General features: G+C 39.0%; 3 protein-coding genes and 1 long non-coding RNA gene across 9 annotated transcripts in view; 2 read left to right on the plus strand and 2 right to left on the minus strand.

Moving 5' to 3' along the window:
• Positions 1-38,262: 38,262 nt before the first annotated feature.
• LOC137179901 (uncharacterized) lies at positions 38,263-56,982 on the minus strand. Of its 2 annotated transcripts, XR_010927883.1 has the most exons (6): positions 56,889-56,982; positions 56,502-56,653; positions 54,921-55,051; positions 51,663-51,716; positions 49,429-49,523; positions 38,263-48,993 (listed from the first exon to the last, which is right to left on the minus strand). It is a non-coding gene; the product is annotated as an uncharacterized lncRNA (long non-coding RNA). The 2 variants fall into 2 exon arrangements; XR_010927882.1 differs by lacking the exon at positions 38,263-48,993 and having other exon boundaries at positions 49,002-49,523.
• A 6,253-nt stretch (positions 56,983-63,235) lies between these two features.
• Positions 63,236-194,413, minus strand: LOC137179903 (uncharacterized). Of its 4 annotated transcripts, none has more exons than XM_067584964.1 (6): positions 194,082-194,412; positions 192,396-192,602; positions 106,354-106,442; positions 75,814-75,909; positions 65,894-66,238; positions 63,236-63,515 (listed from the first exon to the last, which is right to left on the minus strand). In XM_067584964.1, exons 2-5 carry the CDS (start codon positions 192,516-192,518, stop codon positions 65,932-65,934), a joined length of 615 nt encoding a protein of 204 aa, XP_067441065.1. In that variant the 5' UTR covers positions 192,519-192,602; positions 194,082-194,412; the 3' UTR covers positions 63,236-63,515; positions 65,894-65,931. The 4 variants fall into 4 exon arrangements, 3 of the variants coding, with proteins under 3 accessions (XP_067441065.1, XP_067441063.1, XP_067441064.1); XM_067584962.1 differs by having other exon boundaries at positions 192,396-192,581; positions 194,082-194,411; XR_010927884.1 differs by lacking the exon at positions 106,354-106,442 and having other exon boundaries at positions 192,396-192,581; positions 194,082-194,413.
• On the plus strand, positions 121,974-126,099 carry pou4f2 (POU class 4 homeobox 2). 2 transcript variants are annotated; one of them, XM_067584961.1, is made up of 3 exons: positions 121,974-123,137; positions 123,234-123,292; positions 123,571-126,099. In XM_067584961.1, exons 1-3 carry the CDS (start codon positions 123,064-123,066, stop codon positions 124,530-124,532), a joined length of 1,095 nt encoding a protein of 364 aa, XP_067441062.1. In that variant the 5' UTR covers positions 121,974-123,063; the 3' UTR covers positions 124,533-126,099. The 2 variants fall into 2 exon arrangements, with proteins under 2 accessions (XP_067441062.1, XP_067441060.1); XM_067584959.1 differs by having other exon boundaries at positions 121,975-123,288; positions 123,600-126,099.
• Positions 194,414-226,191: 31,778 nt separating the features above from the next.
• Positions 226,192-232,029, plus strand: part of ednraa (endothelin receptor type Aa) — an 11,577-nt gene continuing 5,739 nt past the window's right edge. Inside the window, exons 1-4 of the mRNA XM_067584965.1 lie at positions 226,192-226,492; positions 227,527-228,066; positions 229,916-230,043; positions 231,821-232,019. Of these exons, the coding sequence (XP_067441066.1) occupies positions 227,572-228,066; positions 229,916-230,043; positions 231,821-232,019 (822 nt within the window). The 5' untranslated portion in view covers positions 226,192-226,492; positions 227,527-227,571. The remainder of the gene's footprint in view (positions 226,493-227,526; positions 228,067-229,915; positions 230,044-231,820; positions 232,020-232,029) is intronic.

The raw sequence follows: 232,029 nt of genomic DNA on the forward strand, positions 1-232,029 counted from the left end.
GGATCTGTCAGATCAACTCCCACTGCCCTCTGCTGCAGTCTTCCATGTTTTAGTGCTTTTGAATGTCTGAGAGCGCACAGCTTACCTTTTGTCATCTCTGACTGTACATAGATGCTCTTTGTTCATAAGTCGGGTTTGGATTGGCTCTGTCGTCCCCGTCCATGTTGCCCTTTGAAAATGAATGCAGGAGCATATGCAAGGAATTGGAAGTTTATTCCATTTCAGTGTGGCCTGTGGTAATTTAGCAAATGAGTTCAAAAGTGGCATCACCTCATTACGCTAAGATAAGAATGCTATAAATATATGATTCATTAGGCTCTTAATGAGAATGCTGTGGTGTGGAGGCAGTGAGGGGAATTCTTTTCCTTCCAAGGGTGGATTTTTGAGAGCCTTGTTTTCCAACCTGTACATGCGCACTCTGGCCCCTGGAAGGAGACAAAAGGCTGCCAAGGTCAGGCCCGACTTGAGAATGAAGGACGCGTTATTGATCAAACTCTGCCGAGCTGCAGCTGTAGAGAGGGAATGTTGAGGTGGGGGGTTGGAGGGAGGTGGGGGGGGGGGGGGGGGGATTGAGCTGCAACACAGACACACACACACAGGCAGACATAGGCACCGAGTGATGTGTACACAGAAACGCATTGTACACAGTGCAACACACAAAGAATCATTATGGCACCTAGTGAGGGTTAGTACAGGCAAATATTTACCCACTGGAATCATAACTGAGCCGCTGGCTGTGTGGCCTCACAGGGAACCCAATTAATACCATTCATACAAATGACCTGGTGGTAGACATCATGCTATTGAACCATGCTCTTTAAAAAAAAAAAAAACACCAAACGGATGCAGTGACTTTTTCATTTTGCATGTCCATGTGCGTGTCAACATCTGAGTAGTGGTTTTAGCCTCACAGTCCCTTTCCAAACCCACATTTTTTTCTTTTGAGTCACGGAAATGAGGTGCGTGATGAATGTGAAAAATAACCAACCCTTTTTTATTTCACATAGTTTTATTCTAAGATGCCTTTTTTCCCCTCTGACTGGTATAGTTGGTGTATGGCACTGGTCCCCCATTCACCCCCAGCAAAGCAGAATGGCTCGGGGGGCTTGGTGGAGGATGCTGCAGAGGCTCAGCGTTGACGTATGGAGGTGAGTGATGGAGGGGAAGAGGACAAAGGAGGATAGAATAGGTGACAGCCTTGTTATGTAGGAGAAAAGCGAGGGGAGACTCAAGTCTTACAGCACCACCAGCTGCCAGAGCTACAAAACTACAGTGGAGACACAGGAGGGAGGAGGGAGGGAAAGTGGAGTATGACTTTGACCCTGACTGATCACTGCAGCATGACTGTCTAGCCTTTTCACAAGGGATCAAAGGATGACAAGGACAACCTGAAATCAGTGTTTTTTTTTTTTCACGTTTGGCTGTACCATATTCTCATTTGGACAAGGACCCATTTCTGTTTTTCTCTATGCAAATGTATTCAGTCTTTTCATATGAATGGGTTTTGCCAGGGTTGACGGAGAGTCTGCTACACATCGGGAACATTCAAGATACCTTTTCTCCCTCTTTTTTTTCTTGTTGCACATATTCATTGGTATCAAGGTGAATAACTACATTGTAAATGAATGAATTATGTGCCCATACATTCAATGATGTGGTGAATGTAAAGAGGTGGACAAAATAAAAGAAATACCATACTATAAAATGTAACACAAAACCACCACAAATTACAGCCTTGAAAATGGTTTGATCAACACCTCTGACACGAGTTAAAAATAAAGATAAACGCACAGTAAGTTAAACAAAGGTCATGCTTATTGCATTGTATTATATAATTGTTTTTTCATATGTAAAGAGTCCTCTCTCCTCACAGTGTATTAGGATCTGTGCTGTCCTGTGTGAACTTGACCAGCTTTAACCTCTGCCTGACAGCCTGTCATGTGTTTAGGATGTAAATGATGGCGGTGACCTCCCACACCGTGTCTCTCCTCTCACATTCCACCATCTGGGTCAGAGGTCCTGTTAGGTTAGCACAGAATAAACAAACACCTTAGAAACCGCATAACAATGGCAGACTAATGTTGAAAACAGCTGCTGCTGATTAATAAACCGAAACCCTTCATGTTTGTCTATTAATCAGTTATGGCCATTCCTCTCCAAATATATCAAGGTTGAGTGTGTGTTACTGTGAATTACTGATGTTTTCATCCAAAAGGTTTCCTGCTCCACTTAGTTGTCTTTCAGTAACTGAAATCCAAGTTCAAGTTTGATGGTTGTTTTGATCTTAATTGAGTGTGAGAGCCTGTGCTGGCCTGCGCTGCTCTGCAACCCCTAGGCTCTTTATTTAGCCCCGAGGACAGTCAACCTTGGCCAGAAATGTGACCCTTGACCTTCTTATCTGGAAGAAGCTATTCCCAGCGTGGACAGGGGCTTCTGTGATTTATCTTGGCTCCAAAATGGCAGCGTGATGCAGATGGTAAGGTTAGTGGAGCATAACTAGGTACCCTTCAGGAGGCCAGAGAGCAGTACTGTTGCGCTCACAGAGAATTCACAAGTTATGTGTTGCACAGATACCAATGCCATCATAACAGAAAGTTTAAGGCAGGAAAAGTCTTGTACGATACAGTCAATCGCTCCACATGAGACCTTAAACCTTGTTCCCAAAGGCTCTCCAGCGGTCCCATAGCAGTAGGGTCGATTTTGAAAACATGCTTGCTCCAAACCTTATACTTAATACATGTTAACCATTTTTGACCATGACCTGACCTGCTTACACCACAATAAGCTGTAAGGACATGAACACAAAGCACATCATGGCTGTTCTTCTCAACAGGGCAAAAGTTTTGTTGGTTGCATCATCCTGTCTTAAACAGCATATCATACCTGTGACAACAAGAAGAGGTGAGGTTAGGGGTTGGGGTGAAACGAGACATACTTGATCAACTTGTATACTAAAATATAAAAAACTGAGCTTTTGCTGAATGATTATTGAGGATTATACATTTGATTTTAACTAGAGTCAGACTTAAGTCACAAAAGTGACTGCACTGGGCTGAGATTTTACCTGCTTGAGACTTGAATGCAGAATCATTTAGTTTTATAATCACAAATAAATAATCATATTTCGACCTTGTACAAAACAAGAACAATCAAAAATAGACTAATGTTAACAGCTAGAGACATGCCTTGTATATAGGCATACAATGCCAATATTTAGATTAGATTAGATTGTTAACTAATCTAACTGTCAACTTTGTAAAAAAACATTCAACATTCAGAGATTTGAAAGTTAACTTGCAGTTTGCTCAGGAGGACTTTTGAATTTACAAAACTGATCTGAAAGACAAAATAATCCCATTTAAAAAAAATGTCTGTTAACATGTACTGCTTTACTTTTCTACTTTGATACATAGTTTATGTATTTTTTTTATTTTTTATTTTTTTTACTTATTCCATATTAATTTCAAAACCAAATGATCTACCATTGGGGCAAAAAAAAGGTAAAAAAGTAAAAATACTCCTTGGAAGCATGAAAATTAATAGGAAGTCACTGAATCGCACATTGCACAAAATAGCAAATTTAAAAATGAGGTCATCAGCGCTCGTGAGCAACAATTAGTGACTATGAGGTAAACAGTCTGTGTCAAAGAGCCATTTTCAATTGCCTTTTTGCTTCAGAATGGCTATTGCCTGTCCTGTTTGTCAGCCAAGTCTCACTACTATACACATGAGATTTGCATGAAATACAAACTAACCCTGCACTCAGGCAATTAGCCTCCATTACACTGGCGTTCCGATTGCCAATTTGTCTGCCATGCAAGGTAATCCGGAGTGTTGCTGGCAAGCGCCCAAAATGGTAATAACGGTACTGCAAGAGTCTTTTGTTGTTGTTTCCTCTCAGACTGACGGCCACAGGCGGCTGTTGTGTCACTGGATGAAATGTTGAGGAAGTGGAAATGTCTGCACGGCAGTCAGGAGTCAAGACATGAACCTTTGCCCTTAAATACTACAGTGCAATGGCTTTAAGGCTGCTGTTGTTCTGGTTTTGGTCTCATGACTCCGTCTTAATTTGTTATTCAGGTTTTGGTGTTATTCTGGCTACAGCACAATTAAGCAGTGGAGGTCTGCATTATTATTCAGAAACCACAGAAATTGTATTCCCTTTCATTGGTTTTGAATAAACTAAAAAAAAATATTGGTTTATTACAACTTGGATCCTTTTTTCATAGTTGGAAGCTTCGTTTCTCTTGGTTATGATAACATAATAATCACCAACTTAATTGCGAAAATATGACAACGAGGGCGGTTTGAAAATGCAAGAAACAAGCAGTCAGATTCAGTCACAAATTTGGAAGAGAAAAAAAAAAAGATGAACAGTAAAATTATAACCCAAACTGTCCATAAACATCTATCACACTTTACAGACTGGCTTTCTGGTCCAACTTTGATCAACCATAATTAGTGTAGTGTTTTCATGTGTTTTTTTCTGTGCAACGAGGTATTATTACTGACATTTTCGGTGAACTTGCTTTTTGTTTTACCTCCATATAAAATACTTAAGACAATTTAACTGTTGGGTTGTTTGCAACCTGTTTGATTGTCAGATGCTGCTGTGTTGTCAGATCTCAGCAATCACATTATCATAACCGATGAAAACAATGGCCAAAACTCTGGAAATAACACCCACGTTGTAATAAACTGGAATGATCCTTTAATGATAGTTTGACAGCTTCACATTGAGCTTAACTAATTTGACATCATACAGTCTTTCCATGTAGTAGCATTTGCTCTCAGTTGGACTGAAGATTGTTGGGATGTTCAACTGTGCATGCCACACTTGAATGGCTGTGTGTGTGTGTGTATTTGTTTCAGTTTGTGTGTCCACAGTTATGGAGAGAGAAGCTCAGCGGTTTGACTCGCTGCACTCAGAGTGCCTGTGATATTGCTCAAGGGTAAAGCCAGACAGGAGAGTTATGACTTCAGCCCATCTCTGGCCATCAGGGAGGTCATAAGGAGGCTACAGTCACACAGGCTCAACCGCATACATACACACACACGCGCACACACACACACACACACACACACAAACACTCATTTACCTAACACACAGGAACACACAGTAAGCCACCTTATCCATCACAAACACACGCATGCATACTGGACGAGGGCCAGTATTAGAGTCAGGGCACTGTCATAAACACAATTACAGCCTTTCAGTCTTGAGCCATAGCTAGGTCTTTCTCTGTCCTGTCTGTGTGTGTGTGTGTGTGTGTGTGTGTGTGTGTGTGTGTGTGTGTGTGTGTGAGAGAGACAGATAGAGAGAGAGAGAGAGAGAGGATGTATGTGAACATTTGCGTCACAACATATTATGAGGTAGACGAAGGAGAGCACCTTTCACATCAAGATATGATTTCCCGTACAGCAAACTGCAGGAACAAGAGGCCATTAAATTCAATGTGACACTCCCCAGGTTAGCCGCTGATGCTTTATACGTGGGCGTGTCACTTTGAGAGTTTTTAACGACCATCACAGAAAGTGGAGAGGGGATGCTCCCCAGCAGACACACACACACACACACACACACACACACACACACACCTCTGGCAGAAGGTGCTAGGCAGGATTGGAGGAGCAGCTTTTATAGAGACAGATATAAAGGTAAGACCTGGGAGAGGAGACATCTGACAGAGTTTTACGAAGTGCCGCAAGTGAAGGGCCAGTGCTTTTAACAGTGCATACAAATTGAAACATATTCTTACATCATATTTTTTTTGTTTATTGTGACAAAAGATGTAATATCCCACTTAAGAGAAGCTTGTATATCCTTCAGTTAAATGTGTGAGGTGATGTTATGGTTATCTGGGCCGTCACCAGTCCCTGTGCTGCTGCACTGTATTTTCTACATTTCGTTTTCTACATTTCTAAAACATATCTTAGCTCCTTATGCCCTCTTGTGGCAGATATCGGAGGTAATTTCACTCGCAGCCAGCCACTCACTCAGCCCCCTTGTTCCTTATTTTAATTGACCTGGATTTGTTCCTTTGCTTTGCTGTAATGAAAAAGCGAGAGGTGCCTCGAGACTGAAAATCCTGTCAGCTTCGCCCTGCAGCAATTCCCACACCCCAAAACTGGGTCCCCTTTACAAGATCTACTGTTTGAAGCTGAGCAGAAATAAAAAATTTAAAAGACCTGGGTGCTTCAATGCCTTGCAATGAATAATTAAGAAATATGCATTTCCAGATAATGGAGAAGGGAATTTTAATACATTTGGATGTAAATTCATTGAAGAAACACTTTGGCATATATTTGTGTGGGGCTTGTACATGAGTTTGTCTTGTATCCTTATTTCTCTGTGTCAAGAGACAGTAAAATATTCATCCAGCGTTTCACACCGAGTTTGCTGCTATATTAAACATAGAGGATGACTTTTTAAAAAACAGAAACCTGTACAAATGGGACACGTGCTCATTTGGGCCCCGCACTAAAAGAATATGAACGGAGATACTATCAAGTCTGATGCATATACATATTACAGTAATGCTGTCTGTGTCTGCTTGTCAATGTGCTGCTGAGAGACTCATATTATCAATACAAGGCGATCAATATTCTACATCATGAACAAGGTCATTCAATCAAAACTTGTTGGATTAAAGATTCAAAAGAGATTAAATTTGTTTTAGAATGGGATAGAAAATCAAACATTGTAACTAATAGATTATACAGTGATTTTTAGATACACAGCGCTTCTATGAATATAAAAATGCTACATAAATATACAAAATACTGCATATGTGTGATGAAACACAATCTCATCTTCGCTGTCAAAATATCTCCTCTTTGCTGACTAAAATCCAATTAAAGTAAAGTCACAGTTTCTCTCCAGTCACCATGTAAAAACTATTTAAAATGCATAAATCATAATAGTTAGTCGTACCTGTCAGCACCTCCATCCAACAGTGTTATACCTGGCCACATAAAAAGACACACATTTGAGGATGAATTCTCCCTTGCTGCTCATTGGTGAGTTTTTTTCTCTTGTCATTACAGAGCATAGCTTACAACTCCCTGTATAGTTATAAATCATAGACCATGGGCCTGTTTGATTTTACACTTGATGACTCATCAGAGATTTAACTCTTCATATTAAAGCCCGGTGACAATTTTATGGCCTCCATACTGGAAGAAGACTGAATATGTTGTGTGCCGTGTTACAACAGAAAGCCCTCTGTCTTCATAACTCATCTCCTGCGAAGGCAGAGCTGGGTTTTTTGCTCGGGGGCCGCGAGCGGAAAGCCTGGCAAGGCTGGGACTGAGGTGTGCGTATGTGCGCGTGTGCATGCATGGCGTTTGTTGTGTGTTTGCGTGTGCGCTCGAATGACTGTTCTTCCTAATTAAGCATCAGCAGCTTCTTGGACCAGGGGAAGGCAAGACTTCACAGCCATTAAATCAGGACAATGCTTTTTGTGTCACTGGTGCTGGCGTAAGTTGCCCTGCTTCCCCTCCTTCTCCTTGCATCTCTTCTCTCTCCTTACCCTCCCACCTCCTCACCCTCCGTCAGTCTCACAGCTGCCATGCAGCCTAGGGCTCCAAAAATAAATGATGGCTTCCCAAGTGCATGGTCAAGGCCAGGCAAGTTGGCAGGGCTGGATCTCCTTAGAGAGCTGCAGCAGTGACTTCACTAGTGTGCCCTCCGTTGGTGGATTGTGTTAACTGCAACTACATTTCGGTGGGCACATTAATGTACAGGAGGTGGATAAAATAACAGAAATACTGTTTAATATAATGAAGTCCATTACAGCAGCACAAACTACTACTTCTAAAATTACCATAAAGATGAATTAAAGCTTCTCTGACACAGTTTCAACATTTAAATCTTCAATACAGTATTTATTTCAGGGCAGTTGTATTGGATTCAGTTGTACAGGTGTCCATGTTAATCCTCTACTGCTTTGTAAATAGATCCTCAGCCTTTCTCTAACATGCCGTTTGGACATAGATAATTGATCAGTGAACAATATACGGCTTTGATCTCCCGTTTACACATCGTATGCCAGGATCCCACCAAATAACAAACACTAAGTTCAGATTCTTACTGTTAGGCTTGAAGGCTGGTGTTTGCCACCCATATGACACTAATTCATAAATTAATGAAAGTACATTTTGTTGGACGAGTTGTAAAGAAGGCTCCCGTCTCCTCTCCTTGCGCTGGGTGACAGGGGAAGTGGAAGTAAGGGCACGGAAAAGTCAAAGTGGATCAGTGTAGACTATTCCTAGAATACAGGTGTGACCAGCTGCCTTAGGCTCTCTCAGAAAGAAATTAAGGTCAGCACAGGACCAGTCTGTGTGTATGTATCTGAGAGAGAGTATTTAAATAATATGCGCAACCAGAAACATCTTTAAAATAAGTAACTTCAACTAAAAGCTGAAATAATTTCTGATTAATGGATTACTCATTTCACCGAAAACTATTTTGATAACTAATTACTTGTTTTAGTAATTTTTCAAACAGAAATGCCCCCAAAAATGGCTGATTCCAGCTTCTATAATGTGGGTATTTGCTTTTGTTGTTGCTGTCTGTTATTGCTGTAGCACAAAACAAGACATTTGAAGACGTCAACTTGGGCTCTGGGAAATTTTGATGGGCATTTCCACTATTTTCTGACATTTAATAGATGAAATGATTAATAATTCGGAAAGCAATCATGAGAATAATCAACAGTAATCATAAAAATTGCTTGCAGTCTGACGGCAAACAGTCACAGAGTTGAATAAACTACTGTTTGTCACAGTTAGAGCAAAACAAATTTCAAGCTTTAAGGTCATTTTTATTGCATGGGTATTGTCTGGTATACATCATATAGTACAGGTGTTCACATTATTCTGCCCACACACTGCATGGTTATTCGCGTTCGTAGGCAGTATACCCATCAGATACACAGCTGACATTGTGCTTCGGCTTATGCAAGACGACACGCAGATGAATGCATGAGAATAAAATATACAAAAGAGAAATGTCATTCTTGTGTCAGAGCAAGAATCCACCTACAGGAACACATTATGCATGTGAGCAGGTACATGAACACACATAGAAACTCAGCCTCATCTGCCCTCCATCAAAACTCTGTGCACTGTAGCGGCTCAGTGCTGCAGAGTGGATGAAGTGGCTTAGAGGCAGGTCCTTTGGTCTGGTATTAATTTTACATACTCTAAGGAGGCCATATATATCTTTTATCCATTTAATTAGTTCTGCTGTCTCTAAGTTGGTCAGGTCCATTTTACCCTCGACGATATGAGCTAGTCCAGTCAGTCATGGAATTCATCAAATATATGCATTGCATCTCTGAAGACTATTCAGGCTTTAATACATATTCAATGGCTGAGTTATTGTTGTCAAAGGCAGACGCACTGAACTGCAGTTCAGAGAATTGAGAGCAATTTAACTCACATTTCTGTACAGGCCGTTATTGACTTTGGCATCAAACATTATGAATAATGGCTTAGTCTACTCAAATACAAATAAATGTTCATAGACACAGACCAGTGCTGAGGGCCTTAGGCGTTTTAGCTTGAATACTTTCTGCAAAACAACAATTTAGGACATGTGTTGCTTGTGAAATGCAATCAAAACATCTCAATAGATGATTTATTCATTTTAACAAAATTTATAGATGTTTTCCTTTTACTGTTTTTGTGTGATACAGTACTTACACAAATGGGAGAGTTATGCACCAGTGGGTGGACCGGGCGTCCACTAGGGGTCAGGCTGACACAAAACATTGAGTACCTGCTGTATGTGGTGAAATAACTGCACACATGTTTGAAATAATGCAAAGCAGGATCATCACAGAAAAATAAAATACATATAAAATACATTGATGATCAGAAAATGGCTGATTTTGATAAAAAACACTGAAATACAAAGCAACTCATAAGCATGATATAAGTTAATTTTTATGTAAAAACTATTAAAAACTATATAAATAAATATTTTGTAGCAGTAAATGCGACATAAAAATAAACTCTATAAGTCAAAACACAAGTGAAGATATGTTTATATTAAAATAGACATTTAATTCCTGCTGGCTATTGTATAGATTAATTTTTACACTATATTGATCTTTACCTATGAACAGATCAGATTTTAAATGAAGTGCATTCACATTCAAACACTTTGCCATCAGCACTCACTAAAAACTACCTTTCATACGTTACATATACTTTCCTTATAACACTGCTAACGGCTTTGAGAACATTAATTAATGCAGCAAGATAACGATATTTAACAGTACAAATCTAAATCAAAATGTGTCAGCCAGGCTTTCTGTCACAAGATTAAGTTTTTCATTCTTGTTTTTTTTTCCCCTCCACTTTTCAATCAAACTTTTTTTTCCCTAAAATTAAATTCATTAATAAAATTGAAACGGGAGAACTGGCCCCGACAACATCATCGCTCATATATCTTTTTCATATTATATATCTAAAATATTTTCTATGAAGATACTTCTTCCCTCAAATCTGAAAAGTGTATGTTGAACAGACAATACACTGTTACTGCAACGTTCCTGCATCACATCTCAATGAAAACTTCACCTCCTGGCTCACGCTACTTTTCCTCATTGTGCCCTTTTTTTAAGTTAACCACTGCAGACAATTTAAAGTCACTGAAAAGTCCAACATGTCTTAGTCAAAGTTTATGTTTGCAGTTATTTTTTAATGTTTGTGCATTTCCACAACAGACAGTCTGATATTCCCCTCAACAAAACCAATTACTTAAGCTTTCTGTTACTGGGCAGAAACGTACTAAATGTACTGGAGAAATTTTAAATAAAAGTGACACAATTCCAGTTTCTCATGGAGGTGCAGTATGTTTGCTGCTGCCGTGAGGTTAAATTACTGTCTGCAGCAGTGGGTACAGTGTTTATAAAGCTATCCTGGCCATTATTTTTATTTATCTTCTTTCTTTAGTAGAAAAGAAATGTGTTCATCTTTTTAGTAATGACCCTTCATTAAGAGCCAGAATCATCCATACATCTCACAACAGGATATTAAACAAGTATACTAAATATCAAACATCAGTTTTGATAAGACAGAAAAAATATACAGTATTAGGATGTATAAAGGGGGGGAAAAAAGCAGAATTTCATTAAAGGCTTTGTTTAAGGATTTATCTGGTGAGTGACAGTATCACATTTTTTATCATGAGGATGAGAAAGTTCACACAGTCCAAAAAAAAGTGCATGAATTTCTGCTGTGTTCCACTTACTACTTTACACTCTCACATGTTAACAAACAAGAATTGAGTGTTTTCTGTGAGTTTGAAGTGTTTACTGTATGTGTATGTGTGTGTGTGTGTTGAAATATGTGTAGTGTATTGCAGGGTGTTAATACACAACACAGTGGGAGCAGCGCCAACATAGTGGACTCTTTAACAAGCTGTCAGGGGCCATAACATTGTTCTCCTGCAACAGTTAACACAGCACACTGGGCAGCTCCAGGTAGTGACACCCTCAATGCACTACAGAGCACCTTTGTGGTCCACACAAACACACATATACACACAAAAACACACACAAAACTGGTGTCTGTACAGACTGCTGCTCGCATTCTCACTTCTGGCCCCATACACACCAAAGCAGCTAATAGGCGGCAGTGTTCTTGCTTAATGGAAGTGCAGAGAGAGTTCTGCTGTTGAGGTAGATAGGGCCCTCTGGGCAAAAACACATTAACCTATTTGGAGGGCGTGAATTCTAGATGGTGTTATTAGCAGAGAGTCTGAGCACCTTGAGCTGAGCTGCTCTAATACTCAGGGTGAGTTTGTGTTTGTGTGCCAGAGAGAGGAAATAGGTGAGAGGAAGAGGGAAAATTCTTGTTTTAGTTGACTGTCTCAGTGAAGGTCTTTGCACAATCTATCTCCTCGGTGTGAATCAGCAGGTCCAAGGTAAAGCCAGACTTCTTTCACTGAGGGTTTTATTAGCCTTTTGGCAGCAGCACAACAAGTTAATGCAGTTCTAGAGTTGTGTGCTGAAAATATGGTGTGAAACAAAACTGACCAAACGAACTGATCATTGAGTTTTACAGAAAAATGCACAAGTTCAGGGTCAGGTTATGTTGTCATGCACTTTAAAAAGGCAATAAAATGACTTCACTGTCATAGCCACAGCTACATACTCAATTTTGCACTAAATGCTTTGAAAAAAAAAGGGGGCAATTACGCTTATGCCATCCACCAATTCTATCCAATTAGCCAATTAAGGCTAATTACAGTTTTAGCTTTGGCACAAGGGTTTTCATAATTAACCATTTATCAAGTCTCCACCCTTTTTCTCTCCAGAAGACACCCAGGCAGCAGAGCAGAGGAGGCGTGCACTCCCGCCTCCTGCTCCGCCAAACTCCCATGTCCACCTTTCCCCATGGGAGTGAAGCTGGAACTGAGCTCCAGCTTGCATCATATTCCCCTTATTACGTCTTTAGGGATGTAAATACATTTTTATTCAGCCTTTTTTACTCTACGTTAATTAAAAAGAATCATTTAATCCTTATTTTATGCACACTGGCAGTCTGCTGTAGAACATACAGTCTAAATCTGACCATACATAGCCACCCGCACAGTATGAATTAATTGAGGTGACCACAAGGTCGCCAAGGCATCTAACCTGTCCTGTTCCTCTGTGCCACACACACACACACACACACACACAACACTCTAACCCCTATTGTACTACTGCATTATCTACTTTGAGTTAGATTCTCCAGTTTCACAGTGTAAGTGAATTTCGTTGAGTTGTGCATTATTAAAGGGCAGAAATTATTTATCTAATATTCATTATTTATATTTATACAAGGAGCTTGTCCGCAGGGAGCAGGTCTCATTTTCAGCCTCATATTTTGTAAACAGGCAGTCACAGAAGCGACAGTTCCTCTGATTTAAAGAGACAGGCCTGCTTATGGGGAGTGATGCCTACCTTGAATTCAAATGGAAAGGTGATCAATTTTTTATATTTTTTCATGCAGCATTTGCATTGACTCACTCTCGGATTCTGCCGCTGCTTCCTCTTTCAAATGGACAATGGGGGCAGACAGGTGAGTCTGAAGTGGAAAAAGGAAAAAAGAAAACCGCCACCTGAAAACTGGACAACACCGACTCAGGCTAGAAATAAGATATATTCAGCCTTTTAATTTGGAAAATAAACGGAGATGCATCCATCACTCCAAGCTGACCTCTATGCAACTTGATTAGAATTATTGATAAGTGATTACATTAATCCCTCCTGATGATAAACAGAATCAATTATTCAATTTGATTGTTTCTTTTCCTTGTTTTAAAAAATGAATAAAGTTTGTGGAGAGCCGCAGACCACTTCCACAGCCTCAAAAACTGTCTACACATACCCAAAAACCAACACAGCTCCAACCACAAACTCAAACTGTGGTAAGAGGAAAGTTCTCCACACTGTGAACTCTACTGAGCACTGGAGGTCCGTGCACACACATACACACACACAAAAAAAACAGTGTTCAGTTGGTGGGGATTGTAACATTCACTATGCATCTTTCCATGTTAACACCACAGAATAGATAGACAGAAGGAACGGCAAGGCCAGACAACCGAGTATGTGTTTGTTAGCCCCGAAAATGTGCCCGCACCTCCACACCCGCTGCGCCTGAGTACCTTTAAGTACGAACAAAATCACTTTTCAAAGGGAATAATGTAGAACAACATCATGTCAACTTTAGGACATATTTATATATTTCTTTGGGCTGGCATTAATTTTAAAGCAGCATTTTGAAGTTGAGGAAAAGGGAATGCTGTGCTCAAACCAAGACGAAACAAGAGACACGGGGTGCAGTTATGCAAATGAATGAAATAAATGTCAAAATGGCAGTGAAGAATTGATGAGGACAGAGAGCGCTTGTCTTGGTTGCGAGGGAAGTGGATGACTGAGAGGACAAGTGACGTTCATTTTCAAAGGAAAGTTTCACGCCGCTATCATGGCAGCCATTGTGACTCGCGGATAAATTTTAATGCCCCACTCTGACGATTCTGTGTCACTCTCTCTTCCTTTTTCTTTCCTTCTTTTTTTCTCTTTTTTTTTTTTTTTTTTTTATGCAAGTACCCATCGCAAACTCCTCTCCCTATCTTGCTGCGATGACATCCGAACAGACACATGTGCATGTGGCGCGCCAGGACCCAGAAAGCCTGTGCACATGGAAAAGAAAGATGGGGGAAAAGTCTTTATAAAAGATTCATCACAAATGTCTCTAATCCACTACTGCATTGTCAAGGAGATGTTATAAAGCACACATTGTAAATGGATTCTTCCCTCACTGACTAAAGTCATTTCTGCAGAGGGATGGGGGAGTGGAGCCGGGGCGACAGGGGGCATCCTTGTGTGGCACCAGACAAGTACATAGTGTGAGCAGATGAGCAGCACTCTCTGGGACTGCATTACTACCTGTCCCCAGTGCTCTGCTGCCTGTGAGCCCGACTCTAATGTAGCCTACAAGTCGGCCACATTCCCCTTGTCAAGGCTTTGACGTGCACGTCAAAAATTACCCAACCTAAAGTGACAGCCCCCTTTCTTCCCGTCTCTCCCCTCTCTGCAGCCCGGCCTGCTCTCCAACCTAGCTAGAAGAGTGCTTTGAAAGCCAAGACTGCCAATGCCACTCTTCAGCGGCAGGCACTTTATTTATTCCTCACCGCAGGCAACGGGAGGTAAAACAATATGGATGGCACTGTGGAAGCTCATAATATTAGCTTTGGCTGTGGGCACTGGGCCATAAATATCGCACTGCCTCGTAGAGAATATGATTGGAGCCACTTGAAGTATCAAGATTTTGAGCAAAGGTCTGAAAAAAAAAATGGGAGAGGGGGCGGGGTGTCACTACCTTTCTTTCATCTCTTATCAAATCACCCTTCAGCTCCTCCATCCTCCCAGCGCAAAGTGACATAAGTCTCTCATGCTTTTAGTGGCACTTTGAAAAATAAGACCTCAGTGAAGCAAAAATAATCACTCTTTTCAACACTTCACTTCATCTGGTGATGCTCTTCACTCCTCCATTCCAGAGCCCCTTCAATCACATACGATGATATTAAGTATTATTTATTTATTTTCTGTTTCAGAGGAGCAGAGGTTGTAAAAAGGAGGAAGCGACAGGAAGGTGGGAAAGGGAGCCTCGTCCCGCCACAAACACACACACACACAAACATGCACGCACACACACACACACACAAAATCAAACACATTTTGTACGGCTTTGATCTCTTCTACTGTTTGACTTTTACATTAGTACAAACGTGACATTTTATGATCCGACGCTCTTTTTAACCTCATCGTGGTAATTTGTGTGTGTGTGTGTGTGTGTGTGTGTGTGTGTGTGTCAGGATGAGAAAAAGAGTGGGTGAGAGAGAGAAATATTTCAGTATGTCTCGTGTCTTTCATTACATGTTTCTCTTGAGGAAAGATGACTTTTTGATTTATAATATAGTTAAAAAAGCAGATGCTGAGAAGTGTATTGTCGTATTTTTACACACAAACACACACACACACACACACACACACACACACACACACACACACACACACACAATACACTCAGAGTGCATCTCGCTAAACTTCCCTACCCTAAAGACATGTTCTTTAAGATTAGAAAACAGACTGGATCAAGGACAGGGGATATGGACACTTCAGACTGATCTGGAGTGAAGAGGATGTTTTACTGATCAATAATCTTTTGTTGCTTTGATCTCGCCTCTGTTCTGCTCTACATGCTGCCCCAGACTGACACTTTTCTTTATATTTACGTATATTAAAAGAGAGGACTGTTGTTTTAAACTGTTTTTTGCATTTTCCAACATTTTGATACAGAACAAAAACTTGACTACTACACAAACAGGCAATGTGTCTACTGATGAATATTACAAAAAATGATCATTACGTATGTATTTAATTGGACAGAGTTCGAAACCTAGAGCTTGGATAATTTACAAATGCTGTCTTATTTACTTTAATTCTTTTCCCAGGGAATTACGAAGCATATACCTGAACTTATCTAAAATTTAAGATGCTCCATCATCTCCCTCAACCTGGGATTTTCCAATTCAGTCAAATGATTCTGTGTGCTAGTAGGTTGTAATCATGTATTTAGCCGCTGTCAGTTATTTTCTCCTAAGATGCAGAATATTGCAATTAGTGGATCCAACTGCATTGGCTGTCCAAAAAAGACAAAAGAAAACACCAAAATCTAGATAATTTTGTACAGTGCAGAGATAGAATATTTTAAATGGGTACTCCAGAGATTTAGTTCTGTACTTTGGAAACTCACAGGAGACAGATTTTTTTTTTTTTTTGAAATGGTCAAAATTGAAGCAGTAGAGGCCAAGATATCCCAACTTTTGGCCCCTAGTCTGGGTTAAGCTCCAAAAAAGGCTGGATCCTACATTTCCCAGAATGCAAATCAATAGCAACCTTCAATAGAATCCTAAATGATCAATTCTTTTAAACCCCTTACCTCCAGTTTGTAATGGAGTCTTTGAAGGCACACGCTCAAGCCTAAGATACCCTGCAAGAATGCAATTCACCAAAAAAGGAGAATGAATTTTACAATAAGAATAAGTAAAACAAATGATTATTTACATTAGTTTCAATGGAAAGTAGTTAGTTTCAACTTCTTACAAGCTTAACTCTACTAACTAAACCTAAATAACTGTCAGAACCTTCTCTCTATAATCACTAACACATTACAGAGTTATTTTCAAGAAACTTTCAGGACCTTCAAAATAAAGCATTATCTTGCATCAGTGAATTTACACAACTGTATGTCTTTGTTGTATAAAATTAGTGAAGGAAAAATGACATCTCCTCTAGCACTGTACAAACAGTTATTTTGATAAAAAAAAATATCTGCATAATCATGACTTTCTTTCACACAAGTTTATTTTGTGAGAACTTCCAAAAAGTACATGCACCATATTCATAAGCGGTGGTAGTTCGAGTTGAATTTCACGTGCTGTAGAAGCGAGCCAGAGAACGAGTATCAAGCCTCTCTGTCTTCCTGTTCTCTTGTATCTACATCAGTGCACAGACAACACTCACATCTGAGCCGGGTCACTTAGGACCTCTGCCTCATCACTTTAACTAAGTTACACAATCCTTTGCTCTGCTGTCGTTTCATCCCCACTTACCCTCCTCTCATCTCACCCTCCTGCACATGCATCTGTGTGCATCTGCGTCCCCAACTGCTGCGCAATTAAAGAGAGATGAGCAGTGCTGTTAGTTTATAAAAAAAGGAGTGAAAAAACATAATGTAGTTTGTGTGTCACCATCAATTTACTGCATGTTGAAACTTTAAAAGAGCCGATGAATAATTCCAGAGGAGAGCAGAGGGGAAGAAGGGTGGGGTGGTAAGAGAAATAGATGGAACATAGAAAAGAAGACAACAGGAGGAGGGGGGGTGGAGTGGGGGGGTAGTAGAGAAAATGACATTGTTATTCATCCGACTCTTTGTCACAAGTTGAGAGTGAAAGATGCAAAACTTCAAGCACACAATCTCCCGTGGGTGAAATACTGCAGTTCAAACAAAGTAAACAACTGTTTTACTGTGATGCACACTTTAGTCTTGCTGGAGGCTAAGTTGCCTTCCTGCTGCAGCTGGTATTGTGGCACACTTCGCCGGCAGGGGAGAGCACGAAAATTGTTGCAAAGATCTCACAGTATTCTCACCAAGAGTGGCACGCAGGAGACTCGGAGCCTTGTTGTTATTTACATAAAACGAGCAGGTTGCCTTTCATGAATGGAGGCTGCTTGAATAGAAAAGGAACATGAGCACTGTATGACATAGTACACATAATCTGTTCTCATATAAAGAGAGATTAAAAATGTACATTTGGGAAGTATAATTTTAAGGCAATTACATAAGTGACCACAGAGCTAAATGTCAGGCTTTTTTGATACTGGTGTGGATTTCTATAAACCATTTTTTAATTTAAAAAAAGAAGCTGATGTTCTCAAGCAGCTTTAGGGAAGAACAACTTAAGGGAAATGTCATGTTGCAATTTTGCTGTCTGAAAGGCTGCAACCGTTGACATTTTTTCTTAAAAAAAATGACTCAAAATGATTAATCTATTATCAAAATAGTTGCCGATCCATTTTCCCATTCTCATTTCTCATTTTTGAGTAATTAATTAATCGTAGCAGCTCTAGTTGTCTGCATTGTATTAAACTTAAATGGACAATATTTCAATGATTAATTGTTCAGCCTTAAACTTTGACAAAGTCTCAAATTGGCAAACTTTTGATTTAAATCAGGAACTATCTGATCAAAGATTAAGAAAACTTCTTTTGATATTTTGCACTATAGACACATTTCAGTTGGTGCCAAAAGTGTATTGAGATCTCATACCGAGCCCCCCCCCCACTAAAAATTTTTCAAAGCTGATTACCAAGCTTCCAGCCAGGGTATGTGTCTCACCATTTTAGAGAAAACAAAACAAAACAATATTGTCAAAAACAAACAAAAATGGAAAATATTGGATAAAACGGGTGCAGGAAAAAAAAAAAAAAGGAAAAAGGCCCTTGGTGAGCTTCAGCTGTTTAGTTAAAAGATAAGACTTTAATGTTTTACCTGGTCCAGGAGAGAGAATCCCCCACAAGAACACGAATCAAAGCTCCTATTACAACAAGAAGATTACACAGAAAACATGTGAGAGTTTGTGCAGCATGCAGGTTGTTTGTCTGAATCATATCATAAATTCTAAAGTCTGGAGGCGTAGCCACCATTTATCCCTCTCTCAAATGTGGGATTTCAGCTTCACCTAAAAAAAAAAAAAAAAAAAAAAAAAAGAAAGAAAGAAAAGAAAAAGAAAGCATGCCCTCGGCCTTTTTACTGTAGCAATTTAACTTCTAACAAAAAGACTCATAGGTTGTGTGTGTGATCCATGTAGAACAACAAGATTAAAACAACAAGGATTAAAGCTAGTTTATTTTAAAGATGTACAGTACTGTAGCTACTATAGTGGATATATAGTGTCTTGCTATAATAGATAAGAGTTGAGGTGGATGTTACAGAATAGAAAGAGAGAGAAATGATAAAAATTACAACATGCAAATAGCTGCATGTTATTGTAGCTTCAAGCCTTTTACAGCTGTGGTACAACAATGAACTCCTCTAAGATAGACTGAATGATGACAACCAATCAGTTCATCTCACATATCTCACTTGGGAAAGGTGTCACACATGAAGCAGATGAAAATGTATTATAGATCTCTTATACGAAGGTTACTGAAAGTACATTATGGCCACATAAACTGTATAACATAACTAAAACGACAACAATTGACATTAGAGCTGCAGCTATTAGTCAATTAATTGATCGTTACCAACTATTAAATTAATTGTTTTGATAATCGGTTTAATTGTTCTTTAGTCGTTTTTTAAGAAAAAAATCCAAATTCTCTGATTCCAGCAATGTGAATATTTTCTGGCTTCTTTAGTCTTCTATGAAAATAAACTGAATATCTTTGTGTCGTGGACTGTTGGTTGAGTCAAAAGAAGACATTGGAGGATGTCACCTTTGGAAATAGTGGTCGATATTTTTCACCATTTTCTGACATTTTATGGAACAAACAACTAACCAATAGATTGTGAAAATCAACAGACCTAATTGATAATGAAAATAATTGTTAGTTACGGCCCTAATCGACATACAATAATTTGGTAAAGGGTGATGGAAAACAAAAACCAGTGTAACCTGTTTTTCCTTTTTACCTGTGAGTATAACAAGATATTACAATTGATTTGACAATGTGAAATTTCTGTTTGAAAAGCTCCATGTAGCATCAAAGCATGACGTTCATTTTTGAAAGAACAGTTTATACAACAATATAATCTATACTCAGTGGTACACTTTTTAGCTTTAGGAGCTTTCCACTGCATCTTCATAAGCATGGAGCTGTCTCAGGTGTCATCACATGACTTTCGGGTGATGTAGCATTCATGTAGCATGTTCAGCATGAAATCTAACCAGCATCATGTGTAATACTGAATTATATAAAAGTGTTATTGTGACTCAATATGTATGTTTTCATTGAAATAGCAGATCAGTAATGTTAACCATACATATAGTCAGAGGGACAGTCATGTAAAAAAAGAGCTTATGGATGCAATTTTATTAATAATTTTTAGATTCATTCAAGTGAATTGATGGATGCAATATGCTTAAAATATTTGTGCTCAAACGACATGCACAGCACAGATGCGTTTACACATTACACACACACACACACACACACATATAGAGCACATGCATCAGCTGAATTTCTTCAGACATGTAATAACAGCATGTGTACAATACCCAATTAAAATAAAACTCCTCACAAACAGACAAATGTTACCACACACAACAAACCCGCGCATTGCTTTCTGTTGAAATGTACATACTAAATAAGATATGGGTGAAAATGAACCCATTTCCCCTCTTGTTACTTTTAAATGCAAATTGGGTTCTTCATTAAAATGTGTGGCTAAACTTCATTAGCAGCAGATATTGATTTTCAGGCTGCGACGATCTGATAGGCCCTATAGGCAAGTGAAGGTACAAAGGTTTGTCTAAATGCTAACTGGTAGTATGTGGCTCCGGGCTAGTTGGAGTTCTGGCTCTGAGAGCTATAGAACATCTGGAGAGGTAACATTTACATAAGCTTCTCTTTGTACATGGGAACCTTCATTAACATCACACTGCTTTGAACTCAGGATGAGATGGTAATACAGATGAAACTGAAGTAAAGGAGACCGGCGCTGTGTTGGATTGTTGCAGCAATGTGCTGTTTTCTCTGATGGTGTTTCCTGTTTTTGCACAATATTTCAGGAAAGTGGTGGAGCTTCTGGGTAGTCCCACAGGAACAAGCACGCAAGAACATTTCTAGAAATTTGGTTTCAATTCCAGGATTTTATACATCAAACTTATGAGGCTTTCCTAAATCTCAATGTTTAACTTTGCTGACCGCAGTCTTTGAGGACATACAGACATTTTATTATGACCCACTGACTCGTGGCTACAAGTGGCTGCTCGTCCAGTCATTTTGCTGAATGATGGTGTGTGAGAGAGTTTTGAAAGGACTAAAAGTAATGTTGCAGAGGACTACAGTGCATGTCAGTTTCTACACTGTAAAATAACTGGTCATAATCGGCTTAAAGAAATAAACTAATCTTTTGTTATTAACTCAATAAATAAATAAGTTTGTCAGTTTATGTCAAGTCAACTTCAAATTTGAGGTTCCTACACTGCAAAACATTTCAGGACTTTAATCACAAGTTCAAATTATGTGACTGAAAATGATGTGTTTAATGAATATCCTACTGAGCATTCACTGAACTCATCAAATTAAATCCTTTAGAAACATCATTAGCTTATTAGCTTACTTCCTCCCATGCACTGCAATGTATTACACTCTCCAGAATCCTGGTATTCTTCAGGTGTGTAGAAAATTACATTATGAATGCATAAGTTCTAGGTGCTAATCATTAAGACAGATTATTAACAATATTCTCCCTCTTGATTGCTGTTTTGGTCTCTACCAACTTCTGAGGGAAAAACTGGCTCTTTAGCTAAATGCTCCACTATATTCACTGGTGAGTCACTAGCTTTCTCTGTCTGCTGTTTAGTGGTGGGCGGATAGTATACAGTAGTTGTATCAGAGCTGTTTTGATAAAAAACAGCTGGTTGCTGTGTCAGGAAATGAGATTGATGAGACATGTGAGACTGAACCAAAACAGTAAAGTTGTAGGCTGTAAAACCAAAACAATGAACTGAAAGACACTAAAACTTCCCATTGAGCTGAGGGGAACTGCACAGTTGGGTGATAATTCTCTGTGGGTTCATCACTTTGAGTATTATTGTTCACATAACATGTAGTAATTCAATCCATGCTTATTATATTGAATAGAGAAGCTTTAAGTTCTGTAAAGTTAACTCAGCGCCCTAATAACTTAGGTCCATCCACCTCAAGACAGTGGTGGATGGACATATTCATAATACCTGAAGTCTTCTAAAGAGTGATTGTGAAGTAGCATCTTCATTTAATTCTTTAAGTTGAAATAAGAATGTTTTTACAATTTATCATACCACTGATTTGAATTGTCAACTTTAGCTGTAATAAATAATATATTTCAGTGAGAATGATTCACATGATCACAAATTCACCTTTCCTGCTCTCACACAGCTGCTCGGACCAATCTTCCCACTCTCCTCCTTCTGCCGCCTACGCTCTCTTTCTACTTTTACCACCACCCCTCCTCTCTCTGATACCTGGGTATCTACCATAGACTCTCTGTTAATTCAATCTCATTATTTTTCCAAACATGGTCATACTGTGCGGTTACCCCTCAATCACTGGCCGGCCTAACCCCCTGATCTCTGGCAAATGGGGGCCCAGTCGTCTGCCACTCCTCTCACCGTACGGAGCACACAAAAGGCCATGACCCAAATTGCGGGGGATTTAGGCCCTAATCTGTCTTTACTCTGCAGAAAAATGGGTGGCTTGGATAGAGACCAGAGGAAAAGAAGAAAGAGGAGGAGGAGGAAGAGGAGAGAAAGGGGGGAGGGTTTTATAGAATGGTAGGTATAGAAGCATTAGGAGCATACCCCCAATTGGAAAAACATCTGCTCTTTATCATCAGGGCGCTCGTCTGGTCCAAAGCCATGTTATGTTTGTGTGTGTGTGTGTGTGTGTGTGTGTGTGTATGTGTGTGCGCTTGGAGGTTGTGGTCGGTGGGCAGGGACTAACATGGCCTGCTTTACATTTTTAAAAAGCAACACACATGAGGCGTCTCCTACAATCACATAGAGTGTAAATTATTGAAATTATCCTGTGTGTCAGTGGTCTAAGACAGCGCAACACGATACACAGAGACATGATGTGGCTCTACCTGCCAGGCCCCCCAACACACTTGTAAACAACTGTAATTCTCTGCGAAGCAAGCACAAGCACAGTATGTCTGTGTGTAATTTATTTATCATTTATTTATCCGCCTCCCAACAGGCGGTTAGAGGTGAGAGATACTGTCTGTTTACCCCTCTGCAAACATACACACTCAGGCAACATGCGCGCATAGACACAAGATACACTCTCTCAAACACAACTGTTATAACTGCTTTCTGTCACAGAGCACTCCAAATCTTTCTTAATTCAGACCCTGTTTCTAAAAAGTTAAATATGAATGGAGGTAATAGTCATGTAAAGGTTAGAGGGGCAGGGTGATTTAGGAGGTGTTTATAAACCGGTTTCTTACAGGATAATTCTGGTTTATTGGCTTTATTAGCTTAGCTTTGGCCATCACTTATATGGGCTATGATGACATTGTTTTCACCATAGTCATTGCTGAGATCTGGGAACACACAGACATCACTACAACAGAGTCCATTGGAGAAAGACTAATGAGCAACCAGACAATTTAGAGGTAAAATTGAAAGTGAGCACACCCAAAATGTCAGTTAAAATCCCTCATTGTACAAGAAAACTGTGTGTGTTTGTGTGTGTGAGTGTGCACAGCTATGGCAAGTAGGTCAGTCAATCCAGAGACTCAGTCTGGAAACTGTGATGGATGTTTAAAATGGACAGTTTGGCCCATTATTTTACCATTTCTCTTCCAAATAAGTTTGCCTAAAGGCTCAGTCACACTGGCATTTAAAACAGCAAAATTTCACAGCAAATTCAACTAATTTCAATAGAACTGCTGTGATCAGTAGATTTACTCAGTGGGGCAAAGTAAGTCCATACAAATCTTAGGCATTAAGTTTAACCTTGGAGGACATTAACATGCAAATTCACACCTTTGACCAATAGGAAACCATCTTGGCAAAGCTGAACTTTGAGGTTAAAGAGAACTGGAGGGTCAAAAATGAAGAAATCTATTGTAGCTTATGTTTTGTAGCTTTTGTGAATGAAATCATGCACAATCATGAGGAAAAAAATACAAGGAGTAGGAGAATGGCCCAGTACAGCAAAAACAGACAAAAGCTGGGAGAGCTATTGGGACTGGGTTCACCAAATAGCCCTGTGAGTAGTCCCTACATCACCACCACCTATTATGCGAGGATACATGGATGACCTCCGTTGTACCATTTTCTGGTGTGACTGAGCCTTAATCTGGGGTTTGTTTTACACCTGTACAGTCTTCTGATATCTTGTGTTTCTTTCCACCATTGAATTTACTTTCAGTGATGTCACTGTGCTCCCAGATTTTAGCAATTCAGTTTTGATTACAAAGTTATTATTACCGGAGTGATAGCCAAAACTATGAAAATAAGTCAGAAGTTGTAAAAAAATGTATTGTCTTTTAATAGAAGATGTTCTCTTCATCCTGATCAACAATTACAGAGATATTCTCCAGTCCACTTGACCTCAATCTGTTCATATGAGCGTGCTCTTTTTCTGTAAAGACGATACAATGGATGCTACACCGTCCTGCCTGAGCAGGAGCGCCTCGCTTAACCAGCCCCGGGGAGCGGGATTATGAAGAACAACCATCTGATTTCTTCCTCCTCCTCCGACCCCCTGCCTTTCCCCAAAACCTCCCATCTCATCACCGCCCCTCGCTCACCCCAGCCTCCTCTCCGCTCGTGATTAAGGGTCAAGCGTGCCACCTCGTCTCCAGGCCATCATTAAAAGGGCGTCAGAAAAGAGAAAGAGAGAGAGAGAGGGAGAAAGACACCCTGGCACACGGGGCTAATGAAAGCCATGAATCACAGTGTGGTCTTTAAAGAACATATTAGTGGCATCATTAACTCTGCACAAAGGCCAGAGCCGGGGTGAACAGACAGGTCGCTCCACCAGCAAGCCTGCTGCCCCACCCCCTGCCACCCGCCTCATACCGCTCTGCCTTTCATATCCCCTAGAGCCGCCTCTCATTAGGGAGGCACCCATACCGCCACATACGGTACGGCTCTAAGTCCTTGACTATTTCCCCAGACGGATTTGAGGGAGATCTAAGGTGTAACAGGAATTAACTGGTATAACTAAGCAGCAACGCCAGACTCAATATGTTTAATTATTGCAAAACTTAACCTTCACAAAAGATTGATACTTAAATCAAAGACAAACTGTGCTTTCCGAGTATCCTAGAACAAACTCCAAAAAACTAAAGCTTCTATTTCTGTACTAGCAAACAGCAGACATATTTTTGATCGACACGCTCCTCTTAACCTGCCACTTCCTGTTTGAACAAAAACAACTCTCCCTCCAGACGCCCTACAGCGGGGGCCTGTGGGTACTCCTCACGGGCAGTGACCTTTTCACACAGCCTCGGGACAAAGTGGGTCTCCTAGCTCACCCTGGAGCAACACCCACCACCACCACCACCACCACCACCAGCACTTTCCTTCCACATGCCCGCGCCCCCCTCCTCGCCCCTTCAGATACCCAGGACCTGGTATTGCTGGTGGAGGCTGTAGCCCCTCAGTTCCCTCCATCAGAGGTGTGTCTGGAGCCCCTGTGCTCAGGGAGTTGGCCCAGGCCTCATTAGGAGCTCCATGATGAAATGAGCTGAAAGGCCCCAGCCTCAGCCAGCACCAGCCAGCAATCACAGCAGCCTGAACTGGCAAGGCTCATCTCACGGCCCCATAGGCGTTAAATCATGGATAACCTTCTCGTTTCTCTCGCTATCTAACTATCCCGCACCCCCTAACTTGCTCTCTGTCTCACTCAGACTATGTATAGCTCACTTCTTCTTCTTTCTCTTACTTCTACAACGCCCCCTATCCCCCACCACCACCACCACCACCACCCCAACCCCCCCATCTCTTTCCCTCTGTCTGCCTGGATAGGTCATCAGTCTATTACTGCTACTCACGGATCACACTGTACTTCACCACTTCACTCACTGGGGGCATCAAAGTTTAACACCTACAACTTACAGTTCTCAGTCACATCTCATCTCTCACTTTCTAGATTTCCATGTTTTTCCTCTCAGATTGTTTCTCCAACATTTTCATCATGCGTTGTAATCGTAAATCTATTCTTTTTTTACTCATTACTCCACTACTGTCCTTCTTTGACCTCTGTCTTTGACTCACCCGAAATCTCTTGCCTTTCTTTCAACTATTTTTTCTTTCTTTCTTTGCAGTGGAAGGGTTAGTAGAACGAAAAAGAAATAAAAACTACCAACTTATCAACAAATTAAGTATAAAAAGTAAAGGTACTCATCATGCCGGCAGACTGTTTCCCATCATTATTATCTTCTAAATTATTTTACTGGCCCGTTACTACAGATGCATTAACATGTAAGCAGCATTTTTAATGTTATAGGTGGTCGATGTGTGGCTAATTTATACACTGCTGAGTAGTTCAATCAATGCATCATAATTTATATAACTTTATAAGTTATGCACATAAAAATCTTAATCCTCAAGGTAACTTGTAACTTGAAATGTAGTGAAGTAAAAGTGTAAAGTAACAGACTATCTATCTATCTATCTATCTATCTATCTGCCCTCAACACGGATGATTAGATTCGGTTCCTGCTTTGAAATTAGAGTCATAATTCCCTGAGCTGAGCCGCACTGGTGACATGCAGGTGTAAGTGCCTGCAGGTACGCAGGTATGAAGCACAGTCTGCTCTGCATGCACTGCCAAAAGAATCAAAGCACGGGCTCTCTGGGAACCACAGCGTTTGAGTTCCTATCAGAGCGAAAGGGGAATGATTTTAGAGGACTAGAGAGGACACCGAAGACACCAGTGACAGAGATATTAGTGCCTCATTCTCCACAGTGCTGTTAGTAAAAATCTAAACATTTCAGTGTGCTTTGACTCAGTTGTGAGCAGTGAGGCATCACTTGCAATCTAAAACAGCGTATCTCCAGAGAAGTGGAGTGCCAGAAGCAGGTGATAGCGAGCATTATACAGCCTTTTCTTGAATATATGTTTGAATAATTGAAAGCCACTTAGTCCCATTTGAATGGTTGAGTGTTGTGGATCAACTACACCTATGGAGGGATGGGGTCAGTATGGCTAGCAGGGACAGGCATTGACGATACAGCTTCTAATATATTCATGAAATGCGAGCGTATGATTTTTTCTAAAGTCCTCACGTATGTCACAACACACAGAGCTATGGATAATTAAGGATTGTCGCAATGCTTTATTTCTGCAGGCAAAACATCTCTCCCCTGCCTTCCATTGCACACCTTGTATTAAAAGCATAATTCTATGATAAAGCTAGTTTAGGGAAACCTAATGTTATATTAAAGCGGAGTTAATCAATGCAAGGGGAGCCTTCTTACCATACATTATTATGCACTACAGAATGCTTTAATGTGCAAAAAAAGACCTTTTTTGTTGGCCAAGAGTAGACATTATATTACTACAGGTTAATAAAACTTTGGGTTTCTTAATTTTTCATAGTGGTTAGTGCATATGTAAATATTTAATGAGGTCTTTATGCTCCAGATATTCCAACAAAAAGGTTAATAAGCTCTAAGATGGAGGATAGGGTATATAATCGCTGGCCTGTCCTACAAAGAGGGGAAGAAAAGAATGGTAGAGCAGTAATAAAGGACCCAAAAGAGGGAGCCAAGAAGAAAGTAGAAAGACACTTAAAATGTATTATGAAGAAAGAAATATAAATAAATATATATAAATAATTGTTAGCCTTATTCTTACTATCTTTTATAAAGGTGTTTGTTGATATTTCAACAATTGTTTGTTCATTTGAATCAATTTTTACCAAATTGAATCAAAAAAAATGAATGAAAATAATGATTATTTTAATTATTAATTTACCTGTTTATTTTTTAATTAATTTTATTCAATTTATAATGATATGAAACAGAGCAGATCAGCAGATCCTTAGATTTGAGATAAATGGAACCAGCAAATGTTTGTCATCTGTTTTTCATAAATAACTTAAGCAATTAATCGATTATCATAATTGTTGGTGATTTATTTTCTATTGATAAACTTATCAAATCATCTCAGCCCTTCAAAGAGACACCTGTGTATCGAACATCAGTGGTAGCTTCTTTCTGTAGTACTCCGTTAACAGTCAAATCAGTTGTAAACCAAATAACAAACTATGATGCTACTAAATAGATTATAATAAAATAATAATAAACAGCAGCATAATAAAATAAAGTCATCAGTTGGTGCTCTCCTTATAAGTGTGACATTTAGTTTCTACTTCACTTTACTAACATCCAAGCACCTTATAAAATAAAATCTACATATTGACATCAGCCTGCAGCCGGGAAACTCAAATGTCACTTTCATTTAACTCATCTTCCGCCATTATGGCACGTTGAAAGCCCTGTCCCATCTAAAGCATATAGCTCTTTCTTTAATTAACACACACGCTGTGGTGTGTTGCAATATGAAATTAATATTTCAGTGCCTACTTCGTTTTATGGCCGCTACCATTTGAATAGGCCTTAATAGAGTGACAAGACATTCCCACCGACCACTGTCCCATGAAAAATGCACAAGCCACTTAAAACCAATGGCCAGTCACAAGAAGACACTTGGCCCCTCAAGACAAACCATGACTTCTTTCCTGATGAGGGGAAAGCAGGCATATTTTCAGCGCCTGCTGTGGAAACTAATGCCCTCCCCTGCACACACATCTGTTATGAAGATTGGATGAAATGGTTTGATAGTGAAACATTAGCTTCTTTTAAATCTCACGCCTGGTGAGCATTCTTCAAATGTAACGCAGAGTTAATAATTAAAGTGCCCCATTCGCCATAATATTAATCGTCGGGGCCATCTGATAGTCCTCCTGCCAAAAGATTCAGAGGTTGCTTTAACATATTTGAACTGAATCTTTGGCTGAAGATGAGCTCATTATGAATGGAAATAGGCTGACAATGTCTGTAGTGAGAGTACTGAGAGATGCTGAAGGAATCAATAGATCGGAAAGAATGCAGGGCTGAGGGGTCAAAAGACTTCATCTTAGTTTGCTGAAGGTTAGTTTATTCACTTACTAATGTATGCTGAGTGTTACTGATCCCCACAACATTCACAGTATGCATCCAGCATTTAGAAAACATTTTTTTTACTTTACCTCTCTTTGACCTTTTCTCTCTCAGTCAGTATGAGTATCTACATTAAACAAAGCATCACTTTTTACTGACCCTTTTCATCTCTGTTTGATTAACCAGCATCATCCCAGTGTGATAATGAGATGTTAATAAATACAATGGTGTTTACAGGGATGTAATATTATTAAGGCATGCAGCGAATCCTGCCCTTCTAACTGTGCAAACTGCTGAAATATTAAAGCCAATAAGAGTCAAAAAACATCTGTGGAGAGAGAAAGACAGAGACAGAGAGAGGTTATTCACTGTACTGGTCAAACCATCTGTCTGTATTCAAATGTGCATGTGTTTGTGTGAAAATAATACATTAGAAAAAATTCTTGGTACCATAGTTTTTACACAATTTTCATCAACACCATGGTAAAGAATCGACAAAGTGACACGGCAAGCTAATTATATGCATCGCACATGAGTTTTGACACAAACTATCCACATACTTATACATACAGCATGTCTAAAAGATAATATAGTACCAAGTGAAATGCAGACTAGTTACAGACTGGCCTTTTCCTTGACAATCTTTTATTAACTTTCATATAAAATTGTTAAATCACAACCAACAATATGCTTTGCATTACAGATGACATTTCTTTGTGGCTTCCCACTTCTTAAAGACACATCCAACAGGTTTGCCTGTTGTGTTTCACGTAAAGAAACAACAGACACATTTAGTGGCGATTGGTATAACAATATGTGTGAAATAGGAAATTATTGACATGTGCTTGAGCAAGAAAGGGTGCTTAAAGGAGGATTGCAGTTCACACATATGAACATAGAATACACAGTACTACCTAGATGACTTTGTGAATCTAAACAACTTTTGTAAATGTATATTAGTAATTAATTAATCCATACAATTAATGCCTGATACACAGATATGTCTCAAACTATTTGAATTAAACTCACTTGTATTTATTTGGAGTTGTTTAACATGTAACATATTGCATATTACAGAAAAAACAAAACAAAGAAACAGCACTTGAAAGCAACATTTGTCATATAAGTCCTCTAAGATTTCACTTTTTGTCCAAACTAGTGCATCAGTAAAGATTTAACTCTAAAATATGCCAGCGTGCTAAATTTTATAGTCTTTTATAACCATTCACTGTAGAATTGTGCAGCAGATCCTTGATAAAAGGACATTTAGTGAGAAATATTTCCCCGAGAATAAATGATGATGATTGAGGGATTGCAGGAGGAACAGAGGAAGAGATGAAAGGAATCTGGAATGACAGGACGAGACAGGAGAGGAACAGGACCCCACACGGTAGGGGGCCTGAGAGGCCGTCTGCAGCTCTGCCTGATTGACACACAATCGCAGCGCTACTGCCAGCGCCCCTCCCAGAGTTAGGAGAAACAGAGTACATTATGCACCCACTGCGAGCAGACAAATACACCTGTTCAGATGCACAAAATGACAGGTAGAAAGACGCAGAAAGACATAAACACACACACAGGTATAAGGGAGAAAAAATCGTACAGTATTCTATGGCATGGTATTGAACTATATCTGAGTCAAAGACAGGTGAAGGATCTGTCTGTCTGTCTGTCTATGAGCTGCAGCAGGAACAAGGAGCTAAAGCTAACAGATAGCTTTAATGCATAAAAGAATAAATAACCGTCTAGAGAAGATTAAAGTAAATGCTGGTTTATAATTAGCTGGCTGGCCCACAGCTAGGAATCACTAGTACATCTTTGCCACTGGTGATAGAGTGTGTGTGTCACAGGGTTGACCGCGGGAAGGATTGAACAACCTGTCACCCATAATTCACACATAAACTGGACAGCGCTGCCGTGCATACGCTGCACACGTGTGCACGGTCTCTACAGTGTGTTGTAGAAATACACATTTAAGTATCTCCCTCTCTCTTGCACATAGAGACAAGAAGAGAGAGTGTTGTGACATTTTTTGACTTATACATGGCATGCACACACACACTAAAGTACAGAGAGCCAAAGTCGTGATGTCACTTTCAGACTGGCTGCTATTCTAGCTTCTGTAACTCAATGCAATGTCTCCCAGGGTTTAGAATACATATTCTAAGGTAAGTGAGTATCTCTCACATCAGTTGCTATTAGAAGTTGAACTCTTTAATGATTTAAAAAATAAAATAATGAGTGATATTCGATATTTTTTGTTATTGACAACAAATCCCATGAAAAGACTGAAACCAAAGCCTGAATCGCTCTGTGCTGTAGACCTCCACTGCTGTCCAAAATCTATTAAATGCACATATGAGCCACACACTGTTACACTGGATCGCATGTCATTTCGTCGTAATGAACACTGACACCATAATTTATTTTGAGTAAATACTCACAAGAGCACCAAATGAGTATTAATGCATGGCTGAAAATAATCCCAAATAAATACACTATTCATACCGTGCCCAGATATTTTAGAAAATTATTTAGCCCATTTATTTATAAAATAAACATTCAGTATATGAATAAATCTCTATATTTTTTAATGTTTTTAAAGATTCATGGGACTTGTTGAATATCATCCGCCATAACCTTTAAACAACAAATAATTTGTTATGAAAAAATGACGTGTCTTTGCATCCATTTTTTTCTCTCAGTCATGATATTAACCCTTGTTTTTTTTTTTTTGATGTCATCTTTCTTAACTGTTGTTTTCTGAAAATGTGCATCCCATCCTGCTATTGCTACAGGCATGTCTGTGCAGGGAGATCGACTTATCCATTAAACCTTGAACTAAGACACTTGACTGGGCTCAATCTGTCAAGATGGTGACATTTAACCTGTGATGGTCTCGGGCTTGTGGGAGATGGCATTCACAAAGTATATGTGCACTATATGTAATTCACTATGTCACTTTGCTTAGGAACATGAATTAACAATGCACTATTGTTTAAATTTTTTTTTTTCACACATACTACTTGAGTGCACATACTGTACCTGGAGCACATTTATGCACACTGGTCTAAGGTTTTGCATTGTATATATCTTCTAATTTAAGTTGATTATATAGTGGATTTCTCTACTCTGATCTACACAAGACTTTCCCCCTCAGAAAAACCAGAGCATTAGTTGTTTCAGTAAAAAAAGACAACATGAGACCGGATCCACATTGTTTCCCCAACCTTAACCAAGTAGTTATTTTAACTGAAACAATGATCTTTCAGGAACTGTGATGCCGTCCTGCTGATAGTGGTGTCAGATGAAGAAAACACGTTTATGTCTTGTTGTAAGGGGCATGGACCAATGGCATATTTTGTTGTTAAAAATCGGAGGACTTGTTTGCTTCTATGAGGACTTGTTTGCTTTTATGATGTAGTTCTAGTTAGTTTTTCATTTGCTCAATCCTTTTAGTGCCTCTCAGGAGATCAACTAAGTATTATCTTAAATCGTCTTATTTAATCTGATAAAAACAGAATTAATAAATAAACAAAAAAAACTGGCATATCTGTCTTGACAAGACAGGAGTGAACCATATTGTGCAAGGTTATGTTGTGGAGATGAATTTTTAGTCATTTGTATTCATCATATCAGAACACGGATGTTCCAGAGTCACTGTGGCTGTCTATGTAAACACTGATGAATTCATACAAACATGAACTAAACACAAACACACAAAGCACCACAAGTCAACAGGTTGCATCCTTTGCATTCGGAGGACAAAAGAAGCAGGACGATAGGCCTCGATATGGCGAGAGGATGCCCCCCCCCTCCCATCCTTTGTTTTACTACTGTCAGGAGAGAAGCCTAATGTAATCATCTTTCAATCCAGACCTCATAATGAGGATTGCCTCTCTCTTTTAATTCATATCAGGTCAGCCCTGTGTTCACAAACTCACGCATTAAGGTTCCCAAAGGTCCATGACGACTCCTTTGTCTCTAATGGAAGAGTCGACAAACAATCTCTGAGCGCGGGAGTTCAGAAAAACACTGATGGAAATGCAAGAAAGTGGCGAGAGTGAGAAGAGACAGAGAGAGAGGGAGAGAGAGAGAGAGAGAGAAAGAGAGAGAGAGAGAGAGAGAGACAACAACTGACATCTCAGGGAATTTCACAAGGATGGCTAATCCAATGTGATCAGCGGAAGATTTTAATATTTAAATAGCCAGCAACGCACCAGAAGTTTCTAATTAAATTATAACTCATGCTTGAAAAGCAAAAGTGCATGTGTTGTGGGAGCTTAAATAATTCAGCCCGCCCTATATCTCGTCTTTCTGTTAACCCGGAGACAAATGGCACTTGCTAGGGCTTTTAGACAGGGGGCTGGCACTGTCAGAAACATGAACAACATCAGCTTGTAAAGGGCCTCACCCATCAGGGCCCAAATCCAAACTGACTGGCCTCACTACTGAACAACGTTCCTAACCTAGGAATTAATTTGGTTAATTAATTCATTATTAATTACCTTAAAGGCCACACAACACTGGCACATTGTAAAAAGATGACAGGAAAAAAGCCTCTTCCTAATGAACTGAGGATGTTAATGAGGCACCAGACAACTCTGTTCTGGCTCCTCTCACTATATCATCCTACCTGCTTGCTCTTATTACAAGTTTCCAGCAAAAAAAAAGTATCAGAAAAGAGTTTATTAATTAATACACTCTTGAAGGATATATGAGACGCTCACAATATCCATGAGAAGCGTAAAATATTTAGGGTAGTAACATTCATATTAATGGCAAAATTACACATACATCTCAGAAATTAAATTAGAATTCGACCCAACATTGATGGCAGAGTCATGTCAAGCATATAAATGTACTTATGGCTCGAGGTTAGAATATCTTTTTTCATTCATTATTTTTTTTTCCACCAGGTATCTTCGCTTTTGGCTACTCGGCCCTTGCGGCGTAATTCCAGAAAAGAATTACATTTTTGATGGGAACTAATTAGGCGGGCCTTTACCTGAAATTCTTCCAGACTGTTGCGTGTTCCTGAGTTGGGATGATGGCGGTATAACTTATTGAGGGGCACCAACTGTTCTAACTTATGCTCAGGACCAGAGGGAGAGATGTGAGCGCAGAGGTCTGTTTCACAGTGCTTGTACTTTGTGTGCCGCGAAACAGAACAGAAGACATTCTTAAGAATAAACTCAACAAAGAGACTGAAAGTCAATCCCTCCTCAAAGGCCTTTCACTCTTTTGACAAAACTAAACCCTGGTGTCATAGTCTCTTGCTCTGCCCTGCGAGGGAGAGTCAGCGTTCACATACTATGCATATGAGACTGCCTGAGAATTACAATACATATACTGGAGCAAACTTCTAAGAGAATAACAGTTCCTGCTGTGATTACTGCATTTGATGGCGAGTACACCTCAGACATTTCGCTGAGTACCCTCTATTTTTCCCTCTACCTGTTTCCCTTTATTCCTTTATTCCCATGTCAGTGCACAAACAGACACAACTGGCAGAGGGTGGTAAAGTGGTAAGAGAGTGTGGGTGAGGTAGGCAGTATCATGATCTGAGATGATGAAATAAAACAGTCTGGCTGCTCGCTTCTCTTGCTGGCAGTCGTAGAAAAGCCGCAGAGGATTTCAGGTAGGAGGCAGACGCAGACATGAGAGATGTGTCAGCTCCGATACAGTTCAACACAAAGGAGACCAAACACCACAAACTACCAACACAAATTTGTGTCTTGTCCTCAACAACAAGAACAGAAATGAAGGGCTGATTCCAGACTTGGCTGTAGGAGGAGGAAAGGGTGGGGGGTGGGGGAGGGAAGGAGGGAGGGGGGGGGGGTGAGCTAAACTTGGGGATGTTTATTTTACAACTTGGCGAGCACTTTGAGAACATGGAACAAAGACATGTGGTTCTGTTCTTTTGTGCTTGGAGTTCACACAGCCTTTGGCCTCAGTCTTCTAAAGTCCCCAGTCACGACTGATGTGAGCCAGTCAAGACATATAATTCAGATACAAACTACAAGAAAGCAGCAGGGTCCACCCCAAGGGGTCTGTGACACACACACACACAGACACACACACACAAACACACGCGTATGCACGGCTTTGTGCGCAGCCCTTTATGATTGCTGCTAAGTTTCTAATTGTTCTGATCATAAAGAAATACCTTTCAAGAAGCTTCTGTTTCAGACCCGCAGCCTGATTAAAGAATGCATGATACTTCAGTGACAAGACTGTATTATTAATTCATTGCAAACAGTGGAATTTGGGTGTGTTACTTTGAAAAATGTTCAAAACTGGCGGCCTGTAATAAAAGCACTGAGAGAAATTCCAACTCATTAACATTTAATCACAAAATTCTCTTTCATATGAAATACCCAATATAGGCTGTCAGAATCAATCAGGTGTCCAGAAAAAGGGAGATGGCATGCCAAAAGGATGGGGAATATGTCAATTGTGGCACTCACTGTTTCTTCTGGCTGTCATATTGCCAGTGCTGCCTTTAAACCGACACTGTTAGGAAATGTGGCTCCGTAGTGCTGCTTTAACACACTCGGGGAGATATGGATGAAGAAGAAGAAGAAAAAGAAGAAGAAGAAGAAGAAGAAGAAGAAGAAGAAAGGCTTCTGTTGCAGAACCTTTGCCTGACAGGAGCCAGCACCGGAGGTTGTGTCATCTTTTGGTGTGGGGGACGTGTTCAAAGCCAAGGTTTCTGGGTAATGGGGTTCGATAGGGGATCTAGAGGAACTCTTTACTCATAATTTTATAATTGGCTTGCTGTCCCGGGGATCCATGCCAGTACTCTTGCCTAAACCTTCAACTCAACTCCCCCTGAAAGCCGGAGGTTGGCCCTCATGTAAAGACTGGTTGTAGGGACGCACAACTAGGATCAGGATGATGCAGATTTCCCAGCTTGAGGGCCAGTGTAGAGGCAGGGTGCTACTAAGGCAGGAGGAAGCAGAGCTCAGAGAACGGAGTTTAAAGTTTAGGACATAGTGTTTTTAATTGATCACAGTCTTGAAATCTGAATGAAAAGAACGTCACCTGAAGGATGGACATGCTGCTGTACTTAAAGGCCAAAAAAAAGTTTATTAAATGTATTTTTAGCTGTTCAGTAGTAAAATTTTACAGTATGTCCATGTCACACCAAATATTTGGCCTGTCCAACATGGGATTTATAATCACATTGTTGTATGTCAAACATTAAAAATACAGCAAAATGTCTTCCAGTAATACTTAGACGATGCCAAAAGAAAGATCCACACTATTGCAAAGAAAAATAGGTTCAAGTCCACAAAATGATTGATATATTAGGAATCCTCATGTTCTCTGTGTTGAAATCTCATTAATTACAAATGACTAAAAAGGGCTACTGTACCACAAGAGTGACATTTGTTTGACAGACTGGAAAAGGAATATTATGGGACATACAGTAAAATGGCTGATAACAGACTAAAATGTGTTTTTGTTTTGCAGAAAACACAAAGCATTATTTAATATTATATATTTTTTTTCATTTTCAAATTTTGTTCCATTCATTGCAAAAATAAAGCTGAAATGTTTGTTTTTTTTTCCGCGGCAGACCCCTGGAATACAAGTTACAGTAATTAAACCGGACTCACTAGCTTCAACATTACAAGTACAGTGTGTAGGCTCAGCAGCATTTGTGCTTGTGTCATTACTTTCTCACTTTTTCAAAGCATCTTGGAAATGTTGTGGCATGTTGGCCCAGATAATATCCTGTGCGACAGTTTAGGTTTTATTTTTATGTTCGTCTATACGGAGAAGCGAAAAACAACACAGTATTTGGCTGTGAATTACACCTGTGTACACAGAATGTTAAAGGAGAAATACAGTAAATCAGATTCTTACTGCCCTACTGAACAAAAATGACAAAATCATACTGATATCTTGATAGGTTTATAGATCAATAACACCTACTTAATTCAGGCTTTCAAAACTCCCTTTACTGTCATTTCAGATGGTTTCTGAGACTGACCTATATGAGCAAGCGACCAGCGAGACGTTTTATTCTCAAGCAAAAAAAGCAGTTCAGCTCTTATTACTGTAGCAGCCCTGATTGTGTCTGTTATGAAACGGAGATTTTACTTTTTTTGTCAGGTAGCCTACAAGGCGACATACTTCAGAGGAACGAGTGAGGAGGGAACCAGAGACTTTTTGATGTTGCAATTTTATCTGGTTACCGATAGAGGTTGACAGAGGTCAAACATGATTTAATGATTTGCATCAGAGTGAGGTTTTATATAAAATAAGCTGGGAAGAATCTGTAGCCTCATTTTGGCGATTCAAACTTACACGAAATATGAAATACAGTATGTGTTGCCTTCTCTATCCGTCTCAAAGAATGACACCACGTTATCTGAGTTTACAAATGTTTTCACTTCATTGCCTTTGTGTCATTTGTGACAGACGTGCCACTGCCTCTGGAGGACAGGGTAAGCATTGTGTTTGTGATGCTATCAAAATGGAAAAGTGACACTCAAACTGGAGGGTCTACAGGGACAGTTGAGGAAAATGTCCCTCCTGCCTTATGTGGCGGCACTTCTATCTCTTCCCGTCCTATTGCAGATGTGTTTTACTTGACAATTTCATCCTGTCTCATTCCTGTCATTTTAAATCCCAATTTTGTGTCAATACAGAGCAAAGAGCTGAAAGAATCAGCACAGGTCATACAAAGGGAAACAATAAAGTATTAAAGTGACATTGGACTTCCCTCACCCCCTCTACAGATTTGAGTTTTTAAAACATTTTCCGAATTTATGTTGCAAAAATATCATATATCCCTGTGCTGAAATTACCGAGTTATACGCTGAATCAGATGATAATATACAGCTAAAACCTTTAAAGCTCCACAGAGTAAGTTTCACCATGAGAGACTCCAAAACAAACTCACAGCAAAGAGCCTACAGGCTTAATGAATACCAAACCTATGAACCTCATGGTAAAAAAAAAACAAAAAAACAACATCACTGACTATTGGCTTGAGACAAGATGCGTACAGCACTCTCCCATGTTTGTACACCCAATCACATACTGCTATTTCCTCTGTAACAGGTGCTATAGCAAAATTATCACTGATTTGCTCATGGCATGGCCACAAGACGTCCTTGGCAGAAAAACATACACAGAGGTCAAGTGTTTGAATAAACTACTAATGCTGTAGTTTTTCTGATGTGGACATTTTCCACTATAAAAAAATATATTATGTGCATAGTTTGGCTCTGCGGAGTCACTGCAGTACAGCTTGCAATCAACCTGTGTGAACTTGTGACCCGGAAGCCAATAGTGAGTTGATGAGAACCAGAAAGACTCAATCGTATGAACCGCTGAACCAAAACTGTGAGCCGAGAAACAGCTGAAAACTGTGTAAAACTGCAGTCTGGTTTGTTGATTCTCAGTGGGATCATCAGTACTAGCAACCACTCGACTCACTGTTAATATCACTTAATGTCGCTAGAAAATTCCACCGACTCCTGTCATCTTTTGAGACATGTTTTTTTTTCCATCACAAAGACACAATGTCATCAAGTAATTAAAAAGTAAAAAATAAATCCTAAACGGCCATCTCTTGAGAAATTCCATGTTGCATTGAAATGATTTTGATCAGAACAAATGTTTTTACTGCAAATCCAGCAGTGAAAAGGATGAACTAAAATACAAAGATGTCAACAGGCACCCGACCCGCTGAAGCGCCACTGAGCAGGAAATAACTGCAGCATTGGATACATTCCTGTTTAGCTGACTGTGCACTGTGAACTCCCTTTGGAAGAATAAATGATTTCCCCATGAGGATCGATAAAGCATCACATTATCATTATTATTTAACTAGAGCTTGGACAGATTGTGAACATGGATGTAACACAGGCTGTACTCCTGTAGCCCAACCTCAATACTAACCTACTTGACCTTAGTGAGAATTTCAGCAGCAGGATCATACAGCACAGAGAGAGGCTATAGGTTAGTAGACCCTAGAGCTATGTGAGGGTGCTATTACAACTGTATAGGCTGTTGATCTCTAATGGCTGTGTGCTGGGCTGTAATAGTGCTTGGACAGAGTGGAAAAGAGAAAATAAGAAGAGGTAATCTTGGAAAATGCTGACCTCTGAGCCACAAAAAGTAGGTGAGAAGTGTTAACGGCTTCTTGGCGCTACTCCAAGGTTTTCTTTATAACCTTTGGCCTTTTTTCTCTATAGACTCTAGAGAGCAGACCTGCTCTATCCAGCCCCTGTTCTTACTATAGCCTTTTCACTGCCCTTATTTCAGGGTCAAATAAAACCAAACACGATTTTTACTGTAGGCAGGTTCTCTGTTGTGTTGTGTTTGCATGTGTCTGTGTACCACTAAGAGCTGAGGAAAGTCATGAGATGTTAGTAGAAGATACTTTAACTTGAGTTAATTTCAAATGCTCTCAAGTTAGTTGGCTCAGCGTGACCGTCTGCTCTGCCTTTGATAGAACCCTGATGTTACTGTCGTATGCAAAGATTTGATTGGCTGTATGGAAACAAGGTCCCCATCTCCATAGATGGATAATTAATGGCGTTCTGTCAAATTAATTTAAAATTAAGGGGCACCATCATGAATCAAAAAATATAAAATATAAATTTCTCCCTTTTGGTTTCTGATTTTTTTTCTCAAACGAGAACACAGGACAAGTGATTGAAAGAGCAAATATGTATTCTGTAGCAGACAAAAAAGAGAGAAAAAAATAGAAAAAGAAATTTAAATTCAATTGGACTTTAAACACAATAAATCTTCACATGTAAGAAAACAATTCAAATCCTTTACATGAACAAAAATAGCAATATAATAAAGTAAAACATATTCAATTTAAAGCCTGTAATACTTTAAGTATTAAAAAGAGAACCTATTCAAGGATAGGTGAATTGGAGTTCAAGTACAGTGTTGTAGTCCAGGTAGTCTTGCACGGCCAGGTAATTTAAACTGTTAATACTTTTCATGATTTATTTTTAAATGGTTTTACCTGCAAAATCTTAATCTTCAATAGAAAGTGACTAAAGCTGCCAAATAAAGTGGATTAAAAAGCACAATATTTAGTAATGTACTTAAGTAAGAGTCCCACAACCTCAAACCAAACCTCTGGTCTGGAAATGAAATCTAAGTAAAAGGGATAGATGTAAAATGTTATGAATAGAAATAAATCATTATGTGGCTCACTAAGAATAGGAAAAAGTACATATACAGTGATGCACAAATGGTTGTCTTGGCAGAAAAGACAAAATATTATCAGTAGGCTGGTTGGCTGAAGAAGACAAATGACAGATGTCAGCTTCAAAGTTGTTACCTTGTCACTAATATGTCGTGACCTACTCCCTCCCCTCTATGCCTCCATCACACCCCTCCAGCCATTAACGCAGTTAGGGCCCGGCCAGGGGAATAAGCCTGCATTAGTACAAACAAGTCTGCTGGTGTGATATTGATGGTTGTCACTGCCATCGGTTGTTTGGACCATGAACATTTTCAGAGCAGTGTTTTCTAAGACTCCAACGAGTGTGTATTAACCCTATCTAATTGATCATACGCGATTTGATTAACTATTGGCTTTCTTTAACAACATTAAACCAAAGACAAAATGAAGATATCCACATGCAGTGTATAAAATCAATCAAGACCACACACACACACATAAGCACACACACACACACACATGCTCTCACAGATCTCCTGATTAAGACTGACTCAGTGCTTGCACACCTCATCAACCCTGCGCGACAACTCCCCGGAGAAAACAGGCCTCATTATGCCAGAACAAAAACAATGACACCCAGTGCTAGCTGTGACTCTTTTGCTAATGGACGAGCCGAGCAGGGAAGGAGGCAGATGTGGATCTATGGGTTAAGGCCCGTACCGGGAGCGCGCAAGCACGAAACCTGATGTGATAGCGTGCCTCGTGGGCAAGTATTATTCCAACTGTATATCATTAGCAGGGTGCGTTTTCTAATTAGCAATAGGGCAGAATAATGAATACAGCTCCATTAATCAAAAGGTAATATATGTAAAAGTACTGTTTTATGGCCTTAGGGAAGAGCGTGAAAGGTAAGAGAGAAAACACAAAAATGAGATGGAATGTGAAAACAGCTATCATTGCCTTGCTGAAAAGAACATTGCTTTTCATATTCATTTACACACATTCTTTTATGCAATTTATGGTGCTTGCTCTTTGGAGCCCAAATAGAGCGGATTTGAAGTGGGGAGAGTGAAACAAGAAGGGAAAATTTGAGTCAGCACAAGCCCTCCTCCTCTGTTCAAATTATAGCACAAATTGTTGTCTTACATGATAATTAAGGAGGTATAGCGAGTGTCATATTCAGCGGTAGTCTTCTCCTGTATAGTCAACTACAAGTAAAAATGATTTCACCTGGCCTGGAAAGTCATTAGCTCAGTGTGGTCAGCCTACATACGAAATATATAAAGGATTTAAGGTCCCTTTAAACAATAAACAAGTGAAATGAGGTCAGAGGTTCGACCTTAAACCTGTCTGTATGCATTAAGTTGGAGGATTTTTATATCATATTTTAAAATTTCTCCTTTAACTTCAGTCAAATAACAAAAATTCTTATCCAAATCAATGAGTGTGACACAGAACAGTAGCAAAACCTCACATTTGAGAAACTGAAACGTTTGGCGTTTTTGCTTGAAAAATGAACCAAAACGATTAACTGATCGGCAAAATAGTTGCAGATTAATTGTCGATTAATCTTAATTTTGAAGGTCAAAGTTACATTGTACTGATAAATATCACCCTTGATTGATCATGTGAGAGAAAAAGAAATATAAAGAAATAAAAGCTAAGGAGAGAGGGAGAACAATGGTCTAATTAATCTGGTCACAGTGGTATTATCTATCATCTGATCTCTCAGGCGAGTGCCGGGGGAAATGTGCTCAACTTTACAGATGCACTGCAGGTGAGATGCCGTAATGTTAGGGATGGGGGAGACAAGAGAGAGAAAGAGAGAGAGAGAGAGAGAGAGAGAAGAAATTGGGAGACAGAGAAAAAAGAGGTGAAAGGATGGAGAGAAAAATAGAGGGATAATAGATGATCTTGGTGCCTCTTCAAGAAATGTTTGAGAAAGCATTTAAGTGATCTGATATTTCTGCTGCCACAACACTCCTGGCTACTTTACGCTGAATCTCCAGCTCGAGCCTTTTTTCATACATTTGCACCTCGCATCCAAAGTGAGCAAAGCCATCTCCTTGTGACAGCAGCCCGGGCTTTTAAATGCATCCTAAGATATAAATAAAGTTTGCTGAGCGGAAGCTGCAAATGCATTTATCCACCCCTAGAAAAACATAAAGATGAATCCTGAAGTCTTTGTGAGAGGGAAAAAATAGAAATGTCATTAAATTCCTCTGAAATATAGATCACTTTTCACAGGAAAAGACATTTGGCACGCTGGAAGTCAAGTTTATTCATCTCAACTTGGTGCTGAAATAATTTGGTGAAGGTCTATGTACAGTATCATTTTGGATTTAAATGCAGAATAATTTATTTCTGAGATTTAAGTATATTTAAAAGTTTGAGTCATTTGAATATAAAAACGCATTTGCTTAATTTTTTGACACCTTTCCATCAGTCGAAATAAAACACAAGCAATCACTTGTGCAAATATTCAATTTTACATTCAATATTTACGTTAAAATTGCTGTCTTCTAGCTGATTTTACTGGCAAAAACAGGCCTAAAAAATGAAAACAAATCATAAATACAAAGTCAAAGAGCAATAAGTGGTGCAAAAGATTGTAAAATAATCAAACTTTGTCCATGTTTGTTGGCTTCAATGAACAGAGAAGGAGCTCAAATTTTAGAGAAGAAAAAAAAAAAAAACGGGAGATCGTCTCTGACGTGCATATGATTCTCTGTGATTTGACATGTTGTCTCAACCATGATTTGTTGCCACTCCCCAGAGAGCAGAGTTAAAAGACTTGGAGTGACTTGAGGAAGACATACACTTTAATCACGTTAGCGAAGTTTCATGAAAATTTCAGATCAAGATGCCAACATCTGCTTTCCATTATTAATCACTGTTGTCACCACAAAGAAGATCCTGGCAACATGATACACTTGACTTCTGAAGTTACTTACTTTCGACTGTAACACAGGTATTACTGTCGCGCACGCAAGCGCACACACAAATTGTACATGCGCACGTCTTCCTGCACGCACACACAAAACATATAGAAACATTGTTGGTAAAGAACAGATTACATGTAATTTATGGAAATGTACATGCACACACACACAATTAAAGATATATGAAAAAAAATGGTTCAAATAATAAAAACTGAAAGAAAAATCAAAACAAACTACATTAAATGAGTAAATGGGACTGAGAGCTTGACAAGTTAGTGAGGAAGACAGAATAAAAGAGAATCAGAATCAGCTGGCTTTTTTTTTTTTGCATTCTTCTTTTCACTTAAACATCATGCTCCTCCCTGTACTTAAAAGCAGGCCTTCGATGTCTATTTTCCCATTCTATCTTATCAGTGGCATTTATCTCCTAACGAGGGTAATGATATCAGCAATATCAAAGTAGCACTTTTGTCATGTTGCATTAGGGTCCCTCCCCCTCTACCTGCTTACACACCTCTGATCAGCGATTGTTTGCCGAGATAGCGAGTGAAAGACAACTATTTATGTATAAAAGAGAGCAGAGCCTGTCGTCTGCTTGGCAGTTGATCATCCTTAAGCAGCTCACCACCTCCTAACAACCTACATCTCTTTTCATTCTGCCTTCTTTTTTTTCTTCTTTTTTTTTTTTTTACTTTGCTCAGGCTGTCTTTCACTCCTCTCTTCATGTGGACTGGGTTATCCGATCAGACTGTGAAACAAGCCAGCGAAGGGACGCCTGACAGCGCCAATTAGAGAGGACAGAACAGCGAGCCCTTTCTACATGCATTACGCTAAATAAGGCTTTTGTGTACAAAGAATTGCGGTGAAGAAGTGTGGACAAGCTTCACTGGCTAGTTTGCAAACAAATGAGCTTCAGTGCTTGTTGTGATGCCAAAACATGACAGATTTGCTTCACAGTTTGCACAAGAAATTCACTCTAATGATAATTCAAATTTAAACAGAAGTACAGACTCATATGTGTACGGTGTTGGTACAAAGATATGAATTAGTGTTAGACAGATATGAATATACAGAAAAGTGGCCTGACGTCTTTTGTCAGTATCATGCAGCTAAACTTATAGTGTTTTTTTTCTTTTTCAGACTCAGCTGTAAGTGATTCCAAATTGTACTTAATCTAAAGTAGGAGTAGTAGTAGCCACTGCACTAAAACAGTATGAAATGTGTATGAAAATGTTAGTAATAAAATAATAATGCAAAAATAATGTCCGTCTTTGACCTAAAATCACCCTTAAGGAGAGTTTTCTCAGGGTCAAACGTGACTTCAGCTTCCCTTTAAGGAGCAATTAACTGAACAAATGTGTGTGTAAAAAAACCTTCAGTATGTAACTTTAAGTTTCAGGAGTTTTCAGAGTGATTTTCAGAGTTTCAGGGTGAAGTTTTACACCAGCACTTACACTGCAGTTATATTTTATCTGGTGATGAAGGATCATCAGTGTGCAGATGTATCAGTGTAAAGAACCACATGACATCACCACCAGATGGCGCTTTAGCCCTTTAGATCTGTCTTCTCTTCCCATGCAAAGAAACACGCGCACACACACACACACATACACACATACACACACACAGCCTGTATGAATGAACTGATTGGGCCCCATGTAAACAGGCTGCATCTAGTATAGCATTAGATTCATATGAGAAGCTCTGGCATGATGCTACTGGACCTCGCATTCATTTATTTATAAGGATATCTGTAGTTGCTAATGAATGCATATTGCAATTATTAGTATTCTGTCAAATATTTAACATTATAGTTTATTTATTGCATTTGGCCTAGCCTTCACTGCATAGTTGTGTTTTGTGTAAAATTATGTATGCTTCTGTTTTAATGCAGTCTTTGCAATGACATTAACAAATTCCCTTCTTAGTCAAAATCAAAATTTAAACAAGTTCCATTTTAATACAGCTTATTTTTTTAAATAATATGATACTGATAAAATGAATAAATGGTTTAAACCTGTTTATGGAAAATTGAAAGAGTATTCATCTTTGTGTTGCTTTGTACAGATACATTTGAAACAAGCCACAAGTATAAATGTGAGAACACACGTGCACAGCAACACCTCACTTGCCGTTTTTCATGACAGCACATTAGACTACAACGAGCTGAGATGCAATGCAGCCGGAGCACAAAGCACGCTGAGGCAGTGGGGTTCAAGGAAACAATATGAGATCGATATGCACGCGCCTTTCTGCTTCTCCGAGGTGTGCGGGGCCTGAATGCCCGGCGGTGCTGCTCTTCTAACACAAGCTTCATTACCACACTGCAACATGGGGTCTCTTATAAAATACAATAAGAGAGGGAATGAAGTGAGACAACAAGGAGAAACACTGGGGAAAGGCCACTGAAGGCGAGGCTGATGCTTCTCAGCGTCCACACAAACACAAACACATACACACACACACACACACAGCACAATGTTTTATCTTAATCGAAATGATGTCAGAGCTGTTGTGCTCATATAGAGAGAGACTGACAAAAAACAAAAACCTCACCAGACCCACTACACATGCACGTAAAGAAAAATAAACAATATTAATTTCAAAAGATGAATGAAAAAAAGATGAAAAAAAAAAATCAAAAAGGGTGGTATTCATGTATGAGAAGCTGTCTGATTATGGTTTGTGCTTCAGCGCTGCAACACTGACTGACTAAAGGACTGATGGTCTGTGGGAAAGACCTGCCTCAGCCCTTCACGCTCCCATGCTCATCGCTCAGCCACCCAGGGAACTGTGTCCTTCATGGGACCTCCACCTCACACTGCCCTGATAGCGCCTTGCTACCTTTCTGCCTCTCCACGCTTCTACTTCTGCATCCGCGCAAAGAAAGGGACGGGGCTTTGCTAATTGGTGATCAGGGATGGGTGTCGCACCAGGGGGCGGCCCCTTGATGATGGGGGCCAAAGTGTTGGAGTAAATGTGAGGGGCGCAGGCAGTTGTTGAAAGGTTGAAGCTGAATATGAATGATAAGCCAGAAACACTCACAGTACAACAAATGCTTTCACCTGAGTGCACACACCTTTAGATGGCTGCAGACTTGAAATAATAATAGGTAATTCAAATGTTTACTTGATGTTTTTACTGGCTTGAACACTGGCTAATTGCTGTAGTCTGATCAAAAAAATATACACTATATCTGACCCCCGCACTTCCTTGGGCATTTAATTTGCCTTTGCATATACTGCAGGTAGAAAAAACATTTGCATAGCATAGGACAGCGGAGAAATGAAAAGCCTCCTGTGTCCACGCTTCAAATGAACAAACAGCTGTGTTGCTGCTGGAGCTGAACAGAGGCATCGAGCCGTGTGGCCAGCCCCCTGCCCTCTCCCTGTTGCCTTGGCTGGCTGTAAACAGACTGAGAGGCAGGGAGGTCGAGGCACGCTGCCTGGGAGCCCAGGCACCACCAAGGCACGCTAATTACAACAATAATGGAGCCTGATCGCAGGTCCTTGCAGGCCATGTCTCCCAGTAAACTACCTCTATGTATACTAGCTATCAATGTTGCTTTTTCCTGGTGTTTGAGATTAGCACGTAGCTGTTCTCTGTACCCCACCAGGGGGATGCCTAGGCTGGTTAGAGCATGTTAAAAAGGCCCCCAGCTCCAGCTCAGGCAGCAGGCCCTGGCCTAGCATAGTTAGGCCTAATGAGCAGGCGTTAGCGTAAACATGCGTTAATGCTGTGGGGAAACAGGCAGGGTCGGGTCAGGGAAGTGATGTTACCGGTAGGGTGGCTAGCACACCAGAGCTGGGGTCCTGATTAGTGCTCATAAATAATGCAACAGGCGAGGCTGGTTGGAGAACGGGATTGGCTGTAGCGAGGTGAGGCTGCATAACGATGACAGGGGACCTGTGTGAGGTCGCAGTGAGTCAGGCTCTGCTGGTAAAGCTTATGATTCAACTAAAACTATGACATCCATGTAAGGAATGCTCATTTACTTTGTGTCATCATCGAGATTGTGCTCCTGTTTTTATAGCTGTGATGGTATTAACCTCACGTGTGAGCCTGCTCACTTTTAGATGACATATGCTACCGCAGAGCTGATCATTAACCCTTGTGTGGCAGAGATGTGGAGTGTAATGTGGCGGACACGGCTGCAGGCTACAGCCAGTAGGGCTTCACACTTGGCTATGTGTCAGTTTGAGATGCAGTGAGGGACAGAGTTCAAAGGTCAAATCCATTACGGAGGATTGAGAGGGAGTTTCTGTTTGAGGGCAACATGTCATATGTTGCTATGGGAACGTGGGGTATGAACTCTGCCCTCTGTGAACTTCAGCTGAGACCAGAGGAGAGAGTGAGACTCAGGGGCTACCACACAAGTCCATTAAACCACTGAATCAATTGGCACAAAAGGAGAAGGACAGTCTGATGCAGATGGAGGGAGTGCCTCATTACTCAACTACTGGACAAATATTAAGTGATTCCATTAATCAAAAATGTATTATAAAATACTCCTTAAATCTCCCTGATCCAGAAATCTTCAGTCAGCACACAGTTCAAGGTTGAGAATAAAAACATCAACAACAAATTTTTCACACTATCACAAAATCACCTTTTCTGTGGCAGGATTATGTGACATTTCTAGTGTGACTTTGCTGCATCTCAACAGACACTAAATGGTAATAAATAAAGTTGAAAATGCCAATTCACACAGAAAAATAAGAACAAAAGAACTAATTAAACTGTTAAAATTACAGTATGTTTCATTAATGCTGTTATGCACATGACTGTAATGCACTTTTCTGAAATCACAAATGCACTGCCCTGCTGTGATGTGTTGTACAATGTGTCACCTGAGTATAAATTTAGATCTGAACATTATAGATTTTATGGTAATATGAATTTCAATCCTTCAATATACCATTGTTTCAGTGCTTATAAACTAATCTTATAAGTATCTATTGGTAAAAAAGTTTTGAGTTTTAGGATTGTCATATACATAAAAAGCTTAAAGATATGGACATATAGTAGTTTCTGTGAAGGAAGTCAAAGGTTTTTGAGGAGACGCATACTGGTGAGAAGACTTGTAGCTCTCTATTCCTGTAATGTAGCACAATGACTTAACAGCCGTCGATGCTACTGAGTGGTAACACAGGGTCGTCCGGCAAAAAAGTTGAACGAGGCTCAACTTTTGCTGCAACGCAATGTGACATCATCCGGCCATGTGCTGTGTTGATCGATCACATACATGCAAGTGCACGTTCCTGGTGGATTACTTTTAAATGTGAACACTGTATTTCTACCATTTACCTCACGATCATCGCAATAAAAAAAATAGTTGCCATCGTGATAACTTTCCAGAGCTGTAAAATCCTGTCTGTGACTATTACAAACCACTTTGTGGACCATCCCCATAAACTGTGCATAAATATTTTACTCCAACTGGCCTTCCTAGATTACATTTCATTGTCTCACCGGTACTTTTAACAACATGCCTCCACCAATGCAGTTTTAACGCAGGGCTGTTTAGAGTCTACAGCCATGCTAGTGGACCTATGAGGCTGTACTTAGGCACAGCAGTGCATTGAGCTAAATACTAACATTAGCATACTAACATTTGCTAATAAGCACAACACACAAAGTACAGCTGAGGCTGCTGGAGGTCCTAGAGAAAAAGTCAAGGGATCACCAAAGTCAGTGGGATCCATCCTCTGGGGATAATAAATGTCTGTACAAAATTTCATGGAAATCCATCAAATAGTTGTCCAGATATTTAAGTCTGGACCAAAGTGGTGGACTGACCAACTGTCAGACTGACATTGTCATTCCCAGGGCTGCTAGCATGCCTAAAAATGAACAGACTACACAAAGGTGCAACAACGTTACACTGTATTAACATTAATCCTCTTCTGTGTTTTACCCACCTGTGAAGCAAAACCCACAAGAAACATTAATGTGCAGGTAAATCAAGGGTTTTTCAAACCAAATTACACATTAGTCTTTTTTTCCCAGACTTTAGCTGATATTTTAATGATTTTGATATCAAATCCAGCTTCTTCCATTCATTCACAATTTGACCCTGTCTGTCATCATAGTTCAACAACTGAGATCATTTGATCTACAGTATAACAGTAAAACTCTCCTATCCAAACATTTATCCTCAACTCCCTTATGGATTTAGCACCATGGAAGTACAACATACAGTAAGACACAGATTAGTACTCATGCTGGTAGTTTATACTGCAAGGCCAAACAAATCACCAGGGATTTGAAAAAACAAGATGTTCTCAAATTAACCCTAACAGAAATCAGGGAAAGCAGTAAGGTGAGACCAAACAAGAGCCCCAGGACTTGGATACCTGATCAATTAGTCCCCAGGAATCCACAAAGGCAGCAGCTAACCCAGTGTGCTTCTGTTTATTGCGAAGGTCTTTAGGTGCACGGGAACCAAAAACTGTAGTACAAAAAAACAACTGGTGAGAAATCGAACTATAACATTTTAAAAAGCATAAAATTGGAGAACCAAATCAGGAATTAGCAGTCAAAACATAAGCCAAACTGGAGCTGGAAAACACAAGGTCGCTCCATTACATTTTTGGCTGCAACAACCATATCACACACACAGACACATGCTCTCACTTGCACATACAGACACACACACACACTCGCGTACACATACACCATTCCCTCTCCGTTCCCTCTCCACACACAATGATGGCTCAGAGTCAAGTCCAGACGAGGGCATGCATCTGAAACCAAGAGTGAATCCATATTACATGTGTAGTGCGCTGTCTGTCTGGGTCCGGGTCATCAATTATGAATAGAAATATACAGCCTCCACAGCCTAGGCCCTGGTGTCTCACCACTTGTAAAGGATTTCTTAAAAGGGGGACAGACACACAGGTTTGTCATTTAGATGCATGCCCAGGACTTAAGAGACAGACAACGAGGAGGTTTCCTGTTCTCTTACACTTCCTGCCTGGGGAACTTTCTTCTGCTTTCATTTAGACCAATCCCTGTTGTGCTTAACTTAAGTGAGGCATCAGAAACTTATACTTAAAATACTAACAGCTACAATTATTGAGAGTTAAGTCAGATACACATAACGATGTGATGATACATACCTGCATGGCGTATAGGCCTAAATCCTTTCTATTATGAAAAGCATCACAATGGCCGCAAAGTTGTGACCATCTCCTACGTAGAGTATCTAATATCAGTCCAAAGTCAAATATAAAAACCCAACACGTGTGTTCTTGTTGCTCTGTAGCTGTTCAGAGGAAAAAACAATAACAGCAACAACAAAACAACACAACGGTACATCACAGCTACTGTCTGCATAATGTTTCTCCTGTGGAGAAGTCATTAATCATAACTAAACATCCCAAATCTTCTAAGAATTAAACAAAACATCCCACCTTTGTGTGTGTTTATGTATAAATCTAACACACTCGGCTACAATGCAGCAGGCATGGAATTACAGAGCACATGTAGCTGGCAAAACAAATTTGCAATTCTCCTTGTCTATTCCCAAACCCCCAGTGTACTGCACATGCCCTCTAGAGACAGAACAAACAGCGGTTAAGATGTTTAAAAGGCTTTGCTTTCTTAGATACCTGTGCAGCTGAATACCAATAGACTGCTCTTACATTAAGGGGGGGTGGTGACAAGGTACTACATTTAGAGCTAGCAGGGAAATGCTAACTCCTCTGGTTTCCTCAAGGGCAAAAATGTGCTTAATGCCTTTGCGTGATGTTATGTGAAGGTGTGTCTTGTGATTGTGTGGCTTATTCTGTCTTCCTATTCAGTCTATGAGCTGAGGTAAACACTGTGGCCCCACAAGTGTGCTGTAGTCCTTTCGACTAGTGGGACATATCCCACTGGTTTCTAAAAGGTCATTGTCATTATTGTTGCTTAGCAACCTTGTATGGGGTGCCATAGGTGTTCAGTAATTGTAGATGTGTATGCTTAGATGCAGAAGATCATGGGAAAACTAAATGTATGATGAACCTAACAGATAACACTGATCTATTTTGTTATTTTGTGTTTAAGTATGTTTCCATCTGCCTGTTTTTGTAAGCATCCTGACTTTCTGTTTAAAAAAAATTGTCAAGGAAACTTCCATCAAAATAACAAAATATATATACTACATCTAAAACACTTTACTTGATTGAAGTGGAAAACACAAAAAGAAAAAAAAAAGAGGAGATTTTTTCAAATAAACAATGATGTTGCAGAACCACATATTTCTGCTTCCTCTGCTTGTGATTTCTGGCACTAGTGTGTAGATGCAGCATCCTTTATACTTTATGTCTCTGTTCCACCAAAAAGCCCAGAAAAAAATTGAATGGGAGCAGAGAAAACACCACATGGTTTGTGTGGACAGGGGAAACAAATTAGGAAAGGAAATAGCCATATTCCTGCATGTGGGCAGCAGCAACGAAACTCCAGAAGTTACATAATTACAGAAAAAAATGCTTTTGAAAGTTATATTGTCTATGATTGTCATTATCTAAAACCACATTTTTGATACTATTCATGGCCAGACTTTTTTCAGCAATATCAAGTCAATGTATTGGCATTCTGTAATTACCTTTCTAAATCGTAGTTTGTCTGGGTCCGCCTGTCCCACCATGAATTCAAATTCCTGTAATGTGGAAGACAACATTTGATTAAGTTCAGTATTACTGTGTAAAACAACATGGCTGACTGTCTTCTTTAGTCTTTTTCAGCCCACACTTTTTGGATTAAGCTATAAACAGGTACAAAATTGTCTTTTCTTCTTTCTGCTCAGTTGTGACAGAGTCACAGCTTAAGGCATGTTTGCTGCCCTAAGTGGTCGATAGTCATTTCAAGTGGAACTCTGGGATCTCTATTATTAAAACACACTTGCTGTCACCACCTGTAACCACAGGTGTCAAAAAATTAGATGAAAGCTTGAAGGAGATCTATTCTGCATGTTACCGGGTCTATATTTTTATTCTGGGGCTCTACTGGAATATCTTTTCAGTTCAAACAACTCCTTATCTATCTTAAACTGACTCTTTATGCAACCCCTCAGTTCAGCCTCTGTCTGAAACAGGCCGTTTTAGCTCTCTCTGTTCTGATTGATTAGGTGCATCTTGGCAGTAGTAGTAGGACCTCACTTCTTTTTCTTTTTCTTTACTTGAAATGGAAACCTCTCAAGTACATCTGTATATGTTTGAGTCTGAATCCTTTCTGAAATATGCGGGTGGACAATGTGAACAAACCATGGAACAACCTAAGTAACAGAGACTACCAATGGATGGCCGTTTGTGGGCGTGCGCAAACAATCTGACGTCATCACAACTTTGCAAACAGAGCATTCAGAGCAGGCTGAAGCCCTGGCTTGACTTTCAGGGAGCATCTTTACATACATTCACCTCAAATTTCAGACCTTTGACAATGTTTAAGATTTGACATCATAACAGTATAAAAATAACAGAAAATCACAAATAGCATTATATGTCCCCTTTAAGGATAATAACTTTTGATATTTTTTCCCATTGCACCCTTTTGAGAATATTCATATAAACATACTTGATGGATACACACATGGATTCACATTTTCATTAGCAGACTTTCTGGAGATAAATTTTCAAAATGTGGGAGGAAACATCCAACAAGCACGCTAGAATGTACGATGTAAATTCAAGGTTTTATCCTACGTGCTGCACTCTCAGACTTGACTATACTTTATTGAGGAAGATGTGGAATTTTCACTGGATGTTTTTTGCATCTTATGTGATGATGTCAACCCACGGCTGGATGGAAGTTGGTCTCAGTTATATAGTAATACAATGTTAAAGCCAGTGAAAGGTATGTACAGAGCCCAGTATAGAGGCGGAGTGATCTCTGAGTCATGTCCCATTTGTGGAGGTTGATGGATTTCCCTCTTGCTCTGCTCCCTCAGCTCAGTGGGGAGAAGGCAGGGCTGATAAGGTGATTTATCTGCACCTTTCCACCTCCTGTAATGGATGGCACATCCACCTTTCCCCGAAACTTCATCATCTCACAGCTGCACCCCCTCTCTCACGAAGAGGTGTGTGAGAGAAATGAAACAGACAAGCTACACCGAAAAAAAAGAAGAAAAAAGAAAAAAAATGAAAACAGACTAACCAGATAGTGACTTCTTTTCCACACTTTCTCATTAAGGCTAGGAGAGTGTGGGGACATGACACTTAGCACTCTGAAGCCACTAAATCTCTCTCCCACAACAAGCAGAACCAAAATATTGGATAGATCTTGACTTCAGCACATTGCTTCAGCTTTGATTGATTCCTCAATTCCTTCATCTGGCCTCAGTCCTTTGGGGTCTTGCTCTGTGTTTCCATTGCATAGCTACAAGGGCTGGACAAAACGATGGGAACGCCCAACATACAAACAAGGAGTAGGGTGCTGCTATGAATTCTGTATTATTCTTTTATGCCTGAAGTTTTACAGTGCTTTGTAACTATTCTATTGTCCATGTTGACCCAGCAGTGAGTTTTGAATTGTAACACCTGAACAACAAAAAAGGTTGTTTGTTGGTGCCTTCCAAAATGATCTTAAGATCTAAAATTGTCCAGTGATTCATGAGCTAGATTGAAAAAAAACATCAAAACTAAGCCAGATTTTGTGTTAATTATTTTGCAGCCCTGATTTATCTGGGTACCACTGTTGGAGAGAAACTGCAGTTGTATGGAACACACTGAACGTACGGATCAATGGTGGAGGAGGAGGTAATGCTACAGAAGTGGTTTGAGAAGTTTCAGTGGATGTTTTCATATGTTTTGACCCCTTTTTTACACACTTCTGGGTTGCCATTGTAACTACTGTGAACCCAAGCTGACCACAGCTGGAGCTCTACATGAAGGAGCAAACTACAAGCCCTTCAGAGCAACCTGACAAGCCTGGAGTTGGTGAGTATTTGACACTGAAGATATATTGGGCAAAGTTGGCTGAGTATGCCTTTAAGGCAGCTAAAACTATTTGGTTATTATAAGTTTAATGAAACTAGACCATGGTTAGGGAAAGGTCTTGAAGGTCATGTGCTTTGAATATCCATCCATGTATGTTGTATGTTGTTTTAACAAAAGACCACTGCTGCCAATTTTCTTGAGAGCAGTGATTACTCTGAAGATTGGAAGAGTTTGCTTGTTGGGGAAATGTGTCATTTTAAGTGTTTAACCAAACAACTGATGCTGTCATTTTTCAGATGAGTCTCCCCCTTCTCTTGCCTGCATGCTTTATCTCCAGTAGGTTTAGTGTATGTTCTCACATTTGCAAATAACAAAAATGCTAACAGTACATAGGATTCTTTCTAAATTATTAAAATATTATGAAACAATTTATTATACTATTATTATTGTTTTGACTTTGCCTGTTGAATAATTCTGCACCTACACTCTATTTACTTTGAAAACAGATATAAAAGTGGTGATAACAACATTTCTTCTAAAAGCTCACACATTCTGCTAATTGGCTCTTGACTAACATGACTCACCAGCTTTGATGCCCAAGTTTTCATACAGTGTTTCATGTTTAATAAATACAATCCAATGGCACTAATTTTACAGGTCTTCTGTATCTGAATCCATATCTGTATTCTCCTCTGTAAACAGCTCCTCAGCTTTCCTTAAACATATTTATGATTTTTGCACCACAGAGAGGATATCAATTAACCTCAGTGGTCAGCATTAGAAACACAGCAGCATGCTGCTGGTTTCTGCTTCAGTGCCTCAGGCCGCTGGCTGACTCACCTATGTTTTAACAGCAGCGAGGAAAGAGGGCGGAGGGATGAGGAGGAGGAGGGAGACAATCAATAGCAGATCAAAGTGTTTTAGCTTACCTTGGGATGCAGAGAGAGAGAGGCGTTGTAATCAGCAAAGACACTGTTTACTCGCCAAGCCTTCCCAAGGCGGAGGGGAGGACTCCAGGCGCTGGGTAGGCTAGCTGCGGTACTTTCAACAACCTCTCAATCTGAAATTAGAGAGGGAAACAGAAGAGAATGATGTGAAACAATAAGCTAGTTTATGTCATTTCACTTTACTGTGCAGAGTTTTCCATATTTAAAAGATTTGGTAACATGTTTACTTATGATTATAATGTAATTTATAACATGTAGAGTTAATTTGAAAATGCTATATTCTGCTGATACCTGAAATTGAACTGTTAATATATATATTTTTGGCTGGCAGGGGCAGGCATTTTAAACGCGAAAGTCTGTGACTGACTGAGTCACTGACTGATTGAGTGATGAAGTTACACCATTGGTCAACTGAATGATAAAGTTAACTTCATTAGTCGCCTTGGCCGAATGTCGCCTCTTCCTGTATCTGTTGTTTTAAATTAAAAGCCCTCTAGTGTTTCATACACAGTCCAGCTGTATACTAGGTTTTGACCTAGTCTTGTTTAAACTAGAGGATTCTGTTTTTGGAAATATAAAAACTGACTTGAGGCATAAAAATATGCTTTATGTCGCAGCTGCGCATGTAAAATGCACCTAAAAAAGGCAATCATCCAATGTAGATAGCTGCACTGATTAAAACTGAAGCATATCTGTTCATCAGATGCCTGTGAGGTGACAGAAAAACATGGCTGAAATGCATAAAGTGTAGACAGTCAGTTAACATTTGAGTTCTCCCGTCTAAATTAAGAGGTCAGGGTGGATGGATGGGTCAACAAAACAACCTTCAGTCAAAATAGGTTTTGTTAAAAAATCCTCTAACATTAACTACATGGTTGTAACCATGACAACGCAGGTTCCCTAACCTTAACAAAGCAGTAATTATAACCCAAATCATGATCTTTTCCTAAACCTAACCAGGTTGTTTTTGTGCCTAAACCATAGTGTTGTCACATCATAAAATGTATTTATTTTTCTAAAGTGATTTGTAAAGGTCCTACTCATAACTGCAGATCAGAAAACGCTTCTACGTGTAGCTCTGGAGTGCATGGAACAATGACGTATTTTGTCGTTGTTATTGCTCTTATTGTTTTGCAAGTTGACAAAGACCTCATTCCTCAGCGAGAAAGATGTGACTCACAGAGGTGTGTCCTTCGGAGGAACTAGCCCAGTACCCTAGGCCTTAAGCACCGAATAAACCTTTACAGAATTTAATTAACATCACCTGTATGTTAAGTTAAAATGTGTGAGTGCTTCCTGTGTTTTATGAGGGATGGGACTGTAGTTTGTAAAATCAAATGTACCTGGGGCAGAATTTTCTCTGGACAGTAAAACTGAGTGTTTGCAGATTAACTCTCAAACCAGTGACAATAATGTACCAGTTCTCATACGAAGTATGTAAAATGTTTCCTGTGTTTATTAAGTCACCTGCCTAACACACACAATTCAACTTTGTGTCAGTTTATCATCATTAGCATGTTAGTTTAGTCGTTTTTTTATCTTTGAAAATAGTAAAGGAGTGACCGGAAGGAAAAGTGGAAGGAAACACAAGTCAGCCACTGGGAGGTTTCATCTCAGCGATCCACATCCGTTGAGTAGACGGCTGGTTGAGTGACATTGACCCATGACACCAACCTCCCTCCACTGCCACATCCTCCAAGCTGTAAAAAGCATGTCTGAAACAAGGGGGGGTGGGGGCAGAGAGGGAGTGAAATGGGAGAGAGGAAGAGGAGGAGAAGGAGGAGGAGGAGGGGTGTTATGCTGAGTGTCCATGGAGGAAAAACCAAAGTGCTAAGATTTGTGAATGAATTAGGGATTGATTCCTCTTTTGGGGAGTCTCATGATAAGGGAAGTGAAGCCTGTTTTCTCCCTCCTTTATTTTTTCTCTGTTTTATTGTCATTTTGACTCACGTCCTCTTTTGGTCACCAGGGTGGCACCTGACCTGCTGCTTTCTGTCTCTTTCTCTCTCTCTGAGCTGAAGTGACCACACACCACACGTGTCACAGGCCTACCAGACAGGGGAAACCAGCAGTGATTTAGCAAACAAGCGCTCAATCAATGGTGCAGTGAAGCATGTAACACATGCCAGTCAAAACCTATTACGTTCAAACAGCCCTCTTCAACTTCCACTCCACTTGTCCGACCCTTGGGCTGGTAGCCAAAGAGACTGGCCAGAGGACAGCCACAGCGGTATAAGTCATACACTTAAAAGAAAATGTACTTGTTTGCAGCTGAATAGGCTCACTAATCTCACTAATTGTTTAATTTAAAAAGAAAATCATGTATAGTAATTTATTGGGAATATTCTGGTTATCAAAAATCTTGGTGAAAATGGGATTATAAAAACACCAGGACAAATACTGTTTAATCATTTTCCCACTTAGATGCTCCCCCTCTTGTCTTCACTCACTATTATCAGAACATTTTCTGAGCCAAGCTCATCACAAGGGTTTACTGTAAACTATGGTGATCAAAATCTTGAAACAGAAAACATGACAACGTTTGAAATGTGAAGGTTTATGAAATCTCAATGAAAATCCAACCATGTCTACTAATATTTGCAACATTAAATACGTTTTGAAAGAAATGTGATAACTCTTGGATTTTTATCAACATAATGAGGAAACACTATGCAAAGTTCAATCTGCAAAGTCGTAAATTGAACATTTCACTTCAGTATGAACGTTATATGGTTCACTTACAACACATTTCATCTGTTTTTCCCTACAATTTGTAGTTATGTTTCGGAAACTCAAGCACTAGGTTGAGATTTAGGGAAGATCATGATTTTGGGCAAAAAATTGAAAAAGTCAATACCTGACGTAAAGCACTAACTGGGACGTGTTTACTCTTTCAATATTCAAACCAAACCACAGTCTTTCCCTAACCTAACCTTAACTTTAAGAGTTCCAAACCTGACCACATGCAGGGTCTCTGGAGTCAAAGTCCTGGGTTTTGTTAACCCATCATCCACCTCAACCACCTCTGAGTTAGCAAAATTAGTTAAAACTGATCTGCTTCTTGCAGGTATTTTTCAGTGAAAATCAGTAAACCACAAATCACAACCCCCGTCAAGTTTCGCAATACCAGACAATTAGAGGTCTGGGGATTTCTAAATGCACAGTAGTTGCTTGAACGGCGGCGAGAACGGTTGCTAACAAACCTAAGCCCCTTACATTTTGTCAAGGACATGCCTTACCAGGAATTATGCTCTCAACCCATTCTTCTCCATGGTGAAGTGCATGCCAGCGCCCGAATATGAAGGGCTACCCAAAAAACAATTTCTTTTTAAACTCTCTAATTGTTTCCACCCAGTTTTAACAATGAAACCTGGGAGATCGTTCTCAGTCTCTATGAGCGAAGCATTTAGAGACCTGTGAGTCACCCAGTCACAGCTTGCATATGTCTATGAGTTGTGAGCAGTTCAACCAAAGAGTGGTATTCTTTTCTAAGATTGTTTAATCAGAATAGTTTTTAGAGGAATAAACTCTCCAGTAAAAAAAGAAAGATTTAAAAAGTGCTAAAAAACAAAAATAATTTAGTTAGCAGGTGGGAACCTCTGCTCTACACAGGTGAGTGGACACATTATCAAGATACAAATTTCAATTCACTTTCCTTACTGCGATATTATTATGACTCTATTCAGCGATTACCAGCTGACTGTGTTTCTTCAGTTAAAAGGCCTGAACAAACCCAATACCAATAGCACTAGAAAATGTGTGATGATGGACTCAGTCCTCTGGTCTCTTTCCCTGCTACTGTCACTGTTGCTTTTTGGCCATCAGTGCAATAGTGAGGATCCTGGCATCACCTTGTGATTTACACACATGCATGTACACGTGCACTTGTGAAAACCATACACACACACCACCCACACACATGCACACAAACACAAGATGAATTTAAAACACGCACACATACAAACATACATACACACACACACACACAGACACAAGAATTTCCACACACACAGACACACACACACACACACACACACACACACACATACACACACACACACACACACACACACACACAAGAGGCAGGCTGCGAGCAAGCCGGGTTTTTGTGTAGCACCACATGCGAATGAGGCTAAAAGAAGTGAAATGAACCCTTTGAGTCAAAGAGGAGCTCGGGGCGTGCTGCAGGCAGAGAGCTCAGTCAGAGAGGGAGCTTGGCAGGCAAATGCGCCTTCTGTTGACAGCTTCCACTGAACATCTAATGGCAAGAGATGGGGGCCCACAACCGCTTTCTTCCATGCCATTGGTTTCCCATTTCATCGCATTTAGTAGGGCGCCTCTCAGCGCATTTGTAAATATGTCAAGTCACCATTCATATTTTACAGTTATTAGCATTGTCTCTCAATTTTTTTTTATTCTTGAGCGATGTTGTTTTTCTTCTTTTTCTTTCTAAGGAAAGTTCTTTGTTTCAGCTCTTTTTCTGTTCAGAGTTAGAGAACAGGGCTAGGCACTGATGCCTTGGAGACTGGGTAGTTTTCTTTTTTTTTGGAGAAGGGGTTTATGTATTCTTTATGATGTGATATACAGCCCGGGAGAGGGAACATTGGGTAAGAACATACCAGTGCCAGGCTACTTTCTCAGCATGATATGAGGATGAAAATGATATGAGAATATGTGAGCTCTTGCTCTCTTTCTGTCAATACCTGAGGCTGCTATTGTAACACGTAGGGCTATCAAGATGTTCAAGGTAGTCTCGCACAATTTCTGATTTGCTTATTTAGAAAAAAAAAACAAAAAACAAACAGCTACAACAGAATATAGAGCAGCATAGTATAAGATCCTCTGTGTCAAAAATATGGAAAAAGACAAATATAGATTGTATAATGTATGTCCACTATAAAAATTACAAATGGAAAAAAAAGAAAAACAAATGCACAAATCAATATTTCCCCTAGGCTCTACAGAATGTTTTAGCATCTTTCAGCTTATTGTTTTGGTTTTAAGGCCCATAACTTGCAGGAAAGCTCTGATAAACCCATCGTATGCTACTTGCCCCACAACACATGACAAAGTTAGCGATTAGCTGGTGAACAGAGTGGAACATTTACCAGCTGAAGAGCCAGATATTTCCCTGGGAATTTGGTGGAGACCAAAGGGGAGAGAAAAGGAGAGTGCATATTGGACTTACATTCACCAGATTGCCAGAAGCATAACTTCAAATGAATGCTAATTTTGCTCTGTATCTGCTGGGTATGTAAAGAGGCAACTGTTTGCGAACACGTTGGCCAAAACAACTTTATAAGGTGATAATATATCACTATTATGTTTACAGCTTGTTCTACTGCATATTTTCTGTGGTTGGATTTTATGTCTGTGCTGCTAATTACTCTTACTGCTCTGGAGCTACCTTTCTTGCTGACAATACTAATAAAACATGTTCAAACCAAAGCCATCACACAGCAATGATGCTTTTTTTTGTATTTTCAATCATTTAAATTCATAGCAAATGCAAACTGTGGATCAACTTTTGCAATGGCTGATTCAAATAAAAGGCAGGCTGTGAGACAATCTTCTCCAGCAAACGTTAAAAAATGAAGTAGCCACCTTTTTGAGACATCAAAGAAGCCAAAAGAGAGTCATGAATCACTTGATTACAACGAATATTGGTTCTGAAGCCTTAGCACAGTGAAACAATTAGCCAAAGAAGATAATGGACTTGGTTTTAGTCAGGTCTGATGGGCACTTGTCATGTGAGATCATTTAACAGAACTTGCACTAAGACTTTTACCAGCAAATCTATTTTTCACATGGTAACATTGCTGCACAGTTGTTATGGCCATGTGAATACAGCAATAATACAAGTTTTCTAAACTGTAGCCAACAGGACAACACCACAAACACGACTCTGGATATTCAGACATTTTTGTTGTGGTTTAAACGTCATTTAAATTGTCTCTCGCTTTTGAAGAGGGGGGCAATGTTGAGAAAATAACACATTTCTGCTTTAAAGGACTTTTTTTTATGAAAACCTTGATCTTAGAGTTAAACTGGGCCTTTTGCATTTAAAGTCAGTTTCACTATGTGTGTACAATAAAGAATGACATCATTACTTGGAGGTACCTTACCCTCAGCACTCGTCCTCTGTCTCACAACCTTTAGAAGAAAGGCCACATCTCTGGCTATATTCCAATTAATATTTTCCTCTCCATGCTGTATGTACATACATCACCTTGATGTGCCCACTGCTCTGAATGCACTGAAGGAAATGAAGCGAGAAAGTACTTTTCTTAATGCTTGAAAATGATAAACATGTTGTTCCTTGGGTATCTAATTTGCTGTGATGGCATTAATCAGTGTTGCACGGCGGGCGATGGCAAAGCGGAAAGGACAAAATGAACCAGGACATTAGTCAATGAGAAGAATGATGCATTACCTGCTCACTCATAAAGTCATTGAGTGGGGAAATTAGAGAAAGGACTTATTGTTCTTATGACTTAGATTCCCTGTGTAAGTATTGAACTATAGGGGGAAAAGAGGCGGGAAGACAGTTTTTGGATTTGTTTGACACAAATGTTCTTGTATACCAGTAGTGAAATTTGCATGAAATAAGACCACAAGCACTGTTCTTCCTTACTATTGCAGTTAAACTGTGTAGGAGATTTTGTCTCATTTTCCATGGTGTTATGGAAATGTTATGGAGTTATGGTTATTTCTTCATGTTGGACAAAGCACTGAATTACTAACATCAAATATCAGCTATCAATATTAATTAGTGGATTTAAATTTGTTACAAAATCAAAGATATTGCCTAAAATGTCACCACCATTTTCCAGATTTTCAAAATTAACATGGATTAAAGAAAGTGTTACTGAACATATTCTTACCAAGCATAAAACACAGAATTCCTGATGGTTTTACCATCCTTTGCACACAGAAGCCCTCCACAGAGTTAACAGTCCCGTCACCTAGTGGGTTGGACTTTATATGGCCACCTGGCACCTGATATCCCGATTGATTTGCGCCACTAAGGTAAGTAGGATCCCTCATCCCAGGCCATGGTCTACTCCCTCTGTCAATATATAGACATTATAACTGTCAGGACAGTGAGTCTGTGTTTTCTTGGCTTAAGAAAACATAAGTAACAGGCCACGCTATAACCCTACATTTTGGATTACTTCAAATAGATGTAGGATTAATGTAAGTTTAAAAAACTGCAATAAAAGCAAATAAAAGGAGGAAAAATGTGATGGAAAACTGAATAAAATTAAAAAACTACAGAAGAATAACATGCAAAAAAGCAAATATTTTATGACAACAGAACCGTAGTTAAACTTTTTAGATGGTTATTTATCTACATAATTGATGAGGAAATATTAAAAATTCCTTTCAACAACATTTCACACATATTATTAAATATTAGATAGTTTGTGTCTCAAAAGCAAAAATTCTCAGAAAGTTGCCATAAAACTGTTACTTTTCAGCCAAAGGTGAAATTCTAGTGTAATTTGACTCTTAATTCTAGTATAAACTCTACTTTTAACATAAAACTGTCACAAAAGTGATCATTAGGCGCTGTGGCAACATAATGTGCTTTTGAGCAACTGCATTTTAAACTGCTCTTTTATACCCATCTGTGAGATTTGATCTGTGACTGATGCACATGATTCTCCTGACACTTCAAATAAATCTGCAGTTTTTGTGATAAATTGGAAATTTGACCTCTTTCTAACTCTGTGCTTCATATTCCTTTTAAAACCCGGAAACAATAGTGTTGACTGTCACACATATTTTAAAAGCTGACACATTCAATTTAATACAGCTCACCAGTAGTCTTTGATTCAGCTCATCACTCCTTCATTTAAGTTCAATTATGTCTTTCCCCATACAGATAATGCTTTCTTTCAGTAATATAACACAAATATCTTCAACCATTACTGTTTCAAATTAGATTACCAAGCCTTAATTTTTCCTATTAAATATAAACTCATATTCCCAAACTGTATTGAGAGACAGAGGAGAGAGTTACTGTACAGTTGATGAGGGAGAAAGTTGCAGACAGAGGGAGAAGTGGGATTTAAAGACAGAGGAGGAAGAGCGGCAGACACAGAGGAGGAAGTCATGGGGTAAACAGAGAGAGAGAGAGATACTGTACAGATTTGGTGGATGGACAGAACAGTCAGAGGAGGAGTAAGGAGGTTCCTGAGAGAAGAGGAGAGAGATAGAGAGAGAGAGAGAGAGGGGGGGGGACGGAGCCAGACCTCTAACAAGTGATTATACTGAAACCCCCCCCTCCTCTCCCTCTTTCTCTACCCCTCAGGGCATGGGGACAAGAGAGCAGCAGGCTGGCAGTGTCTGCATGTGTGTGTGTGTGTGTGTATGTGTGTGTGTGTTTATGTGTATATATGTGTGTGTGTGTGTGTGAGTGCACCCTGCCTGTTTCAGCATATTGTGCCCTCAAACACAAAAAGATGATTAGTGGGATTTTCTGTGGGCTGAACAGCATGCCTTTAAGACTGAGACAGCTGGTAAAGGATGTTCAAGATGAAATGGTCCTGGGGTCTCCTCACAGCCATCCCACTTGAAGAAAAGACAGAAAATAAAAACTGGTTTCTGGTCAGTGTAGAGTAGCTCTATTCATGCACAGCGCTACATATTCCAATGAAGTCAGCTCACCCAGGTAGCTGAGTGAATCCTTGTGATGGACAGGTTGGGATAAATATAAACATCTCTCAATTTCCTTCACTCTCTCCATCACAAAACGTACACACCATTACATACTCACACACACACACACACTAAGGTGTCCCTTTGGCCCGGAGGTTAAACAAACATATTGACTTTAATCAAACTAAACACTTAAAGTCAGACTTATATTAAAACAAGGGGCGAATCTCTGCATTCCCTCAAAGCTCATATAAATCCAACCAACAATATCTATTTATTCCTTTATGCAATATGCCTTTAATAAACATAGTGTCAGAGGGAAACCAAATCATCCGCGGCTGAGAGCATGTAAGAAAATCAATTAAAATGAAGTCACGGGGCTGGCTGCCCAATTGTCTGTGGCAGTTATTTGATATAATATGGTTAATACTACTGGCTGGGTAAATTAACACAATTTTCGTATCGTACACTGTGTGTGTGTTACTGTGTGTGTGTGTGTGTGAGAGAGAGAGAGGGTGGGGGAGGTTTGAGGGAGGGCACTGGGCTCCCGGGAGACCTCTGGGAGTCAGATTAATACAACACTTGAAGTAAACAATAGCAGTGGCTGACCAGAAAGGACCTCAGACGCACACTGAATCCACCAGGATATAATTAAAGCTTGGACAAATTTGCAGTTGTTCTACACCTTTGCTAGGGCCGATTGATTAATCATTTTTAAAACAGGATTCGCAAGAGAACAATTTTCAAATCACAAGAGCCATGATTTTAAGTATAACTTACATAATCAACAGTGTTTTAACAAGCTATAAGAGTTGAACGGTTTAGTCGACAACTACTGATTTTGCTAGCTATATTGACAACTGTTGCTGCCAAATGTCCGGTAATGTGTCTGGTAATGTCTGGTTAATAATAAGTTGCTTTCCGTATGTCGTTGCCTATTGTCCAAAAATTGTATACTCACTATTTTGATGAACGAATAGACATTGGGCTACAGCCATGCTAGCAGCTCTGTCAGACTGTACTCAGGCAAAGTGGTGCTTTGAGCTAAATGCTAAGGTCAGCATGCTAACAAATGACGATGCTAACCTGCTGACGTTAAGCGGAAATAATGTTTAATGTTCACCATCTTAGTTTAACATGTCAGCATGCTAGCACTAAACACAAAGTACAGCTAAGGCTAATGGGGATGTCATTAGTTTTGTGTTTTTTATAAGGATGATTCTTTTGGCATTTTTGCCTTCATTTGACAGGTCTGTTGCCGAAAGCGAAGTGTGGACAATATGGGGACGTGTCTTAGGTTGTAACCAGTAGGCTACCAGGACATCCTGTTTTACAGATTTTTGATGATAAATAAAAGTATTGGACAAAAAGAACATTTGACCTGATGATGGTGCCAGATGAAAAGTCAGGGGATCACAAAAAACATTAAAATTCATCATAAGGGGAACATGAATGTATGTCCTAAATTTCACAGCAGTTAAACCAATAGTTGTTGGGACATTTCACACAAAGCAAAAAATGTTAATGTCATGGTGACTGTAGAGGAAAATTCAGGGGATCACCAAAGTCAGTAGGAGTCATCCTCTGGGAACCATGAATGTCATGGCAATCTGGACCACTCTGGTCCGACAGACCAGCATTACCCTCCCTGGAGCTTAGCTGCTAGCATGGCTAAGAGCACCAACAGAGTTGTTCATGCTCTAGATAAATGATCTAGGTGATTGCCACATATCAATTACAGACAAGTAGCGAGCAGGTAGCTTAGTAGTTGTCCAGTGTAAATGACAGCTGGTGGACAGAGTTATCGAAATCTCCTGCTTATGATTCAACTACATGATATTGTTGTTTATCATCTTAAAAGCTAAATAATCTGGACTTTCAGAATCCAGGGCTGTGAAACAGTCTGTGAAGCTAACGTTGACGTTAGCTTAAGCAGCTACAGTGCAGAGCTGTCAACAATATCATTCATAAGTCAGATATTGTCAGACATGTTAAGTTTTATAAATAACACACCTGTCCAAAATCAGCAGTTTATACCCATATTATATGATATTCTACAATGCAAAATATCTTTTAAATTTAATTATTTTGAAGATTTTGTAGATAATAATTTACAGAAAATCCTTTTAAATTGCAATATTGGTCAAAAAATTCGCAATTACATATTTTCCACATATCAGTCAGGCCTAACATGCACACCATGTTTGTATTTCTGCTTTCATTCTTCTGCTTTTTCTGCTTCCCTGTCTCTCTATTTTCACTTTCCTCTTGTGTTTCAATTTTATATTTACCCATAATAACTCTCCATCTTATTCTCGCTCCCTCTCTCTCAGTCCTGAACCACATGGCTGGTCATTGTTGGTGGTGCACTGTACTGTGATGCATGGACTTCAGTGGATCGTTTGTATGGTGTCGCAGAGCGATTGATTCTGGTGGTGGTGGTGGTGTGAGGCGGGGAGGGGGGAGGCGGGAGGCGGGCAGAGGGGCGGCGGCCAGGCCCCCCACGGCCTGCTGGGAGAAGGAGTTGGAGCCAGGCGCTGAGCTGGAGGGCGGTACTGAGGGTCACAACACATTGTTCTCCCCTCTCAACCCGTCTGGAACCTGTCACACACTTGTAATGGATGGTGAAAGGAAGACTGTGAAGAAAAGAAAGGGGGAGGAAGTGAAAAAAAAAGAACAGTTAGAGGTACTTTTGGATTTTTCTCTCTGTGACTGTGACAAATGAAGGATCAATCAGGCCTTGAGATATTAGAGGCAAGATGATAGCAGCGCATCTGTTTTCAAAAGCCACATTAAATCAGGTGTATACTAGAAATATTATTTTTACTTTGCCTAACTAGTTTTTATTTGCTTTGTTTGATGGAATTGGACTTTATTATTGATACTCATACATTACATTACATTTGTACTGTACTTTCATGTGTACTCCACTACTGTTTAAATACATCATTTTACACAGTTTACATTTAAATTTGATACAAAAATCCTCATATATTTTCCTCCATATTATATTATTGCCACATTTAATATAAGTCACCAAATTTATATTCACACAAATATTATCTGCAACTCTACTTTTCTTTGATAGTGACAGTAAATACACTTAAAATTAGATATTTGCCTTGACACAAGTATTTCAGTATTCCAGAGTGACTTCAACATGATCTGTTCATCTTTTATCCCATAAACAACACATCCTGTTGATCATTTTCCAAAACTACTAAGTTTTTTCACAAGCTGTTGGTTTCCATCTGCCATCAATATTTGCTTATTATTTGTCTTCTTGGTTTGATTTTGAAATAGTTTGGGCAGCCAACTCTCAAACGTTATATGTCTGCGCTTTCTAGGATACACAAACCAGTTTTCAAACCAGTTCCTGCTTGCAATCTGTAAAAATTACAATTACAACCCTTTTGCCAGATAAGAATGTTGATATTGAAAAGCTTTAATGGCATTCAAGATATCATTTTTTTAAACATCTATTGCCAACATTTAAAAAATATCTGCTATTTACAATATTAAAGATCACGGTAATGGTATATAAACTACGGTTATGGTTTTAAGGGTTAGGCAACTAAAACATTTGGTGAAGGTTAGGGAAACAACATCATCGTTGCTGTTACAGTAATAACAAGGCATAACTCTCAACATATTATAAAATTAATTACACATCTGTGACAGGATGCAAATTCCGGTCTGTGGGAAAGTCAGACACCCTTCACGCCAATCCACCACCCTGACCTCTAGACCCTGATTTTCCGACTCACTACATACAGGGCACACTTCTTCCTGCATTGGCAGTGAAGTTTGGCACTGGATGTAAATTGTGTGGTGTGGAATCATCTAATATGGATGTTATTCTTTGGCCTACTGGGCTGAAAAATCATGATCATTATCCCAAAATACACTAGACATAACTACTATGAATAAATAAATAGAATAATGTGACTTAACATTCAAAAGCAGATTGCATATTTGCTTAAGAATGTTAGTAATGTGAGTTGATTTTTATATGTGACATAAACTGAAACCAATGGCAGTCTGAAATGAAATCATCAATCATCAATCAATTGCAATTAAATCACTTTTAAAAAGCAGGTTTTTGCATTTGTGTATAGCTGAGTTTGCTAAGAACAAGCGTTGTAGTAAAGCAACAGCAGCTCAGTCTTTTTCCTGCAGATCAAAAGGTGAAGCAGGCTGAACAACTTGCTGACAGATCGAAAGTCCTGAGAGTATCCCTAAAACAACTCGTCTCATCGGCAGCCCCAAAATGAAGACATGGAACAGGACACTGGATGACAGAGGATCCCTTGGTATGCATACATGCATGTACGTGTGTGTGTGAATATGTCTGTGTGTGTCTGTGTGTGTGGGGTAACTTTGGCACTCTGGACCTTGCAGCTGTGGCACATTGCAGAGCCAGTGTTCCACGTCAACATCAAGGAGTCATGGGTGTGTTCAACATGCAAATGATAGCAGATCAGTGGGGCTAGTCGCTGCCTGCACTCTCCTGTGAGGCACAAAAACAAAATCCCTACAGCACAGCCATTTCATGGAATGACAATATCTGTCAGACAGTGTGACATGACTCATTGAGATATATCACATGGCTCAGTGTGTAAATATTAAGTCCAGCTCTCACCTCCTTGCCTCTATTTCCCTCACACGATGTTTCTATTATTCTCTGTGTGTTTTCTGGGGTCCATTTGAAAGAGGGGCGTATAACACAAAGGCAATGAGGCTTAATTAAGACACTTTAGCGAGCGATCACAGTGGGCAGATGGCTTTCTGTAGTGGATCCAAGCTCAACCACAGGACACTGTGAAGTTGAAAAGAACTGCCAAAGGGGGCACTGCAAGTGGGCTTCCCTCCTAATCAGCCAAACTGGTGGAGGGTCAGGGTAAGTCTGGAAATAGAAGATGTGCGGGTGAAAGGGTGAAGAATGAAAGGGAGACCACCCTGCTTACTTTTATTAGAAAAATTATCCTTAAGGAGAGATGTGTAAGGACTGATGATAGTTATTTAAGGGACTGTTAAAAAAACAAAAAACAAAAATCCCGGACATGGAGAAGGACAAGTTTGACGCTGTTATCTCTAAATCTCTGACCAGGGAGCTCATGATGCTGTGGGATTTCTGTTCAGAATAGGCATCCATGTAGACAGTGTTACCACTCACAATGGCTGTCGTCACTGCTCTCTCTCAGCCCTGTAAGACAGCATGGCGTGTCTCATTTCTTGCTCAGTGTGTTTGTCAATCCTCAGCTGGCCCTGCTCCAGCAGCAGACAGATCAGAGGATTATGTAAGCTGGAGGGGCCTTGAGCTAAGACTTACTCAGAGGTGTGATTTGACAATCTACGTGCCAAACCATCGCCCAGCCCTCAATACATGCAATAGATGTTAGTGATCACATATCCAGAGGGGTAGAGAGAGCAGAAAGAAAGCAAACCAATATTTTTGTTCTGTTTACTCTCAGCGCTCCTCTTCTTCTTCTTCTTCTTACTCTGCTGTGTTGCTTTTTCATTTATGCGAGTTGAAGGGAGGTGGGATGAATGGAGGATGGATAGAAACAGGTAAAAAGCTGTGATTCATCTTCAAGAAAACAGAGCTGGGATTGTAGACATGTTTTTTCTTTTAGTGGTATTGTGGCACAGATGAAATTGTGAAGATTGCCAGTGGCTATTCTTTATTCACTTTACTGTTCACACAAGACTAAATTGTCATTGAAACAATCAGGTGAATGACACAATCAAAAACTGTTAAGACTGAAAATTAAGTGTAATTAAAAGTACTTTACATATATTATTATTTGAACCATATTCTTACAGCATTGATTTAGTTTGCATTGTGACTTTTACAATATTGGTAGCCCAAACCATCATTTCAGTCAGGACCCTTTAAACAATTAATTGCTAGTAGAATATACATTTTAGTGTGGTGGTGTGGCTCTGCTCATGTGATGCTCTGGAACAATTCGACACCCAACTGAACCTGAGATACACAACATCTGATAAACATGAGCATATATTTAAAGAAACATTAAAATCCACTTAACTAAATGCTATAGATGAGGAAGCTGGGGAGGAGGAGGGAGTTAAATTGCTCAAAGCAAGCAGTGGTGTAGCAGCGTGGTTGCAGAGTTCAGCACCGCCTACTTTTAGAAACAGGACCAGGGCAGCAAGAATTTTAGAAATACTGAGGTCCTGAGTCCAAATTGCCCCAACACACCCCCACTTAAAAGAATTTAAACCAGCCAGCAAAAGTCTCTGGAAGATTTTCTACTTTAAAAAAATCCAACATTTTATTTATGAATTCAACTTTTGTATAACCTCTACAGTACAGGTCTAAATATCTTGGAATCAGAATCAGATTTATTGCCATTGGTGTTGTGGTGCATAACAATCAAAAAATAGAAGGTAAGAGAAAAAACAAGTGTCTATACAAAGTGAGAAAAACACAACTACCACAAAAGACAGGTGGTATAAATATTTAATAAAATTTTACAATAAAAAATAAGTAGAAATATGTTCTATGTGAAGAGACTCGTTGAGTTTAAAAAATAATGTACAGGATATTGACTGGGAATGTGTAAATATTCACAGTATAAACACTATATGTATTGTGCAAGTGTAATAATACAAAGAATACAAATAGTTGCGTTAATGTAACTCACCATGTTAGATGTGATGAGTTCACAGATGTACAATATAAGATTATAGATTTCACATTAATATAATGTGTAGTGTCTATGAGTGGGGTAGAGTATGTGTCAGTGGGGGTCCTGGGCCTTGTTGATGAGGCCAGCTGCAGTCAGGAAGAAACTGTTCTTGTGGCATGAGGTTTTGGTCAACATAGACTGCAGCCTCTTGCCGGAGGGGAATGGTCGAAAAAGTTTATGTCCGGGGTGGGAGGGGTTGAACATGATCTTTCCTGCTTGCCTCAGTGTCCTGGAGGCCTGCAGGTGGGACAGCAAGTTGCAACCAATCACCCTCTCAGCAGAATGAATGATACGCTGCAGTCTGCCCTTGTCCTTGGCAGTGGCAGCAGTGTAGCAGATGGTGATGGAGGAGGTGAGGATGGACTCAATGATGGCAGTGTAGAGGTGAACCATCATTGGCTCTCCCACCTGTAGGTGGTCTCATTCCCACCAGAGATGAGCCCAATGAGGGTGGTGTCATCTGCAAACTTCAGGAGCTTGACTGACTAATGACTGGATGTGCAGCTGTTCGTATATAAGGAGAACAGTAGAAGGAAAACGACGCTGCCTTGAGGGGAACTGGTGCTGATAGTCCAGGAAGCAGAGACGTGTTTTCCCAGCTTCACGTGCTGCTTCCTGTTAGACAGGAAGTCGGTGATTCACCTGCAGGTGGAGTCAGGCATGTGCAACTGGGAGAGCTTGTCCTGCAGCAGAGCCAGGATAATGGTGCTAAAGGAGGAGCTGAAATCCACAAACAGGATCCTGGCGTAGGTTCCTGCAGAGTCCAGGTGCTGGAGGATGAAGTGGAGGGCTAAGTTTACTGCATTGTCCACAGACTTGTTGGCTCTTTAGGCAAACTGCAGGGGGACCAGGAATGGGTCAGTGATGGTTTTGAGGTGGGACAGTACAAGGCACTCAATGGGTTGGGTCTGCAATCACTGAGTCCTGTGGTCCTTGTTTTTTGGGATGGGGATGATGGTGGAGGTCTTGAAGCAGGCTGGTATGTGGTATGTCTCCAGTGAGGTGTTGACAATGTCTGTGAACACCAGAGACAGCTGATTGACACAGTGCTTCAGGGTGGAGGGAGAGACAGAGTCTGGTCCAGCTGCTTTGTGGGAGTTCTGTCTCTTGAACAGCTTGTTAACGTCCTTCTCCAGGATGGAGAGAGACATCATTGTGGTAGGGGAGGAGAGAGCCTCTGTGGTGGGCAGTAAGAGCTGGTGGTCTGGAACTGGTGGATGGTGTCACTGGTCCACTTCTTAGATGTCCTCACAACAGCTTTAGAGTGTTTTAATTTCTGCCTGTATGCAGGAATCAGGTGGACTATGACCTGCGTGGTAGGCACTGTTGATTGTAGTGTAACAGTGATCTAAAGTGTTCTCCTCTTTGGTCAGCCATTTAATCAGCTGACCATATTTAAAGAATTCGTGACTGAGTTTCCTTTGTGAAAGTTGCTGAGGACAATAACGAAAGAGTCCAAACACAGTATCTGGTCGGTGAGCATGCACTGTGCATCCTGCACGTGGGCCTGTGGTGGAATGTAAACACCGACCAGAGTGAATGAAGTGAACTCAAGGGGGGAACAGAGGGGTTTACAGTTGAGGAAAAAAGTGTCCAGAACAGGAGAACAGTGCTGCAATCACTGTCACATCTTTACACCAGCCACTGTTAGTATAAAAACAAATACCTCCACCTTTTGTTTTGCCGGAGAGTTCTGTGTCGCGATCTGCTCTGAACAGCTGGAAGCCTGCAGCTCAGAGTCCAGTATCGATCCATGCAGCCAAGGTTCCATGAAGCACAAGATGGAAGATGAAGAAAAGTCTCTGTTCTTCCCTGCCAGTAGCTGAACTTCATCTAGTTTGTTGCACAGTGGTCGCATGTTAGAGAGAAATAATGGAGTGCGTGATCCACGTCTGCAGAGATGCACGATCGCACCAACATGTTTCCCTTTCCTCCAGTGTTTCACTGCGTGAACAATGGTCAGCGCACCTTTGACCAAAATGTCCAGTAATTCCATAGACAGGAAGAGAAAGCTGGGAAATAAATCTGCAGAAGTTGTTCCCTGATGTTCATGAACTCTTCTCTGGTGAAAGAGCTCCAGGTAGCAAAACACTGAGTTCAAATGTTGTTCAAATGATGAATCTAACTGTTGATTCCCCTGCCCTGCCTGTTAACCTTGTAACCTGTCTTAAAACAATCCAATTTTAAGACATTTAGACTAACAAATATCAGAATTAACCAAAACAACATGTGTAATATGCATGAAGTAATAGTAGAATATAAACTACTTTTGATGTCATATCACTGCTCTGATTCCCAGAAATATTATTGAGGACATGACCTTGATGTCCTCAGTGGTAGCTATGGCCCTGGGTAGGTCTTGGAGATATGACTGGATGATATATGGAACATGTGACAATGAAACAACTTCAGTGCCAGCCTGAACTACCACGAGGCTCCATTTTTAACCATATAACTTACAGGTATATTCACATATACAGTATATTACATATATGAATAAAGAGTTTGACTCATACTGTAGGTGGAAAAACTTGCATGTAGCAGAGTTTCTCTACTGATAATAATTTAAATATAGAGGTAAATCAATTATTCGATAAACTGATTATTCAACAGGCAAAAGATTATCAGAAATGACTGATTATTAAACATTTAAGATATTTTCCAAGCAAAAATGGTCAACTTTGATGGTTCCATCTTCTCAAATGTGAGAATTTGGTGGTTTTTCTTGTCTACATTATAGTTAATTGAGTATATTAGAGTTTTTAACTGTTAGTCTGCTAAAACAAAACTATTTGAGGACATCATCTTAGGATCTTGGAAACGGTGAAATCAACATTTTTCACTTTTCTAAGGTTTTATTGACATTTTTTGATAATCAAGAAAATAATGGGCAATAATCAATAATAAAAATAATCTTTAGTTTCAACCCTAGAAAATATAGACATGTGTTTACAAGCACTACAGATGTAAACAAACCTTTTATCAGAAAACATGAATAATTTAATACCATGATGAATAACCAGTGTTAACCCCTGTAGTAAATATATGTTGTTGATTAATTTGGTGGTAAAATCACTGGTCTGGTATTTTGATGGTATAATAATCTTTTGTTTACATTTAGATTTAATGCCAGAGTTTATCTGTGTAACATTATGCACAACCATTATGTTCTCTACTTGTGAATGTTGTTTCATTTTGTCACTTGTGCATCACTTTTTCTTTTGAGCTTCCAAATGATCAATACCTGCCCACTGTCCAAAATAAAACCATACATACTGTATATATACATAAATGTATGTTGCTACATTGTTTGTTGATGCAGAATGACTGTTGTGACTCAAAACTCTCCTTTGAAGTTTCTGCGGTGACAAGCCCCTGAGCTGTGGATGAATGGATGAACATGGGCATCGGCAGCCCTGCCAGCGTGGTGCCCATTCCTTTGAAACAGCCAAGGTAAACGTATGCAGCATGCTATTTTCATCCCTCCGTAGCTGTCAACCTAAATCTGCCTCTCCAACTGGTCATTTTTATCACTTGCCAAAACTGCCAACTGGTGATAAACTTTTAAGTTAGTTTTTAAATTTCATTTCCCTAGAGTCAACCGAGCAGGAGTCAGCCAGAATTTGCAATGAATTGCCCAGGGGCAAACATGTTTTGTTTTTTCCCCCGCACCCACTCGCACAGAAAAGAAACAAATAAACTGAAAAAAATAATAGGGGGAAGAATTGTACACAGACAGCAAGCCTACAGATATCCACACACATATGCATAATATACACAAAGACATACACTGTGCATGCTACAGTAATTTTAGACAAAATACAGACTGACTATCTATCTATCTATCTATCTGTCTATCTATCTATCTATCTATCTGTGCAGGAGGAGCCAGGCAGTCGTAATAGCAGGGCAGCACTTGTTAGAGAGGTAATATCAGGGTATAAATAAATCCTCTGTATCACAGATGGGGGAAAGAAAGAGAGTGAGCATAAAGAGAGCCATCCATCAGTCTCCCGGGGGAGCGGGACAAATTAAAGCCCATAAAAGGGCCTCATTACTGGGGGCAGCTCTCCTGTCTCAGCCTCCCTCATCCTTCCACATCACCTCTCTCACTCTCTCATTCTCTCCCTCTTTCTCCTTCTATTTCTCTCTTTCACAGACAGACAGACAGGCAGACAGACACACACATGCACACGCACACACACACACGCATACACATACACACACACACACACACAAAACAGTATAACCACGACCACCATCAGGGGGAAATTATACACATAAAACACTAAGGAATCCAGTGCTGCTGCTAATATGTCCGTACGACAATGTCCACAGGCACTCGCTGATTCATTCCACATCATCCTGGTGAGCACACACACACACGTTCTTTGCATATTGTATTTTAATTGATTGTTATAGCAGGTGATGAAACCACTTTATGACTGTTTTCGTGCTTGGTTAGAGCACCTTTTGATCATTTGGACTTATGAGTGCTTATACATTTGCATTTTAATTATTCTTACATAGTGTTGTGTAAAGGTGAAAAACACAGAATACTTGAACCTACAAGAAGACTTAATAAGAGGGTAATTTTTACATATACTGCACTTGTGTGCTATCTCATTCAGGACTGAGCACAGTTGATGAGGATAAAATGGTGCTGTTGGCATATGAAAACCTCCAAACTCCGTGGTTTTCAGGAGATTACATTGTCCTCAATCGAATTTTGAAAATTTCTCCCAAATAGAAATCTGTTTTCATTCTTCCTTAAAGGCTGTGATGTTAGACGCAACGTGTCATCTGAGTACAATTAGATGATTCAAGCAGGACAGCTAATTAGTTACTACATTCACCAAAAAATCTTATGTATGTTGAATGTTTGCACAAAAAGAAACCTGAAAAAACTGCATTCATATACAACAAATTTGCAGTAGGAACAGTAATGCTGCCTGGATTATGCTTTTTATCGACATAGTGAGGAAACATAAAATTGTTAACTGCAAACGCTTTATTTTCTTGATGATATCTGCTCCTGGCAACTAATGCATGATTAATGTTTTTATGGTTATATTTAGGCAACTAAAAGTGGTTGGTTACAAGATTTAAAAAATATCTTTTATTGAATATCACAAAATTCAGAAGCACAACAAAGCCAAAATCTCTCCTTAATTCGAAAGTGGATTTTTTTTTGTTAGTGAAGTTATAATTACTGTAAGTTCAGTGTTTTCACCAAAATGAACTCTGTGAATTGCTGAGGCCAAACAAACACATTGATTGCCTTTCCTTCCTCACAAAACAATTGCAAATGCGTATAATTGCAGATATTTTGAAGCCTCCATTGTTGATATTAACTAGCAGTCTTCTTCCCCACTTTTGCTTTCACATTGCAAGTGCTTAGAAACAAAAAATACAAACAAAATGGGTACCGGCTAATGAAAACATTGCTCTATAGCACTGCTAGGTACATTTGTGTTTTAGTAGCCTAAACCTACCAACACATGCGATGCAGGGCGCATGCTTTGTGCGCCAAATCATCAACTCCGACCTCCTCCGTACGATTTCTCAGCAATATAAGAACGCCACACTTCCTGAAATGTAAAAAAAACGCAATGTAAATGAACATAATCCAAACAGAAATAACATCTCACAGAGAAAATTATTACTATATATGCAAATTTTTAGGAGACAATTTTGCTAAAATATATCTGGATGTAGAAAGAGCAAAAGTAGATACGTTTTTTTTCCTCAGCATGGATAACAACAATACTGCAGAATTACAAGTGCCTGCCAATAGTGAAGAACAGGACAAGGGTGAAGAAGAAAAGAGCGACCTGTAATGAGAGCGATAAGCAGAGCGGCTGTGGAAAGCAGCTCTGGGACCCTTAGTACAACCAAAGCCCCACCGGCTCTCCTCCCCTCCACAACACCACCACCAAGCCCTTGTTTTCTCTCAGAAATTAGCCTACAGACTAAGTACAGAGTTATGTGAGGCTTCTTATTTCATTACAAGCCCCGTGTAAATAAAAGAAATTCGCCATCAATACGGGCGAAAGTATCTGCTTGAATCCCATGAAATCCCTGACATGAATTATTGACAGTCTAATGGGACTGAGGGAATGGTGCTGGAGTTGAAGCCTGAGAGCAACCATGCTGAGGAGAAGCTTTAATATAATATCTATTTCTGTGTCTGTGTGACGTGTAACAACCCCCTCCCAAACCCCCCCCTACCCATCTACCCCTAACCAACCTCAACACACCCTCTAACAAACTAGCATCACAACTGTCACCTCTCCATATACAATCATGAGCACGTACACACCAGCAACAGCAAATCCAGTTGGCAACCTTGCCGTAAATATAAATCACCTAAGGTTGAGTTAACAGCTGGCCGGGGGACTTTGAGGGCACAATTAAAACGTTGAGTGAAACTCAGTGCCTGTTTACTCTGAGAAACCTTGTCAAATTACACTTTGACACCTCGTATTACAGTAGTGTGAAATGAGAAGGGTTGATAGGATCTAAATCAGAGAAAGCTAGATGAGATGGTACAGCTCTTGAGGGGATTCATTCCAGCATTCGCCCGCGGAGACGCTAGAAAGAAGCCTGTGTAACATCTCACTTTATTTTCCTCAACGCAATGTGAGGCCCCACTTTCTACTTTTGTCTTTCAGCTCAAATTCACACACAAACTGCATACTCAATGATTATTTGCATTAAATTATTAATATGCCAATGGTAACTGTGCTGGGCTTTGGAGTCGGTGCAACCAGCGCACATTCTTTCAAGATGAACATGGCAAGAAGGAACTTCAGAGCTGGTAGCCCTCATTTAAATCAAGTAAGAAAAAGAAGACACTATTGATTCCATGCTCTCTCTCGCACATTGGTTTGGCTTGCCTTCCACAACATTATTTTTTTGCAAGGGGTGTCCCCATAGAGCTCAAAACAAAGAGGACAGACTTGTTTTGAGGGTAATACTCTTGTGCACAGCGTGAGGCATGCACTAACAAGAAGGAGCAGACTGGAAAAAAAAAAAAAAAGATGTTGCAAACTTCATCCATAGTTGTGAAGCTTCTACCTATGTGGCCGCACAATCAGGGACAAAAATATAAACAAATCAAACAATGACTTATCTTAAAATATACCATACAGAGATGTCTCACCAAGAACTGCAACAATATGGGTACAAACTTCAGGTAATAATGAAAAAAAACAAAACAAAAAAAAATCTGGCACAAATTCCACCCATCAGCATGGCAGCATTTGTGATTTAACCCCTTCCGAATTCAACGCTTTTCAAAAACAACCTGGAATCATTTGTCCATCATCTTCAGAATAATGTAAACAACTGAGTTTGAAGGTATGGTACAAGACAAAGCTGAGTCTGACTCGCTCAGCTCACGATCAATAGAAAAGAAAAAGACACAAACTCTGGAGTCTAATTGATGGTGCTGTTGTGACTGCTGCCCTTCAGAGAACAAGAGCTTATTATTCGCCCGTTGATGATTTGACACAGTTTGATCTGCACATACCCAATTGCAGGGCTTCTGCATCAGGGTTTGTTTATGGATTGATTGATCAAAGGGCCCCCGCATGTCTCTTTGTTTGTTTCATGTATGCGTACAGAGGGACAGTTTGGCTTTTATTACCGTAGTGTGAAAATTGTAATTTTGAGTCCATTTGATAAACACTGAATAGATTTATAAAACATCTAGCTTTGTGAGAGGATTTACCTTGACTTATCTGCACTGTACAATTTTTCAAGTGAGAAAAACAAGGTTACACTATGGATGGGTGAATTTTAGAAGGTTTACCCTATGTGTGCGTTTGTGTTATGGATCAAGAAAATTCATGTTAAGAGTGATTTTTTTGGGAGAAAAAGACAAAGAAATCAAACTCCAGTACTGCTGGAGCTAATGAGATCATAAATGTGATGATAATAGCATGAACAACACTACTTATGAGGATTAAAGAAACACACACACACACAAACTCCCTTTAATGTATAATTCTGATTAAATAACTTATTTTTGTAGGTTTGGCCATAATTTTGATCAGTTATAATAACACTGAATTCACAGAGTTAATTGCTGAGATCTGGGAAAGCGGTCACATCACTAGAAAGAAGAAGAAAAAACAGTTAGACAAACTTGGAAGAGAAAACAAATGCAAAAAGTATATTATTATTTTAATGGATTTTAAACTAGTTATTTAACACTATTAATAACATTAACATAAAAGTGGATATTTTTGGATATATTTATAGTAATTTTTTATAGTAATTTTATAGTAATTTTTTATACATAAAAGTGATTCTAACATTATTGACGATTCGGTTTAATCTCTTTTTCTCTTGAGTTTACTTATATACTACCACCACTTGAAGTAGCACAAACTCCGACACATCCTCATAATTAAACGACGGCATAGGTCTAAAATTCAGCCGGCAAAAAAACAACCTATAGTTACGTTTACGCCATCTAGTGGCCATAGTAATTATGACCCGTGGAAGTGACGCGGTTCAGATGACGTCTATATAAGGTGACTTGGTAAGATGATTTTGGCTTGAATTTTAGACCTATACTGTTGGTTTTCTTGTGAGGACGGGCTGGATTTTACGTTTAGTTATTGTTTTTGATTCACTTGCTAACTAGTTTTGTTACACATTCTCAGTCACAGCAGGCGATGCTCGGGTGTTTCAGCTCACTCAGGTTGGTGGGAGATGTGTGCAGTCGGTTGTAGCTGGTAGTTTATTGGTTATTGTGACAACAATTATACTGAAGATCAGCATCGTGCCAATTTGTAATCATAACTGTGTGTTTATTTTCCTTCTAAACCCAAATATGTGGATATATTTTTATCAAATAACAATTTCTATTCTGTCAAATTACCTGATCTACTGAGTACCTCCTGGGCTACAAGAATCCATGGTTGGGAATCACTGGTTTAGATAATCTGGTTGATCTGTTGTTTGTCTGATTGTCTGACCACTCATGTTTCTGGCCTTGTTGGACCCACAACTCATCAGTTACTTTTGAGTGACAAAAACTACAAAAATAAGACCCAATGTTGGAGAAAACCAAAGCTCACAAGGTCAAAAAGGGGAAATAATCTTTAGTGTAAGAGCGTTATCACATTCATACGCTAAAATAAACAAGCATGCTTGAACACAGAGGCAGACAAACTCAATGTCTGTCAGTGTCTGACACACACACACACACACACATACTATACATACTGTACACAGTCTTTAAGCAGACAGTGGCACTGGTATGCCATTAATACTGCATGTACAGTATGCTTAAAACCCATACGGTTTACAGAGGATCACAACCTACAGATGCTTCCTGCTGGCAGAGCTTTGAGAAACTACAGTGGCATTCACTGGCACTTCATAAAGCATTTACCAGTCAACATTTGGTTGAACCGTATATTTACAGAGAGAGTACTTGAGGGAGAGGGGTTAGACGATGATGAAGGAGCGGAGGGCAAAAGATCCTGGATCAGCCGCTGACAGCTGGCACAACTGTTCATAGGTAGTTTATGTGTTTGCATTTATTCGGACATATATATTTTGTAGACTGCAGTTGTGTATGTGTATGTGTGTGTGTGTGTGTGTGTCCCCTGGTCCAGGTCATTAGAGGCAGCTTGCTGTGCCCTGATTTGTGCATTCACAGTATGTGAACACAGCAAGGGATCGATTAGTACTTTGTGTGGCATTTCACACAGGTCTCATCTCTCTACCTTCATTTCCTACTGCCACTGGATCAAATCTACAATATACTGTATATTGTATTGTGTGTGTGTGTGTGTGTGTTGCACAGAGAGAGAGAGAGGCAGTGACCTTTTTGTGTTAGAGCAGTGTTACAAACCAGTTGAGAAGCAACCAGCCAGTGCGAGTTGCTAAATGGATCTTGTGTATTTTCTGTCAAACATGTTTGTTTTGTAAACGGTGTTGTAACAATGGCGTCCTGTGTTGTTGGAGAGGCAAAAAGAAGAGACCAGTCAGATGATGATAGGGACGGGCAAGTTTTCATATGAATTATTCATTGAAACATTTAATATGTCTAACTGATAGAAGTGAATGGAGGAGTCTAATCGTTTCACCAATAAAACAGAACTGTAACATTTAATATCAGCCAGTATCTGTCATTCAATCCTGCTACATACAGTTCTAAACCAAAGCTGCACTTTTGCTTACACAATACATGATTTTTAAATAAATATAAGTATGCAGTGATATAAAAAACACCAGTATCGCAATTAACCTGCCCAAAGTTATGTTGATATATGATGTTAACTTGAACATTACAAAAACAAGATGAGAATCTTTCTTTGAACATTAAATCTTTCTACAAATGTATTCGCTATCGCAAAGCACTAAAATATACTTTAACAACAAAACAAAACAAAAAAAAAGAAAAGAAAAAGAAAGCTTCTCAGGAAAGTGCAATGATGAAGATAAAGATGAGCCATTAAGTCAGTTGTTTTGCTGCCTTTGGCTGCCACACTTTTAGACCAATTTACAAAACATTCAAAGTATTTTCTGCTGGCTACTTTTCCAAAACAGATTTAACCAAAGAATCTCTATACCTCACACTAAATCCTCCTTGATGGGAGAAGTCAATAGAAATAAATGCTCTTGTTTTTGCCACAATGTGGCATCTGGAAATGACAAATGATAAAAACATAAAGTCCCAGTAAGTTGTTTTTTTTGGCTTTGATAACATTAAATTGTAAACCAAGTAGCCTATTACTATGTTTCTGCAGAATAGACTGGTGACCAGTGAGGAGGTTACCAACGAGGGGCTGAAATTAAGCAAAGACAAACTGATACTCAGATCTACACAACCATTCATCACCACAAACACCAACAAGTTCTCATACCTACACAACACAATATTTTCTGTGTGTGTTTCAAAATAGCTCATATAAGTGATTTTTGATCTGTCACATCTGTAGTTAAGGTCTGATTTAGTTTACAGAAGTTGGTAAAGGTAAGGAACACATCATCGTCGAGGTTAAATGATACCAATGTTGACCAGTTAAGGAGACGGCACATGCACACCAGTCGCTGGTGTCAGGTTAGGTCAAAGGCTTTGCCACATGCCAACCCTACCACATCTAAAAGAGTAATCTGCATAATGTCCAATGATGTGTAACAAATGACAATAGCTTGTAGACACAAATGATTTCGAGTACTGCACAGTAAAGTGGATACACTTCAGGAGGTACGAGTGGAGAGGAAATCAAGTGCGTCTGCTCAATTATCATTCACTGGTCTATTTACATACACAAATCCAAAGTGAGTGGCCCTTAACACAGCAAGGTGCTCAGGAGGCTGCTGGAAGCATCGAGGGTGGAAAGCTGAAATCAGCACCACATGCACAAAAAGAAAATCTGGCTGAAACTACACAAGAAACAGAACATGTCTTTTAATGAAGCAACCGTGGTCCTCGGTCATAATTTTCAAAGAAGCAGCCAAGATTAAAGTCAAAGGAGTCTCCCAATGGCTTCAAGTCTGCACTGCTTTGAAAAATACCCCCAGTGTACAAAGCACACCCCCACCACCACCAGCGCCGCCTCCTCCCCCTTTCTTCGCCCACCCCATCTTTCTCTCTTTCACACTCTTCTTGCTCTCTGTTTCTCTTTCTTTTCTCCTTTTTTTTTTCAAATAACTGGAGCTGCACTTTAGCCACCAATTCCCGCCCCTGATCCCATCATTAAAAGGCTCAGGCAGAACAAGGGCTTTTTACGTGTGTGTGTCTCTGTGTGTGCATGAGTATGTGTGTGTGTGTGTGTGTGTGTGTGTGTGTGTGTGCAAGACAGAGGCAGAGAGAGACAGACAGAGACAGGCTGACAGACCTGGGCCTGCCAAGCGACGTGGCGCTCACTCTTTAACTGCAACAGACACCTCCTCTCCGACTACAGAACTAACACTATGCCACGCGCACGCACAATAGGATGAATAATTGATCGGCCTGGGGCTTCACGTGTTAAGAACAGAGGAGGCGTGCCAGTAGCGTTTTCACTTCAAATTTGTATTGTCTTTAGTCTCCGCCAGCCATCTACATTTCTAACACCTGCCTCAGTCAGATGTGCGCTGGTGCACTAGCCCCGGAACTATCTTTCATCTCACACACACTGTTACTGGAAGAAGAGGAAAAAACACACACTTTCAAGAGATCATTATCTAGTAGGGAAACCAGGACACAAGTTCGATAGCTTCCCTCTTTCCTCCCGCCTCCACCGGCAGTAACCTTTGTTAGATCATTTCAACACCTGCACCATTTTTCAAAACAAAAAAAAAGAGACTATTCACTTGTAAAGGTTTTGCTTCTTAACTGTAAAACAATGCATAAAGGCAGACTATATTTTAAGTCTCGGCATCAGGTGTTACATATACTATTGCTGATAAAAATAAACCCTTACACAAAATAAACACACAACAGTGAGATCCACAAAGCCAAGGAGTTATTGCATGTGCAGAAAACTGTAAGTTATGCATACTGCTAGTTAAAAACAAAAAGTTTGCATCATACTTCTGATGCCGTTATTGAATTGGAGTTTCTTACTAAGTTTATCTTATTAAGTATTGTCTGTGTAGCCAAGACCTGATATAGCTTATGCCTCTGTGCCAGAGACAACCATTGAAAGTAATAAAACACATCAGTGAGCCATACCGTTGCCCTAAACACTCACTAGAGCACCAAATGTACAGTAATCCGCAGCTGAAAATAGTCCCAAACAAATGCAGTATTTCCTCCTGGTTTTTTAGCGAAAACAGTGCCCAGCTGTTTTAGTAAATTATTCCTCCTTTTTCTAAAAGTGAAACAATATAGCAAAAGAATGGGCTTGGGATTGAGCGCCTCAGACAGAGTAAGAAGGTCTGAAATTATTGAGTAGCGGACTAACACAGTTTTTGGTCTTTTTATTGGATTTGTCGAGAAAAATATAGACTAATGCCACTCTTGTCATTTAAAACAAAACAGGGTAATCACATAATGTAGAGGAGGGTGTATCACAATAGAGTTCACGAGAAGGGAGGTAATTTGATTTTACTTACATTGGTGGGACCAATTTGTGGGCTGAAATTAGTTAAATTACATTGTCACTGTTTGTTGAAAGCTGTACAGGCCTCCTGTGCTCAGTAGCTAGAAAAGTGTGGGGCATTTCAGTGTATTTGATTGTGTCAGTAAAGGGAGTCATCAGCATATTTGTGTGCATTTACTCTTATTTACACATATACTGACATACAGCAGTATTTGTTTTTCCTATTATCAGAAAAGTCCAATGCTTTACAGCAGAATTTGCCTGATGAAAGTTTCTAGCTTGACTTTAAATCATGATACACTAAGACTGTAGCTTGTCTATGTTCTCTAGAGGTTAAATAATAATAGATGAATAATATTTGGTTTTGTGAAGCAAGGAAATAAAAGAATCTATAAACATATCCTGAATAAACACATGTACATAGTTAAAAAGAGCTACAGCAAATGAGCATCCTCATGTCTTTAACATTTGTACACATTGACATGTTTACTGCCTTTGTTCAGAACCGAGGGAGATGTATCAGATTTCAAAAAGTTGTGTGAAAAAGAGAACTGACAACACCAGCTAATGCTTTTGACTTTAACGCTTCCCCTCCATGTTTTTACCCTTGCCGAAAAGAATAAATCCCCGGATAAGCAATAAGTCATCTTCAGTCAATGAGTATTATACATTAAGCAATTAAAATCTCTAAATCTTAACTGTTACACACCAACCAGACTATGTGCGTTTCACAGGTGACCTTTTTGATCCCTTTAGATGTCTCTTTTTTTCTTTCAACTTCTTAATTTTGGTTTTTGCTGTCTCTTGGCACACTCAAGGTAACAATTCAGGCTTTTTTATAAGTTGTGAACTTCTGAAATTCTAACATTCAATCTGAGATCTTCAACAGTGAAGATTTGATGTTTATCTGACAAAACTGTACTGTATATACCAATAAAATAACACTCTACACCATGAGTAACATTCATGGATCATAAATATACAAAGGTCAGACAAAGTTATAGTCAAAAACTGTTAAAAGCATCTTGTGTTATTACGTTATCTAATGTTTAAGCAGTATTTCGTCAATTATGGAAATAAAGTTTGGTTTCTTGCAAAGGTAACATGAGAAGATCTCACATCTGTAGGCGTAGAAACTTCCTGTTGTCTTGTTAGCACCATTAGGTTGCCAGACAACCAGTTGAGACTTCCAGCCAATAAAGAGTCCAGCACATTACCCCCCATAAAACCACAACTTGTAAATTTTACATTTTGGTTTTTATACGGATTAAACAAATGTGACATAACCTGTTAATTAGAGGTACTGGTAGGCCCATTTTGTAGATGTTTCCCTCTACAAACACTCTTCTACTGCAGGCTGTGGCTTCATATTTAGCGTACAGATACGAGAAAGGTATGGATCTAAATCGTTGAACTGCTCCTTAAAACTTAAGGTACGTTGCGGGGAACGAAGTTCTTTCTGAAAGTGCCTAACAAGTTCCATCACTGTCTTGACTTGCCTGCCAAGCTGTTCATAACTATGTAATGTCCTCATGCATTATAAAGACCTGGCCACGATTGAAAACGGCACAGTCAAAAACAACAAGTGATCAAAGATCCTGAAGTTGACTGAAGAGGAACTGAGATGGCTTGACCTTAAACATACTTGAGCTCCCTGGTGGACAAGAGAACCAACTCCCTGCTCTGTAAACAGTCCTGTAATATTAAACACAGAGGACGTCAAAGGGCTCTAATGTTTGCTCCACTCTGCTGTGTATTGGGATGTTTTGCCCAGGGTCGGCGTCCCACCATTATGACATCACCCAGGAGTCGAGCAGGAGACTATCAAAGGCGCAGCGGCAGCGTATCGTATTCATCAATGGAAAATATTCATGCATATACACCCTTGCCACCCTAGAAGGGAAGCATCTCCTTTCTAAAGGCAGCAATCCACTGGCAACACATGAAAAGTTACAAAACATCAAATAAGGCGCTGGGAAAAGAAAATTAAAAATACAAAACACTGGGGTTAAAAGTAAGATGTGTTACGAGTAGAGGAAATTCTTTAAAAGAGTAATGATTGAGCAGTGCCTGATTAATCAGCGATGGCTTTCTCGGGTAACTGTCCGACATTACTTTTGATTTAACGTGCTGGGCGATCAATAGAAAGAGCTCCGGGTGGTGTTTCTAATTAAGGTAATTCATGGTCTGGCTGATATGGGTAAATTACAAATTGCTTTGCACATGTAGATACACATCATGTGCAACTCTCATCAATTAAGTTGAGTTAGCAGATTTTTATATTTCCTTTATTAGGAAACTTCAGTTGCAGGCCAGAATTTTGATATAATTATTGTCTAGTTGGTGAATTTACTCAGTATGTCTAAATTGTTTAAAAGCTATAAACCACAAGTGAATGACTATGAGTCTCTTAACAGATTACACCAAGAATAGAAAAGACTGTGTGAAAACTGTCATTTATGTACATATCAAAGTCTATTTATTCTACGCTTCAATTTCTGCAATTTCTTTCCTTCTTTCTTTCTTCTATCAACTCTACACCTGCTCATCAGTCTTTTCCCAAACCCTAGAAGTGTAAAGCTTACCCTCTAAGTCAATGGTTCACATTTTTCTGTTGATCTTAATACAATACTCACTTTACTAAACTTTTCATTTAAGGAGTTATTGGACACTGTAATTATTCCTTTTGTCCATACTGGTCGTAAAGAGATTCCTTTCTAATGTGATTCCAATGTAAGTGATGGGGGACAAAATCCACAGTCTTTGTTCTGTGAAAAATACAGTCTTAAGTTCAGCTAAAGTTTATGAAGCTTCAGCAGTTAGTCAAATCAAGTGGGTTGCCTCCAAAATTACAGTCACTTTAGTGCAAAATTCTTTCCTCAGACAGTGTTTCTTTGCTGAGCTGAGCAGAGGGATAGTAACAAAAAGAGTGAATTTCGCACTTAAAAGACTATAACTTCAGAAGATACCTCCTTGATTTGACTAACTGTGACTGTTGAAGACTCATATTAGCTTCAGTGAATTACTTTCACAATCTCTTGCATTGGGAGGAGCATTAGGAGGAGATCTCTGGACAGCAAAACTGATTACAGCTACTATTACTATGGGAGTTTTGTTTTAAGACAGACTTAAAAATGTGAATCTGTCCTTTAAATTGTAACACACCAATGCAAATCTTATTCTAAGGACAAAGACACATTGTGTGTGTGTGTGTGTGTGTGTGTATGTGTGTGTGTGTGTGTGTGTCAGGGTGTTAAGGTCCCAGTCCTGCAGGTCTGGGACATCACCCCTCAAAAGCCCGTCTTTTTATTGGCAGCTCTTCCAAAGACAAGATTTGATGGAAACGGCCAACGTTGAACCGACTGAGGATCAAAGAGGCTTGACAGCAGGTGGATAATTCTTCACCAAAGAAACAAAATCTCATGACTCTATTGGTGAAGAGGGGGGGAAAAAGACGGAGGGGGTTTTCTGTTGTTTGTCTCTTATATGGCAAAACACATGGAGTTTTGATTATTTCACTTTGGAAAATGTCCCCTCTAATAGCCTCTTTAAGAAAATGTTTCAAGTTTATGGAAAAAAGTGCCTGACTTCGTGGCAATCCAGCAAACAGATTTACTCTTTGAATCAAATAAGAAAGTTACATATATACATAAATACATGTTACAGTAACTAATCCATAGGCAGATACTATATTAGGCTATATAAGTAGCTAATTCATAGCAAATGCTTTTCACCAAACTAAAGAAATTTTGCACCATGTCCTGATTTTCTGTTTTTTAGTGAAGGAGAAGAATTTCAACAATTTCATGATGCAAGCATTTGAATTAATGTGGTGTTGGCTAAAATAAAGGTGCAGGAGAAAATGGAGACGTGATGAAATATAAATGTATGAGTTCAGGGTGAGCGGGCTGGTTTGTGTGTGAAGCATGCTCTTTATTGTTCGAGAGTGATGCATTCAATATCTGTAGGATAAGGCAGTAAACAGCAGCTCACCAGTGCAGCAGCGCACTAATTCAAAGCAGTTCTATTTGTCCACTGCCACTCCACAACTAACTGATGTCAATTGAATAACTGCAAATCTTGCTGTTTAGTGTATAATCGGGAAGCGTCTTGTGTTAACACAGGCCTCCGAGCCACTATTAAACCTGAAGACTTTACCGAGGGGCCGTGATGCAGTGCAAGGCATCAAAAAAACAAGGTGCCACGTTCTCAAACAAAAAGGTAGGTTAAGTGGCAAAGAATGGCAGAAAACGGCAGTCATTTCAGAACGCCGCTGCTGCGCTGCATGCTTATGCCAGCAGAAATGGCTTAAATACACCCCCATGAATATGCAATTTCTGTATGAAGAGTCTGACAACAAAGGACCCACCACATTGTTTTTGATGAGGCTAGATTGTGTGTGTGTGTGTGTGTGTGTGTGTGTGTGTGTGTGTGTACAGATCGGCAGGTTTCTACTATTCTGTCCTACTTACATCTCTGATTATGTCCAATTAGGGAAGTGGAGTAAAATGAGTGGTGTTTAGAACAGCTGATTTGTTTTTTTTATGTGACACTGTGGTCTTGAATTACCAAAGTCAAACATTTTGTCACTGTATGATTGAATAAGAAATAAATGAGCGCCTGTCAAAGAGTCATGTCTTTTCTATTTGTTAGAAACAATGGCTCTTCAAACCTGAAAACAGTAACCTATATACAGTGAGTTGCTCTTTTTTCTGCTTTGTCATTGTCCTGCAACTGAAGAATAATCTGATAAAACTCCAAAAGAATCCAATCTCACAACTCCAAAACATTGGAGCTGAAGGACTCTGTGTATACAATTCAGTCCTTGGTTTTCAGTGGGGTAAGTTACACAGAAATTGTATCAATGAGGACAGAGAAGCGCAGTGCTGACATTTTTATTTTTGAATGTCAAGTTGTATCCACTCTGGATTCACACAGCTGACTTCTGATGGAAGTTTTGAGTTGGTTTTTTGATAAAGAAAACAAGCTTTGTTATGAAGGAAGACTTAAGTATGCTCACATTTTATCCATCTATATAAAATCACCAAACAAACACTTTTTATTGTATTATAAACATACTGTACATGCAATTAATATAAAGCACATATAAAGCTAGCATTGTACAACTTCAAAATTTACAGATTAGACTACAAACTGTAACTTCAGGCTACATTTGAGTGCAGAATTAAGAATTCTAGCCTACAGGGATTCATATATGGTTTTGAACTTATTGAACACAGATACACTTAAAGGATAAGTCTGGTGATATTCTAAATTTTTCATATTGTCAACAAAATAAATTAAAAAGACCAAAACCAACAATTAATTGATCCTACTAACAAGTAATGTCTGTGTAACTAAAGCCTGATACAGCTTATTCCTCTGGGCCATAGGCCTCCATTGTTGTCCATTAACTATTAGAAATTCCTCATGTCCTCCTGTATGAGTTACATTTGCTAAAATCTACGTGCTCACAGGCAAAAATATATAAATATTTATATGAAAGTATATATTTATGACCCTTTCTTAAAGATTTAAATTTTCAGTAGGAACAAAGGAGCTTGAGGCTGTCATGTGAGTGAAAATATATAGAATAATATAGAATATTGCTAGCATTACTTTTTAAATTGTGGCTTCAACTTTACTCTTGCTACCTTCTGAGTTTCGCAAACGTTCTGACCTACCACTTGAGCCTTTGATTACATTTTTAATTTAACAAATGGCGTGCCATTTAAGTTAGCAAAATTGCTTTTGTGCTGGCCATTTGTGTGAAACAATTGAAACCACCAGTGAATGATGATGTGTTGGGTCACCGTGACTGATGTGGTTAATGTGACTACAGCTGTGACATGATGAGGGATGAGGGTGACCCATGAGAATTAGAGAGAAACCGATGTCATGATTCTCCTGCTTCAACCCAAGGTAGACCTACAGGAATCTGACTGAAACCTGCTTGATATTGTAAAAGTGAAATGTTTTAAGATTATTGCATTTCAGACCATTATGTAGACAATGGGTATGTACTGAAAAAAATCATAACATTCATCTGAACGCTGACGATTTTAAAGAGCCAGGTCGTGCCACAGTTCATAAAGTTGATTGATAATATCTTTCTTTTTGCAATTTTATTTCCAAAAAACCAAAATTCTTTTTTTTTTTCACATTATCTAAAATAAATGATTCCACAAAGTCTCCCTGTGAACTTTATTTCCACATTTATACCCTTCTTTTACTTTTTTTTTAACTTTAATTTTACAGTTCACTTCCTCTGCAAAGCACTGGTAAAATAGCTCTCCTTATGACTTAAGCAGAATTGACAATTAGCCTGCTAGCTGGAGCAGAGGTCTCTGCTGTGGGTCCCTGATGGTACTGTACAGCAGATGAAGAGATTGAACCACCACCATCAATGGTTGCCTGTTTGAGATTGGCTGCTGTAATTGGTACCCACTCTGTAACACTCACATTCCATCACACTTTATTAACGCCCGTCATCCAGTCAAAAGCTAATCTTTTATTCTGTTTTCCAATTATTGTAAAGTGGCGGGCTTTAAATGAGGAGGAGGAGATAATGAAATTAACTTCCTAACTTAGAGCAATTCTCCATGGCACAATGATCAGATATTCTCTTGGTCTGGGAAATGTATGCTAATTTTATGCATCTATCATTAGTTATTACCATTGCAGCAACATAAAACACAGTTTTCTTGAACAATTAGACTTAAAATGGTGCATTTTAATCAGTCAAGGGAGGCTTGCATGCATATTAAAACTGCTGTAATTGAAAACTCTGAACTTTTGACACTTCTTGAAGCGAGTGTTTGACAGCAGTGACAGTTTGTTTACATCCTGCTGCGTCTGTATTCAGTTTCAAAGATTGTTTCATAATACCTGAGAGCAACCGTAGGGAATACTCCTGGGCTTTTTCCTCCGCTTGTCTATTGTTAGTATTTCAACATTATTTTTTCTTGTCATGAGTAAAATATCACACATTTTAAGTGTTTTGTTTGTTGTTTTTTTTCCTTGGTTTTGGGCATACAGGAAAAAGATTGTCTGGCCTTCATTTATGTAACAATATGTTGAATATTAAGCATACTGAATCAGTAACACTGTTACAAAATACAAGACAAAGCTCAGAGAAAGGCATTCAAGTACCAGGATCAGGCCAGATTAATGAATGGGGCTGTTAAATGATGCAATGTGGGACTCATGCAAAAGCAAATCTGTATACATTTCTGGTATTTTTTGCTGCCAAATTACTTGTTAATGGACAATAAACTCAGTACTTGTGTACCTCCCCTTGTACCAGAAATTTTAAATCGCCCCAGTTGCACTGAAGCAGGAATTAAACAGAGGAGGACCAATTGTTCAGTCATTCTCTGATTTTTCTGACAGAAGATTATTATGTTTAAAGTATTAAATCATTTTGGGCAAACAAAATTTTTATTTTGGGTAGCAACAGCTCTGTTGCGCAGCAAATTAATTTGGATTTGCTTAGCTAATGAATCTAACACTCAATAAGCACACCCTCCCCTCTCTTCTTTGCTACAGGCCCAGAGCTTCCGAGGCCCCCAGATGAGCTACCATCCCCATCCGGCTCATCAGTCACCCAGGGCAGTCTCTCCCCAAACGGGACCCCCTGATGCCCAGTAATGGCTGTTTGATGACCCTCATAAAAGGAGTCAATGTATTGATGGATCCCTTTGAGGACAGACCTAATTTGTATGAGGATCAATTCAGCCAATTCATAAGAAAAGAAACAGCGGACGGAGAGGGGGGCGTGTGTGGGAGGGATCAAGACTTCAAAACATAACATTACACCTGTGACCTCGCAGCTCCGGCTGTGTGCTCACGTTGACACACACAATTAGTTTTAATGATAGTCTGTCGTGTTGTTATTAAATAATTGAATCCCTCTCAGATCAGATTACCATGTAAAGGACTCCACATTATACTGTATTATGTGTGTCACTGCTGACTGTCATGCGCAGTGCTTTGTGTCATCAATTTTTATGAGTGGGCTACATGCATATGGGTGATCCATTTGGGGTATTATGAAGTTCCAAAATCACAGTGAAGTCATTCTTTCCGCTGTAAACTGAATTCAAATATATGTGGCGCTGACAGATAATTACGGTATCTATCAAACTGGCAGAACAATCATTTAGAGCATTCGTCTACAGATAAATGAAACAGGAAGGCCTCACCAGAAAACAGCAGCTGTGATACAAGAAGAGGAGTGACTATGAAAAGAAAGAAGAAGAAAGTTAAATGCTCTCATGCTTTAGAAAAAGAATGTAGACCTTACTTAAATGAGCCAAAATTCTTTAAATGTAATACATTTCAGACCTCACACACAGTCCACACAACAGACAAGATTAATTCATTTCCATGAGTCAAAGAGGGCTCTGAACTATAAGAGAAAGAAGCTCTAATCAGGTGTATAGCTGAAGTGATCCTCCAGATATTGCTCTCAGAATAATCAGTGTCTGGGTGAAGCCCTGCTGCCCTGGCCTCTGCTTACCTAATGAGACCCCATGCCCGTGATTTCTCAGCGTGCTTCGGCTCGCCAGCCCACTCCTGCTCCACCCAGGGAAAAGAAGAAGAAGAAGACGAGGAGCAGGAGGAGGAGGGGGCAATGAATCCAAACGCAGTGGCCCCCCCTTCACATATCATTTGCATGTGCAGAATCAGGAATCAGGAATGATATCCTCAGAGAGCCAGTCAGGAGGGAGAGGTGGAGAACAAAAAAAAGAAAAGAAAAGGAAAAGAGTAGGCAGGGAAAGAGGTGTGCTCTCTGACCACGAAGGTTTCCAAGATCGAGTCGGGTTTTTCTGTCTTCATCTTCAACAAAAGTAAAAGAAATGATAAATGATATTAGCCACCAAAGAGTTCCCCTTCTTCTGAAAGCGATGAGGGTGGGGGAGGCAGGTGAAGTAATGGGAAAGACAAAAAAAAAAAAAAAAAAAAAAAACTCAAAAGAGAAAAGCAGAGAGGTAGGGGCGGTGGGAATGAGGGAAGATGGGAGTTTTTTTTTGAATGGAATCCAATGGCAGGTCCTGATAGTGAGGAGAGGAGAGAGTGGAGAGCCCCAGTGTCTGCAGCTCCAAAAGAGGATGTGATGAGACTGCATGGCTAATGAAGCAGCGCTCCTCTCTGGCTCCAAAGAGAGCCCAGCCTTTTCTTATTCCCATTCATCATTAATTCAACAACGTTGATAATTTCATTAGTTTTTTTTTTCCTGCGCATTTTCCAAGGGCCTTTATCAATAAATGATGGGCAATGGACCAGGGGCTGCCCCTGCTTAGCTAAACACACACTTTTCTCTCTCCATTTCTTTTTTCTTCTCTTTCATACTAGCAAATGTGAATTTGTATAGTAAAAAAAAAAAAAAAAATCTCAAAAATTGGAGGACCTTGCCCTCAATTCAGAACAAGCTCCAAGCTCCTGACATGAGTACAGAATCTCAGCGTTTAAGTCCAGAGTTAAAGATTAGGCCTTATCAGCAAACATGGAAGTTGTGGGTGACAGTTTTTCTATAGGCCTTTTTTATCAGAGGACATATGACATGTCACAGTAAGATACTTACAGGTGTAAATAACAAAATGAATGATGGCTAAATCCCCTTTAGCTGCTTATGTTTTAGGGTCTTGGTATTGTGCTTCCCTGTCACATTGTCATGGGACACTTGAATAGAACAGCACCATCATTAATGTTATTGGTTTAGTTAGTTAGTTAGTTAGTTTTTCTAATGCCTCCTATTGTTGGGCTCTTCTTAAACGAGCATCATATTAAAAAATGTATTTGAATTTACATTTCAGTGCATAAAACTTGTGCATAATCCTGTTTTTGACATTGCCAACTTTGAACAGAGAAAACCCACCAAGTCAGAAGCTAAATTTTAAGGTGTATGTACCTTTGCTATAGATGAAAATTACATAAAATGTATAGTTTTTTTGAGTAGTAGATGTAGTTACTGTAGCATTTGACTTTACCTTCCAAAAAGCAAATTCATTCAAGGTTTTCTGTGTATTTTATTAATTATTTTGACCCTCCTCACCATCCTGAACAGGTCAGGATCAAATTGTCCAAGTCTAGTCTTTGCTCAAGACCACTTGCCTGCAGTAATTCACTAATTTCTATTGCAGACCCCCCCCACCCCCCTCCATTCTGTCTGCTTTTCTCAGTAGTCTTAGTCCTAATTTTTATCAATATTTGTGCCTTTTGTCTCCTTTTGTTTTAGCACCGTTATAAAACTAACTTTTAAAACCTAACCTTTATATTAAATATAGACCCTTGAATTAATCATTTACCTAATAAACACACAGTGTTTGACTAAATTTGAAAAAAAAAAGAAAAAAAAAGGAGAAGGTGCATTCTGGGACCAATCATCCTGGGATCTAACATATGGCACTTGCAGTGACACAGGGGGCACCTCAGGTAAATAAACCAGTATCTGGCACACTACAGTAGGTTCTGCCTTGGCACAGTTGTAGTGACATAGGGAGCTTGGCCATGTATACACACATACACACACACACACAGCTACATTGGGAGCTCTGAGGGGCTGGATCCAGGGATTACTCTAACCACATTTATTTATTAACTCTCAATTAAGTATGGGTGTCCCAGGGCTTAGAGTGGCTTAGTGAGCAAGTGGGACCTCAAGCGCGTTTTGATGACAGTCAAGGCCCCTGATCTCAGTTCACTCCATTTTGCTGATTAAATATAAGCTTTTCATCTGTGGATACAATGCTATTAATTAAATCATTAGATGAGTGATTCACTTATGAGCAAAGGGAGCAGCGAAAGGAGAGACTCACACGAGAAGCTCGCTGCAATAACTACTGAAATATTCATTAATAAAAAAAAAAAAAAAAAGATTGCCTAAATTCATTGACAAGGATTACATGTGTAGAGACCCTCTCCCTTCCTTATTGGGCCAGCCCCCTTCAGCATGGGCACAAAGTCCCTTTTTGATCACTACACAAAGGGATCGAACAAACGCGGGAATCCCACACATTAGTATAATGGGCGTGCACTGCTGCAAACACCTACACACACACACACACACACACACACACACATACACACAAAGTTACAATGAGCCTATTAAGAATGTTGCATTTTAAACAGTTCTTTAATGAAATATGACCATGGAGTTGTAATAGCTTGCTCGGGGGAAGAAGGATCACTGTAAATGAAGAGGGTAAAAACAGAGCTGTAATTTTTGTTTCCCTGCTGAATTACAAACCAAACATGATGCAAAGTGTCCGTATTTGTAGTGCATCCCTCAGCTGATTAAGGGCCTATTCATACTCAAACGCATTGCATAGGAGAAACGCTTCTGAAGTTCATATATTTCAATGGAGGAATGTGACTTGTAGCATTCAGGCTGGGGCATTTTAACTTTTGAGGAGACCCAGGACAAATCATTTGTCAGAACAACACAAGGCAACCAATGAGTAACAAGCTGTACACTTTTTTCACTGTGGTCGATAGCAACTCATGTTCTTTCTTTCTCCCCATCTTGCAATCAACTCAACGTTTCAGGGCAGGATTTTAAAAAAAAGACATTTATATAGCAACTGCAACATTTTGAAGCTTGGATCCTGTTGAACTGCAACATTTTGAAGCTTGGATTCTGTTGAAGGATCACTGCCTTCATTATCAGTAAGTGCATCCAGAAAATCTCAAATTTGACAACATGGTGGAGTCTGGGTACAGCTGAGGCTGGACAAGCATGCGGAAATGACCCGCCAGCCATACTCTAGATTTTTGTTATTGTCAGCAAATCCCATGAAAACACTAAAACCAACAATAAATTGATCCTACAGTACTAAAAAGTACTTTCTGAGTAGCCAAAGCCTCATATTATATCACTCTGCCATAGACCTTCATACACTGTCCTGCTGCCAAAAAATCCTCACTAGAGCACCAAATGTGTATTAATCCACGGCTGAAAATAGTCCCAGACAAACAACACCTGTTTGGGTAATATTTGGTACAAACTACCCAGCAGTTTTTTAACACATGGGATTTGTTGAAAATCAGAATCATTATCAAAACTGCCACCAAGACAGTATAAGTGAAATCATGTATAGAGATCATAACTCTGAAAAGAAATATTGACTGTGTATTTTGAGAGAGATGTTGGGGTTTTATGTTTTTAAATAACAACAATTTGAATTTCTGGGTGAGCCAGCACCTAGTGGCCATAAGAGGAAGTGCAGCTTGAGACACTTAAATATTGGCTTCATCATTCAGCTGGGTTTTTTCCGCTTGGTTTCAACCTTCTAAGCTTATTCACACAATACCCCTGAAAATATTATTCCCTCTTCCTTTATCACTGCTTTTATTTACTTTGGAGAGCCTTGTGCAGATATAGCGTTGATTAATACGAGGCAAAATATTTGCCTTACAATGCTGTTTTTATGAATCCCTTGTCTGACATAATTGTACGCTATACTATTCTAATTTTGTGTGGTTGGAAGCTATATTTCTATTACATTTTGACATCACTGAATGAAATCGGAGTATACCAATGAGAAAAAGAAATGTACTTGTGGTAGAGAAATCTTTTCTGGGAGGCAGCAGTAGAAGCTGATAGCCACAGACAGCTACAGCACTCTGTGGGGTGTAATATGAAACAAAGCAGCAGGTTCTTCTTTACTGTAAGACACCTCTTTCACCTCTCGCTAACATGAGAGCGCAGGAGTTGGGAGAGGAGTTGGCTGTGATAGATGGACAGGCGGAGTGAAAGAGATACAGAAAGGCATAAGAAAAATTGGGAGAAGGGAAGAGATTAAGAATTAAAGAGAGAGAAGGAGAGAGGCTTGTCTTTCAGGAACCGACATTCTGGGAGGCCTGTCGGAGGAGGTGAGTACTGTCGAGTAGATAGAGGCAGACTGAACGAGCAGGTGGAGTAGAGCAAGACAGGGCAGGACAAAGCTTCAACGCTGCCACCTAGGAAGCTAAAGGCCAGACAATCAGCATGGCAGGGACCACAGCTGTGTGATACTATGATGGCTGAGCTACTGAAAAGATACTGACAATACAGTGTGCCTCTCTGAGTTGGCAGCAAATAGTATTGCATTTTATGTTATAGATGGGAAAAAAGCCAGAATGACTTGCAGGTATCGAGAGAAGAAACCTCATCCAAGTCTACATGTGTTTTTGCGATAGATGTTCTCCAAGAAAAACACTGCTGTCATTTGTTAAACAAATTACAAAAGAGAAAAGTACGCTATTAGAGCTGCAATCAATTAGTCAATTGAAAGAAAATTGACCGTCAACTATTTTGATAATTAAAGGTATAATATGTAATTATTCCGCCTTAAAATGTCTAAAAACAACTAGACCTATGTTATATATTTTGTTGAGTTGTGTACTTACATTATCCCAAATGTTTCCAACAATCTTCAAACCCAGAGAAATCTGTAATTTAATCAAAGTAACGGACCGTTTCATTTGGTTGCATGTCAATGGCGTCATACCTCCTCTACCAAAGAGTAAACGCGCACAAGATGCATAAGGCGGCGCTGTGTTTGTCCGCTACAATGGCATCTACCAAAGAGTGCCAATAAGAGTTCCACAGAAACTGTTATAAATTGACTTTTATTCAGTTTTAAGCCACATTTTCGTGATAAATTTTGGTTGTTTATAACTATATCTTTTCGCCGGAAGAATAATTTTAGTCATTGGACGTCTGGATCTTAAGTTATCAGAGAAAAACTGGGCAAACGTTAGCAGCAGCTCGGCTAACAGCCCCTCCAGGAAGTCCGGTGGTCACCAAACATCATCGGAGAAATATTGATTTTTTTTAGGTGAAACAGCTTTAATTAGTATTTTTAACGATTTTAATCTGCATGTACGTTTGTTTTTGGAGTGGATGAGACCTCTGTGGATAATTCGGCTTCCGGGAGAAACCGACCACACGTCTGGATCTAAATTTATAAGAGAAATAAACCAAACAAGTGTTAGCAGCAGTTCGGCTAACAGCCCGTACCGGACATCCGGTCGTCGCCGTATATTGTCGGAGAAACATTGATTTTTTAGGTAAAACAGCTTTAATTAGTATTTTAACGATTTTAATCTGCGTGTACGTTTGTTTTGGAGAGGATGAGACCTCTGCGGATAATTCGGCTCCCGGGAGAAACTGGCCGAACGTCCGGATCTAAATTTATAAGAGAAATAAACTGAACAAGTGTTAGCAGCAGCTCGGCTGACAGCCCATACTGGACGTCCGGTGGTCGCCGTACATCATCTGAGAAACACTGATTTTTTAGGTGAAACAGCTTTATTTAGTGTTTACCTGTAATCTCCGGGTCCATTTGTTCTGGAGAGGAGGATACCTCCACGGGTAATGCGGCTCCTGGTAAAAACATCCCGAATGATTAACACTGGAGTAATCCTATCCCGGTGAAGCTGGTTATTTAACGACGAAGACAACAACTCCCATGATCCCTTGCTACTTCACACTCTGTCTTTTGTTGTTGTTTTGATTGAGAGACCCCTAGCGGCTGAAATTACATATTGTGCGTTTAATTAATCGGTTAAATGCCAAAACACTCTGGTTCCAGCTTCTTAAACGTGAATATTTTCTGGTAAAATTAGGAAATTGAATATCTTTGGGTTGTGGACTATTTATTGGGACAAAACAAGACATTTTAGGTTGCATCTTGGGCTTTGGGAGACAGTGACTGACATTTTTCACCATTTTTGACATTGTATAGACCAAACAACTAATCTGTTAATCCATTAATATCCTGAGATCTCTGCTACTGTAATCAGTGCAATCCATCCAATAGTATGCATTGTATTAGTAATAGAGTAAGTAATTGATATTTTAACTCAAAATTGCAAATACTAACCTCATGGTGGCACTAGAGCAAATGTCAGTTGAATTCATCCTCTGGGGACCATGAATGTCTCTACAAAATTTCATGTCAACTTCCTACCAAAGAAACAGGCTCTACAAAAATGGTTCACAGTGCATCAGAGTAACAGGGACATTGGTGTTTCTATAGAATTGATTTTATTAAATGCTACCTCAGTCGCATATGTTCTAGCGGTTAGGATTCCTAGTTTTCACCAGGGTGGTCTGGGTTCCCTTCCCGGTATGGGAACTACAGTTTGAGGACCCTGTCAAAATGAGATGGTGCATAAAGAGGATATATAAAATTTTAAAATAAATATGGTCTCATAGATTGATATCTCAAAACCAACATTATCAGTATTTCTGGATACCACTATAGGTAAGAGAAAAAAAGTGTCTTCTTTTCATTGAGTAAATCTCTTTTAAAAGGTGAATTTTTCAAACTACAAGCCTAGAGAGAAGACCCCAAGCCTGGAGGATGAGTTGTAAACGCAAGAGTTAGTGGTATCCATCGATTGCTCAACTTTATGTGCTAGAATACAAATCTACAAACGACAATACAGTTAATGTCTGGTTCATGGCTGCAAGGAAAACCAATGGCAGGGGTACAAAAGCAGATGAGAAGGATGCTCCTCCCGCCTAGATAGAGTTGTGTGGTTTGAGCATCTGCCAGTTCACCACCCATAGGGGAGTGTCGGTGGGCTCTTCAAACACCCTGCATGGGTCCTCCTCCTTTTGATGCTCCTGGAGAGGGAGAGGACAGGGGGAACAAGAGACACTCCTCCACACACGCTGCTGAGCTCTTCTGGACCAGATGGGAAAAAAAGTAGGAAATAAAGAGGGAGAGGAAAACTGAAAAATAAAAAAACCCAGCAGATATAGAAATGCACAGAATCAGCTTGTAATGTCTTAGTGTATACTTGAAGCAGAGAGAGGAAATGGGGAGATAACTGTAAACTGATGAAAACAGACTGGGTAAAATTCTTGATCAGCACACAAGTAAGGAATGAAAACTAGTGAATTCACTAGTTTAGTTCCCAGACTGCTATTTCTTCCCATTGCAAAATGCAAAATTAAGCACTGTAAATGACTCGTGAGAATCTGAGCAATATCATGATTAATAGCATTGTCATGTCAATTGACCTTAAGATTGATCGTCATTGTCCTGTGAAAACCATGTATCTCCAAAACGTCAACTTTTCAGGAACAAAGAAAAACAGCCCAGTTTCAGCTTTGTGACAATGCATTTTCAGATAATCCAATGGGTTTATTAATGGTTCTTTTTTTTTCACAAATTGTCTTGTGATTGTGTTAAAAATTTAAATCAAAACCAAATTGGAGATATGTGGTTTACACAGCAAAAAATTGTTTGTTGCTAGTTACAGTTATAATTGGTGATGCACCAATCCGATCTGCCGGATTGGTACTGGCGCTGATACTGACCTTCTTAAGTGGTATTGTCAGACGTCCCTGATCCACATTAAATATAGTTTTAAAGGAGACATATCATGCTTTTTGTGATTTTCTGTTATCTATATACAGTTAAGATGTCTGATGTCTATGTTAAATATGGTCAAAATATGGTCAAATTGTTTGCGCATGCCCACAAATGGTCGTCCATTTTGTAGCCTTTGTTGCTAAGGTTGTTCCACGGGTTGTTTGTGTTGTTCACTCAAATATTTCGGAACGGATTCAGGCTTGAACATGTACGGATGTATTTGAGAAGTTTCCATTTCAAGTAAGGAACAAGAACAAAAGTGAAAACCTACTACTACTGTTTGTTTACAATGGATTTTGGGCCTTACTGTGTCATCCTTGACATCTTTGTAGTTGTATGTGCATTAATGTCAACATAACTACATTTAACTTCAACTATAACTTACTACTGTCATTAAAGTATGGATTCGATTAGTAAGTATCGATTAGTATTCTAATCAACAAATCATTTTAGTTCTCAACTAAAAACTGAAAAATTATTTCAGTATCTGCAACATACAACAGTCTTTCGGTAAAGCTGCCAATACTACCAATATGAGCAAAGGAGTCAAACACATACACACACATGCATACACACACACAAGCAGGATCAGAGGGAAAGCATCACAGGAAGGGAGTAGTAAGGGAGAGTGAATATCTTCTATAACTTTGAGTTTTTCTCTGTGTTTTATTGGCTGCTGTGAACAGACCCGTAGTCAGCATTTTTATATCTTGGAGGTGTCTTCTGGGCAGGTTTAAGGCAAAACTTGCACTCTGAATGTATGTGTGCATGTGTGTGTTTGTGTGGAAGTGAGGGTGGAGGGTGTTAATCTCCGGCTTTATTCAGAATTCAGAGCATCCAATACCAACAGCAAACAATGCAAACAGACACATACAATCCTATTTGGACTTTTGGGAGATCAAAAATGACTCCTCAAAGGATAACTTTTTGGGTAATTGACAGGACGCTTGTAAAAAAACAGAGAGAACCATAAATAAATGAATAGATGAGGCTTTTGTGTGGTTTTGGGTGAGCATCTGGTATCAAACATACTCACACCTCGCGGATAAAAGCTATGACAGAAAAATTACAACAACAATCAGTTAAACCTTGTACAAGAGGAAAAGCAGTTTCTCACCGGTCTCCAATGGCTACTGTTTGACTGACAGGTTGAGGTGAAAGGTAAGCTATGGAGACCAGCAGTCAAATGGACAGTGGAAGTCTCACCTGCGCTGACGTACAGATAAAAACATCTTACACTGTCTGATCTTCAAAGACAGAGGACTGAGGAGCAGTCATGTTGAAAATGTTCAAAAGTGTTTCTGAATAATTGAAGAGCTCCGGGTCTTCTAATGACGTGATAACAAACCAATGAGCTTAATGACCTGGTGAGGAAAATGTTGGTCCTTTTTTAAAAGGCCTGTGTATTCAAAACACTAAAATTAACGGTTTGATGTGAGAAGGTATTGATCAGTTGTTATAAAAAAACAGAGAGCTTCAACTTGATCTATGACAGTTTGTGAGAAAAACAGCTGCCCAGAAGGATCTATCAGAAGAGCTATCTGAACATATAAAATAAAAGACAACACTGATGATCTACAAACTGCTGGCGTAGAAGCAGGCAGCCCAGCTGACTGGAGCTACACCACCATTTGAGCTAAGGGCATTGTGAGGGATGGATACTGGGAGGGAGACATGAATCATATGTCTGGGAATTATGTCCACAACATTTAATATAGTGGGAACGTATTTCTGTTCAGAGCCATGTGGTCCCAGCAAGGCTTAGACGGGGAAAACAAATCTGTAATGGGCGCACAATTGAATCAGGTGTCTGGTCCTCTTAAGGAAATTAAGTTGTCGCTGGAGCGGGGCCACTTAATGAGAGGCAGGCTTGTGGACAGTGACGAATGGAGGGTGACACTGGAAAGAGTGTGAGGCCGCCACAATATCTGCATTTGGACTGGTGATGATTTTTCATCCATGAACCCCCCACCATTCTGTTTCTTTCTCTCTCACCCTCAAACACACACACACACACACACACACACTCATATTCACTTTGTCTCACCTCCCTCCACCCTCCCATTTCCAAGTCTTCATTGGGGACACATTTGATCCCTGTGTGATACTAGCCATTTATTTGCACATATATTCATGGGAATGATGGCAGCTAATAAAGAGGGGGATCTTCTTTCTATCTGTTTTTACATCACGGTGCCTCTTGATGGTGGCCATTATGCGATTTTGATAGATGTCTCTCCACAGTCACAGTCACTCGCAGCAGCAGAATGTACACAGCATGCCCTCCAGTATGAGCAGAGAGATATACAATACTATTAAGTAGCAAGGGTACCCCATTCTAATAGAGAGGTACTGTAATGTTTATTTTTATTAGATGATTTGATTCGAGTGCATAATCCTGTGATTATGCATTCAATAGGATCATATCTACTCAACCTTATTGCATAAAATATGCATGAGCAATTATGACTCAGTAATACTGTAATTTTAAACAGATGTTATATAAAAACTGCCATTATAGGTCCATTTAAAGTTGAAATCAAACAAAATCTATTTTTTGAGTATTTAATATGTCTCTGAAGGGTCTATGGTTAAGGTCAGCTTGAATTCATGTCACATACAAGGGATTCCATTAATGATAAGTTATCAATAGTAGAAAACGTATTCAGGTAATTTAGTAAAAGTAACAATACCACAATGCAAAATACCTCTATTACAAGTAGAAGTCTGGCGTTCAAAATGTTACTTAAGTCAATGTAAAGAAGTATTTTGAGTAGAATGTATCTCAAGTATAACAAGTTGAAGTACTTATTGTGTTGAAAAGCCCCGATCAGAATGTGCATTAGTACATATACTATATTATTGTATTATTATTAATAATGCAATAACATGGAAGCAGCATTTTAAAGTTGTTCCTTATATAATGTTGGATGGTTTAATCTATAATATTACACATATTCATTTAAAAGCTGAACATAAAGTACATTTTAATGTAAAAGTAACTAAAGCCATCATGATTTAGTAAAAAGTACAATATTGGGGAGTAACATAGTATAAAATAAAAATATTAAAGTACAAATACCTCAAAACTACAGTATTTGAGTAAATGTTCTTACTTTCCACCACTGCAGGTAATACAACAAAGTGTCAATAGACTCTCAGATTACTGATGTAGTTTAAACACTTGTCTGTTTGCAGAAATGTGGCTTAATACACAACTCTGTGCCAAGCACCTTACGGCTGCAACAGAAGCAAAAGATTTTATGTGGATCGTCATGCATACACCATCATCATTTGTGTAGATATACCATGTAACAGCTAGATTTCTTCTTCCCATTGTGCTTGTGAACTATTAAAATGCAGACTGATATGCAACTTGTGAAAACCTCAGCAATCTGTCACCTAAATGGATTATCCTGACGTCAGAGATATTGCCACTAAACATGGAGACATGGAAATTTATACCACAGCAAAATGGCCTTGTGAGGAGGAGTCATTCTCATTCCCATGAGTTGCTCCATCAATGTCTCCAGTCCTGTCTTAAATGGATGTGAAGGGGAGCATCTCTATAGGTTTGATCGTTCTCTGCTGCATTGTCAGTGTTCAAGTGCTAATTTGTTCCTTACAAAATCGAGAAAACTGTCATCACGATTCCCTGTGATGCTTTTTGCTCTTGAGAGGGATCTTGAGTATTATGAAGCATTTCCTTTAGTGTTTGACCTCCTCCATTCTCTTCAGTAAAGACTACACCTTGAGAAGCATTTACAATGCTAATTCAGTAATATAATCCATGTGTAGCACAAACAGACAGGAGCAATACTTGACACTGAGGCTCCCCACGTTAAGTAATTCTCTTTGATAACTGACCCGGCATGGTCTACTGTATGCATAATGACAGTACATGGAAACAGCTGTAGTGTGTTGACGATCAATGTCTGTCCTTTCAACACAGTAATTGTGAGGCCAGAGAATGACTGAGTAGCCAAGGCTACTGCTGCAGGATGGCCACTGGAGTGAGTGGCAATTCATATACTATGCCTTTTAAAGTTACACTCCATCCAGACAAGACTTGGGCCTAGATTTAGTTGTGTGGATGGAGTAAGAACAAAAAATCACTGTAGAGTGTGGTAGAATTGTAGGATTCGATGAGGCTTCAACCCCTCCTCTCTCCCCCCCCCCCCCCCCATCTCTCCCAGCTGACTGGGTATGAATAATTGACCCTATAGTCTGGGCCCCTGCTCATTACTGGGGGAAGTGTCGGCCTGGTTTGTGATGCTATGAGGGAGCAGTGTGAGTGCCCACTGTCTGCATGCTTGGCTTGGTTTTCCCCTCCACCTCTGACCACACACCAGTCCTTCATCTTTAATGGCCTGTGCCGTGATCGGACATCCAGCCTCTCCAACCTTCCAGCCTTGCCCACTTCATCAAGCAGGTGAATGGGTGTGCACAGTATCTACTGCCAGACAGGAGTTTTTCAAGAATTCTTAAGAATTCTCTTGTGAATTTAAGGAGTTTTGGGCAGGATTATCAAAGGGTGCAGGGGTGGGCGGGGGAGTGAACACTGACATACAGGAAAGTTCTGTGGGAAAGTTTTCAGGTACACACTCAAACTAGAAGAAACTATTCATGGTCTTAAGGTGAGTACTCTACTTGCATGGAGTCATGACTATTTCGATATAGAAGTTGGGAAAGTCATCTTAAGAAAAGTTGCACGGGGCAAAGTTGTGGATGTGTACTGTATTTATATATCTATGTGTTCATGTGAGGCTCCGTACAGACTGTGGCAACAAATTTCCTTGAAGGACGATAAAGAACCTATCTATCTATCTAGTAGTGCAGCGGCTAAAATATGAATACCCAACAAATTCACAGCGCACCACCATAAAATTTAACTCAAAAAATCATGTCAGCAAAAAGAAAAATGAACTTAAACTACAGTGAATCTGACACATCTGTATCCACATAGGAGGGACAGATATGGCTGGTGAGTGAAGCCACTGAACGCTGGTGAGGAAAACAATGGCTGACGATACACCCCCCCAATACATCAATCAGACAGGTCTGTCAGCTCAGCTCCCTGCAGAGAGATCCATGGGAAGCAAAAGAGGGACCACACAAAACACGGAGCCTGCAAATGAGAAGCCACAGTATGGATTGCTGCATGATGAGCAGCCAAACTAGACAGAGAGAGGGGATGGATGAGGAACATGTGTCGGTCACGTTTACAAGAACGGTAAAATAGGGATTGGGTAAGTATGTGCCTGGTGCTTTTGCGGTGTTTAAGAATGAAAGAGAAAGACATAAACCAAAAACTCAACAATCTGTTTTAATTTAATTACGCTTACTGAATGTACTTTTTGTTTTTAATTGGTTAACTGCACTTAGTAGTACTTATCAGCCAGTCAAATAAGCATCTCACAAGCAGTAGCTGAAGTTATTCCCCAGCAACCAGTACACATTGTCCTCACTAGAGTAACAATATTGGTTGGTTGAACACAACCTATGTTTATATCATTTTTATTGTCCAAGAACGACCTATAGGTAACTCTTTAGGACCCTTCGCAATTGTGAGAGTAATTTTCTACATAGCAAAGGTGGAAGTAATGTGACAAAACTGCAAAACTCTTAAGGGGGAGGTCAGGGTGGATGATTGGGTCAATGGAAGACTACGGTCAACATTGGTTTCTCTCGACCCTTTGCATTTGATTCCCCAATCATAACTATGACCACCATCCTCTCCTGACTTTGACCAAGTAAGTTGCCTAAATGTAACCAAACGCTAAGCATAGAAGTGGCAGATTAGAAAACGCTCAATGGAACAGTCATACAGATTTTTTTTTGAGACACCAACATGTTACTTATTATGACTGCAGCAAGCTACAGGTAGCAAACCATTGGAAAAGCGCAATGACACTGCATTTTTAGAGACAGTGTATTTGTGTGTTACAGGGAGGAGGTCTGCTGTTGCAACAGATCTGTCAATGGCAAACAGTAGATTGCCCTTTTTGGGGTATTCTATTGTTTTCCTTAAGCTTCCAATTAGAGCTTCATAGTCAAAATTCATGTAAACTTATTCAATTACCATTTTTTCATGTGGGTAGAGATTGGCAGATCCTGGAAATGGCCAGTCCCACAGGGATAGATACAGTTTGTTTCCCGGCAGGATGACAGTGATGAAGGACTTTACATTATCACCATTTACTTTTACTTCTGAGGCTTTAAAAGGGAGCTCAACTATGACCACAGAATGACATTAACAACATAAAACAGCTACCAAATGTTAGGTCTGAGGAAATTTAGTAATCACAATTCTTCCAGAAAAAATAGTTTTAAGACATTAGAGACATTTTTAAAGAGGTTTACAGTGACAGTAAGTACTATATAGGCCAACCATATGTTCATATTAACATTTGATTTGTCCTTTAAGTAAACAGTGAGTATCTAATACCATATGTGGAAAAACATACAACCATGCAAACGAACAGCTCAAAAATCACTGAATTCATTTCCAAGTATCACACCCAAATTCAGAGTACGTTCAGGAGAAAGCGTGTGAGCGGCACAAGTTTCAGTCCACAGAAACAAAGAGAAATGAGAGGTGTCTTACCCACAATATGGATGAAGGAGATTATCAGAGCTGTTCCTGGTTGTTTCATTGGTCGCAGGCAGCCAAGGATTCTGGAGAATATCGCAGAGCTGTCATTGTGTTTTCAGGGAGGGGGGGGAGGAGGGAGAGAGATTGTTTGAACTGGGAGTAAACGCTGTGAAAATGGTGGAGCTGGCATATTTACACCCAGGGTCTGCACAGGGGGATTACATGCAACGTTTTTATGTCACCCATTTGACAGCATCATCTCATGGAGGTTTTGAAGGCTCCCCCTCATTAGCTGGGCTGGGGCTGCATTTAACACAGCTTTGAGTTTATAAAGACAATGGCTGCCAAACCTCAAGGCCTTTAACAAACAACAAAGGAGAGGGTAACAATCAAAGTGCCCCTGTTTCGTTTTGCCAAACTTGAGTGAAAAGTCGCCAGCTCGTAAAAAATGACATTTACATGACAAGTGGAGAGCCCCGAGTGGATCTAAATGGATATAAGTGAAAAATGAAGTCAACCTAATTGTGCCTCAGCGGGCTTGTTAAGTATCCAGGGTGAAGGCATGCCATTGATTGAATGTAACTTTAAGACACAGTTTAACTTGTTATTCATTCCTCAGCCCTCTATTATATTTATACGCTTTGGTCAAGAAATTGTATCACTAGCAGACGACGGCAAAAACAATGACAATAATAAAAATGACAAATGCCATTAAAACTTGAGAAAGATGAAATGTTGGGTGGTTTCAGAACAAACTGCACAGCCTCAAGCAAACAACACCCACTTCCAGTGGTGACAGATGCATTCAGGTTCATTCATGACAAACTTGTTAGCAAATAGTTTCTTATACATCCAGCAGTTACAGAGCAACATTATCATTTATCTAGAGTCCTGTTTCTGGCAACCTGCTGAATGTAAGTCCAATATTCACTCTCTTTTAGCTCTGTTTTTGGTCTCTACCAACTCCTGAGGTCCAACTCCTGCTCTTTAGTGGCTAAATTCTCATTTATGTTCACAAGCTAACTGCTAACTGTGTCTGTTTGCCATTTGGTGCTGAGCAGATAGTGTACACACTCTTAACATTATGAGAGCAGTGAGAATCAACCAAAACAGTAGAGGTGTGCATTGCTGCTTTAATAAATAATAAGTAGTAATACCACAATGTAAAAATACTCATTACAAGTAAAAGTCTTGAATTATGCAATATGAGGTATTATATATTTTATATTATTGGATTATTATTAACAACGCATAACATGTAAGCAGCATTTTAATGCTGTAGCCTGTCATGGTGGAGCTAATTTTCTCCATTTTATATACTTTTCGGGTAGTTTAATATATAATACTGTGTCACATTTCATAAACTGGTCATAGGTTCTGTATGAAAAATCTGAATCAATAAAACTGTTGAATAAATGCAGTAGAGTAAAAAGACAATATTTCCCCCTGAAAAGAAATGGAGCATAAAATGAAAATACTCAAAAACCTCAAAACTGTACTTGGGTAGAGTAATTAAATAAATGTACTTAGTTGCTTTCTACCACTGCTTATTTCTGCATGTTGTCTCTGCTATTGTTTAGCAAGACTACATCATCTATGACTTTATGTTGAGATCAAAGTATTGTTTAGGATATCAGAGAATCAGAATATTTTGTTCACCGTAGACAAGACAGCATACGAAAACAAAGGTAAACAAAATAGAAAAAGTGGATGTCACATGTGCAGATGGTAATCATGGTGTTATCAAATATGAAAATAATTTCACACAGTTAGATCTTGATATGAGAGAAGCCAGAAAAACAAAGATTTAAGATATTTTGTCTAAAGATCTGGAAGAAAAATCAGGTAAAAACAGCTTAAAGGGCCTCTCCATTTACTCTTTGTCTTTCTTTGCCTTCTCCTCAAAAGCAGCACAACAACCTGCTTGTGTTACAACCTCTCTTGCTGTGACGTTTAGTCACAGCAAAGTATTTACCCACCAATTACCCGCAGATACCCTTCCTCTCGTTATAGCTGGGGCCCCATGAAAGGGAACAAACAATAACAACAGTGAAGGCTCCTCAGCAAAGAGACACATTATAATCTGGGCAGACATGAGAGAAGAAGGGTGTGGAAAGAGCTTGCATTGATGGAGACGAAATCGAACTTGATTAAAGAGCAAACAAAACAAACCCCTACAAAACACAAACACTCCATGCACTTTGTGAATGGGCCCGCACAAAGCTAATATGTAGCTACCCGGGCGCTCCTGAGGAGGCAAGATGAAAAAGACAAGTGTTTAAAAGGAGAGATCTTCCTCTGTTTGGCTGACATATTTACACAATTATGTGCAGAATCCAAAGCAGTTCAACCGGCGTTTCTCCCTCTTGACAAGTCACAAGAAGTTTAGTTTTTTTTTTTTCCTCACCTCCCTTTATACTTTTGTGTCAAGTTGATTAAATGAGAGTGTATGACATAGATCTGCAGGGTAATGCCATCTGCCAGTGTCATCATTTTTCCTGATGGAGTTACACTGACTTAACCAACTCTCTCTCAATTAATATTAAGGCTGTTACACATTTACAATGAAGCCCTTCTGCTACACTTCTGATACCTTAAAATACGGGTTTGATTGAAGCTCATCTAGTTGCTTTATTTACATTATGAACAGCATTAAACAAAATCTTCTCTTAGTCTCATATCAATTCCTACAGGATGATTAAAAGCATCGCACCTTGGTTTGTTAAGCCATCACATTTACAAGTACAGTAGATGTACAGGCACATAATGAAAGAGTCTGTGCAATAAAAGTACAATAAAATACATGGCATGAGATATAATGCTATGGGCAATTAAATTCAGCTGCACAAAAGGACCACACAGCCCTTATACATATTCACTCTCCCGCTGAAATCCATAGGAATTGCTAAGTCATCTTCCATGTCTCTGAGGCATTTGCGTACAATGGCACTTTTATCATATGCTTATCAGTGGTGGCCCCTCTCTTATAGAGCTCGATCTTTTGGCCCCTCAATCACGGAGCATATTACTCCTCTGTCAGAGCAAAGCACTTCCTAACGACAGGGAGGCCAGCTGGGACTGAGGAGAGGGCAGGAGGCACATGCATTAACATAATAATCCAACCACACTCCCACAGGCCCCGGGGCCAGACAGCATATTAGGTAGGCCCCCCTCATGAAGGTCCTTGCAGAGAAATAAAGCTGCTTTACGGTGAGCCTGTCAACCTGTGGCGAAGGCTTGGCCCTACCTGGGCTAATTGTTGACTGACCAAAAAAATACATGTCACTGCTAGTCCCACATGTGTAAACGGTGATCTTGTTACATGCTTAAAAATGCTAAGTGTTGGGTAAAATGAGGTATAACTTAACCTAGTTCTGAATATCTCATGATGGATTAAAGAGAATAAGTAAGGCTGTTTCTTTCTCTCCCTCTCTGTGCGCACTTGCTTTGTTGCCTTCTACATCACATTGCAACACAACATAACCCAGTAGCCTGACACATATTCCTGAGTATAGGAAGCATCTCCTCGCCTCCTCATATTTACTGAAGTGAAATGCGGAGAGACATAGGCTTTGAGGACAAGAGAGACCGAGAGGGGAGAGAATAAGGGGGCTGGGTGTTGGTTCCGCAGCCTTCCCTGTGGCATAAACTGGGGAACGTTAGCAGCGTGCACTGAGGCCTGTGATCCTTTGCACTGGGGTCCCATGGCACCTTGTGTGGCCTGCACATTTCTAACCACATGAGACAGTTGCTATCATTGCGTCAAAGCCATCATAAAGCAATGCAGCTGCTGTGTAACGCACTGCTTTTGCCTGAAGACAAAAGGCAAACAAAAAAGCCAATGCACCAGCAACTAGAGAAAGTATTTAAAAAAAGACTCAAGTTCAGCTATTTTGAGAAACTTCAGCCTCTGCCAAACCCAATTCAGCGTCACATCCACTGGTAGAAAGTTCATATAGAGAAGAGAGGCAGTAAGTAATGCATTAGGAAACCAGCAGCAAAGAGCTGTGTGGAGCATTTTCTTTAGGAGGCCTGTCTAGCAAAGTCTGACTGTCAGAGCACCTCTAATGTGAATGTCCCACTGACTGGTACTGTAAGGCTGTCAGTCGCTGGTTGGGGTCCTTGACTGAAGACTCTCACTAGCAGTTCACACACAGTAGTACCTCAGTGGCGAGAGAGAGGCAGGCAAGGAAGAAGAGAGGAGTGAAAAGAAAAAGGATCTCCACAAATCATTTTGATCAAGAGACAAGGTAGCGGTAAGGTAGACCTCCCCCAGCCTCCGCCCCGTGAGGAGACAACTCTCTAATTGGTGGAAAGGGCAGCCTGTCCGTGGCCGCATGTGCTCTCAGATCTCTCCCAGGACAGCCGAGGCAACGTGCCAATTACTGCCAATTGTTGGCCTGTGGTTGAGATGTGGACAGTTGTCCACATGGAATAAGAGTGAAGGCCTGGCAAACGCTCCTGCTGATGCTGATATCGTATAACAGCGATATAATATGGTGCTGTTAGCCCACAAACTTTCATAAAACAAGGTATTCCTATTCCATTTAAGAAAATCCTTTCGATTTAGTGAGAAACTAAAAAAAATTATCAAATACAATCCACCTTTCAACACCTGCAGCCATGTGGGGTGTGAGCAGCTATTCAAAGTCAGACTTCTTTAACACCACCTGACTGAGCCTGTACTTTTAAAACAGCCCCAATATAGCCCAGTTTAGTAGGGCCAGCAGACCATTATGGGGGTCCTCTCAGCGGAAGTTGAACATATACTACTTCATCCATTATCCATTAGCTGCTCATCATGGTATAGGTCAGAGCTGGAGCACATCCACCTCTAGCAGTCAGACAGAAGCAGAGAATAGCAGGCCTTTACAACTCCGCTCACCCACAGCTCATAACAAGGAAGCCAGAGAAGTGTAGCAGAGAGGAGGGAAAACAGTCATAATTCTTGTTCAACTAAAAATCACTATAATGCTCTTTAATTGTGTAGGCAAAAATCTTTTCAAAAGAGCATGGTAATTTTACCCTGTTAAATTATTCAGCGCACATTAATAACGGTCGGGGCCGGGGTGGACGAGAGCGGCTGTTTTAGGAGTGATGAGCTGCCGGAGCTGGGAGACAGGATCTCACTGAGGCAGTTTTGCCTCCTTTTAAAGTTACATTTTCGAGTAAACGACATTAAAAAAAATGACCTGGAGTAACCCTAAAAGGTACTGAGACTGGATGTTGGTGCAGGGCTTTAAATACACTCAGGAAAGATATCTTTCTCTGGAACAATCTCTTCTTGAGAAGTTTAATATGAACTGAAATGGGTGATATAATAACAACCGATGAATATTTCTGGTTAATTTGTTAAGTGTCAGCGCATCTTGAAAACTATACGGCTCAACTTACACAAGACATTAGAGAAGGGGCTTATGTGTAGAAGTTTAGCATCCCTCGTCGAAAAAAAAATGTGAATATAGAGTGAACAAAAAGATATAAAACATGAATACTACAGGAATGTAAAAAGGTTGTCTCCAATATAAGCCAAAAACAATGAACCCTCAATATGTCTCTATTGAAAATTCTCTTCTTTGTTGGTTGTTCATCTATGTACTTCAAACAGTGAGCGCTGTAGTAGAATAACAGATAAAAAGAGAAAAGGTCAAAATCAAGATCTGATGAAGGGCAACATTCACTATAGGCTTTGAGGGATTCCAGCCAACTGATGGCACATTCAAGAGTGCAATGCAAATGAGAATCTGCATGAACCATGCACCAGCAAAGGTAATATACATAATTGGGGGAAGGGGTAGTGGGGCATGGTGGGGGGATTCTCCATCAAATGCGGACATGAAGCAACACTTTCTATACTTAATAATTAATATAATACAGTGCACACACACACATTGCATGGGATGCATATCATCCATCCGTTGAACAATGACTTTTAAGTGCACTAGAACATAGTGAGCCTGACAAAATATGCACAAATGTGTGTGAGATGAAATACGCCTCTTCCCCCCATAAAGATGAAAAAAAAGCAACAAACTCCTTCCCTAGGCAGAGAGAGCTTAACTATTCTTCTCAGTTCAAAGTCAGGGGTCTACTCTAAATATTTGTGTATTAAACATAACACATAAGATGCAATAAATGGAGGACTCTAAAAGAAGTGCAGGGCCTGCAGGAGAAAACAACATGGAACTGCAATGCTTCTTAATGTCAGTCTGACTAACACAAACAACCATGGTGAAAAACAAGCCAAGGCTTCAAATCTTGTAGAAAGTATAAATCAGTGCGACTCAGATGCATGGTGGCTACAGTTGCTAAATGAACTGGATATGCTGGCCTTTACAGATTTCACCTCCTCGTCTGTGTTAGTTTGAGGACAATAAAAGTACGAGCAAAGCACTTATGATTAAACTGTTAATGACATTTACACTCCAACACAGTTGAATCAGTTCAGTGTCAACACTTATAGCTTTCGAGGTATGCATCAAGGGCCAGTCAAAGGAGGCACCATACAGCATGATTAAATCTAAATTCGCTGACTCTTACACTGTTTGTTTGTTTATTGAGGCAAGTCAGGGGGTGTTCTGAGCCTCAGAACTGCATTTAAAGCTGATCTGGCTCCTTCAGACAGTGCTGCATCCGACTTCCTGTTGTCGACTCGCAGTAGCTACAGAAAAACTGCTGCTGCAGCCTTAGACAACCTACAGCACTTTGTATGCCGAAAGAAAAGAGTTAATTAGAAATACAAATTCTCCCAGATTGTTATTAATGGGAACTGTAGAGTAAGCAACACATATTTTGTGCCCATAAGTAATTCTCAGGTATCTTTGATCTGTAGCCCACAGCGGATGCTGCTGCGTGCCGCTGTCTGGCTTCTGGGACTCTGCCAGCGCCAGACATCTGGCTACTTTGTTATCATTGGCTGATCTGCTCCCGGGAGGCCACTCTTGTGACACCAGGCAGAGAGTGTCCTGGCAAGGAAAATTATCAGCACATTTTGAGTGGATTAGAGTTCCAAAGTGGTCTTCAAATCTCTACAGGGGTCTGGTGAGCCATGCTCTACTGGGGGTTCCTCAGGGCTCTGTTTTGACACCACTGTTGATTTGAAAGGCAGCGAGGGTATGACTCCCACTGTTGCATCACAGGTTTCAGGCAACATCTTAGGAAGTGAAAAAAAGGCCCCCAATTATGATCTGTCAGATGTAGAAGGGAAAAATGCACCAAAGACTTCCCTTGATTAGTCTGGAGATTCTGAGTAGCAGCAAATGTTTGTACGAGAGTGCTGTATGTCGTTTATACTCCAGTGTCATATCTAGCAAAAATGTATTAAGCATGCATTCGTTTTTACTGACTAATGCAGTTTTGTTGTTCTTGAGATTCTGCAGCTATGAAATTTTTCAGTCACGTTCATAATACTCTTGCCTTGAGCTTTTTTAACTCTAAAGGAGTTAAATATGACTCCATCTCAAAGGTTGCGTCTAACAATCCGTCACACAAAACACTTGTTTAGAGGTCAAAGAAAAGAATGCTGCCTAAGCACTGGCTTAGTGGAGGGAAAAAAAAAAGCCATGATGTGACAATCTGAACCTTATTCACCGGATTGATTGAGGTATCGTGTCTTCTCTCTTTTTTCTCTTGGCGTTTCCATTTGTGAATACAAAGCTGCGGTGACCCATAAATATTACATGGTGTGGAGATGCAAAGCAGGAATTAATGACTGGGGTGTGTGTGTGATAGAGCGTGTGTATGGCAGGTCCCTATGGGATTCTGCTTAGACAGGCGGGCATGGTGAGGGTGTGGTCTCTCTCTCTCTCTCTCTCTCTCTCTATCTATCTATCTCTGCTACACAATGTAGGCTGTATTTTTTCTCCACATCTCCACTGGGCTGTAGGATTTTTGACCATTGTGCTGTCCTGCCTGTCAGTGGCTCTGTGGTCGCCCACAGTTCATCACTGCTCTATTTGTTCACTCAGTTACTCACCAACCTCTCATGGGTTATTTTGCACAGGAAGATGACTGCAGTTTGGCTTAGTATTAATTAGTGCTGAAACAATGAATCAATTAACAGATAAGTTGATAAACAAAAAAATGTTGATAATTAATTAAACATTTAACAAGCAAAAAATGTCATGTTTTAGCTTCTCGTGTGAGGACTTGCTGCTTTTCTGTTTTATATTATGGTAAATAGTGGTAATAGTGGTTATGGTGAATATCTTTGGGCTTTAAGCTGTTGATCAGACAAAATAAGCTATTTAGAGATGTCAACTTGGTGTCTGGAAACTTGTGATGGACAGTTCTCCTGTTTTCTAACATTTATTAGACTAAATGATTAATCGGTTGATCGGAAAAATAACCAAGAATTCTCTTTTTTCTTACATTCTCGATTCCAGATCCTCATTTATGAAATTTTACCGCTTTTCTTTGTCTCTTATTATAGAAAACGGAATATTTTAGAGTTCTGGACTGTTGCACAGAAAAAAAAAACAAGCAATCTGAAGACATCTTGGCATTTAGGGGATTTTGATGGATAGTTTTCACTATTTTAATTGCCAGTTGAATCTTTAGTTGCAGCCCTACACTCTGTTACACACAAACATACACACACCATACATTAATATATGCTAAATAAGCATGAGATACAACATGACCAGTTTGTTATTTGACAGCATGAACCAACTTGCTGACCAAGATCCGATTACATTCTGATTTCCCAACATTGTCATAAAACATTGCTAACATGTGATTGGGTTACACTGAGGTTATGACAAAATAGTTGTATGTGTTTACAAGAAAGAGACAGACATGCAGAAAAATATAAAGATGGAGAGAGAAAGGAAGAGAGAGAGAGAGAGAGAGATCGGCTTTTCCTCTCTGCTTAGCATGATGAATCGGTTGAGGAGGGGCCACTTGACACCTGTCACCTAACCAGCCAGGCACAATTACCTCCAGGGGGAGGACGGGGGACTTGCTAGAGAGTTGCGCATAGCTCCCAGTGAAATAGACGAGCGTTTGAAGATCATTAGTGTTACAGGCCTTGTCTTCGTGGCCCTGTCCAACCTCCTGAATGGCTCGCTTTGATCACTGCGCTGCGTTTTTGTCAATAGTATGGGTACACTGCATAAATTATAAAGTTATACACACAAAGTCAGCAGGTAAAATGACACACTCAATTTCTGTTTCGGCCACAGATGGGGCAGCTGATTGCAGGTAATGAGCGTCATCATCACTCTGCAGCCAATAATGTGCGGTGGCCGAGCTCTCATGTTGCTATCATGTTCGGGCCAATGGCTTCCCAGAATGGCACTCGTGTTTTCAAGTGCAACAAAAAGAAAAACAATGTAAAGCTGTTCAGTGAAGATCTTGCTGTTGTTTAACTATGAATTCCGACATCTGTCATTATAATATACTGTATGTCTGTGTTTTTAATAAACATAATTCAAGCCTCTTTTTCAGGTTGACTAAGGTTTCAGGGTCTGACAGTGTGAGACAGGTAAATATGACAAATTATAAATAATCTGAGGCTGTTACAGATTAGGTTACACTGGTAATATTTTCAATTATTTAAATAAAATAGAATCAAAATTTTAAGTGGTGATAAATAATATATGTAGCATATTTTCCTTATATAGATAGAACTCTTCAAAAATGTATGCAATGCACTTGGTCGAATTAATTCAGTGTTTTGAAAGACAGAAAACTGGGTTCCAATCTAAGCATGAACTGAAATTTCATCCTTAATAGAAAAGAATATACCCATGTATAGGTTGAAGGACAGTTCAAGATTAACAGTACTGAAGATTTCACAGATGGCAGACATTCAGATATGTCACACACACACACACTGCACAACTGCAGCGGTGTGCCCCTTAAGTATTGTGTTTGGCAGTGCACTGCTGTGGTTCCACTGAAGAAAAATGATCATTATAGCTGATGAGGCAAGGGCTCCGAATGATGACAGTGTGACAGCAGAGAGCTTTTTAATTTGTCGGATCAGATTGTGACATGCTCCATCACAGGACGCAGGAAATCTTTTCATTTGTGCAGAAGAAAGGGGGAAAGGAGGTCAATTAGCATCAACCATTAGACAACCCAGTGACAAGCAATATATTACTGCGTGGGACAGTCAAACTAATGAGAGAGGCAGCAGCAATGTTCATCCAGGTTGGATAGAATTCTGCAATCATCCTGCTACATTAATCACTTGTATAGCACTTGACATACGCATTCTTTATAGTCACATGCTCCGAGGTGTTATTCCTCGTATACGCCGCCTTCCTCACCATCGCGTTCGTTGTCATATGAGGTCAGGTTTACTCAAAGGAACGTCTGTCATGTCAGACGTTATCCTACAGAATCACGTGCATCCACACGACATCAAATGCAAGCAGTTTACAGTAATTCATGCTTTGCTGCATGGTTAAATTTTAAACTTTCTGGGTTTTTTTCTGTCCTGTCATTGAAGGCTGATCAGTCAAATCTGGTCAAAAACAGCGGGATATTTTTTCAGATGTGTGAATGACCACACTGTTTCAAATATCACAAAGGCTTCCACCAATATGATCCTTGCCAAAAGCATCGAGAGAGATAGAGGGAGAGGGAGAGGGAGAGAGAGAGAGAGAGAGAGAGAGAGAGAGAGAGAGAGAGAGAGAGGATCTCATTTTATCAGAAGAGACAATCTCAAAGCGTTTTTTCCCTTTGCCAGGCAGGGTTTATTTGACTGGCTGTCAGGTATAACGTGCCTCTCTTGATATTGATCTGAAGTACCTAAAGGTATGTGACATCATTATGAGGCTTGACCTTATCATCTGCTGCCCTGCAGCCTATAGGCAGGGCTGGACCAGAATCTAATGTCTTCCTCTCAAAGGTTGGTACCTGGTGCGTAGTAGGGAAACTGGTGGTGATGTTATTTGTTTTCCTGACCTCGTGGCACACCTCACTCTCACGGCCTCTAATCAGTTAAGGCCTGAGGTTGGTTTCACTACTTGACCAGGTTAGCTGGCTTTGCTGCTGGTTACTGTAATAGTCCACATTAGTGATGATATTGACCATGATGATATCTGGAATTTATTAAGTTATTATTATCATTATGATTATTAAGTTAAGTTCAACCAACCTGAGAGACTCAACCCTATTGCCAGACTGAACCTAAGTACTGGATGATTCTACAAAACTCAGAATTACAAGACTACATTTTTCTTTTATCATTCAATGTAAACGTCTTAAAAATTCTTTCTTTTTACAGTATCTACGCATGGCAATAGTGGTATGATTAAGGTAAGGGAAAGACAGTTATAGCAAATAAACTATGGTTATGGTCAGGCAACTAAAGGACTTGATTAAAGCTACACAAATCAATATTTTCATATTAGCAATGGATTAAGTGACTACGTGTGATGTGAAAGGGGTCGCTTGTAGTGACAAACCCACAGTTTTATTATCACTCAAATCTGCAGTTCCCCTCAACTCCACAGAACATTTTAACTTCTTTCAGCTCATTGTTTTGGTATTACAGCCCGCAAGGTTACTGTTTTTATTCACTCTCACCGTTCTCATCAACCTCATTTCCAACAGCAGGAGGCAGCTTTTTCAACAGAAAAGCTCTGATAAACCCACTGTACCCTACCTAGCTAGCACCAAATAGCAGGCAGACAGTCGGATGCAGCATCATAGTGGAGCATTTAGCAGCTACACAGCCAGATATTTCCATTATGAGTTGGTGGAGACCAAAACAGAGCTAAAAGGAGAGTGAATATAGGACTTAAGTTATCAGTGACTCCAAATGAATGCTAATGTTGCACAGTGTCTGTTAGATGTGTAAATAGGCAACTGTTTGTTAGCACGTTTGGAATATAACTTTATAAGGGGATTATATGTCAGTTTTGGATAAAAAAAAAACCTTGTTCCACTGCCCCAAGTGGCCAAAAAAAATGCTGCTTCATGGTTTTTTTAAAAAAAAGAGTGACCATTAATTGTTTGACAAGTTGGATGCACTACATGCCATCCACCACCCTGGTCTTCACACCGATACTTTCCACTTTGCTTCATAAACAACAAGTTAATTTCTGTATTGGTGCTGAATGTTGGTATTGGACGCAAATTGTTTGCTGCGGAATCGTCCGATATGAGCATAATATTTCTAACACTGGGCTGAGATCATTTCATATAAAAAGACTAAGATTGAACTTTCATGAATGCTGTAATTCCTGTTGTGATGTTATGCCTGAAAATTGTGACAAAAGTGGGAGCGACTTGTGTTGTTTGAATTTTGCACATTTCTGGTTATGAACTTGACCTAGTTATGAACTGCAACATAGAATATCGCAGATATAATTAATTAAAATTACTTGTTCTTTTATCAGAAACAAGGCCTGATTGGCTTTATGTCATCATTAAGTGTTCATTATAATCTGCCTTAAGCCAAGATGCACAAACATTTCAGGTCTTATGAACTATTTCAGGAAAAGTGGCTCTAATAAAATGTCACACACAAATTAGCAGTTTTGTATCAACGCATAAAAAGTCATTAGAATATCCTGAGAACTGTTGATGCTTTTATTTAGCGTAGAGATCAAATAGAAAACCATCAGAGAGTTTGTATACCGCTTGAGCTGCAATTCAAGTGCAGTTTTTGAAACCCCTTTCATTATCTCAAGTGGTGAGCTACTTGTTCCCTCTGAGAGCTACAGTACAGTGTGTGACATTTAGTAAATCCTGAAGGCTTGTTGTATGCATTTAAACAACACATTAAAGCCAGAATGTTCCTTGTGGAACCTGTCACATTTCCCAGGTAAAGCAGATGAATAAATAAAGCACCGCTGTTAGTGGCTGAAACACCCCCTTTTCTTTGTGTGATTTGCTGTTGCCTTGAGTTAGATCCTGATCTCTTTGTAGACCGTCTCCCAACAAACATTGACCTTCTGCTCCGACATGTAAAGAGCTCCACGAGATCAGAAAGGGGAGGGGGGGGTAAAGCTGTGAATAAAGGCATCACCACTGCGAGCAGCCAAGAGACTTCATCCACTTCACTCCACTCTTCTCTCTCCCTCTCCTCTGCCTCTCAGTGTAGCTTTATCTCTGTGTTCAGTCTAGGAGCGGAGATACCTTGTTGGCGGCACAAAGGAGCGGTTCTGTAATAAAAACAGCTGTCTCTGGTGGTCTCGGTGTAATTGGGATTGTTAACGTGGAGAGCTCCTGAGGGAGACTGAGAAGAGTATGTCTTTGTGTAAAGCACACAGACACCTCTGCAGCACTCCTTGATTTGGATGTAAGTAAGAGAGTGAGGAGGAAAAAAAGCAAACAAGTCACCTGAGTTATATCAAGCCTTGCTGCATGTGCTCCCTCTATTTTACTTTGGCTTTACTTTTATTTTTAGACAGTGCAGATTTATTTATATGTAGTAAAGCGCCTTGAAGTGAAAGACTTTTTTTTTTTTTTGCGGAATTCCACCGAGGGTTTATGTTTTTAAAAGCAAGGTATGACTGCACCTTGCAGCGTTGAGACAAGTCTTTTAATGATAGCAACATTCCCTCCAATTACTGTACTGCGTAATGACACCAATTGAGGCATAACACGCTTAAAACTGGAAGGGCATTTAGCAAATTATACAGTAAATTTTTAAAAAATGACACAACAAATGCAGACCGATCTCAAGGGTGTAAGATGTTTCTCATTTCGAGACCTTCTCATATGTTTAATTATTTAAAATATATGTTATATAGTAATATTATGCTGAAATACCATCGTCATCAGTGTATTTGGCTTTTCTCAACAGAGTCTTATGAGTTACATTAATGACTTTTTTCTAATAAATTATTTAAGATAAAATGATACATTTGCATATAAGGTGCTATTGTAGCCTGTATAAGCCTAAAGAAAACACATTCAAAAATTATATTATTTTGCCTTCGATTCAAAACCATTACTATATAAGCCACAGAGTGGTTTCTGATACCTACTGAAAATATCTGGAGTGCCCCTTAATTGTGTTTCTGTTTGCCATGGCAGGTCCTTCAAAGGTAATTCTGTTAAACAGTCTGACATACTGTCCTCCCTCAAACGCGAGGAAGCTGTTGGCATAGGAAGTAAAAGCCTTAAGTAAGTGAACACACTCACGAAGTGTTGAAAATGTACTTCAAAGTAAATTGCTTGGGAGCAGCCCGGGCTGATTTATTTGACTTAAGATATACTTTTTTGTGTGTTTCATTGTGGATGAAAATTTCATACACCGATTTAGAGGTGGTGAAATATAAATGATTTCTTTAAAGTTTCATCATAAATCAGTCTGTCGGTATATGTGAGCAGACACTGATTGCTCCTTGATGTCTCCTGAGCCTGATCTCTGTCTCCTGGCGTCTGGAGGTGGCTCCAGCAGCGCCTGTTGTCCCGCTAGGGGGGCAACATATTTTTTGCAGCTGGATGGCTCTCTTGCAATGTAAAAACTGCTGTGCAGCAACACCAACAAGCTTTTTGTCGCAGCCGTGGGGACGTATTAAAAGTCTAGGTGCATCAAAATAACATAACAAAAAAAAAAAAAAAAAAAAAAAAAAAAAAAAATAGGGGGGTTGGGGGGGGGCTTGTCGCTCACAAAGACCCGCCGTATTGTAGGGAGCGCGTCTATCGCAGGTTCACGCTGGAACATCTGTAGCCTCGGTAAAAAAAAAAAATGCTTACAGACTTTTATTGGAGCGGTGCACAGGATGTGGCCACGTACCAGGGCGGCGATGTGTAGCCTATAATTAGGATAAGACTTAATAATTTCCAGTCAAACGTGGGAATTTAAAGTAGAGTCCCCAACATTACATATTAACACATTTAAGGAGATTGGGGGATAATTCCACTCTGTTAAACACACTCATCATTGCTTCATACCTGCTACAAGATGTGTCACATTTCCGTGTGTGTGTGTGTGTGTGTGTGTGTGTGTGTGTGTGTGTGTGTGTGTGTGTAGAGAGAGAAAGAGGAGGAAATGCAGGAAAAGGCATTGTTTTCTATAAGAACAGAAACAAACCTCCGACTGTTACTTCCATCATAACAGTTATCTCATCCCATTGTCGTCTCCATATTAAACAAATGAGATACTTGTTAATTACAATGTGATTAAACCTTTTAATGATGTTACCGATGATGTGGCTTAATTAGAAGAGATATAAGATAATAGCCTGCTATGACAAGCATATAGATCTGCAATTAAATACTGCTAATTATCTTAAAAATCCACTTTTTTAAAAAAATCGTCTTTCGTAAGTAACTGATGGCATTTTTGCGCCCAAAACACAATTCATAAAACAATACAAAATATTACAAAATAGGTTATAATTTTCTCACATATTTTAATAATTTGTCTCTGACATTTTCCACAAGTTTTTTTCAATATTAAGAAAATTGTCATAGCAACAGAGTAGAAAAAATAGCAAGTGACAACATGAAAAAAATCCTAAATTTTGATATAAATATAATTTGATCAGCTGCCAATCCTATTAGCTAACATATCTGTTTTTTAAAAAAATAATAATTTTCTCTTGACTTGCAATAAAATCTAACTTTACGATAATAACTTTGATTTCTTTTGTCAAAGCGGTTGGAGTGGAGCTGTCCATGGTTTTAGTATCTCTGCTCCTTCTGGGACGCACTTTGTCTGTCTAGCATCACTTCAATTCTGTTTACAATACTCAGCAATAAAAATAATTTTTCAGGTGCAATAAATCGGAATTCAAAAAAGCCTCTGAACTTCGGAAGACCTAGTAGTGGTAACGAGGTTGGTGTTGGTGGTGAGGAGTAGAGTCATTTGAAATAAATGCCTTGTCGCAGACTGCCCATGCGCAGAGTCCCCAGCGGCGGCGGCGGCGGCAGCGGTGGTGGTGGTGGTGGTGGTGGTGTGGCTAATGAAGAATAATAAATCATGAAAGGGTTTTTCAGGTACAGCTGAAAAGAGTGTGTGTATGTGAGAGGGTGAGAGACTGAGAGAGCTGTAGAGAGAGAGAGAGAGAGGGTGTGTGTGTGTGTGTGTAAGAGAGAGAGAGAGAGAGAGAGAGAGAGAGAGAAGGAGAGAGAGAGAGAGAGAGAGAGAGGCGGAGAGAGACTCAGTCTGCCCTTCGCCTCAGAGCAGAGGCAGTTCGGGTCCCCGCAGCATTCAACGTAGTCGAAGAGGTACAGTACAGAGACTGTCACCACCATCACTTCTCACGTACGGTCATTTCAAGACGGAAACTTTTGACAAAAAACCAAAGCAGGTCAACGAAAGCGACAACACTTTTAAACTTGAAGTATTTTGGAAATCCTAAGAGACGGGAAGAAACTTTTTTTTATATTTTTTTCTGGCGTCGTCTATGAGGAGTTCTGCCAAAAAAAACAAAAAAAAAAAAATTCCAAGGCAAAAAATTATATTTAAATAACACAAGTTGGGCAGAGTTGAAGGAGCAAAACAGAATTTTTTTTTTTTGAACAATCGCGCCACAGGTCCACAAAGGAAACGGTATCGGCTGCGCTCAGTTGCATGGCGTGTTGGTGCCTGCGATATCTCATTTGCAAAAGAGACGAGACACCTCCATACCTCCGCTAGTAATAATAAATAGATGTGATAACTTCAGTGTTGGACGACCGTCTTCTGCCTACACTTTATTCGACACTGACTTGAGGTTCCTGCGAAGCAATTGGGCTTCAACTCCCGACCGAGGAGGCGGAGTCTTAACTTATTAAAAGGAACTTGCTGAGGCTTGGACGCCCGCAAATATGATGATGATGTCTCTGAACAGCAAGCAGCATTTTGCTATGGCCCACACCAGCTTGCCCGAACCCAAGTATTCGTTGCATTCCTCCTCATCCTCCACTTTGACTTCCAATGCACCTTCATCCTCCTGCTCGTCCTCCCGACACAGCAGCACCATCATCAGCAGCAGCAGCAGCAGCGGCAGCAGCTCGGAGGCGATGCGCCGAGCCTGTCTCCCAACCCCACCGGTACGTATTCTGCATAATCACTGCTTAAAGGCACATTTTGACAGCCCACTTTTTTTTTGCTTGATGTTTTTTTCATGTCTGCACAGCAAATCACCCAACACCTCCATATTTTTTTCCTCTGCTCAACTTATGTATTCAGTCGGCTTTGCCTTTCGTATTAATTTTTATGACCTGGGATGTTGCATGTGTCTTGTTTTGTGTGCTCCTTTTTTATGATTTCTTTTTTTCACATTCTGGAAATGTTTTAAACCGAGGAGTGGAGGGAGAATTCCCTGCTGACAGTTATGTGTGCATTCTATTTGCAATTGCAGAGCAATATATTCGGAGGCTTGGATGAGAGTTTGTTGGCCCGGGCTGAAGCTCTAGCGGCGGTGGATATAGTCTCGCAGACCAAGAGCCACCACCACCCTCCACATCACAGTCCCTTCAAGCCGGACGCAACCTACCACACCATGAACACTCTCCCCTGCACCTCGTCTTCCTCCTCCTCCTCCTCGGTGCCTATTTCTCATCCGTCCGCCTTGGCTGGCCACCACCATCACCACCACCATCACCACCACCACCAGCCTCACCAGGCACTGGAGGGGGACCTGCTGGACCACATCACGCCGGGACTGGCACTAGGAGCCATGGCAGGACCGGATGGCTCGGTGGTTTCCACGCCTGCGCACCCTGCCCACATGGCGGGCATGAACCACATGCACCAGGCAGCCATCAACATGGCTCATGCCCACGGGCTACCACCGCACATGGGCATGAACGACGTGGACGCCGATCCAAGGGACTTGGAAGCCTTCGCAGAGAGGTTTAAGCAGAGACGGATCAAACTCGGGGTTACCCAGGCGGATGTAGGGTCAGCTTTAGCCAGCCTGAAGATTCCTGGGGTGGGCTCCCTCAGCCAAAGCACCATCTGCCGATTCGAGTCCCTCACGCTCTCTCACAACAACATGATTGCTTTGAAGCCCATTCTGCAAGCGTGGCTAGAAGAAGCCGAGAAATCACACAGGGAGAAACTTAATAAACCCGAGTTGTTCAACGGCGCGGAGAAAAAGAGGAAGCGCACGTCGATAGCCGCGCCGGAGAAGAGATCACTGGAGGCCTATTTTGCCATTCAGCCGCGTCCCTCCTCGGAGAAAATCGCAGCAATCGCAGAAAAGCTGGACCTCAAAAAGAACGTGGTGCGGGTCTGGTTTTGCAACCAGCGACAGAAACAGAAACGAATGAAATACTCTGCATGCGTCTAAAAAAAAAAACAAAACAAAAAAAAAACACCACCCACGAAAAAGACTTGGAACTGCTTAAGAGACGATTTGTATCATATTTCCTATCTCACAGCTTTTTTTCAATCATCGATGACTTTGTGCTTTGAACTTCGAAAAATTCCTAAAATTGAAAAATGACTGAAAAAGTCGAAAAATCTCCCCCCCTCCTCCCTTCCTCTCTTTCCTCCCACCCCCCCAACACTGTCACGTCTTGTACTCGCTGAGAGGGAGATGTGGAGTCAAGTAAAGCGTCGTTTGACAGAGCAAGTAAGACCACTGTTTCCACACTACTTACTATGCTTCACCTTTTTAATGTCAACGCAGTATGACTTACAGGACTCTATGCTTTCATTTTTATTTATGATTAATTTCACATGAGGACTATAGTTGGCGTTAGACCTCGAGCAGAAATACCCCGTTGAAAAATAGCTTTGTTATTTCCAAACAAACGGGGGGCTAGTTGAACTCAAAGCACTTGGTTGGTGACTATTAGTGTATTTGGCTTATAGGATAAGCTAAAAAAAATTTCCCTCCGAGTTCATGACGATGCAGTCTGACATTTATTCAGGGTCCATGAGGGGATTAAGAGGACAACACACTACTTGGTCTTGAAAGCTATATTAGATTACTGCCAAATAACCCTCCTTGTATATTAATAATTTACTTGTCACACACTTCATTTTGTGTCTAAATGTGTAATTAATTCCACTTATTTTGTTACCATGTGTGATCAAAGTCGAAGATATCAGGGATCTATTTTAAAGATACCCGGGGTTTGGACAAAAGGTAGGGTTGTTTATTATTAGGCCTCAGTGTGTGGGAAATATCCAAATAGTGACTCACTTGTAAGGATTTCACTCAATTTCGCAATTTAAAAAAATTAATAACATGTTTTGTTTTGTATTTACCAGCTGCAATAAGTTTACAATCCAGCGTGGGCCGGTATCTTATGAACTATTTATTGAGTGAGGTCATGTTTACTTCATTATATATTTATTGGGATTCCCCCCCTCCTCGTTTTGCCTGAGAAAATCAAATTCTGACAGCAAGTTAAGCGTGTTGTTCTGGTTAAAGGGAAACGACTGTGAAATATACAGTCACCAATTTTTTTATTAATTTACGACTTCTAACGTTTGAGATGGTACAATCGAGATATATATGAGATAGTATTCTCTTTTTAAATTATTTTATGTATGTTTTCTGCTATTTATTTGTATAAATATACGCGCATCATTATGAAGTCGTTGCTTGTTAAAAAAATCACCTTGTTTAAGTAATGTTTTTTCTTGAAGAGAAAAGAAACAGCTTCATAGAAGTATACGTGTACAATGTAAATATTTCATTGGAACCAGTCGATGCACATAAATATATCCGTACAGGTTTTTGCTGTATTGCTGTTTTAGCTGAGGTAACTTATTTCTGTAATGTATGTTGCTTTTGGTTCCCTGGTTAAATAATTCTATTAATTTATTACATCCATGTAATTTTAATTTATTTAATTATTGAACTGCAATATGTGTTTCATTAAAGAACAAACTTTAACATTTAATCGGACGTTTTCCATGACTACACTGTGTAATGTGGCTCATCCAGACATATTAATATTCTTTTATTTATTCATCTATTTATTTATTGATGAGGAGGAGGGAAACGGTTTAGCTGTGGGCTGCACAGCTTCTAAATAGATATTTTCTGGCTTCTTTAGGCTCATTTGACTACCAATATCGAATATTGCCATGTTGTTGTTTTGTTTTTTTATAAAGGTAACTTGACTTTGCCATTACCAAGAGGTGTCAGGTTTGATTTTTAGAAAAAGCCAGTGCCTATGAGCAAGACACCACCAACAACCCACTCCCCAACCCCCCCATACCCAATCTGTTCTCTCACTGTCTGGGTGATACTAGAGACGAATATCGAGAATGAAAATGTGGAATATAATTAGAAAATGCATTTGTGCCTTTAACTTCTTATTACACCATCCTCCTCCAGGCCTCATCATAAAGCAGGCCTTACAGGAGCCACTTTTTTCTCTCTCTCTCTCTCTTTCTCTATTCCATCAATGTTAAAGACACACGTGGCTTCTCAACTGACTTGCTGCCAGCTTATGCAGCTCACTGTTGCCTTACCTGAGAGCAAATGCTAATATTCTATTAGAGTCTAATCAGGGGGTCTATGGAGAGCTGGATGGGTCCCTGGAGCGCAGACTTGCCAGATGTCAGCCCGCCAGAAAAACAGCTCGCCTGCCAACGTGCCCGTCTCTATTTAAATACACACTCAAACATGCTTCGTTCGTGCATGCGGGCTTTGAAGCAAAAGCTTTGGTTCGAAGTTATGGTTAGATATGTGAAGGAGGAGGATTAAAAAAAAAAAAAAAAGAAAAAAAAAAAAAAGGGAGGGAGCAATTTTGAATGTCATGTCCATAGCAGAGATGCTGTTTTGGGGCTTCAGGGCTGACTGGCTGGCTGGCTGCTTGAGCGCTGAGCAAGCGTTTCAGCACCATGGACAGATACCTGAGAGGCTGCACGAGCCGAACATTAGCATTTCTGAAACCTGTCCTCCACGTTTACACTCATTATTTACAGCACCTGGAATACATTTGCATGGGATTAGTTTCTGATAATTGCAATCTGATTTCAACGGTAAATTTTACCACAAGAAGAGGAAGGAAGGTGATTTCCCATACAAATAACTACTGATTAAAAGCATATATTTAGTCCAGCTTCCACTTTTAAAAAAAATGCTGTGTCAGGTCTTGTCATTTTTAATAAACATAAAAAGAAAAATTCTTATGCATCTCCAGGCTTTCATAAAAGTGTCACAGGGCGAGAAAATCAGTTAAGTTTCTCCCAAAGATTGTAAAATATATTTTTTTTAATTTTAATTTATAAATACCTTAATTGATTCAAATGTGCCACACATACTGTAGCTTTCCTCAATATTTATCCAACTAAACCCTTTAATAAAACGGCTCTTCCGCCTTCATAAAGCTGATCCATAAACCAAACATGTTCGCCCGCCATCCTCGTGACAAATTAAGAGTATCAAAACGACCCTTATTAATGAGACAGCGATGATGGTTCATCAATTAAAAGATGCTCCTGGTGAGTGCTTCTAATTTCCCCTAAATGAGCCATTCACTTAATACGTTAATAAGAGCGAATTATTAAATTACACATCGAATTATGAAAACCAGATAATTATGAAGAGCGAGTTAAGTAGTCATTAGCTATCCCTGTTAATTACCGCTGGTCAGGGAGGGCTGTCGAGTGAGTGTCTCATCGGGAATTGAAATTAACTTTATGCAGTGAGCCTCGCTGCTGCTTGACAAGCTCTGCACAGACAGACAGACAGACAGACAAACAAACAGGCAGGCAGCTACTCATCCAGACTGCTGCCTGTTTTCACTTTCACATATTGGGAGAAAATCGATCTAGATTCTTTGATAGCGAATCAATCCCCAGCACTGAAAACACACACACACACACACACACACACACACGAAGCGAAAAGGCCTCAGCACAATGAAGAAAATCGAAGGTCTTTTTTTTTCTTTCTTTTTTTTTTGTTTAAAAAATATAATAAATCTGTGAACCAAACAGTTTACCTTAAAGCCACAGACACATCTGCTCAGACCATTCTGCATGTGTAGCTCCATACATTGAAACGTATACACAGAGAGACACACACTGTGGGAGCTTTCTACAAAACGAAAAGGGCAGCGCTGTTTCCTTTTGTTATAATTACGCCCTCTGTTTTATTTTTCTCTTTCCCCTGAACATTTCCCCCCTTTCACAGGGATACTGATGAAAATTTAATGAAGCCAGGGACTGTCGGAGCTCCGCCTGGGGACCTGAGAGTAGAATATTTTAACTGTACATTTACGCCAAGTGTCTGCCTTCAAAGACGCGACTGCTCTCGAACTGCAAGCCATAAATTGAACGCGCTATCCGCTGTATAGCCCTTTATTTATCATCTGTTGGCTCCTTTTTGCACCGCCAAAAAAAATATTGTGCAACACCACGTCAGATGGCTGCTTGAATGTGAAGCGGCAATCGCCATTTGATACTGTCGCCAATCAGTTGTTGTTGATGCAATATTAATCAGCCATCAATAGTCATTAGTTTGTTAAGTGTTTTCCAGAAACTAATCGATGGGGCTGCATTGGATGGCTAGAAGGAGCTTGGTGGGATACTATTTGATCTAGGATGGCATGCAAAGGAGGGAAAGCCACTGTATCTGCCAATGAAACAGCTCCATCTCTCTCTCTCTCTCCCTCTCTCTCTCTCTCTCCTCTCGCGCTCTCTAATATAATCGCACGCGCGCACACTTACGAGCCACGCGCACAGTCATAAACAGGCGAGTTGATGCCAGGGGTAGGCATACTTTTTTTTTTTTTTTTTTTTCAAATACTGTATCTTTCATTTGACCAATGGAAACCATTTTAAATTCCTCACTTTTTATACTGATCGAAGACATGCATCATAAATTAAATCACGTGACCGGTGACTGTGCTGTTTGTCACATGGGTTTATAATGGAGTAAAAAAAAAAAAGTTGCAGCCTGAAAGGGAGATAAAAGTTTTAAGACGTGACAAGCCTCGAATTATAAGAATAGCTACTGCATATTGAATTGACAAGGCAAAGCTTTCTTTTTTTTATCTGTAGGTCTATGTGACAATAGCAAGGAAAAAAAAAATCTGTGGAATCAGATGCCCAAAAAGTTATTTTGCATTTAACTCTAGAAATAGCCAACAATTTTAGGAAAAGGCCGGACACTAACAAAACCTTTCATTTAAAATCTAAAGAAAGAAATGTATTCCAAACATTGGATGCTGCCCAGACATGCGCAGAAACGAGTTCGTTCTTTATTAAACATTTATGAGATCGATGTATTTAAACAGACTGCATTTATTTAAAGTCAGGTCATTTTTTTCCTACGTAAGAAATAAAATGCAAGCTTTTTATTTATACTTTCCTTGCGTCAAATAAAAAAGAAGACATTAAGAGATACTCAATTTTCAACATTTCATTACAAATCAGAAATGGGATTTGACCAAAAGAAAAAGTCCCTCTTAATTTAATGCCATGGAAACCTTCACAGCCTTCATAACTAAAATAGCTCAGGGGCGTGATTAGAGGGGGGCCATGCACACTCACCCCTGACATGTGGCTGCCACCAAAATAATGATTTGGATGCAAAACCATGTTTCTACCTTTGCCCCTATGCGCCTTTGCATCTCTTTGATACATTTTGTTATTCATTGAAACATAAACGATTGTTTAATTTCTTTAAAATTCAACATTCTAATTATTGGTTTTGTAAATTGTTCTTTATTGTCCATACAGTTGGTACCGTTGTGTGATTTTTAGTTTTCGACATGAATCTAAATGAACATTCAAATGTTTTTGCTTGAGGGGAAATACGGTCTATAGCTGAGCTATATTGTTGCGATATAAGTCAAATGTGAGCATGTTTTAGATATTATCTCAGATTGTGTGTGTTCAGTAAATTTTGCAATTTGGATGCCGATGAGTTTTAATCAATATCGATAGATAATTGTAACTCATTCAATAAGCCTAATTTTTAAAGAAGTAATCTAGTTATGGGCTGTGATCCATTACACTGCAATCAAGTTCATTTTCATTACAAATATTTCTGTACACTGTAAAAAATAAAACTGACCTCCCTCCCCCGCCCCCCCAAATTATGAACCATCTGCAGTACTTTTTCTCACAGCTAGAGGCGTGTGAGGAGTAATAGTTAAAAACCTTCACTGTACTTCAATGCCCATGCAGACAAGAAATATTGGTGACATAATTTTGTTTTGAGCCACATGTCTCACATTTAGTCAATTTTGTAACGCACTGGCAAAAAAAGACAGAAATAACTCCGGTGAGATCTCCAAACTTCTCAGATGAATGAACAAGGAGGTTCAAAAAGGGACAAACTCTTCTTCGCATGAGCGATTTTCAATCTTTACATGTATTATTTGCTCTTTCAACTTTCATTGTCAAAAAAAAAAACTCAGTACATGCAGGTTATTATCAAGACTCCAAAACCTATATGTGAATGTGAACAAAAATAAAATAAAACTACATAACTTAGGTGCTTTAATCATGTGGCATTCATTTCTTTTGACCATGAAACATTCCTCAAAATAGTCTTTCAAGCTTTCTGAAGACCACATGAATTAATAAACAGTATTCATCTTCACAAATTTAACGACTACAAAGTGTTTCAAACATTCTCAGAATCATCTGAGCAATGTACGTAAAGTTGTTGTTTTTTTTTTTCATCTTCATCTTCCTTTAATGTCCAAAATAATGTTGTTTAACAACTTTACATACAGTTCGTGAATACAGCAGTGCTAAGGTCACAATTTATGGAAACGCATTCAGTTGAAGCTTGGTTGAGATTTTTCAGCAAAAAGTAGTTAATGCAAGATAAGTTTGTAAAAAAAAACAAAACAAAACAAACCTTGTGCTCATGAAATCTTGGGTTAACATGCTATATTTAAAAAAACAGTAGGATTGTGTTCTCCCTTGTGATGTGATTTGTAACTTGGGTCAATCCTGTTTATTGTGGAAACAAAACACAGACATGGACCGGGACCTTTGACATGAGAATGGCAGATCTGAATATATGAATGAATATATAAGCGATTAACTAAATGTGTTCATAATTTAATTCAGTCACACCATGTGTACTCAGTTGCGTATTATGACCTAATGTGCAAATTGATGGCATCAAAGTGCCTTCAGCTATCAAATATTTAACAACACTGGATGGGTATACACGTTTATGAACAGCTAGGTCTCCTCCTCGCCTCCCTTTTCACCTGATCTTCTTTTTGCAACCATCTCAACCGACGAGTGTTAGACTCGCTCGTTCTCAGAGGCTGTTTTGGTGTTCCGAATGAGTAAGTTGTAGACCTCGTAGAGATTGGACCTTAATGAGAAGGTGGTAGAGCTGTCTAGTGGATGTGTGTTCATTGGGCTTTGACAGCCGCGCTCTGTTGCAGATCTATTAATCATACCCACAAGGAGTGCTAGTCTCTCTCTCTCTCTTTCTCTCTCTCTCACTCACTCACCCTCTCTCAGTTTTCAGTTTATACAGAACAGAATCATTTACATAAAGTCCTTAAGGCAAATAACTGTTGGGGGCTCTAATTTATATCTGATCGAAAATTAGCCGTCATTATGCGCACCATTAGCTGCGTCTTTAATGTGCTTCTAAGCACCATTTGTCAAGCAGCTTGTTAATATCCTTCAAGTCTTTAAAGTTGAGAGCTCATTAAAGACTGCTGTGCCTGTTCTTGCTATTTCATAAAATTCTGTGGGAAGGGACAGAACATTTAAAAGGGTTTTTTTTTTTTGCATTTACATTGTCCAAAAAAATGGATTAAGTGTGGACAACTTACTATGTATGTGTATCCTTCTGGTATGATTGGAAACTGAAAGACAAATTTCACAGTTTCAGTGCAGGAAATTTATCTCAAAGTGTAAACACTAAATACATTTAGTCTATCAACTGACAAAGTCCAATTAAATATTTATTTACAATATGATCACAACACCAGAGACATATAAAACTGAGTATTATCAGAAAAAACAATTCTCTTTTGACTGCGGAAGCCTTTGGAGTGAAAGCAAATTGTTTTGAAATTCACACATCAGTAAAGCAAATGGACCACTGCATATACACGCTCGACTGAGAAGTCTTTCTTGCCCACAGCCCATAACAGGAGACCCTCACAGGCCCAATCTTTGCCTATGGGTAATGGGAGTTATGCTGCTTTATTATTGGTTAAAACTCCAGTGTCCTTAGTCCTTTTTTTTTTTTCTTCCAGTATAACAGATTCCTCCAGGCTAAAGCAATAAAGAGAGTAATTAGAATGCTAAAGACAGATGTAAATAAAGGGAATGAGACAGTGGTGAGGGATGAGGCGTCTAGGTCACACACTCTCATCAAAAACCCAGTTGGTAGCAAATGACACAACGTTCAGTGCCAGAGGCCCGAGGCTATGACTGCAAACCAGAGGACATAATGGACTAAATTATGGCCTCAATGGCTATGCATCTCAAAGCACCAATAAGAACACACACACACACACGCACAGACACACACACACACTCTCAAACCCCAAACACAACTATGGTGTGTTCAGATTATCTAAAGCATTACGTAATGCGTGCACATTATACAGTGTACCATATCAAAACAATATGCTTTTATTAAACAGTATGATTCAGTAAACACACCCCTACAGATACACTGTTAATTCACCGCCTTCTTGATGGCCTCCGTTGATAATCTATTTATGTTTTGGACTGTCATTTTTTTAAAGTTTCTGTCAAACAATAAGGGAATACTTTTTGAGGAGGAATTTATTTACTTATTTGTTTGTTTAAAGGAAAATATAGTGAAAATAAGATGAATCTGAGACAGATATTTGATGAAAAAGAGGAGAAGAGTGTGTGGAGGCAGCAAACATCAACACTAAACATTATACACTTGAGATTACATGCATGGAGAGGGGGTTGGGCTAATTAAAATATTTGCATTATTAAAAATACATTAACTACTAGAACGCCATCATATTTAACAACAGGAGACATTAATAAATTAGCCAACTTTTGGGAATGAAATGAATCCGTCTTTATTCTGGGTTTCCAGGGGAATTCCAGTAAGTCACAGGCATGAGGATCAGGATGGCAAATCAGCATGAATACTGACTTTTCAAATAAAATGGTATTCATTCTGAAATATAAATCTCGAAGTTGATATGACACTTTGTTGTATTTTATTTTCGTTTTCATGCCCGTCAATTCAAGAGAAAAGGTATTTTTAAAGTTTATCATCATAAATGAACATGTCACGTTGTCTACTTTGTTTTTGTGCTCTTGGTATGGTTGCTTTCATTCAAAACACTGTTTTCAAAAAAAAATTGAAAACAGTGAAATGATGTCTGGTATCATGTGCGATAACGATCATATCTCAGCGATGATGATTCTAGGAAAGCTTCCCGTTATTCAGAGTGACCACAACTCATTGAGGTATTCGAAAAATAGTCAACATGGTTGGTATGAACTCCACGGAAGCAAAAAAAAATCACACACACTCAGTATCCCATTAGACTGTTTTACACACTTTGGATCTCACCTGGTTAATGAGACCCTCTATAAGTTTCCCGAGCCTCCCACACGCGGTGCTTTATGTCTGTTCATCTCTCTTTTATGTTCCTCAGTTTGTGTCAGCCACAAATCACTACACTACACTCAGCACTTTATACACATACTACATGAATAGTGTAGAAGTGGGACATTAATGTTACAAATGTATGATACACTTAATTAATGTCAGATGGTTGTAATTGCTATCAGCTTTGCCATCTTGACAGTTTTTTTCCCCCCGACATGTGTACGTTATCGGTCCTGTCTGTGTTCATTACAACTCTGTCTAAAGCTGCCTTTAAGCGACTCTTTACAAGTTCCTACTTCCAAAATCTTAAGTTGTAAATACACCTGACAGTTGTTAAAATGGTATAGTATGGGTGGGCAATATGGATAAAAAATTCTATCACAGCACAGGTAATTTGTATCACTACACTGATCATTAATAATATGTTTTTGGAAATTCAATTTAGAAACCTTTTATAGATAAAATAATCAGACTGGTTAGAAGTGTCTATTTTTGGCTCATCCAGTAAATTAAATACCTGACAAATCAAGGTACGTCATTAAATTGATGCGATAATGCTCACTAATTTGTAGTGGTATTAAAGGGATAGATACCTCTGTAGGAACTGTATAGAAATATCTCTTAATGTCAAATCACCCAACTATTAGTTTAAAAATGCAAAGCAAAATGGACACAACGGTAAGTTTTTAAGCAACTGTTTTCATTTAAGCAGAAGAATACAGAAGAGAAAATTAACGTCATGCATGTAAATAATGACGTAATCCACTTTTTCAAAGAAAAAAAAAGATATTTAAAGTAAGGCTTAAACAAGAAGTGAAAATAGTAGCAAAAGCAGAGAATGCAAAATAGCATCATAGGAATTACATCTCCTTAAAATTATACTTCAGCCTCTCAGGTCTTGCAGAAAATTTCCAGTATTTTTCAGTCTCACACTCATGATTTGTTATTTTGTTTGTGTGTACTAAAATCATTGCCATATTTCTGACAGCACTTGAAGGCAGCCGTTAATGGTCTTATCCTGGGTTAGCTGCCAATCTTGCTGGAAATGAACCATCAGAAGATTTTCAGACAGATATTCGCATCTAAGGACTGCTACCAAAAAGCCACAGACTTCATACAAGTATGCAGTATGTATAGATAGAAAGGCATTTCCTTCAATATTTCTTTGAGTTCATTTTATTGAAATTATTACAGAGTACATATTATGTAAAAAATGACAACCAACCAAAATATCTTTCAAAAAAGCTCAACATAATTTTGCTTGACCAGTAAGTCCACGTTTCAGGCACTGTGTCAATTACTGTGATTGAAAGGAGAGGGATAGAGCATTTCTATTGCCTTTGACTAAAGTTACATGATCTTGCCATGCAAATACTCTGCTGGAAGTAATATCTCAGCATAGCAAGTTGATGCCACCCACTATATTAGATTACACACCACTGTTGAAATGTGTGCTTCTGAGGTGCCTTTGCAAAAGGTTGATTACTTTGGATATATTTCACCTGCCGCTCTGGGCTATTATTGCTTGAGATACAGACTATAGTCAGAACCCTGATGGAGCAATCCTGAATGGGCAACGTCCCTGGTAAAACCATATAAAGTGATTCAATGCGAACATAAAGAAATGTTAACGATCGTCAAAGACCTTTGTGTTGGATGGCTTTCCTCCCAGTTACTCTCTCCTTCTCACTCTCTGCTGTCCTTTTTATTCCCTCCTCACTGAAAGTCTGAGCAAGTGTATGTTTCTGTGAGAACATTTGGAGGAAAATAAATCTGATATTGGCGGAAAGAATCAAAATCATCCCCAAAAATAAGCCTGTTTCTGAAAAACCCAAACTATATTCCATCAACATGTTTCTTTAAAATTGCTAATATTGACAGTGAGCTGTGCCTGGGAGATGCCTGTGTATCTCAGTGGCTGTGCTGTGAAATGTGGCAGACAGACATAGTTTCTGACCTCTATATAGCAGTGTGGAAGGACCTCAACAGCTGTAAACAACACTGCAATCAGTGTCCCATCTGCTCCCATGTCCCACTTGTGTGGATGCCTTTTTGCCATTTCTTTCACCCTCTGCCAAGTGGCTGCCTCAGGACATCTAACCCAGAGAAAAGAGCTCATTTACCCAAGGAGGAAAGAAGCAAACTAGATTTCTGAGTGTGTCTGCTGACAGAGAAACTTGGTTGTGGCAGGATTTTTCTGAGTTAGATGGGTAATTATATGTAATATTAATTTGCAAAAAATGCACTTCATCAAACTGCACTAAAACATAATGTCTTACATTAACTATACACATATTAACAAGCATCATCATATCTTGATGCTAACCACCTATTCAAGCAGCTATTACGTGTTGATTTAACCTCTTTTAACCCCGACTGAGGCTAATGATGCTTCACAGGGATTATATGAAGTGGGTGCTTGAGCTACACCCACTGCAAAGGTAAGTGGTGTGACTATTGTTGTTGTTTTGTATAGGTAATAAAAGTCTACACAGTGAATCTACAAATCTACTACTATAGTAATTGTCATTTTTAAGAAAATACTAATAAGAGTATTTACATTTTTATGTACTTTTATACTCAGATATAGTCCCCATTTCTAAACTTAAAGGTACCCTGTGGAGTTTTTGACCAGTAGGAGCGCCAATGAGCAAGGTTTTTATGAGTGGGTCAGTGTTTTGTTTACATTATGCACACACATGAGGATGCATATGGACAAGTTTGTGAACGATACGATATACATTCCTGCCAATTGTTTCACACTATTCTACTGATTGACAGTTGGAGGCAGCAAAGCACAAAAAAGCATAGCAATGAGCTAGCAAAGTCAGTGAAGAAGAAGACGACTGCTAGCAAGCAAACGTGGAGGTAAACAATGCACCATTTTTAATTATTAAAAATTTTTAAAAAAATCGGCTTTGCAAATGTTTTATGAGGAAGGAAATGCGTTCGTCAAATTAGTTATGTAGGCTTCACAGAATGTGTTTTGGTGAGAAATACTGAAAGTAAACATAAATGTATTTGTTTACAAGAAAACTCCACAGAGCACCTTAAAGTCATTTTTTTCTTCCATCCATTTACAATGTTAGTCTCATTTAGCAATTCATATGAAACTGAAAAGCATGCTTGTCATGTTTTCTTATTCACCTTGTTTTAGTTCTTTAGTTGAAGTCTTAAATGCATGTGCTATGAAGCCTAAATACATGCATATAAAAAGGTTGTAAATACGACTGTAAAAGAGTAAAACATTTGATGAGGATTTCATCTGCATTATTGTGCTCATAATGTCAAAACTGTTTATATATTATGCTAATTATCATGTTGTATGCTTGATACTTAAAGAGTGAGTACACATTAATTAATCATTTCTACATATTTGGGTTTTTCCCCATACGTATGATTATGAAGATGATCAAGAATACATGCTGCCCTTGTCAGCCCGATGCAGAGAGGTCATCATGCCTCAATCAATCCACATTTCTCACTTCTACAAATAATTGCCTTATGTTTCTATAATCAAAGTGTAACATCTTTACAAGCTCTTTATTCAGGGGTGGGCTAAGGCAAACTTTGCATTCTGCATACATAATCCATGTATAAATATGCCTCACACCAGAGCCAAAGTGTTATGTGATTTGAGTGGGGGTCAGAGCCACTTGTATTCCTGTGGGTGGAATTGCAGGAGATTTGATTGGAGCATTATACCTACATGAGGGCCCTCCAGAACTCCTATCTGTTGTTCCCCCTACTCATTTACTTTATCAGTGCACTGCTGTAATATACATAATTCAGACAACCAGGGAATGTCTTTGGGCTCCGAACCACCTGCTGGCTTTTATTAGCTAATTAATGGTGATTTATCAGAGCTGCTAATTTGAGTGGGGCCGCTTGCCTTCAGGAGTCTCAGAACACCGTATGAATTCTGATGGTAATTATGCTTATTTGATGGGCAGTTTGCTAAAACAAAAAGTTCTGTCTTTTCTGCCCCACAGGGATGGAATTTCTGTTCTTACGGAAGACGACCTTGTGTGATTTTTTTTTCTGTCTCATTAAGGTCTCACGCACAGTTCATTTTAATACTTAAATTCAAAACAGCTTTTTTTTTTTTTTTTTACCTTTTTACCTGTAGATACAGTATGTGTCCTTGGAAAGGTCTTTTTTGATGTCCTTATGTTTCAAGTACATTTACTGTTCAAGGACCAAGAATTCACCTACGTCCATCAAGATTCTAGTCTGGATAGTTTGGGCAGCCTTAAAGGAGACCACCAATATCAATATACTCAATTCACTTCTAGCTATGTGTTTAACTTTTTTTTAAACATTTTGAGATGCAGCCCAAATTTTATGTGTTTCGATAGACATTACAGTGTACAAATGAACAAAGATATGCAAAGAAGATATACATGTATATGGTTATTAAGATTTGTGGGGCCATGTGGCTTTAAGGGATTATTTCCTGAAATACATAACATTGATTTCTTCCTGTAGGGTGACAAGTGATTGACAGAAAACAAAGAATAACTTGCATGCAGTGATATGGAAACACTTTGCTTGGGCACAATGACACACCAACAGAACAGAGACACCAACAAAACCAAACCAAGATGCTGTCACACAGGTAATTGTCATGTCTGTTGCCCGGTATCCTAAGAATTACATTTATATTGTAAGATTCTGCAGCAAACGGTTTACGTCCAGTGCCAACATTCACTGCCATACATAAAGTAAATAGTGCATATTTTATTTAGAGAAGGGTCGGAGCAAACCTGATTTTCATGCAGAGGACTGCAGTTCACTTCTTGTTACAATTCAACAATTTGTGTTCACTTATATTAATGTAATCTTCTCCTCACTTTAACCAAACCATATTTTGTGCAGACAGTGAGATACAAATCTAAAAATGTTGGCACTGAACATTAAAAAAACATTGTCACTGAACGTAATCTGTGGTTATGCAGAATCGTCCAAAATCTATTTTTTGTCACTGATGGGGTGTCATTTGGAAAATAATGTACTACATTTTTATGAATAATTTGGCTGAGCAAGAAATATGATTTTTTTTTTTACCTGAGTTTATTGCCAGCTTTTAAATTGTAATCAGTATGTGGCTCTTACTCTTGGGCTTGCATCATCCCAATATTTCCTGCTTTACAATAGTATTAGTGCTGTACTGTCACTGAATATACACTACCAGTATATTTAAGTTTGGATAGACTTTCTCATTCAAGTGGATGGGAAGGTGTGTCCAATTATTATGCACATTATTTCCAATATGCGGCACAAAAATTGCTTGTTGCCAAAATTTCAGATGTTCAATTTCAATTTCAGTGAGTTTAATTGCAATTTGTAGATCATTATAAACTATTATAATTCATGAATTAAAAATAGTTTTGGGCTGCTGGGTTCAGAGCCCACATTTAGACATAGACTGTCCAAAAAATAAACGACCCAACAATGGGAGGAGCCAAGCTTGAGCTGAGGTAAAATTTACAATGGCTTTGTTAACACTCCCCCCAAAACCATCTACAGTATTTATGGTCTGTGCTTCCCTAATCACTGTCTGACTGCAGATCACAAGTAATTAACTAGCTGCACAACTGTTTTTATTGTTATACAAGAAGTTTTACTTGCAAAGCGTTTACCATGCCAGCAATGCTTTAAATTGAATAGGATCTTTTTGGAACCCTGCACAAAGTAATGACACCATTAAACTGAAACTGCTCTATTTTTTTTTATATCAGACCCTCAGAACACACTGCTGCAAAATGTTAATCTACCATACAACTTTATTCTGTTTAAACAAGATGATTCCCTCTGGCCCCATGAGTCACATTGTTGTCTCTGGGAGCTGACACATAATCTGTACAGATCTGTTTACAAAGATTATACCACCACTAGTTTACAAGCTCAACTCTTTTCATTATAGGGGAAGCAGGTCTCATTGTGGGAGAGGGCCTAAAGGGCTTCAGGGGCCCTGCCTTTTCCCATGCAGGGCAATTAAGGCATCTCGTTCCGACTATATTGAACTGTAAATCACAAAAAGCTGTTTTATTTGTTTGGATTTTTGCTCATCAACCAACAGGAGAGTACGATATAACAGTGTGAGTCCTTGTTTATCCTGAAAAACTATAATCTGAGGCAATTCTGCTCAACAGAGCAACACTATGTTTCACCAAAGTTACAGTACTTTGTAACATAACAAGGGCACTAAGGGCATCTAAAGTTCATTTGCTGTGGTCCGAATCAGTGGATGAGTTGGCAAATTTGTTGCGTTTTACTCTTGCTTCCATTTCTTTTTACACAGAATTTTTTTTTTTAAATAAAAGCGAATCAAAATCCATCACAAAACGCCGCATGAGAACAGTCACTCTGCTCATTGTTTAAATGTGTCTGGGTCAGGAGCGAGAAAGTAAAAATAGGAGGAAAGTCCTGAGGAAGGTTCTGTCTGCCCTAATTTGAAGAAAGTAATGTACTTTGCTGCTTATCCAAGTCAGACCTCAATTCATTCTCTGGCTAGCAACCATTAATTCCACTGATCTACATCCCAGTATGCAAAGCACATCCAAGAATACACCTTGTAGTTGGGTCAGATCAAGGTCGGATCACGTTCCCACCACATACCACTCCAGACCACTTCCTCTAAAAGAGTCTTGGTGCGGTTGTCTTGGTCCATACCCAAGCACGATTGCTATGTTCAGATCTTCCCAAACAAATCAATTATAAATCAAGGGAGAAACCGAACCAGAGTCTGATTCAACTGAACTAAACAACACAGGTTTGAAAATGCTAACATGCTGACGTTTAGCAGGTATAATACTAACCTGTTTACCATCTTAGTTTTGTGTGTTGGCATGATAACAATTGCTAATTAGATAAGTCTCAAGCAAAGTGGTGGACCAGTTGTCCAACCAACAGACCGACATTGCCATTCCTAGAGCCGTGCTGCTAACATGGCTAAAAATTAAGGTTTAGAGCACCTGTTTACAACTGCTGTAATTGTAATGATACAGACCGCACATTAAATACAGATGTTTATGTAGGTAAGTATGAACTTAGATAATTTTTAAGTGAAATTTCTCTCATCCTTCATAGAGTATATGCATCTTTAAACACTGACAACATATTTGATCCAAATCGAGCTATTTTTTAGGAGGATGCTTCATTTAGTTCAATTCACCTCCAACGATTCAAAACATTTGACAAGACCTTGTCATATCAACAAAGATAATGCCTTGCAATGTGTAAGGCGTCAGATGGTCGATTGATGTTTTCTGCCCTCTGCATGCATATCCTTGGGGAAATACTGTAGAGTCTCTCCCAAAGCAGGTTAAATCCCAAAAGGTAAGTGTAAGTACAGAAGTATAAAACATTATGTCAAGTCATTTGGCATGTCTGAAATTAGAATGTGGAAGGAGAAAAAAAACTGGGGTTAAGATGTGTCTGCCAGCGTACACCTCTTCCTTATCTTTTCATCCCAATTCAAATAAAATTCAAAACAGTGGGTAAATGGTAATATCACACAAGCAAGCAACGGTGCCTCCAGCAACATGCTCCATTAAAAGAGTTTGCTGTGCAAGGTGCAGCAGCTCTCTCTACACAAACTGAAGTGTTTGCTCAGTGGGAATTGAATAGAAATTCTGAAAATGCACTTTAATGTAGAAAATTTCAAAACACCCCTTCAACAGCCAGTTTTAAAGACAATACACATGTAAAACTAACCCTATTATGTGTCTATCACTGGGTTACAAGTATCAGTTGTAGCTATATGTGTTGTATCATATAGAAGCACAATTACACACCAACAGCCAAGCTCAATTCGTAACCAGAGGTGGATCTTTAGTGTAAAGACCAAATAATTCCTGTTGATCGTATTCATTTGACACAAGCTCGGAGAGTCAATTAAGATGCCAGTCAAGATCTCCACATCAAAAGGTGGTTTATTTCTATGTAATTCCAGCAATGACCCAGAGAGGTCACAGTGTGCATGTTTGTGTGTCTGTTTCTGTTTGTGTGTACACACAATAGACCTCTAGTAGAGACGGGCCACCTCAGCCTCTCTGGGGAGGGAACCTTCGGTATAAAAGCACACTATTGACAGGGACTTCAGCAATTGTACCACAATTAGAAAGGGACCGATCCTTCCCCTTCTACCACAACACACAGACATACACACACTCAAAACTCAGACTAGGTTTGATGGGGAAAATGGAAATAAGCGCCTCTGTGCCCATGAATGCTATCATTTCATTCCTCTACCCTGAATGCTCCAGGGATCTCTGAGAAGGAGTAGGAGCAATAAGTTCACTTTGCTGAATTAATGCTGTAATTCTTTATCAGGAGAGCCTTGGCATTACCTTGAACCGGGCTGGTTTTATGCAAAATGGTTTCAAGCCTAGTTTTTTTAATGATGGTCCTAATTTGTTGGCTCACTTTAAATTATTAATCTCTTTTATATTCAAGTAGTTATTACGTGTCATAACTGTGTATCTATTGGGTGAGATTTAATAGTATCTGCTGGACCTTAGGAAAGGAGCCAGCGCAGAAATGCTATTAAATATTAATAATTAGCTAAATATTTGCCTTGGCACCTGCTTTAAGCCACCATGCTAATTGGCATGGGAACAGCTGAAGTGGTCACTGAAGACACACAATGAGATATTCACATAGAAACTCACTGGCAGATGCAGACAAATCAATTAGAAAAGGGAGATGAATGTGACATCTGGAGAGTTTGACTTGTGACCAAATATTGTCTAATTTTGCAAGTTATCATAAAGTGTCATAAAATTTGAGCATGCTTCTCTCAGGAGGCTTACAAAATGAGTCTTACCTACAGTAGCCCACAATCCTGGAATTGAAGGCTTGCTCTCCTTTAATCATTCTATGTTGAGATTCTGATTTACATCAATAATTTGGCAAATTTTAGATTGTATTTTACTAAGTTAATGTTCCTGTACAGCTGCTTGTGTTTAGACAACATTTATCATTTGGAATGTTGGACTTCTTTTGTTAAATGAAGGGTTTTGTAGATTTATATTTCTTAAAGCAAGGCATTGAATGAGGTGTTGTTTTTTTACAGCCATACTGAAGCTCCAGCACACTACTGGCAATAGTATTTAACATTTCAAATAATACCAAGCTAGTCATGTCTGGATTAGGGCTGTCACTTTTTGAAAAAATCATGTTGGAACTAATTTGAACCAATATGTTAATCGTCTCCTCCCTACACAGACTCTAGAATAACATCATAATTACTACAGCCGCTAGAGGGATTCTGTCTCAACATGTTGTTTAGGGCACTTGCTGAATCAACTGCTACTGATGGGTTTTTTTGTTTTTTTGGGGAGGAGGACAGTCTAACCCCTAAACTATGTTGTACAACTCATGTCGTTCCATTAATTCTGGGTGCCTCTGCTGCTCTCTTGAGTAACAAGCTAACAGGTGACATCAGATTTTATGTTGTGGCAACATCACTGTAAGCGGTTGCATTTTACAAAGACAGTAAACAACCTCACCTTTATCCAAGATTTTTCCATGTATGATGTCCGATGCAAAATGCTTCCACACATTTCATTCTCAGGAGGTTTGGTGTCATAATTATTTATTTTACATTTCGCATTAGTTTACTACATTTTGCATCATGAAGAGAACAACAATAGCATAGTTTACAAGGAGTACAGGGCACGTTCTGTTATGCTTATACAGTGAGAATTTTTCATGTTTGAATGGTAATTTGAATTTAAATTAAAAAGTGAGAATCCTAGTATGAATGAGATCCTGTGAAATGTTACCTTCATGTTTATTGTTGCATCATGGAGCTAAGGATAAGAAAATGACAGTAGAGATGGCAGTCCATGTAAATGTCCGTGGTATGGTGACCATACACAGAAACACAGAATAACGACAAAGTCAGCGCTATCCATCCATCCATCCATCAAGCAGTCCATCAGACATACCACTGAACCATCTGCCAGCCTCCCCCATCCCTGGCTGAACCCCCACAGCCACCAGCCAGGAGGAGACTCTCTCCCGGGGCCTGATGTGCTAATGTGAACCTTTGTGGTGCTGAGCTAAGTGGATAGCTAGGTGGTTGAGCTGTGTGTGTAGCTCAGCTTTGGTGTGCTGCATAGATATTGCAAGTAAGACTGTATAGAAAAACAGAATACAGCAAAAGTCATCTTTTAATGGTGTGTAATCAGGTGACGTACATGATTTTGATGTCTAATAAACTATAAAGATGTAATTTCTATGTGGATAATTATGGTCATGTATCTGCTTTTCATTTTATTTGCAGAAGGAATTCAGCTAGTATCACTTCACTTAATGTATTTTTAAATCATATTTATTTGATTTGACCTTTTGTTTTAATATTAACAGAAATCCGCAACCCTGCAACACTGCTATGCATGGTGTCCTCTGCAAAATTCAATTAGACATAATGTTGCACTGCAATCTATTCATTTGAGGCGCCCAGTGAGGCAGCCAGTGGGAGTGTATTGATTGGAGTGTGTCATGTGTGGAAGCGAGAGAGGGGTGGCCACACTTTTTTGCTTAATGGACTGAAATAAAGGAGGCGGGAATGGGCTTTAATTAGGGAACAGTGGCAGGGGCATCTAGTTTCTCTTCCCAGTAGTTACCCCACATCTCCTCTGCAGAACACACTCATCCACCCATGCAATTTCACATGCAGTTGCTCACAAACACACACACACAATTCATACTACCAGTGCATTCACACATGCACAAACAAACGTACACACTCTACTGCCAATGCAAGCACACACACAAACACACACACACACACTGAGACACACAGGAGGAGGGCAGAGGAGAATGGAGGGGGTGATGGAGGAAAGGATGAAAAAAAAAAAGAGAGAGGGAGTGCTGGGCTCCCGGGGTCTCAGCTGCTGCTAGGGTGCTGCCTGCTTCTCGCAATGAGTTGCAACTGTCAGTTTATTTTATCTCAGGCTTTTCATCATCGCACAGAGCCTGGTTGGAGGAAGCCACCTGAGAGTCTTAGGAATTTGTTGGCTACAAGTCATTAGCAAAGACTGCTGAGATGCGCCGGGGCCAGAGATGTGCGCGGGGTACTGCTGCAGACAAGTATGTCCCTTTAACCCTTGATAGGCTGATTGGCACAGGAGCTTCGCTTTGATGGCTGGATAATTACATACAGTCTAGATGACACAGGGCAGGTCATGGAAGCTTAGCCGTGCAGGTAAAGAAACAAGATAGAAGGATACGATGTGAATGAAGGCATGTGGAGAACATTAAAAGTGAAAGCAAGTCTTTTTTTTTTTCCTTCCCCAGCTTGAACCTATTATAACTTAAGACTTGCTGTATACACAGAGACTGCCGATCAATCTATAACAGCTAGTGAACACCTTGGAAGGGTAGTGGATCTGTTTCTCTTGACTGCACACTCACAGTGAGATGGACACGACTTAAAACAGATAAGTACGTAAGTAAGTAGGTTATTAGGCAGGTCGCTGGGTGGCTGGTTTGTGACGTAAGGAATAATTGTTGTTTTACACAACTTGGTCATCATTTTTGTAGCCATCATTTCTGTCGGTCATCATAATGTTGTATTCATCAAAATAGTTGCTGAGATCTGAGAATACAACATTGCAACCACAAAATCCAACAGGGCAAGAAACACAAACAGTCAGGGGATCACACAGGTTTTAAACAAGCCACCAGTTTATCTTAAACACTTTATTTGGAGGTAAGCCAAAAGTGAGTGCACCTGAAATGTCTGTAATAATCCCTAATTGCACAGTAACACTGTGTGAGAGCACAAGCACTTTTACTATCATATTATTACAATAGTAAAGTTGAACTGGGAATTTAACAATCTGTAAATTTTAATGGATGTTTACAACGGAGAAGTTCGGTAATAATTTTATCATTTGTCTCTTGTTTTTCTCTTCCAAAATTTAAAACCCATCAACTGCTTATGCCCATCGTTCAAGCGATGTTGCTCAACAATTAACTCGGTGAGTAAAATGTTAAGTGCGAAATGGTGGCTGGTGGCACTGAGGCCTCACAGCTAGAAGGTCCTGGGTTTGAATACAAAACCAGCTGGCTTGGGGTTTCTGGGTGGAGTTTGCATGTGGAGTTTCTATTCGTGCCTTTATAGGTTTCCTCCAGGTGTTCTGGCGTTAGGTTAATTGGCAACTCTCTGACATTTTGACGTGTCAAAGCAGGAAAAGCACATGTACAATTAATAACACTAACGATGGCTGAATCCCGTTTAGTTTTTCCATGATTTATTCAACTCATGACCCTGGTAAAGTGCATGATGATTCACCAGTATGGCTTCCTTGGACATTTAAATGGAACTAAGCATATTTAACATTAACAGTTCCACCTGTGCTTTTCCTGCTATGACAAACGTCTTTTATCTGGTAGCTTTGTGATAGGCTGATGATCTGTCCAGGGTATATCTCATTTCCCGCCCAATGCCCCACGTGATATTATTATAAGCTATTGTATGGACAGCCCAAACTAGTTGTAGTAAACCAGAATTATCCTCTTTTATACACAATATCAAAGCAAATGCAGCTGTACTGTAAGTAGTAAAGAACAGCACCAATGCTCTCTGTGACCGCAGACTTCCTGGATGAGTTTGGATCACTGAACATGTCATTTCCACTTCACTTACATGTCAGCTGGCTGCAGGTGTAATGAAATGTTCAGACATGTTTGTGTGACAGCAACATGTGCCAAGCTATCAGTAGCCTACTGTGCTTTGCATAATCTGTGAGATTCCACCGCAGATTTACATTTACTTATAAAGGATACAAGCTCATCTATGATGCCAAATGCCATGGTCGAAGAAAGAAAAGTCTCTGTAGCTTCTTTTATGCTGACTTGAAAGACTACATGTCCAAGTGGGAACACAGTATTAAATATGGATTCTGTTTGGGTCCCACTTCAGATGCCTCCCCGCTCTTGCCAAACTCCCAACCACTGTCAATGTCTCCTTGTATGAATCCATGTAAGTGGATGTTTTTGTAATGTGAAGGCTCCAGAGTGGAGGGCGGCTTACCTTGAAAATGCTGTATGATTACTCAACAAACACAAACAGTGGTTGTAACCTTGACCACACAGAATTATTCTTTGGAATGGATGAAGGGTGAAGAGGAGTAAAAGTGAAATTCCAGTGGGTGTCTCTGTGTGTATCTAACCTTGTGGAAACACAAGAGACGTGAGTTTGATAGAGTTATTACACGTCTGTGGTTCTACCATTTGTGCAGCTGAATCTATTATCATGAGAGAGATAGGGCTAAGCTGAGATTCTGTCCGCACATTTCATCACCTCAGTGTCACGGGTCAGGTAATTGCAGCAGCCACTGTTTGCTTTTCATTACTAAAATACAAACTCTTTTTGTTTTTCTGAATGGAATAGTGTTTACTCTAGCAATGATTAGAGTGTTATTATTTCCACTGTGCCTCTGAAAATGTAATTTTAGAAGCTGAGAGAGAATATTTTGGCTTGGCGAGCTTCGCTTTTGTTCCAACAATGTGCAGCCAGTTTATTGTGCTTACAAGCATTCAGGAAAATAATTAGCCAAGTATATGTTGTGTATATTAAGTACAAGGCGCTTCTGTCTACTCACTGGAGTCTTTTTTTTTTCTCTCTCTCTTAATGTACGGTAGTTCAAAGAAACAGGGCTTCGCTGTAAATTGTATGATGGTGATTGTATCATCATTATTATTATCATCATCACTCCCACATCAGTCAAAAAACTGGCATGTTTCATCATCAAAGCAAGTGGTAAACACATCTCATATTGAGATCAACATCAGGCTATCAGCACCAAGCTGTTATCATTGTTAGCTCAGCGTGTATGTTGCTTTACATTGTTAAAGCAGTTTAGCTGACATATTTATCTTTTGGCTACATAAGGCGTAAGTGATCATTTTCAAGGTGTGTCCTACATCCATCAGGGAGGGGAAATCAGACGCTGGTTATCACAGCTCGGCCTCCCCTGACAACTGTCCAATTATGTATATCACACTCTGCCTACTGTTTGCACTAGAAGTAATCAATAAAGGATGTGGCTGAGTGCACATACATTTTGGTGGAACCAAATGCATGAAAACGTAATCATTCGCTCAGGCTGGCGGGGAATCAAATATCGGTAGGGAACAAGTAGGCAGTGGTTCTTCGCGAGAGGAGGGACTGATTAGTGATTGTAGCTCCAAGTTTGATGGGGTGTGGTGGGGGAGGGGGGCGCGGGTGGGTGGGTGGGGAGGGGTTCTCTCCTGACGCGGCAAATGGAATGGGTGACAGGTGGAAATGGGGATGAAAAGGCGGTCCTCCGTTTCATGAATAAATGTAAACACAGCGCCATGCAATTACTGTGGCTGGTCATCTCTTTTAGGTTGGGGTGGGGGGTAAACGTACGGCTACATCCCTGCAGGTCCAAACTAATGAAAACGCGCAGGTTACTGGGGCGTTTAATTGTATATACGGTAAAGCTAAGAGTGAGGACTGTAGCGGCTTGTTGCGGATGAAAGCCTAACCCCACAACTGGAAAATTTGATTCAGTTTAAACATAGCGTTTCGTTTATTGATCTGCTGTGGAAGGTGAGATCATCACAAGAACACGACCTGAGCAGATGGATTCATTTGAACATGTCATGAGAACACATGGGTCTTGTTGCTCCGGAGAATAACTTGTTACACAGGGATGGCGGCCCAAATGAAATTTTAAATGGCAGCGATCAGATAAATACTTTGGCTTCATATTTTTCTAAGAAGTTCACTATCTGTGATTCTGTATTTTGTCGAAACAGTTATGTTCAATAGATAATGATTGATTCAGTTATATAAAAAATATATAAAAGTTACATAAAATCTCAAATAGTCCGTACTGACACTTGACTCAAGTATGGTTCAAACCAAACGTATCTTTTTAACAAATAGAGGTGAAAGTTGTTCAATAAATTAATGCATTCTCTATTCAAACAGCGCTAATCTTTTTCCATTTTAAATAAATCTTATGTAACCATCTGCATGCATATGCATATCTATATCATATTAACACTTATCCACCACAGAAGAGGCAGGTCAAAGCATACCACAGTTATATCTTTTCTATTACCAAAGTTAATCAATAATTCATGTGTCACAATAGCAGGCGGTGCGAGTCGGGGGGAGGTGGGGGACACCCTGAGATCCTCTCCCTAAGCAGGATCCCCTCAAAAACAGGAAGAGGAAATCAAAGCCTGAAACCTCTCTGTGCAAAAAAAAAAAAAAAAAAAAAAAAAAAAAAATCATAATGCTTCCCTGATACTCACCCACTGCTCTGGCAAAAGGTAGACCGGATTCACGATCATCATCACTGACACTACAACGCCTGTTCAGGCATTCCTTAGTGAGACAATAACCTTTTCTTTCCCTTCTTTCCCTGCACTGGTCTCTGAGTAGTACTCACGCCATCACTTAGAGCATTAATCAAAAAGCATGTGCCTAATGGCTCCTGACAGGCAGCGCCCATAATGGGCTGCCGTCCAAGCCTGCCTCTTACTCACGCATCTGGTAACACTAACAGCAGCAGTCCACGTACAGCTGCCTGCCTGGCCACCACTAGATTGTTAATGACAGTGGGTGATACGGTCTCACTCACCATAAAACACTTAGGGCCCTGAGATGTTACCACATCATGCATGAAGAAAGCTTTTTGATAGTATGCTAATCTCAGCCATTACTGTGGGATGATTTACAATCACTTAAACAGCACATGAGCCGGCTTTAGAGACACAGGCTGTGCTGGCTGGGATAATAAAGACACTGGCGCATGTTGATCATTAGAGAGCTCTCCCTTTTCCTCTCTCTCTCTCCTTCCCTTCTTGTGTGTGTGTGTATGTGTGTGTGTGTGTGTGTGTGTGGAAGCATGCAGGCTGGATGCAGTGGCATTTGGCTTAATTAGTAAGCGATTTTAACATGAAAGAGACAAAAGACAAAGGGGAGAAAGCGAGTTGTGCTTCATAGTGGTGCAGTGTTGTTTACCTCTACTACCTGAATGTGTGATGGTGGTACTGCGATAACGCAGAGCTATATGAAGTGTGACAAAAATCTTAAATTAAAATCCCAATACATTGTGTTTGACTTGAAGGTCAAACAGAAACATTTCTTTTGATTTCTTTTCACAGTTTTTCCAAATAATGCTTTTTCACAAACTTCTTACCTAGACTTTGTAGTCAAGTTTATTTAAATGGATTAACCACGTATCAATTCAAAAGAAAATGACCTTTAAGAATGAATGAAGCCTTTAGAAATTAATATATTGCTCATACTGGAACTGGAATGACAAAATGCCAAAATCAAAATAACTGTTTGAGCACAATACTATAGCAAGCAACATTTACACATAATAATAATTAAACACCTTTCAGACATGCATCCCTTTACATTAATATGAAGGCAATTTTACATTCCCAAATCACTTCTATGTAAAAGTCACGACAGCAATCTTGCCAGGTTTTCTAAGATCACTATAATAAATTTATTATCTCAGTCTTCATCGCTGATGCACAAAGAAAATAGAGTCATTTCAATTAACTATGAAACACTCTGAAAGAGACAATTTTAAGTTGGCGAGGAGATTCTTGTCATACCAAATTAATTTCTCCAAGCGGTGTGATGGAGTGAAAAGAGTTGAAAAAAAACATGCAACCACAGTCAAAATCCGACGAGCACTCTCTTCCTATATTTTCTGTTTGAATGAATAAACCCAGTAAATACATGTGAGCAAATAGGAATTAAACAACAGTCTCATCCTAACATCCTGTCAGTCAATGCTTGTGCACTGTGCACTGTGTAATTGATATTGCGGTATTACACACTACTGTCACTGCGTCTGTGAGGAGTGGTAGCAAGTGTCCCTCATAATGGTTATTAATTAAGGTTTCAATGCCAAAATGAGTTTTAAAATCCAAGTCCCGCTCCTTTTTATCATTACAATTTTAACTCACTGCTGTTCTTTCTCGTGCACACGCACCCTGCGCCAAATATCACACTATATTTTGACTGTTTCTGTAAATGTCCTGTCAGGTCTGAATGAAGCTGTATGGAATTACCATAAGGGATATCTGTGTCTAAATAACAAAATGCCATTACTTGAATAGATAGATAAACACAGCAATATACAGATGTTGACTCATTGCTGCCAGAGAGATATACGCGTTCTTGAACAACTTTTTTTTCTCTATTTTTTTATCATTCTGAAATAACAGAGCATGTCAAGGGAGCAATGTACACTTATAATCAACTGAAAGGCACAGATTACTTGCACTGCTGTCCCAGCATGTGAACATATACACAAATCACAGACAAAACAAATTAAATCAAAAAAAAAAAAAAAACACCCACACATTCATAGGGAGAAATTCAGAAATTCACAGTAAAAGAGTATGCTTGCTACTCCAGTACAGATAATGGCAGATCATTCCCAACCAAAATACATGCTGAGGGGTGACCATTCTTTTAGAAAGTCAACTAAGGTTCCTTGCCATACATTGGATAACCTCTCATGTGGAACAATTGATAGTAATTTATCATACCACATTGACAAAGCATGTGAATGTGCATCAAGCCAAACATGAAGGACTGGGAGGTGTGCGGCATACAAGATAATACTTAGTAAGTTTGCCTTTTGACTGGGCAAGGAGCGAACACCAAAAACACATAGTTTTGGATCCATTGCTATTTTAATGCCAAGAAATTTCCCAATCTCCGTTTGAACAGAAGACCAGAATGCTGTGATTAATGGGCATGACCACATTAAATGAAAATGAGCGCCAACATTTTTTTGGCACTTTCGACATTCTGCATAACACGACTCATCATATTTACTTCGTATTTCAGGAGTCACATGCAGTTTTTTTAAAAATCTTATATTGTGTTTCATGTGATTTGTCTGACCTTGTCATTTTTTTTGGCATTGCACAAAACCTTGTGCCATGTCTGGTCAGATGATGCCCTAAATCTTGTTCCCAGTTGTGTATAATAGTCATTGCATTGTTTTCATTTATGAGTAGTTGACTGTACATGTAGGTCATCACTTTGTTATTAAGTGTTGTTGCTTAAGTGTTGTTGCTTTCATAAAAAGATTATCAAGAATATTAAATTTACTGCCATTTTTATAACACAGAATTGAGTTCAGATAACTCTGCGTTTGAGGAATATGAAACTCTTCCTGTATTTGCTGAAAAGATTTTAATGCATCGTCCAGATATATATCACAGATTTTTGTTATGCCAGCAGCTTTTCATTCTCTAAATCCCACATCTGTACAAGTATATTCATAGTCAGGATTGTTGGCAACAGGTGCTAAGAATGAATATTGACTACTTCCAAAATATTTTCCTAAGCGGTTCATTGACTTGTAAACATTTTTAACTATAAAATTATCTTTCAACTCAGCTTGCAACTTTTTGGTACATACAAAAGGGCACTTATTTTTCCAGATAAATTTACAAATATCATTATGTATTGATTTAAACAGCTTTGGGGAATACATGTAGCTAGCATCTGTACTGGATACAATAAGTGAGAAATTAATTTTGTTAATGGCAATACAGCCTAGTAAAGATACTGGTAGATTCAACCATCTCTGAAGGTCTGATTTAATTTGGGTCACAATAGGGAATTTTTTTATTAGTTAAATCAGAAATGAAAATGCCAAGATAATTAGAACCATTATAAGCCACCTTAAAAGGAAAATAATCAGAAAAACAATTACTGCTACCCTTTCCAAATGGTAAGGCAAGAGATTTGTCATAACTTATCTTGTATCCAGAAAAGACACTATATTCTTCAATGATCTGGATTAGTGCTGGTATAGATTTGGATGGATTATGCGTAAATAAAAGTATGTCATCTACATATAATGAAATTTTACGAGTTCTGGTATTTGTTTGAATTCCCCTTACCCAATCACTTCTTCTTATAGTTTGAGCAAAAGGCTCTATGACTAAAGCAGAAAGTAAAGTAGACAGGGAACAGCCCTGTTTTGTGCCTCTCTCTATTGAAAATATCTGAGATGTCACACCATTTACAGATACAGCAGCTTGTGCATAAAGCCATTTGACCCAATAAATAAAATTTAAATGAAGAAAAATTCATTAAGTGAAATGAAATATATATATATATTTCCATTCTACTTGGTCAAATATCTTTTCTGCATCTTAAGTAACAATTAACAAGTTATCCTTATTGTGCTCAACATACTGCATGATACCCAACAATCGCTGAATATTTGAGTAAGAATGGCAGTTTGGAACAAATCCAGTTTGATCAATGGCCACTAGCTCAGGAAACACTGAGATGAGACGTGTTGCCAGTGTACTGCCTAATATTTTACATCCGCATTTTGAATTGGTAAAGGTCTATATGACGAAGGAATCTCTGGATCTTTCTGGTCTTTAGGTATTACCTTAAGAGCAGCCAACTGCATTGATTTAAGTAGTTTCATTTTTGTTAGTACAGGTGCAAAAATTGATATAATTCATATAGAAAACCATCTGGGCCACAAGCCTTGCCACTTTTTAAGGAAATAACAGTTCTCTCAACTTCTTCAGTTGTAATTTCAGTATTGAGCAAGTTCCTATCCACATCACTAACCTTAGGTAGATGTAACTTTTGAAAGAAAATATTCATCCTGCCCTCTATTCTTGAATTCTCTGATTTATATAGTGAACAAAAAAAATTGAAAACATTTGAGATCTCTGGGGATGTATATACCAATTTTGAGATTGCATTGCTAGGTTTTTTATTATTGATTAAATCAGCTAGATAGTGCTTATGCTTCTGTTGAAAGAGAGTCTTTATTGTGCCGCTTTATTATATTATTATATGAACAACTTTTTAATAAACTAAATAAAAAAGATGAAGGTTTCCAAAAAAAGTACTACACCAGAAATACCCAAGATAATTATGTATGTCTACAGCCACACCACACCACTACAAACAACAAACATGGGCAGGGATATACACTGGGTGACTTTTTAGCCAGTCACCAAGAAGGATGAGGTTTTTTTTGTATTGCTCCAGCTTAGTATATGATAATTGTAATTATAACAGTATTTATTTTATTTATAATGTAACAAAAAAAAAGGTATTTTGCTTTTTAAAATAAGTTAATATCCACTGTTTTTTTTTTCTAATTTACAGAGTGGACACGTTTTGAAATTATAATATGCCCTTCAATAAACATGACAGCATACCCACCTGACCGACAGCGTGCAGTGTGATGTCTTGTTTTACCAGCGTTTCACCAGTGTTTTGCTGTGTTTGACAATTTATGTTACCAGGCGACATGCCATTCTGCAACCTGCTGCCAGTGTGTAACATCTAGTTTTTTGATTGCTTTTTCTACATGTAAAGCTAGGAAATTGCATCAATGTTTTATGGGAGGCAGCATTTTCTTGTGCACAGATTCAATGGGCAAGGAGATAAACAGTGGGGTATTAATAATGCAGTGCGGTGACACTGACCTTATTTTGTGCCTTTCAACCTGCACTGATATTTTGATGCACAGTGCCCCACTACTCTCTAGCACACAGGAGGTTTTCATGCTCTTTGTTCAAAGCCTCGAAAAAAAAAAGAAACTTCCTGTTTGACAGAGGTTACATCACTGCCTAAACCACCTAAAGACATTAATGAAAATGCTAGGGCTACATGCTGGTGTTTTGGATATACTGTGGAAATACACATCTTCATTTTCACAGAAACAATGCGATTGCTAAGTGTCGGTTTGACAACTGGTGTTGACAGCTGAGCAGATGCCTTGAAGGTGAACTGTGAGAGGCTTTGACAGGGGACTAAAAAGGCAGCACAGCAACCTGTTCTTCACCGCTGAATGGGGAAAATACTCAGCAGCCAAGACAAAAACGTATCAGTCCAAGTTCAGGTCACCTATACAAACAAACAACATCTAGGAATAAATTTCATTTTTGAAAGAAAAAAATGAGTATGGATGTGGTACACAAGGAATTTTAACCTTTGTATATGTATATAACATCATATTTTGAACGATTAACATTTAACTGCTGACAATTTACCGAGTGTCAGAAAGACCTGAAGCACAATCACCAAACAAGAAAAGTTTTTTGTAGGATTTGTAAAATTATAAAATTAATTCTTATTTCATGTCATAATTATGATTTCAAGTTCTGGGCAATAATGCAATACTGTTGTTTATCAACTTTCAGTGGAATCAAATTGTGATGATATGATCATATAGATTGTGTTCTCATTTCACAAAATTCTGCCCGTCAAATGAATGATTCCAATAGTCATAAAAAACTTAAGAAATTAGTTATTGGGTCGTCCTGGTAGCTCACTGGTTTAGATTCCTACCACACAACTGCAGCAACAGCAATAATATTCTGGCCACGGACATTTATTGCATGTCATACCCGTCTTGCTACCCATGTTTCCTGTCTCTGTGCCCTTCTGACTATCAAATAAAGAAAAAAAAGCCAAAAAAACATCTTTAAAAAGAAATTAGATAAAAAAAGGATTCAAAGTTTTGTCAGATGTAAAGCCTGAACTAATCCTTCAATGTTTAATGTAAATAATTATACATAAGTCTGAAGCCTCAACTACAATTCAACTATAAATAATAAGAACAGATGATCCTGTTAGAAGACATCAGATTGAGAGGCAGTAAACAGCAGCATGTGAAATTAAGAATGACATGGTGAAACAGAAATTCTTCCCTGACAGTACTGGAAAATGTTGTAAACTAACTTGAACTACAGGTCATGCATCACACTAATCCTTATTTAGCACCAGTGCTGCCTATTTCCTCCGATTTCCATCTATTACTTAAATACGATTCTAGTGTTACATATTCAGCCAGAAGATATCCATTTGAAATCTATTATTCATGTGTTAAACATTTTATTTGGCATGTTTTAAAAATAAATAACCTAAAAGTGTTTTTAAATATCTCCCTGACCCCTGAGACTGTGATGCAAGTTTTTGTGTGTGTGTGTGTGTGTGTACTCTATATGTGTGTGTGGCCTCCCCATAAGCTTGTCCTATCAATCATTAGTAGTTTAGCAGCGGCCATTTCTCTATGCAGAACAGAAAGACTTGTCCCAGAAGAAAGTTGGTCTAGAGGCAAACATCTGTGTGTTTGTGTGTTTGGCCTCTGGTTCACACATTTACAAAGGTGGCAAACAATGACTAAGCCCCATCTGCCAGTAGCTTTTACCATGAGTGTTATAACAACCAGTAATAAGTGTAAATAATAAATGGCCCATATCTTACCATGAGGGGGCCTCGGCAGGACTGCTAAACTATTTAAGGTGCCTTGTTGACGGGAGTTATTTTTTGCTGTGGGGTTGTAGAAATTCTCTGGCTTCCCAGTAGAGTTTTGGCCTGACAATAAACAACAGTTTAATACTTTATCTAATCCCTGCCAGGAGGTGAGTCCAACAGCAAGCTCTTGCAGATGTTCACATCCAATAATCTATCCATAATTGATGAAACAGGGAGGTCAGATGTAATGGCTGCTGCCATTCCAGCAACAAATAAATGGTTATTGACAAAACAAGCCAGTGTGGCACTGAGTGGGCTGTGAGATGACAGGCACAGAGCAGAGCGGAGAGGAGAGGCGTGGAGACGAGGCAGGAGGCAGGAGGCAGGAGAGGGAGGCTGAACTCTGGACCACTGCTCCTCATATTGGCCAGCCGGGGCCAGACAGAGCCCAGAGAGCAGAGATGATCCCCTGGTGGAAAGAGGCGGACACACTGCTGAGGAGTCGTCAAGAGAGCATAAACAGGAGGAGAATGAGAGAGAAAAGGGGGTGAGGGGGGGACAGGGGTGGGGGGCCAACCGGCATGGCGAGGTGAGTGCAACTGCATGGAGTGTGATGAGTGCAGTGGGCCAGCTGTCCGCTCTTCTTTCATCTCTGGGCTTTATGTCAGATACAATCTACCTGGCTGTCAAGCCTCGGCAACCATCTCACAGCTCTCTCTCTCTCTCTCTCTCCCTCCTTCTCACCTTCTATAACTAACTGCCCCTTTCTCTCTCTACCACTCTCTCTCTATCCATCTCTCTGGTGGCTATACAGAGGCGTCCACCTCTGTGTCCTCTGATTCTGCTGGCTAAATCTCTGAATGGTTTGCAGCATGTTTTATTCTCTGACTTCAAAGTCTGTCTTTTCAAACCATAGAGTAAGAGCATTTCCCATGTATAGAATAAAAATATAAAAGTTTGCAAAACAGAGTTGCAAGGATGACTAAAATGCAATGCAATTTAACTAACTAAATGCATGTGTTCTTAGGCTAAGGCTCAATATCATATTGGCACTATTTTGAAATTCTTCTATTTCCACAAAACAACAATTTTGGAAATAACAGTTTTGCAATTTACAGTGTACTATCTTTTCTATCAGTGTATTTTTAAGTGTTCAAAAGATGCATATCATGAATGTTTAAATGAGCTCAAGGTGACTCAGGACACCTTTTAAAAATAAATTAAAAATGAACAAATAATGTTATGTTCAAAAATATATGAATACATATTGATTAAATTGATGTGAATAAGATATTGTGAAAGATATTGTGAAGGGTTAATAGTGTAAATTGTGGGAAACTGCTCATAAAAAAGAACATCACTTCACTTTTTTATTTCTGTGAACTAGTATGAAAGATCAAAGTTATACGTGATTTAAGTCTCAGCTAAATCCTAAAATATTATAATCTAAACATCACAGGTTGCTACCTGTGATGTTACAAGATTTTAAAACGTGTGAGGCGGGAGATTCTTTAATTCTGTTTCAGTAATACCATTTAAGAATTTCACAAAATTCAACACAAGAAAGTGTTCACTGGGAAAAAATAGTAAAGGAGTAGTTAAAGGGGAATTATGATGCTCATTTACAGCTCTATATTTCTATTCTGGGGCTCCACTAGAGTAGCTTTGCATGATTCACAGTTCAAAAAAATCCTTATTTATTTTATACTGGCCCTCTTTGCAACTCCTCAGTTCAGCCTCTGTCTCTAACAGGGAGTTTTAGCTCTTGTCTCTTTAAGGCGCCCCTCCCAATGAGCTCACTCTGTTCTGATTGGCCAGCTTTCCAGAAGCCTACCAAGAGGCAGCTGTATCAGAGTTATGTTAAGTTACCGCTGATGAAAACTCAGCATTTTCTGCTTTTCCCACTTCATATTAAAAGCTTTAAATGACTAAATAACGGGATACTTTTATTGTGAAGAATTTATAGGAAATGAAATGTGTTCATCACCAAATTAGCAGAGTTTCGTTAGCGGCGCTATTCTTCAGATAAAACTGATCGACACAACAAGATCTGGAGATATTTAAAGCTATTATCAGTTAGAGATAATGCAGGGGGGAACAGAACAAGCAAAATCAGCCAAAGTGATGATGATGTTTGATGTAGAGCTACAGATGACCAGCACACCTCCAACAGGTAAACATCTTATTTTACTTTGCCGTGCTGTGTAATGGAAAACACTCACAACGTGCCAGCTTGACTTGAGTCATGGCTCGCCGTGACTACCCCCAAAACAGAAACAGAAAAACTCCATAAAGTTAGCAGGGCAGAGCAGCGAACTCCAGCCTTAACAACAGCTGACCATCACACACTGCAGCACTTGTGGGTGCGCTGTGTGTGGAGCAGATTACTTTATAAAGAAATCAATCACGAGTTGACGTCACCTCGTCGCGAAAGTAAAAAAAAAAACGTTGGAAATCTGGTATTCAGATTGCTCTGAAGCTTCTGAAGCCAACTTTTACATACGTTTACCTCGTTATTTGACACTTTGGCCACGTTTAATATGAACATCTAACATTGTAACATTATATATATGACTGAAAATAAGGAGAAGCATAATAGGTCCCCTTTAATGATGGAAGTGGCGCAGAGAAAAATTTAGAAAAACAGTCCTGATGTCACACTGCGGGTTCTCTCTGGCACTTAACTGGAGTTAACTCACTAAACAAAACTGCACTTCTTTTAAGCCTCATTAACTCTTACATGGTAAATGGCTCTGTGTTGCACAACAGCACACATGATGAGGGAAATGTTTCGAAGAATTACTGAGAAAGCAGAGGACAACACGCTTTTTAGTGCTGGAGAAAAAAAAAAGGCAGTTTTTAACTCCAGCAGAGGGGTAGTGACTCCCTCATAGAGTTCCCTTCTCCATCGCTTAATTACTGCGTGCGATCATGAATATTTCAGGCATATGCTTTCCCACTTTGTCATTGGAGTTCAGAACTAAGAGAAACAAGTTCATATGCATATTAATAGGGGGTTTGCGGGTGGAGGGAGACAGGAGGACTAAGGGTTGCCAGTGTGCTGGTGACAGCAGGAGGAAATGGCACTCATTCCCCAGCAGCTGCTCTTTTTAGATCCCCCTCAGAGGGAACTGCCCGAGGAGGGCCTCTGCCACAAAGGGGATAAAGGAGATGAGGGCTCTTGATGGAAAACAGGCAAACAACCACTGGGACCCCATCCTACCCCCCTTCAAACACTAATGCGAGTGCGCACACGCACACACAGAAACCCTTGGCCCACACTTAGCCGACCCCCAGGAGTTGTCAGGACCTCTTTAGCATTTTCCGTGGTGGCTGCTAAACTGTGCATTAGCACCAGGCTAACGGGACCGCTCTAATGACAGACTGAGACCGAGGAGAGATTTTTTTCCTAGCTATGTATAATGACAAATGGGATGCGGTCCTGAGGGAGGGAGAAGGAGCTGGGGCCCTGGAAGCATCTGAGGCCCCTATCGGTTGAAGAGGGGCGTACTATTAAAATGACAATATAAATGTAAATCCTAAGTAATAATTCTTAAAAATGGCTGACGCGACCCTCTCCTGGATCACGTGCGTCACTGCACTAACATGGTCTAGGGGCAGCATTAAACATTGTCTAATTGAATTTATGGACCTTTAAAATACCACTTAGCACCTAGTAGAGCATAATGATATGCTTTATTTAACATATCTAAACAAAGACGATTACGGCATTGTGCAGGTTTAATGGTGCGCAAAGTGTTCTCTTTCCACTTGATAAAGAGGCCTATTTGCACATGTGGATGTCTTGTTACCAAGCCCTCTGCAAATAAAAGCCTCCTCTTCAGAAGTATTTGTGCAGAGTGCACCTTCCCACAAAACAATAATGAGAATACAACATTTAAAGCTACATAAAAACACATTTTTTTTAATTACAACTTTTACATATATATATTTTTGCTTCATACAGGACAACCCTTGATTAATTTGAACTCTGTCAAGTCTGCATGGAGATATCAGGAACTTTCGATGGCAAGTTCAAAGGGAGCGCTAATTAGTTTGACCTTTCCTGTCATAATTAGCATGCCCATTCAACCGCCCACAATTTACCAGCTAGAACAAAAGAGGCAACACTCAAGCTGTGTTTCTGGAGAGAAAACATTCTCTTAATTGATGTTTTCAAACAATACATGACACTATGTTTTGTTCAACATGCCCCTCATTTGCACAATTCTTAAGACGGACGCAGATCTAAAATACACACGCACAGAAGTACTCAACTTGGGCAAGTGTCTTAAAATGTAAGACAGGAGCACAAAGACGAAGCATGCAGGGTAAGGCAATTAGAGCACTGGCAGCTAGATCACTTCTTCTAACATGTCAGGGGTACTAAATGTGATTTATAGTGGGAGTTCCTGCTGGGCACTCTTAAAGGGGAAAGAATTGAGAGGCATTCAAGTAATGGAGAGGGCTTAATATTACTATCTAAACAAATGTGGGATTTTGTGCTTTTTTTTTTTTTGCTTTTGTTGAAAGGCAGAAAAATTAATTCACCACAGCAAAGACAAGACAAACATTATGAAAGCACAGATAAGACGACCATTACTAATACATTCTTCTTGGACATAAATGTGCATTAAATAATCTTACAAATGCAAAGCCCATTGCTTAGGGTACTCAAAATATTATTAACCATTTATCTGCAGCCAGTGACAGCCTATGGACAGGATTAGAGTACATGTCTATTGCTTATATCTGCAAATACATCAGAATGACTACAACAGCTACAATAAACCCTTGTGATCTGTTTCAGATCTTGTTCCACTTTGCCATCAGTCGTCATCACAGTCCCTATAATTCCCTTTCTTAGTGCCAAGACTTTTGTCTTTTTTCCCTTTAGAAAGAAGGCACAAAGAGAATAGGACGGAGAGGGGTGGCTTTTGTTTTGGTACCTCTGTGTCTTCCCCCACTCTTTCTCTTTCTCTTTCCTTCCCTCTGTGGGGCTCTGGTGTGATTATTACACTTTCAGTGGAGGATTTAACCACGGGCCAGTTGGGCCATCGCCTCGGGGAGGCCCCCATTTCAATGCGTGTGTGCTACTTTTTCCCCCAGTTTATTGCCTTGCCTTTTATTCTGCCAGGCAGTCCCACTGACATCAGGGGGCTCTTAGAATAACTTGCCCGAGGCAATCAGATCCCTGAACCTTAAATCAGCCACCGTATACTGGTATAGGTTCCAGATCTGAAAATGAGCAAGTGCTAATAGATAAAGATAACTCATATGACGTTAAGGATAAAAGGATCTTTTTTTTATCGTTTTAATATTTGCCTAGTCTGTCAACCAAGAAGTGTTCATGTGTTCACCTTTAACAACCTTTACCTAAGATGATAAAAAACAAATTTGGATTAAAAAACATAATTGTGACACTTTTATATCTGACTGTGCACTGAAATGCTATGTTATGTGCAGCGCTTTCAGCACCCAGTGTGCTCTGGACACTAGATACTATCATATTTATTACAACTCCTGTATCTGATAAACATCATTCCAACCTGTATCAGTGTTTAGTTTAGTGTTTTTCCATAGCTGCACTCTGAAGCTTCGGTAACAACTCGTCTTCCTTTTCTGAGTCACAGAATTTAAATGAGAAGCCAAATTATTTGAATACTCAATCTCATACTAACTAATCATTACTAGGGTTTATAGATTATCCTGGAAAAAAAACCCCTCAAATATCTAAAAATCTAACAGAAAGAAGTACATATTGTGAAAAATACTCTATACTGTGTATTTTTCAATGAACTGTAATATCTTTTTCTTTACTATTTTTCTGTTACTTCTCCAGAAGTCTCACCTCTCCCAAAGCAAAACCTATCATGGTTTGGATCTGATGTGGTCTGAATCGATTGGTGACAGTTTTTTAGTCTGCTAATGAGTCTATATGAGAGTTTAGGCATAATTAGCTGTTGGCAAAGTCAACAGGGACACTCTTTTGTATTGATGATCTTGGCCCCTCTCTCCCCTGGTCAGTATAGACCGTGTGTGGATCAATGTGATAAGTCAAGTACAGGTCAAGCTTATGTGGAAAATTCAGACCAACTATGATGAAATGAAAGGAGATCAATATTCTTTTGTGCTGTGTGAATAAACAGTACTTATATCCAGCATTGTCAAGCTGATGAGAAATGGATAATAATAATGCAGCATTTGTATAAAACCATAGTGCTGAATAATGCAGTCCCCGACTATATGTTTCCCACGCAGTAACAAAAACCTTTATTCACGTAGAGGAGTCTAAAAAATGAAACTTTTTATTGTAACATATTCAAAATTTTATGGCCATTTTTAAAATTTAGTGCCAAGAAGTGACATTTTCTTTCATATTATACAGTAGTTCCCAACCCTTGTGGCTTGTGACCACTCAAAGTAAAGAAATGTCTATTTGCCAGCTTTCATCACAGGTTGCATGTGTTCATGAGGTGTGAGAAGTTGAACTGAAGAGTGATTTTCCCTTCCAAGGCTACTCCTTGTGAATACTTTTATAGGACTACAACAAAAAGATGCTTTTGTATGGCAGAAATATGGTTTGTTTGTTTTTGTCTTATCCTGTTAATGATCTGGTTTTCTTGTCACCCCTTCAAGAGTCGTGACCCTAAAATTGGGAACAGATTTGGGAGTGTTGCTTATAGAAGAACATACCAGTCTTCCACGGAGATGACAGCCAAATTACAGAAGGTAAAGTAGCCACATTTTCATCCTTCCTTATCCAAAAATCACCCAACTGCACTTGAAATACACTGACACAGACTTTGAGTTTACCTTTGATTAAACACTTCTAACTTCAAAAAACACACCCTTTATGAGAAAAGGTAAACCCATAATCAGTCAAGTAAAAAAAAACAAAAAATGATTAATTCACACCACTGTGTAAACGCAACATTATAATTTGTTAATGTAGGACTGTCCAAAGATTTGATTTGTTGCAGGCTGACATGTACATAATTAAGATATACAACGATTCCTGTTTTGTGTGTGTGCACGTGTGTGTGTGTGTGTGTGTGTGTGCTTTGGTGTATGAATGACAGTTTGAAGAGCTCATGTAGTGGGTAAATATTGCAGAAGGCCAGAGTCTCTGGAGTGAGCACTGTAGATCTGTGATCTCTGATCTGTGCAGGAACTCAGCAGGACACTGTCACTGACTCCACTATCATATCAGCTGTAAACTCACATTTGCTAGGCTCCCCCGTCTCCTGCTACAAGAGGTTTAGCATGTCTAAAATTGATGGCATGCCCCTCCTAGAAGAGATGTATCAGGTGTCACAGCTTTAATAAGAAGTAATTGTGCCCTTGATTTACCTTGACACCCTACAAGGGATACAGGTTAACAGAACAGCAGGAACTTAGAGAAGGTTAAAAACAAACATGGTTGCTTGGGGTTTATTTGGAGATGGGCTTCAACATTAAATAGAAAAACATTACTGAGTTCTTGCAAGGCTGCAAGAGGGGTCTTCACAGGAAAAGTCGCGGCTTTAAACATCTAACTGCAGATGGAGCCATGCAGCTAAAGCTATGCGTGAAAAGGAATGCATAGTTATAGCTAAAAAACAAGAAAAGCGCTTTAAACTCAAAAGAGCAAACATTGAATCATTGTTAAAACGATGTTAAGTTAAATTCATTAATATTGAAGCCTTAGCTTTGTTGAGATGGTTTTAAGTCAGATCGTATCAGCCTTTAAGATCTGAGTTTAAGATTTTATATGCAGTTTATGCAAGCAAAATGGGCCACCGCCACATTGAGCTCTCGCCTCTCTCTTTATTGAAAGCTTTCTTAAAAACGACTGATAAAAGCCAAGGGCATCTTTAAGAATTGACACACTCTTTAAAACATACATCTCATGAAAAAGACTTAAAGAGGACCAGTTGCAAATTTAATATAACTTGGGGGATGCAGCAGTGAAATACCATCAGTGTGCAGGCAGCGGCTGTTCACAAAGTAACTGAGAGAATACTACGCTCACATCACATATAAAAGCCAAACACACTGGCAGACAGAGGCGAGGCAGGCAAGGCTGATGAAGAGTGAGGAGAAGAGGCAGGCTCAATTGAGCTGGAGAGATATACCCCTATTTCACCTTTTTGCATCACTTGCTTTTGTACTATATGTCCATTCAGACAAGAGCCTTTTATGGCATGAAAGTACGGGTTTGATGAGTTCATCTAAGTAAATAAGCAAAAAAGAGAATGAAAAAAAGTTTCATGACATGTCTGATTCCTCCAACACCCACTACAACCGAAAAAACAAAAGAAACCTGGACAAAAGAACTCTCAGTATTCAGAACAATACAAGTCAAGGGCTCCCAACTCATGAGAAACTTAAGTGTAATTCTGTTCACTCCTATTTTGACGCACTTTTTTTTTTTTTAACCGCATAAATATTTGATGAAATGGGTCCAAACCAAAGCTATATAACACTCCTGCATAACTGATGCTCACACCCGTGAGCCATTAACATTAGGGGCATGATTGAGTGCATTCAAATGAATTCAAACTGCACATTGATTACTTGATGGAATAAATGGGTCCTTCCCACCACATTCCCCCCGTCATTCTTCAGCTCTGCTTTACATGCAATAGATTCCAGAGAAAGCAGCATTTGCCAGACAGAGAGCAGAGACAAGGACAGACAAGACCTTGGCAAATGCTGGTTTTGATTTCCCATATATTTCAAAATGATGTGTAGATTTGATCTCTGTGGGAAGTTAATTAGGTTCATAGATTGCTCCAGGTATTCTTCAGGTAATTCAGAGTGTCATGATCCCTAGGAAAAAAAAAGAAAACCTGCGACCTCACTCTGCTCCAAACACACTGCCGCATTATTGGGAGTAGCTAATTATTTTTACTGTGTCAGGGGTGTGCATTTTTGCCCGGTAGTAACACAGTGAAAAGGAATAATAATTGGAAAATCTAATGAGATGAGACTAGCAGACACAAAGAACCTAGCCTACATTGTAAAAAGTTAATGCAATTTACAGAAGTTGCTGTGATCCTTTGAGGCTGTCGTTCAGACTTCAACCTCACAAGAACCTTTTCTCTCTCTCTCTCTTTTTTTTTTTTTTTTTTTTAAAATCAACATTATTAGCTGCCATTGGCTAATAAAAAGCAGCGGATCATTTTTTAGTAGTGCCCTCTCCATGTTAACATTGATACTGTCAATCAGGACTACAAAGGCATGCAGTATCAGGACAAACAGAGTCCCTGACATTGCACTGCAATTAATGGAAGACTGCAAAAATTCGAGCCTTTTCCCATCAACTCTGTCCCCAAAAATGGAGGTAGCAGCTTCAGGATGAGCCTTAGGTGTCTCTTAGCTGTCAAAGTTGGGATGATACACAATAAGGCCACTCATTTTCCACTGAACAAGTTGTTCAGCTCAGAGCAGGTACAGGACCTGCAGGGTGGTTTGCATATTGGCACTGTGAAGGTTGAGAGAAGCAGAACCTCTCATTAAAACCCTCAGTTATCATTAGTTCTTCTATCAACACTTTACACCAGCTAGTTCCTCTCCATCTCCTATGCAGCTTTTTCTCTGTGGAGCAGCTGTCTTAAGAATAGCGAAACCTAACATAAACATGAATAAATAAATTTCCCATCTAATCACTCGGCTGAAAAGATTCATTCACACTCCCACCATTCAGCCATATTTTATTTAAACAAAGGACATCAATCTTTGAATCATAAATAAAGGGGCCGCTCCATGCCAATTGTTTTAAAATGTTAAGCTATAACTAAAACCTCATAATGAAGCTGATCCGCAGAGACCAAGGTCAAAAGTAAAAATCATTTTGGTAATCAGATGTACAACAGTTCTCTCACACGGTGGCATAATTAACTTGAATATATTAATTCTTTAGTACATTGCTTATTGAATTATACATCCTCAATTTGCCTTCGACAATACAGTATATTGAGCAATGATGGTGAATAAGGAGTAGTAGATAAGACCTGTTGGCATATCTGGAGCCCCTGAGCATGAATTATTATCTCCTTCTCACTGAAGGACATTGTGTTGGGTTCAGAGAAATCATGAACCCCTCCTGAATAGGCCTATTTGTCTGAGTAAGCTGTAATTGCTTTCTCAGGACATGCTGAAAAGTTTTAGTAATATTGTCAAACCAGAGTACACTAAGGCTGGAGGAACTGGACTGACTGCTGTTGTTGTTGTTCGCAGTTTGCAGTTGTCCACAATGCATTCTCTATGATAATAAATGTCTGATCTACATTAATGTGAGAAATGTACAATCTAAAGCAGCTGGTCATGATTGCCAAACCCACCCTATATTTACATGACTTTTCAGAAAGGTTACGATTAAATTATAGCCAAACCAATATTGAGTTTTTGAGGCCAATGCCAATATCAATATTTGAGACAAAAAATCTCTTTTTTTTTTACAAAAACACATAACAATTTTTTTTTTTTTCAATTAGGATCTCTAATTTTGGTTATTAAAGAATTGAGACCAAAATATGTACTGTGTGGTACATTTTACATTTGAAAAACAAACTTGTGTCAGTGCTCTCTGGAGAACAAACTATGTAATGGAGACACCATTTCTAAACTACCTCGAACATATCTGTGGCCATTTCTTGTTACTTATTGGCTGACGTATGTACATAGGTACCTATATGCCTGACCAATAAATCACCCGGCTGCTTTATTAGCCAGGCTGTAAATTTAATGAGAATGATTAACATTTTTTCATTTATATTACTTTATATCAAAAGTACTATAATTTTCCGTCAAAACATATACACACACAGTAGCTTTTCATTTGGCTGTTGTTGACATGCTTTAGGACATTTGGTTTTCTGAAGGCCAGTTTTGACTAAAGGTTCGCGCCAAGACAAGTTGAAACTGCGCAGGTCTACAACATTCTGAAACCTGCCAGTTTACACCAATGCGACTAAGGTGTATTGTTTCCATAGCAACGACTCTCTGTACTTCCATTGTAACTGCTGGCTTTTAAGGCTTTTTTGTAGATGGATACTTTGTAGCGTCTTAAAACATAAGTCAGGATAGTCATAGTGAGTTACTTGCTACAGTTGCAGTTCTAGTATTGTGAAAACGAGAGGGTCGAGAATTCGGATTGCAAATTACAAATGGACTTGGACTTGCAAATTTTAAATTTTACAAATTTTAACGCTTGTGTTATACAGACATGGCTGTTCCTCAAACAAGATGATGATCTCCTCTTTCCTCAGTCCAAAATTCTGCCATTTCAACCAGCTGACAGTATGTAGTTGACCAGCTAACTTCGCTACAAGCTGATTGGCTGTTGAACAAGATGACATGCCTTACGCTCTAAAAACCAGCTACTGGCGAAATGACAAACTGAGTCGCAGGCGACGCCTTCAGCTGGCTTGAGCTGAGTTGAGACGGGCCAGTTTAGATTGCTGCAACAGTTTCATTTCATCATAAATCTTCTAATCTCCTGGTCTAAACTGGCCTTTAGTTCAGATCAATGATTCACAACGAGACAAAACGGTTTTACAAAGTTGCAGAGAAAATTGCAGCAGTGTGAACTGGTTAGTTGCAAATTGTCAGAATCTGTTGCCTGGGGTCTCAAAAGACCTACCTCGTCAACTCACCAAGTGCAGTTTTAGAACACGAAGTTGTAGCTATTTCTCTTCAGCTGATCAGGGAACAGCACAGGCCAGTACGAAAGCATGGCGGATTTCTGGACAGAGGAAAGGGAGGACCAGCAAATCCAACTTTTTGAAGAACACTTTACGATTGTAGCTCAAAAACGTACTCCAATGAAATAAACAAAAACAATGCCCTTTGCTTTATTGCAAGTTACGTCTTGGTCTTCTTCATTTACGTTAAGCTAATGTTGTGAATTTACTGTTTATTGATAAGCTTTACTGCAAACACTGTGAGCAAGTCACTGTCACTGTCATCCATTTCTTTCTTTTTTCTTGCCACTTAAAGACAAACAGAAATCCAGCTAATCCACTTAATACAATGTATCAATGCAGAAGAGGTCAGGTATGCCGGTGCGTCGTTGCTATGGAAACGGTCATCTGTGTCTGTGCGCATTGCTTTGATGTGAGCGGCCCAGTTTTAGAACATTTATGATCAGACGTCTGGGGATTCTTATGCAAGTTGCATCCAGTCTTGTTGCGAATCATTGATCTGAACTAGTAAGACTAGGGCTACTGTAGATTTAGATCATGGTCTGCATAATAGAAGCAATGTTTTTTACATGTGTGACGGAACAAATTACACTATAGAGGGTCCCATAAAAAGCCACCATTAAGTTATCAGTGATATCACATTTGGACAAAGTTTGGCAACACAATTTGCAGCCAATCATGTGCATTGACTGTTTTTACAATATTTCGTGCCTATTGCTACAGTGACATTGGCTCTGTGACATCAGCAGATTTCTGCCAAAAGGCAACAGCGACATAATTTGCCTGCTAGTTATTTGTGTGTGTGTGTGTAGTAATTATCAATGCATTGTGCTTATTCTTTAACACTAAAACAAGATACTATATTTTTCATTTTTCATGAAGTGCCCTGTATTTGACCCATGATCTCTCTGTTGAAGTGCTAGCTGAATATCGGTTTGACAAAGGCGGCAACATTGTACAACTTTTCCATTGTCTTGTCAGTCATGCCTGAAGAACTCACATTCACATCTCTTATTCTCACTTTTTGATCCACAAAAAAATGGCAAAGATTCTTTTATATTCAAATGAGAACATTAACATTAGACATCCGGCATCACAAAGTCCCTCTCTGTTAGCATCTCATTTGAATATCTCATATCTTCAAGACACAGCTCAGTTAGAGTCATCGGGGCTTTTGTCCCCAGCACGGGACACCACAGGCAAGTCAGAGAGGTGTCACACATCCAGCCTAGTAATTTGTCATGAAAGAACCCTTTCCAGGGATGAAGGTAACGAGCTGTCAAGGTTATAATGGCTAGCATAAACATAGCTAATTAATTAGAAACCAGGTGAGGCAGGGTAAAGCCACACTGCTGAGAGAATCTATAATTAGCTAATATGTTACATATACTCCTCAGAATATATTGTTAGCGAGGCAAAACAATTATGTTGGTGTGAATATCAACAAGGAGACACTGATAAGGAGTCTCTCAGTGGCACCTGTAACAACCTCAAAGAGAGCATGCATTATAAATACAAAAGGCAAGCCATTCTCTATTAGAGATGAGGAGCAAAAGGCACTCAGACAATAACATGTCATCATCTCTTAAAGTGCAAACCAACCCTCTCAGACGTCTCAAAAATGCCAAACAAAATGAAAATGACATGCTCCGGCTAAGAAACTTGGCGCTGAGTGAAAACTTTCAACAATGCTTGTCTCAGAGGACCAAGTTGTCTCTTTTTAAGACTTTGACAGTAAATTACTGTTAATCTATCTATACTGGGAGGAGAATAAGCTTTTATTCTGTCAGGCTCATGACATCATTTTGATATTGTAATTAGTGAATGAAAATTGAGATCAAGCATGGCTGTAGTTGTGAATTTTTACTGCTCAAGCCAAACATAAGCTGGGCAGGAGTTAACGTTCAGGTTAAATTTGGAAACTGTATATTAAGGCAGACAGGTAAGAGCAGACACTCTGACCGGCTACCTATACCTATAGGTAGCTTCACAGTGTGGAGTTTAGAGTTTATAGAATCCTATCGGTGTTATTACCACTAAATCTCATTTATATTGGGGTGGCTGAAGACATGCAGCATACCAATTCCTCAGCCCCAGGCTATATTGCTAAAAATTTACTTTATTTAATTAACGGTGAGCAAAGTTGGAATCCCCTTCAGATGGCAACGAATACTATTAAGTACTATATCTCAAGACAAGAATTTGTAGATGTTTGGGAATAGGCTCATGTGCAATTCAGGGTGTGTTTTATAATCTCGTCGACCAAATATGTTAGGTTGAGAAAGCCTCAATTTCTGAGTCTTGACCAATTTTTATTGTGATAATCCAATAATTCCACAAATAAATTGGTATTTATAATATATTGCAACACGGACATATATAAATCTAGGGTCAAAAGACAGAAGGTTGTTCGCTGGGTGTCTATGGTGTACAGATTGTAAAGCCCTCATGAGGAAAATGTGTAAATAAAATTGACGATATTGTTGTCCTATCTTTGCAGCAATGCTGTATAGAAGCCACTTAATCTAGTAAACTGAGAAGCATCACGGTTTTTAACTCCAGCTCTGCCAGTTCATGTTTCTGGTATCAAAAACATGAGCGGTTAAGATGCTTCATGCATGTTCTGTGGTGTATCTTAGCTGACACTGCTGGTTAAAATTCAAAATCACACAAGTGCAAGTGAGCAGCAGCAGCAGCAGCAGAGAGGAAGGCCTTGCAGTCAGGAATGTTGAAGGGAAAGCACATTTGGAGGGAGATATGGCTGCTCAGCAAGATATTTTGAAGCCATAGAAATGCCACAATGCAAAATACTTTGTCCTATAGATTACTGTATGTACAAATCACTTCACATTTAGTTTATATGGAACCTTTAGGAAAAAGTGCTAGTGTTACCTAAAAATAAAACAAAAATCCACTTTACAAATCTGTCTACTAAATACAGACACACAATGAATAAGTATTGAGAACAATGTTAAGGCCTGAAAAATGGTGTTATCTCCTCCATCATTTCCAAATGTTTCATATTGGATAAAGTGCAAAAAAGGAACTCAGTTTTCAGCCTCATGTCATTTGCCACCATAAGCTAAGTCACTCGTTTTCTTAATATCTCCGAGGACGTGTTACACCTTATTCACCACTAGTCTTTCTATCACAAGAGTGAAAACCCTCTGGTTGAGTCTAGAGAATGGTACAGTCCACTCTGACAGTGGAGAATGCCAGCAGACAAGTGGACTGTCTGTTTCTCACCATGCACAGGTCCTGAGGGCTTACAGGCACAGTGGACACATAAACCAATTGCTAGATAAAACCACTCAGGTTTCAATAGTATGTTGGCCTTTTTACTGACAATATATCTACTGGGCCAGTAATGCTTGTTATTACTCTATCTCAGAAATAACAGAAAGGTTCATTTTTCTTATTACTCTAAATATGCTGAACATTCAAACGTGCTTAGTGATTATTTTTATTTTTTAAAATAATATGCATAATATTTGTGCTTTTGCTGAAGTCTGCAGTGAAAAAAGGACAGTTCACATGGATATGTTTGTGTGAAAAATACTCATTGGACATTGTATCCTGGCATTATAAATGTTTTTCTGTTTTGTTTTGGGTTTTTTTTCCACATTTCATATTTGATGAATCTCTTTCTACAAGTCTGAAACAGTAACTACTAAAAAGGTAATATAATCCCAATGCTAATTATCTCTTTAAAAAAAACTGTAGATATTAGATAATTAACAAAAACTGAATTTAAAATAATGAAAATAAAAAATCAGCCACAGTATTCAACAAGTTATCACTTGCAGTATTTTATCACAGAGGCTCAGCAGATTTAGTACAAGTTTTAGCAGCCCTGACTTTAATTTTCCCTTAGCATTGCAGATGCCATGGATGAAACCATTTCCATTTCTCTGCCCTCAGGCTCCTAATGGTGCTGCTGTGGTTTCTGCTGCTAAGGGGTAGCTGCCACCACCCCCCTCATTTACCTGCTCGGTGGTGCGGCCCGAGCCTCGGTCAGGAAGTGCTGAAGCTGATCCAGCTTATCGGGCTGGCTCCTCCAGGGGCTTCTGCCACCATATGGCTGACCCAGGCCCTGCAGCCTCCCCAGGGGTGACTCGCGCCTGGATCAGAGTAACGATTCTAAGTATACAGCTCTCCACGTTACCCCTCTACCCCCAGCATGACTACACAGATGTTGTTTCAGCAAATTCCTAAAAATGTGAACTGTAGTCAGGATATAAAAAGAAGCGGGGGTACTGGAGCCATGCAAAGAGGTTAATTTGGATGCACCAACCCTTAAAAACATAGATTATCCCAGCTGATTTGAGAGATCAGTTGTTTCTGAGATTTTCTTTTCTAGTTCTTGTGCACAAAACATAACAATTGCACAGTTTGGCAGATGGACAGAATGCTCTACCTGTGGCAGTATTTGCCACAATATTCACGGTACCACATGGGAGATGCACTTTCCAGCTGTTTCACTTTTCCATGCAGTGCCCTGACATTTTAAATATGCTTTCACCACTGGTTTCAATGGTCCTGTGCCAATATTTGCATGTCTTTTGTCCCCAAAGGCAACAAAAGAGGATAAAGAAGAGATTGAAGGGAAAAAAGTCAACAGTTTTTACACCAGCCAAAGCTGTATCTAAATGTGTCTTACATCTCTGCACCCTGCTAGGCCCCCCATCTCTCTCATCCCTCGTTCCTCTCGCCTCCTGGAGGGCAGAATGATTGAGGGGCGCTACCCCTGCCTTTTATCCTGCAAGCGTAGGTCTGCCTCTCTCCATAGTCAAAAACATCAACTGTAGAGGTGTAGTAAAGACGAGGAAAGCGAAGGGGAGGGACGTGAAGTGTCACATATTCCCCTAAAGCACAACGAGCCATGCACAGGTTAGATGCAAGGATATGGAAAGTCATTATTTGCAGGCCTAAAGGGATATAGTTGTTACATGGGCCAGATGGTATATCAACAACAGGCAAAAAAGGCCGACCTATTAGAATCCTCTGTAGTATAGTGGTTTGCTATCAAAGACCTACAAAGGCCTTGTTGTGGCTACCTTGTTATCTAATTTGTGTATGTTTATTTATGTGCCATGTGCATTGGTTGCCCGTGGGAGTATGAAGATGTCATTTACATGTTTGAGTACACCAGGGCTGCTTATTAAGCGCAGGCAGTATATGTTTGAACATGTGAACAAATAGTGCTGCATAAAAAATGATTCCCTAACTTAAAGAGGAGGATCCAATCTTTGGATGGTTATGTGTAAAAATAAAAATGAAAATAAAAAAAAGAACTATAATGATACTTAACTAATTCATTCAACTAATCCATAAACTCACCAATTTTGGGTATTTGACCTTTGCGTAGTGTCACTGTAGATCCTCCTGTTTTTTGTTTAACTTTAAATAGGTTGGTCAAAATGAAAAACAGTGTAACAAAGTATCCAAAATGAAGGGATTTGAATCAAACTATGCAAATGTATAATCCTTTATATTTAAAATTAAATACATGACAACAGTACAAATAACAACAGTCAAATGACAGCGGGGAGCAAATTCGAGGACAGCAACTAGCCACCGACTAATATTTCAACAAGGGAGAACCACTATACAGTCAGTATATCAGACAATAAGACATCATGAATACAATTACAGTCCAAATGTACCGGTGCAGAGAAAAAAAAACAAAACAGACTCAAGACAGTTAAAAGCTATCAAAGAACAAAGGAGACAGCAAATAGAGGAACACCAGGTTTCAGTTATTGCTGGGTTATTGCCGGCTTTGGAGGCAAAAGCAATTATCAGTGAGAACATCAGTAAAAGCATGGAGCTGTTGACATAAAAATGTCCACTTCAGTATTGCTTTGCAGCTCATTCCAGTTGCTGGGAACAGTAAATTGTAATGAGGAGAGCCTGATGGAGGCGTTCGCTCTGGGGACTGTTAACTGACGGGCAAATCGGGTATTATAACTGACAGATGAGATTTGTAGCATGCTTAGGTTTGTAATCTAATCTCTGCTGTCATCAAATTACACTATCAGGAGCTGTTTTATCGACAATGTATAGGAAAATAACTTTGTATACTCACGATGTACTGGCTTGAACATTTATACTCAAAAGAGTTTTATGTCATGAGTGTGTCAACTTGCTAAATGTCTGTAAAGTTAGTCTGTAATAACCAGAGGAGGATACCTAAATATCAACACTACCTTTAGTGATAACACTTTTACTTAACTTTCCGAGCTCAATAGTGTCAATTATTAAGTGCATCCAGTTTTGTTTGCCTTACCTATTTATTATTCACCATTAATTTGTCAAGATGTGATTGACTCAACCAGATAATTAATGATCTATATATGTATTTGGTAATTGAATCTACTAAGATCTACTAAGAAATCACAATAAGAGCCTAAGATTGTGTTATTTGGTTTAATAACTTCAACAAAAAAGTCAAGGAATGTATATGAGAAGACACATTACTTGCTAATTACCGGTATTTTTGGCCTCTGGTTCTGTCATAGCGCTAGACATGGTGACGATTGTTATGTTTGCAGTTACAACAGTGCCATGCTGCAGGCTGGACCCACACACTGCAGCGTTTATATGGTTTGTAAGGACACCTATTGGCTAAATGTGATTACTACACTCTATGTTGCAGATGCACATGAGATGAAAATGTCCTAACAATAAAGAGTGCATTGCTTTTAATTTGTGTAGTTCATTAACGTTGAATAACAAACAAGATTTGTCATACATAATAGATAACAATTAAAGTGCAAGGCATACTCCATCTCCTTTCCCTTAAAAAAGATGAGGAAAAAAAAAAACAAAAAACAGGCTAGGGTTTTGCAACTTTTAAAACACAGTGCAGTCACATACTGAGCAGTCAAGTCAGCCTGTTAGGAATAAAAAAAAAGCAGCTCTTCCTTAGGACATACTAATGAATCATGTATAAAAGATAATCATTATTGGTTTATAAACGAGACGTCTCACAAGCCACAAGCACACAGCTCAGTCCCAGGATGTGCAACAACTAGTAATATTGTAATTAAAACTAGAAACGTGGCTGAAATTCTCAGACTTCAGACAACAGAAAATCACAACAACATCTCCAAACTACATGAAAAGCATGAGTGTTGGAAACCTCTGCAGATCATATCTTCAAAATGTCCAAGAACGCATGAAAGGATTTCTCTGTTTTAAAATGGAACCCTGGTGATATCTTTTCTTTTTTTTTTTTTGATTCCTCACAGAAACACCTTCCTATTTTTAAGGATACAATTATAAAATATTAAAAATTAACAGAGTCCAAATTTTTATTTGCAAATTGGTGAGTAGTGATTAAATAATTGCTTCTTACTGGGGGAGTGTGGGACCAGCGGTTAATTTGTTTTGTTTTTGTCATTTTACTTTGTCCTGATCTTTGGGGACTTGTGAATATAATATGGTGGAGAAATGAGTGGGAAAACAAAAGAAAAAAGAAAGAGTTCATACTTAAAAAGATAACCCTTTAATGTTGCACTCATTTAGCTTCTGCTCATTTCCACGGCGCTCAACAGGTGTCGTTTGCTACTGTAAGTCCTACTTAACAGCAAAAAGACTTTCCTCCCGATTCGGTTTCACCTTTCATGGACCAGCTACCTTTGAAAGAGTGAGTGTATACAATAAATAGAATAATTCATGATTTTGTCATTAAAAATGAAAAGTTTCTTTTCCTCATACTTGGGATGTGTTTTGAAATTATACATAATGGACCGTAGATGTTCAGAAGTTTTCCAAACCTCCTCTGGCTACGTTGGGAGACGTACACGAGTCCCCCCTTGCGTTTCACAGGAGAGGGGTACCAGGGCTTTAATTATGTGCAGAGCTCGGATCATTAGCATGGATGGGGGTGCAGTATGGAGCGTCCTCGTCTCCAGTCAAGGCACTGTGCTCTAAGTCGACCACCCCCTCCTTTCTCCTCCTTCTCCTCTCATGTAACAAACGAGTCCTGGCCTTGTTACCGAGGCACAGGTTAACAAGCACAGGCACCGCAAGTTCATGCTGGCAAGCTGTAAATACATGTATGAGAATATCGGCTAGAACATGTTATAGGCAATTCATTTAAATAATACTGGGAACTAAATGAATTTGAAATGTAATTTATTGGATTAATTTTGATTGAAATACACCCTCAAGTTGACATTTGTGAGGAGTCACTAAATTTGAAGCTGAAAAAGCAAATCAGCATCTGCATTCTTGAGGAAAGTAGTAAAATATTCCCAATACATGTCTTGTCGTGACCCTATATGATCAATCCACTTAATCCCACAAAAGAAACTCAGCTCTATACCGCTGCGCAGCTGGAAACAATCCGAGTATTACCATGACACAGATACATGTAACACTCATGCACATTTATCTCAACCCAGTTCTAAACTTTCTCAATTATTCATTAATATGAAATTGTGTTTGTCTCAAGTGGAACAGTGAGATTTCCTCCTGCGACATACAGGCATTGTTTGGCCCCTCTCCAGGGCCACTGTCACTCCTTTGCCAATTTCTCCGTTGACACATATTGTTCAGGAATCCATTTCCCTCCTGATAGTTTGGAGAGCCCTGATTTGTCCTAATCCTGAGACCATTTGTAATACAGAAGACTGGGATAAATAATAAATTGTGTATGACAGAGTCAAAGGAACAGAAAATGGAGCTCACGAACAAATGGTTTGCTTTATGGTTGGAAAAGAAAATCTTTCTTTATGGTCGCATTATCAAATCATGATATGTATATTCACTGTTGAAATGAATAATAAGCAGAATGTGGGAGAAATATGTAGAACAAAAATAACTGGTGTGAGGCTGCTATCTGCTGTGACGGCTTTATAATTGTGCTGCTCTGAGGCTGCTCACTGTGAAAATGTGGAATTTTGTATATTGTTGAAAATCGTGTGGCTCATGTGGATACATGCAAATTGTACGCTGTGGACATCATGTGCAATTTTAATGTGTCAGCTATAAAGATATAAGCAAGACCCTTAAAATCAAGGTTAAATATACCAACAAAATATTAATCAGGAATATCACCAATATTTTATAACACATGATTTAGCTTTTTTATCTTCTTTTAATTCTGGCTGCTACGGTAACATACAAAACATTGAAGATCAAGGATAGAAAAAAGTTGATGAAAGAGCCAATAAATAAAAAATAAAAAATGCGAATGGACTAAAGTGGCAGTTACTTTAAATATTCAATTAAAATTTGTTGTTTGTCATGAGTCATATAGGTTATTATATTAGTTTTCTGTGGTGTGAATTCAATTAGTCTGTTTCAATACAATAAGATGTAAAATGTGTGTGAAACTGCAGACTCTGAATAAAGCTTTGTCTCAGAATGACACTTGTGGTGTTTATTATTGTATAGCAATACATAAACTAATAATGTTCTGATTTGACAGAAATACTGTCAAGAATAATCCACCAGTACAGATTAAATTCTCTTTCTTTGGACCAGAAATCAAAAATTTAGTTTGGGGAATTATTAAAAATTATACATTATTTAAACAAAATAATTCAGACAGTAATCACAGTCTTTCTTAGACTCTTCCATGACAGATGGTCCACTGTGCTGTTAATCTGGTAGGCAAATAAATCAATTATAATCATGCAGCTAATTTCGTGTGCTGTTATGCTTGCACATGGTCAACCTGAGAATTAAAAGAAATATAGTGACCTCTTCCAGTTTTCCCAGTGGCATTGTTTGTCCATGAATGCTGCATGCAGGGAATGAATTCATACATAATTTGGAAACACTCTGTCGTGTGATCTTTGGTAAGCACTGTTCATTCAAATCCTGCAAAAGGCTACTGAATAACTTTAATAAAAGATCAGTGATGCTAAAGACTCTCTCATAAAACAACACTCATCCATTTTAATGCTCAGAAATTTCCATTTCAGTTTCCTTTGTAATTGAGATTCATTTTGCAGAACCTAAATTAGTTTGAATAGTATAATTTGTAAATATATGTTAATTAACCCCTTTTCTTCATCTCGTTTGTTAAGAGAGACCAGAGCCAAATGAAATTCAAACTTACCTGTAAGGCAGACTCAGGACCTGTCTATGAATTAAGGCAAATAAAAACACTCATGCACAGTTTACTTTTTTGCATACTCAGTTGTTTTTAGTTAGGCGAAGGTCTTAATTGCATTGTCGTTAGTGTGTCTAATAATCGCCAGGGGACATTTGGGTTTATGAACCTATGCTGGCTTCTACTGTGTGTAAAACCCGCAAAAGGAAAACCACAGGAAAAGGATGCCCACCACTGCTCCTTAATTTAAGGAGAGATTAATAAAGTAGTTGCTAGACTTGCAGTTTGTTCTCCCTAAGGGTTGTATTAATAATCTTGGAGATACAGGGTTCATCTGTGGAGATCTGCCCTTGTGAAAGACCGACAAAACTTAAAAGGCTTGTCTTAAAAGATCACTGATGTGCTGCTGTTACTTGTCGTCCATAATTTACTGTTAGTTTCATGCAGATTAAATGTTAGAAGAGAGTCTATCTTTACAGTATTAAATACTGTACTCTATGTCTGGTGGACTGAGCTGCTAACAAAATGGCCTGTAGATGAGAGACTAGGAAGGAAGTGATGTTAAGGCAATCTAGTTCTATATTAAGATGTATAGTAGTGGGTGGTGAATGAGGAAGGATAGGAAAGAGGAGAAGAGGCAAGCACAACAGCCTTAAATACTGAGACACCCCGCGGCTTTCACCACAAGCCAGGCAACATTTGGAATGTAAAACAACACAGTGTGGGATAAGGTTTACATACTTTAACTTCAATTTACAAGAAAGTGATTGATAACGAGATCCAAACAGCACACAACGATCAAAATGTGGAAGTCATTATTTCTCATGCTAATTATGTTATTTCAGTTCAGTGCACTTCTTCTGTCACACAAAGCATCCCAAATGGAGACCACAGTGTTTTCCCATATTCAGCCAAAGTCTGTACAACATACTGTATGCTATTAAGCTTTTATGGTCATTCCAAACATGCATTTATCAAATCTATTGACATTTTGTATGTGACAAAATTCTTGGATTTGTGCAAACGTCTGCATGATTGATACACAGGAGGACAAACCTGGAGTTGACATCAAGCGAAACCCTAATACAAAAACCCTAATTTGGCCGTTTTACAATGTGTCAAAATAATGTCAAGGTTTCAAATCCTCAAAAAATGTTTTATAGATCTGCAAACATTTATCCAAAAATACCTAGACTGGGCTTATTTTACCAAATTAAAGAGACTGATGAGCATTTTTATATTTAATCAAAGAGTTGATTAGAGGTTGAAAAGGAAATTAAAAGCTGACAATTTCGAATTTTGTATGAATTATTTAAGTCACTCATGAAGTGAAAAGGTTGTATGCCTTAGAACCTCTCAAATGTGAGAATTTCTCTCAAACATCATTATAAATTAAATACCTTTTTTGACTGTTCGTTAGAGAAAATAAGTAATTCTAACTTTGGTTGCTGGGAACTTGGGATTGGAGTTTGTTAATATTTTGACAATTTTACTAAATGATTCATCTAAAATAATGACCATAACATTACTTCACAATGAAAACATCTATTAGATGTATGGCTTATGAAGGGTGTTGGATTGTTAAAATTGTGTAAACTCACTGCAATATCAGACAGACACCACTTTCAAACAGTGTTAAGACATCTATTAAGAGGGATTGCATTTTCAGTGGTGCAGTATTCAACCAGTGTTTGTTTCTGAAGAGCCACTGCATTTCAGAATGTTTAAGTCTGATCTACAGTTCAAATAAAAACACTTATATACTATGGGGAGCGTGTACTGTCACAGTGAAAATGCTTTCTAATAGATGCCTTAAGTCAATACAAACATCACTGAAAACAGCAAATATTTTATGTGGTATTAAAAAAAAACAGAGCCACATCTTGTTTCCACATCCTCAACACAAACTGTTTATGAATTCTTGATGGAACATGACTTTAGACCGTTAACGTCCTGGCTTTGGCCCCCAATGATTTTATGGGTATTTGTCGGGTGACACACAGATAGCTTTGTTATTTCTTTGTATTGTAGTGAATAATAATGTTTAGAATATGATTCTTTACTGCAAAACACGTAAAAGTCTTACATCATACAACTCAGATTTGTAGAATGTTAATGCCATACAACAACAAAAAGACGCGCTCATTTGATGTCCTCAATTTATGCAAAATTTAAAGTCACTTTTTCCTCTTGCAACCAGCTCCAATCAGCAGATTTTTTACAATGCTTTAATAACACTGATTTGGTTTCTGCCTTGAATCCTTACAGCTTAACTGTAATTTAATTACATGTAGGAACAATCTAATTTTCTGCTGCATTTTTTATCATCGTGTATGAATTGCTTTTCTTTTTCAATTAGGAGAAAACAAATTACTAAATTTCATAAGTACAAGCATCATCCATTATTCATGGTAATGAAACCATAGCCTTGCATTGCACTCTTGACCACCTGTTGGGACTTCGTACTAAATATTTCACAGCTTTTCTCCCTTTTTACCCCTTCTTCTATGGCCCTTTGATGTTTTTGTTCCACATTCTTTCCTCCTTTTTCATCCTCCCTGGAATAGCTGTGGAATAATCCTACAGTTTTCGCCTTTCATGCCTGAAACTTTGCATTGCATTTTAACATTTGTCTGCAGAACATCTTTTTCCTTCTGTGTGAAAGATCATCTTTAATAAAGGTGGAGGGCTGAGAAGAGCTGTAAATCTGTACTAACCACACAGCGCTGAGGTCTCTGGGAGACTGATTAGCATCTGGGAGCCGGTGCATGGCTTCTTAGTAATGAGAAGAAGTGCTGGTTGGCTGCCATGTGACTTGCCTCAGCCTTGATATCATTCCCCTGGCCGGTCAAGAATTATTACAGCCTACATTTTTTCTGTGTCCATCATGGCAGGCAGCCATTCAAAGAACTTTTCACTTGAAAGGTTTGTTAATTTCTAACAATCTCAGCATGAGAGTGGAGATGTGACTGTGTCTCCCTTCAGATTCAAGGATGCTCCTGTGTGGCCGCAGCTCGGGTAAAACATTGCAATCACATATCCAAAGTATACATTAAGAAAGGCTCCCTGCTTTCCATCTCACCCCCTATTGAAATAATATTTCCTGGATCCTGAAGCACACTCTGCTCTGTGTATTTGATGTTTTACATATTTCAAGTACAGTTTGGATGCAACAATATTTCAGGTTGAGAAATGGCTTCGGTTATCGTTTTCCTGTCAGCCAAATAGTCTTTAAGTTATATTTACTCAAGCTACACTTTCTTATTTTACACTTTCTAGTGCTTTATAAAGTGCTTTAGTAGTATGAAAGCACTGTTGATTGACATGATTTACTCAAATTTTAATCAAGCAGAAATCTGAAAATGTTCATTAAGCTTTATGGAAATGTATGACATAAAAAATGTACATAAAGGTCATAACCAAAGGTATTGATCATAGTTTCTGCCCCCAGATACTCTTTTCTCTGACAGCCTTCATTTACACAAATTTAGAGCACTTAATTAACTCATTAGCAAAAAATATATAATCAGGAGAATCAGTCAAGATCATTCTTTTACATCTTGGCATTTTGTCAATTGGACTTATATTTATGTATTTAATTAACAGATTTTATGTTTAGAAATCAAAAGCATTACTACTCATATCTGCAAAGTAAAAACAAAAAAACACTGTCTTACATGCAGTCAGTGTGAATGTGACAGCAAACAAAGTCAGGATTAAGCCCAACTTTGTACTGTTTAGTGTGTTTGTTAGAGCCAAAAATGTAAATTTGACAGATAAATAAGGTGGTTAAATATATGTACCAGGCGAGTCCTCATGCTGCCTTCCTGTTCTAACACCATCCAGTAGAAAAACACTGAAACATCAATTTAGACATGCATAGTGGCTGCCACCGTAGAAATGTTACATACTTTTATGACAATTGTACTGTAGTCACTACTGAAGCCAGCTTTGTCCATTTTGTGATATTCATTTGTAGAGATAATGGTTTACTTTAAAACAAACCATAGTGTTTTGTTCACCACATTACAAATTACAAGATATTAAGATTACCGTTGTTGCAGCGGGATCCATAGCTTTTGGGCTTAACATTCAAAAAAAAAAGGAACAGTCACATCATCTTACCATCTTACCAATAAACACATACTGTTTGTACTGTAAATGTTTCAATACTGTCCAGGTGTATGGTTAAAAAAAAAAATCAGCACCAACGTTGCTCTTATATTCATACTACAGTTACACAAAACATTATAGCAATGACGGTTTATAATAAAATAACTTAAGTATCTTTATGATTATTGTCATCACTATTAGAATTGCAATGATAAGTCAATTAATTGATGAGTCAAACGACAAAAAATTATTCAATTAATCATTTAGTTAAAGCAAAAATGCTTATATTACCTGGTTTCAGCTTCTCAAATGTGAAGATTTTTTGCTTTTCTTTTTGGGCTGTTGGTCAACAAAACAAGTAATTTTTCACCTTCAGCTATGGACAATTGTGATAGACAGTTTTCAGTATTCTCTGACATTTTACTGACAAAAACAATTAATTGATAAAATCGAGGAAAATAACTGGCAGAGTAACAGATAATAAAAATAATTGTTGCAGCCAGAATAGCTATATACAGTATTTCTCTATTATTTTTGCAACAGAATCAAAAATTTAAAATGCTATGTAGATACAGTACAGTTTCTACTGTGATGATGCCAGTGACTGTAAAGTACTGTAACATATTCTTAATGAAATTCTTAAGTCTTCTGCCCTGGTGTCAGGTTTGACTCGATGATGTGGTATATCCATGATTTTTCTTTTTTGTCTTTTCCCTGGACAAAAAAGGAGAAGATCTAAACCTTTTCTTTTTGACTGAATTTACATCTTCTCCTCATTTCTCCTGCTTTCTTACCAAGAGAATTCTAATGAAGGGCAGAGTCAGATATCTACAGGGATACAAGAGGACCTGGAGACAGGAGAGAATGCAGCCACTGATGGCAAGAAATTTCCATAAAAGTACAATCAGGTTGGAATTTTAAAAGTGAATGTTTAAGTAGTCTAAGAGATGGGCTTTGATTCGCACTCTGATCAAACCCAAGACATCTCATTCAGAGAATAATGATTTTTCCCCCTTAATTTTTCTCTGTTTCTGTCTCATCTGTGAGCTTACAGGTAGAGCAAAGCCCAATGGTATTGTTTTCCCTCCAGTACTTGAGCACAGGAGCCTTTCTTCTGCCGGATTAGACATGGCCAAAAAGAATGGCAAATGTAGATACGCCACGTTATTAGAGGCTGGCTACATAGTGAGGATTCAGGCCCAAATCACTGACTGCATTTCATGTCCCCTCCAACACTGTTCAGCAAGTAAATAAATATGTATTTTTTATATATTTTCATTTCGAATGTAGAAGAAAACAGCCTTTCTTTTGTGCATAAGTTCCGATGCATATGAAGATGTGACTGAATATCAAATATCTATTGTTGTTTTTCGCAGGCGTAAGGAAGGAATCTAAAATAATTCCTGTTCCAAAAGACAGAAAAAGACAGAGAGGGAAGTTCTAAAGGGCCGAGCAGCCCATCACCATCAGCCCAAAATCATGACATCAAAATCATGGAGAGAATATTTTATGATATTTATTTTGTAAATAGGAACTGGAACACTTGGCTCTCAAGACCTGCTTACTCTACTACCACTGCTCTAGTCCAGATTACTGACCTCTAGCCTCTGACTTACATCAAAGTAAATTATTGGGGGCTGAAGTCCTAGATTTTAATTCAGCTTTTGATTTAATTGATCATGGAATGTTAAGTTAGAATGTTTCTCCACATCTGCACTCTCTTGGATAAAAAGCTATTTATCAAATAAGACTTAAAGACTTTATTACAATGGCTGATTTTCTGATCAGGGAGGTCTGATGTAGTTGCCTTGGACCTCTTCTTTCATCCGTTTTTACAAACGACCTTCCATTTATCTTGTATCACGGATCAAGTAGTGGTACTGTTCATGATAACAGTTCATGAGGCTTCAAAGGTCAAGCCAGCAGTGGAAAGGAGGAATAGAGAGCTACAGTAGCTCAACTGAACCGCCACCTATTCTAACAAAACCCTCACAATTTTGGAAAGATTATAATGGGAAGCTATTTTTACTTTACATTGTTATGAATATTCCATTGTTAAAAACTGTAATTTTATTAAAAATTTCTACTTTCACTTTAAAGTGAATGAGTTCTTTAATTATTGTTGACTGAATTTATTTAAATCATCGCAGTAAACTGCACATTGCAGACACTGTCCTAAATTGTCCTTTAAGTAGCCTCACTGCAAAGCTTAGTGTGCTCAGTTATACTGACCGAACATTTCTCTCCTCAGTATTGTTGATAAAGTAAAGGAAACTTTGTTTCAACTAGGTACAGCATTTGTAGTGCACATAGTGTGGGTCTATACATTTTCAGTTTCAAATGTGATCTGTCAGACATGTGTGTTTTTGCTGCAAGCTATTACTCTTTCATGGCTCCTTTTTGGAGAGAAGGTTCCTGACCAATTATTTTCAGACAGATGCAGGGATGCAGAATGACTTGAAGCATCAGTTTTTTTTCCAGATGATGCCTAAGGTAACGGGAGAATGGCCAGAGGCTACGGCAGCCCTCTAGGGACACGGAGGGCTTATAAACTGTGAAACTGACATCTCTAATCTATTACTTTTGCTAAGTAAACCTTTAAAAACCTTGACAGTCCTCTACATGCTTTTCCCAACCTGTATATATTTAGCATTTTATGAATTTGAAGTCATTTTTGAAGTATCGACTGTGTATAATCTTGTGAATAATCACTGATCCAAGGATGAATAAAAGCACTCAAACTTAGTGTATCTCCTCATCTGCAAGTTTTCATATTTTTTTAACACACCTTATGTTACTTTTATGTAGTACAACTTTACAAAAATCAATACACTGTTCACTTTTAGGATGAATATGTTTTATCATATCAATATACACTTCCTTCACAAACCAGTATTCACCCGATGCCCATCAAAGACTGGCCAGAAAAAGCTGGTTGTGTGGTTGAATTGAGTTTGTTGATGCGGCATGTAAAAAATAAATAAGCCACTCTTATTGCCACCATGCAGGTTCCCTTGATGGTAGGCCCTCACAAACCAAAAAGCCTTGCAGGGTGCCTCCAGAAATGTTCCTTCAGTCACAGGGAAGCTCATCATTGGTCCCCTTTGCAAGGTCACCATGTTTGAATGCTGTCACCTCCACTTAGAGCTAAGCACAGAAACACAAATATCCCTGTAGCTCTCACCTAACCTACCACACACACTAATATGTATGATATATATTCATAGCAGAGCTGTTATTCAAATATCAGCATCAATGTCAAACTGCATTTACTTAAAATTTGCCTGCATAAAATAAAAGATTGCTACAGGTCTGGTAATTGTGACTTGTGCTATTGTCCTCGGATACTTGTGTTTTTAACAATTAGTTGTATAATTATTTTATATTCTCATTTCTTCTAACAATATTTTCTAGCATTTTTTGCCCATATTTGATAGATGAGAGTGCAAAGAGACAGGAAACATGGGTAGAGAGAGGGTATGACATGCAACAAAGGTCCACAGCGTTTTGACACAGCTTGAAACATTACACTGAAACATTTTCTACTGCATCAGCAGAATTCTTACATAAATACTGTATATGCTAACTTTGCCGCTGTATACCAACGACTGATATTACACAACAGTGACAGAAACAAGCTAAGCTGTCAAAAAAATGTAATTTACGATATGATGTACTGTTTTCTTAAAAAGGGGCACACTGAAAATAAACTTAGCGTTGCTAGCTAGCCACATTAAGTAGCTACAATGGCCATACATAAACATATCAGTTGATGTTCCCTTCTTCTCTTGCAAGTTATCCACACTTTACAATAATGAATCCTCTGCCTCACTATGCATGTCACAACTTTGACAAAACCGTGGATGTAACAAGGTAACGCAATTGCTATGAAAACTATGCCAGAAGGGGTTGCTACTAGCAACAGAAAGGTCAACTGAAACAAACTGCTGGAGGCACAAAAATAGATGTTTGCATCACCATAAAAAATGGATTCAATATTATCATCCCATTGGAGTCCTGTTTCTTTGCTGGCCTTTTACCTCTGTTTAGGTCTCCACCAACTTCAGTGGTGAACCCTGACCGTTGGAATGAGGGACCTCTATCTATTCTTCTGCTACTGCATCACCCTGCTGACTAAATCCACAAGTAACGTAATCTTCAAAAGTATCCAAATGTCTTCTGTTCTTCACCAGTATAAATGTTTAAGTTCAATCATGAAAATAGTGTCACCAACCAGCCAGCAACAATATCCCCACTTTCCTCAGTTTTAGCAGCAACTTCTAGCCATAAAGTTTTCACCACGGTCCACAAAATTCACGGTTCGATATGTACCTTGGTTTTGGGGTCACGGTTCAGTACGTTTTCAGTACAAATAAAACAGTTTAGTTTTGTTGCAGTGGAAAAGGAAAACAAACTTTCTGGTTGTTGCACAGAGTCAGGACACCTGCGGACAGCTGTTTTATGCTGATTGGTCTAACTGTATATAATGTAGTTCAAACTAGCTCCACCTCCAGCTGCTGGAGGTGGTCTCTCAGAACTGGTTCTTACAACATGCTGTCTGACCACATAAGAAATCAAATGTGTTCTTAGTTGTTCCAAACGACTTCACTCAAAGGTGGAGAGAAATGCCGACCGTCATAGAAATGGGAGGGGGACGCAGTATTGTTTCACTAGGGAGATAATGGAGTATATTTTAATAATAGTGTTGTACTCAGTCAGTGTTATGGGTCTCTCATTTGTCATTCTGATGGCAGCAACACTACAGGGTAACCATGGTAACCAGGCTACTTTGGCTAAGCCGGCTAGTATACATCCATGAGCGTACTACAGATAAGTGGTGCGCTGCCAAAATGTTCTGGATGGAACTATTGTTCCACACATTGGAGTAAGTGGATTATTAAACTATTCTCACTGTAATTGTTTCCGTCATGCAGTCGTATTCTTTGTACGATTGCATACACCGAACCCTAACGTCCATACCGTGACAGTCCGGGACAAATACACGTACCATTACACCTCTACTCCAGAATGTAGCCTATTTTAGTTAAACTGGCAAGGCCATCTAAAAAATTATAGAGGGATCACTAATCACAGGGCTTCTGGTCATGTTTTTAAACTAGTGATAAGTTCGAGGTAAAATCCTAATCTTTTCTTTTTCTGTGCTTGAGTTTTACAATTTAGACAAACTATACTGGTGTTGGGGAGGGAATTTTTCACTTCAAGGGGACCTATTATGCTCTTCCTTATTTTCAGTCACATATATAATATTACAATGTCAGATGCTCATATTAAATATGGCCAAAGTGTCAAATAATGATGTCAACGTATATAGAAGTAATGTGAGCAAAAACACTGGCTTCAGACTGCTCTAAATGCTCAGTTTCCAATGATTTTTTCTGCTTTCAGCTCATGACAGATATCTTTATATGGTCATCTGGTCCATGGACAGCACGCAAGTTCACTGCTCCACTTCACTAACGTCATGGTGTTTTTCTATTGTTTTGGAGGTTGATATGCTGTTGATGTTTTTCCATTACACAGCCCGGCAAAGTAAAATAAGTTGTTTACCTGTTGGAGGTGTGCCGGTCGTCTGCAGCTCTTAATCAAACATCTCACTGTGGCTGTTTCTGCTTGCTTGAACTGTGAATCATGCAAAGCTACTCTAGTAGTAGAATAAAATATATAGAGCTGGAAATGAGCATAATGGGTCCCCTTTAAAAACATTTAGATTTTATGGTAAATGATTTTTGAGAATAGAAACAAATATAAAATGAGAGTTAATACTTTTTACTGTCTGAGCCTGAGGGCACAAACAGTTCGCCACTAACCAACTTGAAAAAAAAAACATCAGGCTCTTTAGCTGCTAAATGGTCACTTTTCATGACCACTTGGTTGATAATTTTGTCTGATGCTTGGTGCAGAGTAGGTAGTGCACAGTGGGTTTATCAGCAACAAAACTACGACTGCCTACTGGTGGAAACTGGAGAACTGTAATACTGAACCACAGAGTGACTATGCAGGCTGTAAAAACAAAACAGTGAGCTACAAGAGGGTAAAAAGGGATAGAAACCTCTTTCACATTACATGTAGTAATTGTGTTTTTAAAAAAATGTGATTATTAGAGCAATAAATAACAAAGGATAAATAGACATGTGTCACCAGTTTGGATTTTCAGCTCAGATGCTGGCTCTAGATCAGTCATCCAGGGTTAAATGTAAATAGATTTAAAGTTCAAAGTATGCAATGCAACATCAAAAAAGATCAATGCTTTTAAGGTCATTCATATATCTAGGACTACAGTTGTCATTAGGGCACCATTAATAATTCAGCATACCCCAAGGTAAATATAGAATGTCTTGAGCAAAAAGTAAAGCAAAAAACAGGACAATATCATTCCCAGTATGAAGGACTGGATTTCACTTGCCAGTTGTTCTCATTTGGACAACCATCAATCATTGTTGAGAGGACACAACAGTTCCCAGTTTGTCCAGTTACATCTGCTGTCCTTTTTTCTGTTGGTCTTTTCAGTTGAAGGCAGTAATATTCCAAATAGAGGTAACTAGACTTCAGCAATTCATATTGACCTCTTGTACTCATGAGATGAGCTCTAATCAATATTGCTGCTGTGGGTGCCTTTAGAAATGCCCTGAGGACCTAATAGGCATTATGATTAGCATCCATGAGAATACTGCAGCACAATGAGAAAGGACATACAGTACATTACAATGTGCAATGTTCATAAAGCATATCAGGCCTCTGCATGATGTAGCTGCTGTGCAACATCCAAGCTTCATTTACACTCAAACTCCTTCAAACTTTGGGTAAAAATACAGTGAAACATCTGAGCCAAGTTAACTGTGGATCAGTTAGTTGTCACTCAATGAAACATCTACGGAAAGATATTTCACCAAGATAACTGTAGTGAGAGTACTAATTTAAAAAATACAACAGTTTACTTATAAAAACAGCATCTACATAGTTCGGACAGGGATTTTACATACTGAAGGTTTTTATCACAGCTTTGGGACACATTGCTCAAACAATCCAGCAGAGGAGAGCAAGAACAGGAACACAGAGGTCTACAGCGGAGGAGTGTGCAGACGGGCAGGCGTTACTAGTGGCTTCTAAGAGCCTAATATAACTTTTGTTGTTCTGGTAAAGGTTCTTTTCCTGCTAACAAATATTCTACTTTTTAAAAAATGACTTTAATCTGTTCAAATTTGGACAACCCAAACAAATCAGAATATGTATGAAAACATGAGCAGATGCGTTCCAACAAAATTGTATGATTTGGTTAACTAATCATTGTTTCCTTAGGCTTGAAAAAATCCAAGGCAAACATGGTGTGAAGTGATTTTTACTAGTTTTCAGTGTTAATAGTATTTCAGGGAAGTTTGATGTAATATCATAATAATACCATTTACCGATATATTTTTGGCCACAGTAATCGTAGTGTGAAAATGTGATGTCGTCAACAGCTGAAAACATGTTTTTGCTTCCAGTGACGCAAGTTCTCACCTTGTTGCGCTAATGCAGGCTAAGGTCAGTAGCCCCTGACATCACTGTTAGGTGCAATGAAGTGCAAAAAAGCACACTTATGACTACGCCCCTCATCCTTTTCAGCCTGGCTCAGTAAGTAATAAATAATGATTAAATCTAAATCTTTACTCTGAGTACTCTACTGCAAAAAGCTTATATATAGTAACAAGTGTCTTGGGGGTGGATTATTTGGACAGATAATTTTACATCCCGAGTCATTTTTTCTTATCAGTACATCCTGTGAAAAAACAATTTAATTAGTATGCAACTGAACTCTTTTGGGGAATCACAATGGGGACATTCCAGAGGTGGTGAGTTGAACACACAAGGGACGTCTGTGACAATCCCTGGTGTAAACCTCGGCAGACACAGCATAATATTCTTAATTTAAAATGAGGATAAAAAGTCACAGCTTGAGAATTAATTAGCTCATGCAAAAACGCCTACAGAAGAGCAGAAATGGATTGCCATCTTAGTAGACGGCTTATCCTGACTTTCTGTCAAATTCCTTCAACTACATAACATCTTAACTTCAGCAGCAGCCAAGGTCGGACAGCCATCAATTACCCCATGATGCAGCACCACACTCTTTGTTTCTGTTTTCTCTTTCTAGTTGTCTTTCATTATTTCTGAGAGAGGAGGTAAAAGTGCAGTTTGGACAACAGCCAGACCGATGCGGGATTTTTGAGGCTGATACTGATATCAATATTTGAGAGTTTGAAAAATAAATGTGTCACTGGTGGACAAACTATAGAATGGTGACACTGTTTCAAAACATGCAATTGCTCGTCATCTATCGGCTGACATATACGCCAACACCAATTCTATTTATTGGTCAGGCTCTACTGTGGATTAATGCCCATAACCAACTATTAATGCTCATAACTACCTATTTCTTTGTAAACTCTTTGTGTCAACAATAGAAGATAAATAAATCCATAAGGCGCAGTGATGTGCAGCATGACTTCCTGTCTGTCAGCAGAATAAACTTTGAAATTCTTCTGAGGGTCCATGAAGACATCAAGATGAATACATCCAAGTGCAAACTGTCCAGCGAATGATTTACCATTCAACTCATGAGACTATGTGTTTACAACTCTTGGTCTATTTGTAACAACTCTGTGTGAACTTTAACTGAAATGCAGCAATACTTTTTTTTTCTTTCTCCTTTCATTTGTACCAAGGGAACCAAGCTAAATCTAAAATCTATCTTGTTTGGTACAGTGAAAGTAAATTAGATGGTGACAATGTAATTATAGAATAGGCATGTATTACCAAGAGACGGAAAAAGAAATCAAAATGAGTGTTTACAAGAAGTGGGTCCAGCATTGAAATACAGCCCTTAACAAATCTGGACAGTGTGTTTGAGTTTCGCTGAGTATGGACTGCTCCATTAATATTTAGCATCTCCACCACCTCACTTCTTCTACAGATAAAAGCAGGTGGATGCCAGAGTACAAGGAGACGCCACCTCTCCCAGTGATGCTAATTATCCCTTTTTGCTATCTGAGTAGCTCCTAGGCATTCTGATTGGATTTACTTGACAAAATAAATAAATGATTATCATAAAAGTATAATGTCACCCCTCTGACCTTTCTCCATACTCAGGCCATGTTAGCGAAAGTATGGTGGAGCAAACATTGTTGGAATCTTTTGTTCTTATGTTAGATACTTTCTCACTCTTAAACTATTCTTGATACCTGCCAGGGAAAACCTTGTGTGTGTTCCTCCCTGAGGTTATGTCCAATGCTTCTTAGTACCACTTCTGTCTGTGATGACAATCTACAGTGGTACAAATCGCAATATGGTAATATTTTTTAAAGGCCAAATGTGTCAAAATTTTAAATTAAATACTGTCGTGCTGCATAGATGTCCTGGCCTACACATCATATTCTACTGATTTACAATAAGAAAACATCTTTTTTGGTACAGATCCCTGCAAAAATCACACCATAATCATTTCAATATGTTTTTCAATTAAAATGAGAATAATGACGTAAAAATTGTCATTCCCTCTAATATCGCAAATCATATGGTAACGGCAAAATCAGTCAAAAGAGTGCGTGGCAGTATCCACACACCACAACACTGTGTGTAGAATAGAGATCATCCAGTTGGTATTATTTTAAGTGATAGGCCACCCAAAATCAGTCAGCTCCTGCAGGCTTAAAGGTGTCTGTAAAAAGCCGGTCCTCAATAACTAAGAACAGCAGCTGTGGTCAACTTGAAATCAGTCATTTACTATACATTCAAATGGTCAAATACTTTCAAAATGACAAAAAAAAATGCTTTTAAGTTTTTAGAATTCACCAGAATTAACAAAGTATTCTACATTCACAAACTCCTATTGTCCATCTTTGTGCTCAGTTTGTTCAATTTGGTTACAACTGTACACACAGAACATGTAGATTAGACAATTTTAAAAGGTGTAGAACTACAATGGATGGGTTTTGGGTAAGTTTTAATCTTGGTTTTATCATTTCAACTATAAAACACACTGTTAAAGGCCTGAGTTGTGGCTTAGAAAAGTGAAGTTGTACAACATTACTAAAATGCCCTGGACAGCCACAAAGGTGTTTCCACTTATCCTGGTTGATTAGATCTATGCCCAGGGTGACGGTGGGCAGAGCTATGCTGAGCATTACGTAAGGTCATTGCACTCCAATAAGAATGATAGTTGTAATTTTTCCCACCCAGGCAGGCACCACAAAGCTAATAAAAAGTGAGGCAGATGTCAGTCAAACACAGGGTGTGTTCGAAGACACCCTTTATTTACTACACAGTTCCAACACGGCCACAGTCGTAACATTCCCACACACTCCTGAGAGGAGCTCTAATCATCCCTAACCAATGAAATCACCAGTGTGGGTGCACCATAGGTGTGCAGGGCAAAACAATACTTAAGCAAGTTACCAAATAAAACTTTATGTACAACATGTTGTAGTACTCACCGGTTGATTGAGGGTCACCCTAGACGGGGGTATGCAGCTTGAGTAACGGAGAGATGGACTGCAGATTCGGAATGACAGTAAGCAGAGTCCAGGCAAAAGGCTCCAACAGTCTACCAGTACCATTTCATCGGCCAAGGCAGAGAAATTCTCCCAGGATTCGGGGAAAGCTTCTTGCTTCTTGGTCCTCTGTCAAATGAAAACAAATGTCTGTCTGCTTGGTTAGTTAAATTAGTTAATGCAGGAAGTCCTTGAGGTCCTGCAGTGGCATTGCCATCCAGTGCCATATGCCGTATTGAAAGGAACCCATGAACAACAATGGGTAATTTGTTGTTTTTGCCTGGATTAAATGGGGCCAGTTTTTCACACAGACTACCTGACTCACCTTAACTCTAACAAGCTACAGAGAAACACTGGCAAGATAAGGAAATGACATGTATGTAAAACCTGAACTTTCCTACTTAATGGTTTACATGCCTATAAATAATGTTTGCACACATCTCCATGCAAACTCTGTTCAAGTTTAGCAACATCTGAACGACCTGGTGTACAGGCTAAATGCCCTGAGGTAAATTTTAAAAAATTAGGAACATATTAACTAGCTTCTGATGTGTCCGCATCCCTCATCAACTGTATACTGATATACTTTCCTTTGAGTTCAGTTCAGTGCAACCAGTCTGATTTCTTATTTAGCTAAACTACTATAGCAAACATGTCTAGGCTTAAATTTTCTGTCACTGCGAAGTGCACTAATTTTTGAGTGTGTAATTACCACAGCCACAGGCATTAATACATTCTTATGCTTTTTTTAGGGTTTTTTGTTGTTGTTGTTTTTTTTATTGACAACACTAAATTGACAACAAGGGTACAGAGAAAACAGGATAAAAGCTATCCAATTCAGATATGAGAGACAGTTTTTTCACATATAGATATAGTTCTTATGGCCGTACAGTTCTAAGTTTTAGGGTGAACATAATACTTCTCAAATATCAAGAGTAAGTTTACAATGTATACAACATTACAGTCTTTAAAATATCCCTATTCCAAACAGCACAAGTCTTTCCTTAAAATCAACAGCTGTGCTTCTTCAAACTACATTGTTTTTTCCCTCAACTTTATTGACAACGGTCAAACTAAAAAGCAGTAACATATAAACAAGTATGAAGAATAAAAAGTGCCAGGGAATTCAATCATGACATTTAAAAATCATAATAATGAAACATTCGGTAAAGTGGTTGTGCAAGAAGCTTTTCACAATCAATGAAAGCAAAATAATACACAGGAGGAGGAAAATAAATAAATGTAAGTAACATTAGTCAATAATTTTATATATGTCAAATATTGTCAGTCTGAGTCTGTTGCTTTTTTATTTTGCCGCTTGTCTGTAGTTTGTCTTTATTGGGTTTGGGAATTAGTGTGATAACTCCTTGTTTAAGTGATGCAGATAGTTATTTTTATTAATTAAGAACGACATTCTTTCTAGCAGGGCTGACTATGGTGGCTGTGACGACAATATGCTACGTTGTTCTGTTTAATTATCTCTTGCCAACAACCTTGCTAGCTAATACTCCCATCTGACACAAGAACATATCATAGGTGTGCGGCTAACAACTTCAGCTAACGATGCAAACTGCTAACTGCAACTGGCTTTTTTTTCCGCACTGCATTAATTTTACAGGCGGGACTCACCTTTTATCCATCATCATAAATCCTCAATTCGTCATCAGAAGTAATGATAATGTCCCCTTTCTGCAGACACAACTTCACGTCACTGCAGGTAACTTGCTACGGAGTCACCTGTAGCTTGACCTTCTTCTTCTTCTTCTTCTTCTTCTTCTTCTTCTTCTTCTACTACTACTTCTTCTTCTTCTTCTTCTTCTTCTTCTTCTTCTTCTTCTTCTTCTTCTTCTTCTTCCTCGTCCTCTTTTTCTTCTTCTTTTTCTTCTTCTTACTGTAATATTTTAAGCTTTAAGCCTTTTTTTCCGACTGGTATGGAGGGTTGACGGGATGTTCTATAAGATAAGACTGTACTGTTACCCACAGGGGAAATTCACAAATAAATGTAATTTGTACTGTATATTACAATATACAATATGAATATTACAATATAAAATCTCCACGCCAAAGCACCCGCTCAGACAATCAGAGCCCCCTCACCTCCACCCCAACCACCACCAAGGTTTCTAACCCTTTTTCACAGAGTTTAAATTTAATGTTTAAATTAATTGAGTTTATTAATACACTTATCCAAAACCATACCACAATAATAATCTTTCCTCCACAATTCCTACTTTGCTCGAGAGGATAATTAACAGAAACATTTAATAGAAATGCTTACCATTGTCTTGATTGTATTACAATGTAATTGGTGTAAGGAGGGGAGGAAAAGTCTTTTTTCATAGAATAAAATATAGATTTTCAGCCTCCACTTAAATTGCTTTGGTTTACTATACTTACTGTTCTTCAAAATTTAATGCAGCTACTATACATTTCAAAACAGTGCAAGTGAGGTTTTATATATATATATATATATATATATATATATATATATATATACATACACATACACACACACACACACACACACACACACACACACACACACACATATATATATACCAATAACAATGTTTGTTTAGCACAACACCTTTTGATATTTAAGTGTTTTGAAATCAAATAAAGTCAAGATTATGAACCAGTTATGTACTGGTCAACAAACAAAACACTTTGGCAGGGACAGGGGGAACCTGCCTCAATGGGACTGTGCAGTTTGCCTAAAGGCCACAGGACAACCCGTAGAAGCCGGCTTTTCGCCTTGCCTGCCTGTCTGTCACTCTCCTTCTCAAAGACTCACTTTATTGTCTCTGTCAGTTGTGAGCCGGTAGTTTGCCTCCACTCGCTGTCACCCCTCTGTCAGGCCCTGACCGATAAAGCTAGCACCAGCGCCAATCTCCCTTCTTCGGCTCTGTTGGCTGTTCCTGGACTCCATTCCACCACTAATTAGCTCTTCAGAGATTTCTCTTCATGGAAGCAGGGGGTTGGTGGTGGGGTGTTGGGGGCTTGAGGGGCAGAGTGGGGTAAGAAGAGAAGAGGCAGAGTGATGTATGCGGAGGATCGGGTCTTATTGGATATCATGGCTCCAATGACAGTGCACTGATTCTTGTACTGACAGACATATGACGTCCAAAGCAAAGAGAGATAGATAGATAGATAGATAGATAGATAGATAGATAGATAGATAGATAGGTCATTTGCTCTATAGTATAACCTGCAAAATGTCTTAAGACTTTGGTCAAATAGGGGCGATGTACAGAGATGTCTCACTAATGTCCTGCCTCTGTCAGACCACTGCAGGTCCTCAGGTGATTAACATGTTGGCAGGGGTTCCTACATGAAAAGACCCCTGTTTCTTTGTCTTCTGGTGTGTAAATATTGTGCTTGCGGAATATGAAAGTAGTGCAACTATAAGGTACAAAAACATAGGGAAAAAAGATCAAGAGTGGGTCTCACATCAAGGAGGACCCTGAGGATGTCTTTGTTGTCAACTTCAGAAGGGGGAAGAGAGGAGCAGAGGAGGAAACTGGCAGAAGGGGGAAAGATGCCAGAAAGAGCTCAAAGGATTCGGTCTGGGCAAGGTGATCGGTATTCCTCGGCAGTCTGCCTTCTGGCTCAGATCAGTGGGAGTAAGCTGGCAGCCAAGCCAGAGGGCATAACAGCACAAACACCTTCAGCACTACACTGCTAGAGGCTCAGCTTCACAATCTGGAGGGGCGGGAGTTGGAGGGCGAGACAGGGGGAAGAGCAGGAGAAAATAAATACCCTGTAATTATCTTCAAATCATCAACCACTGACATCCATTGTAAATATGTGCATGTGTGTGTGTGTGCATATATTTCATTAAAAGCCATAATATATCACCCACTGTTGTGTCAGAACAATAGTTTATTAAAGAGGATTTAGTTGTGGTTATGTGTGGTGAAGGTACTGAGGTCACCAGTCAGGCAGACTCATCCTCAGGCTAGCGATGTCGTATCTACTCACATCATCAACTCTCTCTTGGATGAAGTCCAAATACCCTTAATGTGTAACGAGTAGAGAGACTCTACCCCTCTTCAAGGACTTCCTGCCACCATGCTGGGACACAAGGCTGACACACTCCTTGCATTAGACACCTACATGGCCCTCGCTGATGTTCTGTTACAGCTCTGACAAAAGGTCTAAACAGGCACCTGATGGGTGGGCAGAACTGGGCAGGGCACACCAATGAAGTTCTCTCACACACACTAAGTGTTGTGACAGGTACCAGATGTCCTGGCAAAGGCCAGCTGTCTCCACGGACAACCTCTTCCCATACACACATGCATACACATTGCGTCTGCCCTGATGTGCATCTCATACAGTGCATGTCCCAAAGCACCTGTGGTCTGACACACAGTAAGTGGATTGTCCATTCTGCTGTCGCACTAATGCCTTGCTACACACATTTAGCTTCATACCAAAGCAAAACAAATGTCTCCATATATTTTGAAATGAAATAAAATAAAAACAATTATCTCCCACAACAGAGCATCCTCTCAGCAGTTCAGAACTGAGACAATCACTTTTACATAGAGGTCAGTTCTGATAATCCTTAAAACTCCTGCGGACACCTTTACCTCCTCAGGTAAAGGGAACTCAGTCGGACGCCTGTAATTTGTTAAACTGACATTTTCATACACTGTATTTATCCACAACATTGCCAAGTTTTCCTTTTGTTTTATTTTTGTTCCTCCAATCACAATTTCTTTCACATCTCATGTGCTCATGGCACAGCTCACCTAATAGATGCCTCAGTAAATGTTAACAGTAGACCAAGATCCTTAATGGACTCCACAGATATGTTGTAAATAAAATAATTAGCAGTTATTAAAAGAAACAGCCTTGGACATTAAAACAATTTCTGATTTTTTTCTTTAAAGTGCTCATTTCTCAGATTAAATAAGTTTCACACAATATACTAAAATATAATATTCTGATTTAATGTAAGACATCTGTATGGACATTTATGGCAGCCTAAAAAGGTCAATAAAAGGTCAATACATGGTTGTATTCTCCACAACATTGAGATAATGAGGCTCATAATGCAGAAGAGTGTTAATCCAACATTATATGGATTGTTATTCTTGTATGCAGGTCTTTGTACTTCAACCTGAAATAGCTTGTCTGTCAATTCAGCATCCAGTTAGTATATGATCCCTGATAAACATTGACCAGTCTGAATAACAAATGGCACAATATCAGTGAGAATACTATCAGTACAAAAAAGAGGCCTTTCTGTATAAACTATGAACTTATGTTTTGGATTTTGACCACAAACTTGAAAGAAACTTGGTTTAAATTAAATTCTAAAAACAATTTCTAAATCTCTTCTTTCACTATTTACCCCAAATATAATCACATATTCATGCAGCTAGACCTTGAGTTTATGTTAGGACCAATGTGTAGAGAAACTAATTTAAGAGATCTGAATACATTTTTAATGTGCTGAATCCAATACGCATTTAATGATGAATAATCTTCATTATTATTCTATATCTTACATAATGTAGTGTTGTAATTGATCAATACAATGACATCTTGAACCTTCAGTAATGTCTGCGGAGACTTTCAAGAACATCACTCTTCAAGGCTGCAGTGAAGTAAAAAACTAAAGTATCATCCAATGCTGTCTGAAATCAAATTGCCATTCTGCTTGTGCTTTTCAGCCTCATGAACAGATCATAACCAAGTTCTCTCCTTTGGACGGGAAAAAGAAAAGTCCGTGCTGTTTTAAGGTTTTAAGTGGAATCTTAATGTGTGTTTTTCCTCTACTGAACAACCCTTATATTTCCTGCTGCACAAGGTCAACACATTCACATGGCCAGAGATGGAATTAAATAAATAACTGCAAGAAACAATTAGCAATGCATCAATAGTCAGATCAATAGTGATGTTGGTAATTATCACTTTTGGGATAGGGGAGATGGTCTTTCCTTATTGATGCTCCCTAATTCACGGGTATAACCTCAGGGCGTGCAGAATAAATCAAAACACATCAAGGTAAACCACATTCCCAATTCCTTTATGACAGAAGTGAATAAATATTGCCCGGTAACTTAAAATATTAAAACCTGAACTTAGCTTGCATGAACATGGTGTTATGGTCATCATCAACTGTTTCATATTTTGACTCCAGCTTTGATTAGGTCTTTATGCTTCAAACAGTGAGTGCTGATTGATTTATACTCTTGTGGTGAAAACATATCAAATGGATTCAACAAATTAAATTAATCCATTAAGGAATCCTGTTTGAAATAATCAGATTTTTTTTGGGGGGGGGACATCAATGGGGTTTTATATAACTGCCAAACAGAAATTGTATTTATTAATTTTTTTGCAATTAATATCTCTTTTAAAATGGCCAATATTCAAAGTCCTTTTTGTGCTTGAACGGTCCTTATGTTTTTTTTTTGCGTTGTCTTTTTTCCCCATATCAAATGACAACAAAATATTTGTTTGCAATTCAGTCTATATTTATTTAATGTCCCCTCGTTTTATGTTTTTCCACTCCGAGTCCGGCATAATGTCTAATGAAATGTGACGGTTTTGCCGATTTATTTAAGGCTCAATGAAAAAGCGGATGCTAAACTGACACTGACCGATCTGGTTCTTTGAGTCAATTAAAGTCTATCACATTAACCCCAATCACAGTCACTGAAAATACACTGCACTACCAGAACAAAAAGCCATGCTCCCAGAGCATTTAACCAATCACTTAGACTACATCTAATTGGTAGTGTGTTTCACTGAACTCAGCTTCAATTAAAATGTAACCCTGGAAGGCTGGGAGGCCCGGGAAAGACTTTAAAATTTATATCTTATCCGTTTACTTTGTTAGTCAATACTGATGATATTGTGACTACGGTAGTCCTGCAACTACAGATTATTTTAATTATTGATTAATCTGGTAATTATTTTCTCAATTAATAGATTAATCTTTTGGTCTATAAAATGTCAGAAAATAGTGAAAAAATACAAGGTGACATCTATTTGTACGTGAAAAGCAGTATACCCTTTTTGAGAGGCTATAACTAGAGAGTGTTTGGCATTTTTGGCTTGAAAAATGACTTATTATAATGGTCACGGATTCATTTTCTGTCAATCTGTATAACATTTATCTGCTCATTGATTACGTTTTTCCCAACTCATGTCTAATTTGTTTTTAATTAGGAGCAAATGTCCACTCCATTGTATCATTAGGGTATAAAAGCTAGTGCTCAAACTATATGATGAGATTTGTAGTACATGTTTATGTTATACTATACATTAATGACAAAATGGGCTTAAAAGATGCTGCAAATTTTTAAGGTCTTCATCAAAATATCTTGTCTCTTCACTCCATCACCTTTCGTCTTTAGCTTTCACTTCATTCCCCATTACCTCTGTTGATGCTTCTTGTTCTCTACACAACAAGCTCTCCCTCTTCATCCTTCCCTTGTGTTAGCTCTATAAGAGGCCAGTTCAATCCCTGACCATCAAATCCCCCAAGAGAGGCCTTGCTACCATTTATTTCCAGTTAAACCAGAACAAGTTGGCTCAGGTTTTCAGCTTAAGGCCTAATTTTAGTTTTGTCCTAGCTTACCTCTGAGCTCTCCCAAGAACCAGACTCTCTCCAGACACACAGGAGAACATTGTGAGCGTGTGCACCATCTGAGCCTGGGCCCCTCAGGCCCTTGCTGTATCAATAATGCAGACATGACCACACTGATTGGAGGAGACAACTGGTGTTTAGAAGGAGCAAACCCAAAAGAGTACTCTGTCTCTACACAAGTTAGCACTGCTCTCGGTTTGCCGCTGATTTAGATGAACAACTGCTGGTATGATTGCTTGGCTTGATCCAATAGCTTTGGCGCCATGGATGTGCTATGGCATGTATAGACATCGCAGGCATGTGTGTGCACATACATACGCACACACCTATACACGTGCACACACTCAGTCACCCAGGTGAGGGAAGGCACACACAACACCCAGTCTTGTTGATGGGTCCATTGATTTTTGAAGGCCTCGCTCCTTTTTCCCTTTTTCTTTGATTATTAATTCACAGAAGCAAAAGAGAACTGCCCAGTGCTTTTAAATCTTAACTACTCACTGACCTACCATCTAAGGGGAAGATGTACCCTACAGTGCATGTACATACATGTTGGATATGGGCAATTAATAACAAAGAGGTCACTTAAATAAATTTAATTTTTTATATCATTTAACAGGTAATGCTTCCCTGGGTTTGATTTATCATATTGCTCAGTATTGCCATATTACATACAATACATGTATAAATTCAAACTAAATCAGACGATATACATGTGGTGTAAATCTATGTCTATTGGATGTATCATGGTAAAAATCACTTCCTCAACACTTTGAAATTACTCAGTTACATAAGGCCAGTATGATGATGAAATCAAAGCGTAAGTGCTGGGTGCTGGGTAATGGCCAAAGGATAAGAAGTGCTGGGTGTGGGAAATAGCCAAGCTGACCGACTGTACTCAGAGGAATTAACATTTTTCTCTGACTAAAGGGTTTCTGAAACTTATAAATGCCTTTTCATGTCAAAAGAATACAGTATAATATTTTTAATCTAGCTTTCTATTTTGTTAAGGTATGGAAGTTAAAACATGACAAATGTTGTGTACATGCATGTAAAGATTTGATTTTTTTTTCTGCAGATGCAGAAACAATTCCTGTTCTCCTTTTTATGATGAAGTGTCCAGTTTTGTCATTTCCAAAATAATTCACTAGAGGGAGCAAACACAAAGCTCTTCAGTCTTTCCACACACAGAAGATAAAAGTGGATAAAAACACACTACACATACTTTGTACACATTAATTTAGTATCAATTTCTGTTCTTCTATACTGAATACACATTACAGCACGTTGGGTATAAAAAACATTCCAAAGCCTGTATGTTATAAAAAGACATTTAACATACTTCACACTACCTTCTTCAGCATTCCTGTGCTACACTTTCTTTTAGACAAATTGTGCTGCGAGACTGCGACACTTTGAAAACTTTTCATTTTGGATGAAGAACATTCACAAATGGCAGGGGGGTAACAAGGTTTTCTTCTTTGAATGTTTGTGCCTCCAAAAGATGATTTCGCAAAGGGATTCCAGTTCAATACTGCATGCTCTGCTCTTTTTGATCAGTTGACTTAGCGGTGTTTGTTTGTCCAATGTTGTGATGCTTCTGATTAGTGAAGATAGATTAATGAATCATAAAAGACACGTTAGAAGTGTCTTCTCTCAGGGACACATCCATTCATCTGCAGAGAAACTCATAATACATTTTTTACTTTTCACTGCATAATTAGACATATTGATGAATATTAACAATTAAGTCTTTCAAATGTCTTATTTTATCTGACGCCAGATGAAGACTGCTGCTCTTAGTGAATTCATTCCTGAGATGCTCCTTGCCGAAACATCTAAGATTCACCCAGAAGGCTGTGCTCTGCTTGCTCCATGCTAGTTGCTCTGGGCATACGCCCCCCCATGCCTGCATCCCTCATCTAGCACCCACCCTTCCACTCTCCCTTTTTTCCTTTTTCCCCTCCACAATTTTTTTTTCTTTTTGCTGTTTTGATATATTTCTTTCCACCCCACCACCATATTCAAAGACTTATACAATATACATGTTCCATCTGGTCAAACTTGGTGAACTTAAATATACCTGTCAAGTGCAACTTTAAAGTTTCCCTCGCAACCTCTACTGGGTCTCGCCCAATCCACCAAGGCTTTAATTAAAAAGCAGCCCCAGTTCCAGGATGTGCTTCTAAATGAGGGAGTTTGCGCTGGCAGACGAGGAGCTGGGGTCTTGCAGTGGGACCCGGCTTGTGGCTTTCATCACTTCCACTCCACAGCTCTGAAGTTCCGGAGAGGCATCTGTCTGACTTGAATTGGAAAGATGGAGAGATGCACAGTGAGAGAAATTTAGAGGAGAAATTGAAGAACCAAGACAGGAGTGGGGGGAGGAGGGGGTGAGTGGGGGTGGGTGGGTAGGTGGGGCTGGGGATGTGGGGGCTGATACCCTCCTTTTGTTCTGACTGTGCAGAGGGAAAGTGAAATGTTAAAGGTAGACTTTTTTTCTGCATTAATGCAGGACTTTTGCACATAAGTTTAAGTGACTGCATGATCATATGAAATTTTATTTATAAGAATTCTATTTCTTTATGTTCATTCATTAATTATCCCATTTCCTCTCATTTCTGATGCAATAAATATTAACAATTTTGATAGAAAAGACTTAAAAGTACAATTCATGTAGTTTATGTTTTTTCAACACTAATAAATTCATCAGAAAACTTAATGTTGAATTAGTTTAAGAACATTTATAATACCTGTTTCTCCATTTGTATATTTTTGTAAATGTCTAATCAACTATAAATAAAGCTAATGAGCTTGTATGATGTTTGTGTAATAATATGAAAAGTTCAATTGTATTAATTGCCCATAAAAAAATGAAAAAAAAAAAAAATTACAAGGCCATAGAAACAGCATTCTGTCTTGATCAGTGTTTATCTCAGCATAGCAGAGAGTCTGTAAAGATTTATAACCTCACTGGTGGACATTCCTGAAAACCAAGCAATTATGACATCTAGTGGTTCTTTCCTCAAAACACAGTATTGCAGAGAAATGTTCCTGTGCACCCACAAACCACTTATCAAATTTGAGAACTTGGAATTCTGAAGTTGTAAGATTGTAAAAATATGTTTTTCCATCCCTCCAGGCAGAACATGCAACCCCAAAGTGGTTCTATAACAAATTCAAGCATAGTAACATTTCAAAAATCATGAACATGTAAGTAAAAGTCAGTCCAGGCTTGCAACTATTTGCTCTTTTGTACCAGGAGAATTAAAACAAAACCGGAATTAAATTTCAAACTGTCTCCATTTGTTTAAACAAAATCAAAATGTTTGCAGAAAGTGACTTGTGATCTGGCCACATGTGTTTAATGTTTGGATCTGTGGTTCCCAACCTGGGGTTGGAAACACCTCTGAGAGGTCGCAAGATAGATCTAAACAGGTCACAACATGATTGATAAGACAGGAAAAATAAGAAGATTTCAGACATTTCTTTTATCTTTGTTATTTCCCTGTGAACTACTGGATAGTTTTATCTCTTTGTGCCTATAAAATGTATTCAAACTAACAATCTAAGAAGGTAAAAAACGCTTTTTGCTTCAAGTACTCATAGCTCATGAAAATATATCATCTTTCATATATATTTTAAGGGGTCACAAGTTGACTTTGCTTAATTTTAAAGGGTCATAAGCTACAAAGGTGGGGAACCACTGGTTTACATTGTATACAATTCTGATTTATAAGTAGTGTTAAATGTTAAAAGCCATTCTATAATTCAATAACTTATTTTATTACTGTTTATAGAAACCATCCTTTTATTTTCAAAAATCAAAAGGCCCAGAATTCATCCAGAGCTTGACGATTCTAGGCAGAGAGCCAAAGCCCACTGAACCCTGTGAAAGGTTAGAAATTTCTCACGCATGTCTGTAGCTAGTCTCTAAACATGCTTTTTGCTTAGAGTCCTTGCTTTGGTCATTTATTGCCAACAACAGTATGCAACACAAGGGGGATTTCCAAAACCTAACAGTAAATCAACTATAAGTTCAAGGCACTAAAGGACAGTGTACACTGTTCTGACAGTATTACGCACAGTATAGTTACATAACACTTTAATAAACATGATGATAGACATGATTATAAATATACTTTTCTTTTAACGCACAGACAACTGGTAGATCTGCCCGGCTGAATGATTATGTATCTGTCTCCCTTATAGTGTCATTACAAATCAGCTGTTGGTCTCTCATGAGGGGGCATCAAACGAAGGGATCAAATATCAAATACCATAAACACTCATATCTATGCATGGACATATGGAGGTAGTCAGTGTCATTACATAATCAGTCCTGGTGTTATGTCACTCAGATTTTTAAAAAATTAAGATAGAAAACTGGAGAAATGGAGGCATTTTGTTTGCTTCTATGTAGCTTTAGGAGGAACATAAACATGTGTTGTCCGGTTGCTATACAACATACACTAGGATTTGACCCTGTGTATTCCTACCTCTTGGGATTAGTGGGGAAAAAAAAAAAACAGATGCCAAGAAAAGTGAGGTAAAGTACCAGGTTTTTTGCAACAAATCTGAGAAATCATCAATTTTGAATAAAAAACATTGTATTTATTTAATGTCTTTTGAAAAAGTTCCTCAGAACAACACAAAATAAACTCATTACAACCTATTTACATATTTGCAATGCCTGAGAAGGTCAACAAAGAAAATCCTCCCCAAACTGTTATTTTCATTAAATGTTTATGTGACATCTATTAGATTATTATTTGAAAACTCTGTTTAGAGAGCAGAATGTTGTGTATTTGTATTTGCTTGCATCAAGTCAGGGCAGTGTTTAGCTTTCTCTTGGCATTTGATCTTTTATCTGTAATGCATTTTTCCGTGTCAGCTGCGAAGCCTTCTACCAATTAAATGCTACCATATGTAGGGTAAGGGCACTATTGAAGCACGAAGGTTTTGGTTTTATTTTTATTTTCTTAAAAAGATAGTAAAAAAAAAAAAGTTTAATGCTAAGAAAACTGCTACAAAAATGCCTTGCGTGCTCAATATATTAACAATAAATATGTTCTCCACAGATTAACACAGATTTGAGAGTAAAATAGTGAGACCTTTGAATGCTCAGATGTGATTAGTGATACATCTGTTGGCTGACATTTCTTGGACGAAATGCTTATCAGCGACTGGTCTCTTCAAGCTATGTCAGTTATACTGTAGCAGTCTGTTTTCAATTGTATACGCTCTGGGACTCACCCTATATATAATAAATCATAATAATCACTACAATCACTCTGTTTCTTGTCCAACTGCTCAGTGTACAGTCTTTCAGCCATGTCTGTGCCGCTATGTTTGTTTGCTTTCATGACGTTTTGTTTTGTTTTCATCCACCCCCCCCCCCCCCCTTTTTTTTTATAGTAACCCCCATGTTCCTTGTTTGCAGTTTTAATGTTTATAGTTTTGTGTAGGGAGGTTTTGTTGATAAACAGGATAATTTGAACCAAGTTGTAATTTGGGGACTACTTAGAAGGCAAAAGTGTCCCAGTTGCTTTTTAAAATCTTACTATGAATAGTTGGTGGTTTCATTAATACTGCATAATATGTGGGTGATGCAACATCATTTTTAATAGGTGTGTTTCTGGGAAATTATGGATAGCTGATGTGCTGTTGATTTCAGGACTTGTTTGGATGAAAAATATCTCTTATGCAGCAATGGAAAGGCAATAAAGCAGATTTTCCATTGCCGTAATCACTATCATATAATTTGCAGTACAGTACTTTAGTAGTTTGACAGGTGGTTATGTACTGCGCATATCATTTGCATGAGGCCAGTGTGTGTATCTGTGTGTAAATTGCATGATCCAGACTTAAAAATAGCTTCTTCCCTTTCACTTTATTAATATAAAACATAAACAATTTTCTTGGATAACACACTGATTTGACTTACATACTTTCACAGTTTCTTTGCAGAGCAGACGCCATAAACAGAGGAAACAGAGGGAGCACAAGACTCTTAAAGAGATGACATTTTAACCAGATCAAAACCAGCTCTGCTATCATCTGGGTTCCCTGAAAAACATTTCTATGTCCTCTAACACGCACCAGTGGCACGCCACAGACACCAAAACACACACACACATGTGCATACTCACACACGATCTGTCTTTCGTTTCCCCTCAAAGATTCACTTCAAACTTCCTTCCGTTCCCATTCAAATATTTCGGTGGACTAAAAATTACGAGAGACATGAAACAAAGAAATAACGTGGCTCAAACAGTCCCTCATGCCGTAGTCTATGCAGACAGTTAAACCAAGCAAGGGAAGCAAAACATAGCTAAACATACACACACATACACACACGCACACACAATGTTTTCCTTGTGTAATTAAATCATCCCATACTCGGTCCATGGGATCTCCCTCGAGGATTTAGAGGCCCACACTGACAGTCCCCCAGGTCACAGGGGTGGCTGTTTTCCTTGGGCATGTTTCATGAGACTGCATGTGTTCTCTCTGGGAATTGGGTCCTTTAGAAAAAAGGTGGAGATCTGGATTCCGGACATCAGAACAATTGTTGAGCACAGACTCATCTCAGCCCTGCACCCTAACACCACGAGCAACATGGGTCTTTGATTGAAGAGCATCCCAGTAGGTGGCTTCGCATTCACAATATGCTAGAGGTCATCTCAGGTTGTCTTGTGTTTGCTCTGTTTATATATTATTAAGGACTCGCAATGGCAAAAATCACAAGACACCATGAGTTTTAGATATGAGGACTCTGTGAATTTGTCCATGTCTTGCTCCTTGTATCACAAGGGGGGTGGGGCAAGGAGGGTATTCCTGTTTATGATAGTCTGAGATTAAGTTCAAAAATTAAGACAAGGCAAGGCAAGTTAATTTGTATAGCACATTTCAACAACATGGCAATTCAAAGTGCTTTACATAGAGCATAAAAGGCATCAAGACAGAATATGAAAGCAACACAAGGCGATGTAAAGAGACATTTAAATACAATTAAAAAGTGTTAAATTTGGAAATAAAAAAGAAGCTAAAATAGAATAAGACAGATAAAAGAGGAGAATAAAAGTTACAGTGCGGTGTAATATATTAACCCTTAAATTCGGCTTAATTAAAAGCGGTGGCAAACAGAAAAGTCTTCAGCCGTGATTTAAAAGAACCGAGGGTTGCAGCAGACCTGCAGTTTTATGGGAGTTTGTTCCAGATATGTGGAGCATAAAAACTGAACGCTGCCTCTCCATGTTTAGTTTTTACTCTGGGGACAGGAAGCAGACCCGTCCCAGATGACCTGAGAGGTCTGGATGGTTCATAACGTAGCAGCAGATCATAAATGTATTTCAGCCTTAAACCATTCAGTGCTTTATAAACCAACAGTAGAATTCTGAAATCAATTCTTTGACAGACAGGAAGCCAGTGTAAAGATATGAGAACTGGAGTGATATGATCCACTTTCTTGGTCTTAGTGAGGACTCGAGCAGAGATGGGAAGTATGACTCAATATTTTGACAAATCACAGAACAGCCAGAGAATAAACACTTCTTATTTTTATTTCTCTTACGTTTTCAAACATGTCTTACACTATATGAGTTTTGTAACACAGTTTCCAGTCACCAGTGGCAGCAAAGCTTCTGAGCAGCACTCAGTCTGCATTGTTACTGTAGGTCACTGAGAAGTGACTTAACAGTGAGTTTTTATTTCTTTAAGTCTTTCATTTGCAAATGTCGTGAGCACTGATGGCTTGATACTTGTCAGTTCAATTAGAGAGCCCCTTAGGGAAGTAAAAGTAAATTTAAATGATCAATAAAATCTTAAAATCAATCCTAAACCTTACATATAATGCTGAATAAAGACAAGAAAAGGTTTAATACAGACATGATGTTTAGACAGTCTGGCAGCAACTCTTTGCGTCAGCTGGTTTTTCCTTGATTTCACAATACCGGTAGTTAGTCATGATGAGATAAAACGCCTATGTTTGTCCAGGAGTGAAGTGGAATAGGTGCTCTCTATTGGTACAGAGATTCAAATCAAACAATCATCAGTCAGCAGCAAAGTATAACAAATATGTATCCTAGATAAGGGCAGTTTCAGTGATGTGTATGATTTGGACACCAATCTAGGAATCCCTAGAAATATGTATTACTTTGCTAATAGAAATTGATTGGGCAACATTATCGAAAGCGTTTAAAAAGGAAAGCTAATAAATATGTCTAAAACTGTGTAAAATACAGAGTGGATTTCTTTGTAGCCTGTCTCTGAGGTGGATATATGGGTGCATATATTGATTTAATATATTGGAATAAATTGGTTTAGAAAGAAATTCACATTAAAAAAAATAGTGTGAATTTTGCACAGGGATCATATTGTAACAGTTAAATGGAGGTACTTCTGTGTCTTTATCATGCAATCAAACAGAATAGGTTTGCAATCAAAAAATTGATTTGAGATCAAAACTATCAGCATTGCAATCAAAAGTTTTTTTATTGCAAATAAAAATAAATTTGTGATTAAAATGCCAATCAAAAACTTTTGTTTGCAAATCCAAAAGTTCTGTTTGCTGTTGCACTGAATCTCATGGGCGGGACCTACGCTGAAAGATGTAAGACACATCTCTATTGGCCAGGTTCGATTGGAGTGACAGCATTTTAACCCATTTTATTTTGTCATCAACCCATCAGATTCTGTGACCTGCAGTGTTGGAAGAAGTACTCAGAACCTTAAGTAAAAGTATCAATTCCACAATGTAAAAATACTAATTTAAAATCCTAGTTAAAGTAAGTAAATTTAGCTGGTAATACTTCTGTACTTTTACTTAAGTAGAATTTTAAGTGCAGGATTTTATTTGTAATGGAGTACTTCTTCCAACACTGCAGATCACAGAATCTGATGGGTCACCAAATACGGTGTAACACGTAGACTGGCCAATAGAGACGTGTCAGCGCAGGTCCCACCCACAAGATTCAGCTCAACAGCAAGCAAAACTTTGGATTCACAAACAAAACCGTTTGATTTGCATTTTAATCACAAATTTATTTTATTTGCAATAAAATATTTTTTGATTGCAGTGTCGATAGTTTTGCTCTCAAATCTATTTTTTGATTGTAAACCTGTTCTGTTTGATTATAATACAGGCACAGAAGTACCTCCATACAGTTACAGCATCCTTTCACAAAACTTACAAAATAACTAATTCATCAATGCATCCCTGAATTCCGTCTGACAATATTGTTGAAATAAAATGGAAATCGACATTTCCATTATTCTCCATTATCCTTTTTAATAAGTGCTGGGAAAAAAATCAGATGACCATTCAATAAGTTTCCTCTGGTGGCAGGATTTTGAACTACAGTATGTTTCTTTTGTTACAGCAGCAGAGTCAGAACTTAATGTTAACTTAAGAACTGCTAACGTTTATTGAATGTTGTAAATACTGTATGTTATTTCCATGAAACAATACCAAATTCTATTGGTATCTATTGTGAAAAATGATGCTCTAGACATCAACTTGAGGAACAGTAGACCTCCTGCTGATGTACAGCTTCAAGTCCATCCTCAGGTTAGACGTATTGATGGCTGGACCATTTGAGCAGAGAGCCAGCAGGCTGGGGTCATTAGATGGAGGTGGAGGTATGGCTGTAGGCTGTACTGTGATCCAAGACTTCTAACCATGTAATCCACTCTGCTCAGAGGGTCCCTAACCGCAGGAAGCCTCTCATGCTGCTCCACTGATCTCTACTTCATGGCCTCAGTGCACCATAACATGCTTCACCCGGTTTCACCAATAAATAAATAGATGACGTATATATCATGTTTTATATGGTAATGAAGGTGCGCTATGGTGGAATGACTTCCACGGTATTGATGCAGCTTGGCTTCTTGATGTTTATGTCTGTGTTGTGTGTTCAATATGAAAGGCTGGAGTCAGTGTATAGATTTTTTGATGTTGTTAGTTCAACAAGAATAGATATAATCAAATTGTCTTCAATGGGACTACGTAACATGAGAGATTTATGAGGTTAAGAGTAGCTTTGAGAAGTACGATCTCAATTGTAAACCAGACTTACAGAGAACAATTAGCTCAGGAGGGCACTTATTATGTGACTCATTTGGTCAGGTACCTTTGATTTTATAATTAGTTTGCTGTTACAGGATTGTTTCAATATTATTTATATTGTTGTGATGTTTTCAAAAATCCAGTGAGAATACAATGATCACAAGTTACTGCATACTTCTCACAATGTTTGAAACCCTCAGGAAAAGGCTAAAAGGCTCAAATTTAATTATGATACAGCAATAGATGGCACAACTATAAAGATAAACAAACAAACAAAAAACTTTACTGATTTGTCCACTTATTAAACATGCATGATTTCAGGAATGGAGGGACATAGTTAAGTTATTTGGAAATAAAAAAGCAATCTAAAATGCTATTTCATTTATGACAACCCAAAAACACATTATGGTAAAAGTGGTCATTATGCTTTGCTAAATTGTCTTTCTTTCACAATAGTAAATTATCATGACTACCCTGAGTGAAAAATGTATTTATCACTGTTGATGGTAAACTGATGATGAGTTTTCCATATAACATGTGGTGGGGGGTGATGGTGATGATGTTTTACTCTTTGATGATTGAGTTGGATAATGAAGACTGGATGTACTGTAGTCCAGTATTTGTATTATGTGGTCACTTTATGTGCATGGCAATTTTTGTGAGCTTATGTGTTGTGTTTAAGCATATGTTTCACATTTTATTTGTTTCATGTATTTTGTTATGTTTTAAGTATCCTTAGTTCTATTTTGTGTGCACTATGTTTGACCTGGCTAAAAGACAAATTTCCCTTTTGAGACAATAAATTCAAAGTTAAGGTTGAAATGGTACAAGAATTAGAAATGCTGTACTAATTTGTGTATAATGTTAATATTATTGAACCCGGAGAGAAAAAGAGATGTTTGTAACTGCAATAAGAAATATCTTCAGAGATTTAAGACAAAGATTAGGACATAACAGTTTTAACATTCACCATGCTTTTTTCCCTGTTTCTACTGGTGTCCTCTAAGGATTATATTATTATTACATTTTTTAAAATATATATATGTTGTTTTTTCAGATATACACAATAGATGCAGATACACCAGAACAATATTTTCAATATTGTTGCAGGAATCTGATACTGGAGTTTTTTGTTTTGTTTTGTTTTTCAATACAACAATATTAAGTCTTTGGGTTGTATGTATACAGTTGATTAACCATAGCTTGAGTGATTATTGAAATGTCCTAATTCACTACAGGGTAGTGTGAGCAGAACAGATAAGAGTTTAGCCATTAACTGACATTTCTAATAATCACAGTTTCACATACAGCAGCCCTGTCTTCTGGAAGAACATTCCATGTAAACAAGCACAGGAAATGATGATGATGATGATGTCTGCCTGTGGTTTTCGGGAAGACTGTTATTCTGGCACTCAACTAGTTTGACTTTGTGAAAATGAATGTCCTTTGCGAGTCACATGAGTGTTGACACATTGGCTGCCTGACTGTACTTTCTTGAAAAGAAATTTCTCAAGCTTGCTACAGTCCAACTGTTGGGAAACTAGACTGAAACTTTAACATCTATCGTCATAGCATGCTGTTTTATGATATTTTAGTGGAGGTGTGAATGAGATAAACAAACCATTACCAAAATTCCCCCAAATGCTATTAAGACAATGGAGCAATGATACCTAGCAGCGGTCTAGTTCTGACATGCTAAACGATCATCTCCTGAAACCTGATTTTCAGATTTTTTGATTGTTTGGGGGGTTTGTTTTGTCACATTTTCTCTCAAAATATTGATTGTTTTCATATATAAGAAAGGGTTTAAGTTGTGTCTATCATCAGTCTTTATCAACCCAGTGACGTCAACATCTCAGAGAAGCACACTCAACTGAGAGACCTTGGCATTATGAAAGCATGACGCCTGAAGTCAATAACCCGTATCTCCGAACATACAGTAAGTTGCTTTGTAGCCCTGCCCTGGCATGCCTGGCAGTGCCCATTTCCTCAGCTTTGATGATCAAGCAAAGGAAACACCAGTCAATGTGAGAGGCTTGGTCAGTATTAGTCTTTCTACACTGAGACTGATTGCATGAGCGATAAGGGGAGGACGAAGCAAACCAACTCTATCAGCTTGAGTCAAAAGTGAGTCAGACAGAGCAGTGAATATTGAACTTTCATTCTTTGGGTGGACAGGAAAATACGACTCTAAATGAATGATAATGTTGCTCCATGTCTGCTAGATGAGTGTTCCAGCCATTGTTTGCTAACATGTTCTCCATAACAACTTTATCGTGTAATAATACATCAATGTTGTGTTTACAGCTTGCTCTGCTAAATCCAAGTGGCTAAAAATTTATTAATCCTCCTTTAAGCTAATCAGGAAGTTCTTCCATTATTTTAATGACTTATTAGAATTTACATATACAGTCTTGATGGTTTATTGTAAGGAAGAAAACATACAGTACAAATCATTATTAATCATGTCCTAACACCTTAAACTGCAGACTTGATGAGTAATTATAAATTGTAAAAAGCCACTTTTTAAAAGTGAAGGATTTTCACTTAATTTTGGTGACTTACTGATGTTAATACATTTTAATGTTAATAAATGTCGATGCAAAGGAAGTTTTCATTCAAATGTGAGCTCACAACCCTGGCAATGTATAAGCTTTTATTTATGCACTATAACCACTTACTGCATAGTTATTATTTAGTTAGTTAGTTAACAAACCAACCAACCAACCAACTTCATGAACCTGGTGGATAGCTCTGGACTTGTGCCCTTTGCTGTCCATAAACATGAGGAGGAGCCAGGTGGCAGCATGGGACCAAGGCTTAGTGAAGGTTGTTTTTTTTTGTATAAGAAATAAATTAAAATGAAATAAAATAAAATAGAATAAAGTAAAATAAACAGAACTGGAATAAAAGCCAACAGAGCTCAGCAAGGTGTGTGTGCTTGTGTGTCTATGTATGTTTGTGTGGGAGGGGAAGCAGCTGGTAGTTGAAAGTAAAGCATAAATATAAAGAGAAAGAGAACAGTGAACAGTAGAGATGATGCATTAGATATATGAGGTGTGTGGAATGAAGTAAAATAGGTTAAACTTTAATTAAATAGTGGGGGTACTGTCAGTGGCAGAATTTTGATAATTATTGCGGTTTGCTTTGCAGGATTATGGAGAGGGGTGATCCAGTGGCCCAACCAGTCAAGGCAGACAGCCACCCACCTTGAGCTTGGTTCTGCTTGAGGTTTCTTCCTGTTGAGGGGGAGTTTTTACTTGCCGCCGTCGCCAAGTGCTTGCTCTTTGGGGAATTGTTGGGTCTCTCTAAATTAAAGAGTACAGTCTAGACCTGCTCTTGTGAAAACTGCCCTGAAATAACGTTTGTTAAGATCTGGGACTATATAAATAAAATTGAATTGAATTGAAAAACTGTGCCTCTTGGATTAACAGCGACAGTGCTGGGTTGCGGATTGCTCCATGTATATATTTCTGTGTATGTATTACTGCATACTTATCTATATAGCATTATAAATGATTCAGTATAACTGTTTACTTGGTCAAGAGAGAGATAATTAAACCCTTTCAAAGTATGCCATATTGTAAAGTATTACCACTTATTCAAATAAAGATATAAACAAATATCTCAATTTTGCCCATCAGCTGAAAATGACCTTTTCAGTGTTGTATTTCAGTTTGAAAAGCTTCCTGGATTTAATTGTCTACACAGGTGGGCCTCTAAGTATCCTTTGACCCTCAAGGCTGAATAAGGGTCCCATTATAGAAGTCAAAGGTCAGTTTAGTGCTTGAGGCTAATTGATCTGAGTGGTGCTTAGATATGCATATCCCATGAATCACAGCGATCACAGCTAATAAGTGTGATTATCCAGATATTTTGGCACATCAGGCCATCAAAGGCAGTATCTTTTCTTTAGCATTATAGATTTGTGTTAACTGTTTTTTAGCCTTGTGTCTGATCTTTAAACTGTGGGGTATTAAGGAAATTGACATTTTCACATAGTGTTCTCCAATGTCTCTTAACACAGGCCTTCATTAATCATGAGAATATAAATCTACTTAACATGTTCAGAATACACAGACTACAAACAGACAAATAGACATTCAAGACGTGTCACATATGATATCTCAGCCTCTAATCAGAGACGTAATCACTGCCAGATGGTGTCAGTCTTCTCTCCTGTAACCTTTGACACCCCCCCTCTTTGTCTCTTACTCATACACACAAGGGAGAACGATAAGGTCCAGGGAGTTACGGCCCAGTCTGCTGGAGGAGTGAAACTCAGAAGGAGGTCATACAGTATGAAGGGCTAGATGAGGCCAGGAAATCCCTGCAGTCTGTTAATCAACGTGGAGGATAAACAAAATAAAACCAGGAAAGGTAATGCATCATGCATGACGGTATTACGAGATAACCACAGTATGCAAGACTGCAGCTGTTTGACAATGTGATGACATGAGATGTCAATAAACATTCAGAACACTGATTATCTGTCTGTGTGTTTGTTTCGGGTGTTTTCATCAAGAAAACTGGTGAATATGGTTTATCTGTGCTACAGTTCAACAGCCTTAAAGGGATAAGCCTGATATTATTCTATTTTTGTGAACAAATTCCATGAAAAGACCACAACAAACAATGTTTTAGTCACTCTATTAATATTTTTGGATTTCTTTACCCTGTTTGTGGCACTCAGCCCCAAGCCCACTGATTCCAGCTAAAGACATTAACTCTTAAAGTTTAGTTTTAGTTTAATTCTTAAAAAAGCAAACAGTAATGTCCTAAAACAGCTGGGCACTGTAATTTTTGGCAAAAGTTACCCAAAAGTTATTCAGGAGTAGATAATGCATTTGTTGGGGACTACTTTCAGCAATGGATTAATACACATGAGGTGTTCTAGTGAGTATTTACAGCAGCAGGATGGCATATGTTGGATTGACACAAAACAACTGTGCCCATGAAATATTGTCCTTCCAAGATAAACAACAGGAGCAGTCGTTTATGTAAGTGCCCCAAAACAACATACCGGTATTTACGTTTTAAGCGATTGAAGCCCTTCAGTGGCAATAGTAATCATGACTGGAGCAAAGGAAGACATCAGGTCATGTCATTATTTTCAAAGTCCACATAGGGAGAAGGTTGGGATGCATGAATGGGTCAACAAAACTTCAGACTTTAACACGAGAGAGATCACCGTTTGTTTCTCATTTCCAACTGCAAGTCAAAGCTGCTTGAGTCAGTGACTTCAATCATCCCCTAACCTTACCCACATGTTCAATACTGTAGCTATGACAACAAAGGTCCCCTAACCTTAAGAACATAGTACTCTTAATCCAAACCATGATATTTCTCTAAACCTAACAAAGGGGCTTTTGTGCCTAAACCTAACCAGACCTTATCCACATACTTGTCACATCATAAACGTATTTTGGAGGCACAGACAAATAATGTTGTCCTGCCAATTACTGCTGATATGGGCGTCAGATCAGAAAACGTTTCTTTGTGTCATTCTGGAGTGCATGGGCCAACATATGGAACAACCTATCTTGTTGTTTAATTTGGAGGACTTCTTGGCCCATAATCATGGTAATGAAGGAACATGTCACCCAATGCAAGAGCTCATTAATGTGTTTTAATAGGTTTTGGACAACAATTGAGATGTCACAGTGAAATAAGCTGCATCAGACAATACTTGTTAGTAGGATTAATGCATTATTAATTTTGGTCTTTTCATGGCATGTGTTGACAATAACAACAGTTTTTAACTTAGAAATATTGAAATCTGCAAAATGCAATTCAATGGGGTTCTTTGCCATAAATTAAGCTTACAAATATACAGTATGACTTCCACAGTGTGCATGCATGGTCTGATTACTCTGACAGGTGCAGCACATACAATGAGCATGTGCGCATGTGTTAAAAATAGACTTTGCTTGAACAACCCTAATTGTTATTAACCCATCATAACACAAAAATAGAAGGTTGATTACCCTTGTGTATGAATTGACCACAGTGGCCCTATTTTTGGCAGTTATTTTTTGCTCTTCATTATGTTTCACTAGCTAAAGCATCCATGTATGGCAGATCTTTGGTCCAAAGCGTTTTTGCTGGAGTATCATAGTGAGTTTCATAAGTTCAGTAACCTGGTACTGAATTTTATAATTCAGGGTACTTCTTTAAAGCAGTATCCCTTATTGCCATGTAGTCATGGAGCAAACATAATAGCACAAAATGGCTCTGGATTCCTTTTTACGCTATTATTTAAAACCAACATTTAAAATGGTTTGCACCAGATAATGACCTTGGGATTTACACTGATATGCCAGTTCATTTGTTTGTTTGTTTTTATAAATGTTAGGTTTTCAAATAAAAAGTCCTTTTATTCAGTAGTTTCATAAGGCAGTCTGTCTAACAGAGGGACACAAATTGGCCAAAAGCCCTACATCAAAGCACAAAACAACACTGCCTGCAATCAAGGGAAATAAATTGAGGGATTAAGTGTTCTGGAGGGAGGAGGGGGGCCAAGGCAGGAGGTTGGTCCAATTGAAATAACAACTGGATGTGATGGACAGTTGGGAACAGATTTGGGGGAAAGCATGCAGAGGGTCAGGGGATAGGAGGCCACCTCTTGACAGACTGCCATCACATGCTATACATATGTCAACTTTGCAGCCAGGCCAGCCACACAGTCACCTGTAGTTCAAAACAGAGATGTTTCATCTGACACTTTATCAGCTAAGTTGCCTTTTGTTTTTACAATGCTTTTCTTTACTATCAGAATCGCTTCTTAGAAAGTCTGCCCTTACCAAACAGATGGATGTAGCTACAAGGTGAAATACATTAAAACTGTTGTCTGATATCAGATCTTTATCACCTAATGAGACTGAACGTAATTACATCTGGAGTTCCACCAAGGAAACCCCATCAGTCTCTCTTGACTGAGGATTGTTATCATCAGTTTTGGCCACTTGGTCTTCACAGCTGTGTTTACAAGTAGCATGCCACATTCAAATTGTACACAGATGTTTTTCAAATCCAACCTGCTTGAAGTAAGAAGTGAGAAAGGTTGATCACAGCTTCAGCAGCAGTTTATAATTTGGCGAAACTTATAAGAGTGACTTACGACAATATCATCATAACAAATTCACACTAATTACAAGGTCACATGAAATAAGTAAGTAAGTAGTAAGTAAAGTTTATTTGTATAGCACCTTTCACAGATACAAAATCACAAAGTGCTTTACATTGATGAAAAATACACTATTACAGACAATATTAAAAATAGCAATGACAACAAACAGCGCAGGGCTGACAAGTTAAAATCATAGCAACAACAAACAAATGAGGACAGAGGCACATAAACAAGTACAAAAGTTCCAAAACACAGACAAGGAAATAAGCCAAAAAAAAAAAGCAATAAATAAAGTGGAGCCACTATTCAGACAAGTTGACCAAAAGCCTGTCTGAATAAAAACGGTTTTCAGCTGCTTCATAAAGATGTCCCAGGGAGCTGGGGATCATAGTGATAAAGGGAAAGCATTCCATAACTTGAGTGCAACAGCTTGAAAAACACAGTCACCTCGGGTTTTATAACCGGTTTGAGGGACAGCCAGTAATTTTCGTTCAGCAGACCTTGGAGCCCAGTTGGGCATATAAAGGAGGAGGAGGTCTGCAATATACTGGGATGTTTGACCATGCAAGGCTCTGTAGGTTAGCACCAGTATTTTAAATGGATGCAAAGTTTTAATTGGGAGCCAGTGCAGAGAGAATAAAATTTATCAAATTGATATGTGATCTCTTGTTTTTTCAATTAAAAGCTGAGCAGCTGCATTTTGGACAGTTTGGAGACAGTTCAGAGAAGTTTGATTTAAACAGGTAAAAAGACCATTACAATAATCTAAACAAGAAGAAATAAAAGCATGAATAATCATCTCTTTCTCAACCTTGGTCACCACAAATCTTAATTTAGCAAAATATGAGTGCATAAGCTTGCGGACATGATTATCAAAGGACAAGGATTGGTAAAGTTTAGTTTAAGTTTAAGTTTATTTTTATTTATATAGCACTTTAAAAGCAAACAGGTTTTGCACCAAAGTGCTTCACAAATACAAGCGTATGTATACACATACAAGCATAAAGACATATGCGTACATAACAGATAGTTGTAAAGAGAGCAAGAGTAAAATAGACACACTTTCAGGCACAAATTAAAACCCAAAAATCAGACAGAAATAAAACAGATTAACCACAGTTATAAGTCAGAGAATAAAAGTGAGTCTTCAGGTGCATCTTAAAAGCATCAACAGACTCAGCCTGTCTAATGGTCTCTAGCAGGCCATTCCAGAGCAGAGGAGCCACTACAGAAAAAGCCCTGTCCCCAGGTGTCAAAGGTGACACCTAAATTTTGAAGGTTATGCTGAACACGTTATAAGAGCTATAAGAGTTATAAGAGAGTTATAAGAGCTTCTGTCAGTTGTCAGCCATCCAAATCTTGATGGCATCCAAACATTTAGATGTTTAAGATGGACAATTGGTTACTCTCATCAGGTTAAAAGAGCAATACAACTGAATATCATCAGCATAAAAATTATAAGAGATACCACTACTGTCCAAGAGGCAGCATATATAAAGAGATCAACATAGGGCCCAGGACAGAACCCTGTGGGACACCACAAGACAGAGGCGCTGTACTTGAACTGACCCACAGGCACCAAAAAACTCCTATCAGGGTGAAAGCCAATCCAAAAAAAACAAAGAAACAACTAATACACTGCAGGACTCCAATGTCCACTTAGAATTTTTTGTACCAAAGTGATGTTTCGAACACTACTGGTCTTCATCAGACTAAAGTGACACAACACCATCTTAAATATATACATGAATGCAAGTCACATGATCTAGTCATGTGACCCAAAACTCCAAACATCTTTTTGGTTCAATAAATTCTAAGTGGACATTGGAGCCCTGCAGTGTGCAAGCTGTTTCTTTTGACATTTGCTTACTTTCAGCCCAGCACTTGACCTCTTCAGTTTGGATGTGCAATCATACTCTTATCTTAAGAGCCAATCCAAGGCAGACCTGTAGATACCCACTAACTGATTTAGCCTATTTAATAGAATATCATGATTGATGGTATCAAAAGCAGAGCTGAAGTCAAATAACACCAATAATGAGCATTTCCCATCATCTGCAGCCATCATAATGTCATTACTAACCTTAAGAAGAGGTGTTTTTGTTGAATGCGCTTTACAAAAACCTGATTGAAATTAGTTATACAGTCTATGTGTTTGTAATATATACAGATATCTCAATGTTTAAAAAATACAACATCACAAAATGTCTAATAGCTGATTTTTACCCTTCAAAACAGTCCTGTTTGCTGGTTTGACAGACATGAAGTTATAAATATGTCCCAGATATTTTGAGCATACATTCATGGGCTTTCTGATATGTGAAAGCAAAGTGAGATGGGCTTACTCTCTCACGTTTATCAGTGCTTTTAGGGTACGCCCAACAAGAGCCAGATTGTAAGCAGGAATGTGTCTAGGCAGTAACTGCCATGTCAGAGACCCCACTATCAGTTACCCTGTCATCTGAGAGCTCTGTGTTTAGCCTGTGAACACTTCCAGGATTGGGTCTGTATATTGCAGCAGTAATTTCGAAAATAAATAGAAAGAGGTAGGGTTGAAAGTTCTTACAGTCTGGGTCACGAGAAATGGCTTTACAATTATTATCCTCCGGTTGCAAAAGCTGCTCCTAAGTTCAAACTTCAAACCAGTTGCAACACACAAACTAGTTCTTAGTTGTACCTAAATATTTACACCAACTAATTGCCAAGTAGAACTGTTGCATAAGCTGACAAAGCTAACGTCAGCTAATGATTAATCCAAGGGGTTCCTTGTCCAGTTCCAGACATTCCTGGATACATATGAATATGTACATATATTATCAGATTCTTTTACCAATGTGACCTGTTGATTGTGTCCATTTACATATGTGTGCATTGATGCTGTATAATTTTTTTGAGGCCTTGATGTCTATTGTGGTTAGTATTGTGAAGGGTTCTAAGTAAACTTTTTCCATATGGTATGTTAGGTTCATCCACAAATGTAACCTGCTAAATATGTGCATTTTTTGACTGCAATTCTCTCTTGAGGCCTGTATGATCTATTTATAGGGACCTACTCAGTTTAATGTATGCAGTCTTGATAGAGTAGAGGTAAATTTGATTATTGTTACTTAACATATGTATACATACAGTTTGCCCATTGGAATGTTGTCAGGCCGTGTTGTATTTATTATGAATGGTTCTATTTATTTATTGATGCTGTTTTTTCACATGCCATGTAAATGTATCCCTACAGGTTCATCTACAAATGTAACCTGCAATATTTGGGAATGTATCTTTTTGAGAATGCAGTTTAGTCTTTGGGGCCTTAAGCATTTATTTTATAGTAATCTACCCATTTAATTTAAGCATTTTTGAGGTACATTTATTATTGTTACTATATAGAGGGTTTTACTTTTCTAGCTCTATGTATGATAATGGAGAATGTCATATAGTAAATTGATGTTTTGTATTCATGCCTTCCTATTGCACGTGGGGAATGTGATTGGTTGCAGGCTTACATGCACTCCCTATTTAAGATGGCTTCTCATTGTCACAAACCATTTGCCTGATGAAGGTTTAGCACCAAAATGTTGCAAATAAATGTATCATTGCAAGTTAGACAGTGTGCGAGAGTTTGTTTGCAACTTTTGATCCACTCATCTCTCTCCTACGCACCTGTCTCATGAAATAGATGTGGGAAGTGTTCTTCTGTTCTGAAACCTGATTTGGTAAATTACTTGAAACTAGCTAATAGTTACTAAGAACGGCTAGTGTACTCAGTCCTGGACAACAGCTTTTCACTTTACAGTAATTAGTCGACACCATTGTGTAGTTGTTGTATAGTATAACACAATATCATTACTTTAATTTATTGAACAGTTTTCTTCCCACAGTGTAACTTAATTGTTTGGTCACAATAACAACATTTAAAGAATACTATGAACATTTTGGGAATATATGTTTGCTTTCGTTAGATGAAAAGATCACAAATCACTTTCATCTCTGTGCGGTCAGCAGGGAGATTGGTCCAGGTCACCATACTTACTGCAAAGAGGGGGGAACAGCTAGCCTCCGCCAAAACAGGAAAAACATGCCTTTCAATGTGTCATTAGGTTTAAAGCTAACCACTAATACATCCAAGAGTCAGCTGGGTTCTGTTTATCTAAAAGCCCGTGTGCAATCACTGGCCCTGCTGTTATCGGTCAATAAATAGCTCAAATGTGTAAACTACCTGCAAATTAAACAATGTCTTGAATCTTATTTCCACATGTTGAATATACAAGATAAAATATGTAATGTGACAACTTAGACAGAGATGGCAATTGCATTCCCCATGCTTCCAGTGTCATGCTAACATTGAACGCACAGAGATAATACGGATATTGACCTTGTCATCTACTTCCCAGTGAGAAAGTGAATAAGGTAATTTCCTAAGATGTCACAGGAATCCTTTAACAAGAATACTAGGCCCGTCTACCGCCCACTTCCACCCAAAAGTTAAAATTACCGGCTCCCACGAGATTTGCGCTGGGTCTGGCAGGACCCACAGGATTCCAATCCCAATGCAGTCCTCTATCTCATAACACCACCATTAAAGTTCCAAAGAAGTCTTAGGATTCATCCTTTAAACCCTTGGCATTTAGTAAAAAGTTAACAAACACCACACTACAGCAATTTTTTTTAATCTCCTACAAATGTTTCCTGTATTCAACACAAAGATTTCCAAATTGGCAGTCACTCTCTGCCATTTACGCAACCTTACCTCCTCTCTAATTTCAGTTGGAAGCACTGATACATGAGTCATCCTTTGGAGGTGGTTGAGTTTGGGAATTGTAAGGTGCTGTCTGGTTGGAGTGCAGTTTTAAGATATGAAATTCAGAAGATATGACATCCGCAAGTAAAAACACACTGCTATGTATGTTAAAATGTAAAGCCCCTGTTACTGTGGCTCCTCAGGTGGGGGATGAAGTGAAATAACTGACAAAAGACTCGTTAATAGTAGCAATCCAAATTCACTTTATAGGCTATATATTGTGCTGTGTGGTCCTATATGCTCTGCTGTACCACTTCCAGTTTGTGCGATGGATAATCTCTGTGTTGTGAACTAAAAACTTGATGTATTTTCTTTCATTTCAGCCAGAATAGTTTATCTTTTCAATACTGAGATGTTAGTCTTATGGAGTGATGGCATGTACTGTGTGTATTGCCAGAATTTGACCTTATGTTGTAATTAAAGCAAAACTTAAATCTCTAATGAGATGAGTAAAAGCAGGAAAAAATATTGATGCAAGCAGTTGTGATTGTTGTCATGCTTTGTGTTTTATGACTTCTTTAGGAAGACACATAATCAGCTGATAACAGCCGACTTTACTGTTTCTGCAGACTTATCATACTAAAGTTGTACAATAGATAACCTTCTGTCAGTTGCAATTAACCATACACCTTCAGATACCTTGAGGTCGTCATGCCATGAAGAAAGTTGCAGGAACTTTACAACAGCTAAATTCTTTCTCAGTCTTCTCCACAGGCTGTTTTCATCAGATATCATCATCAGTGCTTTGACAAAGCTTCCCTCCTTCCAATTAAAATAGTCTGTTAATATTATAGTGATTAATCTCAGATGAAGTCAAGTGTTGGCACTAGTCAGGCTATCGTGAAAATTCCTCCATCACAGTATACATTTTCTGTTTCTCTTGTGCTGTAACTTTTGGTATGCATGAAACATATGTCCCAAATTAATAAAGCCAGGCAGTATAATGAAACCTTTTCACTCTGTCACTGCTTGTCACAGTAGAATTGGCCTCAAACCTATTCTCTCTCCCCTTCTCTCTCTCCTCCTCTTTTTCCTCTCTCTCCCTCCTCTCTCTCTCTGTTCTTTCTGTTTTTGCGCAAGTGTCCCAGTTAAGAAATTGCTTACATCCCACTCAGTCTGGGGCTGGATTGAAATTTCCCATAGGGTATGTACCAATATGCAGAGAGCACACTTCGACAGATGCCATCAGAGAACAAGCATATGAATTACCAGGCAGCCTGCCATCTTTGAGTTCAGACAGAATGGCATTAATACCTGATTAAGATCCAAACAACAACACAACAACAACATGAAAGCCAAAGCAACTGGGAGCAGGTAAAGGTTTCATCATTTATATATTAATGGATTTACTAACAAAGACTCTACTACCCCCTCAAAAGTTAAAATGTCATAGAAGCTGCCAACAATCAAGGGACTTTGGAAAAAAATAAGGGGGGGTGGTAAGAAATCAGATGCCGTCAGCAAATCAAATCCCAATAAATTAAATATTCACCACTGCTGACCATAACTAATTCAGAAGCTATGATATATTCATGACTACAATTAAAGAAAACACGATCCCTTTAATTTTAAATAGCAGTAAATATTGGCATTACCCAATTAAGTCACATTTGACTACCTGCAAATGAACCATAAACACTGAACCTATATTTTTGGGAAGGAACCATAAAAGTTCTATTCAGTCTATAGAAAAAGTATTAGGCACTGTTTTATGGGAAAAGGCTTTATATAATTTTATATGTATTCAGTGCTTGATATATAGAATCTAGAAATGATTGGTATTGTATAAAATGTTTATTTAAATTTCCAAAATCAACTTGAAGTATCACAGCAAAATAAAAGAATTACGTTTACTGGTTCATGTAATTTTGTTTATGTCCTTCAAATTCTACATCAACATGTTTTTCTGCAAGCCGCATAATGAAATATACAGTATAATTGCATGATCCAAAAAGCTTTTTATATTTTACTGTCCTCACCAGATAGGAACAGCTGCAAAAGGCGTTTATTTAAATACCTGATCTTTCCTTAACCAAGTGGTTTTTGTGCCTAACCCAGACCAAATCTTGACAGCGGTTGTATGAATCATTTTTATGATGGTCATATACATTTTTGAAATGTACTGACGAACAATGTCATCCTTATGATACGGCCAGCAGATATGAAAACACTCATATTTGTTGTTTTGGAAGAGTTGCCAAAGCACATATTTTGTAATTTAGTTTGGAGCACTTATTGGAAAGGAAAGAAGCCTGTAACTAAAGATAGAGTGTGCAGTTCAAGGGAACTAATGTCTCTGTGGTTGAAAAAAATAAAGGATTAGAAACACAAAACCAAGCCATCTCAGAGGATATTCAGTCAGTGCCCTTTGACACTGAAGGTCTCAGGGCCACAGCCAATCAGAGTGTGTCTTTGCATGTTTCTAACTTTTCCCAAATGTCTCTTTCTTTCACCGTATAGTGTTTAAGCTGAACACTATATTCTACTATTATACTATTATATTCTCATGTGTAAAAAAAATAACACAAGTTCTGTTCATAACTGATTACTTTCTACAGCCAACACTTACAAATACAGTCAGACATAAAAGATAAACTTGTTCTGACCCCAAAATCCACAGTCACAGTGTGCACCATCACGAAAAAACTAACTGTTAACTGTTTAAGGTGCCTTTAAGGTACCTGAAAAAGTGCCCAGGGACAACTGTGAATTTTGAAATTTATTCTATTGTCAATGGGCCAAATCTAGGTTTATCTATTGTTTGTTCAATTAATTCAGGGGAGTATTGTCCATTACGAACAGCGTACGGATTTCTGCATGGCAAGAGTAGTTGCATATACATTTCTTAATTGAGTGGTTTACCTCTTTAAGCAGCTGCTGTTTCAGCTCTTTGGCACTGGGAAAGACAGACCATGGTGACTTTGATAGCTCTCTTCCTGCTCTTAGCACGCATCATGATAAATGGTCCATTTTGGAATCCATAATGGACATTGATGTAGAAGCACTCTTCTCTCTTGGCATTGAACTGTCTCCTTCCGTCATGCAGCAATTTAGTCATCATGCAGGGCACTGTCTGTTTGGGTTGTGTTGTTTTTGTTTTTTTTGTTTGTCTGCTTTGTGTTTTGCACGAAAAGAAAACCGATTTATCAGATTTTCCAGGTTTTAATCTCGACATTCCTAAATCTGGCAACTTAATTGATTTAACCACCTTTTCTTCACCTTATCATTAACCAAACAGTGATTATCCACCTTTATTATTATTTACACTGGGCGCTACAACAATAAGGCTTGGAGAATCATTAAGGATGCCAACCACCTGGATAATGGCCTTTTCTCCCTGCTGTGGTTAGGAAGAAAGTACCGGATACACCAGGCCAGCACTGAGAAGCTCAGGAAGAGCTTCTACCCTCAGGCCACTAAGGTCCTAAATGAGGTCACTGCCTAAGACTGCCCACCCCCCCACCCTCCCATAATCATACACATATATTTATTACTATTTCTTCTATTTAAACTCTTCTTAATGCACAAATTGTAGGAACTGATGGGATTATATTTCACTGTGATTGTACCTAATATGATTGCATGTGACAAATAAACTTGATTGATTGATTGATTGATTTTCTAGCTAAAATAAAAGCTTAATTGCTTTATGTAATAAGAGTAAGAAAGCGTGATGTAGTTTGCCAACCCACATGGTCTGAAAGAGGTAACGGCAGGCTGAGTCCCCCCCCCCCACCCACTTTTCAAATGAAAGAAACATAACATCTCAACATGGACACTGACTTCCTCGTACCTTCCTCCCTTCAATCTAATCTATGTTGCCTTTTCGTGTGAGGAAACAGTTGCATGTAATGTATATGAGACATAATGTGACTCCGAGAGGGATTGAGAGAAGGTAGGAGGGATTTAAGGAAAGGGGCAGATTGGAGGGGCGTCGGGCTCCCAGATGCCCCTGCCCCTGTGTGTATGCGTGTGTGTGTGTGTGTGTGTGTGCTGCTGTGCCTTGGAGATGGCTGTCAGCAGGCGGTGCTTCTGAGAGAGAGAAGAGAGGGGGGTGATGTTTCCAAAGGGGGCCCAGTCTGTTACCAAAGGGAGGTGGAGATTTACTATCCCACCCAGTCAAAGTGTCTCACTGGTGCTCTGACACACACACACACACACACACACACACACACACACTCACATACACATGCAGAGATACACAAAACCTCACACACACACACACACACTCACTCAGACATACTGCAAACTCTCCACAGGAAACTCTGAGCCATAATGCGAAGGCACCTCAGAGCAGACGGGTGCATTGCTCAAACCAAGTGGGATACGCTGCGGCTTTGATAGTGCGTTAATTACTCATGTGATGTGATACAGATGTCTGGGGGCTTCAGCCGAAAGTTTGCCTGACGGTTTCCAAGGGGGCCAGGCAGACATTTTAGAAGCGGTAGGTGAAAACCAAACGTATTTATTATTTATGGATAGATCAGTTTGCGTGCTGTCACAGATCCCAGCAGTGTCATGCTGATGCTAAACTGTGATGCTACTTGAAGGGCTGGCTGCTAAATAGTTCTTTGTGTACTTGGTGACAGCTGGGACTTTGAACAGGAAGAACTCTGGGCTATAAGAGTTGCCTGTACTGTGACATGATGAAAAGGGCTTCACTATCGATCTGACAGTTTGAAACTTTATCTGCTCTTTACCAGGAGTTTTGTGAAGTGGATTACTCTGATTTTGGCCAGAAAGTTTGTTGTTTTTCTTATTAGGAGGTGAAAATATCTATAAATTCATTACAAGAAACTGAGCATATTCATACACTAAGAGGCAAAGGCATCAGTGCGTATTTGTTTAGTGGATTAGGTTCTTCATCTGATTTTCATTTTAACCTTCATTCTTGCATTGCACAGTTGACTGGAAACCAGTCCTGCAGCAATTCTTTCATGTTAAAAAAAAGAAGCTTTTTGTTTCGTAACCACATGTTTAAACCTTTCTAAATTAGAAACAGAGGAAGAATGCAAAACTAAGGAAATCATTCACTTGCAAACCCACGCAAGTGGCTCATTGTCAAAACAGCACATCAAGCCTCACAGTGCAGCGGCAGCATTATTGACACGAAGACATAGCCGACTGCACCATCTTCCAAAAACGAGCCAAAGAGATGCCCAACGCGCTCTGCTGATGCCTCGTCCTTATTGTCTGACTGTAACTAATCTTGGCATCTCCCATCTGTGCCCCATTGGCAAAGCCTTTTTGAAGTCTTAAAGAAGTTGTAAAAACTTCCTCACAGCTTTTGAACAGTGGGACAGTAATGCTGTCAAACTTTCTTGTATCAGACGGAAAATATTCCACTTTGTTTACATTTTAAGTGGAGGCAAAATGCAGACACAGTGAGTGAAGTTACAGATTTTTTTTTCCAAAGTGCGTTGTCTGAAAAAAAATAACCAAATTTTCCTCTCCCTATTTGTTTTCTTTTCTCACCAGCAATATACCGGGACTGTCTTTCAATCAGTGAAATCAAAGCACTGAATGTGTTCTATAATGGGCACCCCAGCTGTGCATATGTTGGTGCTAATGGTCTGTATGGCGTCCAGAGGAATGTGCCAGATAAACAGAGCTGAAGCAGAAGAGGACTCTCTCCCGGGCTTTCTCGTCCACTCCACCCTCCAGTCTCCAGGATTCTACAGCACCATCAGTCCCAGCACGGGGCCCAGCCTCCACCTGGGGGCCCCAGGGGCTGCCGCACAAGCCGTGGGATCTGGCTCTTCAAATGAATCTGTCATAAAGACGCCAGTAAAACATCCAATGTGCATTGAAACTACCTCTATTAGCGCCTATTTCAAATACATCAACACCATAATATCCATTACTGTGTTTGTGGTGGGCCTGGTCGGCAACGCCACCCTGCTGAGGATTATATACCAGCACAAGTGCATGAGGAACGGGCCCAATGCTCTCATTGCCAGTCTGGCACTCGGGGACCTTATCTACATAACCATTGATATACCCATCAATGTATACAAGGTACAGTTTTCCTGATGTTGCACTGATCTGACTGCGTTGATGCATGTTTAAACAAAGTCTTAACTTTATTTTACACAGCCAAGCTGCTCAGTAACAGGTCTGATATGATGAAACGCAGCAACAATGGAGGTGATACGCAGAGATAAAGTGGGATATTACAGACGGGAAATGGGGGGGAAGTGGGAAGGGGTGTAAGAGAGTGTGCAAATAGACTGGAAAGTGCAATCAGCTGGACGCCGTTATCTTCCTGGTGCGGGCAGATTAGTGATGAGAGGAGTAGGGATATAGCTTGCTTAAATAAACACAAGAATTATGCTGTAGTCACACATGCCAGTGGCCTTGTGCTGACCTGGGACATTAGTCACTGACCCTTATCTAGAGGCTTTATTTTCAAAAAAATACTCAGTGCTACTCAAGTGAGATAAATCACTTGAGTAGCACTGAGAATTTTCAACTAAATTCTTCATCAATGTCCCATCCACAAATTTTAAACCAAATAAGTGAGAGGAATTCTTCTCAGCTGATCAGAATTAAAAAATATCACTTATACTTTTAATTCAGTGTTTGCAAACATTACTGATGTAAACAAACCTCCAACAACATCAGGAAACATTAATAATATACTGTATAGTAGTTGTCTAATGATAATCACTGTACTCATCAATCAATCTGAATTACTTGTTTCAGTTTTGTGTTTTGGTGACCCTTTTGTTTACTGTAGGACTACAGAATATGCCTTTAATTATAAAGCATTTAATGATGATAAATTATGATTAAAAGGCTCCTGTCTTGGGATGATTTACACTGGTAAAACGTGTCATGCTTAGTACAATAATCAAAAATAATGGAAAAATGAAGTGATCAGTCAACCTGATCTTTTGAGAACATCGTGCAAGAGAAAAATGAGAAAGCCACCTGGTTAGAATTAACTTTGAGACTTTGAGGGCATGGTGACTTTTCAGTCCTAGCAACACATGTGCAGAAAGGAAACAATAATCTTACTGGGGGAACAGTTTATGCGCAAAGAGAGAGCCACGTTCTTGATGTTGGAACCACGTGAAGGCCCCTGTTCACTTCCTCGAAGCTATGACAGTGTTTCCAAAAATAATCAGCTACTTATACACTAAAAACAGTGACGTGGACTCCTTTTCCTCTCTCCTGCTCTTCTGAGCTCCTGGGAAACTTAAACTACACAAGTAAACAATAGAGGGCCAGGAAGCAGCATGAAGTTCTTCCTTTGGTTACAGCTTTGAGAAACTTGTTCAACACAGGTTATATCCTACTGAAAGAAGAGTGCCAAGACCACTGTGGTGGAAAAACAAAAGGTCTCCACTCACGTGATCTTGACTAATTTTATAAAAGGAAGTAATATCTGAAGAAGTAGTGGAAGTGGCTGTTAGTGGGTTGTTTTTAAATTTTAGCTGTAAGTTCTGAGATGCAGGAGATGTGAAAGTTTAGCAAGCATTGTGTAAACTTTTATCAGCTGATGAGCTCCATATGCTTCATGTCGGACTAAACCCACGCTGACGTTAAGATGACGTTGAGAGGTCTTTGATGTGCCTCGATCTGCAGCGAAATTGCCTTAAATAGGTTTAAACGATGGTCAGCGTGCATTCGGTAACAAAAATGAGATTAATAGTCAGCTCCCTAAAGACTCGTAAAGACTAATTACCTCATTAAAATCATTTACTCTGCGCTGATGCCTCGGCTAAGCCAGACAGTGATTTCATGATAAAGTTTTATTAAAATAGATGTGATGAATGTTTAACAATGAATCTTGTTACAAATGTGATTTAATTCCTTTGAGATATACGTGTTGATGTGACAATTATGTGTTTTTTTCCACCAGCTCCTGGTGTCACGCTGGCCATGTGACGACAGTACTTTTGGCCTGTGTCTGTGTAAGCTGGTTCCCTTCCTGCAGAAAGCCTCTGTGGGCATCACAGTCCTCAACCTGTGTGCCCTTAGTGTAGACAGGTCAGTGCCGTCACACTCCAAACTGCTTTAATGTGTTTGAGCAAAGAAATCTTGCTTTGTGTATTCTAAAAAAAAAAAATACATGCGTAACCTCCTACACATCATAAGTGTTTCTCATTCTCACGTATCATGTTTTTGTTTTTACCATTCCACAGAGACATAAACTAAACAAAACAACAGCTATCCACTAAAGTTACATGGTCTTGTAAAGCCAGCACCTTGTTTGTGCAGGAGCACAATGTTCAGATATTTTGTTTTCCATTGTTGGGAAAGCAGATACTATTACATAAAACTTTAAAGAGGCAGTCAAACTGTTGGAAAGCAAATCAGAAAATGTGATTGTTATGCCTTAGAGCCTTGTGAGTTCATCCATCCAGAGCATTGTTTTTAGACTTCGACTCATTTGATACAAATTCTTCTCATCTAATTTAAGTCATTATGAGATGTTGAGATTAATTTACACACAAAGATATGAATGTTTTGATTTAATTTCCATGTAATGACAGAAAAACTGAAATGATCACTTTCAGGAATCAGTACTAATTGTGTATTCCCGCTAGGAAAGTTATTTATTGTATGTTATTGCTTCAGTGTGCAGAACATGTGTGGTGAGATGTTTTCAAGATGCTCTTTACTTCTTTAATGAAATGATTTTATATAAAACATTAAGTATATAAAATACACACTGTAAATTATATATATGATTTTAGTATTAAAAACTCTACCTTGATAGTGGTATAGAGTACACTGACAGGTTCATTTCCTGTAATAGAAATTCCCTGATGAGTAAATAATGATCATGAAGTGCTGAAGCTCAGTGCCACCTCACTTTGTGCACACAGACACAACTTTGGAGATAAGAAGCTCGCCTGCCTTCTCTGAATGGGCTTCAAGGTTCGACTAGGTTCGACTAGACATATTTAAGGACCTTTATTATGAGAAAAAGACAGGCTGCAGTGCTGTACAGTTTTGTTCAAGAGCAGATGCTCTCCATTTGTTTTCAGGAAATGTGTAGCATATCTTTGTGTGTGTTTTGCATTATGAAAGTACTCAAGTCTCTTTTGTATCTTTTCAATGTTGGAGGAAGAGAAAAAGGTGGATACATTACCACTTACTAAAATATAAATGTCGCCATGTTGTTCAACAGAGAAATTCAAATGTGTCATGAAAAATATATTGTTTTTGCCATAAAATCTTGATGCAGGATTTTACTAAAACATTTCGACAAGTGGTTTCCATTAATGAAACAAACAAGCAAACAAGTATTCAGTGCATAGGAAACACAAGCCAACAGACAGACCTCTCTGCCAACATGGGCCAGTCTGTTTGGAGCCTTCACAAAAATATAAATATTAGATATTTAAAATAAACAATTGATCATCTCTCTTCATTAATTCTTAACATTTTGATATTCTTTGCTGAGTGAGCAGTTTGTTGTATTTGGTGTGCTGCCATGCATAAAGAAAATGTTGTGAGCTTTGTCAGTCTGGAGAGAAAAAGAAAATGATGACTTTACCGATTTGTGTTGAAAGCAACTGAACTGCTGCAGCTCTATTTCAGTTATAAATAAATTGACATTACATGGTAATTGTGTTGTATTCCTTCTATATTAATAGCTTCTAATTTCAGTTCTGTGTATCATTCAGGATCATTTATCATACATTTAATCACTCCTGATTCAGAAACTCATGATCCTCCAATTACATTAATCAAATCTAATCAAGTTAATGTCTACTCTGTCTGTTATGACTTGACGTTGTGTCTGTCTGTGCTACAGGTACAGAGCTGTTGCATCCTGGAGCAGAGTGCAGGGAGTTGGCATCCCTTTGTTTACAGTCGTTGAAATTGTGTCCATTTGGGTGCTGTCGCTCTTCCTGGCAGTACCAGAGGCTGTCGGCTTCGACATGGTCGCCTTCAACTACAGAAACAAATCCATACGCACATGCATGCTTAACCCCAAGTCTGAATTCATGACGGTACGCTTTC

Source organism: Thunnus thynnus, chromosome 3 (genome assembly GCF_963924715.1).
Source record: "Thunnus thynnus chromosome 3, fThuThy2.1, whole genome shotgun sequence".
Lineage (NCBI taxonomy): Eukaryota > Metazoa > Chordata > Actinopteri > Scombriformes > Scombridae > Thunnus > Thunnus thynnus.

Excerpts from the sequence above, each read along its gene's own strand:
- pou4f2 (XM_067584959.1), top strand. The coding sequence starts at position 123,064 with ATGATGATGATGTCTCTGAACAGCAAGCAGCATTTTGCTATGGCCCAC. Across the intron at positions 123,289-123,599 it reads CCTGTCTCCCAACCCCACCG|AGCAATATATTCGGAGGCTT; the intron begins GTACGTATTCTG and ends TTGCAATTGCAG.
- LOC137179903 (XM_067584964.1), bottom strand. The coding sequence starts at position 192,518 with ATGGTACTGGTAGACTGTTGGAGCCTTTTGCCTGGACTCTGCTTACTG. Across the intron at positions 106,443-192,395 it reads GGGTGACCCTCAATCAACCG|CTCTGCGATATTCTCCAGAA; the intron begins GTGAGTACTACA and ends ACACAATGACAG. Across the intron at positions 75,910-106,353 it reads CTCCTTCATCCATATTGTGG|GAAGTGTGGCGTTCTTATAT; the intron begins GTAAGACACCTC and ends TTTACATTTCAG.